Raw genomic sequence first — 206,628 nt, forward strand, 5'->3', positions numbered from 1 at the left:
CTGCACCGCAGCACAGTGGGAGAATTTGCTCCCACCTCACGTCACTGGGGCCGGAGAGACTTCTACCAAACTTTGTTCTTATATCGCCCTAGAGGAACACAAGAGCTGCCAGATTCTCACACTGCCAGCCTACATCTGGGGCTGCCGTGTTATCTGCAGAGCGTGGATCCTGAGCAATATTTCCAGCTGCAGTCACACAGTCCTTGTCACGCAAAGCTGGCAGGATCTCCAGCAGTACCCCACTGGTGAGCCCAATGTTGGGTGGCTGACCTTTCCTCCTCATCTCTTCTCCATCCTCCATAGGAGCATCTCTTCTGGCAAGCTTGCCTGGCATGGAGCAATGGCCTCTGGAGACATGCAGAGCTGTTCAAGGGGTTGAGGTGGATGCAGTGGTGCGGAGGTGCCAGGAGGGTGAGCAGGCTGTGGGCTGGGAAGGCTATTCCTGGTTGTAAATACAATTTTATATGGGTTTGGGGACTGTTCTACTGGAATTCAATGTCAAGTACACAACATTTTCTCAAAGCACAGAAGCCTCAAACATGGGGCTGAACTCACTGCAAAAAAACAAACTGCTGGGAGCACGGCTGGGGAGGGGAGCAGTGCTGGAGGGGATGCACTCTGGGACCCACAGCACCTTGACTGTAGCACTTGCACAGTAAATCCAGCATCACTCCAGTAAAAGTGCTGGTGGGATCTGGCCCAGCGTGTTTCTCTCAGCGCTACTTGGGCACAAGGAGGGTGGGGGGAGGGTTAAAGCCATTTCCCAGCTGCAATAATCCTGGCTGAACTGGCCCTGCTGGGGCTAGCTTAGCTTTCAATCCTGGGCACTTACATCCTGATGAATTCTCTGACTGTGGCGGGCACTTTACTTCTTCCTATGGAAGCTCTTTGTAACCGGGGACAGATGCAATGTGTTGTTTAATTTGTATTGCACCTTATGTCCTGCACTCAAACCTGCCACACATCCACCCTGCAGTCAGTGTAATGACGGAGCTCAGCCCGAGCCCTGCCACATGGGGCTGTCTGTGTCCTCTCTTCAGATGGGATCCCCTGGTGGGTCGTCTGCCATGGACAAACTGCCCTTGTACCCAGGGACAGCAAAGGACAGGCCCATGCCTCTGGGGTCATGGAGGTTGAGTGCTCTTGGCCCCATGGCCTTGGGGTTTGACGGTGATGAGGGCTGCAGGCTCTGAGTGTGGAGCTACCAGATGGCCCCTTTCTGGGTGGCTCATGGGTCAGACCCTTCAGCACGGTGGGGCTGGGCAGTTCCTGCCCCAAGGCCTGAAGACGCACAGACAGTGGCCGGGGGGGGGGGGAGGGATGGTGGGACAGGGTTTACCTTTTATATTCAGACTGTGCACCTCCTCCTGAACAATAAAACTCCTTCTTCCCATGGGCCATCTCCTCGCCTGTTCTTATTCCTGTGCTGCACAAAGCTGCTTTACATCTTGTTGAGAGCATGGGGACCCGTAGGGATGATCCATCATGCACACAAGGTCCAGCACTTGGATGTCCACCTCCTTACCTGCTCCTGAAATACCTCATAGTTGAAGGATACATCCCTATGGAGTAGGAAAGTCTTTGGGATGAGCCCAGGTGCTCAGTAAATGTCCAGAACTTTGACTGTGGTCGCCCTGATTGGGCTTCACTGGGAATAGCCTCCTCTAAAGCACCACATCAGTGCCGTGTAGGGCAGGAGGTCATGCAGGCATGGCAGGTCGTGCAGGCAGATGCTCCTCTGAAGCACCACAGCTGCTTTTTCCTGGGCTCACTATGACCTGTGATCAAAGCCCACTGGAGATGAAAGATGCTGAGGACACAGGCGACAGCTCAGAGCGGTTCTGCCTGGAACAGCCCCAGTAGCAGATGTAGGGTGGGCAGCCAAGCATCATCCCATGCTCCTGAGCCCAACTTCCAGGTTATCTAAGACCTAAGCTTACTCTCTTCTGGAAATGTAGGAACTGTTTTAAAAAAGCAAAAACCAGCAAAACCTCAACCTTTCTCTTCCAAAGTCTGAGCTGAAGTATCTTGTACATGGATTTGCAAAGCCCATCTTGTAGACATTTTGTTGGAGGGTTAGCTGCCCTTCAGGAAATATTTTGCCAGCATATGAGTTGCAGAGACCAAGGTGATACTAGCAATGACAAGAAAGAATCATGTTTTTCTTGCCATACAAATCCAAAATGGCACCACAGCATAGGGTGCAATTGGCTCTGCCCATGTTATTGTCAGGGGCAGAGGTGACCATCCCAGGCAGTGCAGCCCACCACCTCCCAGCACATCTATAAGCATCATAGCCCACCTTCCTGGTTTGCTGGAGCCTTTACCCTACACAGACTCAAAGAAAAATGGTTGGAAGAGACCTCTGAAGGTCACATCACTCACCTCCTCTACAGGCATGCCAATGTGCACAGCTATGTAGGTTCTGCTCAGCCTCTCTCCCCCCCATGCAGACAGGGACAGCATTCTGTCATTTCTTGCTTGTAGTTCAGACATGGAAAGCTGGGTGAGATGGTGGTAGGCTCCTTCTGACAGATAAGATCATAGCATTTTAAAATCACAGGATCACAAAACATTCTGAGCTGGAAGAGTCCCACAAAGACCTCCATGTTGGATTCCTGGATGCACATAGGGCCACTCAAACCCAAACCCTATGTCTGAGAGTGGTGTTTAAATGCTCCTGAGCTCCTGCTTTACACACTCCACCCCTCATCCCTTCACCTATTATAACCAGTCCCTCAGAACTCCCAGGATGCTCATATATCATCAGTTCCCACTGCCATGAAAATGCCACTCCTGGAATGTCACTGGGGGCTGCTTTGCGACAGCAAATAAACCCTCATATATCACACTGGCCATCAGGACCTTCTTTAATGTTCCCCATGGGCCAGCTCCAATTTGCTCCACTGGGAACTGACCTTCCCCCCTTTTCTACCACCCAAAACTACTCCAACGAACCAATAGGTCACCTCTGAACCATTTCACTGGGCCAAATCTGGTTGTGTCATCGGTTCTGTGAGCTTTGTGTGCCTGGAAGTGGCAGTTTGGACCTGCAGAGCCCTGTATGCAGCCGCCCACCTTAGCTCTGCACCCACGCCTGCGGAATGGCAGCTTGATGCAAGCTTGCAGGGGGCAGATCCACTCTGTAGATGGTGTTAACAGATGGTGAACTCTGCTTCGTATTTACTGATATGATTCCTGTCTGATCACATACCAGCTTGGTCTGCCAAGGAAGGCAGTATTCCCAAACCTCCGTCTCACTCTGCTTTGAGCACAGCCATTTAGCATCATGTCCAAGTAAATTACTCAGAATAACGTGAAATAAGACAGAAATACCCTCCACAGCTGCCATTTTAACCCTTGAAAGGGTCCCAGGTTAAGTTCTGCATTGATTCTGATGCACTTCTTGGCTCACATCTGGGTTGGAAACCACCACGGAGGAGTCAGATGGTGGATGTCCCATCCCTGGAGGTACCCAAGGCTGCGAGTGGGACCCTGGGCAGTCTGAGCTGGTGAAGGGCAGTCATCCCATGGCAGAGGCTGGGGCTGGCTGGCCTGTGAGGATCCTTCCAACCCAACCATTCTGTGATTCCACGATGAAGAGATCTTCCCTCTGAGCAGCCTCCTGTCACAGAAGAAGGAAATGCATGGCACTTTATCACCTATGCATTGATGCCAACCACAACCAGGCAAACAAGTCTTCAAAGTGGATGAAACTGTTGACTCAGACCCTTAGCCATGTCACGGCTTTCATTTTTCTGGAAGTTAATTACCCCCCAGCATCCACTGATGTCTTCCTGAATCAAGAGACTTCCACTGTAGACTTCTTGTTCCTCATCATTCGTTCCATTTACTTTCAGCTCTCCCATTTTCCAGAAAAGTGTCCCTCAGGGAGCAGGCTGTGGGATGTGGGTTGCTGTTGGGTGACATGCAGGAGGTCACCGCACGTCTTCCTGCCTTGCCCCATTCCATGCAGGGCGAGATGCAGCCCCTCTTCATGTTGAGTTCCTCTAAAGCTGTCATCAAAAGATGAGGTCCCTCATTACAATTCCTTTATTTCTCTCATATTCAGAGCTGCCAGTGAGGGGTCAGCAGCACTTATGAAATTTTCAATTCTCGCAGGTTTTGAATTTACATGTTTTTCCCCATGTCTGAGCTGGAAGAAGACGATGAATAAAAGATTAAAATTGGACATCTCCCAATCATTTAAGAGCAACGAAATGAGTGTTTATTATGGGAACAAGCACGAGTCAAACACTGCTGCATGCATACCAAAAAAATTAGCAGTGAACACCAAGCAGGGCCCAAACAAAGGGCTGTGCTCTTTGATGTGACTCTGATGGGGTGTAAAGAGGAGTAAACCTGGGGAGCACAGCAAAGCCTCCTGGAGATGCCCAGAGCTTTTTGTGTCGGACTCCAAGATGCTCGAGAGCAGAGACAAATCCCACCAGCTCCAACAACACGTCCTGGTGAAGAGCTTCCCATCCATGTAGACCTTCAAACAATGGGAAATTTTGTGATAAAAGAAACAATGGAATCAATAAATGTGATTCGGTTCTTTTCCCGCAACACTGATTTGTTGATACTTCATGTTCCTTCTTCAGATTCAGACTACAGGTTTAAAATTGGATTGCTCACATCCCCTACAGGAACTGGATCAGAGACTCATAGAATCACAGAACGGTTTAGGGTAGAGGGGACCTTAAATCCAATTCTAACCCCTGCCGTGGGCTGGTTGCACCTCACCAGATCAAGCTGCCCATGGCCCCATCTGGCCTGGCCTCTAATGCCTCTGAGGCTTATCAGTCTCAATCTGTTCTGATAGAGCTATCTCATTTTGTGTGATTGTTTCCACCATAAAACAGCACAGTTACACCAAGGGAGGTTCAGGTTGGATGTTAGGAAAATCTTCCTCTCCTAAAGAGGATTGGGCACTGGCACAGCTCCCCAGGGAGGTGGTGGGGTCACCTTCCTCTAAGGTGTTAAAAAAAATGAAGATGTGGCACTGAGGGTCATGATTAGTGGGCATGGTGGGGGTGGTTTGGTGTTGGACTGGGTGATTTTGTTTGTCTTTCCAACCTTTATTATTCTATGATGACTATCCTAAAAGAGTGTAAAGCAAGAGACGTGGCTTTTCAAGAGAGAATGGAGGGATGGTGGGAAAAAGGTTGACCAGGACAAATTTTGGTGAAGTAGAACGTGGTGGTGGGACTTGTTGAGAGCTGCTGCAGAAGAAGGAAAGGGATGGGGTGAGAGAAGGAGGGAGACAAGGAGGTGGGAGGGGAGCTGAACTAAGTCTGGTCTGGTCAAGCTGTTCTTGGTGTGAAAAGAACTCTATTTCTAAAGGCAACATCTTCTTGAGAAAATCTTTGGGAAAAAGATAATAAAAGATTGAACAAAATCTTTGCAGCTTCTGTGCTCAGAGATAAAAATAGGTATGAACTTGCTGGTGCACAACACCTTCTCTGGTCATGGACACAGCTCTGCGCACATTGTCATTGTGTTTCCTGGCTCCAGCAAAACAAATCACCCTTTGCAGGCAGCTGACAACGTCCCTTCCTCACTCTTTCAGGCACTTTGCTTCCCAGTTCACTTCTGTATCAGCCCTTATGATAGTTAAGAGAATTGGCACAGCCTTGTCTTGTGTTTGCTGGCTCAAAGTGAAGCATCATCCTCCTGTACTTTGCCTCAGTTTCCCTCTCGTATTCCAAGTCCTGTCCCCACGCTTGAGCCAGGAGCTCAGGTCTCACCCTTCACCCGCTGGGTCCCAGTCTCACCATGCCACCAGCATCAGCAATGACAGTCATTGGGGATCACCTGTCCAGAGATCTGGAGGTGGAGGGGGAGCAGCAGAAGGACCTGTGCTCCATCTGGGAGCTGCAAGGACATGCCAGGAGGGAAGTGAAGGGAACACAGCCCTGTGGGACACCCTGTATGTGACAGGTGGCAGCCCCACAGTGGGGGAGGTGTTGGACAGGCCAATGCAGGGGTCCACTCGAGATGTCTCAAAGCAGCAAATCTCATTGATAAAAGCTGTGTGTAACACGCTGAAATGCTGCGACCCATCTTTCCAAGACATATCCAGGCCTTCTGCCTTTTTCACTCATTTGTGGGCTATCCAAAAGCATTGTAGGCAGCACCCTCACCCCGTCCTGTGCCTCTCCCCCCTGCAGAGTTCAGCCATGTAGGGCAGTGAGGATGGAGCAGTGCCTGCTTCTCTGATTTGTGGAAATAAGTGACAGCTGCAGGAGCGTGCGATGTAGCAGTGCCCCTACAGACAAGAGGGTGGCAGCCTCAGCTTGCATCTACATATGTCCAGGAGAAGATGTGAAAGAGGCAAAGCCTTTCTCCAAGCTCACAATGATCCCCCTGACACCGTCCTGAGCGAATGTACCCCTGGGACTGCTTCTATCTCATGTGTGCCATTCCTCTATACTTAATCATAGCATTACAGAATCGTTTGAGTTGGAAGGGACCCTTAAAGGCCATCTAGTCCAACCATGCTGTGATGCACAGGGATACCTGCAGCTTGCCTCCTGTTCTCCTGACACTGCCTTCAGCTGCTCCTGAAAGCATCCCATCACTTCGCCTTCCTCCTGGACATCTCTGGTTTAGCCCAGCCCTGAGCTGAGGGTAAGGAGCGGGCTGATCCTGTCCAAGGGTTGCTCCCCAGCAGCGGGACTGAAGCAGACAGGGGAGATGCTGGGTGTCAGCTCACTGCCCGTGTCCCAGGGCAGTGCTGTGATGTGATATACTCAGTCTGAAGGACGTGGGAAGCGTAGCCACAGCCTCTTTGTAATTCCCTGCACATGCATCCCGGGGAGCGGGGAGGGCTCCAAGCGTTTTGCTTCATCTCTGCAGAGTGCCTGTCAGACCCCCAGCTCCAGGAGGACGGGGCGGTGGATGGACGTGGCTGGGCAGAGCTCCCTGTGCTTTGACAGCTCCATTGGCGTCGGCGCTGACAGCTGCGGCCGCTGACTCTGCCCTTCACTTTGATCCTCTCCCAGGACTGCTCCCGTCACTGACAAAACCTCTTCCTTTGCTTTTGTGCTCTGCCGTGCCCTCACTTTAGCAGGCAAGCCCTCAGCACTGCTCCTGATGCACTGAGATGTGGTCCTGCCCTAGGGATAGAGCCCTCCTGGCACCCACTTGCCCACCACCCTGCTCTCCTTTGGTGTCCTGGGCTGCAGGCCCTGCTCTGTTGCAGCCTGGTAAAATACTCATTTTCTATTGAAAATCCAAGTGCGTTGCACAAACCAGAAGAAATTTGTGCTTGAGGGGCACAGCTTGAGGCTGGCACCTGGGGCTGTTTTCCAAAGGCCAGGATTACATCTTGGGTGTTATGGCCCAGATTTTTAAAGATGTTCAGCATTCATGGGTAGCATTTATGGCGCTTGCTTGAATCTCTGCTGCCAGTGGCTGATCCCTCACTGAGACCATATTTTTGTGTGGGTGAGGCGTAGGACAAGAGAGTGAATGCAGGCAGACATGTCATGAGTCTGTAGACTGAATGGCAGGAGGAGATAGGAAAGGCTCCATCTGCAGATGCAGAACAGGAAATCGCTATCATTCTGGCTTTTTTTGCCCAAATCCTTCTCTTTTATCATCTCTTCTTGTTGGAACAGACAGCCCAGGGTGGCGGTGGTGTCACTGTACCTGGAGGTGTTGAATGGTATGGAGATGCAGCACTGAGGGATGTGGTCAGTGGGCATGGTGGGAATGGGTTGGGTTTGGATGATCTTAGAGGCCTGCTGTGCAGGCTGCATGCTTTCAGATCCCAGTAGCATCTCATTCATTTGGTCGTGAGCCCCAAACCTTTCAGCACCTTCTGTGTACCTGTGAGGAGGATGAGGGGTGCTACTCATGGCAATCCTCCATCATCCCCAGCCATGGTGACTGCTGCTCTCCGCTCCTGTACTTTCTCCAGTGGGACATAGCTCTGCTTCAGCACAGTTTGCCCAGCACCAGTGAAATCTCCACCAGAACCAGTTGCTTCTTCATATTGGGAACCTGGGCCATGTGGAAAGCAAAGGACACAGGGAAGGAAAAAGGAGAGAGACTCTACCCAGAGACAGGCTCACCAGCTGCTCCCAACTGCTGTACTGGAGGTGGGCATTGCTAAAGGACTGAGTCCCTGAAACTAAGGTGATTTTCCCATCTCAAGGGAATGAGGATGGCTGCCTGCCCCTCTGCCTGATTTTCCATTCTCCTGTTCTTTCGTAGAATTATAAGACTAAGACTGGAAAGGACCTCTAAGATCATCCAGCCCAACACCAAACCACCCCCACCATGACCACTATATCCCTCAGTGCCACATCTCTACAGTTCTTGAACACGTCCAGGGATGGGAACTTCATCACCTCCCTGAGCAGTCTGCTCCAATAAGAAAAGATGCTGAACCCACAGTGGGGAAAAGGTGGACTTGGGTAAAGAAACCAAAATGTTACTGATTTCCTGCGCAGCATCCTTACCTTGGACAACGCATTGCCCTGTCCCAGCCCACCAGCTCAGCCTTTGGTTTCCCCTCCTCTCCCCCCACCCCACGGTCCTGGTCCCCCACTGTTTCTGGGTAGGACCCCCACCCTTTGCACTGGGCTTCCTCTCGCAGAAGTGGAGCAAAGCATGCAATATGAATGAGCCGCCGCAGCCTGTCGCGTGCTGCCGGGCTGTACCCTGATTCGATTAGCACTGATGTTTCTTTCATGAGCAAAAGGCTTTCTCCTCTACGGAGCTCTTTGCCGAGCTCAGTCACGGAAGCAGACGGCTGATTAACCACCCGCTGCCTGCAGCTCCTGCCTGCTGCTGGCTCCCTCCCTGCCTGCTGCCTCCATCCTGCTGCTCCGGAGCAAACCCTCACCCTGCAGCCTGCACCTGCCTTCCTTCTTCTTCCCAGGCTGCTGTTTGCCATAGGTCCACCCTACGCCAAAGGTTTTTTTGTTTTGTTTTGTTTTTTTCCATGACATGACAACGTGATGAGGCTGGGTATGGCTGGACATGGGGCAGAGATGCTTACGGGACAAGGGACAGGGAATCATAGAATCATTCCAGTTGGAAAAGACCTCTAAGATCACCCAGTCCAACCATCTGCCTGTCTCCAGTGTTGTCCATGAGCTATGCACCACCTGCACAAGCAGCACAGGATCAGCTCCCGTGCACTGGCCATGCTGATGAATGCTCTCCTTTCAGCACAATCTTGATGATTTTCCTAATGACCAGGCTTGCAATAAGCTTGGCTCCTGAGAATTCTGCTGCGTTATTTCAGGCTGTTAATTGTACCTCGCAAGGACATTCCTGCTGCTCATTCCTACTGCTCCCATTTTGCTGTTATCTGGGACAATGTGAGCACTAACGGGCTTCCTCAGAGCTGGGGGAGGGAGAAGGGGGCACTGCGAAGCCCGCTGTGTTGTGTCTCTGGGCTTCTGTAAGGTAACCTTCAGCCCAACGTGCAGCACCAGAACTTCGCGCAGTGCCATTTAGACCAACTGTCTTTGTGCAAGAGACATTCCTTATTGCCTCGCTCCTTACACCAGGTTCATCAGCATGAACTTGATTGCCTCTTTCCCGAGGAAGAAGCTGCAGGAGGTATCAAAGCAACAGAACTTTGCACATTCAAGCACTCAGTTATCTGGAAAAGCCTTGAGTGATCTGGCTGAACACTTTCCCTATGCTCTTTGCGTACCTGGATTTTATCTGTGCCATTAATGGGTAAATCTACCCAGGAAACATGAGTGGATGAAAATAATTTTCTGTGGCCACGCATTTACACTCTTTTCCTGGATCCTGTGCTGTTCCTCAGTGCTGCTGTGGGAAAGGTTTGTCGTTTCTGTCCCACTGATTCCACCACAGCCCTGCACTCCCCACTCCATTCCCACCCAGACCCACGGTTGGCACAGTGCAGGGGGCTGCATTGTTATTTGCAGGTGTGATTAACTCCAGAGCTAATTGTTATCCCCTCACACCGCCTTCCATGCGGGAGGGGAACAGCCCTGGGTGCACAACAGACATGCATAAGCTAAAATAGATGCAGCAGCAACGCGTGGAGAGCTGAGGGCATGAAGCAGCCCCGCTGCAACGGTGACTCAGCTGCCGAAGGGCTGACCCAGTTCTTACCCAGCAGAGGCCATTTTTGGGAGCACATCCTCAGCTCGGAGCCTGCGCTGCCCCATCGCTGCACCCCAGTGCCGCTGCCAGACGCTGCCTGCAGCTCTGCCTTCACCTCCAACGAGCAGCGATCCCGCAGCCCCTGGGAGCACTTGACACGCGAATCCTCTCGCGCAGGCAGCGCTTTACACGCTATTGCTGGCACAACACAGCAAGCGGCCGGGGGTTTCTCTGACTCGCACGCTCCTCCCTGCAGCTCCCCGGGCTCGTCCTTTCCCCGGCCGTCAAAACAAAGCCAGCGGCAGTCTGTGCCCTTCCTCTGCTCCCTGTGCTCTGCTGTCCTCCGCGTTCTGCTTCTCGGAGCACATCCCCAGCTCCCTCAGCCTTTCTCCATAGGGAGGGGTGCTCCAGCCCTCTGAGCATCTTTGTGGCCTCTTCTGGACCAGCTTGAGCACCTCATCTTTTCGTGCCTCAGGCCTGGCTGCAGTACTCCAGACGGAGTGTCACCAGGGCAGCAGAGGGGGACAGTCCGCCTCTGTCCTCTTCCTTTCCAACGAGCAGCCCTCTTTCTTTATACTCAATAGGGTGACCATATCATGGTGGTGTCATTGTGCCACAGCTGTGCTCAGCTTGGGGACAGAGCTTGGGGAGGAGGTGGGCAGACTGAGGGGCATCAGGGGAAGGAGATGGATGGGTAGATTGGAGAGTTGGACCAGGAGGAACAGTGAGGTTCAACAAGGGCAAGTGTAGAGTCCTGCGTGTGGAGATGCACCAGTACAAGTCAGGGGCTGAGCTGCTGAGAGGAACTCTGTGGGGAAGGACCTAGGTGTCCTGGTAGCCAGCAGTTGACCAATTGCTGACCAATGGTTGACCAACAGGGTCAGCAGTGTGCCCTCGTGGCCAGGAAGGCCAGTGGGACCTCGGGGCGCATGGCACAGAGCGTGGCCTGCAGAACGAGGGAGGTTCTCAGACCCTTGAGCCCAGTGCTGGGCTGCCCAGTTCAAGGCAGGCAGGGAACTGCTGGGGAGAGCCCAGCAGGGCTACAGAGAGATCGGGGCCTGGAGCATCTCCTGCATGAGGAAAGGCTGAGAGCCCTGGGGCTGCTCAGTGTGGGGAGGAGAAGGCTGAGAGGGGATCTGAGCAACCTTAGAAATGCCTGCAGGGTGGGAGGCAAGCGGATGGGGCCAGGCTCTTTTGGGTGGTGCCCAGAGACAGAATGAGGGGCAACGGGCACAAACTGGAACCCAGAAGTTCCATATAAACATGAGAAAAAAAATTCTTAGCTTTGAAGATGACAGAGCACTGGAGCAATCTACCCCGAATGTTCCTGTGCTGCTGTAAGTCTGTATAGCGAAAGGTAAATAGCTGGTCTGTGCACAACTATGCCTGGGGGACTCTGATGGCTCTGGGAGCTGCATGCAGAGCCAAGCAGAGCTGCGGTGACCAGGGCAGAGCTGGGGAGATGCATCCGGTGTGTGTTGCTCCTGGATTTCAGGCTTTGGACTCCATCTGCTGTAATAAATGTGGAATTTCCTCAGCTTGCACTGAGCTGAAAACACAGAGCCTCCAGTGCTTAGCAGCAAGTGGGACAAAAGTAGGGCACACAGGGAGAAATGAGGGTATGGCCACAGCCCCTGAGAAGCTGAGGTGTTTCCCAGGAAGGCTGAATCCTCCACTCAGCACTGATGGCTGGAGTGCTCTAGCTCAGCAGAATGAAGACATCAGTTGCTCCAGCATTGCTTATGTGAGTCAGAGCTTTTTGGTGTGTCCCAGCATGACACAATTTTCAGTGCTGCCTGGATGCCAAGCACTGCAAGGCAGCCTGGAACACTCCAGCAGGACCTGCTGCTGTTTTGTGCAGCCCCAGGCACTGCTTTCACTCTTCCAGACCCATTTGGGATCATGCTTCTGAACAGGAGGCCCATGCCCAGGGTTGAGCCTCTCCCTGCCTGCATCCCCCCTGCTCCCTGCACCGCCGTGGCTGCAGAAGGGAGCTGATCCCATGCTGAAGGGCTGGGGCTGACAGCACTCAGCTCCACCATCGGGGACGTGTGGGCAGCTCCTGCCCATCTGTGTGCGAGGAACGAGAAAATACAGACTGGTGATTTTCTCTGGGGGGCTGAGCACAGATCAATCTCGCTGAGCGCTGTGAAGCCTAAAGGACACCTTGAAAACTTCTTTGCTTTTGTCAAGAAAGGAGCTGATTTCTCTCTATCTGGGGTTCCCTGGGGACTTCCCCACAGATTTCCAGCAATGTAGAGAGCATCTTCCCCACGCCCACCTCACTCGTCTCTGTTCCTCCCCCTGGCACCCAAGGCTGATGCAGAGCTCTCTGCGGGCCCTGTTCATGGCAGGGGAGTTGGACTAGATGACCTTTAAGGATGCCTTCCAACCCAAACGATTCCATGATCCTACAATCTCCAGTTGGGTTGGGGATACCATGGGTCCATTTTCACAGATGCACTTTTCTCTCAGAAGCATTTTCTGCCCTTTGTCACCCGTTCTCAAGAAATTTCAGCTCTCTGGATGGGGAGACCCATCTGCAAAAGGGAGAAAGCTTCCTCCCAGCCCCACAGGTCTCCAGATATTCCCTCCCCACTCCCTGTCCATGACCCCACAGTGACACGAGGTCACCCCATCCCTTACCTTGCTCCAGGTGGGAGAGCTCACCATGTGCGTGGAAACATCCCCGCGTCCCACCAGCTCCACTCAGGGCCCCTCGCTTTGATACTGTAATTTAGCTACACGGAAACAGTTGTGTTCTGAAATTAAGCATACAAGGAGCTCTCCTTAAGCCAGAGGAATTATTTCCACATCATTTCAAATTTTCTGCTCTATTAATTTCCTTCTAGACTGTCATTTTCTTCATTTGTCCCAAGGCTCCTGGGGTTCGGCTGAGACAGTGCTGGGTGGGATATGCAGTTCCTTTTCATTTGGCCAAGTCCTGGCAGCCGTGTGGGCACTTGGATTTTAGGGCTGCTGGAGGCTCAGGCAGGTCCTTGGCTCCCAGGGAGGCCAGAGCTCCCAAGGGGCAATGGATGCTCCTCACAGCATCATCTCCAGCTCCTGCAAAGGAGGAGCGTGGCCTTTCTGTGGAGATGTTGGCAGTGCTGGGGGGCTGCTGCCACCTCTTGTCATTGAACCATTGGGTTGGAAAAGAGCTCTAAGATCATCCATTCTGGTGGCATGGAGCAGTCCCAGACATGATTTCAGTGCAATTCAGGAGCACAGCCCCATCATGCGCCCCATTCCTCTGCCTTGGTGCTGACCTACACACACCATCTTGACATCACAAACTCTTAAAAATGAGTCCTTAAAAAGAGGAGTCCATCTGAATGGGTCCAGGTCAAATGTGAGGTTCATTGCTTTGCTGGAATGGGGCAAAGCTCTCACCCCTGGAAGCCCTTCACAATCCAGAAACAAGCAGTGTTGAAGGAGCCAGTCCAACTGGATTTAGGAACTAGAAAGTCAATCAGTGCTGTGCTGGTGGCTTGGGCAGCTCTTATTGCTCTGTGTTCACGGTGTCTTTTGGAGGCACCAAGTCCTTGGGGGTACAGAAAAGTGATGGTGTGGATGTAGTCACCATGTGCTGGGCTGGACCGTGCTCTGAGCACCTGATGGAGCTGCGCGTGTTCCTGTTCACTGTAGGGGAACTGAAACAGGTGGCCTTTAAAGGTCCCATCCAATTCTAACAATTCTGTGATTCTATGATACTGGGCTCTGTTCCTGTGCTGTAGGTGAGCGCTGGAATTGGGCTGTTCTACAGCACTGAGGAATGGATTAATCCCCCTCCCACTCTTCATACATTTCCCTCCCTGTGGTGGTCTCTCATTAGCATCCCACTGCTGTCCTCCAGCTGCTTTCCCTGCTTACCCCATTTCCAAGGCTATCGTAGCACTTTATGAATCATTTATCTTAAGCAGCAATTATTGTCCAAACAACTTATTAATACTGTGGGTATCAGCTTGCTCAAAACATCAGAGGCAAAGCGTGAGGCATAAACATTGCAGAAGATGGATTGAGAGAGGGATTGTCTCAATTATGTGAGCCCCCCCATCCCCTCCCCGCTCACACAAGCAGTTTCAGGGACACCTACTGAGCACCCTGCCTCAGCATCTCTCCAGCATCAGGCTGAAAGGCAGAAGACAGGAATGGGGCAGCAACGAATGGGGAAGGCAGCTGTGCTCAAAGCATGCAGCTGAGCTTGATGTCATGCCTTAAAATCATGCAATCATAGAATAGTTTGGGTTGGAAGGGACCTTAAAGATCACTGAGCTCCAACCCCCGTGCCATGGGCAGGGTTGACAGCCACATGATCAGGCTTCCCAGGGCCCAATCCATAACAGTATCACCTATTGCCTTCAGTGATGATCACTGAGCCCTTGGAGCTCAGGAGGCTGTGAGCCCCTTCGGTTGGCTTTGGCAACTGAAGGGTTTCCTCCAGAACCACCTCAGGGAGCAGGACTCGTGTGCCTGCAGCATTGCCCATAGAAGCAATGGGCTGGGATGCTTCCAAAGTCATTACATGGGATCTGGGCAGGGCGATCCCCCGGCATGGCATCTTCCAAGCAACCTGAAAGAGTAACGCTGAGCTGTCTGTGAAAAGATGCCATTCTGCACAGGATAAACAGCACAACCCCATGCGTCTGGTCAGTGGGGAAAACTTCAAAGCTGAAAACAAAGCAAATTTAGTCACAGCTGCAAATCCTTCCAGGATAAATTGTGTTTGCACAACCTCAATTACTTCAGTTGGTGCGTGCAATATAACACACAGGATTTCCTGGCGGCAGTTGATATGGCAGCATTGCTCTGCCCCATCCAGCACCTGTGAGCCATGACCTGATCCAAGACCTGAAAAGATGAAGAATGCCCCAAATGGGTTCACGTTGGATATGAGAAAGAATTTATTTTCAGAAAGAATGGCCAAGCATTGGCACAGGCTGCCAAGGGAGGTGGTGGGATCATGGTCCCTGGGGGTGTTTAAGGACAGGGTAGATGTGATACTTGAGACATGGTTTATTGTCAGTTTTGATGGTAGGTAGGCAGTTGGACTGGGTGACCTTAGAGGTCTTTTCTAGCCTTAATGATTCTATGATTCTAAATGTCCCTATAAGCACTGAGCACCCTACAGGGCACCCTATGTTGGGGGCAAGAGGAGGCAGCAGCTCCTGGACTCAGTCTTATTCTAACTGTGCAAAAACAGATCACAGAATGGTTGGATTGGAAGGGACTTTAAAGCCCATCCAATTCCAATTCAGTGCTGTAGGCTGGTTGCCCCCCATTGGATCAGGTTGCCCAGGATCCTATCCAGCCTGGCCCTGGGCTCCTCCAGGGATGGGGCACCCACAGCTTCTCTTCTCCCTCCTGCTCATAAACTCCCCTCAAGCCTGGACACTCCCAGCTCCCTCAAGCTTTCTTGGTAAGATGAAGCCACTCACCCTGGAGGGAGAACTTCAGAGCATCGCAGCGTGGCAGCGACAGGTTCAAACTGGGGACAGAAACCCATGGTGCGATGCGCGGTGTTGACTGGGGTTTTCTCACCTTGCAAGGAGGAGGCACGGGAAGGGATGAAGGCCCTACAAGAAAGCTGTGTGCAAGGTGCATGTCAGCTCCAGGGCAAGAACCCAAGACTGCAGGGCTGCTGTATGACAAGGTGGAGAGGAGAGGCTCTGCCTGTCCCTGTCCCAGTGCGCTGCACTTGCCAGCCCCTTCGGGAGCATCACCCGTGCAGGGTGTGGATTGCAGCCTTTATAGAGTCTTCTTCAAAGCCTCCGTGTTTGAGGCTGGGGTCACTGTGAGGCCATTCCCTGTCGCTTCTCTGTGAGCTCTTCCACCCCCCCCCCAAACACACAAAGCTGTTTTCAAATGAATTAAAATGAATCACCTCTACTCCGCTGACAAACTTTTCTCCTCCTCGCTCCCCTTTGAAGATTGCTCAAAACATGCTAGACTTATCAAGTGTAATTTTAGAGGAAAACAGAGAAAAAATATGCAAACTACAGACTCAGGCCCCCGAAGACTAAAGCAGCATCGAATAGCTCTTCTAAGGCGCGTGGATGCAATGAGGCTGCCTTATCTCAGAGTCAGCGCTGGAGTAGAGAGCCACGTAACGAGGGACTATTTCCCATCTGCTGCATAAATCTAAAGTTACTTCAGGCAGAATGAGGAATCAGAAGGTACTTCAAAGGCATTTTAGCTCTGTATCTGTGTCAAACTGCAGCTCTAAGCACTCTGTGTTGCCCTCCTATTAAAGATGAACTTTTGTACTCTGTTAGACATCTTAAAAAGCATAAAACATAAGTTCATTTGCTTTTCAAGTACTCCCACCCCCACCCCCTGCTCGGATCCTTTGCAAAATAGGAGACTGTTCGGGTATTTGTGAACAAACAACCTTGGCTTTGTGCAGCGGTTTCATCTCACTGCCAGCATGGCTGCATTGGGTGCAGCTGAAGTTCTCTGGGTTGCAAAGGGAACGTCTCCATTGGGGCATGGTGGGAGCATCCTAGGACAGGCACCTGCCTCAAAGAGTCCCTGAATCATTGAGTCGGAAGGGATCCTTAAAGGACGTCTGGTCCAACTCCCCCCACCTACACCTACTTCCCATGCTGTCCCTACTTCCCTCTATCACTGAAGTTTTGTGCCGGGGGAGACGTGGCTGCACCTGGTCAGCAGGGTACCGACGCAGTGCAACCCTTTTTCCTGCAGAGTTTGTGGCTTTATCGGTGTTTTCTACAAAATGAGGTGAATTGTGCTGGGTTTCCTGCTGTGAAAATTGGATCTCTTTGTTATAAGCTGGCAGCATGCCCTGTGTCCCAGTGCCCTTGTGTGGGGATATCCCTACCAAGGCTTCCCCATGCAGGACCCCATGAGTGCCAAGAGCACAACGTGATGTGCACAAATTGGCCATGGCTGGAATCAATTCGTGGCACTGAAGCAAAACAAAGAGCTTTGCTTATTCCAAAACCTACATTACTTCCTGCATTCGCCAGGAGATCTGAATTTTGGCCTGTGTTTTACGTGGCATCTCCTGAAAGAACTGCAGCTCTACTTCTCCAATGAGCCACTCACCTGTACACTGCAGATGGGGCAGCAGGGAGGGAGGGTAACCCCATAACGATGGGCTCACCCATCTGGGAAGGATGGGAGAGTCACGGCCACGTGTAGAATCACAGAATGATAGTATGAAGGGACCCACACGAGTCCTTGAACCCGACCCCTGGCTGCACACAGCACCACCCAAACCCAAACCCCATGGCTGAGAGCTGTGTCCCAATGCTCCCTGAGCTCCAGCAGCTCAGGGCTGTTGTGCCCTGAGTGTGCCTGAGTGCCATGCTCACTGCCCTTTGGAGCAGAACCTTTCCCTGATATCCATCCTCCAGAACCTCCAGGGCCTGAAGGGAATGTCTGTGAGGGCACTGGGAAGGAAAGGTGCGGAATGAGAAAGAGAAAGCACTAGGAAGAAAGAGAAGAGGCAGGGAGGGCTTTTTGCAGAGAGCTCAGAAGCAAAAAGCACAGTGGGAGTAATTAGGGGATTGTGATTCAGGTGTGAGAAAAAAGGAGAGGAGCATCCATAGGGGAAGCAGAAACAGAGAGCAAGGAGGAGCTCACAGTCTGGAAACACTGACCACATGGTTCTCCTCCACATCCTTTTTCACTCTTTCCTGAGACCTGGGGGACCTGACTGCTCTTTACACATCTCAGGATGCCTTCTGCATGAATTATGCTTATCCAGGTGCCTACTGAATCTGTTCATCACTGCATTTTGCACTGAGCTCTTGATGTGGCATTCAGGCCTGACGACCACGTGCTCTCCAGATGGCCATGGATATTTTTAATGGATTGCTGTCACATCTGTCACCTTCCACAACACTTTGATCAATGCATTGGAGATTGTAGGCCATCTGATTTCCGCTAGAAGTCTTGTGTGAGTCCCACATGGCTTTGGCCCTTTATAATTGTGCAGGTGCTTGCTTTGCTCTATGCCTATTCCTCTAGCACCTTCCAGAGGACCTCTCTGATTTACCCCCTGAAAGAAGCCCTTGTGGTGTGGGAACCCCCATGATGTGAGAGGTGCAGAATGCCAATTTATGTTCTAAATGCAAATTTAGTTCTATTTTTTGCTGAATCTACCTGCTCTCCCTCCTGTCCTCCTTTTCTACGCCGTTGTCTCTCTCACCCCCATAAATCTCCTGATGATACAGGCTCTAAAACACAGGGAAGAAATGGAATTCTTAGTTTTTAAGCTGCTAGCAAGTTCCCCTTTAAAACATTTAATCCAATTCATTATGGTTTGGTGCTTCGTTTCCCAGGGTCTGCGCACTCTTCTGCTTTCCTCATTTGGAGGAAATCCTCATTTCTTTATCTTTTTTAAAGAGATTGGTTCAATTTGTAGCTTAACCATACCGGCCTTTAAAACCTAACGATTGTGTTGTAAGCATTTCTCCAATAAGAGCATTTCTGACAGCAGTGCAGAGGTTTCACAAATTTTAAAACTCTGCTTACATCCCTATTCTTTTAATAAATAACAATAAAAAAGTCTACTACTGCCCTTAAAGTATACTTTATCATACTGGGAGATAGCAGAGGCAGTTATGAACTAACAAGCGTGGCCAAGACCCCAGAATGGATTTACCTCGTTTGAGAGGCTTTTCCATTAATTTGTTTCACTCCAGGCAAATTATATGTGCCTCTCAAATTGGGCTTAGTGAAGATCTTAGTCACAAACAATTGGTCTCAAACCTCAGAGATCAAGGGTAGTTGATATCTCTTTTTTCCTGTAATCTAATTTGATTCCCAATAGCGTGTGGCTAATGCGGGCACACAATGCACCAGACGAAGCGTTTGCAGCAGAGACAGGGACATATAGGGCGGTGTTAAGATCTCACTTAGGTTATTATCTGCAGCTCAGAATGGAATGACAGTTGCGACAAGTGCAGGGAGGATTTGGGGAACGGAGGCATTGCTTTGCACGCAGCTGACACAAGCGGGGCTGAGAAAGGAGATCACGATCCTTTAAATGTGCTTTGGGTGATATAAATGATGAGAAGAGAAAGGAATGATCTGATTTCGGTGACGATTCTTTTATCACGTGAAATCTGCATAAACTGCCTGTGACCACACTGACACGGGAAATTAAGAGATTCGTATGCACACAAAGAGGAATGGTTTCCCAAGCAGGGAGAAGGGGACAAAGAGCCCTGAGATTAATACCATAGCAAAGGGTCAAGGCAGAAGTGAGCCCGGTGTTAGAAATGCAACTACTCATTATGGCAGAATAGCAGCATCCCCCAGAGAGGCTGAAAAGGATGGTCCATCACTGTCTGCTCACATCTCTTTGTCGGGGTGGTTGTCCTTGCCTCAGCCCCACTGACCGCCTGCAGAGCCAGAAAGGACCCTTCTCCTTAATACTTTTTCCCATCGCTCCATCTTTTGGTTCTTTTCTATGCACGGGCAATGAAACAGATGGAACAACGCAGGATAAGACCAGCCAGCCCTTGTTCAACCATCACCAGAACTGAGGTCAGGAAAGAAGCTTTCTTCACCAGAGAGGATGACTATTTTGATAAGACAAGGGGGGCGGCTTTAAACCAACAGAGGGGAGATTTAAGTTAGATGCTAGGAAGACATTTTTTTACTCAGAGGAAGAGTTTTTTACTGAGTGAGACATTGGCACTGCTGCCCAGACAGCTGTGGTGCCCCATCCCTGGAGATGCCCACGGCCATCAGTCCATTGCAGGGGGTGGAACTGGATCATCTTTAAGGTCCCTTCCAATCCAAGCCGCTCTATGGTTCTATGATTCTGTGGTCATCCCTCCTTACTGCAGGCTTTGTCCTCTTCCCGCTAAGATTAGCTGGAATTTCCTCCAGAGATATTGCCTGCTCTCAGTTCTCTTCCTTGATACCTACAGAGAATTGCAATAATAATATGGTCTTTGCCTTCATATTTTATAAGTCTTGGGAATGTGCTCTGGGGCAAAGGACTGAGGGGAGGTCTGAGTTCTCCTTGGAAACACTGTGATCAAACCCTGCAGCCCAACTCCAGGCTGTGCCAATGGGCAAATTGTATTTGCTGTCATCTCCTCTAGAGAAACTGAGTGCAGGGCTGGAGTTGATCTGTCTGTATTCTGTGGGTTCTGTAGAGATGATATTATTTTTCTAGCCCCCAAGGCCCTTAACCAAGCCTTATGCAGAGGACAGTTGTCCATGCCTATTGCAAAACACAAACCTTCCAGCTGCTCTTGAAATTCACATCCTCCCTGACAAACAGGATGGCACAAGTCACAGCCAGAGCTGGCACACATGGAGCTCCAGCCAGTGTCCTTGGTAACAGTTTCTGAGTCCGAGATGCAGAATGTGTACAGGGTGTTAAGAGAGAAACTGCTGTAAGGAAACTTGAAAAGTCCAGCACTTTGCTGAATATACACTGATAATCCAGTCAACATCTTCCTGTAACTTTCTTCCACGTCAGACACCAAAGTAAGCACACAGAAGTGACCACCTCAGTACTGCTGGGAGAGCCTTTCATGGGACAAGAGACGTGGTTAAGGTGTTTCTAAGACTCAGTATGTCTAAAAGAGTCCTGAGAGGATGATACAGGCAGGACACTGGGGTAAAGGAACCATGCATCACCCACACTTGACAATTCATCTCGAACAACAGAAAGCTTGAAGTGAGGAGAAAGATGCTCAGATCACTTGGATCACTACAAACATGGCAGTATCTGCTAGTGCATGAGGAAAAGAAATAGCCATTCTTCAAGGAATATGTGGCTGTGGGGTGGCACGACCCAAAAGAAGAGGTGTGGGGGTAGCCATGAAGACCTGCCATCTATTGATGACCAGGCACATGCCAGCAGATGGGATTGGCGGCTGGCTCACTTGTCTTGGCAAGGTGATTGTTAATCTCTCTGAACATGGGTATAATTAATACAGATCCTTACCAAGTGTCCACTCCCAGTGCCAGGTGATTCTAAAGCTGCCTCCTGTGCTCCAAATCCCCTTCTCAGCCTTGCTCCCATGCCCAGCCCAGAGACTGATGCTCCATGACAAAAGATGTGCCAGCACTGTTGTCTCCCAGGTGTTTCCTATTGGGATTGTCCTATCAAAAAAAAATGCAGAGCCTGAGGACTGGCCATGCAGCCTCACCTCTGAGAGAAATGGTGCATCATGGACCAATTTGCACCATCCTAGAGAGGCAAAATGAGAAGGTGATGTGGTGTAGATTGTCCCTTTGCGCTCTCTGCTCCAAAATGCACTGCTCAGCCCACGGCAAAATGCCCCTGGGATGCCAGAAGCCATGGAGAGGCCCAGGATTTTTGTGAGGACCAGCCAGTCTTGTTTGATTACCAGCAGATGGAGGATGCACACAGAGATAATTAATTAATTGAGACTTTCCCAGTCTCCAGACTTTGGTTTCCATTGATCTCAGTTTTATCTGGAGTAATAGAGACAATTAGGAGGGAACACAGAGGCAGAAGTTAATTACTAATGGAATGGAAACTGTGGCTTTCAATTTATTAAACTTTTATCACTGAGGAGCGCTGGGAAGAGCCCACGTTCCTCCCCATGTCCCCCGCACCACGCCAGGCACTCCCTGCACTCGGCAATCAATAATAAATGATAAAATCCTCCTCCTTCTGAGCAGGGCCAGCGCTCTTTCACCAAACCCCAGGGTACCAAACCCTCAGAGAAGAGCATCTGGGCTGCTTGGACAGGCAGTCCTCCCTCCCGACGGGAGCCTGGAGCTGCCTGCACTGCACTGCAGCAAGCTGCTGCCAGCCCCGCTGCGTCCTGCTGTGCCGATGGCTCTGGTAGGCAGAAGCTTCTCTGCGGGGGCCAGAAAAAAACTCATTGCTATTCCTGTCCTGAGCCTGCGGTGGAAGGCAGCCTTGCCTGCCCGCGGCATCGGGATGCTGCAGCTGCATCCCACTGGCAGATAACCGAGGCTGCGCTCCCAAATGTAGCATCCAAGTCAGATCGCATTGCTGAGGGTCCTGGCCAACAGAGCTTTGAAAACTTCCCTGGATGGGGATCCCCAGAGCTGCACCATTTGCACAGGGATCTTTTTGATTTATGCCCCGTTGAACTGCGCGCTGTTCCTGTGTCCTCCCATCCTTTCACTCTGTACTCCTGCCTCCTTTAAAAACATCAAGGCAGTGAAAGATAGAGAATAACAGAATCATTAAGGTTGGGAAAGACCTAAATCCACTGTACCCACTGACCACGTCCCTCAGTGCCACATCTCCACATTCCTGGAACACCTCCAGGGATGGTGACCCCACCGCCTCCCTGGGCAGCTGTGCCAGCGCCCAACCACTGTTTTGGAGAAGCTTTTCCTAATATCCAACCTGAAATCACAGGTGCAGCTGTATCTCTCTCTCCCTGAGCTGGGACAGTAGTATTTCCCTTAGTCTCCTTTTTGCATGTTCTCTTCTCTAGCCTCTAACCATCCTGGTGGCCTGCACTGCACTTGTCAACTGTTGGACTTTGATAGGATGAGAGGGAATAGCTTTAAGTTGTGCTAGGGGAGGTTCAGATTGGATATTAGGAAAACTCCTTCTCCAAAATAATGATAATGCATTGGCACAGCTGCCCAGGGAGGTGGTGGGGTCACCATCCCAGGAGGTACTCAAGAAAAATGAAGATGTGGCACTGAGGGATGTGGTGGTGGGCATGGAGGGGGAGGGTTGGAGTTGGACTGGATGATCTTAGAGGTCTTTCCCAACCTTAATGATTCTGTGATTCCATGATCTGTCATGTGGAGCTGCCAGAATGGCACACAGTGCTCTACTGTGGCTATTTACATGCTGAGTAGAGGGCATGATGGCTTTCTTGGATGTGCCAGGTATCTTTTGTCTAATGTGGACCAGTCTAAGGATAGCCCACATCACCTCTGGCTCAAGCTGGTCTGATCTGAACCATACTCAGTCAGTACGGTCAGGTCAGGACCATACTGGTCATATGGCCTTAGCCAGACTGCAGAAACCTCATTTGGGTCCTTTATGAGCACAGGGAAAGCTCTCATCCCAGGAGCAGCACAGTAAGCTCTATTGTGATGCAAAAATGACTGTTTATTACCATGTATTTAAGACAGTTCAGTTTCTCTACAAGTCCTTTTCTGAAGCATCGTGTCAAAAGGTTGAGATTTGTGATATTCCCTCGGCAACAACTGACTATTTCACTGAGGCCACAGATTTAAGATTCTTAATGTGAGTCAGCGCTGCACTGGATTGCAAAGGGAAAAGCACTCTGGAACAGCTGACTTGCTGATGGCTGTGTGTGCATGCTCTCAGAAATTAAGCAGTTGGGGGCCTGACCAGTATTTGACTAGGATGCAGATTTTAAATCCCTGGTATGGAAAGCACAAGCCAATTAGTCATGCTTAAATACATGGGAGATTGCTGGAGTCCCGAGCCTGCATGAGCTGTAAGACTCAGTTCTGCCCTGCTAGTGAACCGATTTGCAGGGAAATAGGGGAGGAGATATTTTCTCAAGGTGAAACATATCTCCTTGTAGGATGTGATGTTTTAATACAATTAAATAAATGGCAGATTAACCTCCACAACCTTGATTAGCCTTATACTGGGACTCACAGGTGAAGCAAATATGAAAAACACAAAGAAAACAATCTGCAGTTAAAGGGATTTGGTGTATATGACTTTCCATAGCAGCTCTTAATGTGTCCTGTGATACTGTAGTAAAACAAACACAACTCTGGAGTTGTGTGCCTCCAGACCCAACAAGGCTTGGATCATCTTTCATTTACACGTCGCTCAGCGCATCCTCCTGCTTGCCTGTGAATCCTAAATTCGATCTGATTTTAGTCTGATTACTTTCCCCTCCACTTGAGAGAATTAATTAATCTCCGGCTCTGCTCTGGGCTTTTTTCCCAGTCAATGAAAGGAGGAAGGAAAGGGTGGTGCATGTGTCATTAATCATCATTACATTCGTGACTCCGGAATTAGCTTGCCATGAAAGCCAACGCTTGTAAGGTAGAGGAGCTCTGCCACATCCCTGTACATCTGAACCTCTATAGAGATTTTCCAGAGAGAAATTGAGGTTTGAGAGAGGAATGACCCTCACGTGGATCATAGAATCATAGAATCATAGAATGGCCTGGGTTGAAAAGCACCACAGTGCTCATCTGGTTCCAACCCCCCTGCTGTGTGCAGGTCACCAACCAGCAGACCAGGCTGCCCAGAGCCACATCCAGCCTGGCCTTGAATGCCTGCAGGGATGGGCATCCACAGCCTCCTGGGGCAACCTGTTCCAGTGCCTCACCACCCTCTGGGACTCTACCAGAGTGAAGAATCTCTATATGAATCAGTACAACTCCAGGAGTGTCAACACTCAAGTCAAGCCAAAGCTTCATGTCACTGATTGCCATTGCCCATAGCTCCTCCCTTGAGGTGGCCAAATTCATGCCTCCTGTATCTCAGTGAGATGTCTGACTTCATGCCCTCTATGTCCCCGTGGGATGCCCAACCTGATGCCCAGTGCTGGCTCCATGTGCCGTACACAAAGCTTTCCTTCCACTCTGCACAGCACATGGCCTCAAGGTGCACAGGGAAGATAAAGGATTAAGCAGGCATTTCCCTGCAGCAAGCCTTGCCTTCCAGGCAGAGCTAATCTGCCCTCAACTCTCCTCCTCTTTTTATTTGAATAAAGTATTACAAGGAGGCCTTCAAGGCTCACAGTGGTCTCTCCACGTTTAAGAGCCTGTGCCTGCATCCTGCTGGGTGTGCTGAGTGCTTTTGGAGGGCGAGGGGAAAGGTCCCATCTCACAGAGCCTGTGCTGCATGGTTCTTGGTGACAGTGCATTCCAGCTTCATCCACCTTCTGAAACATTAATAGGAGCAATGCTCACGATGCACCAGAGCATCCTTCCCAAGCCTCCCTCCTCTTCTCCTTCCTGATGTATGATGTGTTTGCCAGTGCAGTAGAAAATAGGTGACTGAGTCAGCCTGAGCTCCTGATCCTTCTGCCTCTTCTGTCTGCCTTTTGCAACAAGCTTTGACAAATAAATGAGAGTCTGCTTTGCTTTTACACAACAGCACTCTGCTTGTGCTGTGAACCAACGTGATGGTGGGACTGTGCTGGGGCAGGGGGTCTCAGGTCACACCTCAGAGGGCCTTGTTTTTAAATGACACTTCAAGTAATGCAAAGCATCTGCCCAGGCACTGCTTTCCAGAATACAGCTCCCCTCGGATGAATGTGACCCACCCGCATCACACACTTTGATGTGTGACCTTGCAACCAGCCTTGTTAAAATGTATGCCTCTGAAATGAGCCCACCTTAGCCAGGATGCAGCATCACACTGTCATTACCGATTGCACGTCTTCCTTTCTCTCTGTCTCCCTGTAAATAATGTATCTTAATAACCACGCATGCAGAGCAGGCTGCCTTTAACAGACACTGCCTAGAGTAGCCGTGCTGAGGAAGCACATTCACTCACGCTATGCCTCAAAGCTCATCATTAGTACATCAGAAAAGGCCAGAAAAGCAATGCAAATATTCTGATCAGTGCTTTCAGAAGGATTTTCCATCCCTGCCTGGGTTGGGAGTGTCTCCCTGCACCCAGCTCTGCTGCAGCCTTCCTCTGAGTTTGCCCAGCACCTTCTGGACCTATTAGAATCTTACAAAACAACGTGCCCACTGCACTGCCTTCCCCTTTCCTCTGCTTTTCATCTAGCTGTAGCCTTTTAGTCCTTCAGTCAAGTACAACGGGCTCAGAGCCAGCTATGGACCGGGATCCTGCTTTTCCCTACAAACTACACGTCTCAGCAAGTACAAGCCATCCCTTGCTGCAGGATCACAGTGAACCCACCTCTGTGCCAATGCCCACTGTTGGGACACAGGGAAGGTGCCCAGAGAAGCTATGGATGTCCCATCTTTGGCAGTGTTCAAGACCAGGCTGGACAGGGAGCAACCTAGTCGAGCAGAAGCTGTCCTTGCCCATGCAGGAGGATGGAACTGGATGGGTTTTAAGGTCCCTTTCAACCCAATCCATTCTCTGATTCTGTGACTCTTCAAACCCTTGCACAGTCACCAGCTCCACCATGGACATGCTCCTGAACTCAGCCAAGCCAGCACTACTCACTTGTCTGATGAGCAGATGTGAAACTGCACTTTGCAGAGCTCATGTTCTCCTTTCTACAAGCTCTTTCCCTCGGAAAGCCCCTTGCTTGCACCAAGTGGATGACAACAGCTGAATTTGCCACGATTTGAGGTGTTATTACAATGAATGTGAGCTTGAATTAATAATGGCACTTTGAAGCCACTCTCTGTGCTTGCCTGAATCCCTCCCGCTGCACCACTGGCACTGTGCTGCTGAGGAACTGCATGCATGCTGCTTCATTTTGCAATAATAATAGCCTTCCTCTAAGAGAGATAAACAATGTGCAGAGGTTTTGCTGGCAAAACACAACTCCAAATGAACTGCTAAAAATGCTTCACAAAAGGCTATTTCCAGCTACTCCACCCAGCTGGAACTGCCTGTCCTCCCTGTCTTGTGGGGCAGCTGTGGCCATTGCAGAGGATGCATCCATGCAGGAGGTCACTGTGCAGGGAAAAGCTGCAAGGATGTGCTGGGAGCAATACCAAAAGTCCTGCTCTGAGATACCTCCAACGCTGGAGCAGAGCCAGAGCCATTTACTCAGAATGTCCCAAGTCACTTCTGTGACACTCACTCAAAGCAGTTGCAGCAGCCCTTCCCTTCCCTTTCCTTCCCTTCCCCTGCTGCTGCTGCTCACTCACTCTCATCAAAATGCAGAGCATCCCTTACCTCTGGACAGCTTACAGTAAGCAGTTGTCAGACACTTCTATAATCCCAGGTATAATAAACCATCCCTGGCTGCCTGGTGCCTGTATCTGTCATGTGAGCCAGCTGTGCGTGAGGACAACGCTTTGCATGCAGATTATTTATCTGTCCTCCGCCTGATCCAAACAATCCCTAAGCACAATCAGGTGGCAACACCTCCTCCTTCTGGAGTCTGGTTTTAGGATACTGGAGGGAGAGCTGACACTCATCAGGAGCATCCCATGAAGGACCACTTAGGATCAGCTGCAATTACTTGAAGCTCTGTGCGTGCAGATGCAGGACCACAGCCTTCCTGCCCCTTAATATCACCTGGGGTGCTGGTAGATCCCCAAACGTACTCGAAATCCCCATTTCATGCATGGCTTAAGAGCTATTCTGTTTCGAAGTTGATTTGGGGTTCTCATCTACAGCTTTTGATGTCTAAAATATCTGCAGCCTCTTCTAATGCCCAGAGGAGCACAGGGTGCTTGGGAAAGCAACAGCAGTTCATGGGCTGCAGCTCTTGACCTTCTCTCCAGAAGGGGTAATTTTTTGTCCATATACAAATCCAGAGGATGCAGCACACTGCAGTCTGCGTGGGGAATCTCTGTAGGCATCATAAACATGAGTGCAGGTCTGCTTTGAAAGTAATGCCTCCGATTTCATTATTATGGCCCACTGGTGTCAGAGGTGGAGGTTGGTGGTATGACAGCAGAGGTTGAACGTTCCCAACAATATCCCATTACATTTTGTTGCTGTGTGACAGATGGCAGCAGACAGACTGACAAAATGGTGTCTGATGTGGGAGAGTGTATGAAGCAGAGGCGTGTCATTGAATTCCTCCATGCAGAATCAATGGCACTCACTGACATTCACTCACTCTTGTGAACGTTAATGGAGATCAAACAGTGGATGTGAGCACAGTGCGGGGTGGATGCTGCATTCCAGCAGTGGTGACAAGCCACATTCTGGATGGCCGTGCAGATTCTGATGAACACGGGGTGCAGGCTCTTGTTCATCATGGGCAAAAATGATAGAGAGATACATAGATTAAAGATAGATACACAGATAATAGTGATGATTATACTGAAAAATAGTGTTCTGTAGCTGAGAATGTGCTCTATCAAATAGATAAATGATCTTTGAGGTCCGTTTCAACCCAGGCCGTTCTAGTTATCATGCCTTTTGTATCTATCATAATTTCCATGGAAATAAGCAGGAGGCATTACTTTCAGAGCGACCTACTCTTTTATATACGAGACGAATCTCTCCAATAGCTAGGTGCAGACACTCAGTTTCCTCATAATAAATCCTGTGCAATCCAAAAATTATCCCTTCCTGCATCCCATTACTTGTCCCGCATTCCTGGGCAGCTTAGTCTGAAACCTGGAGAGCAGCTCCTGCTGGGCTTCCCAACCAAACAGAAGGACTGGTGGCTTGTAGGGAAGCCCTTAAAAGGGCCTGGGTGAGGCTTCTTGGTCTCCAGGTCCATGGGCCACTTGATTTCTGCAAGTCCTCAGGGACTGTAGGCCTCCCTCTTGACCCTTTTGTCTTTAGGTCTCCAGGTATCTCAGCAGCTCTTTGGGCCATCTTCTTGGGATGCATGACTCCTAGGCCATCAGAATCAATGGTCTTGGTTCCCACCTTATTTTTTGTGCCCCTGACCTCTTTGGGTTTCTGCACATCAGCTGCCAATGGGCTGCCTTCTCCCCTGTGATGTGTCTGGGATTAGGCACAGGGCGTTGCTTGGCATCCCCCTCCTGCCATTGTCTCTTTGTTCTTCCTCTTGTGGGTGTGCAGATAAACTTTTAGCACATATCCTAATGTTTATTGTATCTCTGTGACAGATACTCCTGTCATAGCCCCTTCAGCAGTCATGGGGTGAGACCACCATAGGCAGACCCCCTCCAGACCGCAGAACACAACAGGGTTCAGCAGATGCTGTCTCCACATTCGAGCTCAGCAGCAGGGTTATGTTGCTGGAGAATCATAAAATCACCAAGGATGGAAAAAGACCATAAGATCATCCAGTCCAACCATCAACCCATCCCCACCATGCCCCCTAATCACATCCCTCAATTCCACATCTCCAGATCTCTTGACAGCTTCCAGGGACAGTGACACCAACACCTCCCCAGGCATCCTCAGAGGGTCCTTCTTTCCATGTGTTTCCATGAGCATGGCTGCACGTGTGCATCTAATGGAGATTCTTTCCAATGTCAAAGCACCTGGAAACGCTCTTGGTACCACATTCAATATGATGTCTTTACAACATGCTTGCACCCCCTGCGTTCCACCACCCTGAAGCAGGGTGGATGATGCTTAGCAAGGGTCTGAAGTGCAATTCCTTGCCCAGTTTGCACAGCCCTTCCTCGTGAAACCTGCTTCCACCAGCCCTAGCTATTGGCGTGTGCTGCTGTAGTGGCTGCACATACAGAGACACACGGGGTTTAAATTCAGCAGACGACCTGTCTGGCACAATGTGGGAATTGTCACTCACTCGCTTGTTGAAAGATGGCCAGTGTTGATCTGACAGCAGACAGCAAAGGGAAGGAAAGGAGGAACTGTGTCCGTATCCCCACTGCACAGACGAGGATGCTGAGGGACCAAAGCGTGACGATGCAGCCAGCTAGCTACCATCAATCACAGGGCCTCAGCAGAGGCTTCTGAGTATTTAAATCATTAATTAAGATTAATGAAATGCGCTTATGCAGTTTATCTAAGTGCATGTTCTGAAACTGAAACCCAGCCATTAATTAGTGAGTGAGACAATTCGAAGGGCTCAGTAAAATCCCCTCTTAAGCCCCAGTCAGGTACGTCAGCATGGCTCCAGGCACAAAGGCACGGCCCTACCCAGACAGCACCGTGCTAAAACACAAAAGCTGATGCCTGAGAAGAGACACGGTCTGTTTCGCAGCAACTTTCCAACTAGTGAATGCTTTTCACTTGAAGGTCCATCCTGTTCAGGACTGAGAATGGGAGACGTAACCTGTTAATCTTCTTGTAGTTGCAGCAGATGAGAGATTCCATTTGGCTTCCCTGAAAATAATTAATTCGAAAAGCTTGGGGATTAGAGAAGAATTAGGGCTCGTTAGAAATCCCATTCCCTCATCTGCCCATCCCAAGGACCCTAAAACCAGCAAGCAGGAAGGCACCACCTCCCCAGGGAGACTCATGAGGACAAATACGTCCCACTACAGGATGAACCACAACTGTGAAGTACAACATCCATTCCGCGTACTGCAACATGCCACAGGATGCACAGCTGGAGGATCCTGCATGTGACAGCCTGCATTCACCTCCAGGGCGACCATTCCTGGTAAAGGACGTGGAGCATGGGGCCACATCCCCTTCTGCCTCCTGGAGCAAACCTTCCCCCCGAGGTCTGGAGTTTAGAGATGAGTTTCAGGACGTGTCTCATGGCCACTCGCTAGGGCATGTGAGAAAACAGCATCACAGAATGACTTTCTCCACAGAGCAATAAAACAGATAGATAGGTTGGCGGTAAACTGCATCAATTACAGGGAACTCAATTAATTAGAAGCCAGGAGTCTTCCCATCCCTCAGTGCAGCTCTGAAATTAAGAGTTGGAGTGAAGAATAACTTCCAGGCCAGACAGCCAGTGCTGGGGCCACACGATTGCCTCCCACGCAGAGACGCACCAAAGAGTGCAATTGCCTCCTAGAAGATGTCAATCGATTTGCTTTTCAGTTGGCAGCAAGGACACAGGTTTGACCTCTGCCTGCAGAGAGAGGGGAGAGCATTTAGGTGATGACTGTGGGAGGGGATCCAAAACAGTTAATACAATTGCAAGTGGAAAAGCGTTCTCCTGAACTGGGAACAGGCCGTCTGTTGGAAAGCAATAGAAGTGGATGTGTAGGGGAGGGAGCAGAGCGGAGCAGAGAGGCCACAGTACATCCCTGCCTGGAAAACACCAGTCCTGACTCTGCCCTGCATGGCTGCAGCTTGGTTGGGATATTCCTCAGCAAATCTGCTAAGCCAGAGCTTTGCTAACGGTGCCTGCATGGCAGCAGCCGGGGTCCTGACAGCCAGAAGCAAAGGCAATCAAAGCCTCCGAAGCAGCAATCAGACGCCCTCCAAATTGAGCAGACGTGAGAAGTGAGTTTGCAACTTCCGATCGATCCGGCAGCCAAGGTCGCTTAGAGGGAAGCTGAGTTCCTGGAGAAGCCACTGTGGTAAGAGAGCTGTAATAGAAATAAGTTGTAATAGTCTCCAGCCGGCACGGACCTCCAGCTGCCACTGACCCAGTTAACATGAGCACTTGCCTGCAGGAAACTTCTACTCCGTTTTTTGAGGCATTATGTCAGGAAAGCCAGATCGTGGCATTGACAGGAGCCTGGGAAGGGCAGGTGACATTCAGCTGTGTGTGCAGGACAGGTTGTGGGAGGCAGATGGTTTGGAAAGGTATGATGGTTTGAAAAGGTATGTCACACTGCCCAGCGCGTCCCCCAGAGCCTTGAGCAGAACCCTAACCCTCATCCTAACCCTAAACTTCACCCTAATCCTAACCCTAGCCCTAACTCTAACCCTCACCTGTGACAGGTCCTCTGAGAGGTGGGAGATTTCTGTCCTTGTGGGTTTTTCAAGATGTAGATAGAGCCACTGCTATCTTGATCTAATGTTGGGAATAGTCCTGCCACGAGCAAGGAACTGGGCAGGGGATCCCAGAGGTCCTTTCGTCATCCATAGTGGGATTCACAGCACTGTGCCTGGCGAACATCACTCCTCTGCTAATTAGGGATGCCATGGGGATAGGGAGGTGTAACCCTGAATGTGACCAACACGACCAACCCTGGGCTTGGGGAGGTGCTGGCTTCTCAGCCCAGATGCAGTGCCTGCTGCCTGCAAGAAGGCTTTTCTCCCTTACTGTCCTTGAAATGGGCAGGACTGTGCCTTGTGTCTACCCATTGGATTTTGATGAAGCCCTGAGTAGTGGCAAGAAGCCAAAAATCACCCATAGTGGCAAGCAAATCAGCATCACATATGATATCCAGACTCACTTGGCAGCCCATAGTCCTGTGTGTGCATACTTTTCAACATTCTAGGCTAACTAGACCTCATCAGAGACCAACACAAGAATTGCTTGGTTGCAAGCCAGCTCCCATCATTTCCCCAAAGCCTTTTTCTTTCTCCCTTCCCCCTCTTTCCCAAAGGGAAGCAGCCCCAGAGCAATGCCATCACTGCCAGGCACACCTCAGCACTGCAAAGCTGTACTGCTTTTGCATGCCTTGGGGCTCCTGGCATGCTGACAGCATAGCTCTGGGCACCCTGCTCTGATCCCATCTTATTTATGGCACATCCTTCTTGTCCTCTCCCAGCTATTATTGCCTGAAATGTTGTAATTTAGATTCTGGCTGTGTTTGATTGCAAACTCTTCCAATCTACAAATTTCAGTGACGAGTGCTGAGCAGCTCATTTACATGCCAAAGTGATCAATCTGAAACTGCTTGTTACACAAGTGAATAAATAAATAGCAGATACATTAAAGAACGAAAAACAATCAGCCATATTAACAAGTAGATGCCTAATAACAAAAAACTCTGACATCCATAACAGAGAACAAGGGGAGGAGGAATGGGACAAGCTTTCTCAGCATTGCCCAGGGCTGCTCAGCATTCATCTATCTCCTCTCATCCTATGAACCAACAGGGATGCTCATCAATGCCAGGAGACAGCAAGCAAGGGATGGAGCGTGAAATCCTGGCTTTTAAAGCCCATACCTGTCTTTGTCTCTTACATGTGCTCCATGTAAAGCATCTGTCGTGGGAATGAAGCATCCCCTGGGACAGCAATTAACACATTTTAAACATGGAGTGTCAAGTGCCCATGTAGACTGATTTGCAGCTAGCATGTCAGGAAATCCTTCCAGGGCATCTGAACCACCCTGGCTTTTCGTTTCATCAATCAAAACATGGGAAGCCAAAGCCATCACATCTCACAGGGTGTTTATCTGGTGGTCAGCGGGGCTGGGCATCTGGGCAGCAAAAAAATCACCGCTTTCCAATGCGCCGGGTTCTTTATTTGGGCACCGTGAAGCCATCAGTTTCACAGACACACAGATGCTCCAAGCTGTCCCATCCCCACGGCTGTGGGTGGAAGCCCGGGGTGCCGATGGGTGTGCGCATACCTGACAGCTCTGATGATGTCCCACCTGCCTGCCTCTGTCACTGCCTCCCACACAGTGACAGGCGGGTGCTAGCTGCTTGATTTTCCTCCTCTGGCAGCTCCTGCCTGTCACTGCTCAGCACCGCAGGGGATCCCCAGCGGGAAGGCAGCAGGGGAACATCTCTCCCTGTTTGTCTGTTGTCAGACAGCTGGTGTGTGGTTGCCAGCACTGGGAAGACAGCAAGGAGGCTTTGCAGGGGTCATTTTTCTTCCATGAAGAGGTGCAAGGCTGGCACTGAGTTATATTGCCCGGTATCACCAGACAGGAGAGCAAGAAGGAGGTGAAGAAGCCCGGGTGTCCCGAAAGGAGGAGGAAGGTTGCTCATCCAAAGGCTGAAATGGACGCCTTGATGTTCTGGGCACTCACTTGGGGGCTCTGGATCCCCCTGGACTCAGGGCTGTTTGCTCTGGGGCTGGATTTGGGACCAGCCACGGCTCCTAAGAGCACCTACATCCCATACAGCTCCTCCCATAGGCACCCAGCTTCCCGTCTCCCTTGGGCACGGACCCAGTTTACATCAGCTGGGCTTTCCCGCTGCCATCCTTGCCACCTCCAGCGCAGGGTTTGGCGGAGGAGCTCCGAGCCACAAAGTGACACCGAATGGCTGGGAGCGCACTGCCACCTGCCGGCACGCTGCCTGCGCTCCGCAGCCCCACGGACGCGAGGCGCCCCCCGTCCCAGCAGCAGCTCCCGGGAGATGCTGGAAATCCACGGCCAGGCCCTTAAGTTCAGCATTTAAGGGATGTCAAAGGACACGGGACAAAGGACGCGGGCACACCGAGACACGGCCATCCATCAAACCTGGGCGAAATGATGGAGTGCTCTCATTTGGGCTGTATATTAACAGAGGGTACTAGGGCAGAAATACAATTACTGTCCAGAAGCACCATTTTGAGGAAGGTAGGTCTTTTAAAGCTCACCTGTCATCTTTTCTTGACACGACTGCAGGTCCAGTTGACAGAAGAACTGTGTTGATAGAATAAATTGCATTTTCTTCTGAGCATCTGATTTATTACAGGATCGACATTTTGATTAAAAGTGTGTATTATATTGCATTAAGAGGGCATGTGAATTAAAGACCAGCTCAGTGACAGATCTCCGAAGGTAACTATTAATGGAGATGTACTGATTAGCAAAGTTTTATGTGCAAGGGCCTCTATAGTTCATTTTCAAATCGAATCAGGGGAGAGGAGAGGAGAGGAGAGGAGAGGAGAGGAGAGGAGAGGAGAGGAGAGGAGAGGAGAGGAGAGGAGAGGAGAGGAGAGGAGAGGAGAGGAGAGGAGAGGAGAGGAGAGGAGAGGAGAGGAGAGGAGAGGAGAGGAAGAGAAGTAAAAAGTTCAGTTGGAAGGGACCTACAAAAATCATAGATTCTTCTCCCAGCCAAATGACCCAATTATCCTCAGGATCTTTCCATGGGTCACACTTTCCAGGCCTTCTACCAGCTTTACTGCCATCCACTGAACACGTTCACACTCACCTCCCAACCTGTGCCTGTGTCTGGCATTTCTCCATCCCAAGCACAGCACCCAGCATCTACCTTTGTTGAATTTCATGCCCAGTCTATCTAGATCATCCTGCAATGCCTCTTGTCCCAATAGAGGGTCAACTGTACTTCCCATTTCAGTATCATCAATGAACTTGCTAAGGATGTATTCAACTCCTGCCTCCAAATCATTGATGAAGATGCTGAATAGGGTCTATTCCTAGAGCTGAGCTGTGGAGAACACTGCTGTTGCTGCCAACAAGATGCATCCCATCCACTGCAATTCTATGAGCCCTGTCACTGAGCTAATTCATTGCCCAACATAGCATGAATTTGTTTATCTCACAGCTAGCCAATTTGTCCAGAAGGATGCTGTGAGGAACAGTGTCAAAGGCCTTGGTGAAATCCAGGAAGATTACACCCATCACCTTCCTCTTGTTCACACCTTATCACAGAAGGAGATCAAACTACTGCAGCAAGACTTTCCCCTTATGAAGCTACGTGGACGGTGCCTGACACTAGCTTTGTTATTAAATGCTTTCCAATAGCACGTGCTCTTCACCATAATTTTTCCAGGTTCTGAGGTCAGGTTGAGGTCCATAATGCCCTGGATCTTCTCTTCTGTCTGGTTGGTGGTTGGGTATCATGTTGGTTTGCCTCTGGTCAGCACGGACATCCCCAGATTCCCAAGATCTTTGCTAATTGTTGAGAAGGGTCCAGCTCTTATTTCAGTTAATTCCTTCAGCACTCGGGGGTGAATCCCAACAGGCATCAGGGACTAAGGAACATTCTACAGGTACAACTGGTCCCATACAGCTTTGGCGACCTCAGATGGAAAGTCACTGCTTCCCCAGTCATGGTCTTCCAATTCTTAGGTCCAGGCAGCCCAAGATATATCAGTAATACAAAAACTGAGGAAGAAAAGGCATTGAATGCCTCTGTCTCTTCACTACTTGTCAGGTGAACGTCTTCAGTTCAACGTTTTCCTTGGACCACCTACTTAAAAATGTCTCTTTTTTCTGGTCTGAACACACTGGCCAGTGTCAACTCAAGTTGGGCTTCGTCTTATTGTTTCCTCCCTGCTGCTCTGTACTTTCCCTGTGAAGCCAGACCTCAGTTCCAGAGGTCATATATTTTCCTTTTTTGCCCTAATTCCATGAGAAGTTCCCTTTTCATCCAAGTCAGTTTTCTGCCCCACTTTCTTGACTTGTGGCCCATTGGGATTGCCTCCTCCTGGTGTTTAAAAGGAAATTGTGACAGGCCTGGGTCAGGCCACATATATTTCCAGGGATTGCCCAGGTCTGGGTGGTGACTTTACCCCCAAGGGGACTGGGAGGCAACTGGGAAGCCATGGAGACAATGACCCCCAAGCACGGTGGCTCTGAAACGAGGACACTGGGCACCCCACCACCTCACAGGGGCTGTCCCTCGCATGGCAGTGCCACCTCACACTGTGCCACACTGGGCCTCCCACATCTCTGTGCCTCCCTGTGCTGCAGGATTTCCCTCTGAGGGGTCAGTGCTTTTGCTGAGCAGGCTGTTCCCTGACAATTACTGGCACAGCCAGGGTTGAGCGCAGAAAAAGGAACCACGCAAGCAAGCGAAACTTGGCAGCTCTCTTCTGCAAACTCCGTGCATGCAATTCCATCCCCCCAGCCCTGCTCCCAAGGAGGAGCTGCCAGCAAACGGAGCAGCCAGCTCCGACAGCTCTGTTCTCAGCCCAGCAAGGAGGTAAGTCACCCTGAATAGGTGGGGATGTAGAGCTCTTCCAGAACCTCTCTCCAGCCCTTGCTGTCTGTCCCCTTTTACAAGTGTATGAAGTAGGAAAAGGGGGAGAAGATGATGCAGAGGAGCCAATCTGCTTTCAGTCCACCATGTGCAGGTCTGCTCCACGCTCCTGATACACGTTCAGGGTGTCCCTCCTCCCTCTCAGGTCTGTGTGCTGGGGATCTGCATCGCTCCTGCTCTTTTATTTCTTTCCTTCTCCACCCTTTCCTGTTTCTCTCTATTCTGCTGTATCTCTTTACACTCACTGAATGCATTTCATGTATTCATCCCCAAGATGTGCACCGGAGGTTTTATGCCCTGCTCCACGTCCCACAGCCCTACCATGGGCACCTCAGAGCTTTTCAGTAACATTTCAGATTATGCAATGAAACAGCAATGCTATTTTCAATGCTGTGCGTGGCATCTGGCTACCTGAGTTAGGCAGCACATAGGTGGCATGGTAGGTCTGTGTATGAGCACACGCTTGTGTCTGCGCATTGCACGTGCCCACAGATCTGGAGGAAAGCACATATTTATGTTTGTATGTCTGTGTTCAAGCTGCACCCCCTGCTATGTGCACCATGTGCATGCTTGTTGTGTGCTCACCTCCACCCCCAACCCCCCCATGCTGTGCTTGCAGGGAGACACGATGCAACTCAGCCTTTGGCTGGTGACCAGCTTCCTGGCAGCAGTGCTGGGCATGGAGATGCTAGAGGATGATGTGTGTCGGGCACCGAATGGCAAGGATGGCTTCCCAGGGATCCCCGGCCTTGATGGGAGGCCAGGGCAGAAGGGTGATGTGGGAGAGCCAGGTAAGGGCGAGCCCAGCAATGTGGGAATGCTGTGGGCATGCTGACCACGGCATGAATGGTGCCTCCCCACTGCCTCTCCCCAGGGAAATCAGCACCGAGGACGGGCATCCGAGGACCCAAAGGAGACAAAGGCGAATCGGGGCCTCTTGGCATCCCAGGGAACCAGGGCTACCACGGTCCACCGGGTCCTCCAGGACTGCCAGGGAAGCCGGGGCTCAAAGGGGCCAAGGGGAATGCCGGCAGCTTCCAGCAGCAGCAGCATCCTGCCTTCTCTGCCTCGCGGATGACGCCACCGTCCCGCGGCACCACAGTGGTGTTCGACAACATCATCACCAACGAGGAGAACTCCTACAGCCCCCAAACCGGGGAGTTCACCTGCAGCATCCCCGGGATTTACTACTTCGCCTACCAAGTGATCTCCAACGGAGACCTGTGCCTGAGCATCACCAAGAACTCGGAGCGCGTGGTCAGCTTCTGCGACAACAACAGCCGCAACATCCTGCAGGTGAACTCGGGCAGCAGCGTGCTGAGCCTGGCTGCGGGCGACCGGGTGTCTGTGAACACCATCCCAACAAAGGCCAACCTGATTTACCGTGGCACCGAGGCAGACAGCGTCTTCAGCGGCTTCATGCTGTACCCGCACTTGGGATGATGGACCGGCAGCCCCTTGATTTGTCAGCCCAGATCTGAGCCGCTTAGCACCTGTGTGTGTGTGTGCCTGCACGCGTTTGTGCCCTGCAAGGACGTGGGGTGGCCTGATAGGACAGCAAAAGGGATGGCCTCCAACTGAGCAGCGGAGGTCCCTGTTGCCCGCAGGAGCCAGGCAGCTCAGCCCAGTGCCTCCTGGAGGTCAAAGGCTCCCGGCCTCATGCTCAGACCTCGTGCTGGAGGGGATCACTGGTCTCCAGCTCTCTGTGTGAAATCACTGCGTGCCAACTGCTTTTGCGCCTCTAACCATTGTAAGCACATCCCTGGCACAAGGCCAGCGTCACCTCTCATGTCCTCCCCATCACTGCAAATAAACCTCTTTCCTGACAGCTGTTTGGGTTTTCTTTTCCTATCCATGCACTTTTAGCAAACTAATGATGTCCTGAGTTGTCCAAAGCTGTCCAAGAAGGGAAGTGATCCCAGCTTGTTTCTGGCCAAGAATAGACCCCCAGCTGTGCAGGAGAGATCAGGGCATACAACCAAAACCTTCATTTATGAGGAGGAACAGGGGAAGTTTCTGGGACTAGCCTATATCTGTCCTTTCCCCACTTGAAGGTACAACATCCTAACCTGGGATGCTGGGACCTGAGCACCAAGCAGGTGGAGAAGTCAGCCTCGAGGAGCAGCAGTCTTTTAATCACTAGCATCAGCTCCTGCTGCCCGTACAACAGCACCTCTCTCCCATCACAGCCCGGTGTTCTTGCACCAGCCCTTTGTTGCACAAGTTGTCCTGGCTCTGTGGAGGTGGTTTGAGGTTCTGCTCCTCACCCAAACTTGTTGTTTATCTGCTCAGAAATGAGATGAGGATAAGAAGGAAGGGAGGGAGGGTTTGTGGCGCATTTCTTGCTTGTGGTTCACCCCACATCCGTCCTCTCAGCCCCTGCTGCTGCAGTGGTGAATCCTGGCATGAGTGCAAGTCTTGCTGGATGACCAGGAAAGTGCTTGCTCAGAGAAAATGGCCAGGCAGGAGGATGTGAAACTCAGCTGGAGAGGCTGTGTGTCCCCATGGGGAGCTTTCCTAACTCTGCGACTTCCTTCAGGAGGGTATTGCACTGTGTCGTTTGGAACCAGCAGGCAGTGCTGGCAGCAGGCAGGGATCCACAGCGCTGGATCCTGTGCCAGAGGTAAGAGATGCTGCAGGGCTCAGCTGTTTGGGGTGGGCTGCGTGGATGAGGGTCCTGCAGCATGGTGCAGTGCTGGGTGCGGTGAGAGGAGGAGGAGGCAGAGGCACTGCCAGCACCCCAACTGCACACATCTCATGCCCCTGGGCCAAGCACTGCCATGGGAGTCCCTTGAATGATGGGGTCTTGATCTTGGTGGGCAGAGTCAGGAAAGTCAGGCTGCTGCTGGGGGAAGGGTGAGATCAGCTGGCTGCAGGGTGCAGCACTCTGCAGTGGGCTGCATATCTGCAGAGGGCTTGGGATGCTGAACCAAGAGAGCTTGGGGCTGGAAATGGGCACCACAAGGATTCATCAGTCTGTCTGGGGTTGACGATGAGCTTCCACTCATCTGCCCCCATACCATCTGACAATTTGTATAGGAAAACGATGTTGAAGGCACAGCCATCACAGCCAGGTGCTCCCGGCGCTGTGTCCCTCATAGCAAAATGCCCCATGTCCTGAAAGCTGCCTTACTGTGGCCCCTCATCCCAGCACCTTTTACTTCTTTCCCTTTCCACGATCCAGAGCATCAAAATGGGGCAGAGTTTTAGGGAGCTCCTTCATCTTGCCCTCACCCTCCTACTTCTGCGTCTGGAATCTGCAGTGACCAGCGATCCCCCACACAACTGCTATGGGGCTCCAGGCCTGCCAGGCATCCCAGGTGTGCCAGGCAGGGATGGCCGGGATGGGCTGAAGGGAGCCAAAGGCGAGCCAGGTGAGTGAGCACTGAGCCTGCCTCAGTTGCAGGAGAGAAAAGTCACCACACTGTGCAGACTGGGCAGGTGGGAAGGTGCTGGGGTGCTTCTCCCCATGTCCTTCCACTGTGGCTGACTCCACTTCCCATTGCCCTACAGGCATTCCAGCTATTCCTACTATGCAAGGTCCCAAGGGCATGAAAGGGGAGCCGGGCAGCCCAGGTTTGAGGGGCAAGATGGGCCCCATCGGTCCTGCTGGTCCCCCTGGAGACCCGGGGGTGATGGGTGCTCCTGGACAGCAGGGGCTTCCTGGCAGCTTCAAGAGGATGCACCAGTCAGCATTCTCAGTGACGAGACAGACTGGTGAGCACCCCATGAAGAACGTCCCTGTCATCTTCAACAACGTCATCACCAACACCAACAACGACTACAGCACCACTACAGGCAAGTTCACCAGCAAGATCTCCGGCCTCTACTACTTTGTCTACCACAGCTCAATGGAAAGGAACCTCTGCACCTTCCTATTCCAGGACAAGGTCAAGAAGGCCAGCTTCTGTGACCACAAGACCAACAGCATCCAGGTTACCTCTGGAGGAGTCCTCCTCCATCTGCAGGCTGGGAATCAGGTCTGGCTGGAGGTGAATGATTACAATGGCATGGTGGGCACTGGTGAATCTGACAGCATCTTCTCGGGGTTCCTGCTCTTCCCAGATTAGAGAAGCACCAGGGCTCACCAGCACACACAGCTCTGTCCCCTTCCCCGTCAATAAATCCTTCCCCAATGTGGCTGGCTGAGCATCTTTATTTTCACGACTCGCCTTTCTGCAGGTGAAGCCCATGTGTGGCCATATGGATGCGACGTGCACGTGAGCCTCTGTAGGTGTGAATTATGTCTGCCCAGCACCTGGACACCCCTGAGTCCTCTCTCCCATTCATAATCCCCATCTGCAGGGCCCCCACCTGCACCAAAAGCATCAGGGACTGTTCCCATGACCACACGCACACAGTGCCCACAGAAGGGGGTCTAAGAGTCCTCCAGGAAGGGGTTCTGATATTCCCCTTTCCATCCAACTGGATTCAGTATGGTTGACCACGAAACCTCAGGACACCCCCATGGACCCATTCTCATCAGGGACTCTACCCAAACAATTTCAGAGCACAGCCAGAGGGCTCCACCACTTCCAACTGCACAGAGCACAGGCAGCAGGGACAGAGCTTTTGTTGCTAGCTGGGAAGAAGTGGCCAAAAGGTGCTAGAAGATGCTGCATGATGGGTTACCATGGATGGGGAGAAAAAAACAGCCTGGGGCTGAACCCAAGGAACCCCCTCAAGGATGACCATTTTTTTCTCATCGCCAAAGTGCAGAGTGGCCAGGTCTTGGTTGGAGGGGCTGGGTGGATGTGGCTTTGTGATAAAGCCCTGGGGTGCAAGGTTTGCTCTGTGGTATCTGCACCAGAAAGGGGCCATTCAGGAGAAAGGGCAGGGGATGCCCAAGAGCCAGACTGAAGGAGCTTATGGCTGTGGAGGCTGTAGAACCAAAACCCAACAGAGATTCCTCTTGTACAGTAGGAAGCAAGAGCTCACGTCCCCTGAATGTTCTGTGCTTCACTACCACAGGCATCAGCAGAAATTGGGATTGGAAATGATCATATCTCAAGGTGAAATCATTTCCCATTCCCAGCCTGAGGTTCAATTCAAGATGATAGATGCTTAGGCCATGGCATGTCCTCCTGTCTGGTGGCATTTCCCAGCACAGCTGGGTATGCACAGAGAAGCCTGAAGGATGCCAGCAAAGAGCACACACCTTTCTGCAGCACTCCTTTCTCCCTGAATTTGCACAGAGCTGATGGCAATACTCCTCAGAGCAAGCACAGAACAGCTGAGCAAAGCACAGAGACCCTGCAGGATAGGGCAGGCATCTCCCTGCTTCCCAGGACCAGAGCTGTGCACCTATGGGGCTGTGTGTTGCTGCTTCAGGTCTTCACATTCTGCTGAGCTGATAGCATTCATAAGGGATATGAAAGTGACACTGAAGAAAGGACTGGAGCTAAAGATACAAAAAGGGATGTGGCCAGATTCTTTCACAACTATCCTTGCAGCAAACTTCTGCTTCCCCTTAGGGTCATTTCCAAGCAGGACACCAGTGTGTCCCGCTCTATTTCCCATCCCGTGCAACAAGAAGCTGACAGTAGGAAGGCTGAGCCCAGCTCCCTCCTGCAGGTAGGAGCACATGGGGGACCTGGCAGCACCGGAGGGACAGTCACCCAATGCTGCTAGGGCTTCTTGGTGGCTGGGGCAGAACAGAAAGGGAGTGCTGGGCTGGGGGTGGAGGGGATCTCTGGTGGGACCCTAATAACTTCTGCCCTACCTAGGAGAAGGAGGAGAAGGAAAGGAGGAATGAGGGGGGCCCAAAGGGGTGGTCAGGGATGAGCACCATTCTGAAAGATGCTGTCACAGTAGGGCTGGTTAGATACAGATGTGATCTTGGGGTGAATCAGGCATGTGGCAGGACAAATAGGGAATTGTTAAGAGGGGATATCTGCAAAGGCTAAAGCTATTCCTCAGGCATGCCAGTGGGAAGCAAGAGCCTGAAACTGCTCTGGCAAAGTGATTTGGCTCTATGCTTTGCAGTGCATAAGATGAGGTCCCAAAAGTTCTGGTCCCTCCAAGATCACGAGGAGAGTGGATTTGGCCCTACAACAACATATTCTCCCTCCTTCATGGTATCACTCAGGAGGGCATCTTCTTTCAGAGCAGCATAGAGTGCTTCCCCATCCCTCCCACTGTCTGAAGCCATGCGGCACCTCAGCATCCTTCTGTGCTCCAGCAGGAAGACAAGATGCAGACTGTGTGGGTGGTGCTGATCTGCCTCACTGGAGGGCAGCTGGCGAGTGCCACGCTCTGCAAGACTTATGGCACCATCCCAGGCATCCCGGGGTCACCAGGCCAACCTGGCATCAATGGCAGAGATGGGGAGAATGGGCCAAAGGGCGAGCAAGGTAAGGAGGAAGTTATGGGTGTGGAAAACATCATCAATGAGAGCAGGAAGAGGTGGTGCCAGGCAGATGGTTGGGGGAAAGCAATTCAGCACAAATCCCTTTACAACAGGTTCTTTGAGGTGTTATCAGGACACGGGGTGATACTCAGGGAACTAGATAAGATAAGAGGTAATGGCCTTAAGTTGTGCCAGGGGAGGTTCAGGTTGGATATCAGGCATTGGCACAGGCTTCCCAGGGAGGTGGTGGAGTCACTGTCCTTGGAGGTGTTCAAGAGCCATGGAGATGTGGCACTGAGGAATGTAGGGAGAAAAAAACACCGTAAAGGACCTGGAGAGGGCAGAAGGCAAGAGAAGCCATGCCAGTTGAGTGAGGGGCTCTGCTGTCCCACAGCTCAGCACAGGTACCTGTGGTTTACTTTCCGTTGCCCCTCTGCAGATCCACTGGGCTTAGCTGCAGCCACAATCCCTCTTCGTCCTGTTTTCTAGGTCCTCCTGGACTCGTGGAGCACGAACAGGACATTGGTGAAAAGGGAGACCCAGGAGAGCCAGGATATCCTGGGAAGGTTGGCCCCAGGGGATCCCCAGGTTCAAAAGGGCTGCCGGGCCCCATGGGACCCCCTGGCCCCCAGGGAGACACCGGTGACTACAAGGTCACCCTCAAGTCTGCCTTCTCCGCTGCCAGGACCATCAGCATCTTCCCACGCCGGGAGCAGCCCATCCGCTTTGACCGCATCATCACCAACGAGAACAGACACTACGAGAACCGGTACGGCCGCTTCACCTGCCAGGTCCCCGGCGTTTATTACTTTACCTACCACGTCACATCCAAGGGCAACCTGTGCCTCCGAATGAAGAAGGGACGGGGCGGCAGCAGGGGTGAGAAGGTGGTGACGTTCTGCGACTACGTGCAGAGCAGCTACCAGGTCACCACGGGAGGCGTGGTGCTCAGGTTGGCAGTCAATGAGTCTGTCTGGTTGGAGCCGACAGAGAAGAACTCCGTCGTGGGGATCGAAGGGGCTGACAGCATCTTTTCTGGGTTCCTGATCTCCCCTGAGGTTTAGCTGCTGTCTGTACACTGGTGGGAGACTAAGAGTCTCTGACCCTTGGAATTACTCTTAGTTCCAGATTTGGTGTCCTAAGTGTGTTGTGTCCACATTAAATGACAGCTCCTTGTGCTGCCGCTGACTCCTAGAATTTGCCTCCTTCCTTATCTTTGAGCTCAGCCCTGGAGCTTTCCCACGCCTTGGGTACAGTGTGGGAGGAGGGAAGGGAGAGCAGCTCATTACAGAGGAACCCAAGGAAACTCCCAATCCAGGGCTGATGAGGACAAGTCCCTACCCAGCACTGTCCTTGCCTCTGGGAGCTGTCAGGCAGGTGGCACCAAGCTGAGGTGTGTGAAATGCACGTGGGTTTCTTGGGATGCAGAAAAGGAGAGTTTTTGTAGGGTATGGGATTTTAAAGAGGTTGGGTGGAGGGGACGGGGATAGGGGATCTCATGTGGGAGAAATGGGCCAGCATTTGACCCCCAAAATACTTGCATGGCAGTGTACACCCACTGACCTGAGCCCCCGTCAGGTCTGCAGGACACAAGGAAATGAGGAGCTGCCAATACACTGGAGGACAGGGCTGCCATTCAAAGAGACTGGGCAGGAGGGAGAAACGAGCTGCTAGAAACCTACTGACATTTAGCACAGACAAACACAAAGTCCTCCGTCTGGCATGGGATGACCCCATGCAGCAGGACAAGAAGCGGGTGGGAGGAAGCTTTGCAGGGAAGGATCCGGGATGCTGATGGAGAAGATGCTGAAATTTTCTGCCCTTCTACATAATTGATATAATCCTTTTGGACTTTTGAAAAGGTCTTTGTCAGAGCCCCTTTTCAAAACTGTCTGGCCTAACACCAGCATCAGCCAAACGGTTCCTGGGGTCTTGGCTGTACCTAGAGAGGGTCAGTGCAGAGAGCAGCTGTCTCTGAAGTGCAGCTCCGTGCTTATAGAGTGGGAAAACTGCTGCAGAGAGCAATACTTCCTCCAGTGGGTATCAGCCTGCACAAGTCTAGCTCTCAGCAATGCCACCTCAGGAGTCTGCTTCTTCCCTTCCCTTCCCTTCCCTTCCCTTCCCTTCCCTTCCCTTCCCTTCCCTTCCCTTCCCTTCCTTCCCTTCCCTTCCCTTCCCTTCCCTTCCCTTCCCTTCCCTTCCCTTCCCTTCCCTTCCCTTCCCTTCCCTTCCCTTCCCTTCCCTTCCCTTCCCTTCCCTTCCCTTCCCTTCCCTTCCCTTCCCTTCCCTTCCCTTCCCCCTTTCCTTTTTCCTTCTCTTTTTTTTTTTTTTCTTTCTGTTTTGTTTGCTTTGTTCTGTTTCGGTCTTTTTGTTGTCTAATTTAAAAGCCACCACAGCTAAAATTGGTGAAGCAGCATCTCCTCGTGGCCAAGCCAGAGCTCACACCGCGGAGCTGCACCAGGTGGTGCTGTGGCCCTCATCTTTGGATTCAGACCTCCACCGAGGTCCAGCATGTGCCCATGCAGTCACCAGGTGCTCAGAAGATATTGCCTAAAAGCTGAGGCAGGTGAGGATTTTAGGAGATTTCAGAGCCAGGCTTGTTAGATACGTGCTTTGCCAAGCAGCAGTGGGAAGCTTTGCCCTTTCAGTACTGGAGCTTATATGGATTTGGTGAGCTGAAGGAGGGGGGAGTGGTAACCTGGAGCAGGGTACTGTGCAACATGCTGAGTGCCTATCAGTATTCATGGAAAGTGAAGCCAAACTAGAGATCAAAGCACATCAGAGTGTGTTTAGAGTGGGAGTCATGGCTGCACTGTAAGAATAAGCCAGGGATGCCAGTTCTGCACTCTTGCTGGGTGTCTAACATCCTTCACAAACACTTTCACAGGTGTTGATTCATTTATCTTGAACCCAGTCGGTCCCTCCTGAATAGCCCCAAAGCATTTCCTTCCCCTTGGCCTCCCAGAGCCAAGACAATGGATGCAGCATCCCTGGAGGTGCCCAAGGCCAGGTTGGATGGCAGCCTGATCTCATGGGGGGCAAACAACCCACAGCAGGGAGTTGGAACTGGGTGGGCTTTAAGGTTCCTTCCAACCTAAGCCATTCTATGATTCTATGAAAGTCAGTGATACCAAGCTGGTGGCTGCCCTCCACTATGCCTCTGCCCTTGGGCAGGGTTGTGCAATAAGACGATGCATTTTTTTTGCATTCTTCCTACCTTCCCTTCCCCAGATCGACCATGAGGGGAACCCTGCACAGGATCAGCCCTGCCTGTATGGCTGTGATGTTGGCTGACTTCAGGCAGAGGTGTTACTGGGGAGGCTCACCAGAAGGGACACAGAAAAATCAACTCCCATTAGGTGGGATGGAGGCCCATGCAGTCATTTCATCGCCAGCAGGGCAGGACCCCGGCAGAAGCCTGCAGCTGGACTTTGTGGGGCTCAGAGCCAGGTCTGCTGGGTGCAGGATGAGGACTTGCAGCCTCAGTGTTTCTCCTGCAGGGAATGGATGCAGCGCTCAGCCATCTGAGACAGGAAAGCGAGGATGCACAACAACTTCCATCCCATATCTCACCTTGGGGTATCTGACGAGTTTGTTTCCCTGGGCCTACTCAGGCTTTTATTTTTGAATTCAAATGAGATTTTGCCTGGAACAACACACACTGGCTTACCTTCCCATTTCCCATCCCCTCTGTATGAGCTAGCAGCTGTGGAGGGCCGGACACCAAGGGGTTAAGCCCTGCCTCCTTATGAGGAACAGCCTTCGCAGAGCTGCAGAAAGGCTCTTTCTTTCCCCAGCAGATCTCTGGGAATGAAAAGTCTGTGTTCCAGATATTAAATTACTCATAAAATAGTCGTCCTGTCCCTGAGGCTGCTCAGCAGCCCCCAGCCCCCGCCGCCCGCGCTGCCGGGCCGCTGATGTGCATCTGCATGTCACCTCCTGCTACAAGGTCAATCTCTCCAATTTAAAGCAGCAACGTCGGAAAGCAAACCAGATTTCAGCCAGAATTAGCTTCAAATGGAGCATTCAGGGCACCGGCACTGAGGTGGGAGAGCAGGATGGGAGGGACCGGAGCACAGCCATGGGGTGATGGGACGAGGCTTACGAGGCCCTGTGGCACGGCGGCCGGTTGAGGAGGATGCTTAGCAGACAGGGAATGAGGTGGAAAGGCCTCATGCATCCTCTTGGCTTGCAGCAGGGACCTCAGTGCCGGTTGCTTTGCTGCAGCCCCAAAGCAGGCCTGGCTGACCTGCAGATTGGAGCTAGGCCCAGGTTTCTATAGGGATGCACAGGGACAGGTGCTTCAGCCCTTGTTTTGCAGAATGCGCCGGGAGCGTGAGCTGTGAGCTCAGCTCTGTGAGGCTGTGAGACAAGACTCGAGTCCCATCCTTGCCTTTACACCGCCATGAGTCTGGAGGTGACTGCTTGCATGCATTAACGCCCAGCAAACGTAACAGGCACTTGCAGCAAAATGCAAGCCACACAAATAAAGGGGCTGTGAGAAAGAAGGGACAGACAGAGGGGGAGATAATTTCCAGCTAAAAAAAGGGAGATTTAGACTGGGTGTAAGGAAAAAGTTTCTTACAATAAGGGTGGTGAGGCACTGGCACAGGTTGCCCAAAGAGGTGGTGGTGCCCCATCCCTGCAGACACCCAAGGTCAGGCTGGAAGCTCTGAGCACTGATGGAGCTGTGGGTGTCCCTGCTCAGTACAGGGGGTTGAACCTGATGGCCTTTAAGGGTCCCTTCCAACTCAAACCATTCTATAACTCTGTAAAAGCAACACGCTTTCAGCAATGCACGACCAGGCTGAGAGATCTACACTGAGACAGATCAGTCCAGTGTTCATCTGCTCACCCCCCACTGCCCTAAATCTTGCACGTACACGCAGAGAAAAAAATCATGCAAGGCAGCAAGGAGCTGCGTTGTGAGATGCTGCCATGTGCGGTCTCGTGAGGGCTGCAAAGACGCAGGAAGGTCCCCAGGGAAATGTGTGCAGCACACACGGGCACATACCTGAAATACCCATCTGGTTTTTTAATAGGAATTATCTGCAAGGCTGCAGTTCTGTCTGACTCAGGGCTGAGGGCTGCAGAACAGCCCCCAGGCTGAGCGAGAGGAACGCAGCCCCCAGGGCTGAATGCTGCTGCCCAGCACTCCCTCTGTTCCCATTATGTGCCAGGAGAGCTTTTGTCTGGGGATACTGGCATGTGCAGTCACCAAGGAGACGGAGCAGCCGCAGGTCATCAGCACGCTTCCAGACGAGCTGGGAGGGACACACGTTCCTGAATTCGGCTGCATGCCTGCCTGACCAGCAAGGGAATCCCCAGCACCCTCGGAGACCTGGTTTCTGCTCCCACAATGATCTCTGAGTTATCATCGTCCTGCTGATGTCATCAGCCCTGTGTGGAGCAGCACGATCCCTCGAGACGCAGGAGGGACTGCACTGAATCACAGAATGGTTGGGTTGGGAGGAATCTTAAAGATCACCCAGTTCCAACACCTGCCATGGGCTGGGTGCCCACCACCAGCCCAGGCTGTCCAGGGCCCATCAGTGGCCTTGCATAGCTCCAGGGGCACCCAGAGCTCTGGGCAGCAGTGCCATGGCCTCACAACTTCTGAGTAAAGAATTTTGTCCTAACATTAAGCCTAAATCTCCATTCTTTCAGTTTAAAACCATTTCCCCATGTCCTATCGCTGTCAGATTGTGTAAAAAGTCAGTCTCCCTCCTGCTTGTAAGCTCCCCTCAAGTACTGGAAGGAGGCAGTGAGGTCCCCCCAGAATCTTTCTGTCTCAATTTCCAGCCTCATCCCTTCTTCGTTTTACATTTTTTTTTCCTAGTAAAATGCATCGCAGGAACATCAGAAGTGTCTGAATATTTTGTGCTTGTGACCCCAAGGATCTCAACCAGAGCATTCATGCACCCTGAGCCCAGGCAGGCAGATGCATCCCCCATTTATTATTAACACATTTTGCTCTTTGTGATTCTGAGTTTAATTTAGTTTTTCAAGGCAGCTTGTGTTGCTCTGGGTTTTGCTCCTATTTCTCCTCCCAGAGTTAAAACGTCTAATAACTCCTATTTTCCCAAGTTGCACTTTTGTCTTAAATGTCCAAAGTCTTCCTTTGACGTTTTGCTGCAACATCACTTGTGCTAGGAGTGCTCAGAGACGCTCCGAAGTAAAGGTCAGAGGAGACAGGCAGTGGCCCCAAGGTTTCCTCCAGCAATTTGCAGCCACAAAAGATCAACAGCCAGGAAAAGACACTGGGTTCAGCTGCAAGGCTGCCTGCTCGTGGCGTGGCACAACCGCTTGGCACAGCCTCACAGCACAGCCCGAGGGCTTGGGCAGAAGGTACAGATGCTCTGCCTTGTGAAGAACCGACAGATAAAATGGCACAGGCTGCCCAGGGAGCCTGGGAGTCACCATCCCTGGAGGTGTTCAAGAAGAGGGTGGATGTGGCACTGAGGGACGTGGTCTGGAGCGGTTGATGGTTGGACTGGATGATATTAAGTGATCGTTCCAACCTTAATGGTTGCTCCACAGAGTGGATTTTCCAATGGCTGTAGAGTCACAAAATCGTAGAATGGTTTTGTTTGGAAGGGATCTTAAAGATCATTGAGTTCCAACCCCTTGTTGTGCGCTGGTTGCCCCCAACCAGATCAGACCACCCAGGGCCCCCCTGGCCTTGTGCACCTCCATTGCATGGGGCATCCATACAGTGAGTCTAGTACGATATCGTGACTCCTGCTGTCACCTTAACACAGTTTGGTTAAAAAGTGAGTGGCCCAGGCTGTTACTGCTGCCCCCCAGCCAGGGGGCCAATATCCCCGGACATCATCCTCTGGCTCAAGAAGAGCAATCTCTGTACCATCAGCATTTCCATGTCCCACAGGACACGAGCAGTGAGCCCTGCCAGGACCATGCATGCTTGGAGCCCTGTTAGCTTGGGCAAGGTGCCCTGTGAGCACCTCCTTGTCCCTGGGGGTGTTCAAGAACCACGGACTCGTGGCACTGAAGGAGGTGGTCAGTGGGCACGGCGGGGATGGATTGGGGATGGGCTTGGTGATCTCAGAGTTCTTTTCCAACCTCGATGATTCTATGATCCTAAAATTCTGGCACCCTTGCAGCCACATTCTGGGGTGTACGTTCACTTTGCTTCTTGCTGCTGCGAGTGTTTCTCTGCTCAGTGAGACACGGTGTGTGCATTGCCCTTGACTGGGAATTTTCCTGCTGTAGATGCCATAGACCTCTTTGAGCCGCTGGCAAGCAACCAAGGGGGCATGTTGGAGCTCAGAGCAGAGTGAGAACGGCTGCACATTTGTGCATATTTCCACTTCCAGCCCAGACATACACTTCAGGGCCCTGTTCCATGCCCTGAAAACACAGATGGGGGCTGTGCACGTTTCGGGGTGGACTGTTTGACATCCCTCAGCTGCTGGGGCCATTGTGCTGCTTGTTTTTGCCTCCCCGCTAATCGGGGGCTGTCTGCTCTGTAAAAGGCCGGAATACAAAGGGCAAAATGCCGCAGCAGGAGATGACCGTGCTTGAGCCAGGAAAATCCAGCCGACATTTTCTTTCTTCCTCGGTTTTACCACTAGATGTCATAGGAAAGGCAACGATGTTCTCCAGCCCCTCGTCCCCCCACCTCTGCCTCGGTGGCCTTCGGAGCGCTTTGTCTGGCAGAAAGAGCCCCTGGAGAACCCAACGCCTGGGATTCGGGGTTTCAATGGGCATTGAAATGCAACTGAAACCTTTTTCCCAGCGCCTGGCTAAGCCGCCCGCGCGGACCCTCCCGGGAGGGAGCCGCACGTCACCCTTACTCAAAAAGACAGCGCCGTCACGCCAGGACCCGCTGCACCTACAGCAATATGGTCCCTTCAGACGAGTCGCACAAACAAGGCCTTTATAGGCACTTTCTTTTCTTCTGGAGTGGAAGGGAGAGAGCTGGGGGAGAACTCGGAGGCGTCCCACCGCAGCGGAGCAGCAGACAAAGGCGCGCAATGAAAGGGGCACCAGCAAATCCTCTTACAGGGCCTTCATTTGGTGCACATTCACAGCCTCGGCCCCATCTGCTGGGGGGGGATCCCCAAAGGCGGGGGGGAGAGGGGCTCTCCCTGCCCTGCGCCGCCAAAGCAAGCAAAATGCATTCAGGGAGTGAGAAAGGGATGAAAAGGAAGAAAAAGGCCGTGCCATGCCGCTGCAGAGCGCGTGGTCAATGCAGCTCTGTGATGCCACAGTGGGAGCGGGGAGGGGGCCGCAGCTGGGGGAAGGGAGGCAGCTCCTGGGGGCTGTGCAGGCACTGCTGCGGACCTGGGGTTGAAATGGGAGCATGGAGACCCTTCTTGTGTGCAGCAGGCAGTGCCGGGGCACAAGAGCCTCCAGCCACCCTGCAGGACCCTCTGTGACCCTAACAGTGCCTCCACGAGCCTGACTGTGCTTTGGCATTGCTGTGCTGGGGGTGAAGCTGCAGGTTGTCACTTGGCCCCGTGGGGAGTCAACGTCTTCACGATGGTACCCCGTCCCACAGGTGTTGGGGCACCATGACCCTGCAGGAGTGGTGGGTGCACAACTCAAAGGAAATGAAGGAGGCTGGTGGGGCTCTGTGCGGGTGCAGCAATATCCCACATCACGCAGTGATGGCACTTTTGCCACACGGGTCTTGGTGTTGTCCAGCGTTGGTGAGTGGGTATGGCAGGGATGGGATGATGGTTGGACTCGGTGATCATGGAGGTCTTCTCCACCTTTGGTGATTCTGCGATTCTATGATTTTTTACAGATGAGGTCAGAAGGGCTGCATCTATCAGCCTTCTCACCATCACTGTGTGAAGATGTTTCCTCAAAGCCAGCAGTTGTCAGGAACAGAGGAACTGCGGGACCTCAGCAGAAGGTGAGCAGCAGCATCAAGAGCACTCATGTAGAGTAAGGAAATCCCCGTGTCTGTCAAGGGATTCTAGTTCATTGGGGTTTTCAGCTCCTAAGAAGACCAGGCAAAGCTAACAGGACTGTGTTTCTCTATGAGACAGGGGAAAGCCAGGGATGCCTTTAGTGCAGCCTGTAGAAACCATCTGTCCCTCCCCGGAAACAGATGAGGAAGGTGACTCAGTAAACAGCACACGATAATAGAGTGATACCCAATTGTGGATGCTGCAGGACATCAAATGTGCCATCTCCCGTGAGTTCATACTCACTGGACCTTCTTTTTCCTGTCCATCCTGCGTTCTCAGCTCTCTTTGCATTGTGAATGGATGAGTACAAGAATGTGTCTAACTGGGTCAGACCAGACCAGGACGTGATGTTCCCTCTCATATGGTCTGATTTAATTTCTGCAGATAAGGCAGCTTGTGTCTCTTTTCTAGCCTGGCGTCGGTCCAGTCCAGGGAGTGGTCCTTCCTCTTTGGTGGCCTGAAGCCAGTGCTCCAGGAGCCCTTCCAACTCCATCGTGATGCAGTTGGGTCATGCACTGAGAGAACATCTCTTTCCTGCAGCTGGGTGGAGATGTCAGGAAAGAGGGACAAAGTGCTGGAGAAACAAAGAGGGTTGGGGTTCCCAGGTTTTTCTATAGATGGCGGTGCAGAGAGATGTGAGTAGGAGTGGGGCTGAGGTCAGATTATTGCTGTTTTTGGGCAGTCCTGGTCCCATCAGGCTCTCAGAGGCGTTCAAACATGGAAAATGGGCAGCAGCGCAGTGGTGACAGCTACTTCCCACCTGGGAAGATTCAAAGCCCTGTAATCAGAGGTGCATTGCCACAGACATGTCCATTATCTGCAGAACGCTCTCTACTGCATGCAGAAGTGATTCATGAGCAAGTCAAGTAACTCCGGATGCCAAGGCAGTGATGAAGGTCAGACAGTCTGTGTGTGGCTTTCCAGGGTAAGAGAGTGCAAGACATAGACAGCAGTGGACTGACAGGCTTCACCAGTGATGGATAAAGGTACTTCTGGAGGTCACTGTGCATCAGCCACACCAGCCTGATATGAAGAACTGCACTACTGTGTCATGCTTATGTGGCAAGATCTCAGGTGGCAGCTGCCCCATGTTGCAGGCATCCCAAGGGAGGGACTCCATGCAGAGCAGAGAGTGGCCATGGAGGAGCAGCAGCTGATGGTGTTACAGACTGACCACAGCCACCATTCTCCTGCACCACTCAGGGAAAGGAGGTAGAAGAGGGTGGATGCTGGGGAAAGTGTTTTTAGTTTACTTTTAGTTTCTCACTGCTCTAGTCTGTTATCAGTAGGCAATAAATAACATTAATCTCCCTTCCTGGTGATTGTTGAGTGATTTCCCTGTCGTTATCTCAACCCACGAGCCTGTTTTCATCATATTTTCTCCACCTGTTCTTTTAAGTGACTCCACATTACCATCAGTAGACTCTAAGCTGTGGCTGACCTGGATGCATTTGGAAGAGCCAGCTGGAGCAGTTCTTCCACAGGTGGGAGAATACATTGCTTTTGTCCAGCCTAGCTACTCCAGAAACTGGGAGAGGCACATGGGAGGAAGAATGGGTGCAAGAACATCACTGGTGGGACCCAAGATCACTGCAGTGGGCCCAGTGAAATGAATGCATGACCACAGGCTGTATCCTGTGCCCAAAGAGAGAGATTGGAGCCCCAGGGGTGCTCACCTCCTGCCTTTCATCCCTACCATTGCTCTCAGAGAGAGGCACTCACTGAGACCTGGTGATTTCCTCTTGCCCCATCTGAGCCTGCACTAAATAGGCCAGCAAAGACTGCGCATTCCCATTTATAGCTGCAGACCTCCCAGAGCCCAAAAGTACTCAAAACAGCACGCAGGCTGTTTCACTCCAGCTCAACTCACTTCACTCATCATGCAGCTGCCTCTCCTGCAGAGGAGATTTTCTTCTTCCCCAAAACAAAGTTAAGTGCTTCGTCTCCAAGAGCTGCCTTCACTGCATTTCTCCCCTTGCCATGCACACACTGTTATGCTCTCATGAAGAGTTGTGCAGACAGGGGAGTGCTATGACCATGGGTCACTAAGAGCTGTGGAAAGAGAAAGGAAGCATTTTCTTTTTGCTATCCTTTAGTGATAACAAGAGACATGAGTAGATAGATATATGTCCATTGAACCAGGAATCCCAGGGGATGAGCAGCAAGCAAAAGGCTGCACCATCACTGCTGCCTTTTTGCATGCACAGGGCTTTGCTGATGTTAGGCAGTAATCATTCTGATTTCTTGAGGAGGACTCAACTCTGGATATCACACAACTGCTGCTGGATGTTGTGCAACTAGTGTTGGATATCAAACAACTACTATTTGGATATGGAAGCAGTGCTGTTGGGTATCAGTCATCTGCTTCTGGTAGTTCACATGGATTCTGGTGGGACAAGCAAGGGCAAGCATTGATCAGGGAGGGAATGATAGAAAAGGAAAAGAGGAATGCGTGGACATGGTCATATTTTGGTGTGTCTGGCTTTCCATTTCTGTCTCTAGATCCCTTCTTCTTTAGCAGGGAAGACTCATGGTGCTTCATGAAATAAGGCCACATGCTTATGAAAAATATCAAGGATTTATTTGCCTGTGCATGGAGGTGTGCAGGGAAGCTTCCTCACTGCAGAGCTGCAGGACTGTGAGTACTTTGTTGCTGTAAATTCCTCGGAGAAGGTGTTGATCAGATGCACCAGTGCCTAAAACTCACCGGCTTGGTGCCCTATCCACTAGAAAGTCTTATTTGGGGAGAACAGCACTGGGTGCTTCAGAGTGGTACAGTGTGGGGCGTGATCCATCGCCAGAGGAAAGTTCCTGCCTTGCAGCCTAGGAGTCCTTAAGACACGGGGAAAAAGTTCAACACTCCTCCCAGGTCAGTGTTGTTTTTTGGCTTTGCCTACAGCAGAAAAAAAAAGGTAGGAAAAATATTGTTTATTTCTGATTTTCTGAAGAGAGAACTGTGTGTCTTCAGCCTCCACCAAAAACAGATATGGTTCTGTAGATCCTGCAGAGCTCATGTCCAGAGGCAGCAAGTTCCCTGGGCAATCACACAGAGTGCAAAAGAACATTCCTGATGAAAAGGATCAGAGATTGCACCAGATGATCTGCAAAGCCTCCAGCTCTCTTCATGCAGGCCAGCAAAGCCTCCTCGAGAGCAAAAAATGATGATCATTTGCTGTATTTGATTCCAGCAGGATGCGAGAGACCGAGAAAGGGCTGTTGAGCTCAGTGCTCACCAACACACACACACGGCAGCATCTGAACAGGGTGCTTAAATCTGAGCCCTGCACTCTTGCAGTCTCGTTGTCGGTTCCATGTGTTCCTCATCCTGACTCTCCTCCAGACCTGGCTCTGCTGGGAGGGGCAGCTTTCCTCAGTCCCCTGTTGCAGGATCTGAGCCCTGGGAGCCTGCAGGGCTGGGAGCTGCTGCCTGCTCCCAATCTGCTGCCATAGTGCGCTCCAGCCCAGCTCCCTCTTGGCAGAGCTCCTCCTGCACAGCGCTCCGGGGCTGCACTGTTTGCTTATCTAGCACCGTGATTTAACACAGACGCAGGAACTCACACACTCTTTCCCAGTCTCCTTCAAATTACTTTATTGCTTCCTGTCAACTAGCCGAGCATATCCTGTTAATATACAATCCCCAACGAACAGTTTTCACAGCATAATCCCCCTCTGTCAGATAACGCAGCTCACCTCCCAGTGGATGGCCCCATTCTGGGCACTTTGGGATGCAGGATCCTGGGAGCAGACAGGTATTTTTCAGTGAAGCAAACCTGCTGTTGTCATTACGTTTAAAGCACCAGGCTCCCTGGAGGTGCTCAAGAAACATAAAGATGTGGCTCTGAGGGGCATGGTTAGTGGGCATGGTGGGATGGGTTGGGACTGGTCTTAGTGATCTTGGAGGTCTTTTCCAACCTTAATGATTGTATGAGTGGGTGCGGAGGGGATGGGTTTACAGTTGGATGTGATGATCTTGGAGGTTTTTTCCAGCCTTACTGATTCTGTGCTTCTGTGCTGCTTCTGCAGCCCTTATGGGGGGTCTTGGAGCTGATGGTATCCTACCATTGTCCTTCCATGTGCCCGAGGGACTGTGGAGCTCCCAGCAATGTCCAGCCAGCAGGATGTCTGCCAAAGGTGGTTGTTTTGAAGGGATATGTTGTGTCTGTCCTCCTCTATCTCAAATCTTCCATCCACCACGCTTAGATCTCATGCTGACATCCTCGTGTCCAGATATTGCATGTGCAGGACGTTGACACTGCCTTGTCTTCTTTAACCTCTTTTTGGGCTTTCTCCCTAACCTTGATGCACAGCTGATGTGCCGGATGAGACCATGTCATTGTTTTGTCCATGCTACAAGATTGGAGAAGACCCTTCCAATGAACACCCCAGTGCTGGAGATTGCTGAGCCTCCACAGTGTCTGCTCCAAAAATGCCTCTTGCCATCACACTGCTGCTTTGGCATGAGGAAAAGGAACACATGAAGCCACAAAACACATCTGTAGCATCACACAGAGCCCCATTTTTGTAGGTGTATTTTCCAGTTTTCTCCTTGATCCTGGCCCTGGGACAGTTTATTTCTCTGAAGTTGTTCCTGGAAGCTGGGGACAAAGTTGGTGCTGATAGTTGGTTTACTGGCAGCTGGATCCGCCCTGGAGGCAGCCCCACAAAGTGGGGCTCTACACGCTTAGCACCTCGTTAGCTGGAACATCTACTTAGAGAGCACAGTTTTGCTTGTCTGAGAAGAAGGAAAATCCTGTTTGACTGAGGAGAAAAACAGATCACTTATCTCAGTGACACCTGAACGGCTACTCCTGGAAATTGACTCCAAATTAAAAACCAGTTGAAAAGAACTATCTGCCCTCCCAGGTAAATCAGGGCTAATTTAGTTCCTCTCTGCTGAGCAATGTGCTCTGTGCAGAGCTGGCCCAGCACCCTATATGTCTATGTCCTATGTCTGGAGGACTCTGTTTGCTTTGCCTCTTGCTCCGTTGCTCCAGCACCCCACCATTGCTCATCTCTTGCAGCCCCAGCCTGGGGCTGCAGCAGCGGCTCTTCCTCTTGGCAACCACAGCCCTCCAGACAGAATGCAAACCATCTCAAGAATAGAAGAAGCAAAGAGTTGTTTTAATTAAAATCAAATTAAAGACCTATCTGATCACAGCCTGGGGATGAGTAATGGGATACAGCAGCCTATGTCTCATGAGCTCAGCTTGAAGCACACAGGGCCAGCAGCCAGTTGGCATGGCCATGCTGGAGGTCCTGCCCGTGTCAATGTCATGCTGGTGCCAGGGACAGTCTGTGGGGCAAACCCACAGCATCTCCTGTGCGCCAGGAAGGGTTTTAATCACAGATAGGAGACAGACAATGGATTGCATGAGTCCAGAGCGACTCATACTGAAGATGTCCCAACTCTTTGTTCCCATGGATTTCCCAGAGTCTTCCTGGATCCCTGATCCAAGAACTTGCACAGTTTCCATTTGAATCTCTGAGCTTCTTGCATCCACAGCATTCCCTTCAAGGAGCTCCCCTGCCCACCTATCTTTTCTTCATGAACTTCACCCAAGCTTTGTCTGATGGTTCTTGTGAGTTTGTGGTTGTTTTCCCCATGTGCACTGTTCATCCTCTGCCACCTCCCTACTTGACCCTATTCCTCTCACTTCTGAGTCTGTTGGGAAGGATGAGTCCCAGCTCAGACCCTGCAGGACCTACTGCTGACCTCCACCACTTGCAGCACCCACTGCTTACTCCTACCCTCTGCCATTATCTCTTAGTCAAAAAGACACAGAACATCCGTTGTACTTCTTCATTGCTTATTTTCTTCAAATAAACTTTTTGACAAGAGGCTTAATGGAAATCCCAGCAGATGAAGTGCATAGCAACCCACATTCCCAGAGAGGTGGTGGTGCCCCATCCCTGCAGACACCCAAGGTCAGGCTGGAGGGGCTCTGAGCACTGATGGAGCTGTGGGTGTCCCTGCTCCCTGAAGGGGGGTTGGACCAGATGGCCTCTAAGGGTCCCTTCCAACTCAAACCATTCTATGATTCCATGACGTGTTTGCCCTCTGTAACCTACCCCAAGGACTTGTGAGGCAGGACTGTCCTTACAGAAGCCTTATGGTATCTTTCCTAGCAGACAGCACTTAGCCATGTGTCTTTCACTCTGCCTTTATCACAACTTCTGCTTTGTGCCTACCCCCCCCCCATGTCTTCCCAGGGCTTCCCATAAAAGCTGGTGTCACGTTAGCTTTCCCCAAACCACCTGCTCCTCTCTGGTGCCAGGATAGGGTGGCAGGAGGCTTAACTTGCTGCAGGACAGGGTTCTGCTTCACCCGCTGGTGCCGTGGCAGCATGTCAATGGAAGTAGGGTCACCTGAGTGCTGCCTTGCTGGCAGGTCCTTCGTGTCACCAGGGCAGCAGCCCAAAGAGCAGATGGATGGGCTGCTCCACGCTCCATCCATCTTTGCTAATTGGGCAGTGTTTCCCCTCAGCCCTCGCCAGAACCATCTCCCGCTGGCTCCTGAAAGTAAGTAAGTATAAGCGTGAAGAGCATGTGAATGAATTTGCCAGATCCAGCATCTGTCTCACTTGCAGGACTTCTGTGGTCGATGGCTGTGTGTCCAGGTGGAGGCTGGTGATGATGGTACCCCCCGGGGGTCCATCTTGGGAATGGTGCTCTTTAATATCTTTATCAGTGACACAGGCACTGGGATCCAGAGCACCCTCAGCAGTTTGCTGATGGCCCCAAGCTGAGCAGTGCAGTTGACATGGCAGAAGGAAGGGATGCCATCCAGAAGGACCTGGGTGGGCTCAAGAAGTGGGTGCACGTGACCCAAATAAAGTTCAATGAAGCCAAGTGTGGGGCGCTGTGCACAGGTTGAAGCAATCCCAGGTATGGGTGCAGAGTGGGAGAACTCACTGAGCAGCGCTGCAGAGAAGGACTTGGTTGGATGATCTGCTGGATGAGGAGTTTGTCATGAACCAGCAGCCTGTGCTTGCAGCTGGCAGGCCAGCTGTGCGTGCCCCATCCCTGGAGGTGCCCAAGGCCAAGGATGGGACCCTGGGCAGCCTGATCTAGTGGGGGGCACCCAGCCCATCGCAAGGGGTTGGAACTGGGTCAGCTTTAAGGTCCCTTCCAATCCAAGCTGTGCCTTCATTCTATGATGGCTTGCTCCAGCTCAGTCCTATTTTAGCCAAAAAAAGAGTGGAAATTCCCGCAGCCAAAGAGACAATGAGATATGCCTGCTGTACAGCATGTGGCATTGCTCCTGCTCACTCCTGACCTTTTGTCTGCAGACCTTGGAGGGCTTTTGTCTGCACGCCGCGCACCTCGCTCCATGTCCTCGCATCTCCCTTCGCGTGCTCCTCTTCAGAACAACCCAGACATGCTGTTTCCTTTTCATCCTCCGTCGTGAAAGAAGATGTGGTTCCTCCTTCAGCTCCTGCCCTCTCACAGTAATCACCTCTTAGCAGAAAAGAGCCATTTCACAACACGCCGTTGTCTTTGATCCTATGTTTGCTTTCTCATCAACCTACGCTATCTCAGGGTTTTGCTCATGAGTGCCTGAACATAACACATCCTATTACATTTTTTCATAGAGTTCATAAGCATTTGCAAAACTCCTGCTTTTTACACCAGCAATGACAAAAAACAGGTCATTTTCTCCCCAGTTTCCCATTAAATGCCATTTCAGCATTTTCAATTTCGAGGATGCCACCCTGTAATTTCACAGTATTAACCAGAGACCTGAGTTTGACTTTTCAGCTCTTCTGCCTTCCTTTGAGCAACTTTAAAACGATTTTCCCAGAAGACTTCTGGGCTGTGGATGCCCTGCCACAAGACAGCAAGGGTTACATCCTTCTCTTTTACGCATCTCTAAAAAGATCCTCCTCTTTTATATAAAGCTTTTTTTGGGGGAAGGTTTGACATATTTGCAGCCCTGAAGGAGATGACTTTACAACCTTTATCTTTCCAAATATTCCTTTGTCAACAGCAAGAGTGCAGCCATGATCAGGTAATTTCTGCAGGATCTTGTTTAAAGTTGACTTGGCTCTGCCTGTCATTGTAATTTGGTGTCAAATTAGCTGTTGAGCAAAATACCCAAAGTTTCCTGCCCGATTCCAGCTTTCTAAATCTGTTTTAAATGCTTCAAAAGTGCCTCTTCTCTTTAATTTGTTCCCATGGATACCATTCAGAAGTTCCATTCATTTTAGGCGTGCAACCCTCTTCAAATCTTTATCACAATCTACCAGTTGACTTCTGCTTCCTAAATTAGCCGAAGGCTCTAAAATCTAAGGCAACAGCAACAGAAACCAAGGTACCTTTTGCTCACTGCTCTCTGCAGCCACACTTTTCCCTCTGCAGAGATGAAATCCCACAGCTCTGTGCATCCCTGGGGTCCCGGTGCAGGATGATGCTCTGGTCACCCATGCCATCCTCTTGCCTTCCTCCTTTCTGCTTCTCCTCATCAGCTCCACTTCTGGTCCCAGGTAGCATCAAAGCTCAGAGTGTGCAGGTATCATTTAACAGCAGAGCTCAGAAATGCTGGAGGAGCGCTGAATGGAGCTGCTTCCTCCGTTAGGACCCCACAACAAGCCAAACGGGTTGAGCAAGAACAGCTTCCAGTGTCACATTTCAGCACAAGGCACCCAACGCCGGCTATCTGCACAGAGCACACTCACAGCCTTATCTTGCTTGAGCTCCGTCAGAAGCCCCCAGTGGGGTGGGACCCAGTGCTCTGCTTGGATGGGGCTGGAGCCCCCCCCGATCCCCTAAATGTACTCTGGGAGCAGGGCTGGAAGGGAGCACACTGCTTAATGTGTCCTTACCATGCAGGTCAGTGGATGGGGTCAGGGCAGCCCTGGTAGCCTAGGGCATCCTTGCTGCTCACAGCCTTCATGTGACAGGGCTGGGTTCTGTGCCAGGCTGCAGAGCATTTGGGGTGGCGGGGGGGGAGGCAAGGGGTGACAGTGGGCATGGGTTGGGGTTGGACCGGATGATTTTAGTGGTCTTTCCAATTTTAATGATTATGTGATTCTAAGACAGAGGGGTCCAATCTTGGCATCAGGCTGTGATCACATAGATCGAGACTCTGCGGTCGTGCACCCTTCACTGAGTGCTATTAGGAACAGCTCCTGCATCCCTGATTGGGAACACAGAGCAGGTGCAAAGCAGTGGCTGCTCGCCTTTGGGCAGCGCTGCTTCAGACCATTTATCATTCAGATAGGGGAAAAAGGGTTAAACACAGCCTGCCCCCCCCAGCCAGCGGTGCCTTTGGTTATCTGCAGCATGGCTGCAGGGCTACATGGTGCCTGTACATGTTCGAGGATCAAGAGTTAAGTGTTTGAATGATAAGTGATATCTTAAAAACATAAGTTTAGCAATGAGCCTTTGCCGACAATACTATACTATTAGTTAATAGGCAGAATTAACTCACTGGCCTGGGGCCAAGCCCATCACAGCCAGAGCCAGAACAGCTGAAGCTGCTTTTCACTTGGGTTTTGCTTTTATGGGATTTGCTGCTGCAGGGAGACTCCAATTTCTGTACAAATATGCTGGCATTTCCCTCCTCCCAACCTGCCCCTGGAAGCTGCACGGAGCCCGAGGGATTCAGCCAGGAGCTGAGAGCTTTCCTGCTGCACACAAGGACGTCAGTGAGGTGCCTGTTCCCCACGGGGCGTCTCTCTGCCGGCGCTCATCAGGTGCCTGCAGGCAGATTTATGGCTCTAGGTGCCACTGGGGCAACCCGTTCCCCATCCCAATTTAATGTCCCGTTCTCTCTTAGGGACACGGCTTGGTGGACAAGCCTACGGTAGGGCTGGGCTGATGGTTGCACCATCCTGAGGTCTTTTCCAACCTTAACGATCCTATGAGTATTTTGGTTGAAGTAGCTCCGGATCCTGGAGATCCAGCCCAAATCGCAGTGTGTAGGTGGTGCTGGCGATGCTCATCCTGCTCAGTGGGGAGGAGGTGGCCTCAGCCCTCCCCTCTACGTCTCCCTCCCCCCTGCTGCACCTCTTTAACCCCGCAGACTGACACAGAGCCACCTCCTCCAGGTGCGATGAGCCAAAGGCTTCATGTGCAAATACAACCTGTTCTTCCTGCACCGGGAACTGTAAATGCTGCATGCAATGAGTCACCATCAAACCCGCTTTAATGTCCTCTAGATGCCATCTCTCGTGGCTCTTGTCTGCCTGGGAACCATCTTTTGATAGGAAGCTAACACGTGCGATTGAAGTGGTGGCTGCCCCATTTCTGTAACCCCAGTGCTGCTGCTTTTCCCAGGCATGACTTTCTCTCTGCAGCAGCATTTCAGCGTCCCATGGGTGCAGCAATCAGGGTAGAACCAACTGACTTTGCTCCTAAGTTCTCCTCAGTTCCAAGTGACACCCGATGGCAGCAAGGAGAGCGTCAGCTCCTGTGGTCTGTGACCATCCTTTGTGGAGGCATTAAAATAGGTTTGGGGTGGGATGAAAGAACATCATGGGAAGTCTGACAACACCATGGGATGGTATTGGATGGCTTTCACTTGTCCAGTCTGGGCTGCTGAGCCCCTGCGGGATGCAGGACAGGGGCTGAGGGCTGGTGGGACACTGATCCATCCAAAGCCCTTCCTAGGGACAGAGCGAGGACACAAGGTGGGAGCAGTGCTCACAGTTCACGAGTGCCTCTGAATAGCATCTTCAGGGACAAACCCATCTCCAAAGGAGAACGTGTGAGCTTCAGAATCACTGCTGCAGTCAAACAATAAATCTGTGTGGTCTACTCACCAGCAGCAACAGCTTTGGGGATGCTCTGGAGCTGTAGGAGCTCTCAGAGGGGATCGGAGCCTACGGTTGGCCACACTGAGTTAGGAAAGTCGTCTGGTTTTGGCCAGCGTTGTCAGGGAGCCTTGACCTTCCCCCAAACACAAAATGAGTTTACTTGCATGGGGTTGGGGCACTCCAAATGTCCAAGCTGCTGGTGCAGCAGGGTGATGAGGAAGAGCGTGGTGAGACAAGCCTGTGCCTTCCATATCTCTTGGTGGGTAGGCTGGGATCCCGGGCTCTACCCAGGGATGGGGAACTACAGATTAACGGGTGTTATGATGGAGAGAAGGAGCTGGGTCTCAGAGTGGAGAATTCCACTTGACCCCATCTTGTCCGAAGGGGAATTGTAAGTAATTCCTGTAAGTTGGAAATGAGGGAATTCCTGCTCCCAGCTCACCAGGGTCGGTAAGCCCAGAGGGTCCGTGGTTCAGAGCCGAGCTGAGCCTCCTACCACCAACTCTTGTTGTGCCTCTGCGGGCATCGGCCGGACCTCTTTGTGCCCCCCAAGGGACGCTCCACACCAGCCGCGTTTTCTGGGCCCGCAGATCGGGCCGGCACAGCCCCGGCTAGGGGTGATGCCGAGCACGGGGACGCCCCAAGCTCGGGACGGCGCTGAGCTCGGAGGAGCCCAACCGCAGCGGGGCGGAGGCCGACGGGTCCGTGCCGCCCCCGACAGAGCAGCGGGGCGGTGGGAAGGGCGGAGGCGGGGGCATCCCTCCGGCCCTCCGGGAGCTCCCCCTTCTTTTCTCCACCCCCCCTCCGGCTTTCGCGGCGCTCACTCAACCCCGAGAGGAAGATTTGGGCTGAAATCACGGCTTTCTCTGGATGATCGACAGCTCCGGGAGAAACCATCGTTCGGCGCAGGGGGAGCCGCCTCCCTCCTCGCCCCCCTCCGCCGGCCCCGCACCTCCGCCGCTCCCCACCGCCCCCCGCGCCGCCGCCGCTCCCCGCTCCTCCGCCCTTCGCCCGCCGCCCCCTCCGGCAGCGCGGCGCCCCCGGGGCGGGGAGGGCGGCGCGGGGCGCTCCCCCGCGCGGCGGCGGCGGTGGCTCGGCCCGGTCGGGGCGGCGGGGCCGGCGGTGCGCTCCGTGCCCGCGGCCGTGCCCGCGCCGGCGGCGGCCCCAGCCCCAGCGAGGGGGCTCGGCTCTGCGCTCGGCCGCCTCCATGGAGCTCCGCCGCCGTTTCTGATGCCCGGCCCGGAGCGCACCATGGGGCCGTTGTGGTTCTGCTGTTTGCCCCTCGCCCTCTTGCCTCTTCTCGCCGCCGTGGAAGGTAAGGAAGGGGCCTTTCCGGGGCAGAACCCCTCTTTATTATGATGATCGTTATTATTTTACTAATTTTTTTTTTTCCCTCCCTCTTTCTTCTCTTTCTCTCGTTTATTATTATTTATTTAATTAATCGAGGGGTGGCCCTCGGCCCTCCCCCTCCCTCCACGCCGCACCCCTTCCTGGGGGTGGGGGTTGGGGGGGGGGAGGAGGGGGGAAAGAAGGAGGGAAGGCGAAGTTTTGGGGAAGTGCTGCCCCAGGTGGAGCTTTTCCCCCCAACCCCGGCCCTTCCCTTCCCTCCGCCATCCCCGTACCGAGGTGGGCATCTCCCACCTCGCCTCCCGTAGGGAACTGCCGAGCCCCTCTCCAGGGGATGCTGGGGAGAGGCTTTGGGGTCTCCCTGAGCGAGGCCAAATGCCTCCTCCAACCTCTTCCCCGTAGGGTTCCCCCAGGGCTGAGACAAAGCAGAGGCAGCGGCAGGTGGGTGCGTGGCTGAGGGATGGGTGTGCGGCCGAGGGCTGGATTCCCATTAAGGGCTGGCTGCGTGGCTGGGAGCCCCGTGCCAGATTCCCATTTTGGGGTCCCAACGCATCGCATCCCGGCCACGCCTGCAGTGCTCTGGAAGTTGGGGGGCTCCACGGGGCTGAGCTTTGCTGCTGCGTTGGGTGTGGAGGTGGTGGGAGACGTCCGGACCGTGTTTGTCTGGAGCAGTGGATGAGGCACCATTTATTAAGTTGGAGTTTTGGGAGATGACTCATGGGTTGGCCGGCTATACATCGTGATATTTACAATATGGGAGCTTGGCATAAATAGGACTATTTACGTTGCAGCGGAGAGCGCTAGCCAGCTATGCTATTCAAATGAGCATGGTATGGTTTTAATTAGGGGTTGGGAGGGGATGGGGGGTGATGAGTGTGTTCGTGGGAGCACATGTCCAAGTGGGACGTGTGGCCTAAGCTGCCCGCAGCAGCCACGTTCACAGCTGTGTTCATGCTCAGAGCCCTCAGCCACACGGAGGATGGGGCGACCCATCCTGGGATGGGGGCTGGAAGCCCCCTGTAGGGATGTAGGACCCCATCAGGAGGTGTTGGGTGGTGTGGGGCCATGCTTTGCTTGGAAACAAGAGGAACGGATTGACCTTCCCATCACCGTGGCTGCAGGGCTGGGTGTGCAGATGCTCGTTCTGAGGGATGGGGAAGGGACGGCTGTGGATGGGGGAGGTCAGCGAGGTGTGGATGCGAGATGTGCTCCCAGCAGTGGGGATGCTGTGGGGTGAGAGCTGAAGGTCTGGTGGCCGTCCCCATCCGGGGTCTGAGTTCCTCACAGGAGGTTCGTTATGCTGCGTCCTTCTCTGGTGTTACGTGCATCTTGGGGCTGTGCGAGCCGTGCCCTGGCCTTCCTCTCCTCCTGCAGAGCCGACGCGGCAGGGGAGCGTGGGCTGAGCTCTCTGGGTGCCCCTCTGCTCCATCCTTCCCTTTGGGAGCTGCCATTTCGGGCACAGCGTCCATCTGCTTCTCCCGATGCGCCCCGTCGGTGCGGGCAGTGACTCCAACAGTGGGTGATGACCGAGGGCATGGCGGCTGCAGCCACCTCCTGCGGTGGCAGTGTCGCTGTCTCTGGCACATTCCCCACCATGTCCATGGCCAATGTGGGGAGAGTAGAGCTCATCCAGCTCCGATCTGGTGATTTGCCCAGGGAACGTTCCTCCTGAGCCCTGTTTTCAGCTCTGCTCCAGAGCTTTGCCGTAATGCTGGTAATTTCACTTGTCTCCTCTGTGCCTCAGTTTGCCTAATTACAAGGCGTAAAATAATACAAGCGTCCCTCCCAAGGGAGCTGCGAGGTTTTGTTAATGAACATGACAAAGTGCTTTGGGATCCGTGGTTGAAAGCACAGTGAGAAGGCAGCCTTAGTCAGTGCGCGTGTGTGCACGGTGTTTATTTATCTACATGCTTTATATTTCTTTGTGCACTATAGATTCTCGTGCATTTAGCAAACCTTAATTAGAAACAAAGCCGATAGGGAAGGAAATATAAACAGGAGTGTGCATGGAAATTGGAAGTTGATTACTCTATGGCCGGCTGAATGCGTGTCCTGGGCTCGGGAGGAGCGGCTGTTGGGGTAAAAACGTCTCTGCTGAAAGGAAATGTGAAAAGAACGTGAGACATAAATCAATATGGAAAACAGGGAGGTGGATGACAACGTACATAAAGCAGAGGGTAAGAGTTGCATGCAGTTGTTCAGGCTGTTGCAAGGTATCTATCTATCTGTGGCTGGGAAAGTTCGGGCTTATGGAAGGGAAGTTTTTGTGCGTGTGTTTTTTTTCTTTAAGAAAGAAATTCAAGAACAAAGGAGTGCTGGAAGGGTCTGGATCCCACACCACACCATTGGTAACAGTGCTGCTATCGCTGACGGCCCTCTTTGTGCTGCTGCTTGCATGTGCTGCTTGCGTGGCACAGCGTGTCTGGAGCAGGGATGCTTCCAAGGTATCTGGGGGGGGAAGATGAGGATGGGAGCTGCGCGTTTTAAAATCACACGCCAGGAGAAAAAAATGAAGGCACTCTTCACCCCCTCTTTGGAGTTAACTTTTCGTAAACCTTGCAGTGCTGGCAAGTTTCCCGAGGGCTGGAGGAAAGCCAGCTCCGTGCCAAAAAATGTGGAAGGAGAAATGAGATGGCCCTCCTATCTGTGAGAGCACGGGGCTGTGGGCTCCAAAGCATGGGGTGTGGGGCGGGCAGGGGTACTGTCGCTGCTGCAAGCTGGAGGCAGGAGCTGCTTGTTCGTGCATAGTTGTCATGGAGTGTAATGTATATAAGACACATGATGCACTTATTGAGCTGCATGCATGTGCTTGAGATGAGGCATGCTGTGTTGTGTGTGTGTGCTACAGCATATTGTAGTGTTCAAACGTAGTCTCCCCTCTCGTGCCCATGTGGCCATGGAGTGACCCATTGCAGGGCTCTTCCACCACCTCCTGCAGCCCCAGAGGCAGAGGAGCAGTGCCAATTAGCTCAGCCCTTGATTTATCCGGTGCTGAGACCAGGCAGGAAACAAATATTGTAAAACTGCACTGAGGTGTGGAGCGGAGACCTTGATTTTGGATCTGCGATACCTCTCTGTGTGCTCTGCCTTCCCCCAGGGCTCCATTCCCTGGGTTAATTTTTGACGAGGTGAATGCTGCATCGCTGGGGCAGTTGGGAGTAGACTGATACACTGGTGCCCAGTTCAGATATCCACATATCCACAGATATCCACATAGTAGTTGAGGTTGCAGGGACTCTGCTTCTCCCAGTTGCTCCCAATCCCTGCTGTAATTCCAGATAGGTTGATCCAAGCCCAAGGAGGGGTGCTAGAGGGAGATGCCTTGGGGACAGGGCTATAAGAAGCCAGCCATGGGGCCATGGCTTGGAGTGGCACAGCTCCAGTGCCACCCGTGTCCTGAGAGCGCTCCGGAGAAGGACTTGGGGTGATGCAGGTACAGCAGTGCCCTGGGGATGTTACTGAGGGGCTATCTGCCACGGCTGGGAGCAGGGGTCTGCTGTGCTGAAGGATCTGCCTGCACTCGTTGTTTGTGTACACATACCTGCAGCAGATGTAAAGGAGGGTGGACACCGGTGTAACTGCAAAACCTGCTGGAGAAGCTGGGTAAATACTGAGTCCTCTGCTTTCTGCTTTTGTGTGAGCACAGCCGCAGCGGTGATAAATGAGTTTGAGTCCACTGCTCCTGCCCTGACATGCACCACAGCCCGGCCACGCCACGCTGGGCTGAGAGGTGGGTGCTTGTGTGTGAGCCTGGCTGGGAGCAGGCACAAAGCTCCTGTCCTGGGGAAAATCAGATTTTACTGAAAAGACTCGGTGAGCTCTCATCTTGCTGGAACGCAAGGGTGAAACGCGGCTGCCCATTCCCTGCTGCGTGCAACAGGGAGATCCTCGAAGGCAAAAGTTCAGCAGTGAGATAAGGGGGGAAAGATGGGGCCTCCTGTGATAACAGGCTGACGTGTGCAGGACCTGGCACTCGCAGCAGGGATGTGGCTCTTCGGGGCTTGCAGAGATGCATCAGTACCAGGATTTTATATTGCTGTCGTGGGTCTGTGCAGGATGGGAGGTGATTTGTGCCAGGGCGCAGACTCTGGAGCTGAACAGCGTTTGGAGGTGAGGGAGGACACAAGCATCGCACCGTGCTGTCAGCCCCTCTCTGAATTTCAGTGCTCGTGGATGAGGGAGCGGCGTTTGATCTCTGTTCCCTCTCTGACCCGAGTCGTGGCACTGATTGCCAAATGTTAAGGGAGATTAAACAGGCTGTGAGGGCAGAAAACGCTGCTATAATTGCAGATGGTACTTGCCTCCATCGAAACCGAATAAATGTCACAAAGGGGCGTTATTCAGAAATTACAGTTTTAGTGACTGTGAATAATTGCAGCTCTTCAGAGAGCCCACGAGAGGAGGATCTCTTGATGTAGTCCCGGACCGGCTCCATGGGAGCAGCTGTGCTGCAGCTCAGTGCCGTCTCCAGGTGGGAAGGAGGAAGGGCTGGTGAGCTCCAGAAGTTCGTGCAGCTTTATTAATTAGGTCTGATAAATTAAGTTCTTTTCACTTCAAGCCTTACCTTATTCAGGGGCGGACGTCGCGTCCACAAAATCACAGCAGACTGGAGGATAACACTGGAGGCAAAAGGATGTTCTTCAGAATGTGGAAGTGATGTCTAAAAGAGGAAAATAGGAAAACCTATAAACTGTGAAGGGGTGGATGTGAGCCCATATATGGCAGAGCAAGAGGAGTTTTAAGAATAACTTGTGGGAAAGCAAACAAACAAACCCCAAACCAACAGAAAAACAGAGTTGGGAAATCAGAGGGGGCGAAGTTAAAAATAGTCAGAAAAGAACACTTGGGGACAGCTTAATTTTTCCCCTTCAAAACAGCAGTGTCTTGGGATGGGGGGTTTGCATAGGGACTGCCCCAATGCCCCGATGAAGTGTCGACGGAGGAGGTCACATTTTATAGAGTAAATGGGGAAAATGGATATCGGGGCCGGAGCAGACAGGGTATGCATGCTTTAAGGAGAGCTCCCTGGGTGATCTTGGTAGCTCCAGACTAGTAATTTCAGAGCAAGGGTGCTCTTATGGATTAAAATCTGCTTAAAGAAGTGGAAACAAAGAGTCATTTTTCCCAATAGATGGGGGTCAGCGTGCGGCTTGTGCTTTGCAATGTATTTATAAGCATGCGAGAGAAGGGTGGGAATTGTGTGGCAAGAAAGTTTGCAGATTATACAGAATTATTCAGGGGGGTGGAACAGGGTGTTCTTTAAGGTCCCTTCCAACCCAAAGCGTTGTGTCGTAAAAACAACAGTTGTCTTTAAAATATTGTAAAAGGATCTCATGACACTGGATAACCGGGCTATAAAGTGGCAGATTATACATAGTCAGCGATGAATGAAAAGGGATTCACATGGAAAAAATTACCCTAAACCCATGCATGCACAGTGGCAGTCTTTAAATTACTTATTAGCATTTTACGAAAGAGATCTTAAAGTCATTGTGGATGGCTCTTTGAAAGCATGGGCTCAGAAGAGGGAAGGGCTGGGAAAGGACAGAGGTGGCTGTACAGCGGAGGTGGATGGACCTGGGATGGGGTGTGTAGGAGGTGGGGATGGGGTGGTGTGTTTTATTTTGCCTCTCGGCATTGTGTTCTGAAGCAGCACTGAGAGACGGTGGAGGAGGGCACCGATGAGGGCAAAGCACCCTGCTGAAGGCAAAGCGTGGGATTGTAGAATGGCTTGAGCTGCATGGGACCCAAAAAGCCATCCGGGTCAACCTCCCTGTGATGAACAGGGACCCCACAGCTCCATCAGTGCTCAGAGGGGGCTGTGTTCAGCCTGAGCTGGGCTGTCTGCAGGGATGGGGCATCACCATGGCTCTGGGTGTGGAGGGATTCGCGTTGCTCTGTTTCGCTCACTGCCGCAGCTGTGGACCCTCATCATCTCTGTGTGCGGGATCTGAGCCTTACGCAGGGCTGGTGCTGCTGCTTGGTGCTGCTGCTTGGGTCTCACCCTTCTTGTTGGGGAACCTCCCAGGGATCTCAGGGCGTTTCTTGTGGAACTCTCTCCTTGTTAATGAGCATGGTGGAGCTCTGTGGGCTTCTCTAAGAGGGTCTCCCAGCTGAGCCAAACCTTGAGGCCTTGAGCATTGAGGTCTGGATGTTTTTCGCACCCCTTGTGCTGCCTGCCCAGCCCGGGGCACAGTGCAGCCTTGCTTTTTTCAGCAGCCTGGGCAAGGCCAAAATCTGTCTGGCAAACACCTCTTAGCATTTTTGTCCGCCCTGCTCCGCGTGTCAGTTGTGGGCCTGTTGTGGGGTTCAGGCCTGCTTTAGGTGAGCCGAGGGAGCAGCAAGGCCATGGCAGGGAGGAGCCAGGCTGCAGCGAAGCCTCCGCCATCCGCAGGGCCGCTCCTGGGGTCGGTGCCTTCCTAATCCCTGTGGACCCCAACCCCAAGGGCAGGGGGTAGCGAGGGGCGGCTGGGCGTGCGAACGGCCCCGAGGTGTCCAGCAGGGACAGGGAGGTGATTCTCCCCCTCTACTCTGCTGTTGTGAGGCCCCATCTGGAATACTGCGTCCAAGTGTGGAGCCCGCAGTACAAAAAAGACAGGGAGCTGTTGGAGAGGGTCCAGAGGAGGACCGCTGGGATGATCAGGGGGCTGGAGCAGCTTCCCTATGAGGACAGCCTGAGGGAGCTGGGCTTGTTCAGCCTGGAGAAAAGAAGGCTGTGGGGCGACCTCATTGCAGCCTTTCAGTACCTAAAGGGAGCCTACAGAGGGGAGGGGAATCAACTCTTTGAAAGGGTTGATACGTGTAGGAAGAGGGGAAATGGTTTTAAGTTGAGGGAGGGGAGATTTAGGTCGGACATCAGGGGGAAGTTCTTTACCCAGAGAGTGGTGAGGGGCTGGAACAGCTGCCCAGAGAGGCTGTGGATGCCCTGTCCTTGGAGGTGTTCAAGGCCAGGTTGGATGGGGCCCTGGGCAGCCTGGTTTAGCATTAAATGTGGAGGTTGGTGGCCCTGCATGTGGCAGGAGGGTTGGAGATTCGTGATCCTTGAGGTCCCTTCCAACCCTGGCCATTCTGTGATTCTGTGGAGGGGATGGCATGAGCAGCGCGGGCTCTGAGGGCCAGACAAAGGGAACAATGGGCTCGGCGGCCCCCGTTCCTGGGCTGCCTTGAGGCTGGCTGCCGAGAGCCCGTGGGGTGGGAGAGGAGGGGGTGGCTGTGGGGTGGGCAGCGAAGGGCTTGGCTTTGCTCTGCTCCCAGATGAGCTCTGAGGGTCTTCCCGGTGCTCTGGTGGTGCTGGTGTGTGCAGTGAGACAGGGGAGGGGAGAGCTGTCTGGACACACTGTGAGTCTGAACAATTTCGGCAGGAGGAGGGAGGCATCTCCATCCTCTGCAGCACTGATGCTTGAGGGTCATAGAAAACGTCCGTGGATGGGAAGCATCGTGTGCATCATTGTATGGTCTTGAAGGTTCTTGTCGTACAATTATAGAACGGTTCGAGTTGGAGCTCCCCAGCAATGCTCCATCAGTGCTCAGAGCCGTCCAGCTTTGTGTGCCCACAGATGGGGCACCACCACCTCTCTGGGCAACCTGTGCAGTTCCTCACCAACCTCACTGTAAAAAAACTTCTTCCTTATATCCAATCTAAATCTCTAAATCTTGGAGGTCCTTTCCAACCTTGTGATTCTATGATTCCATGGTTCTCCCCTCTTTTAGTTGGAAACCACTTCCCTGCATCCTGTCACAGCAGAACCTGCTGAAGAGTCTGTCCCCTTCTTTCTTACAGCCCCTTTAGATACTGACAGGCCACTCTCAGCTCCCCCCAGAGCCTTCTCCACTCCTGCCAGAATCATTTCTTCTTGGATCCACTGTTCTCTGCTCCCTTCAGGCATGGGACAGTGGCTGGTGCTCCTAGGAAGGAGATGGCAGCATCCTTTGTTGGGGCAGCCAACGACAAGTTACTTGTGTTTGTGCCCAGCGTTTAATTTCTGTGGTGGGCTGTATGGGATGGGAGTGGTGTGAATCCCCAGTCTGATCGAGGAGGACAGCGTGGTCCCAAACGGCTGCAAGAGAGGGGTGACTGCAGAATGAGGCATAAAGAAAGAGCAGCTCAGGAGAGGTTTGTGCAGCAGTGTGAGCCTGCAGGCTGTGCACACCACATGCTTGGGTGTGAGATAGGCTGGAACACGTGAGGGGTCACATCTTGCTGTGTCGAGGTTATAGTCGCGTTTTATGATTTGCTTTGCTTGTAATCCTGTTTCCAGGCTCCACAACTGTAACTCGGAAACCTTTACCGCGAGCCTCACTTAATAAATCTTTGCCTTGTTTTACTTTTTAAGCCTGCCCTGGTATCAGGGGACAAAGCAAGCAGGAGAAATGCGTGAACTGGGGGCAGCGTGGATGGAATAAAACAAGGTGTAGGAGGAGGCTGGGTGCGCTGCCTGCAGGGAGAGAAGTGCTGGCCAGGCTGCAGAGAGTTAATTGTGGTATGCCAGCTTTGGGGAAAGCATTTCCTGCAGCGTGTCTCTCCTGCAGGATCCTGCACCCCACGAGCTGCGTGCTTGCCTCTGCGGAGTGCAGGTGGCGGGTTTTGTGCCTGTTTGCAGCCTTTGTATGCACGCCCCAGCTTGCAAGCTGCATGCGTGCACACTGAGACAGCACCTGCGTTCTGAGTGCAGGCAGACACACGACTTGCTGAGCTCCAGGAGGAAATGCAAGATGGTGATTTGTGCCCGGTTGAGGGGGAGCAAAGAGTAGCTGGTGCTCAAGGTGCAGGGATGGCTGGCTTGGACTTCTCTCCTGGGGACAAAGCCTCATTCCTCTTACCTCGCTTGCAGTGTGCCAGGTAACCCCAGTGTAACTGGGATCTTCTGGGCTTCTCCTGTCCTCAGCACATGTTAGCACTGCTGTAGAGGCTTGGAAAGGATAAACACAGAAGTGTGCTTGATGCCGTGTGGAAATCCCCTGACAGCAGACACATAGCAGAACAGCAGGAGCACTGGCATGGGTTGCAAGAGCAGGCGGTGCCAGCTGCTCCGGAGGGGAAGGGGTGCATGTAGGACTGCTGCTGTACCTTTAGAGATGCTCCAAGTCCTGTGGCCGTGTCCTCGGACAGATGCAGAGCAGTCGGGAGCAGGGTAGGCACAGGGAAGGTGCTAATTAGGATGTTGGCAGTGTTAGTAGGGGTTGGTGTCTGGCTAGTGGGAGGTGTTGCACAGGCAGCGCAGGGGCTGCTCTGTGTCACTCTCAGCATAAATCTCTGAGCAGCTAGCAGGTCTGTGGGTGGGACAAAGGCTGGGGCAGCTGGCTGATGTGGCACAGGTGGCCAGGTCTGCTTTGAGCATCACCTCATGGTGGGGAGATGCCTGTTTCAGGTCACTGTGCTGCGCTGATGTACGCTGTCTTCTCTTCCTGGCTCTTCACCTTCCTTCTACCAGGGCTGTAGTAGAGACGGAGAGCAGAGAAATTGCCAGTGATGCTTTTTTATTTTTTCCCCTGATGTCAAACTCTATGCCTTCAGATTGAATAGCTGCCATGAGATTTTGCTGTGACTGACACCTGTTCTGGCTGGAGAGCGACAGCTTTTGATAAACACAGATCCTCTGGAAGCACTGAGCTTGCTGGCAGCTGCTCCCATTTGTCGTCTGGGTCTCCGTGCTTGGGGCTGGCTGGTGTGGCCCAGTGGGTTTGGGGCTGCAGGAGGTTTGGGAGTAGCACAGTGGAGAAATAAGCAATGCCAAAGAGGGGCCAGCAGAGCCTGTGCCTCCCAGGTGGGGTCTCATGCCAGAGGAAGCAAAGCAGGTCACCCCCAAGCAGAAGTCTTGCCTTGTAATTTGCATGGCCTAAATATGACCTGGGCTCCCTTTTGTGGGTGCTGAGCCCTTGGAAAGCTGACCTGGCATTTTACCATGTGTTTGGGAGGTCCTTGGTGTGTGGGCTATCCAGGGAAAAATTAAAAAGGGGAGTTCCTTGGCGGTTGGGGTGTCCTGCTGAGGTCAGCCCTGGGTGTGCCGTCCATTGGCCTTGAGTTGCTTGGCGGCCAGAGGTGCTGAGAAGGGCTGGCCCCTTCTGTGGGTCTCCTGGCAGGGATCATCGGGGCTCTGGAGGAGCACAGTCCCCTCCTTTGGGCTCTCAATGTCTGGGTGGTGCTTTGCCTCTTGGCTGCATCTGGGCTTGGGCGTGTGGAGCGTGGGCAGCCCCAGATGTTAAAGGGCTCTTCAGCTTTCCCCTCCTGTCTCTCCCCATCAGAGGGCATCCCTGCTTCCTCAGCCTTCCTCTGACAGCACCCAGCTCCTCCCCAGCTCCGCAGCCGACAGGTTGTCCCTTGTCATCTCTTATCGTCATCCAGTGGGCTGAACACACTGCATGGATTTCATCAGAGCTCCCATCTCCCTGCACAGGGTATGTCGGGGAGTCCAGGCTCAGTACGTTGCTGGAGGGATAAACCACACAGATGCTAATGATGGCATTGGAAAGCACTCGTGAGCCTCCTCCCGTGAGCTGCAGGAATGTACTGCAGGCTTGTGCTGGACCAAAATTAAACTGCTGGCAAAGTCCCATCCCACATAAAGGGACCGTCTGCGTACTGAGGGACATGGCCCTTTTCTGAGGATGGTCGAGGCAGGGTTCAGAGGTTGTGAAGTCTTCCATTGTTATATGACTGTGCAGAAAAAGGGTTTGAAATCAGTGTGCTCCACAGTTTGGACTGCGAAAGGCCACCACAGAATCACAGAATCACAGGGTTGGCAAGGACACTCAAGATCACCTAGTCCAACCATCCTCCCATCACTGTTACTACCACAAGCTACTAAACCTTATCTCGTAGCACCATGCATGGCCATAGGTCAGCAGGAGCCTTGGGAGCCCACCTGGAGCAGGTGTGTGCTGGCCCTGAGGGATGACCTTAGCTGGGTAGCATGAGGGCAACCAAACTGACGGGTGAGTCAGCAAAGCAAGAATAAAATAAAGTCTTTGTTCTGTAACGGTTGTATAACAATAAAACGAAACAGGCACTGTGTTGGAACTGCCTGAAGATGCTGGCTTGGTGCCTGCTGGTTCTTACATGTTCTGCTCTCTGAAATCCCACCCACCAGCCCGCTGAAATGGTCCTTACTCATCTGGTGTTCTTAACCCTGCTCCCCAAGCCCCTGCGGAAACGTGGATGGCTGTGTATGTGATGGCAGACGGGTGTGAGCTTAGGGGTTCTTTTCCCCATTTTACTCAAAATGAAGCCGTCCATTTTGCTATTGGATTTGGTTGGTATCTCAGGATGGAAGCTGTGTGCTGCTTCTAGGGCTGCTGCTGGGAGAGAAGGACGTGGAGCCCCATGACACCCGAGTGCGTATTTTTGCAGGAGCCATGGCATCTCCTGTATCCAGCTTCTGGTACCCAGAATGAGTCCTGGGGGAGATCATCCTTTGTACCGTCCTGGACTGTGGCTTGAGATCAGCACAGAGACTGCCACGCTGCTTTCATTTTGGTCTCTTGAGACAGCAGAAGATGTCAGAGGTGCGAGCAGTGATGCTTGCAGCGGGAGCAGCCGTGTCACCGATACGGCAGCAGGGCCCAGCGGTCTTTAATGCTTGGAATAGTTTTCTCCCTTGCATTTGCAGGGCTCCGACAGGGATGAGACTTGCTGGTCTCCATGGTTTTATGTGCCATGGGACTGTGCCAACAGTTTAATCACAGCTGAACCCTCATAGAGCAGCATAAAAAATGTTGTAGTTGGGATTAGGTTACCCATCCTTCCTATAAAAGACTCTATAAACAGTCCATCAAGCCCAAGAATTCCTCTGTTGGCTGTGAGGTCCTTTGCTCTTAATGGGTCTGGCATTTGCTTTGACTAAGTCTTTTGGCGGGGGGGAGGAGGCAGCGTGTTAGAGGAGCCCCCAAAGAATGGCTTTTCTGCTTGCATTAGTGGGGGAACCCAACTGGGCTGACTTGGCAGAGGCGGTGTTGGATGTCAGTAGAGCTGGCTGGGGCTGCAGGGGGTAAGAGGCATTGGTGACAAGCCCAGAAGGCACTGACAGCAGCAGCTGCTCCCTCCCCATTGCTAGGGGATTTTTCAGAATGGATTTGCCATTTGCTGGGGCACTGGGGAGTGCTGCCTACCCGTGGGGTGGGCAAGGGCCTGCAAATGTCCCTTTCCCATCTTCCAGCACACCTCCAACCTTTTTTTGTTTTTTTTTCCTCTGCCATAGTTTTTCTGGGTAATTCTTTACCCAGAGAGTGGTGAGGGGCTGGAACAGCTGCCCAGAGAGCTGTGGATGCCCCGTCCATCCCTGGAGGTGTTCAAGGCCAGGTTGCATGGGGCCCTGGGCAGCCTGGTTTAGCATTAAATGTGGAGGTTGGTGGCCCTGCGTGTGGCAGGGGGGTTGGAGATTCGTGATCCTTGGGGTCCCTTCCAACCCTGGCCATTCTGTGATTCTGTGGTTCTGTAGTTTGAGCAAGTGCCCCAAAACTTTTGAAAACCCTAAAGCACAGTGTGGGCTCTGAGCAGTGTCTTTGTAGCAATTCCAGTGTCACCCTTGCGGATGATGCCTGCCGTTAAGAGCCCCCATTCAGTAGCACTTGGCGAAATGCACGTGGTGGAATGAACAGGTTGGATGTTAGGAATTCAGGTTGGATGTTAGGAAGGAGTTCATCTCAGAAAGAGAGGTCGGGCACTGGAACAGGCTGCCCTTCCTGGCAGTGGGGTCGCTATCCCTTGGAGGTGTTTAAGGAAAGGGTGGATGTGATTTAATGGGTAATATTGGCTGTAGGTGGATGGTTGGACTGAATGATCTTAGAGGTTTTCTCCAGTCTGAGTGGTTTTTACAGTGGTCACGCTCCTGCTCCTGGAGCGATGGAAGGGAAGGAAGGGTGGCTGTTTCTTCAGTAGTGCCCTTACAGCTGTTTCTCAGCTCTGTGTCCACTTTTCCAGGTGATTGTGCAGGGGGAACTCCTGTCCTGCTGTGCTGGAGCTGGGCAGGAGGTGAGGGATGTGGGAGCTCTCCCTGGCTCCCCGTCCCTTTGTCACTTGGGCCACCTGGAGTTTTCCCTGGCTGGTTCTTACTTCTGCTGACCCCCAGCAGCAGTGCCTGTAGGAGTGTTTGCATGACAAGCCGAGCTTTTGGGGCATTTCCCAACATGCTTTATATTATTTATATACTCATGCCCCTGCCCCAGCTTGCCTTAGAGAATGATTTGATCAATTGCAATACTGGCGCAAAAATGATAGTGGTAATGTAAGCTGCTGGGAAGACCCCCTCAGACAGAACCCTGCAGAGGGCAATTCAGTCCACCTGTCTAGGATGGCTTTTTTAGATCTTCCTGCTTGTCTTCCGAGGCTCTTCTCTCTCTGTCATTACTATCTGTAGAAAATTAACAACTCCATTAGAGCAGTAGCATTATTTTTCCATATGGCTCACATCAGGGGAGGTGAATCCCACATCCTTTACCTGAGGATGCTCTGCGAGGCTGGGACAGCAGTAGATATTTCAACATGAGTTTCTTCATCCCTCTCCAGCTGTAAGGTGAAAACGAACCCGGGGCCAAATCCTGCCGAACCCTCTGAGGTTGGTGGAGCTTCAAACAGCTGTATGAAACCTGCCAGTTAATCAGCTCCTAATCCCTTCAGCATGTTTTTGGGATGGGAGGAGTGCTGCTCTGCGTCCCTGTGCCCCTGTCACGCCTCCTGGTTCAGCTCTCTGAAAGCCTCTTGCTTCTACACGGTTACCCTCACCAATCAGACTTGTAATCTCAGTGAAGAATGAAATCAGATTTGTTTGACAAGATGCGTTTCCTGTAGAAGTATGTTGACTGGTGCTAATTATACTCCTGTTCTTTAATTCTTTATGATTTGAATTACAGCAGCGTTTTCATTATTTTCCCAGAAGTGATTTCAGCCTGAGCGAGACCTTGAGTGCTCACGATTTCACTGCTTTGTGATCACAGTGCAACTACTAAACGTGATGATAAAATCATAGAATCTCAAGGCTGGAAAGGACCTCTGAGGTCATCCAGTCCAGCTCCCACCTCCCACCAGTATTGCCCACTAAACCGAGGCCCTTAGTGCCACATCTGAATGTTTCTTGAACACCTCCCTTGACTCAGCCCCCTCCCTGCACAGCCCGTTCCAGTGCCCAACCACTCTTTTGGAGAGGAAATTTTTCCTGATATCCAACCTGATCCTTCTTTTGGACAGAGATGCCCTGATTGTCTTTAAGGGCTCACCAGCTTTCCTTAGCCCTTCTCCTGTTCATCGTTTCATGGAATGGCTTAGGTTGGAGGGGACCTTAAAGATCATCAAGGAGACACTGGAAGCACAGGACTGGAAATAACTGGGTAGATTTGCTGCACTGCCCACTTTCTCATGCCAGCACTGGAGGAGGTCCGTGGAGCTTTCTTGTGTTTTTTTTCCAATTAGAAGTTAATGACTAGTCCCAGAATCTGATTTTTCTACCTATTGTGGAGATGTCTTACAGGAATTTCATGTGGCCATGGTTCCTTGGGCTTGTTTATGAAAGCGTCGCATCTGAAATGTCCAGAAATGAAAATAAATGATTGCTGTTGGCCTCTCATAGCCTTGTCTGTGTAGAAATGAGCTCAGCTGTGGTCTTGATGCATTCATTCAGGTTGTGGCCAAAGGCTTATTTATTTTCTGGGGGCTTCGAAATGGTGTCTGCGATTTTTAGAAGAATTGCAGTCAAGCAATCCTTAGGTTGCTCTGTATGAGCTGAGGAATCCTACTAACGGGAGGCATCAGCCCTGTCGTCCTGACAGGCTATGGAGATCACATCCTACTTTCCTAATAAATACACAGACATGGACATTATTTACGGACTGTTACAAAGGACTGCAGCAAAAGAAGCTCTGATTGTATGCAGAGCGAAAAAGTAGATGTTTCTCTTGCTTCTTGGTTGACTTTGCTTGGAATTTTTCTAAGATCTGGGAAATTATTGCAATTGGAGCATTGGAGGAAGGCATTTTGGGTTTGGCCTGTCCTCTCTTTGGCCAATGCAGACTGTGATCACCAGTGCTGGGCCAGTTACTTGCTTCCAGTCCAATGATTCAGCCCTCTTTTCACATCATTATGAGGTATGAAATTGTAGACCTCGGGGTCTTTAATGTACTTTGTGCATTAAAATTATGTAACGAGCCTGTCCTCACCGATTGCAGGGCATGGCACAGTGTAATGATGACAGATATTGACAGGTAGCAGAGGCACCAGCGTTTCAAAGCGGTGTGGGAAGCAGAAATCTGGTGGTGGGAGCCGAGTTGTTGGCTCTGTGTCCATCACATGCATTTGTTGGTTTCTCACCAGGGAGAATCTCTGGTGGTTTGGGACTGTGAGAGTACAGTTCACTTGATATATTGCAGCTGGTTAAGGAAAAAGAGTCATTTTAGCATCTGCTGAAATCATGCCCCGTCCTTGGATGTGTCCAGTGCCGTGGATGGGGCCCTGGGTAGACTGATCTGGTGGTGGGCAACCAGCCCATGGCAAAGTGCTGGAACTCAGTGATCTTTAAGGTCCCTTCCAACCTAACCCACGCTATGATTCTGTATCCACCAGCATGCTGTTAGGACAGGAGACAGGAGACAGGAGCCTTATCCATGCCGTGCTGTCTTTGCACATCTGCTGAATCTTGGCTCCATAACACAATGAAGAGAAAGCAATGCATTTTCTTGTTGTTGGTGGTGGGTTTTTTCCCACCAGCTAAGTTGTAATACTAAACAGATGGGCATTGTGGGGTAGGCAGAAGGGGTTGTGCTGTCAGTGGGATGGGGTTCCTGCTTCCATGGATGGTTAATGTGGAGATAGGTCGTAATGACATGGGAGAGCCTTTCCCAGATGGTATTTCCAACCAAGCTTTCTGCGGACAAAATTCAGAACCGTGTGTTGAAGCTCAGCTTGCCAAAAGAGGAGGACAGAATCAGGGTGGCAAACTGGGATTTGGATGAGAGAGTGGCTTGTGTTGTTGTGTAGGTGCCACTGTGCTGAGGAAGTGATTGGAAGCAGTGCTTGCTCAACTAGAAGGCCAAAGTTTTTCATCTCCATCAGTAAAACCAGACATCTCCATCTTTGATTAGAGTAGGAAATGGTTTCTGTATCTGCTGTCCCTGTCCCTGAGTCTGAGCAGTGATCGGTGGCCGTAGATTTGTCCGGTCAAATCCTAGAAACCTCTATTGCTGGAGATCCCCCACCTCCCTGGTGTTCCACCTATCTGAGGAAGCAATATCATTAACAATCCTTTAATAACCAACCTGAGCCTCTCAAGCACAGACTGCCCAGGGAAGTGGTGCAGTTCCTGACCCTGGAGTTGTTCAAGAGCTGTGGAGATGTGGCACTGAGGGTTTCTTGGGCACTACTGGTGGTAGGTGGATGGTTGGACTGCATGATCTTAGAGGTCTTCCCAACCTTTGTTATTCTATGATTCCGAGTCACAATTTATGTTTTGAAGAGGTCTCCAGTGGGTCAAGATGCTGATGCTGGAATCATCCGTTGTTCTTGCTTTATGGGATGAAGTAGTCACTGTTCTGACTTTTATGGGACCGTGTGCCTTCTGCGCAGCAGGGCGCTGATGAAAACTGTGTATTCCTCTTATTTCCTTCCAACCTTACCTTTAGGAAGTCGCATATTTCTAAGAACGGTCAGATTCAGGTTTTAAACCATGTCGTTGTATTTTCTTCTTTTACTCTGCCCCAAATGTTGGTGGTATGGAAAAAACATTGACCAGTGGCAGCAATTCCATTTGGCCATGGATCCTCCTGGCCTCAGAGACCCTATCCTCGATGCCTGGGGATTGAATGAAGTATCTAGGAGGAGGTGGGAGAGGAGCTAACCCGTGAGTTGATTTGAGTAAGGCACGGCGCAGCGCTCCTGCTGTGCATGACACCCAGGATACCTTGCAGAAGTAACGCTGAGCAATGTAAGTGTGTCTTAGTTGCAGCAGGTGGATCTGGACCTGAAGCAATGCTCCCTCTGTCCCCTCTCCCAGCCGTGTGCCGATCCCTCGCCATGCTGCAGCAGGGCTTTTTAATAGCCGTTACTCTGTGAAATCGGAAGGATTGCCGGCTGTGAAATACAAATGATATGTACTAAATGCTGTGTAATGGATTCCACTTGAATCATTTTGTGACTGTGTGTTTCTAATAAAAGGCTTTGGGAGCGAGGCGGGCTGTGGCTGGCAGCGGGGCTGAGCAGCAGAGCGGCTGGGTGCTGTGGGCATTGGGGCCAGCTCTGAAATGCTGGGAACAAATGCCAAGGAATAAACACAACACAGCAGAGCCCTTTGCTGAGGGCTCTTGGTGCTCTGTTTTGCCAGGGAAACGTGCGGCTTGGGGGAAAAGGACAGCAGCAGGACTGGCTTTTCATTATCGTGGGACATGGAACTATGTATGGGAACATACATTGTCTCCTTTTGCCTAGGTTGGCAGGAATCATCACAGAATGGCTTTAGGATGGGAGGGACCTTAAAGCCCACCCAGCCCCAGTGCCATGCTGTGGGCTGGTTGCTGCTCCCTGGATTGCCCAGGGCCCCATCCATGGCCTTGGGTACCTCCAGGAGTGGGGAACCCCCCCTGGTTCCCACTGCTCTGGGCAGCAGTGCCCTCTGGTTACAGAATTCTCTTCCTAACATTCAACCCAAATTTCCCCTCTTTCAGTTTACAGCCATTCCCCCTTGTCCTCTCAATGGATAGGAGATGATGGGAAGAGATTGTGCAGAGTCCTTTAGTGCGTAAGAAGGTATGTGAGTAGCACTTGGTGTTTCCAAACTGAGGGATGGATGTGTCACCCTAAGAGTTTTTACCAAGGTAAATGGGGTTCTCCATTTGTGTATAATTCAGCAGCATGCAGGGAGGTTCCTATGGTGGTACAGGAATGAGATCCCCAGCAGCAAGTTTGGCCAAATCCCACTGTGTGTCTGGGAGCAAACGTCAGCTTTGGGGCAGGGAATGCTAACTGGGAAGTCTTGGGCTTCTACGGTGCTTTCCCCTGGTTTGAAAGAGTCGATCAGATCATAAAATCCTAGGATCACTGAGATCATCTGGTCCAATCTTTGACCCCTAAGATGTTGCTTATGAAAGCAGGGCAAATCAGTGTTTGATTTTTGGGGGGGAAAGGGAACCTAACCCTGGATGTGGGGTTTGCTTCTGGTGTCTGCATCCAGAGGAGAGTCAAAATGAAGACACCATGGCTCAGTGTATGGAAAACCTGCCTGTTGTTCCTGCAGATGAAGGAGTGTCTTCTGCCTTGTCTGCAGGTACTGGCCTGGAGGAAAGGTTGTTAATAGTGAAAGTCTGCTTAATTTAGCAGGGCAGGACTCTGTGGCTTGGAAGCTGGACTAATTCAGGCTAGTAGAGGAGCATGTTTTTAATAACGTGTCTAATTAACTGTGCAGCAGCTCACCCAGGATGCAGTCGATACGCTATTGCTGGTAATCTGTAGATCAAAGGTGACTGATTTCTCGTAAACCCATTTTGACCCCCACGGCTCTTCCCTCTGGCTGATGCCGTCCTGTCTCCAGCATCCATGGGCACGTGCTGGGCCGCGGGGCTGGGCAGGCAGTCCCCTTTCTGGCTTTGAAATGTGCGAGCCTGCAGCAGCAAAAGCCCATTCCTTTTGTTAGAGCACTCCTTGAAGAGCTGGATGGCTGTGCCGGGCGGCGCAGGACTCCAACCTGCCATAAAACAGAGCCGGGGAGGGCTTTCCATCCCGGGAAACTTAAAAGCAATATTGGATGCTTCCTTCTGAAAAGCTCATCTTTAAATAAACCCGGGGAAGCCCTTCGGCCCACGCTGGGCAGCATCGGACCAGATGTTCGCGCTTCACCCGACTGACCTCTGGATCGATGGAGCCGTGAGCCGCTCTTTGTTCGCCCGCCGCCGCGCCGGGACACCCGCTGCCATGTGGAGGACAACAGGCCCAGTCCAGACAGCCAGCAGCCCTGTGGCTCCTGGGGGGCTCCTCGGCCCCCAGAGGCTGATTTGGATGTCAGTCCCTGCTGGGGTGCAGCACCATCCGTGTAGTGAGTGCTGACGGGCTCTGCGTGTTGGAACGTCACCAGGTGCTCTGCTGCATCCCAGGTGCTGCGTGTTCGGTGGTGGCTGAGCTGTTCGGTGCTCTCTTCTGTCGTCTGTTCTTCTGTGATGCAAAATATTGCTGTTCCCAAGGCCTTTGCTGAGCCAGGAGCACCGGGCAGTTCCCTAAGCAAGGCAGGGATGTCTCAGCGTGGAGCAATTTTAGGACTCTCACATGAGTGACCCCGCTGGGCAAATCTGTGATATTTGAAGGGGAAAAAAAAAAATCAGAGGGAGAAGTCACTGAAGGTCAGATCTTGTTTTACACTTGGCCAGCGACTCTGTGGTTGAAAACAGATGGATGTCAGCAGCTACCACCCCCACGTGGCACAGCATGGCTGTGACCTGCAGGAGTCCCTGTCCCATGCCATGCCATGCCATGCCATGCCATGCCATGCATCCCATGCCATGCCATGCCATCCCATGCCATCCCATGCCATGCCATGCCATGCCATGCCATGCCATGCCATGCCATGCCATCCCATGCATCCCATGCCATGCCATGCCATCCCATGCCATCCCATGCCATGCCATGCCAAACCATCCCATCCATGTGTCCAGAAGTGCTGCACAGGCACTGCTACTCCCCCGTAAACCCTTTGTGGATACTTTCCCAGTCTCCCCATTCCAGAGATTTGTTCCTTGTGGCTCTCCCAGCCTTTGCTGTGGATGTGTGAGTGGGTGGGGATCTGCATGGGGTCCTTCCTGGGGACGTTGCAATGTGGAGACAAGGGGGGGCCACTGCTTGAGCTTGGGCAGCTTTAAAGGACAGTTTTACCAAGTTCTTCAAATCTGTGTACTGTGAATCAGAACTGCAACAAGAGTTAATTATTTCCTCCAAGAGGAGTAAACAAAGGGTCAGCCAACAGATTTTTATTCATCTATAAATCTCCAGCAGTGTGAGCAGATAGAGGGCCGTGCTGGGGGGTGGCAGCAGCCCCAGGGCCTCTGCTCTGCAGGCAGGATGCAGCAGGAGGTGGTGGAAGAACATGATGTCCTTCTCTGGTGGGAAAGCTGCTTCCTGGAATCAGTGTTTTTCACTCAAAGAGCCTTTTTCCACCTCAGCCTGGAGCAGACAGCACCCAGTAGTGGGTCGCAAGGGAGATATCAGGGGCGTTTTCAGCAGGATGGGTAGATTCCAGCACTGTATCATAGTGCCCAGATGGCAGCCTGGCCTTACAGCTCTGCTGGGCTTGGGGATGGCAGGAGGCTGGTGGTCACCTGGGCTTAAAGTCCTACAAAGGGGGAGAAAACCCATCCACATGAGCCCTCCACCCTCCTGGTGGCTCCAGAGCAGCACCAAGGAATGGCTGACGGTCAAGTCCTCTTCTTTTTGTGCCTCCAGGGGTTTGGTGCATCCCTGCATAAAAGATCTTCTCCCATTGCACCTGTGGGATTCGGATCTGGATTGCAGCAGCAGAGAGAGGATGCACTTGCTGCTCCCTCACATGTTTTCCTCCTGCAGGCATTGATTTAAAAGTTGGCTTCATGCTGAATAGGGAATTCAGGGGATGCTGCATTCCCTGCACAAGGCTCTTCCCTCAGTTTCCCATCTTGAGGCTGTCAGGTAACGCTTCGGTCGCTCTGCACACTACATTTTGGGAGCGTGTTGCTTTTCCAACACTCAGACAGCAAGCACTGAGCTCTGCATAGCTGTAGGCACTTGATGCTCTGAGGATGCAGCGTCACTCTCAGTGGCCATCTGCTTCTGTTTGTGGATCCCCCAGTGTCCCCACCGTGTGCCCTATCAAGGGTTGCATGCACGCTGCTTCCTTGCAGGGTTTGCATTGCTCTCAGTCCCAGATCCTCCCTCCCCAATGCTTGCCGTGTTATTCTACCTCCTGGCTGCTCCACTGATGCCTCAGGGTCTCTCATCCACATCATGGACATGCATCAGGACCGTGCCTTCTCCACACTTGAGCATCCCTGTGAGCTCGCTCTGATTTTGTTTGCTCTCCACGTGTTTAAAAGCTCCGCTATCTCTCCTTTACGTTTGCTGGTGTTTTCATGGCTACGTTAACTTCCTTTAGTCTGCATTTTATAACTGCTAATTTACTGCTGCCAACTTCCCCCTATTTTTAATTTATACAATATGTTTATTTTTACTGCGTTATTTTCTTTCATTCGAAGCCAAGGCAATTTTTAACGAAGGGTGCCTTCTTTTGTGATGGCAGATTTATGAGATTTTTGGCAAAGCCTTTGTAAGCCAGCTCTAATTACTCCTCATTGTTTTTGTTTACATTTTTTCCCTAATCAATTTTTTGCTAATAATCCCTTTCAACTTTCGGAAATTCCCCCCTTTGCACCTCGGAGCGTGTTTCTTATTGGTGGGTGCAGAAATCTGTTCCCCCATATGTGTGATCAGATTCTGTCTGTCTGTACCTAAGCAACTGCTCATCTCCGGTTCATTGATCTGCTCATCTTCAGCTGTCAAAATGAGGTTTGTGCTGTGATTGCCCACATTGATTGTGGTATTTCTGTGTTGGAAACGAGTCTCCTTAAGTGTCAGTGTCTCCAGGAATATCTCCCAGCAGCAGCACGCGCTCTCCACCATCCCCAAGGGAGGTTCCCTGCCTGATGCTGCTCCGTAGGCTGTTCGCTTCTTCTTCAGGCTGATTTGCAGGCTTGCAGAAACATCTCCAGGATGCTTTCACTGCTCTTGCGCTGGTCTGCAGCCCCTTGAATTCTCAGTGCAGCCCTTTCAGGGTATGGCAGCTTCGCAGGCAATCCCACAGCTGATCCATGCCTGCTTTGGGGCTGCTCCTTTCCTCCCTGTTCTCAGGGACGTCTCACTCTGTCAGGTGGTGTCCCTGGGCTGATGCAGCACACAGAGCTCCCGTGGGCTGTCCTGTGTGTGGAGCTTGGCTTCCCACTTGGGAAACACACTTGGGAGTGGGGAGCAAAAACAGGGCCCTTGTAAGGACCTCTGCATGGGAGATGGTCCTCCCCACCCCATCCTCTTGGCTGTCTCTATGCTACGGAGAATAAAATCATAGAACCATGAAGGATGGACAGGACGGCCAAGATCATCCAGTCCAACCCACCCCACCGTGCCCGCTGACCGCATCCCTCAGTGCCACATCTCCATGTTCCTTCAGCACCTCCAGGCCTGGCGATTCCCCCACCTCCTGTGCCAATGCATCACCACTCTTTTGGAGAAGTTTCTCCTAATATCTCCAACCTGGAGGAAGGCTAAACCAGATTTTGCACGGTGAGCAGTGCTGATGGATGGAGCTCGTTGCTTGGGCACCAGCACCAGCCTCACGCCATCCTCTGGTGTCTGGGTTCATCCCGCTGACAAGGGCAGTTGAATGAGTGCGTAGTGAAAGAGGAAGCCCCTCTCTGCGGTGAGGTATTGAAGATGGAGTTTTCCCAAGGGAGGAAACATTTGCAGCTCACTAAAAATACCCATTGCTAACAGCTGCCGTCTCTGACATCGCTTTATCTGCGGCGCTGGAGCCTGCGGAGATGCGGGGTTCACATTTCTGGCGTGGCTGCATGCTATCCCCCGAGGACACTGAGGCAGAGAGATGCTGCCTTCAACGCCATCCTTGAGAGCAGCGAGAAACGAGTCAGCCTGGGAGCACTACACCAACTCCCTGCCAGGGATTTCGGGAATTCCTGCGTCAGTCCCATGGGCTGGGAGCCCAGTTCGGAGCCCCCCACTGCCAGGGCTGCCTGGGGGGCACGGTGCACCCCTCCACAGCTCGGCACAGACAGGCCTACAGCTGGCTCCTCTGAAGCTGTTCCCACTTTGGGCTGCCAACCAGAAGCAAATTTACAGCCTGTCAGTAAAAACAGTGAAAAGAGGGAAGACTTGGCTGGCAGGTGAGCGTGTGGAGCCAAACACGCAGCGGAGAGCATCCGCCCAGAGTGAGGGTGCTCCAGCACACGTCAGGTGCTGTTTGGTGCTCTGTGTTTGCTGGAGGACTCTCCATCCCTGCTTGTCGTGCTGCTTGTCTCAGGGCCAGCAAGGTGAAGATGGGAGCATTGCAGAGCATTGCTCCTAGCTCCAAGTTGCTACTGCCAGAACAGAAAGTATCTCCTTTCCTGGCTTGTTTTGTGTCCTCTGAAACAGTTTCGTGTCCTCTGAAGCCCGTCTGTGATCTGGCTGCCTGCACAGTGCATCCCTGTCACCTCCCTGCAGCACCCTGGAGCTGTGGGTGCTCAGATCCCACCAGCACAGCTCCTCCAGGCTCTATTTTGGGCATCCCCCTGCAGTGGGCAGCTGCCAGCATGCTTTGCAAGGCTTGGTCATGAAAGGGGCTCACCAGGTTAGTGTGCTGGTGTGCTGTAACACAGCAGGGTCTAATCTTGCTCTTCAGTTCTCCCCTTCTGGGCCCTGGTCTTGCTTCCACGCTCCCCTCACACCCATTGTGCCTGTTCTCTGTGTGGCCCTGCCTTAACAAGCCAGGCACAAGGCTGTGCAGCACAGCTGCACGTCAGTGCATGGTGGTGGGGCTTTTGCTGGAGCTTTGGCTGTATTTGGAGATAATATCTTTCCCCCGTAAATGTTATTACCCTGTATATGTTCGGGTGGGGGGGAGGAGGGGTCACCATCTGTGTTTTCCAATAAAAGCAAATTAAAATTGAAGCCCATTAAGGACAGCTCGATTGGGATGCTGAGCAGGGCTCCGCAGCCTGCTGGGAATGAGTTGCTTCCAGCCTGTGCCACCACACAGGGTGACAAAACCTCATTTAATGCCAGTGGTGCTGGGAGGTGTGATGGGGCTCATTGCACACACCTGAATACGGGCTGGGGTGGCTGGGGATGCTGCCCCATGGGGAAGAGGATCCAGTGCTGGTCAAATTCAATGCTCCCCAGGCTCACGCTGCTCCTCTTGGTCCCATCAGTGCTTGTTGCATCAGATGATTAGAGAGCTTAGCAGACAAAAAGGCTGGATGTCATGCAACAGCCCAGCATGTGCTGCTTAACTGATGCTGCTACTCAGTCTCTGGGCTTTTTTGGTCTCATCTCCTGAGGTCACCCTGCTGCTGTTCCCAAGGCACAAGTACTTGAATGGAATAGAGGATCATGTGGGGCCTGGGGTGTTGTGGGGGAGCTGAGCTCTGGGTGCCTGGGTGGTGCAGCCCTGCAACTGCAGCTTGTGCCAGCCAGCCTTGGGGCATGGAACAGATTATAGTGTTGTAAAGCTGCTCTCTGCCACAAGTGCTGCAGCCAGGAGCCAGCCAGGACATCCACTGCTGCACAGCAGTGGGAGAAAGCGGGAACCGATGGCCAAGGGCTTGGTCAGGGCCAGGCTGTGTGATGGCTGTGCCACGCCATGAGCAGTACCAGGGCAGTGGGTGATGGAGGTGCCAGCTTCTGAGGGGACAGAACAACTGCACAAAGAGTCAGCAGGCATGGGGCCTCCATCCCCAGAGCTCTGCGGCTCCTGGTGAGGAAGGAAATGCCAGGGGGACACAGCTGCACCCTGCCCTTCTGGGCCAACGTGGCCTACCTGTGTCCTGCCCTTACTGGGCTTGCCCTGTTGGGATGGAGCAAGAAGACATGGGCAGGGATGAGTCTTTGCTTACCCCCCTGCAACATGTCCTGCAGACAGTGGGGTTGGTGCAACTTGCAGAGCCCGAATCATCGGCGCTGACAGTAGCAATGGCTGCTAAATGTCTGCATCTGTGCCTTCTCTGTGTGGCTACTGCATTCCCGGGAGCAGCAGGAGGGCCTCTGCTCGCTGGCATTTAGCATCTGCATTGTCTCTGCTTGCAGCCTGCCCTCGGCTGAACTCAGACCACCTACAAACGCCGGCTCCTCCTGGGGAAGATGCTACCAGCAAGGGCTGCAGTCCCTGGTGCTGCTGGAGCAGCTTTCTGGGGGCTCCGATGTGGTTATCAGGTTTTTCTGCTGACTGCTGGGCCAAATGGTGGCAGGAAAGCAGGAGCACCGTGTGGGCAGTGATGGCTCTGCGCAGCCTGGCAGCCAGGCTGAGCGTGATTATCACCCACAGCCAGCCTAACCTGCATCTTCAACAGAGCCCCGAGCCTGAAAGATCCCAAAATCCGAGTTCCTTGTGGAGCCCCAGCCTCTCTCAGTCTTCCCAGGTGCCGGAGCCAGGCTGTATTCCTCCTGAAAACTGAATGAGCTGGGCAGCCCTGTCTGGCAGCGTTACTTTGTATGGATGGGTTAATTGGAAAGCAAGATGTGCTTGGATGACCTGCAATAATTGGGCTTGTCCCCTCTTTTAGGGGGGTTTCTTACTGACTTTAAGCTTTCTGGCAATGGAGCAGCCAGCACCGTGCATGGCAGTGCCTGTGATCCCTTTGGATGGTGGTGGCTGGAGAGGCCATAGGAATGCCCACACAGCATCCGTCGGTCCTGGGTTTTGTCCCCTGGGGATGAATCCAGTTATGCAGACACACAGAGGGTGTGAGGGAGCAGGGAGTGGGGAGAGAGACTTGTGTGGGAGTGGGGAAAGCACAGTTCAGCCCAAGGCAACCGCCATTATACTGCAGAAAAATGCAGGGGTGGTGCAGAGCTGTGGTGGTGCAGGCAGGCGCCGTGCAGGTCTCTCCTCATGGGATGCCTGCCCTGCCTGAACATCACAAGGAGATGGGTGTCAGCATCACAGTGGACACAGCTGAGCCCCATTCTTTCCTGCTGCTGCCTCTGGGGCTGGCTTCTGCTCCACAGGGGCTCCAAAAAGTTGCAACACCTTTCCCTTGCTAGAACTGTGCAATATCTCCAGGGTTCCCCTTCTTGCCTGTTAGCCCCCAGGAGGCTGAATGTGCTCTGGGTGATGGAGCTGCTGCGCATTGCCTCTGTTTATGGATCTCTCTATCTATCTGGACCTGATTTCTCAGGGAAGGGCGCTGAAAAGCAGAGTACCTGCCTGCTCCTGTGTTCTCACACAGTGGGACCGCCAGCACAACTCGCTCCTGCAGCACAGCATGGCTGCCCTTGGGGTTTCCTTTGGGGCTTCAGGCCCAAGGCAGGATGCGGGCAGTCCCCATCCCGGCTCAGTCATTGCTTCGTCTCGCTCCCTATCAATCACTCTCCCTCTTGGAGTTTAAGTGGATCCCTGAGTGAAGTATCCAAAATATCCTGTAGCCGCCGGCTCACAATGCAGCGTGCTGTTACTGCGCCAGCGGGTCGGCCGGGGGGGATTGGGTTTCAGTTTGTTCCGCTGGCCATCGGCCAGGCAAAGCAAAGCTCGGTGCTGCAGGGAAAGGCCACTGGGTTTGCTCAGCCCCTCTTAGCTCTTGCTGGCAAAAATATTATAATAAGGCTCCAGTAAAGCACAGGAGGCAGAGAGGGGCCTTTCAACTTCTGGAAGGATAAATAGATCTGCAGCAAGGGCTCTTTGGGGCGGGGGGACAGACGGGTTTCTCATTAACCGCCCCTCCTGTGTAGGGATGCGGTGGCTGCGCGTGAGGCCAGGCTGGAATGGCTGTTCCAGGAGCACGTGTGCCTGCATGGAGCAGCTCAGCGTTCTGCTGGGCTGTAGCACAGAGCCTCATCCAGCCCCACTTCGGTGTCACTCCAGCATGGGTTCATCTGATGGGGTGCGTTACTGTGGGAGATGGTGATGAGGCGGTCTGACCTGTGTGTGCCTCGATTTGGGATTTTGCTCCATCATTGATACTCGGGCAGCTTGTTGACTTTGTATGTCCAACACTGAGCACAGAATCACAGAATGGCCTGGATTGAAAAGGACCACAATGATGATCTCATTTCAACCCCCCTGCTATATTCAGGGACACCAGACCAGGCTGCCCAGAGCCACATCCAGCCTGGCCTTGAAAATGGCTAATAGGATCCCAGGGCAACCTCGAAGTTTTGCACCCTGTGTTTTCAGGAGCTGGCAGCTTTCCTGCTTGGAGGGAGGGACTGATGTGAGAAGTGTGAGGGGAAAGGAAAAAGTTGTGGGTGGAAAAATGAGGGTGGAGGCTTCAGCTATCTGTGGGGCTATTTATTTGTCCAGCTGTTTCTTTATCTGCAACGAGTTTGGAGCCTGCAGATGCAAAGGATTTACCAGGACTTCTGAGAAACTCAGGTCCAGATGGTCTAAATTGGTTGAAATTGGCAAAACTCCATGGACGTTGTTTTTCCGGACACAGAGAAGTGTGTCTGCAGTGTGCACAGATCCTCTGTTAATCCCTTCCAGCCTCTCTGCCACTATCCCTTGCTCCTGTCACTCTCCAGTCTCCTCTCTCTGGTCACAGCCAGCACTTTGTCCTCTGCTCACAAGTCTCAGGTGGGAAAAGTCATAGAATCACAGAATTGAACCCAGGCCTGGGTTGAAAAGGATCACAGTGATCATCTGGTTCCAACCCCCCTGCTGTGTGCAGGTCACCAACCAGCAGACCAGGCTGCCCAGAGCCACATCCAGCCTGGCCTTGAATGCCTGCAGGGCTGGGGCATCCACAGCCTCCTTGGGCAACCTGTTCCAGTGCCTCACCACCCTCTGGGTGAGAAAATTGCTCCTAATATCCAACCTAAACCTCCCCTGTCTCACTTTAAAACCATTCTCCCTTGTCCTATCACCATCCACCCTCATAAATAGCCGTTTCCCCTCCTGTTTGTTTGCTCCCTTCAAGTTTTCGAAGGCCACAATGAGGTCTCCCTGCAGCCTTCCCTTCTCCAAGCCAGTGCAGTTGAGACCCCCACACTCACTTCACTCATGGCTGAGCAGCAGGAAAGGCATCCAGAAGTGCAGGAGCCTCTCTCAGGTCAGTGCCACTGCACACCATCAGCCCACTGGTGTCTGAGCATAACCATGAGCATCCCAGAGGCCACGGCGTGGTGACAGTGATGCATCTCTGCATGCAAAGTGCTCGAGCTGGATCCCAGAGCGTGGCAGAGGCTGCAGACCCTGAGATGCTCTCATAGCAGCAGTGCCTCCCCTGGCCGTGCCGGCAGCGGCCCCAGCACTGGCAGAGAGCTGCTTATTGAAAGCATCTTCAAAGTGAAAAGGACAGGCACTTATCTCCTAACCATCCCGTGGGGAGCAGTGCGGTTTCTGGTGGGAGGCAGGCCAGAGTTGCGTCTGCTAGTTTCGAGCAGCTGTAGATTTATTTAGAGTGCTGTGGGTAGCATGTGAATCCGCAGATAAACACACGGGAGGGAATAACACAAACAAAGATATTGAGAAAACGCTGCTCTGGCAGGAGCATTTCACTGAGCTGCGACTGTAGGCAGCCACCCCTGCCACCCCTGGGGGCTTAGCAGTGCATCGTCACCATCACCAAAGGGTTGATGCTCTGTGCAGGGTGAAGGGGTCCCACATCTGCTGCCAAAACTGGAGGATGGCACCGTGAAGGAGTCAGCTGTGACAGTGAGCAAAGCTGCCAGATTTGCTGTTTGAAGCAGGGAGTTTCTCTCCTCCGTGGTTTGCGGAGCGATGGGTTTTGGGGGCTTGTCACGGCTCGTGTTGGTGATTCACCTCATGTACAGCTGATGCCTTGGGATCCAGAGCTCCTGCCTTCAGCTGCCTCTTACTGTGGAGGTCTGAACTGATCAGAGTGTGGGGAGAGAGGCAGAGGGAAGATTCTGCAGATGAGAAATACAGTGGTTCGTTGGACATCTCACCTGGTTTTATTTGCTGAAGTGTGTGCTCCCTTTGTATAGCAAAAAGCAACTTCACAAGGACGAGACGTGGAGAGTGTGAGATGCTTTTGTCCAGGTACACACACAAGGTAGCTCTGTGGCATACCATTACTTTTGGGGTTGCCCCATCCCTGCAGATGCCCAAGGCCAGGTTGGATGGAGCTCTGGGCAGCCTGACCCGGTGGGGAGCAGCCAGCCCACAGCAGGGGTTGGGGTTGGGTGGGCTTTAGGGTCCCTTCCATCCCAAACCAGTGTGTGATTCTGTGATTATTTAGGCAGTAAGGCATTGCAGTGTGCTTTGAGGTCAAGCATCAATGAAGGAGCAAATGCACCCCCACCCTTGAAATCCAACCTGGCTTCACGTGCACATTCGCAGACAGTGCTGCTAATGAGGTTTGCTCTGATTCGTGGAGATCGGTTATTCGCGATTTTATGGAATTCAGGCAACTACTGCCAAATGCTAACATGTCAACTGATCTCCACATGCTTTCTGGACCTTGGCCAGAATAGCAATTTGCTAGAAAAGATGTGCAAAAAGTCACACAAAGGGATGTTACAGCTGTGTGCTGTGGGGATGCAGTCTTGGGGTCCACCCTACGCAAAGAAAGATGAACAGGAGCCCCAGAGAAGGGGACCTGTTGTAGGATGAAAGACTCTCAGTTACTCTGGTTACCTTGGGGAAGGCTGGGAGGTGATTCATTTGCCACCCTTGAGCAGCACAAGAGGAAAAGGAGGTTTTGGATAACAGAGTCTGAAAGTAAAAGGAAATCTAATAACTGGCAGCTGAGCAGCATAAATTCAGTTTTAAAGTAGGAGAAGATATATATTTTTATGAGAAGATAATTGACCTTTAGAAAAATCTGCTCGAAACCTGCAGTTTTCTGCTCCTTGTTACCGTGTCAAAATGGGATGTCCTTGAGCCAGCTCGGGCAGATGTGTTGCTCCAATGGACACAGTCATAGAATCATTAAGGTTGGAGACGATGTTGAAGTCCATCCAGTCCAACCCCAACCCATCCCACCGTGCCCACAGCCCTCAGTGCCACATCTGCACGCTGAACGCCTCCAGGGATGGTGACCCACCACCTCCTGTGCAGCTGTGCCAACACAAGAAATTGTTCCTCATACCCAACGTGATTCTCCCCTACAACATCTTAAGGCCACGTGCAACTCTTCAGCAGAGGATAAGGGGCCATGGGCAAAGTATGCTTCAGCACTGAGTGGGCACATGCCCATTGCGCCATGTTTTCCTGGAACAAAATGCAAAATGCTTCAAAAATTGTTTTTCTTTGGGGAATTATGGTATTTTAGAGTGCATCTTCTTTTGCATGACAGTCAGTGTCATCAATAGTTAGGATAAATCAACATATTTAGCATTGGTTTTTTTAAATAGTGCAGCTCCTAGCTAACACTGGGTGAAGAATGTTGTTCTCCTTCTAGATCAAAGTGCCACTGGTGTTTTAATGAAAAAGCTGGATACTTTGATAAAATAAACACTGTTATTAAGCTATGTAAACAAAGGCTCCGTTTAAAAAGAAATTTCATAAATCTGAATGACAACATTTTTGGACGAGCTGTTTTCCAGAACTCTTCGTAGTGGGAAAAAATTTGAAAAGAACTATTTTTGCTTTTTACTTTTGGAATAAAACCAAATTTTGAAATGCTGGTTTCCTGTGAACTGGAAACCGCTGGCTCTAAGCAGGAGTGAGTAACAACCCACAGTCTGAAAATGATTTACTGCCAGAAGTAGGTGCAAGGAGCATATCTATGCCGAGGCACTTTTTGGCTTAGTAATGGGAAAAGGGAGTTTACATGGACTGAATAAAAGTCATTTTGCCATCTCTGCATCTAGCGTTATCTCTTTCAGCGATGGATCTGCACAGTGCTGATCTTTTTTTCCTTCATTTTTGTTCAAAGCAGTGAAAGCGGAGAAGGTGGAGATGCTTTTTGGGATTTTGTGGCAGGGTGTTTGGGTTTTTAGTGGTCAGGAGCAGGACACAATTATAGCCAGGAGCTCTGCGTCTCCGCTCCGGCCATAGGAAGTGGCACTGTGTTGGGTCTGTAGGCTGGTGGTTGGAGATCTTGACTATATTGGGGCTGTTCTTTGGGTCTGTGGGCTGGTGGTGGGAGAATCTTGTCTATATTGGGGCTGTCATGTTGAGTCTGTAGGCTGGTGGTGGGAGATCTTGACTGTAGTGGGTCTGTTTGCTGGATCTGTTTGGTGATTGGAGGTCTTGGCTGCATTGGGGCTCCCTGTTGGGTCTGTGGGCTGGGGGTTGGAGATCTTGACTACATCAGGGCTGTCTGTGGTTCTGTTGGCTGATGATTGGAAATCTTGACTGTATCAGGGTTGTCTTTTGGGCCTGTAGGCTGATGTCTGGAGGCCTTGACTATATCAGGGCTGTATGTTGTCTGTAGGCTGATGTCTGGAGGCCTTGACTATATCAGGGCTGTCTGTAGGCTGATGATTGGAAATCTTGACTGTATTGGGCCTGTCTGTTGAGCCTGTAGGCTGATGGCTGGAGGCCTTGACTGTATTGTGGCTGTCTATTGGATCTGTGGGCTGGTGATTGGAGATTTTGACTGTATCAGAGCTGTCTGTTGGATCTGTAGGCTGATGACTGGACGTCTTGACTATATAGGTGCTCTCCTGGTGAGCAAGCTGAAGGTGGGTGTACACCCTGTACATATGGTGCTTTTTCTTGAGAGCTGCAGAGCTGTAAAAAGGGACTCTTTCCTTGCTTGTGTTGTAGTAATTGGGAGGGCAGGGAAATTGAAGCTGCAAGATGGATTTCATGTTTGTGTCTTGCTTGTGCATGCAGTGTGACCTTCCTAAGCCATCCTCTGCCGCCTTCAGTGCTGATTAGCGATAGCAGCATCTGACCTATTTCTGCCCAAATTGCCTGGAAAATTGGCTTTAATGTTGGTTTAATTTTTAAGTATGGCAAGTCCTTGAAGTGCTTTTCCTTCCTATCTACTGCTGCATGGCCGAGGATACTGCCTACCATGCAGAAGGCAGAGAAAAAGTGTCCCACTTTTGCAAATGTAACTGGAAGGTGATGGACTGACTCCTTGTTTCCCCTTCCTCCTGCAGAGACACTGATGGACTCCACAACAGCCACGGCAGAGCTGGGCTGGATGGTGCATCCTCCCTCAGGGGTGAGTTATCCTCTTGCTTTATGGCAGCTGGGTGCCCGATCTGGGGTCTCTGACTGCAAGCAAACATAAGTGGGGAAGTCACCTGCTGACATGCTGTGGCTGAATGAAAAGATGAGGTGGGAATAGTATAAAAATGGTGTTCCTGCATCCATGGAAAAGGTGCAGCCATCTCTGTGTCTCACCAGGTTTGCTTGGGACATCAGAGTGCTTCGGAGAATCCTTCCTCTCTGCCCGCAGTGGCCAGGAGCAGCTTAGGGCCGCAGTGTCCACACCCCCAGCCTGCTCCCTGTGTTCCACCAGCTGGTGCTGGGGTGGAGGTAGGGCTGGCAGGGTACCCTTGCAGTGCCCTGAGCCAAACCATGCCTGCTGGTCTGGCATCACACTTGCCCTCATGTTACGTGCCCAAAGCCAGCCTGGCCCAAGCCCAGTGACTCTGCTTTTCCCCTTTCCCCTTTCCCTTTCCCATTTCCCCATTTTCTTTTTTGGTTTTTTTTTCCTTTTCCCCTTTCCCTTTTCTCCTTCCCCTTCTTCCCTTTTCCAGTTTTCTTTTTCCATTTCCCCTTTCTTTTTCCCCTTTCCTTTCTTCCCCTTTTCCTTTTCCCTTTTCCTCTTCCCCTTTCCCTTTCCCTTCTCCCTTCCCCTTTTCCCTTCCCCCTTTCCCATTTTCCCTTATCCTTCCCCCTTTCCTTCCCCCTTTTTTCCCTTTCCTTCTTCTTCTTTCCCATTTCCCCTTCTCCAATCCTCTTTTCCTCTTTCCCTTTTCCCCTTTCCCATTTTCCTTTTCCCCTTTCCCATTTTCCTTTTCCCCTTTCCTTTCCCTATCCCCTTTTCCCCTTTCCCCATTCCCTTTTCTCCTTTCCCCTTTCCCCACACCCTTTCTCACTTTCCCTTTCCTATTTCCTCTTTCCTTTCTTCATTACCCTCTTCCCCGTTTCCTCTTTCCCTTCCCCCTTTCTCTTTCCCTTTTCCCCTTTCCCCTTTCCATTTTCCTCCTTTTCTCTCCTCCTTTCCCTTTCTGCCGTTCCGTTTTCCATTTCCTGATTCCCTTTTCTCCTTTCCCCTTTCCCTTCTTTCCCTTCTTTCCCTTCTTCCTTCCTTCCTTCCTTCCTGCCTTCCTGCCTGCCTGCCTGCCTGCCTCCTTCCCTTCCTCCCCTTCCTTCCCTTCCTTCCCTTCCTTCCCTTCCTTCCCTTCCTTCCCTTCCTTCCCTTTCTCCCCTTCCTTCCCTTCTTTCTTTCCCTTCTTCCCTGCACCCAACCCTACCAAGGCACCAGGAGGGCTGGATGAAGACATTCCTCTAGGCCTCACCCCAGACCTGACAGCAGGCCCGCTCCCTGGACCAGCCTGGCAGAAGAAAAGAAACGTCCAAGCAAAGCCTGTGTTGAGGAGATTAAACCCTCCTCTGCCTGCCCGGAGCTGGGATGCAGGGCTCGAGCTGGGATGCAGGGCTCGGGCTCCATCCCCATCACCATGATAAAGCCCCGCCAGCCCCGGCCTGGCCGCCGAGGGGGGATGACAGGCCCACAATGGGCCGGAGCAGAGGTCAAGTCTTTTTCTCTCCTCGCCCAGCCTTTCTTGTTTGCAGTTTTTCCATATGTAAAGCACGCCTTGCTCCCGGCTCGCCAGCCCCACAGTAATGAGGCCTGGGCCTGCTGGAAGCCGTCTCTCCGTATTATTGTGCTGCCTTCTTCTTTTGAGTTCCCGGCATGTTAATTAGAGAGCGAGGAGAAAGGGAGAGGCTTCTAATTAAGCGCTGAGGAAGAACAGGGGCTGATGCACGGAGTGACTTTCAGTGCCAGCTGTGAGAAGGAGCAGGGCGATGCAGGGTCTGAGCAGCCCCGGCTCCTGGAGCAGGTAGGAGGGTCCTGGTGGCCAACACAGCGCTTTGGGTGAGAGCTCCAGGCAAAGCAGAGCCATGCCAGAGGAAGAAACTGATTTCCTTATATTTTGTCCATGATTCCTTCCTAAAAATGGGGTAAATCCTGTTTCTCTGTCCCGCTGGCACACCGAATTTATTCATGGAAAAGAAAGCAAATGCTCCCCCTGCATTCTGTGAGGATGCTCTCCTCCCCCTTTCCTTGCAACGGAAGCAGATTTGCAGCCACGGCCGATCAGAAATGGTTGGAGCTGTTTGTGGATCTTCTCTGACAGCCTTCTGTTCAGCGGTTTGTTAGCCTTGGTGTGCAAAGAGCAATCTGTCTCTCATCTCGGGAGCCTCCCTTTGCAGCCCTGAGTGCAGGGATGTGGTGACAGTAGGGCTGCACTGTGGACAAGTCCTGCACCCAGGGCAGGATTATGCTCTGCACATTGGACTTCACGTCCATGGGAAGCTGCTTGGCTTCCACTTGAGCAGGTTTACGAACAAGCTCTTGAACAGCCATTCCACCTGGCTGAATAGCTTTGTGGTTCCCTTCATAAGCTTCCCCAGACCTGCCCTCCTATCTTCTCTCCCCACTGGAGGCTGGAGTGGAGGGAGGCACAAAGGGTGTTGGGGCAGGGGAATCTCATGTGCTTGCTCTCCTCTTGCTCCATTGGCATCACACAAACCTAAGACAGAATGCAACGTTCATAGAATCACAGAATGGTTGGGTTGAAAAGGACATTAAAGCCCACCCAATTCCAGGCCCTGCCATGGGCTGGCTGCCCCCCACCAGCCCAGGCTGCCCAGGGCCCATCCATGGCTATGGGCATAGAGCATCCACACTTCTCTAGGCAGCAGTGCCAGGACCTCCCTGCCCTCTGAGTAGAGAATTTCCTCCTGACATTTCTCTTGAATCTCCTCTCTGTTAGTTTAAACCACAACCCCTTGTCCTATCGCTATCAGACGGTGTAAAAAATTGATCTTCCTCCTGTTTATATGTTTGCTTTAAGTACTAGAAGGTGATGATGAGGTCTCCCCAGAGCTTTCTCTTCCCTAGGCTGAACACCCCCAGCTCCCTCAGCCTTTCTTCATAGGAGATGTGCTCCTGCCCTCTGAGCATCTTCCTGTTCTTTCACCTTCACCTTCACCTTCCCAAGGTATCCAGCAGCATATTGACCTCAATCACAGACATCCTGATGGATCCCAGTAGGCATATCCCATCTCTGACCTGCTCTGAAGTGTCTCCCCACCCTACAAAGGGTGGAGACAGCAATGAGAGCTGGGGGATTGGACAAAAGGGCAGAGCTGAACAGGGCCAGAAGGTGCAGAAGGTGCAGGTGTAGGTGTGTTGTAGCTGCCTTGAGCTCTATGGAGACTGCTCCAGAGCTGCAGAGGGGCTTTGCTGTCCCTCTGGCACCCTGCACCTTGCGTGGCGCTCAGGCTACAGCCTGGAAGGAGGTTTTACAGTCATGTTATAAAGCAGGGTCTGTCTGCCACGGTTGTAACCGTAGCGGCACCGGTGGGAATACATCTGCTGAAGGCATCGTGTTACTCAGCCACGAGGCTCTGCAGCTATGAGGAGGCCTCTGCAGGACGGTGTAGCCGACGGGCGAGAGCCCCTGCTAAAGACATTACTGCTGCAGATGGAGTGCATGGCCCCACAGTGCCCTGCCGCACTCGGACCACATGCAGGGAGGTTTTGCCATAAAGCCACCGGGGTGCCACGTGGGTCAGACCCCTCTGGAGACACGTAGGGTTGGGGTGATGTGGTGGTACGATGCGGCACAGCTTCTGCTGCGACGGCGTGCCTGCGTGGTGCCTGAAAGACGCAGAGCAGGTGGGGACCCTGTGTTTAATCCTGTGAATGTCAGTTCAGCTCAACTGACTGTTTGTGTCCTGTCTGCAGTGGGAAGAGGTGAGTGGATACGATGAGAACATGAACACCATCCGCACCTACCAGGTGTGCAACGTCTTTGAATCCAGCCAAAACAACTGGCTGCGGACCAAGTACATCCGGAGGCGAGGAGCGCACCGCATCCACGTGGAGATGAAATTCTCCGTTCGGGACTGCAGCAGCATCCCCAACGTCCCGGGTTCCTGTAAGGAGACTTTTAATCTCTATTACTACGAATCAGACTTTGACTCTGCCACCAAGACTTTTCCTAACTGGATGGAAAACCCTTGGATGAAGGTAGATACAATTGCTGCCGACGAGAGCTTCTCGCAGGTGGACCTTGGTGGGCGGGTGATGAAGATTAACACCGAGGTGCGCAGTTTTGGGCCTGTCTCCAAAAATGGTTTCTACCTGGCCTTCCAGGACTATGGGGGCTGCATGTCCTTGATTGCAGTCCGTGTCTTTTACCGCAAGTGTCCCCGTGTGATCCAGAACGGGGCAGTCTTCCAGGAAACCCTTTCGGGAGCGGAGAGCACATCTCTGGTGGCAGCTCGGGGGACGTGCATCAGCAATGCAGAGGAGGTGGATGTGCCAATCAAGCTGTACTGCAATGGCGATGGAGAGTGGCTGGTGCCCATCGGCCGCTGCATGTGCAGGCCAGGCTACGAGTCGGTGGAGAATGGGACCGTCTGCAGAGGTAACCCCTTCTCTTTGCTCCTCACATGCTCATCTCGCTGCTGTGCTTGCATTGGTGCTTTTGAGGCTGTGATCTGCAAGCTGGGAGGGACCTCTCAAGGGGCTTGGGTTCCTCTCTCCATTGGAGAGGCTCTGCCTTAGCTCTGGGTCTGCAGAGCCCAGAGGTGCTGCGCAGTCGCTGCTGCCTTTTGTGCTCCCCAAGAGGGGCACTCAGCCACTGAGCTGTGCCTCTGCTCTGCAGCCACCTCCCAGCAGTCTGGGGCTGGGCTGGAACTGTGGAACAAGAGAAAGTGCAGAGAGTCCAGAAGAGAGGGAATTTCCTCTTTGGTTGCACCTAAGCAGGTATGCTTGTGTGGGTGTGCGTGTATCTGGTAGTGTGCTGGGTGGATGTGCTCAGAGGTGCTGGGGTTGGGGGGAAAGAAGTGGAAGAGCTGCAGAACGGGACAAAAAGAGCAAAGCAAACTGCAGCATTTGGCAAACTGATTCTTCCTCCCATTTGAGCATCAAATCCCATTATGGTTTTGATAGCATCAACACACTGAGCAGGGCTGGAATTTCTCTGAGATCAATTATAGATACGTCAGTTGGCACTGCAGAACTGTGCATGGAAGGAGCTGCTTCTCCTCTCTGCTTACTGCAGGAAGGGGTGGCTGGGCAGCACCAAGCAAGTATGGGGAAGGTGCTGGTGGTGGAAGTGGACATTCCAGAGTGGGAAATGTCTGGCCACTCTTGGTTGGGTCTGCAGGCTGAATGGCCATGCTGGTTCCTCTGCCATCACACCACCAGCAGCAGCAGAGCCGTGCAATCACAACAACCCAGTATCCATTTTGAGCAGGCAAAGGTTGACCTGGGGTTCTCCTGCAGGACCAGGAGCAACTCTCCTTGAACCCCGTGGGTTCAGTGGAGTGCCTTGGTGCTGAGGAATGCCCTGGACCCATAGCAGGAGAAGCTGGATCAGGGTCTTTCACAGGGGCAAGAAGTGGGGGAGGACTAAAAGGGAGTCTGAGGAGGATGAGAAGAAATGTCAAAATCTGAAAGTGATGTAGGAATTACATGTTGAGGCCAAAGGAACAGAAGTGAAGCCTTCTGTGGAGATCTTCCCTTTACTACATGGCTTCTCCTTGGACTGCTCACTTGGAGGGGCATCCACCTGCAGGTCCTGCTGTGTGTGAGGATGTTTGATATCCTTGCTTGAAGCTGCTGCTTGCTGGGACACCATGTGGCTCTTCTCTCCCCATGAGTGATGACCAAGAGTCCTTCAGCTGCAGCAGGGCTGGGACTGCTGAGAGTCCTGCTGCAGCACAGCATGCAAAGGGAGCCTGGCTAATCCCAGATGGATGTTTTTCTACGCCCAAGTGGAGCATTCGTAGCAACACAAGGAAGCCAAAATACTTCATGTCAGCTTTTCCATCTCAAGGTGTTTTTTTTTTCACTCCAGCCCTGCACAGTGCTTTGCAACTCTGATACAGCTTCAGTTTCATGACTTGCATCACTTCCCCAGACCCAGTGCCAGCCCAGCCAAGGGTCGGTCCCTTCGAGTGTCCATTGCAGAACCCATTTTTGTCAGCCAGAAAGGAAAGGGGCCGAGGTAGAGGGAGAGAGCAGAAGGGCTGTCTCTCCTCTTTGTGCAGCAGCAGGATTTTGGGAGGTCCGGTACCTCAGCAGCTGTTTCTGCAGCCGGTGCTGGCGTGCATGCAGCCCCACGCTCCCCACTGTCATCAATCACGCCGTGGCCGGCAGCGCGCCGTCTCCATGGGGCAGCTCTGGCTGTGGGGCTGGATGGGCCCGGGGCTCTGCAGCAGTGGAAGGATTCCTCCGGTTCCTATGGGACACGTGGGGAGCAACCAGGCAGAGATGGCACATCCGCTCTGCTCTCAGAGGGGGTGGGAAGGGGGTTCATCTCTCTGACTGGGTTATAAGCACCCTGGGGAGGGACCTGTGGGTGCAGGCCTGCATGGCTGCCCTGCTGCTGTTGCACCCCTGCCTGGTACCAGTCCCTGCTGCATGGGCAGTGTGTGAGCCTCCTGGCTTGGGGGACTTGCTCGTACATATGGCCGGCAGGTTTTTTTTGTGTTTTGAAGGGTGGGAGGAAATCTGGGCCCTTTTCCAGAAGCAAAACAAAAGCAAATCCAAACTGGCTCTTGGAGTGAAGTGCTCTCGCACGACTCAGTAGCCTGAACGGGACGTGGCAAGGATGGCCCATGGGTGCTGCCCTGCCAATGGGCCTCGATGCACCCCAAGCGACGGTCAGCCCGGCCCCTCAGTGCAGCTGCAAGCACTGGAAGGAGTTGCTCATTTTCTCTGCTGGGCTTTTCATCTGGCTAATACAACGCGAGCCTGCTCACGGCACTGCACACAAGGGATATTTATGGAGGAAGTTCATGCATCTAACAGCTTAAGCTCCTTTAAGCTTGCAGCCCCAGCACAAAAGGATTTGGGGGCAGTTAACAATTCTGTGTGGTTAAGAGATTTTCATTTTGCTGGGCCCTGCTCGCCAATCCCGCAGGGCTCTGCACTTCGCATCGCCCCTCGGCCGCACACTGCCTGCCCCGCTCCTTCCCGCTGCGCAGCCGGGGGCCCCGCGCTGCCCAGCCCCGTCCTCCTGCTCCCGTGCTTCACCTTCTCCTGCTTTCTGCCTGCATCTTTTTTGCTCCATCCCCCTGTTCTTTGTCTGGCTGCTTTCCCCCTTCTCCCCCGCCCGTCCCTCCCAAGCAGCATATTAAGCGCATTTCTGTCTCTGCCTCCCTTATTCATTGGCTCTGCTCCGCAACAGAGGAGGCAGAGCCATTGTGCTCCTTGCTCTCTCTCTTTAGCTGGACGGCAGTCGAGCACTGCCTTTGCCTGCTCGGGGATGGCAGCTGCTGGCTGCTGAGCTCTGCTTCCATCTCCAGCTTCTCTTCCAGCTCCAGCGGACTTCTGGTGCAGTGGGCAGCCTCTTCTTTACTGTGTTCCTATAATATTGAGCATGGGGAGCCTTGGTCTCGCTGATGGTTCTATCCTGCAGAAGGTGGTGGTGTAAGAGACCCGTAGCATTGTCTCTTAGGGTCACAGTTGTTTCTGAGCTAGAGAAATAGCAAGGTGCTTTACTCCTGCTCCTTCCCTGGCGTGGAGAGCTGGGATGGAGGATGTTGGTGTCCTCACCCGGTCTGTCCATCTCCATCAACCCCACAGCCCCTCTCCACTAACCCAGCACTGACTGAGCCTCAGTCCAGCTCTAAAGGCAGAGGCATAGCTGCATTACTGCTGGAGCTGGTGCACGGAGCAGCCATCCCTGTCAGAGGCTGCAGAAGATGGTCTGGATTGGTTCTTGTAGGTACGGGACCTTCATGTGGGCTCTGTGAAGGATGTGTTCCCTCTGTGTTAAGGTCACGTCCCATATAGACACGATGTTTTGAAGATAAGCAGCTATTTGTGGCTCCATGCCTGCTTTGGTTTTGGGCCTCCACAGATAATGCAGGACCCAGCCAATAAATGGTAAGGCCCTAGGGTTAATTAAGTTCTTACAGGAAGCATTCCTGGTTGAGCTAGAGCAGATACAGCCATTTGTGATATGAATGTTTCCAGAGGAGAGTTACCTTAAATGCTTCCAGCGGTCTTCCTGCCTCCTTACCTGCCTCCTGCTGCCTGGCACTTGGACCTCAGTGAACTGTGTCCAGCAGGGCCCCTGTTCCCATACCTGTGGTTGTTTAAGGGTAATCCCTGACCCCCTGCCCTCTTTGTGCTGAGAGCTTTTTGGCTCTCCCCAGCCTTCCAGTTGGCAGAGCCTCCATCGCATGGATCAGTGCAGTTGAGTGCTGCAGGGGGTGGTACCTTGCTCCATGACATTTATCCATACCATTTCTCCGTACCGTCTTCACGTTAACTATTTTGGCGATGGTTTTTGGCTGTATTCTTTTGCACAGCTGTTTGCTGGGGCAGGACCTCATCCTTTGCAGCAGGACTATGAGCAGAAAACCACTGTGGCCTGCATCCTTTTCCCAGGAGGCATGATCTGACATGTGTTTGTATTGAAATGCACGTGGCTTGCTTGTACATCCAGATTGCTGGGTGTCAGTGACCACCATCTTCACTGTGTACCATACGACGACTTCCATGTCATCAGTTAACTTTATTAGGAACACTTTGGGCTCTCTCCCGGGTCACTGATAAAAATGTTAAACAGCCCAGAGCCGTGAATCAAACCTGTTGGCTCGTGTAGAAACAGACCTGCTCTCTGTGCATTCCCTGCTTAGATCTCAGACCATAGCAGCATCAGCCAGCCAAGTTTTAATGCGTTGAATATGTGCCACAGTGTCTGCGGACCCTCTAATTTCTGAATCAAAATATCATGCGTTCCCAAGGGAAATGCTTTTCAGAAGTTTGGGTGCATTGCATTAACGCTGTTACCTCTCCCAGCCGATCTTGTAATTGCATCAAAAACCATGTGAGGCTAATTTGCCTTAATCTGTTTTCCATAAATACACATAGATTGGCACCGCTGTTACTGCGCTCCCTTAATCCTTCACTGACCAAATCCCATCTCTGGCACGTCATTATTTGACTGGTACCCATGTTGCAGTGGCAGTCCTAAAATAGGCCAAACTGCCTCATTTAACAAATAGCTTTTTCCTACATCTCTTAAACATTGCACTATTTCATGGCATATGGAAAGTGAACATTAACTGTCCGCCAGTTCCTCAGCCAACTCTTCATAAACTCGTAGGTAGATGCTGTCCTGACATACTGATTTAACAATGTTTAACTTTAGTAGCTGCTATTTAACATCTTGAGTTACTGCTGGAATGGAAAGTATTTCACCATCCTCCTCTAAGATGATTACATCACCTGGCTTCTTCCCAAGTACAAAACAGGAATTTGTCTGCCTTTTCTACAAGGTTGTTGACAATTTGAATGCTCCCAGCCCACAGTGGCTCTGTGTCATTGTGGATACCACTCTTTGGGCCATCTCCCTCTGCTGCCTTTCCATCTGCAAAGCAAGAATTCGATGTCTTTCTTTCCACTGCTCTGACTCTTCACCCTACTTGCTGACCCTTCCACACTGTGAATCCTATCAGGGCTGTGGTAGGCATTATAGCTGCTCCATATTAACCACCCCAAGCCTGTTCGGTGCAATGTGCATCAGAGGTGATGCCAACCTGTGCTTTGTACATTCCTGCATCCCATTTGGGCATCTGGAGATTGGAGTTGAGCTGGGGGAGCCAAAAGGGCAAGGAGTGTCAAACAGGTGGGTCTGAGGCTTTTGTTTCCTGGTGGTCCGAAGCCTCAGGAGGTGATGGCCTGGCAAAGAGGTGCCCAGGTGGCTCAACACAGTGGCATCTCTTAGGCTATAAGGCACCTCTCTCTGTCCTTTGTGCTGAGTGTCCTTTGTGTTGGAAGAAGAGATGGGTATCTGAGGTTCAGTAGTGGAAGAAGGAATGGGTAGTTGTGTCTTGTGCTGGAAGAACGGATGGGTATCTCAGGTCCACAGTTGGAAGAAGGGATGGGTTGTTGTCAAGTCCAGTGTTGGAAGAAGGGAGGGGTGTCTGAGGTTCAGTGTTGGAAGAAAGGATGGATAGTATCTCAGGTTCCAGTGTTGGAAGAAGTGGGGGTAATTCTCAAGCCAGTGTTGAAAGAAGGGATGGATAGTTGTCAAATCCAGTGTTGGATGAGGTTCAGTGTTGGAAGAAGGGATGGGTAGTTCTTGGGTCCAGAGTTGGAAGAAGGGATGGGTATCTGAGGTTCAGTGTTGGAAGAAGGGATGGGTATCTGAGGTTCAGTGTTGGAAGAAGGGATGGGTATCTGAGGCTCGGTGCTGGAAGAAGGGAGGAGTTTCTCAGCTCCAGTGTTGGTAGAGAAGGAGTGGGTATCTCAGGTCCAGCAAAACCTCTGGGAGCCATCCCTATGGTTCTCAGAGAGACAAGGTGGAGTTGTGCAGCGCACTCATCTCCCTTAGGTTGTGGCTTCCCTCTGCTCCTGCACGACCCATGCCTTTGCTTCTCAGTGATGCAGAAGTGAGGTCCCATTGGACACCTCCATGCACACAGGCTGTGCCAAGGCCTGGAGCCCTGTAGTAACACAGGGATTTTCATGGAGCTCACATCTGTGCAGATGAGAAAATTTCCCGACTTATTTTTGCACATGAAGCAGCATTTTGGATCAAACACTGCATTCCTCTTCTTGCTACACCCATGTGAGCTGGGAATAACGGCGCTGACTCCTCAGGAGAGCCGAATTTCTTCCTGCTTTTCCTCGCTTGCTCTCATAGGCCTCCTATTTTTATTTTTCTGAGAAAACTGGTAAACATTAATAGGAACTGGAATAAATAGCTGGGATTCTGGCCCAGTCTTCTCACTCACTGTTAAATATAATAAATTGAAGGTGCTTTAACCGGTAGTTTTTAGCTTGAATGGAGGAGCTGAGAGATCTGGGGGGGCCAAGAGGCCTTTCCTATGGGTTCAGAAGTATGGAGAACCTTTGTGGGGAAAGCAGCAGATATTCTTTGTTGTCTGTAACGTAGGGAAGACTGGGGAAAAAATGCTGGTGTTGAGCATAGTGTTTTTTGTTTGAAAATTGGGCCAAAACCATGGGATTATTTTTAACTTTTAATTTTGGGAAATACCCTCAGACGTTCTCTCTGCACAGAGAGCCACTTATTTAAAGTTGGTGATGTCAGATGAACGCTCTGTAAGAGAGCTGTTATTTTACTTTGGCTGCACAAGGTAGAAAACGTACAGAAAATTTAATCTAGAAGCCATGATTAGCTTAATTAGCTCCAGGGAAACTCTTTATTGTTCCCCATATGCCTTAGCAACATAGTATATCACTGGAAAGTATGCATAAAAGCCCCCATAAAGGTTAGGAAATGGAATCAAAGTGTTTCATAGCTAACACGATTGCTGTGTTTATGTAGACCAAACTTCAAACAACGTGAAATTAGTGTTGGCCGAGCGAAATGCACACTTCTGCATGCTGTGCTGTTGGAAGGAGACCTGGGATTTGGTGACGCTGAGCAGAAGTGCTGCGTCCTTGTGTGAGTGGGAGCTGTGATTGAAGCACCATCGGGACAGAGCGGCGTGAAGGACGTGGTGCAAACAAGGAGAAGAGCTGTGAGTGCAGCACAGTGCGTCTGAGCCGGCCCCGCATCGCCGTCGTGTCTTGACATTTGGGGAACCGGTGTCTAAGAATGGAAAGGAAGAAAATAAGAGCTTGAAGGGTGTTAAAAAGAGAGCAGACAGGAAGGGAGGGATGTGGGATCTGGCCACCAGGTGCTGCGAGGCGGGACTGCAGAGCGGTGCCATATGCTTTGGGTGAGCTGTAAGTGCCTTGGGAGTGCATTTGCCAGCAGAAGAGGCCCTGAGCCAGCACCTCAGACCTCAGCACTGGGAATCTTCAACACAAGTCCTTCCCCAGGTATTACAGCAGCCCCAGTGCCTGCCTGGTCCTCAAAGACAGAGCTGTTCCTTTGTGTGGTGGGTTAAAATGACACTAGCATCATCCTGCGGTCCTTGGAGGCAGCCTGGGATTGTGGATTTAGGACAGTTTACCTCCAGTTTACCTTGAAGTAAATGTGCGTTAGCTTTGCTCCCGATAGCAGAACTGGAGACTTTGCAAAAACCCAGTTCTCGTGGTTCCATCTGGCCAAAGGAGCTTTGACTGTTGCAGCCTTTGCAGAACAGAGAGCAGCTCTGAAGCTTTGTGTGCATCCCTGTGGCACCACACCGTGTTGCAATACAAAGCCACACGCCGCTGTGGTGCAGCGTAGCTATTGTTTAGATATTAGGAAAAAAACATCTCAGGAAGAGTGGTTGGGGCAGAAAGATGGGTTGGAGCAGTCCGCCCAGGGGGGTGGAGGAATCACCATCCCTGGAGGTATCCAAGAACCACGGAGATGAGGCACTGAGGGACGTAGTCAGTGGGCACGGTGGGGGTGGGTCGGGGGGTGTTGTCACAAGAGAAAAGGTTGGTTGTTTTGCACTTTGAGACTCTGGTCACATTCGGAGATGGTGGAAATCCTGTGGTCAAGAAGACAGTTGTTAAGTCTGAAACCAAAGATAGCAATTTCTGCTCCAAACACAGCGATCCCGGGAGTGCCGTGGTTGTTACACCTGCAGCTGTGACAGGAGGCAGGAGTAGTGAACAGTGTGTTGACACAGGATAAAAGCTCTATTCATCTCAAACTATCAAAATGCACAAACCCTCGAGATGGTTGAGAATTAAAGTGCAGCCCATAAACTGGAGGAACATGGGTGCTTTTCTCCGAATGGCAGTTCTCCCTGTCTGGATGGCTTTTGAAGAGATGGTGGTGACTTCTGAAGCGGCTGCAGCAGCAGATAATATTTGTCAAACAGCAAACAGCACACTCCATTAAATGCACGATATCTGCCTTTTTATGGCATCAGCTCTCCAGGAGGTTTTCTGCAGAGATGTGGAAGTGGTCTGTGCAGCATCACAGGCATGTTTGCTTTCAGACAGCAGCCAGTGGTTTCCATCACGCTGTTCCACCTTTCTCCCTGTCCTTCATGAGAGAACACAGCGTCTGCACCACCCTGGGCTGTGCAGTGTGCGTGGATTCTGGCTTGAACCACTCGAGTGTGGATCACTGAGGGACAGGCTGGGCATAATGCATTGTTTGGTGTCACATCCTTAACCAGGGGTCACAGTGGGCTTCGTGCTGATCTGTCTTGAGGCATTTCGGTGTCGATTCACTCTTTTTGTGAGTGCTGCCACTCTTCCCCTTTTCCATATCCCTCATGCACCAGTGACAATTTTCCAGACACGTATTGCTCTAACCATGATAAAGAGCATTGCTCTGGCAAATTACCTGCCCATTTGTTCTAGTGCTTAAGTGTGCTGTCTTACAGATGGCTCAGGAGCCTACAGCACAGTGCTTGGTTTGCAGGGAGGTGTGACGAGGGAGGAGGCGATGCCTCAGGCTGCAGAGCCAGCGAGGTGCTGGAGCTGCTCTTGTATACCAGCCAGCACCCGGAGGATCCCCAGAGCTGAAGGCATAAATGCACAGGAAGGGTTTGAATTTGCAGACCTTTCCTGGTAACACACTGCGGAGCGAGACAAATTAATTCTGACCCTCTTGGTGTACGTGTGCAACTCTACTTAATAAATCAGGAACGGTAAAAGTGGGGAAAAGAGGATTAGTTGAAACATTTGGGGAATGACTCACACCCAGATAGGCTTCTCGTTCACCGTTACCTGCTGTGTACCCCAATTACGGACTAAAAAATGCCTTAATTCACCGCTGCATTGCCTTTGCAGAGCTACCTGCAGTCCACAGTGTGCCTCATGGCATGCAGTGCCTCTCCACCCTTCCTCTCTATGGAGGAGCCTGTAATTTTCAGTCACCTTCACAAGTACAGTGGTTATGCCATTACCATCACTTACGTCAGCTCCACCATTGATCCGTGCTATAATGTCGGTGTTTTACTTCCAATTTACACCCTGGGAGTGGACCTGTGGCACCGACTGAAGAATACAAGAGGTGGTAGCCGTTGGTAGGAAAAACGTCTGCAGACTTTCTCAAACATGATCTTCCAGCTGCTGCTAAGCAAATCCTAGCCTGAGGACCTGCAAAAGGTCTGTGGCACTGCAGAGGGCAGGGCAGCCCTGTTCACCTCTGTTTATTTCTTACACCGGTTGCTCTGATTTCTAAAAGAGGATTAGGAGGCTAGAAGAGGAACTCTATCATGCTACTGCTTAATCGTGTTGTCACCGTGAGTATGGTTAATTTGCAAATAGAATGACAAACTTAAGTGCATGTATCTTCAGGATACCCTATAATTAGAACTGGTCTTTTTCTTGCTTTTGGAAAGGTTTTTTGCTGTCTGGCTCAGATGGAACCGATCCCAGTTTGTTTTTGTTTCTTTTGAATCAGAGCGCTGTTGCTCTTTCCAGGATTTCCCAGGCAGAAATACGTGCATGGGGACCACGTGTGGCACTTCGTCTGGGATCCATCAAGCCCTCTGTGCATGCACTTCACTCATGATCTGTGCGCGCTCAAAGGCTTTGATGATATTTGGGTGTATCTGATGCTACACACCTCAGCAGGGACCTCAGCAGGGGTTTGCCCATATGCAAAGCTTGACTTTCTGGAGCTCCTGGCTGCAAGAGCAGCTCCAGCACCTTGCTGGCTCTGCAGCCTGAGGCATCGCCTCCTCCCTCGTCACACCTCTCTGCAAACCAAGCACTGTGCTGTAGGCTCCTGAGCCATAGAGAGGGATAGAGGGATAGCTGTCCCCATGTCTGTCTCTGCAAAGCTGCTTTCCCTCCTAGAATTGTTCCTCTTCTCTTGATCAGCTTCGCGAAATTCCTGCCAGCATGTTAATGATTGGACTTGGTGATCTTAGAGGTCTTTTCCAATTTCAGTGATTCTATGGGTCTGTTGCTCCAGCAGCTTGGCTCGTCGCGTGGGAAGAACGATGCCTGGGAAAGCAACCAGTCACTGGTGGGGTTTGAAGATTAACAACTGCAAGTGCCGGATTCTTCGCCTAGGATGGTGCAACCTCTGTGTACAGGCTGGGGGACGAGAGACTGGAGAGCAGCCCCCAGGAAGGGATGCGGGGGCTTTGCAGGTTGCATGTGAGCCAGCAGTGTGCCCTGGGCTGAGGTACGTCGGGTTGTAGAGCCCAGAGCAGAGCAGGTGGAGGAGAGGCAGCCTGCAGCCCCTCATGGCCCACAGCTCCTCACAGGGAGTGGATGGGCAGTGCTGAGCTCTCTGGTGACAGCCATGGAGCCCAAGGGAATGGCACGGAGCTGTGTAGGGCAGGGCGGCAGCTGGGTTTAGGGGAAGGCCCAGCACTGGGGCCGTGCCAGCAGGACACGCCTGACCCGCAGCCCAGCCGCGTGCGCACACACTTGTGGGGGAGCGAGATGGGGTTTCCATGGAAACCGGAGCCATGGTTTGCTGCACACCGTGCTGGAAGGCCAAAAGCAAACGTGTGGCGGGGGGAGGAGGCAGAGTGTTGTGGGCAGTGGGCCCTGCCTTGGCACCCTCACCCCAGGTGCTGGGGGCAGAGTCCCTGAGCTAGCACACCAGCCCTGCAGCTTGCTAACAAGGAGGATTAATTAACCTGGGGGCACCTCCAGGCAGCCGCAGGCTCCCAGCGTGGGCACATGCAGCTCCGGTTGCTGCAAAGCACCGGAGTTGTTGTTGTGGGGATACATCATCCTGCTGCATGGTGCTTGGTGGCATTGCTGCCCACGTCTGTGCCGTCACACAGCGCGTTGCAGCCCGTGGGCCTGGTTGTGGCTGCAGCAGTGCTGGGTGCTGGAGCTGCTAGCAGACTGGGAATGTCTTTTGTCAAAGCTTGAGATGCCTCCAACCTCCTTTAATTAAAGACAATTACTGCTTTCAGCCCCTCTTCACAGCTCGGCTGGGTTGTTTGCAAACACACAGCTGCGGGAGTCTTTGTGCCCCTCTCAGAGTCCCGCTTCCCTGGAGACGCACAGAGGTTTCGTTATTGCCAGCCTTGCTGCTGGCGAGCAGCAGAAGGGAAGGAGGCTCCCAGGCAGCTGAGTGATACTGAGGTGCACATGGGAAGCTCTGCAGGGCAGCCCACAGCAATGCTGCCCATCCATGTCCAGCCTTCCAAGCATTGCACGGTGCTGGCATTCACAGCAAGAAGGGCTTCTGTCATAGGAGTGAGGAGAAACAATGGAAGAGTGGATGACAATGGAGAGGTTTGGGCTGCAGCAAAGGCATCTCTCATCTCTTGCAGATAGGGCTGAGCGGACAGTGTGAGCTCTCTGTGTGTCCTTTTAAGTAGTGCTCTGCTAAGTTAGCCGTGACTTTGCATCCTGGTCTAAAGAGGCTGCTTTGCCTCACTGCAGGAGCTGCACCAGGCAGGCCAAATCTGCACTTTCTTGCCTGAACTGTGCTCAGAGAAAACCTCCTGCAACCAATAACCCCTCTTTCTGTGCTTGAATAACTCTGAGGCAGCCAAGTGAGGGCTGGCGCGAGAACAAGCAGCATCCACTGCAATCCTCTGGGATGCTGTTTCCAAAAATACGAGCCTGAGCACAGTGGCTGTGCGTGAAGCTGTCTCGTAGCCCCGGCTCTCCTATGGATCTTGCATTGTTCTGCAGGGAAGCATCCGACCCCAGATGCTGCGGCCAAGGGCATGGCTTCTCTGTTTTCAGGTGCTAATGGTCTCCTCCGGGAGGAATCAGAGCAGGAGTTCCGAGCAGGCAGGGCACTGCATGCCTTTGAAGCGTTTGGTTGTTAAATCCATTGCTGGGGCCTGAATGGTAAGTGCTCAGTATTCAGGCTCAGGGGAGCTAAGATCCTTTTTGAGCTACTAACGGTCTGACACTGCTCTGTCTTCTCAAATTCATTTTGCAGCTCCGATTCCCTGGTGAACACTAATCACTGGGCTGAGCACGAAGGGAAACGTTTGCTACAAATGGGAAGCCCAGAAGCCGTTTCTCCTTAAACAGGCTCTCCATGGACATCTTTGATCTGTTTTGGGGTGGCTTCTGATTCAACGGAAGACTCCTGAAGGCCAGCAGGAGAAATGGCAGTGAAGAGTTAGAGCAGCTTCCTAGAACAGGTTTATTGCGCATACAGATGCCATGCTCAGTAGGGGATGCACAGGGCCAGACACCCGTTGCATGCAAGGCCGGGGCTTCAGAGCCAATCTGAAGTTGCTTACGCTCCTGTGGCTGCAGCATTGATGTCTGTGGGATGCTGGACACAATCCATGGTCCTTAGTGCAGACCTTCCTGCTGCTCGTGGTTGACCATGGTTGTTCTTAGCCCATAAACTGTGGCTCAGCAGAGTAAGGTCTGGTAGTTCTGTGCAGACCAAACACATCCAGGAGGTTTCTGCCAGAGAGTTTCCCATGCACGCTGTGTGTTCAGATCTTTCCAGAAACATCATGGTGTTTTATCAGTTTGCAAACATCTCTACTGTTCAGACAGCAAGGGAAGCAAGGCATGGATGGAGTGCTGCTTCCTCCTGTCTTCTGGCACGCTGTTGATATTCTCAGTGCCCGTTCTGTCTTGTGGCTGTAAGTTATGCAATTTAATGATGTGCTGTGTTAAAAAATACATCCTTTGTTTTATGCATGAGGCTTTTTTTTTAATATATTTTTGACACTGTCTTCTTACGCTGTAAAAAATGGAAAGCAATCTTTTCCCATTCGTGCCTGCTATGTTACGCATGGCTTTATATGCCTCCCTGAGTTGTCTCTTTACAAACAGAAGGTCCTCATCTGGTAGACTCAGCATATGGAAGCTGCTCTGGATCCCTAATCAGTTTTATCATCTTCCTCATGACCTTGGCTAAGGGTGACCACCACTGCAAACACTGTTCAAAATGTGGCTCCGTGCAACGGCTTAATAGCATTCTTGTTTTGGATTGGATTCCTTTCTTAATAATTCCTTACATTTTCTCTCTTTTTTTTTATTTTATGATGGATGGGCTTTGAAGTGATGTTTTCAGAGAATTATCTCTAGTGCTGCCGAGATCTCCTCCCTGCATGTTAATAGCTAATTTAGTGCCCATCATTGTGTTTGTATAATTAGGGCTCTTTTTCCCCAAGTGCATTAGTTTCCTTTTGTCACCACTGAATTTCATTTGTCATATTATCTCCTGCCCACTCTTTGAGAGTGGCTTTAGCTCTGGTAAACCTGGCTGATGTGGAGAGGTCAGGAGACAGCACAGCCTCACTCTCTGCCCAGTTGGGTGACTCCTTATTCCAGCACCCCAAAGAGCAACGTCCTCAGCATCTGTGCTCCTGTCCTGTGCTGTGAGGTGTGTGTGCCAATGGAGGTGTTACTCGTGCATTATGCACTGGCTGGTGGGTTTGAACTCCGGGTGCTGCTAGGGAATGCATCATGTTGCTGGGATTTTTTTCGGCTGGATGCTGAATTTTGCAGTTTGTGAGGCCCTGGCACTGCTGCCCAGGGAAGCTGTGGATGCCCCATCCGTGGAGGTGCTCAAGGCCAGGTTGGATGGGCAGCTTGATCTGGTGCCTGATTTAGTGGTTGGCAACCCTGCCTGCAGCAGGGGGCTTGCAAATGGATGATCCTCGATGATCCATGGATGATCCAGACCAATCCATTCTATGATTCTATGCAGCTGGGACTAACAGGGCTGCTCAGCTCTTGGCTGGATCTGGGCACAAGAGAGTTCAGTGAGGTGGAGGGAGTGGAGTGAATCTAATCAAAGCTACAGCTCTGTGCAGGACAGTTAGAGGATGGAGCCCAGACTCCACTAATGATGCCAGATTGTATGAGAAGGGACAGCAGCCACAAGCTTGGACTTCAGGAAAAAGCAGTTTCCATTCACTACCCAGCACCATCCACCCAAGACCTCACTGCACACAGCCACAGGTACCTTGCTTCACATTTGAGCATTGCCCTTTGGTGAGCAGGAGAGGCCAAAGAAGTCCCTGATAACCCCCAAAATCCTGTCCTGTGACATATAGCGTGCCAGGATTGCGGAGCCAGCTGCAAACTGCTGCCCATGACAGCTGGTTTTACTCTCCATGGCTCAAGAGGGATATGAGGAATAGACCTGTAGAGTGCTGCAGAGAAATACAAACGTGGTCCTGAGAGCCCTGAAAAATACCCTTCCATGAGAGGCTGAATGAGCTCAATATGTTTAGCTTCTCAAAAAGAAGATTAAGAGGTGAGATGATTACCGAAAGGAAATACCAGACTCTAAAGAGCTTTTTAATCTAGCGGAGAAAGGCATCACAAGAACCAGGAGGGTTAAACTGAAGCTAGACAAATTAAAAAATTAGGCATGTGTTTCTGAGTGATTAACCACTAGAGCAAGCTAATGAGAAAAGAGGGACTTCTCCATGTTTTGGAGTATGTCAGACAAGATGGTTCATTTTCTGGGCACTTGGCCTTCTCTGAAGAGCTGGATGGAAGTCAGGAACTCCGCTGAGCGCAGCTTGTGATCCCAGGAGCCTCACAAGTCATGGAGGGGTCCATTGGCCCAGGGGTTGAGCCTGCAAGAGCCAGGAGTCTCCTTTGGACGTGTCATCTGCTGCGATTTGCCCTGAGCCAAGTCTGCAGCACCCACCAAGAGCGCGTAACCTTGCACACCCGAGCTCGCAGCGAGCCTCCAGCCCACGGCTCATTGAGGTTGATGTGCTTTCATTAACCAGATTAGCTGCTTTAATCTGCTGAAAGTGAGAGGCGGTGCTGCTCAAGAAGGCCACGGAGGGGCTCTTTCTGCTGAGAGGTGAGGGCAAGCTGTGGGGCTGCATGGAGGCAGCTGGGAGCCAGCTGGCTGCACAGGGACTGCTTCCCAGCACCCTTGGCTGCCCTTCCTGCATGCCCTTTGTAGGGACAGATTTCTCCCCTTTCCTCCCACCTGTTCTCCAGCCCTTTCCTTTGTATGGATGGAAGAGTGAGCGAGGGATTAAGCTGTTCCTGTGCTGTCCCCTGATCGATCTCCCCATTGCAGAGGCACGTGACCACGCATACACACTTCGCCTGAACGTGTTTGCATACACACACATCCACCCTTCGTTGTTTTGAGGGTTTTTTTTTTTGCACTGAACAAAGCAATGTGGCAGCAAATGAATTTGGAGCTCTGAAAAGGAGGCTGTGGGAACGAGCCTGGCCTCCTGGCCCTCACCAGCAGTGCAATGACCCTTTGGTGGTGCTGGGAGACATCCAGCGTCTGTCCCTGACCCCATAGCTCTGCGGTCTGCCAGGCAGTGTGACTGCTGCTCTCCAGCCCTGCTTAAAACAGGTCAAGTTGGAGGGATCCCTCCATTGCTGGGTCGATTATTTCCATCCTCCTTCCACCACGTGGGATAGGGAGCAGTTTGCTTGAGGACACCAGGATGCAAAGTTGGGATGCAGAAGCCAAAATCCCAGCCCTGAGCTCCTCCAGCCACTCCACCTGCCGTTCCCACTCTGCATTTTATTTCTTGGTGCTCTGTAGCTTTTTGCCCAAGGAGAAAAGGATCATGCAAATTATTTGCCCCAAGGGATCTGTGGGAGCTGTTTAAGCCAGCAAATGCTGCCTTCTCCCCAGCTGTGCCATGCAACTCAGTATGCTCATGAATTTCCCCTCCCCTAAGTGCAGGAAGGGGCTGACAGATGTTAACACACAATCAGGGTCTCAGGAGAGAGGAATTAAAGCCACACTGGACCCTTGGAAGACACACATTAGTGTCAGAAATATCTAATCAATCAGCTCAGAGCCTCCTGGGGTCAGAAGCCTCTTTGAAACTCAAACGGGGAATGGCTCCTAATGGGTTTTATTTTGATTGCTATAAATTGATTAGCACTAAGATAAACAAGTTTTGTTTCCTTCTGAAAGCTCTAAATACGCTCTCGGGGAGGAGAGGCGGTGGAGTCTGATTGCTTCCCATTAGGACATCTTCCCTTCGCTCCTGCCCCACCACCAGTTTGCACCAGGCATTTTTTTTTCTGCAGAGGTGATGGATGCATCGTGCAAAGAGGCTTTGGCAGAGCTGGAGGAGGATGCAGGTTAGAAGAGAAAGTGTGAGCATCCTCTCTGCTTTTCCAGGGTGAGATGTGAGACGCAGCTTGGCCCTGGAGGGAAAGCATGCATGCTTGTGTGTTGGAAGTGTCACTGTGTTCGGAGCTTGGAGGTTGGGTGCCTGCGTGGCTTTTGAGCTGTTTCAGCCTGGCAGCTGTGATGCAATTGGGAAACACTTTGTGTGGATGAGTGCTCTGCTATCAAGGAGCTTTCCCTGCAGGTTAGAGGAGGCTGCCTGCAATTGCACTCAGCTGGGAAAGGATGTTGGTGCTGGATTTTACAGGATCTGGGTGCATCCAGCCCCCATGCATGGTGTTGGTGACTGGTGTCGTGCTGCTGAATGGGAGCAGCCCAAGAGGCAACGTTGGGCTCCAGTGTTCTCCTTAAAGCCTGTCTGTGCTGCCTGCATCTGTGTCTGCTCCCTTGCAGCCTCTGTCTTCACCCTGTAGCCCAGCTATTCTCCCTGCTGCAGTCTGTGGTCCTTGTAACCCAATGTGTGCTTGCTAGAAATTCCTCTGTGCTCCCTCCAGCTTAATGTGCTCCGTATTGCTCATATAGGCTTCCTACATCTTTTGTAGGTTCCTTACACCCTTCCTTCCATACATTCCATCTATGCTCCCTACAAACCATTGTGTGCTCCCTGCAAACCCACGTGTGCTGCGTGCTGCTCGATGAGTGCTTCCTACAGCCTGCACGTGTGCTCTCTGCAGCCTTTTTTTCTCCCTGCAGTCTGGTTGTGCTACCTACAGCCTGTTTGTATTCCCTACAGCCTGTTTGTGCTCCTTATAGCCTGCATGTGCTTCCTACAGCCCCAGTGTTGCTCCCCACCAGTCCATTAGCATTCCCTGAAGCCTGTGTGTTCACCTTACAATGCTCCTGTGCTCCCTTCTGCCCTGCATGTGTACTCCCTACAGCCCCAAGGTATTCCTTATACCCCGTGTTTTCTCTCTGCAACATTCTTGTGCTACTTACAGACTCCGTTTTGCTGCCTATCCTATTGCATGTGCTCTCTGCTGCCCTGCGTTTTCTCCTTACATCCCATGCGTATCCCCTGCAGTCTGCTCTGTTACACCCCTTTGTCTGCTCCCTACACCCACATCCAGACCCTGTGTGCTCCTTACATCCATGAGTGTTCTCCATAGACCTGTGTATGCTTGCTTCTGTGCACCTTGCAGCCCTACGTGCGTTCCCTGCTCTCCCATATGTGCTCCTTGGGAACGGCTCTTTGCTCCTATCCCTCTTATGCTGATGGAAATTCACAGCAAGCAGCTCCATGTATTGACTTGGCTTTGTTCATATGCCTTCAGTCGCGTGTCTGTCCCAACCAGAGGCACACTGCTGAGGTGAGGACAGTGCTGTCCCTCTTGTAGTGCCTTTGCACTGTGGTGGCACAGGGGACAGTGTCATGCAGCTGCGCAGTGAAGCCCAGGAGATAACACAGTTCATATTTCTGTGCTGAACAGGGAGCTGACATTAATGAACAGCTAATTAACAACGCAGGGCTTGATGGTTGCAGTGTCAGCGTCCCTAATTAGTCTCACACTAATCTGCTTTAATTAACTGTCCCTGTCGCAGTTTTAATTTAATTTTCAGCTCTAGACCAGAGATAGCAGTCCTGTGACTGGTTTCCAGTACCACAGCACTGTCTGTAGTGGGACAGACTGGCAGGGCAGCGATGGTGGCCCAGCACAGGCACAGGGGAGAAGCACATCAGTAGCTGCCCCATGCTCTTCCATATGCTGCTTTGCCTGCATCTCCCTTGTTTTATGGCATAATGAGCTAATGAGTAATTGGTGCAGCCACGGTGTGGGCCATGAGGCTGTTGTACCATTCACTGCACAGAAGTGTCTCTAACCAGAGATGCACAGCATTGTGTGAGATCTCCACAAGACATGCATGTTAGCAGGGGCAGCTGGAGGACAGCCCCCCTGGGACCAGCTCAGCTGGCACTGCTCCTTCCTTGGCCAATAGGTTTAGAGCACAAGTATTTCCCATGTGGACCCAATAATAACTCAATTCCTTGGCACCAATTCCAAGCCATGGCTTGCACCCTGCTAGAATGAAGGGCACAGGTGTGTCAGGATGGGATGTTTGGGGTTTTACACTCCATTAGTGAAGACTGCACCAGGAACTGGCTGGGAAGTACTGCAGCCTGGCTCTGCTTTCCCATCTCTTGCTCCTCCTTCACCAGGCAGGTCAGAAGCCTTTTCAAATTCATCATCTTAGGGGCCATGCTCATCTGTGAAGAGTTGAAGCTTGGCAGCATCCCCGAGAACTGTGCACTCCTGAGCTTTGGATTAATGGGGCTCTGCCATCTGTCCTGTTTGCAAGCCTGCCTGGAATTGCTCCAGATGCCTTGAGCCTTGAAGAAAAACCTTCTCTGACCACATCCCCTTCTGCAAATGCTTCCTATCTAGACAAGCGTGGATGCTTTTCTGTTTGTCCAGTGTGGCACTCAGTACCAAGGATGCATTTGGGAGTATGGTCACCCTCACCAGCAAATGAGTGAATGCCTGTGCTCCCACTCTGCAAAGTAACCAGTAATCCAAGCTCCCTGTGAATGAAATCCCACCATACAAAGAGCATATTTCACAGGAACTTGGTACCGTTTCTTCCATTGAATGCCCCTGCCAGTGGTGCCGTCATCTTTATAAAGTCAGCATCAAGCTAAGTATCTCTTACCCTTAAAAATCATGTGCTACAATATTATTGGTTTGTCTGGTCTCCCAAAACAGTCCCTCTGTGGCCAGTTTAATAAACTTCAGCACTTGCATCACAGAGTTTTCATTGGCTGAGTGCTAAAGCTCTTGGGTACTGTTATCTAATGCTGGCTGGCACTGGGAGCTGGTGGCAGATATTCTTCCTACTTTCAGGACGAATGGAAAATTGTAAGGAATTGGCAGTTGTGCAGTGATCCATCTCTGCACACGCAGTGGTTTCATTATATACCTCCCTCCTTTCTGTGTCAGAACGGAGAATTTCTTTCCCAGCTCCCTCTAGTTGAGAAGGAGAAGTGGTGGAGAAAAGCTTTCAAGTGTGGAAGGTGCATTTTGGTGGATACGGATAAAAGCATATAAGGGGAGTATGAGCTATTGAAAATTGCCTCCTCCTGACTGTGTTTTCTCCCCAGACTCAGGAGGCTTGGCCTCAGGTTGCTGTACAACACTCCTCCTGATGGATACAGGCAGGTCATTATTTTGGGGCTGTTTTTCCTACATCAGAGCATCCATACAGAGAAAGTTATCAGCAAAATAGGAATCAGGAGACCGTGGGTTCAACCTCTCCTTTCTACTCATTGGTGTTGATCCCTTGTACCCATCAGTACTGCACAGAACTCCTGCCCGACCGATGCACTGAGCGTGGAGACAATGCCAGCAGCAGAAACCCTCATTAAAGCCGAGCCATTTGGTTTCTGCTTCAGCTCCCCATTGCTGTTCCTATCTGTGACCCAAAGCACCCAGCAGTTTGATATTTTTTATACTTATTTTTCAGCTTTTGCACCAAGTGTGCCAAAAGTCCCATTGTGTTCTGTGTCTCCAAGCCACTGCCATGGCTTGTTTGGAATGTGAAGATTTTCTCCTTGTTTTCCCTTCAGAAAGTCCTGTTTATTGAAGTTAGCTTCAAAGAGGGAAGAAATAATTCTCCTCTGTGACAGTTTCCTATCCTACTTTCTGGTTGTAATAAGAATTTTGTCTCCTCCTGGTTTTGCTGTGAAAGGAGATTTCTGGGAGAAAACCTGATAAATATTCTCAATTCCGCACAATTCAGTTTGGAGTGAAGCAGGATAATAGAGCAGTTGCTTCCCTCAGCAGTAATAGTCAATGGAGATGAGACGGAGAGTCGAATTGCTTTGGTTCATTTTGGGTTTTTTTATTCCCTGGGCATTCCTCTAGGAAGGCAGGAAGAGGGTGGGGAAATATTTGGGAGAGGATATCATTTTGGGGAGGAATCTCTGAATCCTCCAAGTGGTGCAGTTGTGCGTTGGCTTCCAAATCTGCTCTGGCAGAGCAGAAGCAGTGATTTGGTGATCTCGGAGGTCTCTTCCACTCTTAACGATTCTGCAGTTCTGTGAGTGGGTTGGACATCTGTTGGATGGTTGGACTGGGTGATCTTGGAGGTCTTTCACAGCTTTCATGATTCTGTCATTCTGTGATGTGTTAGTGGGCATGGCGGGGATGAGTTGATAGTTGGACAGGGTGAACTTGGAGGTCTTCTCCAGCCTTAATGATTCCATGACATGGGTTAGTGGGCATGGTGGGGATGGGTTGGTGGTTGGACTTAGATCATCTTGGAAGCCTTTCCCAATTGTCACGATTCTGTGACTGGTTTTTGCAGAACATCTGTCACATGCAGGGAAAGAGCTCTCCTAGCAGCTTCTTTTTTCCCCTTGCTGATCTCTCATGCGCTGATCAGCAATAGCCTATGTGCACACAGCTGCCTGTTACTGCAGAAGCCAGTGTGCTCCCATGCCCTGCCTGTCCTCTGCACGTGGGGAAAAGCTGGCACGTGGTTGTGTGCTGCAGATGCCGTGGTGACGCACAGAGAGGGGAGAGCTTGGGGGCTGGGGGGTGAGGAGGGGGCGCTCGAGAAGCTTTAATGCTGCCATTTCCAAACATTCCAGCACTCCACTCAGCACGTTTTTTTTAAAAATCACCTCTCCCCATCGTGAATCTTCCCGATTAGAACACTTCATGTGTTTTATTTCATCTGCAGGACTCAGATAGCAAGCTGACTGCTCCTAAATAATGCCTTGGACAGACAGACAGACTGTATAAACACGAACGGACACAGTGATAGACACTAGAGTTCCATTTATACCCTCTCTCATGACTCACTGTCTCCCTGGCTTTCCAAGCACTCCTCTTCCCTTCTCCAGCCCTGGCTCAGTGCTGATACAGCCCATGTAGGGGAGGCTGTGTGTAAATCCTCCTCTCCTTGCAGCAGGGCTTTCAGCTGAGCCACAGCTTTTCTGCAGATCGGGTGACTTGAGGCACAGTGAGTTTGCTTTTTTTGCAGTTCCCTTTGCAGACTCAAAACCTGCAGGTTCAAAGCTTGTTACACCAGAGAAAGGGCAAGCTTGACCACCAGCCTCATTGCTGTTTGGGACCGTTGGTTGTGCAGGTCTACCTGGGGTGTGTTTCTCAAGCATCTGGTGAGTTCTGTCCCCATGGTGTCCCCTTCTGTCTGTGTGCAAGGTGAGCCCCGTGACACGCTGCCGTTCTGCAGTGGGTCATTGCCAGATGCATCTACTGCAGCTCAGGTCACTGGGGAAGCCTTGAAGGCACACAGGGGCCAAAAATGTGCCTGTTTGGATATGTATGAATCAGAGCTGGCAGGGACAGCTGGACGTTGCAAGGGAGCTGAGGTTCTGTGGTCTGTGAGGTGACAGCACCTGGGGACTCTGCTTTGGAGAAGGGCTCTGCCATTTGAGTTAGCAGGCTGTCGCTTTAAGAAAAGTGAAAACCCAAGTTTGCTCCCTGAGTTGTGCCTACAAATGACTGTTTGACCTCTGTGCTCTTGTTAGAAGTGGCTCTTTTTGCCTCCAGGCCAGCAGCGTGTCTGCGTAATCCCATTCGCTGTGCATGCATCCCTGCAGCCAGGAAACGGTGGTCCATTGAGCAGGGGGCAGGAGGAGCATTCAGGGGCTTGGAATAGGAAAGTGTGGGTGGCAATGGGCTGCTGCATTGACAGGAGGGCATGTCAGCTCCTGGGGAGAAGCACAGAGCTCCAGGTGGGTCTCAAAAGTGTCAGAGCGCTGCATCATTTCGGCTCAGGCTGACAGTGCGCCCACACTGCAGGGTTGGTGCTTCATAAATACACAAGCAGCCTATAAAGTGTTTTGGAAAGCAGAGGTGGATGCTGTGCTGCTGCCCTGGGCGCTCTGACCTCCCTTCCCTGCTTGCTGCAGGCTGGAAAGTTAACTGTGGACCTACACCCTCAGTGATTTCAACCACCATAACTAAGCCTTGTTAATCAGCCCTTATGCCAGCTCCACTCAGCACCGACTGCTGACAAAGAACAATGTTGTCATCTGGAAAGCGGTGCTGGCACTTAACCAGCTGGCTGGGCTGGAAGCCTGTCTAAACTGGGTGCTAAGCTGCGTTAAAACAGAACGATGAAACGTGCCTGCTCTGAGCTTTCCTGCCCAGCTCCACCTGGAAAAGCTTCTTGTGTCCCTCTGGGCTCTGCAGGGTGGGAGGGCACTGCCAGGGTCCAGGCAGATCAATGGGGAAACGGTGCCATCAGAACTGAATGGTTTTGAATTGGGGAGGGGATGCCCCTAGGAGCCCCTGGTTTGGGGACTCCTGACCCTAAAGCTGCTCCTCCTGGCTCAGCTCTCCATGGGCACAGTGCGTGGAAGGTCCACTCGAAGGGCTCTCATCCAGGAAAAGCTCCCTTTTTGCTTTCATGTTTCCTTTAGGATTAAAGCCATTCTCCTTGGGCTCTAAACATGGAATGTTTGTCAAGTTTATGAGCGCTTTTAGAGAGGCTTTTAGAGAGTGCATCCTCTACCTTCTTTTATAGGGCTGAGATAAGATTATCTTTGTTTTAACACCAATTAAAGCAGGAAGGGTTTATGGGATTAGGGGTTTTCCATCAGTGCAACTTTGATGTCACCACTTGCTTGCTCAGTTTGCTTCTTCCTTGTGTTAAAAGGCTGGGAGCCGTTCCCGTAATGGTTAACATACCACCCTCCGGAGGCAGAGCTCTCCCAGGCAGAAGCTTTGGGAAACATTTAAACAAGACCAAACAAAGTAACAGAATGTGAAAGTCCTAAATTCTTCTGGAGACCACTCGGAGGAAACGGGCTGACTGCCTGAACAACCGGCCTGTCAGTGCAAAGCACGGCAGTGTTTACAGCTCGTGAGATAGGACGTGCTTTCTGCTTTCTGGAAAGCGTATTTTTCAATGCTGAGATAAAATAAATGTCTGTAATGTAAGGAGTCTAAAGCTGAAGCTAAACAACCCTACAGTTTTGCAGGCAGTGGCTGGAGCGTGTGTCGGTCCATACTCTGCACTGTGTGAAAGCATGAGGGTGAATGAGGAGAACATGACATTCGGTACATCTGCTCGCACGTAACTGCTCAGAAACAACATTGTGGCTTGGCACCTCGTCTGGCTTTGGCTGGCATCACTCCATACAGATCACCCCGTGACTCCCAGGGCAATGCTGTTTTCCAGCACCTCAATCTCTGGGTTCTTAGATGCATGACAGGCTGCTGAGATAAGGTTTGGGGGTTAAAACTGCTCACTATGGGGCAGCACGCTACATTACCCACTGTGCTGGGGATGGGAGCTCTCCTAGTCCATCAGGGTCCAACCTGGTGGACTTTCAAGAGGCATTTGGATATGAATCCAAATGGTTTGAGTTGGAAGGGACCCTTAAAGGCCATCTGGTCCAACTCCCCTGCGGTGAACAGGGATGCCCACAGCTCCTTCGGTGCTCAGAGCAATAAAATGCTTGAACTTCTGGTTAGCCCTCAAGTGATCAGGCAGTTGGATTGATATCTTTGTAGGTCCCTTCCACCTGAACTGTTGCAATTACTCCGCTGGAATACCATTCAGGAGAGCACTGCTGACTGCTGACCTCAGTCGTACAAATATGTCCTTGAATGTTCTTCAGGCATCTGCAGGAGCAAAGAGATCCAATGCGCTTCTGACCTGTGAACTCTTAGCTTAATGTCGGCTTCGTGCAGGAAAGCTTGCTTCTGGAAGTGCACTGTGAATGTCTTTGGGACTGGCAGCTGCCCTTGGTGAACGTACAGCTCCTGAAAGGTTTGGGGCGCAAGCTTTCCCTTTGGATCAAATCATAGAATTGCTTAGCTTGGAGGAGACCTTGAAGAGCATGCATTCCAATCCCTGCTGTGGGTTGGTGCCCCCACCAGCTCATGCTGCTCAGAGCCCCATCCGTAGCCTTGGGCACCTTGAGGGATGAGGCACTCATAGCTCCGGGCAGCAGTGCCAGGGCCTCACTGCCCTTTAAGTAGAGAAGATTGTCTGCTCTAGCAGCCTTGGTTGTCTGCTCTAGCAGCCTTGCCATCCATAATCTGAAGCTACTGGGAATACTCCGTTCCCCTGGGCTCAGGCAGGGATGGAGAGCTTTCCATTTCTCTTTAAGAGCCCCCCTGACAGGTCAGGGATGCTGAACCATGAGCAGCAGGTAAGAAATTCCAAGCATTTCTCACTGACAGCTAAATTCCCATCACAACTGATGGATGTGCCTCCCAGAGCAGGGGGGCTTGCAGGTGTGCGTGCCCACAGGTGTGGTGGTCTAGCCAGATGCTTGAACTCCTCACAGTGCTTGCAGGGAGATGACCTTGTGAACTCCACAGCAGGGATTTACTGGCAAGCTCCTGGCATGAAGGCTGTGAGATACAAGGGTTTGGCACTTGGACAGAGCTGCAGGGGTTTGGATGAAGGTGCTCCCTCCCTGAGGTCATCCTGGGGAGTGTGCTGGTGCCCTTGCAGGAGAGCAGGGGGATAGAAGTGCCCAGGCTCCGCAGGATAACCAGCAACAGTGGTGTCCAAAAGCCTGAACTGCTTGGCCATCCCTTCTCTTGCTCTTTGGAACCAGTTTTAGGGTATCCTGGCTGAAAGGCTGGGGGCATTTTTTTCCCTTACAGGGCCTTCTCGTGGTGCTTCCCAAACAGGGTATCGCTCTACCCTGCCTTGGACTCTCTATACCTTTGTGACATTCCAGCCCTAAGGTCCCATTGCACCCCCATGCTGACTTAGTAGTGCCTCTGCACCAACCCACAGAGCTGGTGCATCCCACTTGCAGGCTGTGCACACTCAGTACCATCCCAGTGCATCTGATGTGGCCTCAGGGCTGTCATGAAGTGTCTGCAAAGAGGGATTAGAAACTAGAGGTGTTGAGTTGATTCACGTTCCTCTTAAACCAAGCAGCCAGTGGCGAGCTGCAAGTATGCAGAGTGCAATGGGGAAGTCCATGCTGGAAAGACTTCTAAGGTAGTTGTGTCTGGAGGTGCTCTGGGCACCTTGTCCCTGGGCTGGGACAAGGATGAGGTGACTTGGGGAGTGATGCTGGGGATTAGTATTGCAGGGTGTGTTTCAGAGCCTTGGCATCTTCTCCAGGAAGGCAGGAGCAGCAGTGCTGTGTGCTGGACAAAATGATGTGGTCCATTCTGGTACCTTTCTAAGAGCTGTTAGCAATGGGAAGATGCTTTTCCAGACCTGTGCTGTCAGCTTTTCTTCCTGTCTTATGGAGAATGAGTGGGTTTATCAGGAACATTTGCATTGTGCATTCTTACTTTATTGACAACTCTTTAATTCACATCGCAGAGGTCGGCTGAGCTCTGCATTCCTCTTCAGTTAATCTCATTTAACCCCGTTTTCCCTCCTGCATTTCTATTCTCTTGCTCTCCAAACTCTGTCACTGTCGTTGGCAGTGACAGCACCTGGCAATGAGATTAATTGCTTATCTCAAGTATGAGGTAACACTGTGGGCTGCTAATTACATTTATCAGGAGGGAAATTGGAGGAATTGCCCAGGGGAAGGCTGTCCCACGAAGGATGAGCGCTGAGAGCTGGTCCTACAGGTCCAGGATCCTGTCTTTTCAGAGCTAGCAGCCAACTCTACTGCCAAGTGCAGGAGTTATTTTTGTCTGTTTTGGAAGAAAGAGGCACGGTTCATGAAAGGAATAAGAGGTAAAACTCCAAACTGGTTGGACAAAGTCATAAATACCCCACAGCCACTGCAAGCAGCAGACTCGAAGTGCTGGTGGAGGGGACTCTCCTTTCATGCCCTGTCCTTTAGAGCTGACTCTCCTGTTTTTCCCAATTGCCCTCACGCTGGTTGACCCAAAAGCACCATGCAGGAGAAAAGAGATGGCAGAGCCCCAACAGCTCGGGACTGTGGAGTCATCCTGGCCTCCGCCCCACAACAAGATGGGAGGCAGCTGGAAGATAAGGCTGGGGATGTAAGACTCAGAGCCTTGCTTGAGTGGAGCAGGGCTGCCGGGAGATAATGGTGGACAAAGAGAGCTGAGGAAGGGTGTTCATCAGAACCAACAGCGTGGATTGAAAGAGCTGCCATTCAGTGATCTGCTGTCTCTTGACGTCATTTCGGAACGCTGCAGTGGAGTCACACCAAAATGTTCTCATTTTGCAGGGCTATTTGTTGCCTTATCTGTATGGGGATGAAGAAAGTTGCCAAAAATGCTGGTCATGTTTTAAGGGCATGTGAAAAGAGTTCTAGCAGCCCAGCTTGGTCAGAGTGGAGTAATTATGTATGTTGCTTGTATTGCATGTCAGTATTGGTACAGGAACCCTGCTATCATTTTGGGTGCAGAGCCACTTTCATCTCTCTGTAACAGAGATACTCACAACACCTTTCCCAGCAGTGTAACACCCTCTGAGATGGGTTAATACTGAGAGACACTGGGAACAGGATCAGAAAAGGAGTCAAAAGCCTTAGAGGATGGGGGACCATGGGGATGAAAAGATTCATGAACATGAGATGGGGGAGAAGCCGGCTTTCCTGCAGATTTCCAGCAGATCCTTTGACTTCAGGAGTCCAAAGGGACTCCTGAAGCATGCAGGGTAGGGTATTTTTCTGTTTTCTTGTTGGAAACCCAAGATAATGTTGAAGGTAAGGGTTGAAAACAGAGAAAATTCCTATTTGTGTGTTTGTTTTTAAATTAAAAATAAGCACTTCTAGTAGCTCTTGCTTACAGCAATCCTGGGAACCTGGACGACCTGATCTAGTGGTTGGCAACCCTTCCCATGTCGAGGGATCATCTTTAAGGTCCCCCCTCCAACCTAAGCCATTCTATGGTTCTACGATACGATTCACTCCTGACCATATGTTTTTCCTGGGCTGTTTTTTTGTTCTGCCTCATTCCTGAAAGCCTTGATGGTGAACTGAATAGAAGTTTGTTGAACTCATTTTAGTGCAGAAACCACCTGCCACCCCCCAGGCTCTTCATGCTGCACGAGAGATCAGCAGTGGCGAAAGTCACAACGGAGTGTAGTCACCGAGAGCCGTGCTGATAAATGGTTATAGCCAAGCTTTTGCATTGGCACTGGTGACCCACTGGGTTGGAAAGGGCCTTCTAGTGCTGTAGGCTTTGCAACAATATTTTTAGCCTTATGCACCATATCTGTTAATGCTATATTTCAAGTTGTGGCCCAGCCTTCACCACCCATCTGTTGCAAGGCAGCACGTGAGCCACTCACATGAGCCACTCTGGCACCCATCATGCCTGGCTGAACATGCATTTTCTGAGTGGCTGTTGCTAATGATGTGGCTTCATCTGTGAGTGGCTAGACCCCAGCAAACTGCTGCTTGCATGTGATGGCATGATTAGCAATGGCATAAACAAGAGGAAACTCATGAGACTCTACATGAATGTGGGATTCTTAGGAAGAGTCAGCATTGCTTTGTGCAGGTCAGTTCCACCTCCAGCAGGAGGGAAGATCTAGTAAAAGGTTTTACTAGAAAATAAGCAGCCCAGCTCATGCCATCCTCTTTGAGAGACTTTGGTCTGATTTGGTACAGCCACTCTGAACTTCTTGCATGATAGCAGACAAAAATCCCCTTTGCTGTCCTAAGACTTGGTCGGTGGACCTTGTTTTTGCATTTGTGGTTGGGAATGCAACAGGGGAGGCCTATCTAGAGACCCCATCTCAACCTGCCTTTTCAGGGTCTTCACACCAGCTGCTCTTTCTCCACTCTGTTCATTTCAACTTGTCGGGTTTTGGCTTTGGATGCTGCAATGCCCCAAAGAGCGTTTTCCAGCAGCACTGCCAAGCTCTGGGCATCCTCACCAGCCCTCCTTCCTCACAACTCACCATCGCTCTTGGTTCTTTTCCAGGCTGCCCATCAGGGACCTTCAAGGCCAGCCAAGGAGATGAAGGATGCGTCCATTGTCCAATTAACAGCCGGACGACTTCGGAAGGGGCCACGAACTGCGTGTGCCGGAACGGATATTATCGGGCAGATGCTGACCCTGTCGACATGCCCTGCACCAGTATGTGGGCTCCAGGCAACTGGGGAGGGGAGGCACAGAGCTGGGAGAGGAGGCGTGCATCAGCCAAAGCATTTAGGGTGACTCAGTGCTCTAAGCTGTGGGATGACTTCACTCTGGGACTGCTCCTGAATGCTAAGTCCTGGCTGTAGGCGCTCAGGAGTTTAGGGCAAGGGCAAGGAATCAGAAAAAATACCAAAAATGTCAGGTGAATTTTGTCGTGGGTACTGTGTGGTCAGTTTAGCAGGGATGGGTCTGAGTTAAGAAGGTAAGTTTGGTTCCCACTCCTGCCTTTGGCTGTTCAGCTTCCTGCACACATCCCTGTGACACCAAGAGAGTCACAGAATCATGGAATGGCTTGGCTCAGATGGAACCATAAAGCCATCTAGTTCCCTTGCCAAGAGCTGGTTGCCCCCCACCACACTGGGCTGCTCAGGGCCCCAACCAACCTGGCCTCGGGCACCTCCAGGAATTGGGCACCCACAGCTCCCTGGGCAGTTTGGACTCCATAATTAGCAGCCTATTCTTTCTAATATCTAATCTAAATCTCCCCTCATTTAGTTTAAAACCACTCCCCTGTGACCTTTCGCTATCATACCATATCAAATATTGTCTCCCTCTTGTTAATAAGCTCCTTTAAGGGCTAGAATGGCACAGTGAGGTCTCCCAGGAGTCTTCTCCAGCCTGAACAAGCCGAGCTCCCTTAACCCTTCTTCATAGGAAAGGTGCTGCAACCCTCTGAGCTTCTTTGTTGTTGAATCCCACTCCTTTCACATAGACCTACATCTCAAGGTTGTCAAGATCCAGCAAGAGAAGCAGCTGGGCTCAACGCAGGGCAAATCCTTGCTGGGGATGGTTCTCATAGCATAGAGCAGAGCCCTTGTTCTTACACTTTTCTCTCTATTCCCATCATAGCCATCCCATCTGCCCCACAGTCCGTGATCTCCAGCGTGAACGAAACCTCCCTGATGCTGGAGTGGACCCCACCACGAGACTCAGGGGGCCGGGAGGATCTGGTGTACAACATCATCTGCAAGAGCTGCGGGTCGGGCCGGGGGGCATGCACACGCTGTGGGGACAACGTGCAGTTTGCCCCACGCCAGCTGGGTCTGACAGAGCCTCGCATCTACATCAGCGACCTGCTGGCCCACACGCAGTACACCTTCGAAATCCAGGCTGTGAATGGCGTCACCGACCAAAGCCCCTTCTCCCCGCAGTTTGCATCAGTGAATATCACCACCAACCAGGCTGGTAAGAGGCCCTGTCTCCTGTCAGAACCCCGTGGGAAGGGGAGGTGGGGGTCTGGGGACTGAACGCACGTGCTGGATGAAGCTCTGTGGTATGAGCAGGGCCTGAAGGGGAGGCGGAGTGGGGTGAGATGTGGTGTGATGTCTCTTGCTCTGTAGTAAGCAGATGCAGTGGCCTGGCAATTCCTGGACAAAACATAGAATCATATAATGGTTGACTTGGAAATGATCTTAAAGGGCCCCCAACTCCAGTCATTACCAATGGCCTTGAGCACCTCCAGGGATGGGGCGCCCTCAGCTCTCTGAATGGGTTCTGAGTACCAAGAATTTCCTCCTAACATCTAACCTAAATCTCCTCTCTTTTAGTTTAAAACCATTCCCCCTTGTCCTATCACTATCTGCCCATGTAAAAAGTCGGTTTCGCTCCTATGTATAAACTCAACCAGAGGGAATCCCTTGAATATGAAAAATACCCCCTATTTCTGTGTGCCCCAAGACAGAGCTGCCATGCCAGCCACTGCAGCAGTCTAGCTCGTGTCACTGTCCTCTGGTGTCTCAGCATTTCCCTCTGGCATTGGACCCATAATCATTTCTTTGGTGCCAGCAGGCACACACGCTGTAGGTGCCTTTAATCCTCATTGCTGGCAGCGTTGCAGACACAGCAGCAGCTCACACTGCTGCTGGCAGCCCCTGTTGGTGCTCCTGGTTCCTGAGGAGAGAAGGTAATATCGGCTCGAGTGTTTTGACACAAGCTGTCATCTCTGCTCCAACTGCAGAGAAAGCGTAGCCTCTGGCCCAAGCACCAGAACAGGCCCTGAAAACAGAGGAAAGCTGTAGAGATGGGAGGCTGTGAGCCAGCTGTACAGGATTGCTGCCTGGAAAACTGCTCCAGATCCTGTGCTGCTGCAAGCCACCTGCCATGCTCACAAGCCCCTCTCTGCTGTGCTTGGTGAAGAAGACAACACAGCAAAGCTGTAATGGTTTCTCTTTGGGTTGCCAGCTTCTGTGCTGGCCCAGGGGGCTGGGGAAAGGGATGTGCTGGGGTTGCTGGCAGTGCTGTTTCCTAGGAGAGCTGCAGGTGGCAGCTGTGCTGGTGGCTGGGTGGTCTGCAGACCTCCTCTCCCTGTCCTGCCTGGAAGCCATCTGGACCTGGAGCACCTCTTGGGGCCAGGCCTGAGCTTAATCCTATTGCACGGTGGAAGCACATCAATATGGTGTGAGGAAGCAAGCAAGTGGTTGATCTGAACACTGCAGACTGTGTGCAGGGAGTGTGAACGTTCCCCAGGGTTCCTGGACACTACGAGAACTTCAGCACCAAATTGGATGAGTGTGGACTGTTGCATTGGCACAGAGCTGCCTGGAGGCTGTGTTGTGTGCTTGCTGCAGGGTGTGGATGGTGGTGTGGGGTGTTGGTAAGGCAGTGGTGGTGCAGATGGGCATGGGTTGGTTGGGCGCACACAGTGCTGAGAGAGGTAACGTGCAAAAATGTTTCGGTCACCCATGAACCGTCTTGGTGAAAAGCAGAAAGCTGAGCTGAAGGTGAATCCTCTTTCAGTCCCCTGATCATCATCCTCCTTGTTTGATACTCCTTCATTATCAGGACTCACACTTCTCAGCCTGTGTGATATCTCCCTTAATGTATCTATTCATTAGCACTAAACAGTAACTGTCTGCTCGCTGATTCCTCTGTAATTAGAGGTTCTGAATTCTTCAGCTTACACTGCCTGGCAGCCTTGGTGTAGATCATTAGCAGTTGGTAACAGAAGCTGCACACACAAAGGCAGAGCTGGGACAGGAGAATGGAGGGTGTTGTACCAGGAGGAGAGTGCATGGAGAGAGTGGGGCATTGAGCCTGGGAGTTGGTGGCCGCAGCATGGAGCTGCATCAGAGGAGGCTCAGGTGGGTGACAGGGAAAGGATCCTCACCAGAGGGCAGTGGGCATGGCACAGATCCCTGGGGCACAGGGAGCACTGGGACACTCAGCCATAGGGTTTGGGTGGTGCTGTGCACAGCCAGGTGTTGTGCTCGGGGATCTCGGGTTGGCCCCTTCCGACTCGGGATGTTCTGTGATTATATTGAAATCCAGCAGCATCTTTAACCTTCAGATATCATAAATTCCTCGGCATTCCGGAGGAAAGATGCTATGAGACAGTGGGAAAACGATCCCTGTAGAATGGCCAGAGTGCAAATACTGAGTTTGAATGGAGGAGTGCAACTGGTGGCTTTGATGGCATCGTGACAGTTGACACTAAATAGCAGCTTGAGATCAAAGAAGATAACACACCATTCACCTTCCTGTTCTCCTAGAATTCACAGAATGCTAGAATAGCCTAGGTTGGAGGAGACCTTAAAGCCCATCCAGTTCCAACCCCTGCATTAAGCTGGGTGCCCCCCACCAGCTCAGGTTGCCCAGGGTCCATCCATGGCCTCAGGCACCTCCAGGGACATCCACAACTTCTCTGAACAGACCGTGCCCGAGCCTCACCACCCTGTGAAAGACAGTTCATCACTGCCACATCCCTCTCCAATGTTTACTGCCATCATTTGAAATACGCACCTTCTTTCTGGTCTGGATTTCACTAACATTCAGTCTGTGTCAACCAAACGCATTTTACTGTTGTCCTGTGTTGGTAGGATGTTTGTACTCATGTAGAGACACAGTGGGTAGCTTCTCTCAAGGGAAAATAAGAGACAATTAGACCAAGATGGATCATTCTTTTTTCGCTATGAGGTGGTTTTGCAGAATGTGGCTCTCCCTTTAGCTCTTTGTGGACACTTTCATATTCTTCGTCATAATTCTGTGTTAATTAGATACTGCAGCCAGTAGAAGCACTACTGCAAATAAACTGCTTTCCTTTCTGTGCTGTTTGCTCACTGTTTGCTCTATACATCCAAGGACCCTGCAGCCTCGCTCAGCTGTGCAAGGAGCTCTTACCTCCTTGGTGGTCTCTCTGACCATGTCTTGGTCCCTTCACATTCTGCTTCCCTGGTGCAATATGCCTCTCTGCAAGGCCTACATTTGAGTTTCCAGACCTAAGCATAACCTCACTGTTGTATTCATGGGCTCAGCCGTCAAGCTATGTTCACTGCTGTGCAGAGAGGTTGTTTCTGTGTCTGTGGCTTTTCCTGAGTCCTGGAAAATGCCACCTCTCTGGTAACCTCTCCCAGGACTGTGTCACCCTCCTGAGAAGATGCCTTTCTTAATTTCTAGTCTGTATCTGTGGCTCATTCCCCTTGTCATGTCATCCATCCCCAATGAGCAGAGCTTGCTTTCACCCTTCTTTAACTGCTCTTTAGGCAGTGGTGACTAAGATTAGATTCACCCTTACCGTCTTCATTAGCAGGCTAGACCAGAAAATTATAAAGGACCAGCATCAGAACAAAAGAAATTAAAAGAGCTTGAAGGAGATCTTCCCTTTCTACCACCTCCCTGCTCCCCAGCCAACTCAATGGATTTGCCCATTCTGGAATTTACCCATTCCAGCAAATTCTGTATGATCCCATTTCCTGTCACCTTTAAGACCAGGCTGTATTTTCTCTTTGCTCTTGTCAGTAGACTTCTCCGTGACTCCCTAAGCTGCATTTTATCAATGGCTCATCCTCTGCTTTCCTGCCATACGGTACTGCTCTCCTACAGCTCTGTATGGAGGCACGTCCAGGACTTTCCATCCACCCCTTACAAAACCTTGATGCCTAAAAGAAAACAAACATGCCGTGCAGATATAGGGTGCCACAAAAAACCTTTTCTCAGCCATTCCAGAACCAGAGATCTGTGCCAAGAGGGGTGGATGAGAGGAGAGCTAAGAGGCGTGCCAGCATCCCAGGAGGGAAGGAGCAGGAGGGAAGCCAGGGGTCAAGGAGCTGAGCATGGCCCAACGCTTGGGATAATGACACTTGACTAATTGAGAACCATGCCGTGTGTCAACCCTCTCACTTGTGACAACACACTGCTCCTGCTTGCTAATTTGTGGCATTCTTTGGGGAGGGCTGGGGAGGGGGATAATCTTGGTGCTGGGAGGATTTTCAGTCTCTGTTCATGCTGTGGATGAGCTGAGTGCCTGGGAAACTTGGGGAAGGAAAGGGCTCCTTGGGCAGGGAAGTTTTAAATAGCAAGTGGGAAGAGCAGCTCTTGGTATCGGGCTGTGGCTGCTGCTCACCTGGAAGGGAGGAGGAAGAACTGCTCTGCAGATTACACCAATTCAAGACCTCCCAGTGTCTGGGGAAACAAGAACATCCAGATTTTTTGGGGGACGTGTTCCTTATGAGGGATTCTTGTGTCACACAGAGTCAGAAGGGAGGATTCGTTCCAGTGTCAGAGGCTCTTGGCTGCAAACAGAGCCCAAATAAACAGACTATGGGATAGGTAATACAGTGTGAACACCAGCTAGTGTGTGGCACAGGGAACAGATATTCATTCCCAATAAACTGATCAGGAGAAGCATCCTCTGCAGCAGAACTGAATGGCCCATCTTCTGTGTTTCTGTGGATTCAGATAACTTACTTTGATGATATATGTCACAGCATGAGTCCTTTGGCTTGGGAGATGCACAGCTCACACCTGTGCTCTAGGTTCGTGCCAGACATCATTAAGGTTTAAAATTCCCTTGTAGCCGTGGTCCATGAGCTTCTGCTCCTGGCTTTGCCCAGAGCAGGCTGCAGCTTTGAAAAGATTTCCCTGTCTGTGAAACAAAAGCCTGGGGAAGTGTATGCAGAAGTCACTTTAGAGAGCTGGAATGAGCTTTCCAGCTCTTAAAATGAGTCCATTTCTTGTTGTCTTCCAGTATAAATGTAAAAGCCAGGAGACTGTAGCATCCCAGCATCTTGCATCTCTCATCCAACCACCCAGCTATGGCAGGACAGGTACAGTTTTGGCTGGATAATTCTTGGTAATCACCAAAGGCAGAGTTCTCCTCACATCTCCAACCTGCCCTAGGGCTGCACAACCTCCTGGGGAGGAAGCTTTTCCTCATATCCAACCTGAACCTCCTAAGCTATGCTCTGTGGACGTTGTCTACGTTACACTGAGATGTTCAGGCCCAGGGATGTTATAGATTACCCTGCCTATCCGTGAACCTCACATTCAGCCCTGTGTGTGAATGAAACATCTTTGAGAAAAGCATCTAGACTTTAGACATCAAGATGCTGTTTTAATGCCAAATGTTGGAGGCAGCTGAGTAGGACCCAAGGGCAAACCATAAAAAGGAGACAGCTCTTCTCCATATAATACCTCATGAAAAAAGAATCACGTGCAAGACTGGACTGTATTCTGCAAGGAAGGTATAGCAGCTGTACTGAAGTCTCACTGCCACTTGGAAAAGCTGGGTGAAACTTAGTTGGACTGGATGACCTTAGGTGTCTTTTCCACCCTTAAGGATTCTGTGACTCACATGGTCATTGCACGCACATCTGGCTGTCCACATTCAAGAGAGCTGAACTGTGCTGGTATTAGCTACGTAGAAAGGCTGATAAAGAAATCAGAACCCAGGAGAAGCCATGTTCCTGAGTGGAGACCGAAATGATATTGTGTGTTTAGTCTTGGTGAGGGGGTTGGAATCGCTGTCTGCATGGGTGTAGTAGCATGGAGGGTCACCACAAAGAGAAAAGTGCTATTAAAGCAAGACAAGAGCAGATGGTACAGAATGGTTAGCGATGGGCTTTGGGTGAAGAAGCCAGAGCAGAAGCCTGAATGCCTAAGTGAGGCAGGAAAGTATCTGCTGAGCTGCTGTAGGATTACTTCTAAGGTCCTCCTCTTCTTTGGAAGACTCCATGTCCCAGCCTATTGCCTTGGGCTGGCTGAGGGCATGGCAGCAGCTGGCCATGAGCACCTGGGAGAGCCCCAGCCATGCCCAAATCCTCTCTGCTCTGCCCATTGGAGACTGCCGGGAGCCAGGGCTCCCAGATGGCAGGAGGTTTGCCAGCTGCTGGCTCTTCAGGACTCCTCTTTCTGCTTCTGTGGTGGGCAGTTGGGGGGATGCTGGCAAGGCAGGGTATAATCTGCATGGCTCAAGCTTTCCTAGCAGATGCTCTTCTCCCACTACCAGCTCCGTGGGCTCCTCCACCTGCTGACTTCCAGATTTCCCTGTTGCATAAATTACTTTGTGAATTTGAGGATCATTTTTCCCACACCTGCCCGGGGCTTCAGAAACCTGTTCCAGAGCATCTGGAGCTGGCTCTGTGTGGAAGACAAAAAACCACCCATGATGGATGCGGGTGGAAAGTCCCCTTTGGTGAATCAACCCCTCCCTCCCTCCCTGCAGTGCGCTGCCGTCCTTGCTGCGTGTGAGCCAACAGAGTGGCTCAGGTGCTCACCTTTTGCTTATGTGTTCAGGAGGGGTGATCTATCTTTTCTGCTGCACTTGGCAAACGATCTGCAGTGCTAATCGTCTTGCTTGCGCACGAGGCACCGAGTGCCAGCATTTGGGCAGGTGGAGCTGCCAGAAGCAGGTACGTGAAGCCACACAGACACGGGAGAGATGCAGAGAGAGGTGCTACGAACAAAAATGTCAGGGTCACAGTGTTGGAACAGAGATAAAATAATCCTGATAGCTGCAGAATTTCCCAGCACACAGCGGAAGGCAGCCTGGCAGAGCCTCAAATTAGCCAGACCCAGTGGGTGGGAGGGGATGCACTGCAGCAGGAATCCTTCTTCCAAGCTTTTATCAGGAAAAATTTCTCTGGTCCATTTTTCATGTTTGCAGTTTCCAAAACGGGGATGTTTCTAAGAACATTTTAGTTGGGCACTTTCTAAGAAAACACCTCGTTATTGAAAATCTGGGGAGCAAGTTGGGGAGATGGCTTCTGCCAGCTTTGTTGCTTCTCGCCAGCCCTGCACTGATGCTTCTGCCTTGATCTGTAGCAGATGAGATTTCCATGTGGAGGTGGGGATGCGCCTGGCTCTGAGCGACCCCAAACCCGCTCCCATATCTGTGTCTGGATGCTGAGGTTCTCCAGAGTGCCAGCGGAGCATCTCCTCTCCGTGCTGAGAACAAAGTCCAGCCCTTCTCCGTGAGCAGGCTGGCAGCGTGCAAATGAAGGCTGCAAACTCAGTTAAACAAAGGGCATAAAGACAGCCAAAAGCCTTCTTCTGCTTGAGCCAAGAGACTGGGCTTGTGGCATTAGGAGCTGCTTTAAAGGGCTGTAATCTACACCAAACCTTTGTTGATTTAGATGAGGCCTGAGCCAGGAGCCAGTTTTGCATTGCCTGTATTTTTAAGATTTTCCAGCGTGTGGAGTTACAGACTTGAGAGGCTTGCTGGGGAATTTTGCAGTCACTCCACACACAAACAACATGGGTATCAGCTGGCAGGGCTACCTAGAATCACAGAACCACAGAATCCTTAAAGTTGGAAAGACCGCTAAGACCGTCAAGCCTGACCATCAACCCATGGCCACCGTGCCCACTAAGCTATGTCACTTGCCAGCTGAACCACATCCCTTCTCTTACACTTTTGGATACCAGCTTTTTCATATCGGCCTTCTCAGGCACTTGAATTTCTTCACAGAAAAATGAAAGAAAGTCTGTTTTTAGTAAGACACCCAGATCCATTTGCTCACAGCTGGAAACCCTGTGGGTCTGGGACATCTCAGAGCAAGCAGGGAGAGCCAGTCTGGGTTATATTCCCCTTGGCTGGGATGCTGGTGCAAGACATTCAGGTCTGTGGAGGTGCACAGTGAGTTGTCCTGGCTTCTCACCCTGTCCTGTTTAGAACCATGGAATCATTAGGGTTGGAAAAGACGTCTAAGAACATCCAGTCCAACCCCAGCCCACCCTCACCATACCACTGACCACATCCCTCTGTGCCACATCTCCACGTTCCTTGCACTCCTCCAGGGACAGTGACTCCCCCACCTCCGTGGGCAGCTGTGCCAGTGCCCAACCACTCTTCCAGAGAAGCTCTTCCTGATATCCAACCCACCTGACCTCCTGGAAGTTTCTATCACAGTCCCAAGGACAGGGCTTGAGGCTTTTATTGCACTCCCAAAGGGGACCATCCCTCAGACATCATCTCTGCCCCACAGGGAGGCAGGCACATGTGTCTGAGCTGCCCATAACCCTGCACGGTGGCACTGTGCCTTTCTGTCATTTCCAACTTTTCTTTCATGCACTGTGAAGCCTGGATCCCAGCCTAGATGTCACCAGGTCCTGTGACTTCGGGCTCAGGGAAACCTGTGCTCCATGACTGATCACAGCACGTCCTCCTTGCTGCACAGCATCACCCTTTGGTCTCACCAGAGAGAGCAGCTTTCTCCCTGTCCCCCCGTTTTCTGCCCTGTCCCTTGGCCTCCGGACTAGCTGGTGCCTTGCAGCATCATGCTGCATTTCCCTACCACTCTGTCTTCAGCTGGAGGTCACACAGTTAATCCTGACCCCGGATCACAGCCGCTCCTGCGAGCGGGTAATTGAAAATGCCAGAATTCCCCACTGACCCTCTTATAATAAAAGTAGTTCCCCGTCCAGTAACCTGACACTTCAGGGACTGAGATCTGTCAGAAGGGCTCCAAGGAGATGCTGGAAAACTCCCAGCTGTTCACCTCTTTTTTCCCGAGGGTAATTTCAAAGTGTTGCTGGGGAGAGGCTGTGGGTCGGGTTGGCTTTGCTCTTTCTCTGTCGTGTTTTCCAGAGCAAATGTTGACTCTGTCTGACATGACATGGGTTAGTGGTATTAAAGTGATCAGAGATAGTGGTTTTGCTGCCTGTAACCTGACTCTTCCAGCTAATCCAGAGGAGGAATGGAGGCCCTTTGATTATAGGCATCTCAATAGCCCTGACCCACGGACAGGCAAGGAGTGAAAGGCTGAGCTTGCAGCGCTGGCAGGTGAAGGAGACAAGGGGCTAGGTGTGAAATGGGGGGCAGATTGCAATTGGCAGCGTTTCAAATGGATAGACAGATCATGAACAAGAAGCTGTGCAAAGAGCCTGATGTCTCACAGCATTCCAAAGCCTGGAGCTGCATGGTCCTAACCAACTCCCCATCAAACAACCAGGGAGCACTGCAGAAGGTGCTGCCTGGGGGCATCCAAGGCCCTGGTTCCCTGCTTGACACTGATGTAGTGTCTAGCCCAGTTTTATTGCCTTTACAGCAGCAACCTCTCAGTCTGCGCAGGGACCAGCCTGTGTCATAGGGCAAGGGCTTGTGCTACTCTCTGCCTGCAAGGAAGATGCTTGGCTGTTTTCCCATAGTGAGACCTGGTTCACTCTCCTACCTTTATTCCTGCTCTCTCTCTGGTATAAAGGTGGGATAAAGAGGTGGGATAGAGAAGGAGTTCACATTTGGGTGCTTAAAAAGCACGAGTGGGAGAGTCCAGGAGAAAGATAACTTCAGCTCTGACTGAACAGGAGGAGCAAGGTACCCAGCAGCTGTCCCTGTGGCTCCTAACCAGACTGACAAAACTCAGTGCTGTGGAGATAGGTGTGTGGGGAAGTGTATGAGCTTCCTAAGGATGCCTGTAAACTACGTCTCACAGGCGTAAAGCCAAGGAGGAAAACAGGCCCATTTATTTCTCATTCGCCCAATGCAGTTCTTCACTGTGTGACACCCTCCTGCTGCTTTTTGTCAGTTTTATCATAATGAATTGCCCTAAGGTTGACACAGCAGTTTCAGCAATTACACTAATTTTGATGCATCTGGGGTCTCTCACCCTGCTCCCAGCAGGACAGAAGGGTTTGTAGGGAATGCCAAGACAGTCCGAGTCCTGAGGTGCCTGGTTTAAAGTCAAGGTGGTCTTTTTTTAAGGCACCCAGAGCTCCAGAAGTCATGGTTTTATGTCCAGTTAGACCTGAGATTGTGCTCCCTTCATTGGGGTTGCCACTAAGAAAGGCAATAGATAAAAAATCCTATTGCAGAGCACATGGTGGAGAGCAGATCTCAGTCTTACAGCTGTGCCCTCCTTTCCCTCAGCATAATATAAAGAACAAGAAGAAAACTGAAGGTGCACAACACAAAGGGAGCACAGCCCTGCCAAAGCCTGGTAGGAACTTGGGCTGAGTTGGAGAAGTGTTGACTTGGTCACACTCTGAGGAATATCAAACGTCAGGGAGGAGGTGCTGCTGACTGCTGGTGGCTGGGAGGTCCGTTTTGAGGTTTAGATGTGAAAACAAGGTTAACAAAAGACTGGAAAGGTTTCAGAGGAGGGCTATCAGATTGATACGTGGGCTGATAAATCTCTGAAACACACAAGAAACTCAGTCTACTCAGATTATAGAAGATGAAAAGAAAATGTTTTCGTGTTTTTTCTACTTAATTTCATGTGGATAAAACTCACTTTCTTGACTCCTCCTTAGTTTTGCTAGGAAAAGCAGAAAGCATCCAGCAGTTGGAAGCTGAAGTCCATAAATTTCAACCTGAAAGTAAAATGTGCATTTTATAACGTGGCAAGTAACCACAAGGAAAGCCTCCCAAGAGGCTTGATGGGCTCGTCCTAATTTGCAGACTTCAAAGGAAACTGGATGTCTGTCTGTAATATACACACACAGTCAACCACAGATGTTGCAGCTGTGCTGAATCACAGAATCATTAGGGTTGGAAAAGACCTTTAAGATCACCAAGTCCAACTGGCAGCCCACCCCCACTGTGTCACCAGCCACATCCCTCAGTGCCACATCTCCACGTTCCTTGAACACCTCCGGGGATGGTGACCCCACCGCCTCCTGGGCAGCTGTGCCAATGCATCACCACTCTTTCGGAGAAGTTTTTCCTTGTTTCCAACCTGAGCTGATGCTTGGCTTCTATCACAAGTCTTGTGTGAATGCTCAGACCTGGGTGTTAGAGTGTCTTTTTCCAATTTTTTTGTGAATTGACATATTCCTCTGCGATCTCATCAGACTGCCCTGGGTTTTGCGGTCAGCGTGATGTTCTTCTAGGAATTGCTACACTTAGAAAGTGCTTCAGTCTTCTGCAAAAGTACGCATTTCTTTCATTCTTATATTTTCCCCTTTCCTTCTCTATAGAAACTGTTTAAGTTGCCCTTTGAGGCTGATGGGTCTGGAGCTCTCTGGTTCCTTGCCCATGGAGGTATTAGGCTGCATGTCAGCTCCACCAGGATACCTGGAATGTGCTTTCAAGCAAGCATGTAAACCTTTAAAAAGATACTGATGGTCACCTTAAAGTAGGATCTATTTCCAGAGCAAATAATAATTTATTTATTGTTTGGAAATACATGCTGAGCTGCAGAGGCAGCACGTGGCACAGCCATGCCTCTCTTGTAATCATTGGGGACCTCATCAGCAACAACCAGGAGCTCAGATGTAGATATCCCCACAGCAGGAGGGAGACTCAGCTGTTTGAGTTTAGGTATCATTATTTGAACCTCTCAGCAGGAATCAAGAGTGAGTGATAGTGCTGGCTCCTATGGAGAAATCCAGAGCTGTCTGAGATCATGGAATCGTTTGAGTAGGAAGGGACCCTTAAAGGCCATCTAGTCTATCTCCCCCCCAGTGAACATCAGTTTGCTCAGAGTCTGATCCAGCCCCACCTTTTGTCTCATGGTCACAGACAGGGTGTTCATCCTACTTTGCCCAGGGAATGCTAGCCCAGCACCTGGGGTAGGTGCACTGCATGCCCAAGAGTTGTCTGTTTCTTTAACAGAAACAAGCTCATCAATGAAGTCCAAGATTCAATCAAGGTCCAAGGTCCATCAGCAAACAAACGTCCTTCAGCTTTCACAGATGAGGAGGCAACTGAGCCTCCTGCTTCATCTCTTTCCCCAGTATGGTCCCTTGAGCTTCAGCTGAACACAAGTAAGGCACCTAAGCTGATTATCTGGGCCAGAAACGCTGCCTTGGGAGACACCAAAGCACTTCCCAGTGGTAGGTTTAGTCTGCAGCACAGCTGTGGTGAAACAGAGGAGAGAAGGAGGCCTCTCTTTGCCCATTCCCCTTTTGCTAATGAGTAGTCATGCAGAATGTCTTTTAGACCGACAGTGGCAAGACTCTTCATGTGCGTGAAGCATTGTCTTCTGCCCTGAGAAGCAATGGGAGCCCATCTTGGATGTGCCCAAGGCCAGGCTGGATGGAGCCTTGGGCAGCCTGATCTGGTGAGGGGCAAACAGCCCATGGCGGGGGTTGGAAATGAATCATATCTGAGCGCTCTTCCAACCTGAGCCATGCTGTGATTCTCTGCTGTTGAAGCTCCTCCCCTGTTTGTACAAAAGTTAAATACTCTGAGCTGAGCATCGCTGTATCTGTGGTGCTTCTCTTGCCAGAGCTAGTGATGACTTTACATTTCCTCCTCAGCAGGTGTTTGACTTGGCATGGGAAACAGTCAGTCAGGGGTCTGGCTGTGCTCAGTGCTGTGTGGTAGAATGGACCCTTGTGGTGACAACCATGGAAGCATCCCTTGCATTCCTCTTGTGCTTCTGCACAACGTGAGAGATTTTGCTGCCTCTCCTCCCCATGTGCTGCAGGTTTTGTTACAGCAGGACAGGTCATCTGCCTTTTTACATCAGGGGATTTTCATTAAGCATGTTTTACACTCCAGCAGTAGTTTTGGCATGGTTTATTTCTCCAGCCACGGGGCTTCTCCAAGAGGAATCCAAAGAATCTGAGGCCGTACCAGATAACAAGGATGTAGAAAAGTGTCTTTCAAGGACTTGAATCATTCATTTTACCTTGAAATGGTGTGGGGCTCAAACGTTTCAGTGAAGAAAAAGCATCCCCCATCCACATCAACAGTAATTCAGACCTCTTCCATGAGCAAGGGAGAACCAGTAGCAAAGGGAGTGTCCTTGGTGCTGGGCACTGACCTGGAAATGGTCACCAAAGCTGTCTTTCTTTTGTCACGAGGCAACAAAGAGGAAACACTGCTCATGGAACGAGGTGACCGGTCCCACGGTGCCAGGTTAAGTGCTGCCATCGAATCTTTGGCATTCACAGCCCAGCCGTGCTCCGCATAGTCCTGGAAAGAGCTGTGCACAAAGCAAGCTGAAAGAACAAAGGCTTCATTTTTTTTCCTCTCTTCTTCGCAGTTTGTTATGTGTTTGCTTTGAAATACTCAACCTAACGGAAGCATGTATCTGATTCAGAAACGACAGTTCAGGAAAGTCAGCTTAGAGGTTTTGCAGTTTTTTGCGGTGTTCATCCTGTGTCACAAAGTGTCTGTGTCTCACGGGTGTTTTCTGTTGTTTGTCACTTTATCATGTCCCATATCAGCAAAGCTCTCTGCATGGCGTGGTTGAGGCTGGTCACAAAGGTGCTTGATGCTTGTGTTAGAGCTGCATCACACCTTGTGATGAGGTTATCACTGGGTAGCACTATCCCAGATTGTGCTTTTTTCCTGTCTTTCCTTTTTAGCTATTACTCTGCATGCCTTAAATACTTCTGGAAAGGTGCTCAGAGAGCCTGTGGGATCTCCATGCTTGGATGTATTTGGATGTCAGCTGGGCATGGGCCTTAAACAGAATGATGTGACTTTGAAAGTACTCAGCACTGAGCAGCTAGTTGGACTGGAACCCTCCAGAGGTCACTTCTGACCTAAATCTTTCTGTGATTTCATTATTGAGCGTTTCCCCGATGTCTTTGACAATAAGAGCAGTTACTGAGAATCATAGAACGGATTGAGTTGGAAGGGACCCTTAAAGGCCATCTGGTCCAACCCCCCTGCAGTGAGCAGGGACACCCACAGCTCCATCAGGTGCTCAGAGCCCCTGGAGAAATGTTAAGGACTGTGGGGTCAGGTTGCCCAGAGAAATGGTGGATGCCCCATCCCTGGAGACACCCGATCAGGCTGGGTGGAGCTCTGATCACTGATGGAGCCCCATCTGATGGTGGGTTGGGGTTGGACCTGATGGCCTTTAAGGGTCCCTTGCAACTCAGTCCATTCTGTGATTCCGAGAGCACCCACAGGCTGTGTGCTCATCTCAGTCCAAAGCCAGTCCCTACTGCAGGGCCATCTGTAGCTTGGTCTCATCTTCCTTCCAAGGCCTTTCTCTGCAGAGAGAAATGTTCTTTCTTGGAGACGGCGTGAGATCTATGTTGATGAAGAAACAGCAAGTTCTGGCAAGAGCTAACAGGCTCCAGAAATGTTACCCATGTCTCATCTTAGCACCAGCATGAGATACTGATCCCAGAAGTGTGTAAATATGGGCCCTGAATGTGGGAGACCGGGGCAGTAAGGAGGGATCGAGGTTGCTGAGCACTGCCCAGTAGGGTGGCAGATCCACACGGTGGCCCCGTCCCACCTGCTGTTAGAACACCTCCGACTGCAGCGTTCCTACCTGGCCATAGGCAACACCAGGGCAGAGCAAGGGGTGGGCAGCTGCCTGGAGTGTGTGAAGAGCTGCTGGAAGGTCCCATTGTGCTCAGTGGGACAAGAGGCGTCTGTGGGTGTGCTATTTCCAGGGCATTCTGACTCGGCAGAAGACTCACCATTGTCAGCATGTCAGGTCAGGTTTGTGTTGCATGCTCATGCTGCTGTACACACCTCCCTTGATTGGCGTGTGCAACTTGCAGACCCAGCACACCAAGCAGGAGAGAAGCTGCTTGCTTCCTGCGTCTGCCTGTTCCTTATAAAGCCTCTCTATGCAAATGTCAAAGTACAAAACCCCCTACTTCCCCATGGCAAGCAAGGAGGATTATATATTGCTGGGCTGGTAGCACTTTTCCAGGAGAACAAGGCTGTGTTTGCTCCAACCCTGGGCTCATTTTGCTTGGGAATGAATGATCTCTTTCCAGTTTTCTTGCCAAAGATGCTTCCCTACATGGTTTCTAATTATGTGAGCTGTGAAAACCTTAACTAATGTCTTCAAAAAGCAAAAACCAGGATCTCCAGACCCCTGGAGAGTCCTGCCGCTGCTGGAAGCAAATTCAGTAGCTCCAAATAGCAAAAACTCACAGCTGCCTGCCTCCAACCAGGGGATGTGGTCGTGTCCATGCAAGCACCTGACTGAGGCCTCTCTCCTTCTCTTCCAGCTCCTTCAGCTGTGTCCATCATGCACCAGGTCAGCCGCACTGTGGACAGCATTACCCTCTCGTGGTCTCAACCTGACCAGCCCAATGGAGTCATCCTGGATTATGAGCTACAATATTATGAGAAGGTACTGTGGGATTGGCTGCAAGATTTGGGGAGAGGAGGTGATGCAAAGGGCGTGCACAGGCTACTGCTTTTGGCTCATCAGCGTGGGTGGCACTGGCTGTCAACATTTTGGAGCACAGTGATGGTTACAGCTCAGTGCTTAGGCAGCATAACTGTGTTGGTCTTTCAGGAGGAGCTTCTCCTTTCTTCACCTCTCCTGCTGGTGTCAAGTGGACCCATTGCAGGGAGAGCAGGGCAGCCAGCAGCCAGTTCAGGGTTTATTTTTCCCTTTCCATTAGTGGGGAATGGGAACTGTGGCGTTGTCACATAGCGTGTTGTGCCAGGATGGATCGTGTTAGCCAACTGTCCAATCTTTGAGATTGTGTGTCAGTGCATTTGCACAAAAGATGAGTTTGCACCTGTGTGCAGCAGCCTCAACCCCTTTACCTGGGTGTTATACCAGGGGAAAGCTGTTCAGATCCCCATGGAGGGAACACGTTGCACTACCAACTTAAGGTGAGGCTGGTGAGGATCCCATAGCTTTGGCTCTTCCATCCCCTCTTCCACCTCCTCCCAGGAGAGGAGTGGTGTCCTATGGATCTGCCAAGGGATGTGAAGACTGCACTGATAATGGTCCCAGGACATGCCAAGCTCTGCATGACTGCTGAACTTCATCCACGCCATTCAATGGAGATGGGGATTGGAGAGCAGGAGATTTCTCCTTCCAGGAATCTGCCCCTTTGCCTAACAGCTTATAAACTATATGTTAAAAAAAAAATGCAAACTAACTAATTAAAAAGCTTTATGATTAAATGGAACTGAAAATATTTTCCCAGCAGTTGCCGGAAGAAATGATTAATCCCCCCCACTGCCTGTGACCTATTTTCTCATCACCAAGAGCCAGAGGGAGAACAGGGAGGCGGGAGGAGCTTCTTTGTAGACTGTTAAATAGGTCCTGACCTATATTGCATAAATCACAGCCTTTTATTTGACCCTTGGAGATGATCCCAGAATACATGGCAAGATGGATGAGAAGGTAACAAGATGCATCTGGAAAGCAAGAAGGGTCCTTTCCCCAGGGACACTCAGAATGATCTCAGGCAGTTCATTCTACCAACCTTGTTTTCTCTTAGTCTCATCCTCTTTCTTTTTTCCCTCAGTTTTCTGGGGGAGGCTTGGCTAAAGGGGAAGCTGCTCTTCGTGGCAACCAACAACAAGGTGTTCATCTACTTTCCCCTGTTGTCAAATATTTGGACACAGTCCCTCCCTGATCCCAAGGACAAACGGTCCAAGCCACACTTGGGTGATGCTTTTTATGGCAAAAGGCTTTCAGGAGGCACCAGCACAGGCAGAGAGGACAACCCAAGCTGCCCAAGTGCTGTCACTGCAGCTCTCTCTTCCTGGGCTTTGAACCTCTTGGTACATTTTTTTGGTATCTTCTTTACTTCCAAGAGGCACACTTGATCAGGTACCTGACTGGGATTGGAAATGTAATGGCTGGACTGGATGATCTCAGTGCTCTTTTCCAACCTTAATGATCCTTTGATTCTATGCTTTTGAGATACCCTCAGACCCAGTTGCTCAGTGATGTTACCCAGAAGAGTATGAAGTTGTGGGCCACAAGGATCCATCCCAGGAGTAACCAGAATGACCCTCCTACCTCATCTGAGCATCCCTCCTAATGCATTTGATCCCAAGGGGGCTGAAATTCACATTTGTGTTATTATTTGGCATCCAGCCTTGGACTTGCTTTGTACGTGTGACTCTGTTTGCTTCAGGAACCACAACAGATTGCTGCTGTGCAGATGCAGAGAGGAACTGCCTGCCAAATTAAGTTGGTTGACATTTTTCTTTGCTTTTTTTTTGGCTGATAAAACATGACTTTTTAGAAACCATTTCTGCAAATCCTTAGGGCATTTCACAGAGTATGGATGTTTCAAGAAACTCTTTGTTGATCAGACTTCAGTTTCAGAATAGATTTGGCTCAGAGGGAGAAAAACCAGATGAGGACACTAAATGAAGTCTATCGGGAAGTTAGAAGTATGTTCTTCTCAAACTCAAAGCAAAATCATCTAGAAAAGCCCTGCAAAAGTGAGGTTAGAGAAACAGCAAAGGAACATAGGCTTTAAACCACCTGGACATGCTGGAGAAGCTCGGAAGGGTGAAAGGAGAGCATTGTTTGAAGGGAACAAGCAAGCTGCTGAAGGGATGATGTTTGAGCAATATGCCAAAGGCAAAGAGTAGATTTATGAAGAGATTTACCAAGCCATTTTTAAGTCTTAGCCCTGTTAGGCTTGAGGGAAAGTGCTCCAGAGGTGTGAGGAGAGTGATTAAACTGCAGTCACCATCTACCTGGTTCCAGCCATATGGGTTTGTCTCCACAAACCCATAAATGCTCTTTCCTTGCATGAGGGGAGTTAGAGAGCATAGGTATGAGAATACCTTGCTCAGACATTCGTTTCCTAGCCTATAAACCATCTTGTAAGCACATCTGTGGCATTCGACTTAAAATCCTCCAGGATGACGGTGGGGATGAGGTACTCGCCAACAGTCGGACAGATGACTTTAAAACAACTGTGGTGTTAATGCCATCCAAGGGCCTGGGAGGTTTCATCCAAGCCCTTGGGCAGTAAAAATGAAAACGCTTCCTGACCTACTTCTCTCCTTGCCTTCCTGGGAAAAATCCATGGGAGTTCTGAGGCCTTTTCACACAGACGAGGCAATCAGTTTTCTGTGAGCTCATTTTTTCTCGATCTTTGTTGTCTTTGTATCTGTGATTGAGCTTCTTGAGCACACCAGAACCCCTAAGTCGCTCTCCACAAGGCTGCCCTCGATGAGTTCTTCTCCCACTCTGTACACATACCTGGGATTGCCCCACTCAGTTGCAACACCTTGCACTCAGCCTTGTTGAACCTCATAGGTTCTTATGGGACCACTTCTTGAGCCTGTCCAGATCCATTTGGATGGCATTCCTTCCTTCTGTTGTATCTACTGCACTGCTCAGCTTGGTGCCATCAACAAACTGCTGAGGGTGCTCTTGATCCTGCTGCTTATGTCACTGATAAAGGTGTTAAAGAGTACCACTGCCCTGGGGGACACCACTCATCACTGGCTTCCACCTGGGTGTAGAACCACTGACTACAACCCTCTGGATGCAACCATCCAACCAATTCCTTGTCCAGTGAATAGTCAGGTTGAAATGCCCTAGAAGGATGAGAGTGAGTGTGGTGCTTCTTGTAGCTGAAGCTGAAGGCCTCATCCTGAGGTTCCCCTTGATCTGATGGCCTGTAGACCCCTGTAGACCCCAACCACCAGATGTCTTTTTTTAGTCCAGTCCTTAATTTTTGCCCACAAACTCAACCCATCTGTGGCAATTTCTGAGGCAGCTCTTAGCAGTCTATCCATTTCTTAACATAGAGAGCAATTTGCCCATTTCTGCTTCCATTCTAAAAAGCCCTCGATTGTCGTGGTCCCGTTTTGTGAATGGTCCCACCAATGTTTCCATGATAGCAATTAGGTCACAGTTCCCTAATTGCACTGTGGATTCCAACTTCCTGTTAATTTCCCATACTGCATGCATTGGTGTAGACAGAAATCTTCCTGTTAATACAGCCCAGCGTGCACTTGGCCTCCTGGGCTGGATCATGCTAACATGAAACAAGAAATTCCTCCCTGCCACCCAATAGAGTTTTACAACTCAAGCCCCTCAACCCCAGGTCCACTTGATGGGGTTATGCAAACTGTATCTTTGTGACTTCTTTCTGCCAGTCTAAAATCTCGTGAGAAGTGAGGTACCTCTCCTGACTGGTGATCTGTGCTTGGTGGGCTTGCCAAGCCCCTTGCAGTGACTTGAAGGCAGCAGTTCTCAGTGACTCACTTGCAAATTTGCCAGGATTTTTAGCTGATCTGTTCCAACCAGTGACCCCGCCAAAGCAACCTCACCTGCCAGATAGGAGGTGCTACTGAAAAGGATAAATTGGGTGAATAACCACACGAAAGGGGGCGGGATAGAAATTTGGAATTTCTGTACTTCTGAGCATTGGAGTGCCTGATTCTGGTGCGGTGTCCAGAGCCTTGACTCTCTTTTCTGATGACAGACGTATATTTTCTTGGCAGAACCTGAGTGAGTTAAATTCAACAGCAGTGAAGAGCCCCACCAACACTGTGACAGTGCAAAACCTCAAGGCTGGCACAATCTACGTCTTCCAAGTGCGAGCACGCACCGTGGCTGGGTACGGCCGGTATAGTGGCAAGATGTACTTCCAGACCATGACTGAAGGTGAGTCTTCACCTGCCTCTGCATAAACATGAAACAAGTCCAGAGAGCCTTGAACAAGATGGAGGTGCACTGGTTGCAATGCTAGTCCCCTTCCTGATAATCCCATCAGAGGTGCATTGATAAGTCACCTGGGTTTATTCAACCTGGCAAGCACTGGAGAAAGATTGGGTACTTGGTATTCCATGCAGGGAATCACATAGTCTAGGCCAACTTCTGCCAAGCTTTTCTGGCATGGGCACCTGCCTGTTCAGTTGGATTTAAAGGAAATGGAATTTATGATGTTCATCTGCAGAGCTGTTGATGACAAATGTGTTTTGGGTCTCTACTTTCTACATTTGTGCAGCTAAATAAAACAAGCCAAGCCAGTTTTCTAGCCTTGAGGCCAAGTAACAAGGCACAGCATGCATGCACAGGACTAAACATTCCCACCCAAAAAGGATAGCTCCATCCTACCTTCCTGCTTGAGAACATCCTCTGTCAGAGCCAACATGAGACATGCTCTGGACATAGCCCAGACAAAAACCACACCAAGAAGCACCACAGCAGTAGCCATGCAAATAAATGTAGGCCATCCTTGATGAACGTATTGTCAGTCCGTGCAGTAACTCATTCCCTCTTCCTTTCAGCCGAGTACCAGACCAGTGTCCAGGAGAAGCTGCCACTCATCATTGGCTCCTCTGCAGCAGGACTGGTGTTTCTCATTGCTGTTGTTGTCATCATTATTGTGTGCAACAGGTAGGTCAGTCTGAGAGCATCACTTGAGGCCCTCTGTACTGGGGCTGTGCAGAGGGATGGCAGTTAGAGATGGAGAGTGGAGGGGATAGAAATTGGAGAGGATGGAGATGGGCATGTTAAGTGTTCAGGAGTTGAGTGTCAATGAGCAGCCATTGGCACGGGCTGATGGTTGAACTATGTGATCTTAACGGTCTTTCCTGCCTTAGCGATTCTATGGTCCTTGTGACCCCTCCTAATTTGGGATAGTCTGTTATTCCACAAAAGTGGGGGAAGAGTGCATTTCAGTGCATTTCTCAGCCTCAGCTGACCTGACCTGTCAGAATGACATGTGCACATTGCTCAGGACTCCCTTTCTTTCCAGAAGACGGGGCTTTGAACGTGCCGACTCTGAGTACACCGACAAGCTGCAGCACTATACCAGTGGCCACAGTACGTACCGTGGTCCCCCGCCAGCCCTGGGGGTCCGCTCTCTCTTCGGTTTGTGTTCCTGTTCACTCATTCCTTGCGTTGTACGGGGATGGTTCAGGGTCCTTAGCCAGGCAGATCTGTGCATGTGAACACAAGAGGATCCTTGTGCTAGTCAGGGCTCCCAGAAGCATGGCCAGATCCTTCTTTAGAAAGCTTCTGTCTAACAAGGCTAAGCTTTTGCAGGAAACTACTGGAGAGATCTGGACTGCGTGTTTGGCTTATGTCTGCTTGCCCTCCACTTCTTCCCTCCATCCCTGTTCATTGCAGAGGAGTTGGACTAGATGGCCTTCAGAGATCCCTTCCAACTCTAAGGATTCTATGATTCTGTGATCTCACTGTGCACTGCTGAAACATGCCTCTGGTTCTCCACACCCTTCCTAGACACTGGCTGTAGCAGCCTCGTGCTTTCTGAACCAGTATATTGCATCCCCTAGAACCAGAGTTTGGCATTTGTTGCCTGGATCGCCCACTTGCATCATCTAGATTCCCTACCTGCCCTCTATGGTCTCTGCCACACGTAGCAGAGTTTGTGCTCTCCAAACCTGCATGGTTTTGGATACCAACAATAAAGTGGGCCCCCATGCATGCCCAACAAACTTCTGCAACATCAAACAGAAACTCTTCCACGTGCCCCCAAAACTCCCTCTCCTGCTGTGAAGCCCCTACCACCACACCTTGTCTTGCTGCTCAGATTCTGAGCTTTTCCCAACTTGTGGGCAGTAGAGATATCCTTCCCATCTTGCCTGCTTCCTATGGAGCACTGTCCTCCTGCAGGAGCTCACATGGTGCCTTTGCCATTGACCGTCCCACTGCTTCCAGAATCCTAGTAAATATGATCTATCTATCTTATGTTTTTTTTTACAAATGTATGGCATGCTATGCATTGTATCTATATGTATTGTAGGTATTTTGGGATCTGTAGAGTTCTGTATCTATATATGGAGGTTTAGATTGGATATAAGGAAGAAGTTTGTTACAGTGAGGGTGGTGAGGCACTGGCACAGGTTGCCCAGAGAGGTGGTGGTGCCCCATCCCTGGAGACACCCAAGGAGGGGCTCAGAGCACTGATGGGGCTGTGGTTGTTCCTGTTCATTGCAAGGGTGACAGACTAGACTTAGGGTCCCTTCCAACTCAAACTATTCTACGTAATAGATACAGTACATAACATGCCCTCTCTTGCAGCCTGTCTCTTTGACATCCTCATGCACTACAAGGCACTCCCTCACATCCAGCATTCCTGCTTCCAACCTCCCTACGCACCCTGCCTCACCCTCATTCTCCTCACCAGCCCTTGGCTGCATGCCCTCCAAAATGCCTTTTTCCTTCCTAGCTAGAGATCTGTCACTAAACTTCTGCTTTGTTCCAATCTCAGTTGTTATGCACATCATGTTATTTTTGCAACTTCGGGGTGTTTGTACTTTGTTCTTTTACAGACACTGGGCTTTGTTCTGAAAACAGTCGTGCCTGGAGAATATCAGTAGTATTTTGGCACAGGGCTCACTGGTGTTTCTGCTCTTACCTTGGAAACATTTTCCATAAGGCAGAGCACTGAACGGTGACTCCATGCCAGAACAGCATTGTGCTGGCTGCATTGCTATAACTTACCACTAAAAATGACACTCTTCAAGAAGGATTATGTAAATGCAGCTCTCAGTTGTTTGTCAGTCCTTGCTGCATGTGTAAACATACATTCTCACTTTCTGCCGGGGTCTGGTGTGCAACATGACATCTTCAGGCTGGGAAGGCATTAATAGCTGTGCCTTCACAACTGTCGCAATAGGAGAGGTGCCACCAGATACAGACGGACTGATAACAGGCCTGGGGTGCCTTTTAGCCACATCACTCAAGACACCAATCCAAGGCATAGTCTCTACTCTGTTTCCCAGCAGTGATTGCTGTAGAGAGGCTACACTTATGCTTAACAGATTGCTAAGGCATAGGCAGCCTTAAAGTCCTTAGCATTGCAGCAGCTTGCCTGTATAGATCTGAACATCATCCTATATCTGGACCTGGGAGTTGTGCCTCTATTTCTGTGGTCTCTGCTCTACAAATACTTCCAATCTGGAGACTGGCCGGAGCCCAGGATTGTGGTATAAAGCTGTCCTCGGCTATAGGTAGCAGTGGGGAGAGCAGGGGACAGACTGGGCCCTCTGTCCTGATTGCATTGCCCATGGAAGGATCACAGAATCTCTAATAGAGGGGTCAGTCTTATGGCTGTACATTAGTACCACACACCTTGGGGCCACCTCTATGTAGTAGAGAATCAGCGTGTGCCTGCATTAATGTCTCAAGGCAACCCTCACCATCTCCTGGATTAGGTCCTGGACTACTTGAGCCCAGGTCTTCTCCTCTGCTTTCCCATGTATCTGATGTTTACTGAGAAGGAAGCAGATGCAGGGAAGGCCAACGGGGCCGAGCAGCTCCCTGCTATGTGCTAACCCTCTGCATACACGTGCATTACTGTGCACAGAAACACAAACACACACAAATGTACTCACACACATGTATGCATACATGGATATACATGCAGCCATGGGCACACAGTCCCATGTAGGCACACACAACCCCACATGCACACACAAATAGATTTCTCTTGATGTCAATTTTTGGTCACTCCAGTTGTGCCTGTCTGTCTGACTTTCCCTCTACTTTACACAGTGACTCCAGGGATGAAGATTTATATTGATCCATTTACCTATGAGGATCCTAATGAGGCTGTCAGGGAATTTGCAAAAGAAATTGATATCTCCTGTGTGAAAATCGAGCAGGTGATTGGGGCAGGTAGGTGAACTGGGAATGTTGGCTGGGTCCCACAGTCTTGATGACGATTCAGCCTTATATGTACGAGGAAAACTAATGTGAATAAGGTTTTATGCTTAACTACAGCGTTCCTGGACTGGCAGGAACATGGTGGTCTCTGGACCACATCCAGTCTGTCCATAGTGCCCAGTGCTTCTCACCAAAGGATGAATTCTTCTGGAGCTCACTGCTGGAGCCCCAACGAGTGGGGTCTCTCAGGGGTTAGACAGAGCTCTGGAAGGCCAACGAGTTCAACCTGTTTCTCTCTGTTCACAGGGGAATTTGGTGAGGTGTGCAGTGGGCATCTCAAGCTTCCTGGCAAAAGAGAGATCTTCGTGGCCATCAAGACCCTGAAGTCTGGTTACACAGAGAAGCAGAGGCGGGACTTCCTGAGTGAAGCCAGCATCATGGGGCAGTTTGACCACCCCAATGTCATCCACCTGGAGGGAGTGGTGACCAAGAGTTCCCCAGTCATGATCATTACAGAGTTCATGGAGAATGGCTCTTTGGACTCCTTCTTGAGGGTATGAAATCCCAGGGTCAGAGGAGGACTGGAGGGGGGATGGGGGGAGATTCCTTCTTTGTGCCAGTATAGCTTGTCCTTCACTGCCCACCAGGGAGGTCTGTGGCCTCAGGAGAAGTGGTGGCATCAGGGCTGTCATGTCACGTGTCCTCAAGATTGAACCAAGCCTTACTTTTTTAGTACCATTACATAAATCAAAGTTACAGGCTTAAAGAAAAAGAAAGTTTTCCCAATGCCTTAGAAGTAATCTGTTACTCTTTCACTCTTATGTGTGGCATCTAGGTCAGGTCATTCTGTCCTGGTCATAGTAGTATTGGGTGGAGTTGGGCTCCATAAATGGAGCCAGGAGTTGGACTCAGTGATCCTTGTAGTCTCCTCCATCTTGGAGTATTCTGTGATTCTGTGTGTTTCTACACTTGTACTAGAGGAGTGTTGCTCATTTCAGAGCAACTCCTTTACAGACGTGGAGGTGAGTTCTGCCAGATCTTTCACACAGCAGGGCTCCAGCTCCAGCTGCTGTGTCTAAACATTTACAGGCCTGAGTCTGATGTGAATAATTCACTGTGTGGAATGAATGCCGAATTCACTTGCTTATTAGGAATAGATTACCCGTTCCAAACTCTCCCGTGCAAGATGTGGCAGATCTGTCACCTTTGAATGTCAGCAGCCATTGGTATTGGTGCCTGTAGGGCGTGTGAGGGTGACTTCCAGCCCTTGTGAGCTCTCAGCTCTCCCTTCTCTTTCTTTGAGAGGGAACTTCTGGTGCTGGTGGCACAGCTGTGTCTTGACATGTGATGTAAACAAAGACTACTGGCTGTTTGCCCGCTCACGACCAGCTGTGGGTTTGCACCTCTCATGTCGATTCTTTCCTTTTTTCCCTAAGCAAAATGATGGGCAGTTCACGGTGATCCAGCTGGTGGGCATGTTGCGTGGCATTGCAGCAGGCATGAAGTACCTGGCTGATATGAACTACGTGCACCGGGACCTGGCTGCCCGTAACATCCTGGTCAACAGCAACCTGGTCTGCAAAGTGTCCGACTTCGGCCTCTCCCGTTTCCTGGAGGATGACACCTCTGATCCCACTTACACCAGTGCGCTGGTAAAGCTGCTTTTGCAAAGCAGGAGGGGTGGGTGGGGAGGAAAGGAGTGAGAGAGAAGTCTCCTGTTGATGTTAAGAACGCTTTTCTCAGGGTACCAGCAATGGGAATAATGTGCCACATGGGAAATATCAATCGAATGAATGAAGGAAGGTCTTTTCTTGCAAGTTTGTGCCCAGTTGTTATTCCAGCAACTGTTGATAGGCCTTGTAGTCATACCTATGGAGAAGACTTTCTTGATCAGTACAACTGCAGCCAGTAGTTTTCCTAGATCCCATCTTTTGCAGGGGCAGACAGCATCACCCCACTGCAGTGCCTATGAGACGTGTTCTTGGAAATAATTGTTGATAGAGCTGGGGCATGATCTGTAGGAAATGACCCCTCCCAGATCCTTTGGAGCTGCCAGTGAGAAGATGTCAAGCACAGCTCTTCATGAATTCTTTTAATTCAATTTAATTCTTAAAAAACATTTTAATCCTTTTTTATTCTGCTTCTGAGATAGATGACAGCAAAAGGATGGGAGAGGGATTCAAGAGGAATTTATTTGATTTTTTCCAATTTCACAGTCATTCATTGCCAGCACAATGGACATTTTGACATGCCAGGGATTGCTGTAACTGTAGGCAGGTGGAAAGAGCTGAGTGAAAAGAAGGCTGAGTGCCCTCCTAGAAGTGACCTGCAGTACTTGAAGAGCAGGAAGAAGTCAGAGCCAAACAGTTTTCATTGGTACCATATGGTGAAACAAGGAGCAATAGACAAAATCATAGCGTGGGACACTCGGGTTGAATAATAGGAAAAACTTCTTCCCCAGGGGCTTGGTGCAACCCTGAACAAGTCACCAGACAGATGAGGAGGATCATCAACCCTGAAGGTTGCCAGGAGCTGGCTGGACAAAGCCATTCCCAAGCTGTCGATAGGGATAGTTGAGAGATCCCTTCCTTCGGGGATTTGATTGGTATATCAGACAAAAGTGTTTTGGACGCATCTCTTTCAATTGCTCTTTCTTTTTCTGCTGCTATCCTCTCTTAGTTGTTTGTTTTTCCCTGCAGGGTGGGAAGATCCCAATACGGTGGACAGCCCCTGAGGCAATTCAATACCGAAAATTCACGTCAGCCAGTGATGTGTGGAGCTATGGAATAGTCATGTGGGAGGTGATGTCCTACGGCGAGCGGCCTTACTGGGATATGACCAATCAAGATGTGAGTTGTTAAGAAACCAGGAGCAGGAACACTGAAATCAAGAGCAGATTGCAAGGCGAAGGCATGGTTATATCTAGACGTGGCCTGTGGCATGTCCAGAACACTCTCTGTCACGGGAGAGGTGTCCACAGTCAACATCTTTCAGGATTCTTGTATTGTCTCTCTGATGAGCTGTCCTTCATGCTCTCTAGGCCTCAGATACCCTCAGGATAAAACATCAAGGTCTTGGGTAGACCCTTTGGTGTGCAGAAGGCTTGTCTACCTCTCTTCTGCAAGCCTGGGTATGAAAACCTTACTGTAATAGCATCTTCCTGACCTCAAGTTTGTTTCAGAACTGCCTCTGGGAAGTAAATGGGTCCTCTACTGCCACCTCTATTCTACCATTCTGCGGGCTCTTCACTCTTTGGGCTTCCCACCTGGCCCTCTCAACTCCTCCCACCCCAATGGCAAATTACACACTTTTCAGGTCAATACAGCTCCATCCGTACCATGTCAGGTTCAGAGAAGGGCAAATTCCTCCTCATTACCTAGTGGGGAATTTGTTGAAACGAGTCCCTAGTGGCTGAAGCATGGCTTCCTTGTCCCAGCATGCCAGTAAAATCTTTACATTAGTTCTGTGTGACAAAGAGAAGGATGTTAAGTGGTAGGTCCTTCTCAGAAAGGCCTCATTCATATTTGGGTTTCATTATCACTTTCAGTTTCAAGCATGTACTGCAAACGTGTCTCTGCCCTCTCCCTGCCTTGGCATCCCTCCGTGCACTCGGCATTCTGCTTTCCCCCACTCGTATCATTGTTCTCTCCCTTCTGTTCTGCACCTCTTCCCTTACAGCTTCCTACTTCCATCACGCAGCTGGTGAGGATGTCAGAGCCCATGCCCGTCTCCTCAGTGCAGCTTGCTGCATGCTGGCTGCTCCCCTGCCTCCCCAGCCTTTTCTCCCCCTTCTTGTGCCGCAGGACATCATGCCCCAGAAGCTGTCACCACTTAATTGCAGCTGATGCTCCCTGCGAATTAACACATGGCAGATATTCGCTGCAGTTTAGCCTCCTGACCCTTGGGTGTGAGAGTCTGGGGAGGCAGGGGAAGGAAAAAGGGATGGAGAGTGCAGGCTGTGCCCCCTCGCGGGGTGGATCTGCTGGCTGCAAGGCAGGTGGCTCCTTAGGAAATCATTCAGTCATTGCCAGAGCCAAGTGCTTGATGGTTGCGTGGACTCTCTCCAGTTCTTCCCCAGGAGAGTCCTAGGCAGCTCACCAGAGGAGTCCTTAGAAGTGTGCAAGACAAATCAATGGTGGCCGTAATCAAGGAGTGAGAACAGACAGAGATGCTGAGATCCTTCTACCAGAGTGACAGGGAGCTGAGGTTTCCTGTTGAAGAAGATCCCTTCTGCGTCTGCTGTTTCTATTATATGTGACAAGGCCGTGTATTTTCCCAGATCCCTCGGTGAAGCAGGGAGACACCAAAGAAGCATCAGGCAAAGCCTTCTTCTCACCGTGACAGTCACCCTTAGGAGCTAAGAAAAGAAACATTAAGAGTTAAACGAGTGCCACTTTGGCCTACTCCTCCATTCAGGGATAAAGATGTTATTGCCACTCTGTTGATTTCTCTTCCTCTCATTGCAGGTGATAAATGCTATTGAGCAGGACTATCGGCTGCCACCCCCTATGGATTGTCCAAATGCCCTGCACCAGCTAATGCTTGACTGTTGGCAGAAGGATCGAAACCACAGACCCAAATTTGGACAGATTGTCAACACATTAGACAAAATGATCCGAAATCCTAATAGTCTGAAAGCCATGGCACCTCTCTCCTCTGGGTATGCATGCTGCCTTACTGTCTTTTGGTTTCTGTTGTTTGTGGCCTGACGGGCACCATCCTTGCATCTCTCCTGGGTAGCTGTTGTAAAGACCGCTTGACCCATGTTGTTTCCTCCTCCAGTAAAAGATGTCAAAGTCACTCTTGTCCCTCTGCTTTGGACTGAGTAATGCTGGTCCAAGTCATTCCAGCCGATGGAGGGTGCAGAAATGCATGTGCTTGCTTGCCGTTGCTCGCTGTGATCATTCTGTATTTCTGTGTTTCAGGGTTAACCTCCCTCTACTTGACCGCACAATCCCAGATTATACCAGCTTCAACACTGTGGATGAATGGCTGGATGCCATCAAGATGAGCCAGTACAAGGAGAGCTTTGCCAGTGCTGGCTTCACCACCTTTGATATAGTATCTCAGATGACTGTAGAGTAAGTGCCCAGGCTTCTGGTTCCAAAGCGCAAGGAAAGATCTCAGTTGTTTAACAACTGATCACTAATTGAGTTTATTTTCTTTTCACATTGTTTTACAGAATTTGTTACCTTGTAGGCCCACTTCTGGTCTGTTCAATTTCTGCAGAACTGTCTCTATTCTGCAGGCAGTCTTTTATCCAGATTTTGTCCATCTATTGCTCTAGATCTGCAGAATTCAGTCCCGTGTTCTCACACTGCATGTGAAAATGAAAACTGCCATTAGTGTCTCCAAAACCCCTCCATGGAACAAATAGAGATTTTACAGTGGCATCAGGCACTTCTCCAACCACTGGAGAACACTTCAGGACTCCGCAGTCCTTGTGCATGTCTGGCTTACAGGCAGAGGAGACATACATGCTACAAAAAAATTCTGGTTAAGAAAAGCCTCTGGAAGTCCACATGGTTTCACTTTGTTTTGAATTGTCCTGTATGCACTAAAAACTTTCCTCAATGGCAAGATTTTAGCAAGTTCTTCAGAGAAAGCAGGCAGCTGAAATCCATTTGTGGTAGTTTTTGAAATCCCTTGGGGCCAACTGGGGCTTTGATGCCTCTTGGGAAAGATTTGTAGTTGGTTGCAGTTAGCTTTAGAAACCCTTGCCAGGAAAGCACCAAGCATTAAAGCCATGTGTAAGTGCTGTGATGTCTCTGTGCCTGGTAACTAGGAAGGTTTCTTGGAATTGATGCCTAATTTCACACTTAAAAACTATCACTCAATCAGAATGTGTCCACACAAACAGCCAAACTGATTTTTGGGGGCTTTTTTTGCTCTTACTTACTGCCAGGAAATTCACGTGGCAATTCTGACTGTTTCATTGTATCCATGGTACAGCCCCAGAGCTTTGGGGGTGATTTTGGGACTGTGTAGGCTGTGTTCACACTACAGGAAGAAGACCCTTAAAATTTGAAAGACAACGAAGAACTTTAACCAAACTGGGCCCACACCACAACCCAACCCTGCTAGATTTGGTGGATTTTACGCAGTGTGTCTGTTGGATACATTGCAGCCAGGCTAATGAAGTCAGTGTTTTTCTTGGATGTGCTCAGTGTCCATTAAATGCTACTCTTCCCAGTACCTTCCCACATCCCTCACAGTATCTTCCAAGATACTGTGTGCCTCTGTGTTGTCACAGGGGTCCCCTCAGCTCATCCTCGTGTCCCCTGTCACTTCTGACAAACCTTTCCACATTTCTCACCTGGTTGGGTGGACAGAATTATAGAGGTGATAGACCAAATCCTTTGTCCTTGGAAAATCATGATACAGCAGTACTTGAGACCACCTTCTAAGGATTGTATCAGTGGAACTGAACTGCCATAAGGCCCTCTTTTCTTGAAACCGGGGTAGCCAGCAAAGTTTAAATGTTTACTGAAAACAGCTTCAGTGTACCAAATGCAGGTGATTTCAGTGCTGATCTATTTGAGTGTGAGCCTAACAAGGTTGAACAAGGCCAAGGGCAAGGTGTTGCGCTTGGGTCTGGGGAGTCCCAGATATGAGTACAGGCTGGGAGTAGAACTAATTGAAAGCATCCCTGTGCAGAAGGACCTGGGGGTCCTGATGGATGAAAAGCTGGACATGAGCCAGAGTAAAGACTGGTTTTTATTCCTAATCAGAGTAAAAGCAGAAATCAAATTGCCAGACTCTTCCAACAGGAAATGTTCCCTTTTCTTAGCTCAGCATATTTGGCAGCACAGAGAAGGGAGTGGAAAGCAGCAAGGCAAGTAGTCACTGTAAGGGCACCACCCTGGTGCCGGGGTTGTGTAGTGCTCAAACAGGTTTCCAGTTGCTTTGCTGTGCAGAAATTTGAATGGCAGCAAAGCTGTGGCTTGGGTGCTCACTCTCCCACCATTCTTAGAGACTGAAGGGTGCTTTGACAGCGGTCTGCAGCCAGAACATATGATCTGTTGCACAGATCCATCCTCAGCTTTCCTTCTTCATTCCTTCTTCCTCCTTGTGTTTGACCAGAGAGACAAGGTGTAGAGCAAGCACTAAAGCAAACACCAGCCCATTTGCTACTTGTTCTAAAGGATTTTCTTCCACATTTCCTTGGAGTTTCCATCTGCCCTGCTTTGCCCATTGATGCCCACTCTTAAAATTCTGTTCCTAACACTGAAGGAAAGAGAAAATGCAATTGAAAATCCTTAAAGTAAGGCACGGATGGCATCTTACGAATGCCATCCATTCTCTGATCAGAAGATTCATGACTGAAATTTATTCACCAGCAGGGAGGTGAGTAGCAAACTCAGCTGGAGTGATCACATATAGCACTAATGCAGAGTAACACTCATGCTCTTGGTGTGAGCTTTATCTTCCCCAGATGCCTCATATCCATCAGAAACAGCAGCAGTGCAAAAATTAGATTGCCACGCTTCAGAAAAGAGGATAAGTAGCAGAAGTTTTTCACTTCATGGCCTCATCAGAACAGTGTGGTGGATGTGGTACTTAGGGACATGGTTTAGTGGGCAGTATTGGTGATAGGTGGATATTGGACTGGATGATCTTAGAGGCCGTTTCCAACCTGAATGAATCTGTGACTGTGATAATTCAAGAGTAACAAAAGCATTCATCATCTTCACACAGGGAGTAACATTCATGTATTACCTCCTATTCATCCATCTCCAAGGATGGAAAAGTAGGTTTCTAATTCCGATCTGACACAGCAGGAGAGAGAATCCAGACTTTCAGGAATCCAAACAGTACAAGGGTAGAAAACCTAAAAGCTTTTCAAAGACCAGTTCACTTAAAAGCAGTGAGCAAAGCACTGCATTGGCGCTCAGTATTGAGGTTTTCTGTGCTTGGGGGGTGCTGCAGTTATGTTGAAAATGCAAAGACTCACCCAGGAGAAGAAAAGGCAGAGGAGTGGAGGTTCCACCTAGCTCTCATTCACCCATTGCATTTGTGGAATAAGTGCTGCAGATACAGTGTGGAGACTACATCTCCCAGCATAGCACGCTCCAAGGGGATGCTCATGCATAGCCTTGTTCTGATGTACTTTCTGATCTTTGCTGATGTTTATGTGGTGTTTGTTTCTTTCCTCCCAAAGGGACATTCTACGAGTTGGGGTCACTTTAGCAGGACACCAGAAGAAAATTCTGAACAGTATCCAGGTGATGAGAGCACAGATGAACCAAATTCAGTCTGTGGAGGTTTGATAGCGACGTGCCCTCGTGCTCCACTTCCTTGAGGCCCTGCTCCCCTCTGCCCCTGTGTGTCTGAGCTCCAGTTCTTGAGTGTTCTGCGTGGATCAGAGACAGGCAGCTGCTCTGAGGATCATGGCAACAGGAAGAAATGCCCTATCGTCAACAACGAGAAGTCACCAAGAGCTGAAACAATAGAAAACAATGGAAAAAGGGAACAAGAAAAGACAGCTATTTTGAAAACAAACAAACAGTGAATTATTTTTAAATAATAATAAAGCAATTGCAGTCTTGAAAAGGGCTCCAAGACCAATGGGAGTCTTCAAAGGAAGAGAATAGAGCAGCTTCATCTATTTCCTCTTGCACAAGGGTTGCTGCAGCTGGGCCCAGACACCTCTGGAGTTATGAGACTTTTCAAGAAGACGAATGCAAAGAATGGTCACAAGAAGCACTTCTCTTTCTCACCTGGGATGGCAGCTCTGGGAATGCCCAGCAGTCCTTCCTGAAAGCCCTGTTGGCAAATCGAAGAGGAGAGCTGAAGCTCTTTGGTGCTGTGGAACCAAGTGCATCTCAGAAATTGTTGGACTTCTACAAAAGCTGAAGACATTTTCTTTTTTTTAAAACAAGTAAACTGATACTAGAAGAGGCTGTTTCCGTCAAATGAGAAGGAATCTGTAACACTGGGGCGGGGGGTTGGGGAACGGGGGAAATCAGTCCTTTTTACATCTCTTTATTTTCTCTTGTCATGGAACAGTTTTGTGAGTGACAGTTTCCTAAGGGTCCGTCCATCCACCCTCCAATGGCATCATTGTTTCATACATATCATATGCACAAGACTTATAGTGATGTCCTCACTCGATGCCAATGATCTTTCCCCAGAAGACTTCCCAAGTACAGTATGTAGTAGATTTTGATTACAGATGCTGATGTGTACCTTTATTTTTCGGTTGTCATTGTTGGGAGATTCGTCCTTTTACCTTGCTTTGTTAACACCAATATGTGAGTTTGGGGTTGGAATTTTTTTGGTCGATTGGGGTGGTGTTTGTTTTTTTTTTTAACGAAAAGGAAACGACATTTCCAAGCATCATATCATTCAAGAACTTAAATCCTTTCCTTGCGGAAGGAAAAATTGCTTATTGACAATATGCCAGGAGAAAAAGTTTTTTATATGCACATTTCCTCATGTTTGCTTCTTTGTTATTTTGCAATTCGTTCCGACCTGACAGGTGTTCCCAGCTGTTGGGTTTCCTGTTGTCTGATGAGATGAAATGATCACCTGCTCAATTCAGGGTTGTTGGTGCAGCGATGAGCAGTATTATGGAAGGGTTATTGCTTTTGTTTTATGGAGGGGAGGGAAAGATGGGAGGGTGGTTGTGTTCTGAGTGGGAATGATGGCTGTTAGAGCCCCTTGGAGATGTCTGCTTAGAAAGATGTCAAGGTTGATTGGTGCACATGGTTTCTAGCTGCAAGGTTCTGGGTGCTTTGTACCATAACCAAGCTCTGTGGCAGTGCTTTGTGCCCTTTGGACATGCAGTCCCTTCGTTAGGCAATGCCCAGTTGGCTCAGAGCGTCATCTCAGCCCGTTGCCTCTAGGATAACACAGGGGAGCAAACGCTGAGTCCAGGTCTCTGTAGGAAAATGCCATGGTTGAAGCTCGATGACCAGATGGTGGGTTTATAAATAACAGAAATAAATACTTTAGTTACTGAACAGCTCCTTGATATGTATAAATACCACCAAGCAAGTGCAGGGCGAATAGAAATTATAGCAGTGGGATTGTTGTCCCTGTTCAGCAGCACCTCATGTCTCCTGGAACATGCCTACCAGCCTCCATGGTAGGGTTCAGCTGCCCACACGTGGCAAATTTGCACACATCTGAACCTGTGTTGATAAACCCTCCTCTGCCATTGCCATGTCATTCATAGAGCCCTGCACTCATGTTCAGCAACGTGGGCTGCAGGAAGGCAGGCATTGGGAGCTGGTTTGCTGTGTTGTCCAGGAGCTGAATCCAAGAGGAAAGCTGTAGATGGAACTCCCTGTTCAGACCTCAGTGCCCAGACATCACTTTTCTAGATAAGGGGCCATTTATAAAGTACTCAGCATTTTCTGCTTTCAGATCAGATGGGAAAGCACATATAAGTGGCAGCAGAGCATTTCCTGCAACTGAGTTACTTCTCTGCTATCCTCTTTACTTGCCCTCCTGCCTCCTTCAGGGCACAATCTGATGTAGAGAGAGTTTGGAGTGAGCAGACAACAGGCATTTCAGCTGGACATTTCAGCTGCCCTATATGCAGTGTGTGTAGTGTGTCTATCTAGCTGAAAGGATGTTTTGAATGCCCTTGAGGTCAGAAAGCACTGCTCCAGATCACGAAATGAACTCAGTTTAAAGAGGAGGATGCAAAAACTGACGGTGTCAACTAAACAGAGTGCTTTCAGAGGGCACACGAGGAAAGAAGAGTCTTCTCCAAGGCACCTGTCCCATAGGACTGCTCACGTGGGCGTCTGTCTCGCAGTGTAGTGGCTGTGCTTTAACAAGGGGCTGTTGTCAGCTCCCAGAGGCATGGCTTTCCCAAAGGTCTCAGAATCTTTTTGGTGACAGTTGGGGCTGAGGGAAGCAGGGTGCCATGCCAACCCTTCTAGCCACAGCCAACCACCTACTTTATGTGCAAGGGAGCTTTGCAGCACAAGGAGAGCTGTCTGACTAGAAAACTCACCAGCAAATTCCTATGGGGCAGCCATGTGGAAGGAGCACGTGATGCCCTTCAGTTGTCTTTTCTCAGACAGCTCTTGGCTGTTCTGTGCCATCAGTGCATGCGTGCTTATGCCACGCAGGAGCAGTGGCCAAGCAGTGTCCTTTCAGCCAGTAGGGCTCGGAAGGACACTTCAGGTTATTTGTCTCAGTGCACTGAATCTCCTCACTGCATTAAACACATCTACCTACCAGACCCAACCCACTGTGAAAGAAGGGACCACGCAGAGCTCAGAGCCGCGGCAGCTGTCTGTAGGGTAGAGAAAGCACATCCTTCTCTCTTCCTCTGACCAAAAAAATCACGTGATGGCAGTCAGTCCTACAATAATACACTCCCATCTATTTATATCAGGCATTGCTGCGACATCTGTCTGTGTTTGTACAGGACTAATGGAGAATGAGACCTAAAATGGAAATGATCCATAAAACACTGCAATTTTCTGCATCCCTACAGCTTTCCAGGGAGGATGAGGAACCGAGTTCCTGTTAAGTACTTTGGTTGTAAATTATTCTGGTGCATGCTCCAGTGGACAGCATAGTCACTGCAGTGACTTTAATGTTTATACTTCATGGGTATCAAATGTACTGCTATGAAATATGAGTGTAATGGCAAAATTCAACAAATAACAAGGGGAAAATGGGGAAAAGTCACTTGCAAACATTTACACTGTGAAATAGTTGTGCATATGCATGTGTGCATGTGTGAATACTTAACGAAACTCATCACCATTTTATTTTTCAGGCAGCTTGTTGCAATTTTCACATTTTCCCTCCATCTTTCAAGCTACCTCCAAGATCTCTTCTCCTCCACTGTTGCCCACTGCCATCTGCTGCCGAGGCCACGTTTGTCTTGTGATGGCATCCAGTAGAAGAGCTGAGCAGGACGCTAAGTTGCAAATATGTTAGTTGGCCAAGTTCAAATCACACAGAGTATCATGAATATGTGGGTAGTAGGAAGGTAAAGGATTCACCCACAATACTGCATTTTATGGGTCACTTTCAGCCCTCTAATTAACAGCAAAGGAGAAAAAAAATGAAAAATGAACTTAAAAGGCACAGCACTGCCATGAACTACTCACCAGCTGTGACACAGGGCACTACGGACTGCACTCCCCCTCCACAAATTATCTCCCTTTCTCCCCTAAGACTCCAGAATTTCATGAGCTTGCAGACTTGCAGCTTGCAGCAGATGAGGATCTGTTTGTTATCATCTGGCTTATTCTCTCCATTGCTTATTCTCTCATTGCATCCTCACTACCACACAGTAGATTTCAATCTCTCCATGGGGACCGAGTCAATTTTGCTGTCCCAGGGTCTGGCAGTTTTGCAGCATTACTTTAATATTATAATTCAAAGGCAGAACATTTTATCCCCCAACTCCATGGCAGCCATGGTACAGCAGAGCCATCAAGTTGGTGTTGGTGGACTGGTTGGCATCAGAACTTGCACTCTGCTGCATCATTAACAGTTACGTCCTCTAATAATGCAATAAATCTGTGTCTGTCTTGGATTTATGAATCCAAAATGTGTGAAGTAAGACAAAATATGTTTTAGTCTGTTTTTTTTTCTTTCATCTCCCTTTTTGTGTGTCTGACTTGAGGCTGATTTACTGGAGGTCTTTTCCATCTTAACATTTAACAAGCTCTTCACATGCAGGTTCAGCATTTTGCCCTTTTAGAGTTGTAAGAACAACTGATGTAGCATCAGCATGTTGTTGCACTCTGTGGCAGTTATCCAGTGCAGTTCAAAACACCCTAAAGTTTACCCTCTTTGCTGTGTTCCACTCCGATCTCTTAGTGAAACTGGTGTTAGGAGTGCTTTCAGCTCGAGGATCAACAGTCCTTTACTCCCAACAGTTAAACTTTATTTTGGGTGGTCCTCAGTGTCCGAAGAGTTGGACTCGATGATCCTTATGGCTCCCTTCCCACCTGGGATATTCTGTGATTCTGATTTGTCCTCAGAATGGCAGCTCTCTTCCCTGGCGTTGTCTGCTTACAGCCACGTTCTGGGTTGTGTCTCCAGTCCAGGAGTTGAGCAGCAGTGCCATCTGCTTACAGTGATGGTTCCACCGTGTTCACAATTCAGTGCACTTCTGCCACTGGCTTTTCATGAGCACTGACCACAAAAATTATCTTCTGTGCTGCTGATTTCATTTTGTTATTGCTGAGAGCTACTGGAGTTCTCCCGCTATGCAAAAAACTAAACCTCTGTATTTCTTTTTTGCTTCAGACACATTTTGGCCTCATCTTTAGAATTCTTCAGGATGAGTCGTCCATCTCTGGGATGATTTTGCTTCCTGTAACCATTGAACCCTTCTCAGAAAGAGGACATCACTTCTGTCCACGTTTACTTCTGTGTGTGAGGCATTCCACAGTCCTCCATGAAAACTCCCTGCATCATACAGATATTTCCTGGAATCTGAGTTATTGTTGTTCCTCTGTGTTATTTCTACGCTGTCAAATGTGAGCTGCAGAGATTTGGGACTAAAAGTGAGACATCATCTCTGCCCTCAAATCTGTGCTTGTCTTAATTTGTATTCTCCACTGCCCTACAAATGACTCAGCAGCTTCTCATCCTTTCTCTCAGTTCTGTAGGAGATTTGCACTCCTCTGCAGTCCTGTGCTTTGTGGGATAGCAGCCACACACACGCAGTGTGGTCTGATCCTTGACTCATTTCTCCTCTGGCAGTTGGATGTTCGTAGTTCCCTGATTGCCATTCAGAGCACCACAGGATTTAACTGTGTGCCTCATCTTTTCCAGGAAATCCATTCTACCTTCATGAAAAAAAAAAAAAAAAGAAAAAAAAAAGAAACACTTGTTTGATCCTTTTCCAGTTGCCAATTTCAGGATTTTCTCAGTTACTTTAACTGTAGCTTCTACCTCTATCTCCAAGGTCAGTCTTCAGCACTTGCACAGACAGCACTGTGCCCCTTGGAATCCTACTAAACAGGAAAGGAATACACTTTTTGGAGACATCAGCAACCAAACAGCTGTGTTAGCAAAGCTAATGGAAGGAGATCAAGAGGGACTAAGAGGAGGCAGGACAGGCAGATCCCTCTTTTGCCCCAAATATCTTTCTTCTGTGCTGCTCGCTCATTGATTGCGGTCTGTGTCGTCAAGTTGGCTTAAGAGGCTGGGGGTCGACATCGTACCCCCACTGAACAGTTCCTTGGGTATGGTGGACACCAGCCTGGGGCTGATGGTCTGGCAAATCTGCACTCTTACTTGGCCTTTGCTTTCGGAGAGTGAATGCAAAGACTGATTGCTAACAAATGCTAGCACTCAGCCTTCACACGAGAGTGTTGTTATGAGATCTCTTGTGTGCTGAATTGCCAAAGGGAACAAACTAAGAGATGCAGAAGAAGGCTGCAGGAGCAGCCAAAAGTCTTTGGAGGTATTAGATTTTGAAATTAGGTCTGACAGAGGTAAACGATGATGATAAGAAGTTTCACACCATTAAATAAGGTGTAGCGAAGGTGAGTAAGAAGGAGCCACCATTTCTCACAATAAACAAATGCAGAAAGATTTTATAAATGAAGTGAAATATTTTATGACACAAAGCACAGTGACTGAATGCTGGAGCTCACTGCTGCAGGATGTTGACGGTAAGAACTAGATTCAAGGGATGACAGATTTGTGTAAGCGAAACCTGTGTTAGCTTCCTCAACACAAAAATACCTTTTCTGTGCTTTCTGGGTCACAGATGCCACTGGCTGCCCAGGGAGCTGTGGGTGCCCAGTGCCAGGCTGGAAGGGGCAGCCTGATCTGCTGGGGACAACCTGCACACAGCAGTGTTGGAACCTCTGCATTGGATACTGGCTCAACTTGCATGAGCAGTCTCCGTTGGTTGCATGCGTATCCAATCATGAGTCCAAATGGACCCATGCACGTTGCCTCGAGGATGAAAATTCAGGAAAGGAGCCAGGCACAAGCTTCTAAAACAGGTGAAGAGGTTTCAATGTAATGTTGTCATTCAGGGCTGGGCTGCGTGCATGCAGTGAAATCCCAAAGGCATCCAAGAGCAGACACTGAGTGCTGGGGCGTCCAGGACAAGGTGCAAACAGGTTCAGTTATTGAGTACTGACCCAGTTCTGAAGCTGATTTTGTTCTCTTGTGTCCTGAGGACAACTTAGCTGCCAACAAAACTCGTGCCACTTAAGATACCTTTATAGCATAAATAAAAGCTACTTGGCAATGATTTATTTCCCTCTTCAGTATGGCCTACAGATCCCTGTAATCCATGGGAGGCTTACAGGAGCTAAGCAAAGGCACACAGTGCTTGGTGCCCTTGTATTGCCTTCAGATCTGTCTTGCTTCACCCCCGCTGAGACTCATCTCCAGTGCAACTCTGATCTTTCTGCTCCTCTGAGAGGGGAGAACCAGGCTTTTTCTAGCTGATGGTTTTATGAATTCTCTTATAAACGACTTGCCATAAAGATCTGGTGTTTTCTTTTAAGCTGTTCAGTGGTGAAAGGAAATAAGTCACCCAGCTCACCCTTCCCTGGATCAACCACGTGCAGAATGGACAGACACTGGGACAAACCAGGGACTGGAGGTTTGCATCTCTTCCTTCACTTATAGATCCACAGGCACTTCATCAGAAGGTGCTCTGCTGAATGCCCTCCTCTTGTGACTTCATCCATCTTCCACACTGTGATCCTTACATCCCTTTTCTTTCCCATTGCTTGTCCCCTGGCATCAGCTATCTGTGCTCTGCATTTTTCCTTGTCCTCTGTCCCTTTCCCAGTACAGGAAAGCTGGATGGATTGCTTAAGTTTGGGTCATCTCCAAGGATTCTCCTCCTTGGGCCTGGCTCATCACATCTCTGCAGTAAACCTGTATCCAACTGCATTTCTTCCGGTGAAAACATCCCACTCTGCTTGTCCTCCTTGGAAACATCATCTTCTCATCCCAGATCTTCCTGGAGGAAGGAGGAGAAATTTATATGAAACTGAGGCCGAGAGTGCCAGGCTCATTGGTCATCATTTCCATGGAACAGTTAAAGGCAAAGGGCCCAGCCCTACCTCTTACAGCAGGTAGATGAACACACCCAGCAGTCTGAGCCTGAGAATTTCCCACCAGTCTTTCAAAAAATGGTCATGCCCTCCATGGGCAATTGTCTAGGACTGACACCCACCCCTAAGGTCTCTGACAGGAGAGTATTTACCTGGTGCCTCATGTCAAAGGGAACTTTCAAGTGGTACGGAGCCAGGCACAGCTCAGCTGTAGGGTTGCTTTTCTTCAGATTGGTTGTCCAGAATAAGCTCAACAGGGAAACCCTTGTTAATTTTTGTGAGTGTCCAATTGATTGATGCCAGGGCAAAAACGTAACAGATTTTGCTGGAGAAATGATCAGGGTATCCCACGTAATGTGATGGCCTGACTTGATGATCTTAAGAGTCTTCTCCAACCTAATTGATCCTGCAGTTCTGTTAGGGGCATGGTTGAGTTGGTAGTGTTAGGTTAATGATTGGACTTGATGATCTTCAGGGTCTTTTCCTAAATGATCGTATTCTATTCCATGATCCCCACTCACTTTGCCAAGCCACGCTCAGGGCAGGACACAGGTGAGTTGTAACTGGGACATGAGACCTCTATTCGAGTTGAGGTGGGCTCAGATGGCCAAACTACCTTCTGGAGCCCCAGATATCTCATATCTGTGGGCTGCTGAGGAGATGAAGAGCTAACATAGATGCCTGTGTTTCTGTTTTTTTAGGGAGGACCTGTCCTAGCTCAACAGTCAAACCTCAGGTTAGCAATGCAAAGGAGAAAGTAAGAGGGTCTCGGAGGGAAGCCTTATGCTGAAGTCTGAGAGGTGAGATTTGTGGGGAAATAAGACTGTGATGTAGGGAACTTTGTAGGGAGATTTTGCCACGCTCCAAATTCCTTGTGGATTTGGAAGGATCTGGCAGTATAGGATAGGGGAATTATGTTTACCCTTCAACTACCCCAAAGCAAGCTCGTCTAGTCAACACCACATCTTACCATTCCCCCAAGTCCAAGGATCCATCAGCTGGGCTCCAGGGGCATCCCCAAGCCTGGTTTCCTACTGTTCATCATCCTGTGTGTTGGCCACGGCCCTGCGGACAATGTAACACTTTTCATGACAGTATTTGTATTTTTTTAATTGTGAATGGGGAGATAGTGTGCAGGTCCTTGTTACACAGGGATGTGTCTTCCATTCAGATCAGGGCTTCCCCTGGCTTCGTCAGATGTCTATCGATGTTACTGAGAAAAATAAAGAAAGAAATAAATCAGATGTATTTATAAAGGAAACAGAAACCGGCTGCTCCAATGCCTTTGTAGGAGTATTTTTAACAAAACATTTTTTCAAAATAAATGTGAATTGTAAAGTTTGAAGCATTTGCTTGTGGCTTTCTTTTCTAGGTGCTTTGTCAAACTTTCAGCCTTCCCAAGAACGCTGCTTTGGTGTAAATAAGAGCATTAGATAAACATAGGGGTTATTGATCTCTTACGAGAGAAACATACCCAGAATGAGATGCTTAAAGCTGTGGGTGCCCCATCCCTGGAGGTGCCCAAGGCCATGGATGGGGTCCTGGGCAGCCTGAGCTGGTGGAGACACCCGGCCCATGGCAGGGGATGGGACTGGGTGGGTTTTAGAGTCCCTTCCAACCCAACCATTCTGTGATTCTATGGTATGATTGATATAGCAACAGGCAAAATAGCAGTACAATAGAGCTCTATAGAGGGGAGTGATACTGTCCAAACAAAAAACTGGTCTTACCTGTTTTTCTCCCAGATGGCTTACATGCTTTCAGAGCAAACCATTAACAAGAAACCTCTGTTGGATAGGTCTCGCGTATAAACTTGATCTTCCTAGGCTGTAAGCTTTTACTTTTCTGACCCAAAAAGGGAACTCTCCAGGATAACGCTGTTTCTGCCTTCTGTCGTCCATTCTCCAAATAACTGGTTGCTATTTGAAAGCCAGCTGCTAAGAAATGAGCAGTGAAATGCACAGCTCAGGTTCCCCTCTCCTCTCGACAAACAGCAGCCCAAAATCTCCCCCAAAGCTTCTCTGCTGCATTCCCCAGTGACTGAGTGGTTCGGATTTCCCTCCCATCACATTGATGCAAGCCATGCATAACTCAGTGAGCATTAGTGGGGAAAGGCTTGATGGGAAACTGCTGTGTAATCAGAATCTACCATGGGTGTCTGGGGTTGCAACTTCCAGAAGGGATAGTTACCAAAAGAATGACATTACAGGGAGATCTGTCACTACATCGCAGCTCTCCCTGCAGATGTGGCCTAATTAGGGACAGTTTCTCCTCAGAAGGAGCAGTGATGTGCTGGCACAGCTGCACAGGGGTGGTGAGGTTCACCATCCATGGAGGTGTTCAGTGTGGAGATGTGGCACTGAGGGACGTGGGCACGGTGGGGTGGGTTGGGTTGGGCTGGATGATCTTAGAGGTCCTTCCAACCTGAATGATTCTGTGATTCTATTATTCGAGTGAACTCTCAATACATGATAGTCTTAAGCACAGCTCCCTGATCAGACCACGTGCGGTTGGTTAAATGCTTTCTGGGTTTCTTAAGATCCTCCACACATCTGCATTAAACTGCTGTGGTTGATGCTCTCTGCAACAGCAGTTTGTCAGGTCAAGGTCTTCACAGCCTCATTCAGGATCGCACCTTCTTTGTGCAGAAGGCATTGTGCAGGAGGCTTCTTGTTAGCTTAGAGGCTGCAAAAATGCCTGGTAGGAATCCCCAGACTGAGTTACCATACAGGATTTCTCTTCAGCTCACAGATATATCATATCTGCTCTGAATATTTTATGTCTGTTCGCCTGTTTCACTCCTGTGAATTTTTTATGGATTATTTCTTTACGTTTTTGTATCAGGATCCCTTTAATTTACTGCTGACAGCAGTGATTCCTGTGCTGTTTGGCTGATGAATATCCTTTCTGATATAATATTTGTGTCTGACACTGCTTTACAGCATGCATGAAATTTTAATTTCTCTTCGCTCAGCTCCAGGTTTGCTTTCTCCCTTGGCACAATGCAGTGGAGCCTTTGTAGTTCTGCTCACTCACAGATGCATTCATTTCTCTTTCCCATTTAATTTCCCGTTTGTTTGTGTGCCTCTGCCAGGTTCTCCCCTTATCTGGTGCTTTCAGACCAGAGCTCTGAAAAAAATATTTCTGCCATTTTTGAATGTGCTGGTGCCACAAATGTATAAAATATGATATTTTGAGCTTGTATCCCAGGTGTGCTGCTTTCTTTCCTTGACTTTTCCCATAGAATCATTAAGATTGGAGAAGACCTCTAAGATCAGCCAGTCCAACCCCAACCCACCCCCACCACATCCAGTAACCACCTCCCTCAGTGCCACATCTCCAATGGTTGATTGTCCTCCAAGTATTAGATACAATTAGATACATTAGATTATTTGATTCACGGTGAGGCGTTTATCTTAAGGCATTTTTCCTGTTGTCTGCACAGCTCCTTTTCATCATAGAAAGAGCATATTCGTCTCCCTCTTCTTTATGTCTTCATTTTCGTTTCACAGTTTTGGGACAATTTTGCCTCATAGCTTTATGTTTTTTCTGCTTTCCTCTAGATCACCTCCACTTTGTTCATCCTGTGCTTACCAGCTTCATACCTCTGCCACCAATACAAATGCGTGAGCCTTGGTTGTTCTCAACAAGTAGAACTTTAAGACTTTATGTAGAAGAACGTGAGAAAAACTTTGGCTTTTCAGGTCATTTCAGGGACGCCTGCAGCACAGATTCCCATATGTTCCCAACAGCACCACGGCACCGTGTGATGTTCGAGGACAGAGTGAGGGGGAATGAGGACACGGCTGGTGGTGGTCTCCAAGGAGTGGCAGCCCATCAGGTATGCTATCAAGCAGCTCAGTTTCACCATGGAGCCATAGAACCACAGAGTGGTTGGGTTGCAAGGGGCCTTGAAGCCCATCCAGCCCCAACCCCTTCCCATCCCCTTCCTGGGTGCCCCCCACCAGCTCAGGCTGCCCAGGGCCCATTTGTGGCTTTGGGCACTTCCAGGGACGGGGAATCCACAGCTCCTGGACAGCAGTGCCAGGGCCTCACCTCGCTGGGGTGTATTTCTGTGGGAAGAATAAAAGGACCCTGGAAGTTGTGCCTTCAAGACCTCAACTCACAGCTCTTGCCACAGGTCTTCAGGGGATGCATATATAAAGAGACATCATGTTCTCCTCTCAACTGTTATCTGACTAGACAGAATGATCTCCTTTAACCCTCTTCTGTCCAAACCATCACTAACAATTAGTGCTGAATTTAGGCTTTAAAAAATTTTTTTTCGTACTTCTTATTTTGTTCATGTTTTCCTTTTTGTTCGTTATTCTTATTTTTGACTTCTTATCCAAGCTATCTCCCGTTTCTCTACTTCTTGTTCAGTTTGTTCGTTGTTTTGTTTTTTTTCCCCGTGTCTCAAACCTCTCGTTGCTGATTTGTATCTGTTTAAATAAGTGTGGTTTTGCATTTCATTCTTTTTCCTCGATGCCATGTTTTGTTAAACACTGGAACATATACAGAAGGAGCTTTGTTGTGACTGTGATGGAGAAATTCATCAAAGTAGAAAATGCAGTGATGCTTATGTGACGACCCAGGCTGACTGCTAGCACAATGAAAAATAATGCTGCAGTTATTTGGATTCGTGCATACAAACAAATTAAAAGGGTATTCCAGGTCAATTGTCTAAATAAATGACCAGAATGAAATAACATCCCAACTAAACAGAGTGGGACATGTACAGAAGTGCCACATCCGTGCCAGCGAGGGCATTATTCACAAGAAGTTCTGGAGTTCTAATGGCTCGGGGAAGATTTTCAGAGAGATCGATATATTCTCTCTTTTAATTTCTCTATTAATTTGTAATTAATAACATGTATACACGTATATGTTTACATGTATTATGTCTGCATAGTTGCTCAGGCCCATTGGCAGTTAGTTCTCCACGAACGTAAACCCAGCAGCCCAGCAATTCTGATCAGCTGCAATACGTAAGAAAAAAGGGGTGAATAATTTATAGAGAGTAAATAACAGCATAAATCCAGGTATTGAGGAAATTACATTGGACTGTTACAGATAAAACATGCTCTGCACCGTGGTAACAATCAGCAAATCTCAGCGAGCTGTAATAAATACATATGGACAGCAGAGCCCAGTATAATGAAAATGGGAAGATGAACCAAGATGGAAAAACTCCTCGGCATAGGTTGAAACACCTTTTTTCAATGTTTATCAGGAGGGGGAGGAAGACTAATCAATAAATAGTTTCTTTCACTGGAAAGGTATAAAATTTATTCATTGTTTTGTTGATGTATGGAAAGGAAGTGCATTTGCACTTTTGTTCAATAAACAAAAGTTGTCCAAAAGACCCAAAGATAGAAAACAATTATTTATCTACTTTCTACATTGAGCTTTGGTTCTCTTTCTCCTGCATATACATTTTCCTGTTATCCTCTCTTTTTCATTATCTGTCGTTTTTATGACTCTCTGAATGTCAGCTGGGTATCACACCCAACTTCACAGCTGTGCTGTTTGCCCTTCTTCAGTAGCATTAATTGTTTATTGACTGTTAATTGAAATAGATGTAAGTTGCACGATCCAGTATTATCAACACAATGCTCATGCTAAATATGGTCTCTTGATCACTCAACATGATTTCTGATCTCATGCCACTTCCTCAAATCAACACACTGATAGTCCTACAGAGAACTGTGCTGGCAGCCACTCCTCTGCCTCCTCTACAGATACTCTCCCTCTGAAAGTCATTGAATTACTTTTTGACTCATTGAGAAGCAATCAGAAATTGTGGAAGTCTCATACCTTGTGAGCAACATTTTCAGAGTTGTTTTGCCTTTATTATTCCCCTGCCAACCAGTCAGATTTTGGCTATGTTCAGGCCTTGTTCCAACAACAAGGAATACATTAGCATCAATGGGACAATACAGTCCTTTTACCAACTGTGGTAGATTCTTTGGCCTTGATGATCTTGAAGGTCTATTCCAACCCAAATGGTTCCATGATTCTAAGAACATGAAGACATTTAATGCACAAATAGGAAATGTGCATCATCACTCTTTGCAGTGCAAAACCAGCCCATGGCATGCAACCCCAGCCTCAGTGTCATTACTATTATCTCTACCTGCCTGAGATGCCTATGTTGTTGTGGTTCTCTTCTCTGAGTCTTCAGTGTCTCTCCCACCAGAACACAACTTTGTGGCTTTTTAGACAGATCTTCTTCATAAAAGCATAGAAACATTAATGTTGGAAAAGACCTCTATGATCACCCTGTCCGAACATCCACCTACCACCAATACTGCCCGATAAACCATGTCCCTAAGCACTACATCTACCCTTCTCTTGAACACCTCCATGGACGGTGACTCCCCCACCTCTCTGGGCAGCTTTTTCCACTGCATCACTGCTCTTTAGGAGCAGTTTTTCCCAGTATCCAACCTGAACGTACTTACTTTTCTACTTACAGAGATGCTCCAGATACATACATTTCCATAAGCATTGGTAATGGCAATTACTTGACAGCCATAGGTTCCCAATAGACAGGCTGTCTGAGCAAGTGGGTTATCTGCCTTCATCAGCATTTGCCTAACACAAAGTATACACCCCCAATGCTCTGTTTAAAGGGAAAGCTTGGTAATTTCAGTGGAGATCTTTCCATCCAACTTCCATTGGGAAAAACATATCTGGGGAAAAAAAAAAAAAATCAAGGTCACTGGAGAGCTTGCCAATTCAAACTGCTCAGTGGCCTGGATTTATGATTTTTTTTTCTTTTCCAATTAAACTCACGTTCTCTAAGTGGGGATTTCACACCCCTCGTGTTAAGTAAATTGGTGTCTGGATTTTTATGAGCTTTGGCAGGAAAAAGTAGCCAGTGAACCAAGAAAAATACAGAGCTTTTGGATGGAAGCACCCAGGATTTCAGCCTCACATCTGAACCAAAGGAATGATTGTGAGAAGTCCTTTGATGAGCGAAGGCAATCATTTTGATGCAATTTATAATTAAATATTGTTGTGTATCTCCGTTCTTCCAGAACCTCCTCCTGCCACCGGAGTTTCATTTGCTTTATTTATGCATCGGTGATGTATTCTGAATGCCTCTCTCACGTTGATGGATATTACACTTGATGTTTTTCCTTATGTCCCTTTGGTGGTGCAAATGTGAGAAAGGGCAATGAACTTTCAGTGACTCTCTTGTATAACTAAAAAAAAAGATTTCTCCGTCGGGTTCAAAAGTTCAGCGCGTCAAGAGAAATCAACCTCTTGGCACCATTGCACAAGGGAGGGAGAATTTTGGGGAGGGTTTCTTCTTATAGCCAAAGATAATTACTCTGGGATGCAAATTTGGTACTTCGCACCAACAGCGGCTTTCAAACGCCCATGTTGATAAATAATTCGTTGTGTTTTTATTAACCTCCGTGACCCAGCGGGGTGGGTTTGCCATGCAGCAAGATGCTTACATGAAGGACAAAAAGCTCTTGGTGCCATTTGTTGTGGTAGCAGCGCCTCGGGGTCCCTCAGTCTCCGCTTCGCTGAGGTTGGTAGAGTTGAAAAAACAAGATCTTTCTCTTGACAGCTGGGAGAATGATGGGAAGAAAACATGGAGAAAGAGCAAAGCAAAAAATCCCAACAATTTCAATCCTCTTCACAAATTCTTGCTGAACTTGGCGCTTGGGTCTATCCAAATGCAAACTTTCTCTGGTTCACACTCATCTGGAGGGCTTTGAAAGCCAAAATCAAATGTGTTGGCAGCAAAAATCTGTTCCGTAAAATAACCGTGCTTGGGAAACACAAAACAGAACAATCAGCTGCCAAAGAAACAAAACAAAACAAAAAAAAACCCTACACCCACCACAAATATAACCGTCAACATCCAAACCCAACAACTTCAATGCAGTTAGGGAGAACAGCTTTTTGTAGTAAATGGCTTCTCTGGATCATCAAGGATGCAGATTAAAATGTAGAACCAAGCCACTCAGCTACTGGACAAAGAATCACTAATGGCCACACCAATGATCACACGGCATTTCCTTGGCATGGTTATAGGCTTGGAGGTGGACAAGCCCAAAAAACATGAGTGGGCTCTTTGAAACAGTATGGTATTTTCTCTATGAAAATTTAGTCTTCTGAAACCAGGCTCTGATCACCTGATGGAGCTGTGGGTGTCCCTGTTTGCTGCGGGGAAGTCAAACCAGATGGCCTTTAGGCGTCCCTTCCAACTCAAACAATTCTATGATTCTATGATTCTATGATTCTGTGGAGTCTCAACTTTTAGAGACAACCGTCTGCCTCTGCAGCAAGATGCTGAAAGCGAGACTTAGAGAGCTCCCACATCATCCCACGTACTCATATGTATGTTTGCAGACATGCACATGTCCATATACACATACATATATATTAAAGATAACATTTTAGCACAACACTTAAGTAGTGTTCTCATCTTGTTCAGGCCAATAATGCACTGTAACAACCCAGGGTCATTATGAACCAGCTTAGATCCCTTGTTTGATAGCAGTGGATGCCTTCAGCTTTCTTGAAAATCTATAGATGGAATTTTCTGGAGGAAACCATAGATTTGAGTTTGAATGTTTGTGAAGAGTTTGCTCCTCTTGAGGACAAGGCAAACCACATCCTGAGCAACGTAACAGGACCTTGTCATGCAAATAAAGGGAAATTAGTTTTCTCTATGGTCATTGTTGGTGTGGACAAAAATTACTTCTTGTGGTTGTTTTGGATCTTGTGAATGGGTTTGTTGCCATTTCAAGACAGATAGGCAGAAGACAGAGAGAAGCCAGTTCACAGTGAAGAAGACAGACCTGGGTTACATGGCTCACAAGGAAAGGTGAAGAAAGTTGTGCTGGGTGATCCAGGTGAAGATGAAGAGAGTTGTGTTGGGTTATTCAGCTCAAAGTGAGGAGCTTTGAGTCGGATTATCCAGGTGAAGAAGGACTTGAAGGAAGGTCTAATTGCAGAACCACAGAATTGCAAGAGTTGCAAAGGATCTCTGACAAGGGGCAAAAGACAAAAAGCTGCTGATCGGGAGGTTCAGTCTGGGCATCAGCAAAAATTCAGCTTTGTGACAGTACTACAGGTATGGAGTCATGCTACCTCCATGACATTCAAAGCCTTGTGTTTGATCATAACAAGCCTCCCTTGACTGCTCGTGAATAGGCCTGGTTGGAGAACCTGTGCTCCTTGGGGGTCATCATAGCATCCCTTAATTAATGTTAATCTTCTTGCAACAATATCCAGTGAACTGTCTGTAGCTGCCAGTATCCAACATTTCAGGAGAAAAATGATGACATGTTGCTTCTCTGCTTCGTGCTGTGGCTTTTCTTGAAGAAGAGCAGGAAAATCTGACTGCCACAGTGAGCATCAAATCATTTTGACCATCATCTTCTGAATTAAATTCAGCAGACATTAGCTGAAGCTCACTCTGCTGGAGGCGGAGGTGCTTTTTTCTCTGCAAGGTAAGGCAGCTTTTAGGCATCATTATTTTTTGCAGCATTTTTCCTACGCTGCTGAGTATAGCACTTTATGAAGGCTGTTGAATCATAGAATCATTAAGGTTGGAAAAGACCTCTCGGATCTTCTAATCCAACCATCCACCTGCCACCAATATTGTCCACTAAACCACATCTCTAAGTGCTACCTCTCCATGTGTTTTGATCACCTCCAACACCTCCTCGGGCAGCCCATTCCAGAGCCCAACCGCTCTTTCAGGGTTCTTCTTAATATCCAAGCTGAATCTCCCTTGGTGCAACTTGGGGCCATTCCCACTCAATACACGATGAGAAAAAGCTCAGGAAAGTACAAAGACATGATTGCCCTTGCCAAAGTTAGCCATAAAAATTCAGATGAATTAATATCTTTGGGACACATACTCTACTGGACTGCTCCCCTAGGATTGACCTGGCAGAGGAATTATTTCCATCTGAGCACAACACTGTGTTTCTTCTGCGGTGAGATCCATCCCATTTGCACCCTCCTTCCATGTAAGACAGAATGCCCAGGGAGGTGGTGGAGTCACTGTTCCTGGAGGTGTTCAAGAAATGTAGAGATGCCTCACTGAGGGATGTGGTCCAGAGTGGTCACAGGCATGGGCTGGTGGTCGGACTTGATCTTAGTGGCCTTTCCAAACTTAACGATTCTGTGATTCTGTCAGATGGCTCCTGTCCACAAACCCTCACACACTCTTCTGAGATAACCACTGGTACCAATTCTATGCCGTGTAGGAAAAAATCTTGATAGTCTCCATGAAAACATCATGAACATATTAGATGAGAAAGAACAAAACTTTGGATGCCAGGAGACTATTTATCCAGGATGGTCTGTGCTAAAGTTGAGACATTTCGTGAGTGTTTGTGTAACAACAAGTGATAGGTGGAGACAGCTGCTTGCCTGGATCTCTGGCACATACAGAAAAGTTATTTCTTGGGAAATATCTTTAGCTGCTGACAGCAATGCACTGGTTCAGTAGAGCAGCAGATTGTCTCTGTTTGGAAAGCGGGAACATCACTCCCAGCACTTGCTAAGACATTTGCAAAACGAGCCTGCTCATCTCTATAAACTGAGCTTTGAAGTGTGTTTTGGCTACAGTATGAATCAGATGCATGGGATGCGAGTGCCAGCAAAGGAGATGAAGCTTACATTTTCTAAAGGGTGACTGTGGCAACTGACTTACTGTTGAAAAAGGGGAAAAGAAGAAAAAAATAAGATGATGCAAGCTATTTTTGCTGTCTCCAGCATGGAAGGTCAGCAGGCAGTTTCAGAGCAATCTTTGTTATTTGTTGTTTGGGGCCCAGCTCTGTCTCTGGTCATTTTTTTTCTTCTTGGTTAGTGCTCCGTGACTGATGAGGATCTCAGTAAAACACAAATTGATTTGCTTGGTTTTCATGGTCACCTCTGGACTGCAATTATTCAGGCAGGAAAAATTAATTAGTCCAGTGTGGGCCGACCGCTGCTCTCCAAGCACTGCTGAATCTTAATTGGAGAACTCCAGAGAAAGGTGCTGATTCACAGCATTGCATGATAGGGTGGGGATTTTCCTAGAGAAAGAGGGTGGAGGGGCAAAGGGGGCTGAAGGTCGAGATGAGGTGTGTTCTGTACTCCAACATGAAGTGCTGTGCCTGCTTAGCTGCGATAATGAGCCATTAAATCTGCTTTCCTCTTTCTAACAACAACTAAAATTGAAAGGGAATGTCTACGTCATGTAGGTATATCCACAGATCTTAGACTTGTAGAACCATGGAATCACTGAGGTTGGGAAAGACCTCTAAGATCATTCAGTCCAATCCTAACCCATCTCCACTAAGCCCACTGACCACCTCAGTGCCCATCTCTACAGCTCCTGAACACCTCCAGGGACAGTGACGCCCTCATCTCCCTGGGTAGCCCATTCCAGTGCATTGCCACTATTTTGGAGAAGAAATCTTCCCTAATATCCAACTTGAATCTTCCTTGCTGCAAGTTGAGGCCACTCCCTCCCATCTTTTTAGGGTATACAGTATTCACTAGGGAAAACTGAGAGCATTGAACAGGTTTTTCTCAGGAGATCAGCCCTATTCACAGATACAGACATAAGTAAATGAAGTTAGTTTTCTTTGCACTCTAACACTATTTGCCAGATAGAAGGAAGGGATTAGTTGTAGTTAGTCATCCACAACACATCTGAACTACAAACATACCGTATTAGAACGAAGGCCAAGACTACATTTGGATGCCAGTTCCAATGACTGCAGTTCAAAACTCCACCAAAGCCTCAGAGATTATGAGTTCTAGCTGCTGCTATTTTCATCTAACAAATGTCACCACGTCTTCTTCCTTTGTCCACTCCATTTGAGAGTGGACAGTCAGGAGGATACTCATAATGCAGAATAATCCTGACAACACAGGGAAATGCACTGAGAAACTCAGCACAGTCTGATAGACACTGATGCAAGGTATTGTGCCTCCTAGGTAAGGATAAATATTCCAGCAAGTATTGGGCAGGAAAAGTCTAACTTGGCAACAATACTGTAGAAGATGACTGGGAGACAATAATGGATCATGAGGCAAATATGAGTCAGGCATAACGCATTACTGTTGAAAGAGAAAAGAGGAATATATTTGTATACATGTTTATATATATATAACTACCATTCTTTAAGCATGTGCAGTAAATTTTTTATTGTACTCAGAATTGGTAGGGTCACCGTGGGAGCACTGCTGCCACTGTAGAAAACCATGGTTTCAAGAAAGAGGTAGATGGATTGGACAGGAGAAACGGGTTTGAGACATTAGTCTGAGAGAGGATTTGGGGGCATACAAAAAGAATGAGGGAATAAATTTGTTTGTATCTCTCTTGAGATAGAAACGTGAGTTCTCGTGAATAAGGTAGAAACTACTGGCTTTCATTTTCTTGACAAGATTTAGGTCACAGTCACCAGGGAGACAATGGACAACTTTGAAGAGCGCATATGACAAAATTCTATCAGTTGTGATAACTGTGTGATTCCCCATGTATAGAGGTGGAGCAACGGACTAGGGGACTCCACAAGTTCCTTTCCAGGCTGATTTCACATGCTTTCAGGATGGGTTTCTAGCTTGCAGGTTCAAATGATGAACCCCAGGGCCTGCTTGGTTCTTTGTAAGTATTTATTGGATTGGAGCTAGCTTTTGCCAATGACCTTCAACTTTATTTCTGTTCTACAGGACAATTTTCCAAGCAGACTGGAGCTCCAGGGGCATCATCCCCATATTCAAACCATTTTCTTGTGGAGGTGGGTGCCTCAGTATTCCATCTGACAGAGACGTGCCCCTTTTCTGTCATCATGACGCATTTCAGTCACTATGTTGACCTCAGTTCTGCATAGGCTTGTGTGAGTACCTGGAACTTTTATATTAAAAGTTCTTTTCATTTCATATCGTTTGTGCCAAACTTCACTGGAGAAAAAAAAAAAAAAAAAAAAGTCATAATCATTTAAATACCCAGGATTTCAGAAACTTACTAGTATCTAAAATTGATATTTTAATCAAACAGTTACTAAGCATCTATCAACTCATTTAACTAATAATTCTGTGTTTGTTGAGCATCTCAGCCCTTTGTTGAGACTCTCTAAGAATATGCCTCTGCCTTCTATTACCAAATATCACTTCCCCCTGAACCATTGCAATCAACAGAGTTATCCCATTCTTCTGTCAGCCTTGGTAATACCTCCTAACTTTATGACACCAGCAAATCTCAAAGCTCGTTCCCAATTTTCAGTCTTAGTCACCATGACAATACTGAACCCATACGACGTTGAAGTCAGATCTTTGAGTAGAAGGTTGGGTCTCCATACGCCCCTTCCAGCCTACATTTCTCCATGAGTCTGTTCTTCTTTAGCAGCTGTGGTTTCAGAACTGTTTCTGAGCATCACCACAGGTAACGTTTCCTTTTCCAGTAATTCTCTCTTCAGCATGAACTGTAGCAAACTCTGTTCGTTTTCATCTTCAGAACCCAAATCCATGGCTAACATCTCAGAAGTCCACAGAAAGTGAGACTGATTCAGTTCATGCACATCTCTTGTGTAAGGGAGCACTGATTTTACAAAATAAAGCTAATAAGTCATTCTGAAACAACTCAGATTTGATAAATTATCTTGTAAATTATATGTTATCCCTATTTTTCTGGTCCTACCTCTTCTTGCCAAAAACCTCTGCGTAGTGCTGATGTCAAAGTAACAGGCCTGCACTTGTCTGGATCACTCTTTATCCTCTTCCGGACAGATGAATTATGTTTGTTACGCTCTCTTTCTGAGCGCTAACCATGATTTGCATAATTATACATTACACTTTATACATTATCCCTACTTGACTTTTTGTTCTGTTCCCCCTGGTTTCTGTGGCTTAAGTACTATTTACTTTTGTTGTTTGATTTCCTATGTGAAACAGGTTCCCAGTTCTTCTTACTTTATTTTTAGACTTTGCAATCTCTGAAATAAACCTCTTTTCACTGCTCTCTCCCTTTTGAATTTTGAATTTTAAGTAACCGTGCCTTCTCTGCACTCAAATCCCAGAGCTGCTTAGTCAGACTCAATAATTCATATCTTCAGATTTTAAAGTTTGATTTTCTAAGCCTCCAAGCCTTTATTCCAGACCTGGTTTTGTCCATCTTGAAATGTGAAACGAGAAAAGACAGCTCATATCACTTTATTCAAATTTTACTACATTCAAACCCATACGGGAGCTGGGGCTAAAATGGTTTTATACTTTCCCACTTTTGTGAAGAAATCCATCATCTCAAACATCCGAGCTAACTTGAGTGGTAATTATCTTTCAATCCATTGCTGAAAGTTAAAGTCTCCCATAATTCCCATTACTGTTTAGAAGTCTAATGGCTGTAGAGAGACTAATCACTACTGGGAGGGAGTGAGGGCCACAGTGCAGGCTGGCAAGACAGCTTTTCTCTCAAGCAACCCGCTTTGATTTGTATCAACCCACTCTTTCACCGTGCCACGGCATTTCATTCTCTATCCTCTGGTAGATGAAAGATGGTGCTAGCATGAAGCACCATCTTATTCTGCACTGGTTTCCAGCCGTCCTAAAGTTCATCAGCACCTGCATGACATTCATGCCTTTGTTTCAACCTTCCTATCTTAACACAGCTCAGAACTGTTTTGGTTCCGACACATCATCGTCTCAAAGTTTGCCCAGCAGTTGGGTCTTCTTCTCATTGCTGTCCAGCACTTTAAACATGCATTGTCTCTGGTAATCCAATATCTTCTCAGCCCATACAACCAGACTTCAACAGAAGTGACTGGGCCTCGTCCACCCCGGTGTCATCCTGGAAATCAGCCATTCTCTCTGTTTACAGAGATTGCTTTTTGCAAAAGCACTGCAGTCTTTCGTGAACTTCTCAACTTTATGATATGAGCTTTTCCTTCCAATGAAGGGTAGACATGCGCATATGGTCAACAAAATTACACACATGACAATGAAAATTATATTTTCACACAGAATGGATATAAAAAAAATGTTCACCTTTTCCAGTAACAATTAGGAAAAAAATCTTAGCCTAAAATATAGAAATTGTGGCCATGGAATTAGAAGAAATTTTATGTTTCCAAAGCTAGAATGTTTTCCATTCACTCAGTTGAGCAGGCAGAGCACTGGAGACCTGCATGGGTTCAACTCATGGTTGATACCCAATATGACCTGTAGGAAGCTCTGCTCATCTCCGTCCCTCTGTTCCTCCTTCCATTCTGTCTTGTCTGTTCATATCATTAGCTCTCAAATTGCTCCTGATATATGCATGCACAGCACCCAGCACAACTTTGTTCCAGGCTCCAGTGGGACCTTTAGGCATTTCCATCCTACGAACAAATAACAGTGATAGTGAGTGTAATTACAATCATCAAACCATTCCAGCTCTGCATCATTAGCCATGCCCTGAGCTAAATAACTTTTTAATCAGTCTGATATGTCATCTGTGGCTTTCTTCACTGTCACTGGCAATCCAGCAAACTCTGCCCTTCATGTTTCTTGATTAGACAGAGGGTTCTCAATGGCAGGCGTCCATTTCTCTGTGCAGGAAGCAGTGAGACCTTTCATCTTTTCACAGAATCGTGCTATGTATTAAGCTGATATCCAAGCATCATGACTCACAGCACGTCTTCAGATACAAAACAGTAAAAAAAAAAAAAAAAAAAGATAGTGAGAAGGATAAAGTATAGGAAATGCTTCACACAATAGCATAAGACAAACTCCAGGAAGCATTTATCCTCCAAATCTTCTTTCTTTCAGAGGGGTTGTGATTATTTCAGAGGCCAGCAGATTGGTGAAGTCCTCCAGGATAATAGTGCTGGCCACAAAATAGCAAGAGACCGTGATGAGCGTGGTAGGCACATGCTCCTAAAGGCAGAGGGGGCAGTTAGAGGATAAATATCCCACTATAATAGCCCACTGGTGAGGGCTTCACACCAACAAGTCAGGGGTGCCACCCCTCCAAGCTATGCGTTCCTTCTCCTTGTTTCTCAGATGGCTCCATCCAGAATGGGGTTGTTTGTTAAGGGTCTGGAGGTTGCAGCAATCCAAAAGGTTGTGGTAGAACAGACTGGAGAAAATGGGACACAATCTCTTTTATTTTCTGTGCGTGTTTAAGTGGAGTTTCTTTAGAGTTTGGGGTTTGTTTTTTTTTTTTTTTTTTGGAAGAAGACCAAGAAAATCCACCTGAAAGCTACAGGCAGATCAAAGCCCTGTCACAGGAGACATCTGGAAGTATGGCATTTCCTATACTTTAAATTCATGTTTTGGACTGACAATATAATTAACATTTTTAATATTTAATCAAGGACTATAAAAAAAACAACACTGGCTCCCTGAGAAAAGCTTTTTCTTCTCTCTGTTACCCTATGGAAAGAAAAAAAAAAGAAAAAGAAGCAAAACAAAAAAACTTCCATTAGATTTCTTGCAGTATCTTGCAGTGAAAGCAGTTATTAATCCAATGAATCATTTTCCTTTACCATATACCTATTTATTTTCCTTAACAGTCTTTTATGAAGAACCTTATCATAAGCATTGCAACAGTCCAAGCAAATTACTTGCACTTGGATCGTCTTGCTCTTTGATTTTATTAACTTTTTCAGGTTAACAAGACATACTTTTCCCTTCAGAAACCACGATGGTTTGACACAATCAAGCTACACTGCATTCATCTAAATGCTGAATTATTTGATTCTTAATTAGACTGTTTCTCTGAGACCAGAGCTTCTGACTCCAGTGGGCAATTTTCTAATCTTCTCAGTAATTGTTATTAGTACAGATATAAGGACTGATGTAAAGTCCACTGCAAACACTGGAAAAACAGCCTCAGGAACTCCTTTAAAGTCTGTGCAGAAATCTGGTTTTTGTGTGATTATTCATGTAGACCGGATGACTGCTCTTAACATGTTCTTCCCCTCCTAAACTGCAGCTGCTGCTTTTGTTTGCACACACTGTCATGCAAAGTCATTCAAATTATGACTTCCAAGTCATATTTTTCAAAATGAATGGGGCTAGTGGGACTAAATTACTGAAGAAGATTGATGGACCAAATCCATGGCACACTCAACTGCTCCATGGATGACATCTGTCTTTTTCTATCCAGTGTTCTCTGATAGACTACATGTCCTGCATAGGACATAAGGAGAGGAAGCAGCCAATGGCCTTATAAACAAAACATAAAAAGTAACTTCCAGTAGTTGGATGTGAATAAGAGAATCATTAAGGTTGGAAAGACCACTAAGACTACCATCAACTCATCATCACTACACCACTAAACCAGGCCACTCAGTGTGAATGTGACACTGGATTGGAGCTCTAAGGACTGCATCTAGAGATGTCTTTTCTCTTTACCACGCAGCTGTGGGGATGGCTCCACTGGTTTGTGTTGTTTTTTTAATGTTTTGCAGTGATCACTCATGATGAACCTTCTGTTGGGCAGAAAAGAGGAGATGTGATCCAGAAACACAGTAAGTACAAGGAACACTTCATTCTTCCACCAGCTGGAAGCACTCACTGTTCTCAGTTGAATCGGTTTTGAGGAGTGAGAAAGGCAGCATTCTCTGAAAGAGTGGTCAGGCACTGGAACTGCCCGGGAGGGTGGTGGAGTCACCATCACTGGAGGTGCTCAAGGAGCGTGGAGATGTGGCACTGAGGGACATGGTCAGTGGGCAGTGCTGATGGAAGGTGGATGGCTGGACTGGATGATCTCAGAGGTCTTTTCCAATCTTGATGATTCTGCGACTCTATGACTGCTGGACTTGTGTTTTCTCCACCGCTTTTTCTTTGTTTTATGTTCTTTAACTCCTGCCCATTTCTCAATTTTATGCTTTCTTTCTCCCTTTGTCTTCTCTCACCCAGCACTGACTTTATTGTTACTTGTGCATATCCAGACTAAGCAGCTTTCTCCATTCCCTCTATTTCTTCCCCGTGCCTCGCCTCCCTCCCCTGCAGCTGGACAGCATTGCCTTGATCAGTGAAGTGGCAACATGTCCCTTACACCATAAACTGATGAAATTACAGCCATAGCCATGGAGCACAGCTGCAGACCAACAGCAGACCACCAATCACTCACATTTCTAAACTGCTTGTCTCAGTTCTTCAGCGTGTAGCTGTGATGCTGCCTAGAGCAATCTCATCTCTTAGGCATCCATCCATTTCTTCTCTTCCCAGACCCTCAAGGTATCCTAGCCAAACCTCCCCCCAACATCTTGCCCCATCTGTCTGCCCCACATTCCTCTTTCCTCAGGGCCCATCTTTTCTTTTTAGTAATACCAGCTCCCACTGCTTGACTGCCTACCTCTCAGTTGGCTTTGACTGAACTACTGGAAAAAGAAAAGATATAAATGAAAGGCTGTGGATACTTAGAAATCTCTAAAAAAGCAGGCATTTAAAAGAATAGATAGTTGATAAATGGAGTTGAGATCAGCATGGAGAAATCCACAGTTGCAATCAATAGAGCTGAGAAGTTTCAAGTACAATAAAAACAGAAATTCCAGTAATGACAGAGATCCAATATGAGGTGGGTATTATTTCACTGAGAAATAAAGATGCAAAAAGCAGGTATGTGTGTCTGTTTTGTTGTGTATTTGGGAAAAACAGATTAATGAACACGGTATGGCCAATTAGGTGATTTCTTTGCTGTTGGTAAAGGGAATTGTGAGCACGTAATGGACTTTATTAGGGAAGTGATTTTGAATGATCAGCCTAGGGGGTAGAAAAATTTACAGCATCTGATATCACGAAAATCAAAATGATATTTATGGATTTAAAGCCATTAGGCATTTCAAAGTTTACTTATCCAATAAAAAATGTGTTAGAGTTTCTGCTGAACGTAATGCATGGCTCAGTTCCAGGACCAGAGGTCCAGCATTACAGTTAAGACTGCTGTGGGTGAAACACAAGCTGAAGTGGTAATGATGTAATGATGATAAGACCCTCTCAGAAAGCAATATTTGGCAAAGAAAGCCTAGTGAAAACATTCTTTTTGGTGTAGGAAGACTTACATATCTGGTAAAACAGAGTGGATACAGATGGGGGAAACAGTTTTCCTCCCCTCCCAGGGTCAAGTTTGCTCCAAGCACATCTTCCACCTGTTGTTATCTCTGCAGGTAATGCCCAATCCATTCACTGGGGAAATGTGCAGTAGGGGAGGGGGCTCCTCTCTGCGTTTTCTTTTTCTTACATTTGCATTGCTGTGGATCCACCACAGACTGCAGTCCTTGTCAAGAATATTCATCTATCCTGGTAAAAGTCCTCCAAATCTTGCAAGGAATATCAGGTGCTCAGAGCCCTATCCAGCCTGAGCCTAACCAGCATTCTGAGCAACCTGTGCCAGTGCCTCACCACCCTCACTGTAAAAAACTTCCTCATATCTGATCTAAATCTTCCCTCTTTTAGTATGAAACCGTTTCCCCTTGTCCTATCACAACAGACCCTGATAAAGAGTCTGTCCCCTTCTTTCACACTCAGCCATCCTTTGTACAGCCTATAGTAAAGCTAGGTCATGACATGAATTTAAAGTATAATGTGATTCGGATCCATCTGTTGTTCCCTACCTCTCCCTATATCACACAGAGCATCAACAAAGACTGCCAACTTCCAGGTGCAATAATATGTTTTTCTCCACAGAAGCTCTTGTGCTGCCACACGTCCAGAAATAAGCAGTGCCATTCTCTTCTCCCCAAGCTGGTCCTTCCCCACCAAATTTAGGCACAATCTAAAAAAAAAAAAGAGCCAGCCAAAGCCCAGCTCAGGAAGGCAGTGGTGCAGACTGTGGGAAGCCTGTGTTCAAATCCCTGTTCTCCCTGAGGCTCTGAACCTGTATTCTACCACAAGCCGTCTGCTGCCATATGGCTGAGAGGAGGGAGAGAGAACATCTCTCTTGTTCTTTCCATTCACTGTTGACATACAATGCTGTCGTTACAAAGCCTCAATCAGTAAGATACAAGAGGGTTCCTCTCTCACTGTCTCAATGCCCTAAGGGGAACAGCTCTAATTTGATAGATGCTTCACCACAAAATCATGGGTAATCTGCAGTTTTAAAATGTTGTGGATCTGTCCCTTCAGACAGGTGAGGAGTTTGCTCCATCATCCAATAAAAATTAGTGCTCTACTAAGCTAATGAGTGAGCAAGACCAAAACCCTCTGCTAGAGAACTTAACACTTCAGACCAGCCCTACACTTGCAGAAGGATCCTGACATCCAGAGACCTTCTAATTCCTATATTCCTATATCTACTCTCACCATACAACAGCCCTACCATCTTCAGACCAACATCCTTACCCAAATCTGGTGCAGTTTTGGTGGCTATGACCATGGCCAGGCTGTGCATGGGAGGTGGCCTATCCATGTTACCATATAGCTCATATGGGCTATATCCACACTATCTGCAGGAACTCATGGTAGCATAGAATCATTAAGGTTGGAAAAGACTTCTAAGATCATCTAGTGGGAGCTAGCACGGTGTAAAAGCAGCATCCCATGATGGAAAGACAAAGCTCGTGCCAATTATTAGAACTCCACTTCCTCCAATACTCTGACCCCTGAGATTTGGGCACCATTTACGAAATGAGCAAAAGGGATCTGTCTTTGCCCTGATATGAAGGAAATCACTGCCCCCGAAAATGTGATTACTATGCTTTGATGACTTCATCACAGTGTTTGTACTGCTTTGTATGAAAAAAAAAGGAAAGAGTAACTGCTCTGACCCGCCCCAGGCACACAGCCATGCCAGCACGCAGGAAAACTCCATGATCCCCGTAGTGCATGCATGCAATGTGCATTTCCATGCACGCACCCTGACGCCAGCAGGAGGTCAACCCTCAGCTCAGCTCTCTCTCTCTGTTCCTTGATTTTGCTTTAATCGCTCCTCTGAGACACTGCCTCGGTGCTGTGAGTTTATGAATGTGACATATCATTCAATATCATCTACCATAAGCCACTCTGTTACCATAGCAACTGCCTCCTTAGCCTGCTTCCTGGGGCTCCTTGTGTCTGCTTGATATTCACCTTGACACCTTTGGTGAAGGCCTGGGGGAGCACACAAAGTGTGAGAACACCTGGCACCTACTGGGCAAAGAGAGTCCTTCCCAGCGGATGAGCACATGGCACCATCTCCAAAACAGGGTTCTGACTAAAGGCGTCTGATAAGGGCATAGAATTAGGCTTAATGGCAAGTGAGATGCCTTATCAGACAAATTTTCAAGAGATGTAGTGATAATGGTGAATAAATGTGTTTCCAGCCATTACCCAGCCTTTTGTGAAAACTATCATTGACTGCATTATGGGTTCTTCTGCTCCATCCCAGCACATCAGCTGTCTCTTCAGCACACTGTGGGCAATTTTGGTTTGCTCAAGAATGTATCCCCACTGGAGATTGCCATAGGTCTGTTCAAAAGCCTTTCACAGAGTGAGTGGGGGCAGAAATTCACAGAGCCATTCTGGAAGGCAGCATCTGTACTCAGCACTGGTGAGGCTGCACTTTGAGTGCTGTATTCAGTTTTGGGACCCTCACTACAAGAAAGACACTGAGGAACAGGAGCATGTCCAGAGAAGGGCAATGTAGCTGTGGAAGGGTCTGGAATAAATGGGGTCTTATGGGGAGCAGCTGATGGAGGTGGGATCATTCAGTCTGGAGCAGAGGAGGCTCAGGGAAGAACTCATCACTCTTTACAACTCCTGAAAGGAGGTCATGGTGAGATGGGGGTTGGCCTCTGCTCTCAGGTAACAGTGATAAGGATGAGAAGTAATGGTTTTAAGGTGTGCCAGAGGTGGCTCAGGTTGGATATTGGGAAAAATTTATTCTCAGAAAGAGTGGTGATGCACTGGCACAGGCTGCCCAGGGAGGTGGTCAAAAACTATAGAGATGTGGCAATGAGGGACCTGGTTAGTGGCCACGGTGGGGATGTGCTGGAGGTGGACTGGATGATCTCATAGGTCTTTTCCAACCTTAACAGTTCTAAGATTCTATGATTATTCTGGAAGGAAGAAGAGTTTGTGTGGCAAGAAACAACTTTTCCTGAGAAGATCTCATCTGATCTCCTGCTTACCCTTCACACAATATTCAATCAGATGGGAGGCCTTCAAAGAAAGGTAGCAAACTGCTATACAGAATGTATAGCAGGTCACAGCAGGAGTGGAATCCTGCTAGCTTCTGTAGCAAGAGAATGGATGCTGGGAGAGACAAATTGTAAGCTACGTGCCTAGGAGCTGGAGCTGGGGATGACCTGTGTTGTCTTTACAGGCTTCAGCTCCTCCTGTGACATTTGTGCTACTGCAAAGGCTTTTAGCTAGCTAGGAAGTAATCCTAGAAAGATGGTGGGGTTTTGTTTGTTTTTTATCAGGAAATTTTGCAGCCTATTTGAACCTCTCTTGCTCTCATTAGGAAGATGTCTTAGGGCAGGAGAATCTCCTTTGCACTGTAGCTGTGTCTGCTCAACTGGTGGGGGAGGCCAGATTCAAACCTGTTTTCCAGCTTGGGAGATGGGAATGCTGGGTTTTATGTGTATTTCACTCATGCCAAGAGTTCATTCCTTTGCCAGTGAACTGCAAATTCCCAAGTCCAAAGCAGTAACAAGGGGATTCAATGGGCCAGACCCATGACAAGGACCCACAGGGCCCAGTTCTGCCTTCTGGTTCCTGTGTCTCTACCTCCACTCAGCATTTACAACCAATGGGGAACAAAGAGAAACAAGCCACATTTTCCCTCAGTTCCTAGCTGAGATCTGTGGAGAGAAGGTCACACAATCTGGCCACATCTTACCTGTTCTCTGTTTGTAGTTATGTATTTTACATTCCAGGAATGCCACGGCAACCTTCACAGCAGAATGTTAGAATCAAAGAGCAATACAGCATCCCCCGTTGGAAGGCACCCTTAAGGATCATTGCATCCAACTCCTGAACCATCAAGTCCTACTCTGATAGTGTGAGCACTTCCTCTTGTTCATCAGAGCAGCTTTTAGCTCTGGATCTGAGTATCCCAAACAGCTTTTCTGGTAGCTTTTCACAGGAGCATGTTCTGCCTATTAGACTTTTCTACAGGATGGAGATGACACTGAAGATGTCTCCTCCTCCACCTAAACTGAAATGAGCAGTTGATACAACCCAAAGTGGCTCTGAGCTCTAGCAACAGAAAGATGCCATAAAGCAAGGGTCTAAATCCATGCAAACATGAATTTTGCAACCAAAGGCAAGACTGGCAAAGCTGTTTTTTCTCTGCTTCATACATGAAGAAGGGAAGGCCTAGGTGGGGTGGGGAATTCCTGCTGTAATGTCTTGATATTTTGAAATAATTTGTGCACATCTGAGAACATTTAATCTTCTCTAATACCTAAAGATTATCAAGAGAAGCTGTCAGGCTTTATGGTAGAGATTGAATGGGGAAGGGAAGCAGAATGTTAATACTGAGATATCTTTCCTGTCTGGACTGGTTTAACCTGTGATAAGATGTAAGCTTAGGATGTACTGTCGCAGTGCTTGATCTCAGTCCAAGACAAGCTTTGAGGAATTGCTCAAGGGCATGTTTGAGCAAACAGAACTGCTCTGGATTCAGGCCAGCTTCTGGGACTGGGTTTGAAGAACCACAATCTGTGAACGTACAGACAAGAGCAACAAAATTCTGGAGGAATTCTGTCATGGCAAGGTGATCAGAAAAGGCAATAACCCCCTCCCTACTCTCTGAAAGTTTCTAGATACTCTTCTGTCCTCATCACTCTCCATATAGCTAATCCGTGTCAGGAACACGTGGGTACCATTCAGGGGAGGAATACAAGCAACATTACACTTTGCAGGAAACATGCTGATCACTGGCACTTTCACTTGGCTGTATTTGTATGAGAAATGACTATGAAAGGCCTGTTATCCTTACAATGCTATAGGAAGCAACTCCTACCAATATAAGAATCCAATTCCACACAAGGAAGCCAAACTCTTCAGTTACACATATTCCACGTGAGGCACACAGCTGAAACAGGTACAAAGAAGAGCTGTGAGGATGGTACCTGCATGGGCTAATGAGTCTGATCGGTCTTACTCCCTGTATTTTAGATTTTTGCAGTCGTGGAAGGATGGAAAAGCCTTCTGGGGACCTCTAGCCCATCCTCCTGATCCAGGATTCAATTCAAAGTGAATTCAGATTGCTCATGGCTTTGTTCAGTCAGGTTTTTAAATCTCCTAGGGCTGAGGTTTTTGGCCAAACCTTTGTTATAGAGCCCTCCTTGGTCATGTCAAACAAACCCCTCAATATTTTAGAAACAATCCACTGGACTGTGCAGAGTTTGCTGACATCTTCATTATACTGCAGTGCCCTCAAACTGTCCACAGTTGTCTAGATGCAGCTCCAAGAGTGCAGAGAAAGGGCTAAGGAGCTCTTGCTAATACAGCCCCATTTGGCATGTGGATGCTCTGTGAGCTGGCGTACAAGGGAGAAAATTACAGACGGCTCAAAAAAAGCTAAGGATGTATTCACAGACCATAAATAAGTTTAGACTGGAAAGCAGAGGTGGTATAAGGCACGGTGGAAGAAGGAGTCTGGGGAAAACTTATAGTTTCCAATTGAGAGTGAAGAGTGAAAAGCGAAAGAATAAGGATGACAAATTCATAAGATACCTGCCTGGAAGTGTGTGGCACCCTGGACAAGATGTCCTTGTTTGGGTTGCCATGGACAAGTGGGAGTTGACAGGAATGACCAACAGATACTCAATGCTTAACACAAAATGACATACCTGATTTGGGACAGATTACTCACACATTTCAAACCAGGAGGCCCAGGATAGACCGAACCTGTGTCAGGTTCCTGTGGGCTCAGAGTCTGTCTGTCTCAAATTCAGGAGATTTGGGGTTTTAGGAATTTCCTCTGAGTCCATGGCCAGAAAAATGAAAAGGATTTTTCATGGGTGACTGGGGCAGTTCTGGACAGTTTTACAGTTGCAGATTTGAAAATCAGAGGTGGGGGGAAATAGTAGGAGAGTAAAAGAATCAAAGGAATATATCCAAAGCTATATTTAAAAAAAAAAAAAAGAAACATTTAATTCATGTGCGTGCGTTTCTCTTGGTGTGTTCCTTCCACTGCTTTGATAAGCAAGACACTAAAGAAATGTCATGGAAGAAAGGAAGAAATTTCCTTCCCTCCCCAAGTAACCATTTTCCCTTTTCTATTTTTCTCAAAATGAAAAGATTAAAAAAAAAAAAAAAGGAAAGAAAGAAAGAAAGAAAGAAAGAAAGAAAGTAAAAAAAAAGCTGAAACTGTTTCTGTGATTTAACAAGGCCAAGGCCATTGTGGAATATATTAAAGAAACTGCAGAAACCAAGGGCTACCTTTGATGTAGAGCCTTTGAAAAACTAAAGCTGTGAGAAACAACCCTGACCCATACATGTCCCAGTGAAGGGAAGAATATGACTTGTCACACCGAAGGCAGGTTTAGGTCTCTGTCTGTCAAAATCATGTGAAGGTGCCCTGTTCAAACACGGTTTTGCTGACACTTGGTGTTGAATTGGCTGTGTGCAAGGCCTGATTTAATCCAACCGGAGTCCTGGGGCAAACAGAATGTCAGGGCTGAGAAGTGAGAAAAAGAGGCTGGGGGAGGATTCTGCTTGGTGACCCCAAGGTGTGAGAGGAGCAGAGAGATGGACGGGGCACCTCTCCATAGCATGGCAGAAAGTAGGATGAGTTTATTGGTGCGTGTAAGAGGCAAAGAACTCCAAAAGAGCAAGTTGAACATGTATGGGAACAAAGATGCTTATTCTTTGCAGCAGCAAAGTGATGAAAGTTCATCTCTTGTCTCCCATAAGGCATCCAGAGAGCACATCTGACCATGGACTGGTCCATGCCCATGGGCATGCTCATGACAGGACACGGCTCAGAAACTGCAGGCAAGATGTCATGATCAACTAAACACACTGCGCCCCTCAGGTACTCCTGATGCCAGGTTGGAGGAAAAGGTTGTTTGTAGTCTGGTGGAACACACAGGACTGAGGGGCATTTTGTGCATCACATATTACTGGGTTCTCCAGACATTGCAGTGGTGAGAGTAGGGCTGAAAGCATGGTGTGATCCAGGTGTGAGGCCACGGTAAACATCAGCTGAGACAAAAATGCAGTGTTTCTATCAGATCTGTCTCCCAAGGCTTCAAAGTTTTCATCTTAAAGCTGAGGAGACCTGTTCTCAGCTTTAAAAAAAGAAGATTTCCTCGTAGAAATTTGATGATCTATGTACCTATATTTAGTTAAAATAGATGTTTGAAGGAAGTACCACATTTCTTCAGAAAATTCCAATGTTTAATCAAAACGTCAGAGCAGGTTTTTTTGACTGAAGCATTTCATTTTTACAAATAAGCCCACAAACAGCTAATGCATTTGATTGTACTAGTGGAAACTGAAGTAAAATGCAAGCACTGATAAAGGAGTCATTAGCTCTCATGAAGATTAGCATCAAGCCCAGTCAACTCTTCATTACGAAACCTTCAGGAAATGCACTGCTAATATGAGGAAAGTCAACAGAAGCAGTCTTGATTTAGACACACCAGACAATGTTTTGTCTACTTTGCACAGCTTGTAAAAAATCTGAGTGAGGTCAAGTCAAACAAAATGTTTCCCCGAATAATTCTTGAGACATTTAACCACAAACCCTTTTCTGGAAGGATTAAATGTACTTGCTGGAAATGCTTCCTCCTCTCTATAGGAGAAGCTGTCACGAATTTCTGCTGTGTTGTGTCAGAACAAAGAATCATGGAATCATTTGAGTTGGAAGGTACCCTTAAAGGTCTCCTAGTACAGCTCCCATTGGAGAAGATTTCAGAGACTCTGTATCTTCTCTGACTCTGTGCCCAGACCTTATGGGAATAGCATAACTTAAAGCTGGTGCATCATAATCACCAAATCACCAAATGGTTGAAGTTGGAAGGGACCTCTGGAGGCAATCTTGTCCAACTCCACACCTTACTCAAGCAGGACACCCAAAGGCAATTGCCCAGCATCATGTCCAGACAGTGTATCAGTACTTCCAAGAATGGAGACTCTACGACCTCTTTGGATAACCTGTGCAATCTCCAGTTAAAAATCCAAAGCCCTCGTTGCTGGCAGTGAAAAATTATACATAGAAATGTCAAATGTACTGCCATCTGTGATGTGGGGCATTTAAAGTGATGAGCAAAGCAGTCTGTTAGATTCAATGTGTAGGTGCTCACAGCTGAGAGCAGCCCCTCGTGAAGTCATAGGCACAATAATCCAATTGCAGTCAGCTCCAGGACTCTGTGTACGACATCAGGGTCAGAGCTTCCAACTCACAGCTCAGTGCCATGAGCTGTTGGCTTTGGGTATCTGTTAGCACCAAGGTGATGGAGATAAGTGGAGATCACAGCAGGATAAAAATGTAACAGAAAGACATCCCCTGGAGTCTCAGCCCAGTGACAGGGAAGTTCAAAAGTTCAGGAGAATGCCTGAAAGTGAAATTTGTTAAAAAGTAAAGTCCTTAATTACAGTGACCATTTCTAATCCTACTATTTTAATAGGTAAAATACCACGCTGAGTAGAGGTTGGTGCTGATGACTGCAAGCAGGCTTTGCAACAAGTAAGCAAGCAGGAGCACTGACAATCGAGATGCACTGCTGTACATCTCTGCAGCAAAAAAATAAAGAAATCAAAACCCTATTCATTCATTCCAATCCGAAACTCTCCCTGAGCCTACAGTTTTGTTTTTAGAGGAAGAGCATGTAGCAGGGTCTCTACATGCAAGTATTTCAGAGAAACACAGACTGGTAGATTTCACTGGTAGATCAGGAAGAGGAATCCTCAAGGGAAATCTGCTGAGGTAGCTGCCTGATTTGCAAGCATTTATGCAGACTTTCAGTGATACCTCCAGCACTGACTTTAACTTACAGTCAGATTATCTCAGGCCCAGCAGAGCCGGAACCATTCATAAGAAGTTTGACTCGTTTCTTGCACATGATTTGGGAGTGAAATCTGACATTCATTACACTAACACTGTGAATTGTACGTCCAAGTCAAGGAGCCAACACAACCAATCCGTGTTACCCGGAGCCGTGGTGGATCCCCATGCATGGAGACACCCACGGTCAGGCTGGAGGGGCTCTGAGCACTGATGGAGCTGTGGGTGTCCCTGCTCAGTGCATGGACCAGATGGCTGTAATGGTCCCTTCCAACACAAATGATTCTATGATTCTATAAGGAAAGGGCTTTGTGAACCAATTAATAGGAAATTAATAGGAAATCCCATTTTCCGTGGGATTATTTGTTGCACATCTCTTCTTGTCGTTCTTCTGTTAACTGCTTGTTTCAGGTCAGCTCCACTTACCAGGAATTCATCTTTGGCGTATTCAGATAATATTGTCCTGAGCTTTACCCATGAAAAATAAATCACTTAGAAGAAGTTCCAATCTCTGCCCCAAACATGAAGAGACCTGAGTTGTGCCATGAGAAGGACCGCAGGGAGGTCTGGCTGCTCATTGGTCTCTCCATTCTCAGAAAGAAGTGGTGTTTCAGTAAGTACTAATTTTGATGACTAGTTTACAAACTACCAAAGGCTGAAGTCCAGTGCTAGAAAAATCTCTGTACCTCTGCAAATCACCATTGTGCTCCCCATGAGACCAGAGCTTCCCTCACCCCCTCCATCCTTTCTTTCTTCAGTGCTTCTCAGGGGGAATGGATGTGTTAGGCAGCTTCAGGCTCTACATACACGTTGAATTATTCATGAGGTACCTTGCACATCCTTACTGAGTACCTTTTAGAGAGTATGCTTATAAATATGTTAACTCCTTACAGCTTTGAGACATCTGACACTGAATCCTTCCCCTTTTCTTTGCTCTTTAGGGCTTGCTCATGCTAACATAAGTCAGGGTAAAAATGAATTTCCTTTAAAAAAAATAAATTGTAAATGACCTAAGGCAACATGGGATTAAATTTGCTGTCACAAGAAGAAATCCCAGAATTATGTCATCCCACTGTCTTCAGCACACCATTTATCCAACTGCTTGCTCTACTTTTGTTTTAGCCTACTGCTTGCAACCATGCACTTGTAAAAGTTTCCTATGAGAAATGGCTTGATGAATTTGTTAGTTTAGAAGAAAGGTTTGCTGTATGAGCTGACTCCTGTCTAAATATTTTCACTTCACTCTGAGGCAGATTTTGTCAAACCATGCAGCATTTCTAAGCTGTGTGTTGAATGTTAGTGCTCACGCAGGACAGGTATACAACCAAGATGAGACAGGCTCTATGCAAGGAGCAGATTCAGGCCTAGGAAAGTACTTATAATTAAATGAAGATTACAAAGGGTCCATACAAGTGGAAGGGTATCTGCAATTAAAACTATTCATGAGTACTTGTGAAAGGACAATGTACAATTACAGTGAACCAGAAACGAAGTAGGAGGAGTAGAAGAAATTTGGATGAGTAGAGTTTGATGGTTGGACTAGGTGATCTCAGTGGTCTTCCCAACCTTAAATGATTCTATGTGTCCTCCGGTAAAAAGAATTGCAATGACATCCACTGGTGTCTTTACAGGGGTTGTCAAAGTTCACACAGGTTTCAAGCTGACCTATGGTCTTCAATAACACGCTTGTATGGTAATTCAGATCATGTCAAAATGCTTGCAACCAGCTCCTCTAAGCTGGCTATGAAGCAAGAAGAAAAGCAGCCTACATTCGACTAATCAGTTGGTCCAAATAGAACATCTGAATTAAGCCACAGGTTGGATGCAGTTCCTCTCTCAGGACAGAGTTCATTATTGCAATACATAGGTATTATTTTTATCCTGTTTTCTGCTTCAGGTCACTGTTTTGAGTCTGTATGATAGCTGCTGAATTTAACCTATTGACCACTTTCCTTCTACCTGAAGGGGATTCCTGCTGCAGCAGCTCACCATGTTAATTTTCATTCTGGAGGGAAATGTATCCTCTCTTTCCACTGGTTCTGAGTCAAAGGATCAAGATTTTGTGGTGGGAACTCATTTAAATGAATGAATTTACATCCATATTGCTTCTGTCTGATTCCCCTGGTCTTGCAGGACCATCTTGGCTGGCTCTGCAGTGTTCTTCCAGAGTAAAGTGTTTCAAATTACAGAGTATATATACTGTATATACTATACAGTAGTCAGTGAGAAAGGTGGAAGTGGAGTGTCATAGAATCACTGAATCATTTGAGTTGGGAGGTTCTTAAAGTTCATCTAGTTCAACTCCCCTGCAGTGAACAGGGACATCTACAGCTCGATCAGGTACTCAGGTTGCTTTATCAGCATATTCTGACCTAAAAATGCAGTTCCCAGTTCCTTTAGGCCAAGCCGACAGCAAACAAATCTTTGAGTGACAGGTAAAACTGGTGCTTTCTCATATCCAGAGCTACAGATTAGCATGAAGACAAATGTCACCACTATCTCTCCTGTAATGTAGAGTAGCATCTGCTGACAGACTATGGGCAACATCCTTGTATGCCAAAGACAACATTACCCTGGATTTTAAAAACAGGTATTTTTGTGCTGAAGCATGAAGGAGAGGCATTTAAGGAGACATTCACTGCACAGAGATGCAGTCAGAACTAAAATGATTGACAATCTCTGATTAACTCTCTCTTCCAGCCTTCTCAATGATCTTCATCCTTTTCACACTTGTGGGAAGTTTTAGAGGCAAAGGTCTGATGGATTTTATAGGAGTCAGCTGTTCACACAGTTACCATGTCCATGAGGTGTGTGTTCTACATCCTACTCACCTTCTTTCTCATTAGCAGCATTGTGTATCTTGTTCCAGCTTCTAGCAGTGGTGGAGGGTGTAATCAGTGATGATCTCATGAATGTATTTCACCTGCCAGGATCTCAGGATGGAAGGAATAGCTCTTGCCATGCAGCACAGAGACTGATGACCACTGTGTTCAACCAGGAATCAGCTTATTTTCCTTAGCCTTAATGAGGAGAATATTGCTGTACTCTGCTGCTGTATGTCTGTTGTACACAGAAGTTTGCACTCTGAAGAATGTAAGGCATGGTTGAAGCCTCAGGCATGACATTTGGGTAAAACACAATAGTTTGCATCAGTACAATACTAAACTACAATGATTTCTGGATTCCATCTGGCCTTGAAGCAAGAGATGGTCTGAAGAACAGTAGAGGAGAGCAGGAACCAAACCTTGATCTGACCAGTAATTTAACCATATTGCTGCTGCTAACATTTCCTACCATCCAACAGGTCCCACACCCTTTTTGTATTACAAAAACAAAGGCAGAACATGTAGGATTGTGCAGCAAGGAGGATCCCAAGAACGAATCTTCTGCAGCAACAGACACTGTGAATGCAGCTAACACTGTGAGGGAGATGGTTAGTGGTCATGGTGGGGATGGGGTGGGGTTGGACTAGGTGAGTCTTTTCCAACCTTAATGACTATGATTCTATGATTAAAGGCAAACCCCTAGTGCTTGTTAGCTTGGGGTGAGTAGACAAAGCTCTCTGAAAAAGAGAAGCATTGCAAATGCTCTGGGAAATGCAATTTTCATACAGACCCAGTTCTTTATTCTGTGCTGTCAGGTATCTTCAGACCAGACAGCTTGGCCTTTTTCTAACCTCCTGGGAGGCCCTGGGCCTGCTCACCTCTGCTTCTCATGGAAAACATCTGCAGAAATACATATTTCTTGATATTTGCATGCAAGCTGCAACAAGCACTCTGTGGTTCAGGGCACAGAGACAGAGCCTTTTGTGGAGGAAATATGTCTATTCACTCATGCAAACTTGCCCTGGGGAGCATCATCTCTTAGCAAGAATGCAAAAGGCTCTGTTCTGCAACCTAATGCAAAGCCTGGGAAGGAGCTTAGTGTATGCTGAAAGTGAACTGGTGTACCAGTTACAAGGAATCAGAAAAGGATATGATTTAACTTTTCAAGTAACTTGAGCCTGCCCACTTGCATTCCCACATGCATCTTTACAAACAAGAAGAAAGATACACCCAGCTAGTCTCAACAGCACTCGTGTGTAAGATGGGAGAAGAAGGATGCCAGCTACCGTATCCTTAACTGAGTCACAGAATCATAGCATGGCTTGGATTGGAAGGGACCTCAAAGGTCACCTGGTTCCAACCTCCTGCCATGGCCAGGGTCGTTAGCCACTAGCTCAAGTACTAAATCAAGTTGCATAGAGCCCCATCCAGCCTGGCCTCAAAGGAGCGGGGCATCCACGGCCTCTCTGAGTCGTGATATCCTCTCGAATGATGATGAAATGGTTTTTTGGACAGTCATTTTATCCCATCCAGATCAATATTTTGATCTTTTGCTGCAGAATTTTGCTTACATCACTCTCTGTAAGTGTTCAGTAACACTGCTTTCTGTTTCCTTAATTTCTGGCTTCTTGTGGATCTAGTCTCTGTTCAAACAGGAGGATAAATTCTGGTGTATGGCTGCAAGATCTACTGGGTCTTCTGCTGAAGAGCCATTTGAGCCATGGACTTTGTGCAAAGCAACACTTCTATGTTTTACTGTTGTCTGCCATCTTCTTTTAACCAGCCTGCACTTACCTGAAGACAACTCATACAATTCTTCTTCGTGTAAAGCCAAGAAAGATGCCATAAATGTTAGCATTTGGAAGTATTTAATCTGAAGACCAATGCTTCATTTTCTAGGCTTACATATGAATCTGCAGAGAAGTCCCTGTGGGTGCTAGAGTTTGTTGCATGACTGTCAGGAGATGGCTTTGGTTCTCAGTGACTGCAGTGAAGAACTTCGACAAAGGCTTTTGAAAGACTAAGTAAATTGCATCCTTCACAACTGGTTTGCTGACACAGTCAAAGCAGACAGAGGAACACAATTTTCCCTTAAAGAGGACATGCTGAGTTCTATGTCTCATATGCCATAACAAGTAATGAGAGTTGAGGCCGTGCACACATGCAGGCTTGTTTAACCCTTCTTGATACGCTGTCTGCTATGAGATGCAGGGAAGACACCAGGAGGGAAGACATCAGCTTGCTAACAGCCTGAATAACTCTGCCAGTGAAACAGGTGAAAAGCAATGAATTAGAATAAAACAAAGAAAAATGTCTGATTCCAAACAGGAGGAAGAAGAGATTTTGTGAAGTGAGTGTGGCTGTAAGAAATGTTTTTTTTTTCTTAGATATCACATTTATAGTTTGCCTTCTTAGAGTTCTAAAAGCAGTTAGCTGAACAACTAGATAACAAATATCTGGGTTGAAAAACTAATTCTCAGCATCTGTTAAATACTGTTTTAAGCTTAAGCTTGCATAGCTAAAGTACAGCTATATTTATCTGTTCTTAGAAATTTCTCTGCTCTTCTTTAGCTGCTCAGTTGGTTTAATTAAGGTCAACGATATTTCCCCATCACACAGGTGGCTGGTGCTATGGCTTCCTGAACATCATATCCTGGCTGTAACATATGCTACGCTCGTACCGACAGCACAAGTTTCCTGTTTCCCTTGTTTGGATCTTACCCCGTTCAAAAATGTACTTGTTCACCGCCTTCCACGGCGAGTGGTTAAAGAGATCTTCCAACTTCACATCTTCCAGAGTCTCCTCAGTCCATTCTCACTCTAAAGCAATGGAACAACTTGACCTGCTGGAGTCTGAGTTTCCCAAACGACAGCCTTTGCAGAACACCCTGTGCAAAGTCCCCTTCAGCAGAAGGAAGACACGCGTTTGGGCACCGCTCTTTCTGGCATCTAATTAAATGCCAAGCTTAGAATAATCTTTAGGTTTCTCTTAAGGGTTGGATTCTATGATTTGGGCACTTGGTTGGATTTGTGTTTTGTGGTTAATAGTGAGTTTATGCACAAATAGGGACATGGTTTATTGGGCATGGTGGTGATGAGTCGATTGTTGAACTAGATGATCTTAGAGGTCTTTTCCAACCTTAATGATTCTATGGATCACCACTGCCTTTACAGGCACACTGTAAAGCACATGCTACCTTGTACTTAGTACCTGGCCTCAGGATGGCAAGCAACTGGGATGCTGCCTGGGCAGAGAAAACAAACCCACATGGGAATCCATTCAGGCTTCCAAACATTGGCTATATGCTCCATGGAAACATAACTGCATACGTGGGGGAAGGCATCATGAAAAGCTATCACAAATCATGTGAAGAGGCAGTGATCCCTGAGCCACAATGTGGCAGCGATCTCAGAATGGATTCAGACTCAAGCCAAGGATTCATGCTACTACTGAGGAGGTAGCTGAAGTGTTTAAGCAGGGGGAATGGGATAGAAGGCACTGGAGGTACCATGAAGATGGTAGAATAGAAGCTTGGGTACCATGTAGCTAGTGCAATGAAATAAATGTTCAAGTTAAAGGCTGTAGTAATGGACCAACACCTCAAAAAGCAGGGATTAGTGGGCCGACATCTGATTGACTCTGAGTGATAATCAATACAATCATGGGCAAAGCATTGATCTCATACAGTTCAATATCTTTCATATGCTTTCTGGATGATGACTAGGATGTTCTGTCACCAAATTTGTAGACAACACTAAATGCAAGGAAACAGCCAGCACATCAATAGCAGAGCTCCAGTCAAAAGGTACGACAAACTTCAGGCCTGGCCCAGAAGTAACCTCATGAAGTTTTGCAATGGGAGGATCAAGTCTGTACTTGGGACAAGGTAACCCTGGACATCAGGGGTTCCCTGGGCTGGGAAACAGTTAGTTAGCCCTGCTGAGAAGGACCAGGAGGTGGCAGATGACAAACTGAACATGAGTCAACAGTGCACTCTGATGGCAAACAGGTCAGGTGAAACCACAAACTGGGCAACATTATGACTGTAACCAGCAGGGAAGAGCTTCCATATCCATTTATCCAGTGGTTATGTTGTCAAAGTTTGGATTCTTTGGTTACATAGGTCCATTCCCCACACCCTTTTCCTCCAATAAATATGAAAAATAAACAAGGTCTGGTAGAGGGCGACTAAGATATCAGAGATCCCAGATACAGGTCTTCAGGACTGTGAAGACAGGCACATGGAGCTGATCAGGTCCTATAGTGACCTCTAAACATTTCCCAAAATGGCTGATTTTCCCCAGTCCCGCACTGCTCCATGCAGAACTGACCTTCCTCATCTATGATCTTGCAGCACAGCAAATGCCTATTAGAATAATTTTTCATCACTATATGTATGTGTGAAATTCTGCTTACATGTGACTTTTTTTTCACCAAAGAATTTTAAGAAAGTGCTTGAAATCCACTTGTATAGGAAAGGAATGAAAAAGGAAGTAGCATATTAGAACCAGTCAGAACAATCAGTGGTTTTAGATTGGATAGTCAATGCCACAGTTTGGGATACTGCATGCTTCCTGAACAAATGACAGAATCAGTTTTGATTATACAACGGGAATAGATCAATGTTGGCTAAGGATGGAAAGGAGCACGGAGTAGGGAAGAAAGAAAATAAATCTACTGGTACCTTAGAAACGAGTAAAACGCATTGTAAGAAAAACTGAAAACCTTATTCATTCTGACTAAGCTGTATTTTACTTGTTCTTGTAAGGCATCACAGGGAAGGAATGCAAACTGAGAGGCAATGTATGCAAATTCAATATTAGTACATTCCATCCATCTCTTGGCAAGTTACTCAGTGCCCCCCTGTGCCTTAGTGACCATATATTACTAAGCAGTGGATTAAAAGAGAGACATGATGTAAATGTTACAGTACACTGCAGCAAGGATGCACGGCTTTGAGGCAGGAGTTGAGCTCCCGTGGATTGTGGGTCAAGTGTCAGACAGTACTGACAGACTAAATTTATACCAAAGACGCTGTCTCTATATTTCTACTCCTCTTTTCTCACTCCAAAACAAAAAGCATAGCCTCACTTTGTCTATTGACAGCACGGAACAAAACAGACACACAGGAGAGAAGAACAACGGGGGAGACTAATTCCTATACTGATCATTACAGATCCTCCTTCTCCTAATATTTTTGCCCCATGTGAACAGAAATGCTCTATATTTTTATTTCTCCAGACCCACTCAAAGGTGAAACAAACTGTCATTTATAAAATGGTAAGCAAATTTCTTGGCTCATTTTCTGTTAAATAGATAGGCATACATTTAAAAGCTCCACAAATAAAGATGATGCACATCCTTTTAATGTAAGCTGTTGTTGAAAGATGCTGTCCAGAGAAGTTTTGCATTCTTTGTCCTTGTAGGTTTTCTAGGCACGATAAGAAAAAGGCCTGAAAAACCCCATCTGACCTCATGGCTGACTCTTGTTGGAGCAATAGGTCGGAGCAGAGCTCTCCCTGGGTCCATTCCAACCCAACTTATCTTATGAATTTGTGAACTGGAATACTCCCATTGGCAAAATGTGCTTACAGCATCTGCCAGTGACTGTTTTGAAGCCACATCTCCCAGGGCCTCAAAGCTTCAGCACAATAGCATTCCTTTGTCACAAATAAATGGAGAATCATTTTTAAAAATCCTATCAGACCCAAACCTCAGCAGGATTATGACAGTGAATTGTAACATCCCCAGTTCTGCAGACATGCTGTCCTTCAGTTGGCACTTGTATGCACATGTCTGCCTAGGGAAGCACATACATGAACCAGTCTTGTAACTAAACACATGATGCTGCTCAGCTGCAAATGTAGGCAAGAATGTGAAGGTGCAAGCCAGGCTCTCCTTGTGGCCCATACATTCATGGCTCAGAACAAATATTTTTACATCTGCCCCTTCTTGGAAATTTGTGCAAGTGTGCAAATCAAGAACCATGAGTACTGATATTCTTATCCTGACTCTTAAAATCTGTGCAAGTCCTACATATGACTGGAAGTCAGGAAATAGAAATGGAGACCAGAGCCAGCAACACTGCAAATAGTATCCAAATAAACCTATTTCAAGAGGAGAAAGAATTCCTTGAGTATCATTTATTTTCACACTTATTTTTGGCTTTGTTCAAAATTGCATAGCTTTCATTTAATCTCTTTGTTAATTTCTTTCCTATGGTAGATTCTTGGACATTACCTTTTTCCTCTCCCCTCCCCTCCCCTCCCCTCCCCTCCCCTCCCCTCCCCTCCCCTCCCCTCCCCTCCCCTCCCCTCCCCTCCCCTCCCCTCCCCTCCCCTCCCCTCCCCTCCCCTCCCCTCCCCTCTCCTCTCCTCTCCTCTCCTCTCCTCTCCTCTCCTCTCCTCTCCTCTCCTCTCCTCTCCTCTCCTCTCCTCTCCTCTCCTCTCCTCTCCTCTCCTCTCCTCTCCTCTCCTCTCCTCTCCTCTCCTCTCCTCTCCTCTCCTCTCCTCTCCTCTCCTCTCCCCTCCTCTCCCCTCCTCTCCCCTCCTCTCCCCTCCTCTCCTTTTTTTTCCTTTTCTGTTTTCTCACCTTTTTCTTTTCCTTTCCTGTTTTCTTTCCTTTTCCTTTCCTTTCACGACAGAACCCAACTATTCTATGTTCATTCTCTGTTTCTTTCATTTTGTAACCACTGAGTATCTCTCTGATCTGAAATAAACGTCTCAGTTAACTTTGCTGATCCTGCCAAGAGAATAAATCCAGAGTTCTGAAGTGACATACGATCTCAGACCAGACCTCGTAGTAAGTCCTAGCTATAAGATTTGTTCAGAGCTGCCAGAAAGTCTGCAAAGAGCTGACCACAGTGGATGAAAAAGAGCTGAAGTGATTTTGCAACAGACGTCGAGTCCATGGCTGGGCTCCTATTTCTGCTGTACTCAGTTTGCTAGGAG

General features: G+C 49.4%; 4 protein-coding genes across 6 annotated transcripts; all 4 read left to right on the top strand.

Annotated features, from left to right (window-relative positions):
- Nucleotides 1-36,985: 36,985 nt before the first annotated feature.
- On the top strand, nucleotides 36,986-37,800 carry C1QA (complement C1q A chain; the record flags this gene model as incomplete). The annotated part of the gene is made up of 2 exons (XM_079545469.1): nucleotides 36,986-37,148; nucleotides 37,232-37,800. 2 exons carry the CDS (start codon nucleotides 36,986-36,988, stop codon nucleotides 37,798-37,800), a joined length of 732 nt encoding a protein of 243 aa, XP_079401595.1.
- A 1,750-nt stretch (nucleotides 37,801-39,550) lies between these two features.
- C1QC (complement C1q C chain) lies at nucleotides 39,551-40,427 on the top strand (the record flags this gene model as incomplete). The annotated part of the gene is made up of 2 exons (XM_079545466.1): nucleotides 39,551-39,731; nucleotides 39,871-40,427. The coding sequence occupies 2 exons, from the start codon at nucleotides 39,551-39,553 to the stop codon at nucleotides 40,425-40,427; spliced, it is 738 nt and encodes a 245-aa protein (XP_079401592.1).
- Nucleotides 40,428-42,550: 2,123 nt separating this feature from the next.
- On the top strand, nucleotides 42,551-43,770 carry C1QB (complement C1q B chain; the record flags this gene model as incomplete). Its single annotated transcript, XM_079545468.1, has 2 exons — nucleotides 42,551-42,710; nucleotides 43,196-43,770. 2 exons carry the CDS (start codon nucleotides 42,551-42,553, stop codon nucleotides 43,768-43,770), a joined length of 735 nt encoding a protein of 244 aa, XP_079401594.1.
- A 19,865-nt stretch (nucleotides 43,771-63,635) lies between these two features.
- On the top strand, nucleotides 63,636-161,208 carry EPHB2 (EPH receptor B2; the record flags this gene model as incomplete). 3 transcript variants are annotated; one of them, XM_079545462.1, is made up of 16 exons in its annotated part: nucleotides 63,636-63,720; nucleotides 95,467-95,531; nucleotides 99,297-99,981; nucleotides 128,280-128,435; nucleotides 129,348-129,683; nucleotides 144,585-144,709; nucleotides 148,804-148,966; nucleotides 149,593-149,701; nucleotides 150,063-150,178; nucleotides 152,828-152,950; nucleotides 153,245-153,492; nucleotides 154,375-154,590; nucleotides 155,638-155,787; nucleotides 157,405-157,598; nucleotides 157,864-158,019; nucleotides 161,100-161,208. In XM_079545462.1, 16 exons carry the CDS (start codon nucleotides 63,636-63,638, stop codon nucleotides 161,206-161,208), a joined length of 3,036 nt encoding a protein of 1,011 aa, XP_079401588.1. The 3 variants fall into 3 exon arrangements, with proteins under 3 accessions (XP_079401588.1, XP_079401589.1, XP_079401590.1); XM_079545463.1 differs by having other exon boundaries at nucleotides 150,063-150,130; XM_079545464.1 differs by lacking the exon at nucleotides 63,636-63,720 and having other exon boundaries at nucleotides 95,472-95,531; nucleotides 150,045-150,130.
- Nucleotides 161,209-206,628: the final 45,420 nt, after the last annotated feature.

This window comes from Tetrao urogallus, assembly GCF_951394365.1.
Source record: "Tetrao urogallus genome assembly, chromosome: 21".
Taxonomy (NCBI): domain Eukaryota; kingdom Metazoa; phylum Chordata; class Aves; order Galliformes; family Phasianidae; genus Tetrao; species Tetrao urogallus.